Below are 288,358 nucleotides of genomic sequence, written 5' to 3'. Positions count from 1 at the left end.
AACATGGACTGTCCATACAATGGAATATCATTCAGCCATAAAAAGCAATGGAGTACTGATATATGCTACAATGTAGATGAACCTTGAAAACTTATGCTAGTGAAAGAACATAGAAACAAAAGGTCATATATTGTATGACTGCATTTCTGTGAAATGCCCAGAATAGGCAAATCCATAGAGACTGGAAGTAGATTAGCAGGTGCCAGGGACTAAGGGAGGAGAAGGATGGGGAGTGATCACTTAACGCGTACAGGTTTCTGGCGAGTAGGGGAGGTAGGTAGTTTTGTAAAATGTTCTAGAATTATAGTGGTGATGGTTGCACAATCTTATAAATATGCAAAAAACCACTGAACTGTACACTTCAAAAGCGTGACTTTATGATATGTGAATCTTAAAAAATATTTCAAAAGATATATCTCAAAAATATTTTTTTAAAAAAAGCAGTGTTGAATCTGAATTACCATAAATGTTTCAACGTCTGGTTGACTTTCAGCATCTCTGCCAAGCTCTCTGCCACTTCATCATCAAGTTCATTTTTGGTGAGCCTGGAAAAGAAAGGAAGTGTCGACTCAGGGCAGCCCTACCTGGCACCCACTCTCCACTGAGGTCACAGAAGCGGGATCCCAGCCCAGGCGTCTCCAGCTTATGCTGCTAATCACTTGCTGAGAACCCAGCAAACAGCCAGGCTCCAAGCCAGCCTCTGAGCCCCGCAGACAATAAACGGAGGTTCATTTCTAGTGCAAACCCTTCACCCAAGCTCCTACTTCTTAGCCCGGCTGCTGCGGGGGGAGCCCATACTCCCTCCCCATCCTTGCTGAGCCCTCAGATCTCTCAGAAGACGGGCCCACAGAAAGCGAGGGGCCAGTGCCTGCTTCTCGGGTCTCCTCCAGCCGATAAGATCCCTTGAACAACACGGACAGTGTGTTACTAAACTCAGTCAGATGAAGACCTAGAAAAGCCTGCCGACTGCGCATTGAAATGTGTTCATCACTTTGCTCCGAGGCCAGTTATGAAGGACCCGAGTTCTGTGACTGAAAGTTCAGGAAGTCTCTCAGTTGTTCGTAAAAGCAGGAAGTGGTCTGGATAAAGCACAGAGGGCTAGAAGCTCCTGGTTGTAAAGAGGATTAAACCCTGTTGTGCCAGTGGATGAAAGAATAAATAAGGAAGGAGAAAAGAATATAAAGAACATTAAAAAAATCATTCCTTGAAGGGCAATTTGGTAGTGTCTATCCACATTTTAAAAGTGTTTCACTTTGGGCCAACAATTCGACGTCTAGAAATCCACCTTATGGTGTGCAAAGACATTACACACAGGTTCTATACATGCAGTATTGGTTGCAGTCTTTTCGGTCATAATGTAAGATGTGAACAAATTTCAGTATCAGTAGAGGCAGCCAGCAAAATACATTGTGAGTGTACATTCAAGGGACACTGTGCAACCTTTAGAGAGAATGAGGTAGGATGAAGAAAGAGGCAGAAGAGCATGGGGCTCAAGATGCTTTGAGCCAGACATGCTGGCTGGGAATGGCTTACTAGCAGGGTGACCACAGCACGTGGTTGAACTTCTCTGGGCCTGAGTTTTCTCACCAGCAAATGTGAACAGTAATGGTACAGCCCTCATAACACAGTTGTGAGAATGAGTTAATACATGGAAAAGGCTGAGAACAATGTGTGATGTACGGTGAGTCCTCAAGAGATGTTGGGGACTGACATTATTATTATCCACCTAGACCTGTGGTTCTCAACTGGGGTGACTTCCCCTCCAGGGGACACTTGCCAATGTCTGGAGACAATTTCGATTGTCACAATTAGGGGTCACTACTGCTATCTAATGGGTAGAGGCCAGGGATTCTGCTAAACATCTTACAATGCACAGGACAGCCTCTCAACAAAAAAGAATTATTTGGACCAAAATGTCAACAGTGTTGAGATTGAGAAACCCTGACATAAAAGGACATGTCAAATATGTACAATATATGGTTGAGATATTTTTTAGTTTTTAGTCACTTGCTAAATGCTATTCAGTTTCATAAGAAGAGTGATATTTATTTGAATATACATTCAAATGCTAGAAATAAAAGATTATATTTAGAAAGCATGAGGGAGGAGGTTCTTTCACTTCCTACTTTCCCGACTTCAGTGTCTTATATTTTTTTCAAAAAAGCATGTATTACTTTTCAAAATCTTTTAAAAGATTTTTTTGAGGGGAAAAGGAAAATGCACTTACTGGCCAGCAGGTCTAGTATCCGAATTCTCATAATGATGACATTTTCATTAACTGATTTAGCCAGTATCTCATGAGGAGGATACAGAGACATGTAATATAACTTCCTTTCCCGGAAGCAATTTATGATACAGGCAAGTAAATAAATAAAAATATGGTAAATGACCAAAAAAAGGAACAACCAAAAGAAAGAAAAAATGCATCACTTTCAGAAGGTAACATACAGTTAACTAGTGGCCCTGGAGTGCAGAGAGCGAGCGAGGGCTGTGGGCTTCCCGTGACAGGTGAGCTGGAGCATGAAGGCCAAGTCCTGATGTGACTACCTGGGGACGGAGGAGGCTACACGGGGGTAGGCAGTTTAAGAGGAAGAAGGGAGAAAGTTTTGAGACAAGTGCATGAAAGTTGGACTCCTCAAGGCATATCTGAGGGTGTTCCGAGGATATCCTGACAGAATAGCTAGCCTTCTGGTTTTCCTGAGGCCTAGGGTGGGCAAAGAAGGCTAAGGTCTCAAACTCATGTTCCTGGGACCCATTCCACCCATTCTGTACTTGTTTGTGCTTCTGGGAATGGCTATTTTCTTCTCTAGGAGGAAATGAAATTATAAACCTTCCTTTGAGGAAAGGCCTAGAGCCTTTACAACGGAGAGGCAGCCTTTCAGTTAAGATTCCAGGCTGTGCACAGTCTGGAAAAATCCCTGAGACCCAACCGTTCAAAATGACTCTGGTTATTACCAGAATATTCTCAGAGACGCATTCTGCTGCAGGGCGCACGCGAGGCTCCTTCCTCCTTCTGTAGAAATGCCATTGAATGCGAGACTAGGAAGGAAAAACATTTGGGGTAGGTTATTAAAAGCACGTCTACATTTGGCTTTGGTTTCAGCAACTAAAACGGCTGGCAAGACTCCACCTGGAGGTGGTTCCTGCCTGAGCTGACTTGAAGCAGGAAGCGTAAGTGCCGGCCTCGCCAGCAGCCACTCAGGCTTTGCTACTCCAGAGCCCAGGACGAGGACAATCACGAGACTGCTCGAGGAGAGGCCAGACAGGAAACGGGACATGGCAAGACCTGGTCACACGGGCTGAGGAGGCCTGGCGAGCTCTGCTTCGGCGGCTGACACCTTACAGGCGCCTGTCAGTGAGGCCTGGAGAAGTTTCCTCTGTTCTTGTAAGGAAGGAACTCTGCTACTGCCCCCACCGTATTAAACCCTTTGTCAGTGACAGGAAGGACACGGGCAACCAGGAGACCCCCGAGTCTCAGAGATTTGGCCAGAGGCCTAAAGGAGGGCCAGGGAGGACCAAGTCTTGTTTACAGAGGTGAAGGGTCCCCTCTTGTCCCAGCACCATCCTGAGAAATGAGGAAGGGGCAGGAATCTGTGGCCCAGTGTCTCTTTCAGTTTTGTCTGGACTGAAGAATTCCTCCCCAACCCCCAAGGGGCACGGGAAGACTGCAGAGGGGCTGGCAATGTCTAGTCTTGATCTGACTGGTGTGTGCACATGTCACATCACGGAGCTGAAAACTTAAGCATAATATACTGAACTGCATGCCTCTTCTATGTCGATAAAAACGTTTTTAAAGAGAAAAAGAAAAACCACACACACAAATACCTTCCCTGTTAGGAATGCCAGCCACCCTCTTTCCCTTGGCTCCTCCTCTGGTAAAACAAGAGGAACACCAGGAATGACCAGGTTGGCCCTGAAGACAGCAGGTCTCAGAAGGCAGCAGTTACCTCAAGTTAGTCAAGCTGGGGTGGTTCCTCAGAGCCTCTGCGAAGGCCGTTGCTCCTTCATCACCGATTTGATTGCCCCACATCCTGAGGGCAGAGGCAAGACAGTGAAAGTTACCTCATGCTCATCCCTTATTTTCTGCTCATGGCCATGGCATGTATACTCCACAGGCAGATGTTTCTGCTCCATCCCTGGAGCTGTGGCCTGGAGATGAATCCCTCCACCAGCCCCTTAGTGAGCTGCTCGGGAGGAAAAAAAGCAGTAGAAGGCTTGTGAACAGAAGTCAAATCAGACAGCTGCACAATTAGAAACCAAGTCTCACCCCTGAGCTTTTGGAGAGCTGTCAGTCAGAGCCTGAGCTCACAACTATCCCTGAAATGTCACCTGAAAGATATACAGGTTGGCGGCAGCTTGAAAGGAAGGCCTGTAGCGGTGCCAGACTCCCAATACCCATTTGACCCTGTGCAGGGGTGCCGGACATTCTTGAAGACATAGTCGGTCTTGCATGAAGCAAAGATCAGAAAGCACACTGAGAAAACTTATCAGCAATTTCCCTGGTATGTAAAGAGGAGGTGACCAAACCACGCTGTTCAGATTGTTGCAGTTTTGGTGGGGAGGTGCAATGACAAGCCGTATTCTCTCCCCCACAGTAGAAAGCCTTAGAGCATCTGGCTAAATCGCGGGTCTGCATGGTAAGACGTTGGGCTCCCATCCTGGCCCTGCCCCCCACCACCTGTGCATGCTTGGGTAATGCATAGTCTCTGAGGTCTTAGTCTCCTCATCTGTAAAGCAGGAATAAGAAGAGCATTTCCTCATAGAGTTGTTGTGAGGATTAAGTGAGTTAATATATGCGAAGCACTCCAAACAGTGCTGAGCCTATAATAAGAGTCAGCTATTCCTAAAAGGCTGAGGGTCACTGTCTACAGAAAGCAAGTCTGCCAGGCCCACCACAGAACTGGGGCTGCCTCAGCTACACGCTCTCACCAGGCAAGCGGCCTGCTGACATCCCTGCCGGTATGGCTTCTAAAACCCCAGAATGAGAGTTTTCAGCATTTTGCATAAAAAGTGTGTGTACTAGATACAACTGCATGGTATCAAACTTTTAATAAAGTGGAAAACTACTCATGACATGAGATTAAGTGAAAAAAGGTAGAATAAAATTCTGTACAGATAGTTTGACGTCTACCATATTAAAAAAAATAGTATAGAGAGAACATACACTGCATGAGAGAGAGCAAGAAAGCTTAGCTGACCTCAGGTGTTGACAATAATTATTTCTGAGAAGATGATCTCCATTATACTGTTCATATTTTCCATAGTTTACAAATAAAATTATCTATGTTTCTTTTAGAATCAGAGAAAAAATTATAACTATATGAAAAGCTGTAGTCTCCTGAATCAAAACCATAATGAAATATCACCTCACACCCATATGGATGGTTACTATCAGAACACCAGAAAATAACAAGTTGTTGGTAAGGATGTGGAGAAATTGGAACCCCTGTGCACTGTTAGTAGGAATGTAAAATGGTATAGCTGCTGTAAAAAACAATATGGTGGTTCCTCAAAAAATTAAAAATAGAATTACCATGTGATCCAGCAATTCCACTTCTGGGTATATACCCAAAAGGATTTAAATCAGGGTCTCAAAGAGATATATGTACACCCATGTACACAGCAGCATTAGTCACAAGAGCTAAAAGGTGGAAACAATCCAAGTGTCCATTGACAGATGAATGGATAAACAACTGTGGTATATATTGAATGGTCTATTACACCGCCTTAAAAAGGAAGGAAAGTCTGACACATGCTACAACATGGATAAACCATGAGGACATCATGCTGAGTAAAAGAAGCCAGCCACAAAAGAAGACAAATACTGTATGACTCCACTTACATGACTCCCTACAGTAGTCAAATTCACAGGAACAGAGGGTACTATAGAAAGGTGGTTGCCAGGGCTGAGGGGAGGGGAGAATGAGTTTCTGTTTTGCAAGATAAAGAGTTCTGGAGATGGATAATGGTGATGGTTGCACAACTATATGAATGTGGTTGCACAACTATATGAATGTACTTAATGCCACTGAACTGTACACTTAAAAGGTTAAGATGGTAACTTTTATGTTATGTGTATTTTCAATAAAAAAATGAATTAAAAAAGCCTCCAGAGACAAGGTGGCAGAGTAGAAGGATGTGAGCTCACCTCTTTTTACGAAAACACCAAAATTACAACTAAATGATGAACAACCATTGACAAAAAAATGCTGGAACCTACCAAACAAGATGTCCTACATCCAAAGACAAAGAAGAACCCACAACAAGACAGTTTGAGGGGTGCAATCGTGATAAAATCAAATCCCATACCCGCCAAGTGGGAAACCCACAAACTGGAAAACTATCACAGAAGTTCTCCCACAGGACTGAAAGTTCTGAGCTTCACATCAGGCTCCCCAGCCTGTGGGTCTGGCAATGGGAGGAGGAAGAGGACCAGAGAATCTGCCTTTGAAGGCCAGCAGGATTTGATCACAGGAATTCCACAGGACTGGGGGAAAAAGAAACTCCACTCTTGGAGGGCGCACATAAGGTCTTGTGCACACCAGGACCCAGGGAAAAAAGCAGTGACCTCACCTAAGAGCCTAGGCCAGACCTATCTGCTGGTGTTGGAGGGTTTCCTGCGAAGGCAGGGGGCGGCTGTAGCTCACTGTGGGGACAAAGACACTGGTGGTGGTAGTTCTCGGGAGTACTCATTGGTGTGAGCCCTCCTGGAGGCTGCCATATTTTCACCAAGACCTGGCCCCACCCAATAGCTTGTAGGTTCCAGTGCTGGGTCACCTCAGGCCAACCAAGTGGGAACACAGCCCCACCCATCAGCAGACAGGCGGCTTAAAGTCTTCCTGACCACACAACTGCCCGCTAAACACACCCCCTGACACAGCCCTGCGCATCAGAGGGACAAGACTCAGCTCCACCCACCAGTGGGCAGGAACCAGTCCCTCCCACCAGGAAGCCTGCACAAGCCTCTTAGACCAGCCTCATCCACCAGGGGGCAGACAGCAGAAGCAACAAGAACTACAACCCTGCAGACTGTGGAACGGAAACCGTGATCACAGAAAGTTAGACAAAATGAGACAGCAGAGGAATATTTCGCAGATGAAGGAAAAAGATAAAACCTCAGAAGAACAACTAAGTGAAGTGGAGATAGGCAATCTACCCAGGAAAGAATTCAGAGTAATGATAAGAAAGATGATCCAAGATCTCGGAAAAAGAATGGAGGCACAGATTGAGAAGATACAAGAAATGTTTAACAAAGACCTAGAAGAACTAAATAACAAACAAACAGACAAACAATAAAATAAATGAAATAAAAAATACAGTAGGGGAGAGAGAGAAGATGGCGGAAGAGTAAGACGCGGAGATCACCTTCCTCCCCACAGATACATCAGAAATACATCTACACGTGGAACTGCTCCTATAGAACACCCACTGAACGGTGACAGAAGACCTCAGACCTCCCAAAAGGCAAGAAACTCCCCACATACCTGGGTAGGGCAAAAGAAAAAAGAAAAAACAGAGACAAAAGAATAGGGACAGGACCTGCACCAGTGGGAGGGAGCTGTGAAGGAGGAAAGGTTTCCACACACTAGGAAGCCCTTCGCGGGGGGGACACTGCGGGTGGTGGAGGGGGGAAACTTCGGAGCCATGGAGGAGAGCGCAGCAACGAGTGCGGAGGGCAAAGCGGAGAGATTCCCGCACAGAGGATCAGTGCCAATCAGCACTCACCAGCACGAGAGGCTTGTCTGCTCACCCGCCGGGGCGGGCGGGGGCTGGGAGCTGAGGCTCGGGCTTCAGTCAGATCCCAGGGAGAGGACTGGGGTTGGCGGCGTGAACATAGCCTGAAGGGGTTAGTGCACCACGGCTAGCCGGGAGGGACTCCGGGAAAAGGTCTGGAGCTGCCGAAGAGGCAAGAGACTTTTTCTTGCCTCTTTGTTTCCTGGTGCCCGAGGAGAGGAGGAGAGGGGATTAAGAATGCTGCTTAAGGGAGCTCCAGAGACGAGCCGCGGCTATCAGCGCGGACCCCAGAGACGGGCATGAGACACTAAGGCTGCTGCTGCCGCCACCAAGAAGCCTCTGTGCGAGCACAGATCACTATCCACACCTCCCCTCCCGGGAGCCTGTGCAGCCCGCCACTGCCAGGGGCCCACAATCCAGGGACAACGTCCCCGGGAGAACGCACGGAGCACCTCAGGCCGCTTCAACGTCACGGTGGCCTCTGCCGCCGCAGGCTCGCCCTGCATCCGTACCCCTCCCTCCCCCCGGCCTGAGTGAGCCAGAGCCCCCATATCAGCTGCTCCTTTAACCCCGTCCTGTCTGAGCGAAGAACAGACGCCCTCAGGCGACCTACACGCAGAGGCAGGGCCAAATCCAAAGCTGAACCCCGGGAGCTGTGCCAACAGAGAAGAGAAAGGGATTTCTCCCAGCAGCCTCAGAAGCAGCAGATTAAAGCTCCACAATCAACTTGATGTACCCTGCATCTGTGGAATACCTGAATAGACAACGAATCATCCCAAATTGAGGAGGTGGACTTTGGGAGCAGGATATATTTTTTCCCCTTTTCCTCTTTTTGTGAGTGTGTATGTGTATGCTTCTGTGTGAGATTTTGTCTGTATAGCTTTGCTTTCACCATTTGTCCTAGGGTTCTGTCCATCCGTTTTTTGTTTTGTTTTTACTTAAAAAATTTTTTTTTCTTCATAAGTATTTTTTATTCTTTACTTTAATAACTTTATATTATCTTACTTTATTTTATTTTATTTTATCCTCTTTCTATCTTCTTTCTATTTTTTCTCCCTTTTATTCTGAGCCGTGTGGATGAAAGGCTCTTGGGGCTCCAGCCAGGCATCAGGGCTGTGCCTCTGAGGTGGGAGAGCCAACTTCAGGACACTGGTCCACAAGAGACCTCCCAGCTCCACGTAATACCAAACGGCAAAAAACTCCCAGAGATCTCCATCTCAACACCAAGACCCAGCTTCATTCAACGACCAGCAAGCTACAGTGCTGGACACCCTACACCAAACAACTAGCAAGACAAGAACACAGCCCCATCCATTAGCAGAGAGGCTGCCTAAAATCATAAGGCCACAGACACCCCAGAACACACCACCAGATGTGGAACTGCCCACCAGAAAGACAAGATCCAGCCTCATCCACCAGAACACAGGCACTAGTCCCCTCCACCAGGAAGCCTACACAACCCACTGAACCAACCTTAGCCACTGGAGACAGACACCAAAAACAACGGGAACTACGAACATGCAGCCTGCAAAAAGGAGACCTCAAACACAGTAAGCTAAGCAAAATGAGAAGACAGAAAAACACACAGCAGATGAAGGAGCAAGGTAAAAACACACCAGACCTAACAAATGAAGAGGAAATAGGCAGTCTACCTGAAAAAGAATTCAGAATAATGATAGTAAAGATGATCTAAAATCTTGGAAATAGAACAGACAAAATGCAAGAAACATTTAACAAGGACCTAGAAGAACTAAAGAGGAACCAAGCAATGATGAAAAACACAATAAATGAAATTAAAAATACTCTAGAAGGGATCAATAGCAGAATAACTGAGGCAGAAGAATGGATAAGTGACCCGGAAGATAAAATAGTGGAAATAACTACTGCAGAGCAGAATAAAGAAAAAAGAATGAAAAGAACTGAGGACAGTCTCAGAGACCTCTGGGACAACATTAAACGCACCAACATTCGAATTATAAGGGTCCCAGAAGAAGAAGAAGAGAAAAAGAAAGGGACTGAGAAAATATTTGAAGAGATTATAGTTGAAAACTTCCCTAATATGGGAAAGGAAATAGTTAATCAAGTTCTGGAAGCACAGAAAGTCCCATACAGGATAAATCCAAGGAGAAACACGCCAAGACACATATTAATCAAACTATCAAAAATTAAATATAAAGAAAACATATTAAAAGCAGCAAGGGAAAAACAACAAATAACACACAAGGGAATCCCCGTAAGGTTAACAGCTGATCTTTCAGCAGAAACTCTGCAAGCCAGAAGGGAGTGGCAGGACATATTTAAAGTGATGAAGGAGAAAAATCTACAACCAAGATTACTCTACCCAGCAAGGATCTCATTCAGATTTGATGAAGAAATCAAAACCTTTACAGACAAGCAAAAGCTGAGAGAGTTCAGCACCACCAAACCAGCTTTACAACAAATGCTAAAGGAACTTCTCTAGGCAAGAAACACAAGAGAAGGAAAACACCTACAATAACAAACCCAAAACATTTAAAGAAAATGGGAATAGGAACATACATATCGATAATTACCTTAAATATAAATGGATTAAATGCTCCCACCAAAAGACACAGACTGGCTGAATGGATACAAAAACAAGACCCGTATATATGCTGTCTACAAGAGACCCACTTCAGACCTAGGGACACATACAGACTGAAAGTGAGGAGATGGAAAAAGATATTCCATGCAAATGGAAATCAAAAGAAAGCTGGAGTAGCAATTCTCATATCAGACAAAATAGACTTTAAAATAAAGACTATTACAAGAGACAAAGAAGGACACTACATAATGATCAAGGGATTGATCCAAGAAGAAGATAAAACAATTGTAAATACTTATGCACCCAACATAGGAGCACCTCAATACATAAGGCAAATACTAACAGCCATAAAAGGGGAAATCAACAGTAACACAATCATAGTAGGGGACTTTCACACCCCACTTTCACCAATGGACAGATCATCCAAAATGAAAATAAATAAGGAAACACAAGCTTTAAATGATACATTAAACAAGATGGACTTGATTGATATTTATAGGACATTCCACCCAAAAACAACAGAATACACATTTTTCTCAAGTGCTCATGGAACATTCTCCAGGATAGATCACATCTTGGGTCACAAACCAAGCCTTGGTAAATTTAAGAAAATTGAAATCGTATCAAGTATCTTTTCCGACCACAACGTTATGAGACTAGATATCAATTACAGGAAAAGATCTGTAAAAAATACAAGCATGTGGAGGCTAAACAGTACACTACTTAATAACAAAGTGATCACTGAAGAAATCAAAGGGGAAATCAAAAAATACCTAGAAACAAATGACAATGGAGACACGGCGACCCAAAACCTATGGGATGCAGCAAAAGCAGTTCTAAGAGGGAAGTTTATAGCAATACAATCCGACCTTAAGAAACAGGAAACATCTCAAATAAACAACCTAACCTTGCACCTAAAGCAATTAGAGAAAGAAGAACAAAAAAATCCCGAAGTTAGCAGAAGGAAAGAAATCATAAAGATCAGATCAGGAATAAATGAAAAAGAAATGAAGGAAACGACAGCAAAGATCAATAAAACTAAAAGCTGGTTCTTTGAGAAGATAAACAAAATTGATAAACCATTAGCCAGACTCATCAAGAAAAAAAGGGAGAAGACTCAATAGAATTAGAAATGAAAAAGAAGTAACAACTGACACTGCAGAAATACAAAGGATCATGAGAGATTACTACAAGCAACTCTATGCCAATAAAATGGACAACCTGGAAGAAATGGACAAATTCTTAGAAATGCACAACCTGCCGAGACTGAACCAGGAAGAAATAGAAAATATGAACAGACCAATCACAAGCACTGAAATTGAAACTGTGATTAAAAATCTTCCAACAAAAGCCCAGGACCAGATGGCTTCACAGGTGAATTCTATCCAACATTTAGAGACCAGCTAACACCTATCCTTCTCAAACTCTTCCAAAATATTGGAGAGGGAGGAACACTGCCCAACTCATTCTATGAGGCCACCATCACCCTGATACCAAAACCAGACAAAGATGTCACAAAGAAAGAAAACTACAGGCCAATATCACTGATGAACATAGATGCAAAAATCCTCAACAAAATACTAGCAAACAGAATCCAACAGCACATTAAAAGGATCATACACCATGATCAAGTGAGGTTTATTCCAGGAATGCAAGGATTCTTCAATATACATAAATCAATCAACGTGATACACCATATTAACAAATTGAAGGAGAAAAACCATATGATCATCTCAATAGAGGCAGAGAAAGCTTTCAACAAAATTCAACACCCATTTATGATAAAAGCCCTGCAGAAAGTAGGCATAGAGGGAACTTTCCTCAACATAATAAAGGCCATATATGACAAACCCACAGCCAACATCGTCCTCAATGGTGAAAAACTGAAACCATTTCCACTAAGATCAGGAACAAGACAACGTTGCCCACTCTCACCACTCTTATTCAACATAGTTTTGGAAGTTTTAGCCACAGCAATCAGAGAAGAAAAAGAAATAAAAGGAATCCAAATCGGAAAAGAAGAAGTAAAGCTGTCACTGTTTGCAGATGACATGGTACTATACATAGAGAATCCTGAAGATGTTACCAGAAAACTACTAGAGCTAATCACAATGAATTTGGTAAAGGTGCAGGATACAAAATTAATGCACAGAAATCTCTTGCATTCCTATACACTAATGATGAAAAATCTGAAAGTGAAATTAAGAAAACACTCCCATTTACCACTGCAACAAAAAGAATAAAATATCTAGGAATAAACCTACCTAAGAAGACAAAAGACCTGTATGCAGAAAATTATAAGACACTGATGAAAGAAATTAAAGATGATACAAATAGATGGAGAGATATACCATGTTCCTGGATTGGAAGAATCAACATTGTGAGAATGACTCTACTACCCAAAGCAATCTACAGATTCAATGCAATCCCTATCAAACTACCACTGGCATTTTTCACAGAACTAGAACAAAAAATTTCACCATTTGTATGGAAACACAGAAGACCCCGAATAGCCAAAGCAGTCTTGAGAACGAAAAATGGAGCTGGAGGAATCAGGCTCCCTGACTTCAGACTATACTACAAAGCTACAGTAATCAAGACAGTATGGTACTGGCACAAAAACAGAAATATAGATCAATGGAACAGGATAGAAAGCCCAGAGATAAACCCACGCACATATGGTCACCTTATCTTTGATAAAGGAGGCAAGCATATACAGTGGAGAAAAGACAGCCTCTTCAATAAGTGGTGCTGGGAAAATTGGACAGGTACATGTAAAAGTATGAAATTAGAACACTCCCCGACACCATACACAAAAATAAACTCAAAATGGATTAAAGACCTAAGTGTAAAGCCAGACACTATCAAACTCTTAGAGGAAAACATAGGCAGAACACTCTATGACATAAATCACAGCAAGATCCTTTTTGACCCAGCTCCTAGAGAAATGGAAATAAAAACACAACCAAATGGGACCTAATGAAACTTAAAAGCTTTTGCACAGCAAAGGAAACCATAAACAAGACCAAAAGACAACCCTCAGAATGGGAGAAAATATTTGCAAATGAAGCAACTGACAAAGGATTAATCTCCAAAATTTACAAGCAGCTCATGCAGCTCAATAACAAAAAAACGAACAACCCAATCCAAAAATGGGCAGAAGACCTAAATAGACATTTCTCCAAAGAAGATATACAGATTGCCAACAAACATATGAAAGAATGCTCAAACATCATTAATCATTAGAGAAATGCAAATCAAAACTACAATGAGATATCATCTCACACCGGTCAGAATGGCCATCATCAAAAAATCTAGAAACAATAAATGCTGGAGAGGGTGTGGAGAAAAGGGAACACTCTTGCACTGTTGGTGGGAATGTAAATTGATACAGCCACTATGGAGAACAGTATGGAGGTTCCTTAAAAAACTAAAAATAGAACTACCATATGACCCAGCAATCCCACTACTGGGCATATACCCTGAGAAAACCATAATTCAAAGAGAGTCATGTACCAAAATGTTCATTGCAGCTCTAGTTACAATAGGCAGGACATGGAAGCAACCTAAGTGTCCATCATTGGATGAATGGATAAAGAAGATGTGGCACATATATACAATGGAATATTACTCAGCCATAAAAAGAAATGAAATGGAGGTATTTGTAATGAGGCAGATGGAGTTAGAGTCTGTCATACAGAGTGAAGTAAGTCAGAGAAAAACAAATACAGTATGCTAACACATATATATGGAATCTAAGGGGAAAAAAAAAGGTCATGAAGAACCTAGTGGCAAGACAGGAAAAAAGACACAGACCTACTAGAGAATGGACTTGAGGATATGGGGAGGGGGAAGGGTAAGCTGTGACAAAGTGAGAGAGTGGCATGGACATATATACACTACCAAACGTAAAACAGATAGCTAGTGGGAAGCAACAGCATAGCACAGGGAGATCAGCTCGGTGCTTTGTGACCCCTAGGGGGTGGGATGGGGGGGTGGGAGGGAGGGAGACACAAGACGGAACAGATATGGGAACATATGTATATGTATAACTGATTCACTTTGTTATAAAGCAGAAACTAACACACCATTGTAAAGCAATTATACTCCAATAAAGATGTTAAAAAAATAAAATACAGTAGAAGGAATCAATAGCGGGAAAAGTGAGGCAGAAGAACAGATAAGTGAGCTGGAAGGCAGAATGATGGAAATCACTGCCACGGAACAGAATAAAGAAAAAAGAATGAAAAGAAATGAAGACAGTCTTAAAAGAGCTCTGGGACGACGTTAAATGCACCAACATTCGCATTATAGGGGTCCCAGAAGGAGGAGAGAGATAGAAAGGACCTGAGAAAATATGTGAAGAGATAATAGCTGAAAACTTCCCTAACGTGGGAAAGGAAACAGTCACCCAAGTCCAGGAGGCACAGAGAGTCCCAGACAGGATAAACCCAAGGAGGAACACACCAAGACACATAGTAATCAAATTGACAAAAATTAAAGAAAAAGAAAAAATATTAAAAGCAACAAGGGAAAAATGACAACATACAAGGGAACTCCCATAAGGGTATCAGCTGATTTCTCAGCAGAAACTCTGTAGGCCAGAAGGGAGTGGCATGATATATTTAAAGTGATGAAAGGGAAGAACCTACAACGAAGATTACTCTACCCAGCAAGGATCTCACTCAGATTAGACAGAGAAATCAAAAGCTTTACAGACAAGTAAAAGCTAAGAGAATTCAGCACCACCAGACCAGCTTTGCAACAAATGCGAAAGAAACTCCTCTAGGTGGGAAAGAAGCCAGCAACTTAAAACAACCTTGTACATATATAGACTGCCATATCAAAACCTCATAGGAGGTAGAAAGAGACACAGATGTAGAGAACAAACGTATGGACACCAAGGGGGAAAGCGGCGGGGGGGGGGGGGGTGGTGGTGGTGTGATGAATTGGGCAATTGGGACTGACATGTATACACTGATGTGTATAAAACTGATGACTAATAAGAACCTGCTGTATAAAAAAATAAATAAATAAATTTAAAAATTTAAAAAAATAAAAACAAAAACAAAAAAACCTCATGGGAACAGCAAACACAAAAACTACAATAGATACACACAAAAAAAAGAAAAAACAACCCAAACACAACTCTAAAGATGGTCATCAAACCACAAGAGAAGAGAACAAAAGAGGAAGGAAAGAAAAAAGACCTACAAAAACAAACCCAAAATGATTAAGAAAATGGCAATAGGAACATACATATTGATAATTACCTTGAATGTAAATGGATTAAATGCTCCAACCAAAAGACACAGACTGGCTGAATGGATACAAAAACAAGACCCATATATATGCTGTCTACAACAGGCCCACTTCAGACCTAGGAACACACACAGACTGAAACTGAGGGGGTGGAAGAAGGTATTCTATGCAATGCAAATCAAAAGAAAGCTGGAGCAGCAATACTCATATCAGACAAAATAGACTTTAAAATAAAGACTATTACAAGAGACAAAGAAGGACACTACATAATGATCACAGGATCGATCCAAGAAGATATAACAACTGTAAATATATATGCATCCAACATAGGAGCACCTCAATATATAAGGTAAATACTAACAGCCATAAAGGGAGAAATCAACAGTAACACAGTAATGGTGGAGGACTTTAACACCCCACCACTTTCATCAATGGACAGATCATCCAGACAGAAAATAGGTAAAGAGACACAGGCCTTAAATGACACATTAGACCAACTGGACTTAATTGATATTTATAGAGCATTCCATCCAAAAGCAGCAGAATACACATTCTTCAAGTGCAAATGGAACATTCTCTAGGAAAGACCACATGCTGGGCCACAAAGTGAGCCTTGGTAAATTTAAGAAAAGTGAAATCATATCAAGCATCTTTTCCGACCACAATGCTATGAGATTAGAAATCAACTACAAGAAAAAAACTGTAAAAAACACAAACACATGGAGGCTAAACAATATGCTACTAACCAACCAATGGATCACTGAAGAAATCAAAGAGGAAATCAAAAAATACCTAGAGACAAATGAAAATGAAAAGCACAACAATCCAAAACCTATGGAATGCAGCAAAAGCAGTTCTAAGAGGGAAGTTTATAGCTATACAATCTTACCTCAGGAAACAAGAAAAATCTCAAATAAACAACCTAACCTTACACCTAAAGCACTAGAGACAGAAGAACAAAGAAAACCTAAAGTTAGTAGCAGAAAAGAAATCATGAATATCGGCGCAGAAACAAATGAAATAGAAACAAAACAGTAGCAAAGATCAATGAAACTAAAAGCTGGTTCTTTGAAAGATAAACAAAATTGATAAACCTTTAAGCCAGACTCATCAAGAAAAAAGGGCGAGGACTCAATCAATGAAATTAGAAATGAAAAAGAAGAAGTTACAACAAACACCACAGAAATACAAAGGATCATAAGAGACTACTACAAGCAACTATATGCAAATAAAATGGACAACCTGGAAGAAATGGACAAATTCTTAGAAAAAGGTACAATCTCCCAAGACCGAACCAGGAAGAAATAGAAAATCTGAACAGACCAATCACAAGCACTGAAATTGAACTGTGATTTTTAAAACTCCCAACAAACAAAAGGCCAGGACCTGGTGGCTTCACAGGAGAATTCTACCAAACATTTAGAGAAGAGCTAACACCTATCCTTCTCAAACGCTTCCAAAAAATTGCAGAGGGAGGAAAACTCCCAAACTCATTCTATGAGACCACCATCACACTGATACCAAAACCAGACAAAATTACCACAAAAAAAAGAAAATTACAGTCCAATATCACTGATGAACATAGATGCAAAAATCCTCAACAAACTACTAGCAATACATTAAAAGGATCATACACCATGATCAAGTGGGATTTATCCCAGGGATGCAAGGCTTTTTCAATATCCGCAAATCAATCAGTGTGATACACCACATCAACAAACTGAAGGATAAAAACCATATGATCATCTCAATAGATGCAGGAACAGCTTTTGACAAAATTCAACACCAATTTATGATAAAAACTCTCCAGAAAGTGGGCATAGAGGGAACATACCTCAACATAATAAAGGCCATATATGACAAACCTACAGCTAACATCATGGTCAACAGTGAAAAGTTGAAAGCATTTCCTCTAAGATCAGGAACAAGACAAGGATGTCCACTCTCACCACTTTTATTCAACATAGTTTTGGAAGTCCTAGCTATGGCAATCAGAGAAGAAAAAAATAAATAAAAGGAATCCAAATTGGAAAAGAAGAAGTTAAACTGTCACTGTTTGCAAATGATATGATACTATACATAGAAAATCCTAAGGACACTACCAGAAAACTACTAGAGCTCATCAATGAATTTGGTAAAGTTGCAGGTTACAAAATTAATACACAGGAATCTGTTGCATTTCTGTACACTAACAATGAAAGAGCAGAAAGAGAAATTCAAGAAATAATCCCATTTGCTGTCACATCAAAAAGAATAAAATACCAAGGAATAAACCAACCTATGAAGACAAAAGACCTGTACTCTGAAAACTATAAGATGCTGATGAAAGAAATCGAAGATGACACAAACAGATGGAAAGATATACCATGTTCTTGGATTGGAAGTCTCAATAATGTCAAAACGACTTGGGTAGCCAAGGCAATCTAGAGATTCAGTGCAATCCTTATCAAATTACCAATGGCATTTTTCACAGAACTAGAACAAAAAAATCTTAAAATTTGTATGGAAACACAAAAGACCCTGAATAGCCAAAACAATCTTAAGAAAAACGGAGCTGGGGGAACTAGGCTCCCTGACTTCAGACTATACTACAAAGCTACAGCCATCAAAACAGTATGGTACTGGCACAAAAACAGAAATACAGATCAATGGAACAGGATAGAAAGCCCAGAGATAAACCCATGCACCTATGGTCAATTAATCTACGACAAAGGAGGCATGACTATACAATGGGGGAAAGACAGTCTCTTCAATAAATGGTGCTGGGAAAACTGGACAGCTACATGTAAAAGAATGAAATTAGAACATTCTTTAAACACCATACACAAAAATAAACTCAAAATGGATTAAAGACCTAAATGTAAGACCTGGTGCTATAAACCTCTTAGAGGAAAACATAGGAAGAACACTCTTTGACATAAATCACATTAATATTTTTTTTCTACCCATCTCCTAGAGTAATGGAAATAAAAACAAAAATAAACAAATGGAACCTAATTAAACTCAAAGGCTTTTGCACAGCAAAGGAAACTATAAACAAAAAGACAACCCAGAGAATGGGAGAAAATATTTACAAACGATGCAACCGACAAGAGATTAATCTCCAAAATCTACAAACGGCTCATGCAGCTCAATATCAAAAAAATAGACAACTCAATCAAAAAATGGGCAGAAGACCTAAACAGACATTTCTCCAAAGAAGACAGACACATGACCAAGAGGCACATGAAAAGATGCCCAACATCACTAATTATTAGAGAAATGCAAATCAAAACTGCAATGAGATATCACCTCACACCCGTCAGAATGGCCATCATCAAAATGTCTACAAACAATAAATGATGATGAAGGTGTGGAGAAAAGGGAACCCTCCTACACTGTTGGTGGGAATGTAAACTGGTACAGCCGCTATGGAGAACAGTATGGAGGTTCCTTAAAAAATTAAAAATAGAGCTACCATATGATCCAGCAACCCCACTCCTGGGCATATATCCAGAGAAAACCATAATTCGAAAGGATACATGCACCCCAATGTTCACTGCAGCACTATTTACAATAGCCAAGACATGGAAGCAACCTAAATGTCCAAAGACAGAAGAATGGATAAAGAAGATGTGGTACCTATATACAATGGAATATTACTCAGCCATTAAAAAGGATGAAATAATGCCATTTGCAGCAACATGGATGGACCTGGAGATTATCATACTAAGTGAAGTAAATCAGAGAAAGACAAATATCATATGATATCACATGCGGAATCTAAAAAAAACCGATACAAATGAACTTATTTACAAAATAGAAACAGACTCAGAGACTTAGAAAACAAACTTATGGTTACCAAAGGAGAAAGGTGGGGGGCAGGGGAGGGATAAATTGGGAGTGTGGGATTGACAAATACTACTATGTTTAAATAGATAACTAATAAGGACCTACTGTATAGCCCAAGGAAGTCTGCTAATAAGGACCTACTGTATAGCACAAGGAAGTCTGCTCAATATGCTGTAATAACCTAAATGGGAAAAGAATTTGAAAGAGAATAGATACATGTATAACTGAATCACTTTGCTCTACACCTGAAAGTAACATGTTATTAATCAACTATACTCCAATATAAAATAAAAAATTTTAAAAAGCCTCCAGAGACTATATAATATCCTTAAAATGAAGCACACCTGCCTGAGGAAATTTACCACATAGGGCTAAAATTCCATTTGCTAGCTCCCTCCATTTGCTGGCGGTGATAAATGCTGCCTTTTGCATGAATTAAATAAAGTCCATGCTATTGAAGTGGCAGTCCATCCTGGGACTTCCCACAACATTTCCCACGCAGGAGTCAGTGGGGCCCAGCCACCAGGGCATCTGTGATGGAGGCTCTCTGCAGCCTCTGCCCCACAGCTTGCACCAGCGGTCCTTTGGCTGGATGGATGTAAGAAAAGACCAGCAGGCGCTCCTGTACACAGAGCAGGCTGTGTACGCACACCCGTGTGCATCTGTCTCTACTCACCCAACTTCAAAGATGGATTTGCTGTTCTTCACAGCCAGGGCAAGACACTTTCCTCCTTCGCTTGTTATTTTGTTTTTTCCCAGTCTGCAGAGAGAGTCATGCACACGTCAGCTCCAGCTGTGAGGGGACTCCAGCATCAGCCACCCTCGTCCTTGGCACAGAGCCCCTCTGGCCCCTCCTAGGCGGGGTGGTCTTTCTCCTGGGACCCACAGCAGCCATCCCTGGGCGTCCTCTCAGGGAGGGGCCCGAAGCCCTGACGAAAGCCAGTCGGGATTCCTCTCCAGGAGGTGGTCACAGTCTCTGCAGAGACTCAGGGACCCAAGTTCCCCCAGAGATTCTTTAAATGACCTCCGAGCATCACTCATTTCCATCAGCAGACCAGAAGGTTCCCACTTCAACTGCAAATGGTCAAGGGGTAGGTTACCATCACCAGGGCAGCATCACCAGGCTCCTCCAAGGCTGGTGCTCTGACACCTTTGGCAGGACATTCCTGTGACACAGCCAGGGATCAGGCTCTCATCTGCAATGTTATGGCCTGAAGGTTTGTCTCCCCCCCAACCCCTACTGGAATCCATGTGTTGAAATCCTAACCCCTAAGTGATGGTGCTAGGAGGTGGAACCTTTGGGAAGTGATAAAGTCACTCATCACAGCCCTCGCAAATGGGATTAGTGACTTATGAGTGAGGTCCAAGAAAGCTCCCTTTCCCCTTTTTCCACCACCACATGAGGACACAGTGAGAAGGCACCATCTAAGAACAAGGAATTGGGCCCTCACCAGGCACCTAACCTGCTGGCGCCTTGATCCTAGATTCCCCAGCCTCCAGAACTGTCAGAAATAAATCTCTGGAGTTTACAAGCAACCTCGTTTATGGTATTTTGTTACAGAAGCCAGAATGGACTAAGACAATGAGGAGCTTCCTCAGGGGAAAACGATCTCCAGAAAGGGTGACAGTTGTGGCCTTTCTTCCTGTTAGGAGTTAATGAAATCAGAATGCCACACTCTCCCCCCACCCACGGTACGGGGCCCTTCCAAACACCGAGCCTCACCCACAGCTCACCTTGCACACACAGGTGTCCTGATTTGACCTGATTTGGCCCTGGGGCAGGCAGAAGGCAGCTCTAGGGTGGCATTTATTCTTTGCTTGAACAATGAAGGGTGACCAAGAGAAGCTACTGAAGAACCCGCTCGCTGTGCCCACCCCACTTACTTCAGGTGCGTGAGGCCTGTGCACTCATCCAGGATTCTGGCGACGTACCTGGCTCCGACATCGGTGATTTGGTTGTTGTATAAGCTTTGAGAGAAAGCATGGCCGTGAGAATTTAGGACCCCATTTTTTAAAGTGAGTGGGTGCTGTCTGCTGATTTACAGTCTAGGTCAAAAAGGAGAAAGGAAGGGCATGTGGAGGCCTGAGTTTGGGGCTGTGGGGTCTCAGGCTGGGTTCAAGGCCAATTCTGCTGCTTTCCCCAGCTTTATGACCTGGGGCAAGGTACTGAGCTTCTCTGTGCCTCAGTTTCTCCATGTGTAATACAGGGGTAAGAATTACGGCTCCCTCACAGGGTTGTTATGAGGATTGTATGAGATCATTCCAAGCCCCTGCATGTAAGTGCTCAATAAATGGCAGTTGAGGGGTATTTTCAGATTAAGATCACGATTGGCATCTTGAGGGGTAAAAGTTTCTAAGCATTAGAACCACCTCAGTGTCTACCTTTTCGTCATTTTACCACTTGACACCAATTCAACAATAAGGCAGAAAGGAGTTGAAAGTGGTAAGCAGACAGGTTTCCAGTGTTCCACAGTCATGCAGAACTCCAGAACCAAAAGGCTACCTGGGATTCAGGGCTTCAGTGTCCTCATGTGACAGCTGAGAAAACTGAGGCCCAAGGAAGCTGACGGGCTGGCTCCAGCTCAGGGAGTCAACAGTAGCCGTGGGGCTGGCTGGCCCGGCCCACAATCTCTCCTGTCAAACTCCAAAACCCCAAAGGCTCTGAAAACCCAAACTTCTTCGTAACTATTTTGGCAACCGATGTGGAGCTGTTCATGGTCTTTATCCCAACTGGTTTGAATGTTTATACCTTTTGCTGCATAAGTGTTCAAGTATCTGAAAATGGGGTATTGCCCTAGATCCCACTGGTCATGTCACTGCTAGGTAGTGCGTGCACTAATTTCTGATATGTGTCTTGCCCCAAGGGTTTTGGATGACAGATCATGGACCCGCCATAGTGAAATCTACCACATAAACGGTATTCTCACGTCAATAAAACATATCCCCAGGAATTCTGTCATTACATCTCTCAATCACCACCTGTAAAACTATTTGACTATATTAGGATCCCAATTATACAAGGGGGATGAGAAGGCTGAGGCTCAGTGAGATTTCCTGACTTGCTCAAAGAGTGGGCTGCTAGCCGAGCCAAAAGCAGGGCCCAGGACTCCTGGCTCCCAGTTCAGTGCTCTTCCTGGTACCCTGGGGCCATCAGTCTCAACCATCCAGTGATCCATAGGAATGGCAACTTCCTGCTGCTCTGTATTCTTACTATATAGCTGTCGCAGTGTTCTTGAGAAATACATACCCTAAAAATGTCAGAATTTTGTATTTGGGCAGCTCTTCACATAGCACCTTCACCCCACTGTCGGTGATCTGGTTCACACTGAGTCTGAAAAAAACAGCAAAGAAAGTTAAAAATCGGAGCGGCTGCTCACTGCGAAAGAGCATTAATTCCACAAGGATCCAGAAGTCTATAGGTCCTGGAGTCTTCCCAGCTATAGATGTCCCCCCGAGAGAACGGCCATGGCAGCCGGTCACACGGCCCCTACAGAGCCTGGTCTTCACGGGGCTGAGAGACCCATGAGAACCGCCCATTGGCAAGGCTACAGCACAGCCCTGATTCAACACAGGGGCAACGAGGGACACCTGAAGGACACGTGTGGACAGCCACCTCTGATATCCTGCATTTGCCGGTGGCCTATGTGTCAATGTGGCTCTCACTGCACAGCGGGTGGCCATGGGATTTGGAAATGTGTAGAGCTGCATTTAGTGGTCATAAGGCTGGGGGAGTGGACGCTCCACCATCTTGCAAGTGCGGCCAGAAATGTTAGGGGTCCTGCAAAAGGCAGGACAGTCCCCACAAGAACTGTCCCACCCAAAATGCCAAGAGCCTTTCCATCTGGAAATGCACGTGTGAAACCTGACTTGCCACCTGGAAAGGTCAATCGAGGGAGACAGCTCCTGAGGTGTGGTTCTGTGCAGGAAGTTCAATGGCAAGGGAGAAACAGCTGGATGAGGCAGGTCTTGGCAGCCACACTCTCCCACTCCCTCTTTAATGCACATGCTGCTTCAGCAGGCCAGGCTTCAAGAGGGAGCAGGAAAAGAGGGCCTGAGGATGATGGATATCTCCTGGACAAGGCCCAGCGTGTACTGGGATTGCTCTTCGAAAGTCCTATACTAGCAGGATATTTTGATTTGGCTAAAATGCAAAACAATTTTTTTTACTGCCAAGTACTCTCTATAAACAAACTACCCTGATCTTCTCAATTCTCCACCCCTTTATTTAGGTGAGTCTGAGGGACAGAGTAAGGCTCAGAGATGGAGGAGCGTGAGGGGTGAGGCAAGGGTCAGGGGTGGGTGAAGGAACAGACCAGAGCTCAGCAATTTTTTTCTGTAAAGGGTCAGATAACAAATTTTTAAGCTCTGCAGGCCATCTGGTCTCTGTTGCAACCACTCAGCTCTGCAGAGTGAAGCAGCCAATATATAAATAAATGAGTGTGACTGTATTCCAATAAAACTTTATCTATAAACACAAGCCATGGGCCAAACTGGGCCACTTATTACACACTGTCCTCTGTGATAAGTAAAAGGCTGAAGAGGTAAAAGCTTGATCTTTAGGCCAATCAAAATGATCACGTCAGACACTCTGAACCCCTCCACTCATGGTACCCACCTTGGTGCTGGGGCACAGTGTGTACATACACTGCATGACTATCCCAGGGTGGCAGAGCCAACTAGTCACTCCCAATATCTACGCTTACTTAGAAACAGAATCCCTCATTTTTAAGCTGGGCACATGTGCTTAGGTTCTGCCCAGTGAGATCTAAGCAGAAGTCTCATTAGCAATAGCTGAGAAGTCTTCTTAAAAGAATGGGGTGTGTCCTAAACTATAACTCAAAAAGATACATGTGCCCCTATGTTCACAGCAGCACTAGTCACCATAGTCAAGATATGGAAACAACATAAATGTCCATCAACAGATGAACAGATAAAGAAGATGTGGTACATATAAACAATGGAATACTACTCAGCCATAAAAAAATGAAATAATGCCATTTGCAGCAACATGGATGAAACTACAGATGATCGTACTAAGTGAAGTAAGTCAGAAAGAGAAAGACAAATATCCTATGATATCACTTCCATGCAGAATCTTAAAAAAACATACAAATGAACTTATTTACAAAAGAGAAACAGACTCACAGACTTCGAAAACGAACTTGCAGTTACCAAAGGGGAAAGGTGCGGGGGAGGGATGAATTGGGAGTTTGGGATTGACATATACACACTACCATATTTAAAACAGATAACCAACAAGGACCTACTGTATAGCACAAGGAACTCTGCTCAATATGCTGTAATAACCTAAATGGGAAAAGAATTTGAAAAAAATAGACACATGTATATGTATAACTGAATCACTTTGCTGTACACCTGAAACTAACAACATTGTTAACTATACTCCAATATTAAAAAAAAATGTGGTACATATATACAATGGAATACTACTCAGCCATAGGAAAGAATGAAATAATGCCATTTGCAGCAATGTGGATGGACCTAGAGATTATCATACTAAGTGAAGTAAGAAAGAGAAACTCAAATACCATGTAACATCACTTATACATGGAATCTAAAATATGACAGAAATGAACTAACCTACAGAACAGAAACAGACTCACAGACATAGAGAACAGACTTGTGGCTGCCAAGGGTGGGGAAGGTAGGGATGGACTGGGAGTTTGGGATTAGCAGATGCAAACTATTATATATAGAATGGATAAACAACAAGGTCCTACTGTATAGCACAGGGAACTAATATTCAATATCCTGTGATAAACCATAATGGAAAAGAATATGAAAAAGAATATATATGTATGTATAACTGAATCACTTTGCTGCATAGCAGAAATTAACACAACACTGTAAATCAACTGTACCGCAATAAAATTAATTTAAAAAAAAAGAATGGGGTGTGTCCTTTGCCCTTCCTTCTTCCTGGTGACTAGAATGTCAACTGAATGGCTGGACCATGAGCAGCCATTTTAGGCCAAGATATAGCAGTCAGGTACTGAGGACAGCAGAGCAGTAAGCAGAAGAGAGCCTGGGCTCTAGATGGTCACTGAGACCTCACAGCAGCCTGGAACTGCCCTCCTTTAGATTTTTGCATGAGAGACAAATAAGTCTGTAACTTATCTAAGCCACCAGTATTGTGAGTTTTCTCTAACAGCCAAAACTAATCCTCACTGATGCCCTCAGGGAGCTCAAAATGCTTCCTTAGGGTTGCCCATTTCTTCCTGCCTTCTCTTTTGCTAGTTTGGAGGCAAACCTGGGGACCACCATACTGGTGCAGAGCTTCCATCTTATGAAATGGTCACAGGGAGGCACTGAGTGTGAGGTTGCCTGAGGCTACAAACCGAGAATCGCTGGCTGAGAGCTCAGAGAATAGATTCCAGGCTTTCCAATGCCCAGGCCAGGGCAGGTTTGGGCTCCCTACCTCCCACCCATCCCCCCACAATGTATGCTCTGGCGCTTGTGTAACAGGTACCTGGAATCAGTTCCAAACCCCTTCTGCTCTTCAGAAATGCATGAGCCAAGTAGTGGAGAATTGAACCCCCACCCACCCACCCCCTAGAGATTTACAAGGTGTATTTAATACAGAAGATGCTAATAGAAGAAAGGAGACTGGCTTTTCTTTCCTCTAAACCATCAAACAGGAAACTAATCAAGAGTCAGCATTCTTTACTGAGATCCCCTGGCAGCTCAGGGCTGTCCACTTTTTTCGTGGACGTTAACTAACGCTAATAAGCACAAAGTCTGCTTTTTCTGCCATCATAAAGCTTTCACGTGCCAGAAACATTTCACGGGCTATCTCTGAGCCTCACATGAATCTCAAAAGGTTCTTTAGATTCTGGCTCCACCATGGCCCACCTGTGTGGCCTTGAGCCACTTAACTTCTCTGTGTCTCTGCTTCCTCGTTTGCCAAAATGGAGATGATAACAACAGCTACCAGGTAGGTACTGTTAAAACGATTAAACCAGGTAATAGTTTTAATGCACCTCACCCATTCTCAATAAATGCTGATTGTTATTAGTGTAATCGTTAGGATATGAGAATCTCCTTTTTCCAGATGAGGACGCTGAAGCTCAAAGAGGTCAAGCAACTTGCTCAAGGACACCCAGCTGGGGCCCATCCAGGTCCACCTGACTTCGAAGCTTTGCTCGTTACCCTCTGCCACCCTGAGACAGAGAAGCTCCGGATGTTCCCAGGCCCCCCGGTCATGAGTTCCAGGATAATCCAGGAGATCCCGCTCCACAGTGCTAGTCCTGGCGTCCCCTGAGCCCCGGCCCCGCCGGCTGCTCCCGGAACCTGGTGGTCTCACCTGATGACGGTGAGGCGGCTGAAGCAGGGCCGCAGTTCCCGCACACCATAGTCGTTGAGATTGTTGTTGTCCAGGTCGAGCGCAAGCCGCCTGGGGAAGTGGTGCAGGACGAAGGAGAGGGCGCTGCAGTCGGCCGAACAGGCGTTGCAAAAGGTCAGCTTGAGGTAGTTGGCGCAGATGCCCCTGGCCGCCAGCTGCCCCACCTTCTCGCTCTGCGTCTCGTAGATGCAGCGCAGCATCCAGAGGAAGGTGGGCATGGCCTGCACCTGGCTGAAGCTCCCAGACTGAACTCGGGGCAGGTTCTTCAGGTGGGAGCGCAGGCTGGCGAACAGGCAAGCCCACAGGGCCCTGCGCTTTCTCCGCAGGGCGGCGGCAGGCACCAGGTGCCGCAGGAGTTTCTGTTTGCCTTTGGACAACAGCCCGCACAGGAAGAGGTTGGTGAAATGAAAGTGATCCTTGTTCTTAAAGGGGTCTTCCCCGGCCAGGCCGCGGCCCCCCAGGCACTGGCTGGGTAGGAAGCGGGGATAGCAGGACGCAGCTGCTGCCTCCCCGTGAGGAGCCCACTCCTGGAAGAACCGGAGCAGCTCCCGAGTGCCCACCTTGTCATCCACCACCAGAAAAAAGGCAGCAAAGAAGGCCTGGAGGGTGAGGTGGAAAAACTCGTAGGACGGCTGGTCCCCTCCGAGGCCCAGCTCCGGCACGGCCCGCAAGAAACCCAGCTTTAGGTCCCCCTCCTGCACCTCGGACGCCTGCACCTCCTCCTGGCTGAAGACGAAGAAGCTCTTCTCCATGCCCCAGTGAGCCACCTGGCCCAGCGAGCGCAGGGTGCCCCGGCCGGCGCGGAAGGTCTCCGTCTGGCTCCGCGTGTTCCGCTGCACCAGGCTGGTGGGCTGCGTCCTGTTCAGGTGAACCTCGGTGACCAGCAGGAAGACGTCGGTCAGCGTCACCGTGCGGTCGGGCAGCTGCGGGGAGCCGTCGAAGGCGTCGTAGAAGTGCTGGAAGCACCGGAAGATGATCCAGCAGAAGAGGGGCACGGTGCACAGGCTGAAGAGGTTGGCGTTGGCTTCCAGCTGATCCAGCAGGCGCTGGCGCACGGCGCGCTCGGGGAACATCTTCCCAGCGTAGGCGCGCAGGTGGCTGGGGGAGAAGCCGCGCAGGAGCACCTTCTTCCAGAGGAGATGCCGCGGGATCTCGACGCCCGTGCGGGCCGTGAGCAGCTTGCGCGCCCCCTTGAGCAGCTTCCCGCTGAGCAGGTTGGCCAGCAGGACCAGGGGGTGGGCGGGCTCCCAGGGGGAGGAGGTGTCGGGCTCGCGGCTCAGGTCGAAGTCCGAGTGGAGCTCGTCCAGGCCGTCGAAGGTGAAGAGGGCCGTGTGCGGGAAGCGCAGCAAGAAGGCGAACACCTCCTCGGGGTCCTGCTCCGGGTAGCAGTAGTGCTTGAAGAGCAGGTCCCGCAGGCACAGCGAGGCGCTCTCCTTGAAGCAGCTGAAGGTGCGGCAGCGGAAGTGGAAGAAGAACCTGAGCTCAGCGTCCAGCTGGCCCGCGGCCCAGAGGCTCTGCAGCCGCTGCAGCAGCATGGACTTGCCCACGCCTGCGTCACCGAAGACGAAGATGGTCTCGCCGTGCTCGTTGAGGACGCCCGTGGAGGGGTCCAGGAGGCAGGCCAGGCTGCCCAGGCTGCCCAGGCTCTCGTTGCCGAAGTCGACCAGCTCCACGATGGTGTCCGTGTACATCTCCTCCAGCAGCAGCTCCTCCTTCTGGGCGTAGCACAGGATGAACTTGGAGTCACGGCCCAGTTGCTGTCGCAGCTTCTGGCTGTATCTGCTCACTGCAGGGAGAGTGGCGCCAGGGGAGAGGTGGAAGCAGATGGGGAGAGAGAGACACGGGTGGAAAGGGCACCAAACAGGGAGGTCTCGGGCGGAGGAGCAAGCACACAGGAAAACAAGCCCGCAGCCTGGACGCTCAGGCTAAGTGCGAGGACTCCTCAGATACAAAGAGCCAGCGCTCCAGAATCTGCGGGCCCTTGGGCCTCCACCCCTCTGTCTGACCTCAGATTTGGCCAGCCAGCGGGGACAGAATTCAACTGGGATCCGTGTCAGAGACAGGCTCCCTACTCCTCTGCGCAAGCTGTCACTGAACTCCAGCTAAAAACTGAAGCCCCCTCAAATCTAACGGCCAGGCCGCATGGCCCTGCTGCCCCAGCCCAACCCCAGGGTCCTGCTCAAACAGCGCAAGCCACTCTCCACTGACACTTGTATCGTTGAGGAAGAAATTGTCCTAACCTTTCTTGTGCTTATGACACTGCTCGTAAAACAACAAGTAGTCTCATAACACCTAATGCAGAAACTTCTTGCGATAAGATACAACAGTTGACGTTAATATGGACTACAAAGGGGCTGTGCCTCACCATAAATGAGTAAGTAAACTAAAGTGAAAACCAGCCTTCTTACACTACACAGGGCACAGCGGCCCTGGTTCCAAAGCTGAGGCCTGGGGATCACTGATGCTCAGCACGTGCCCCAGGGGGAGCACTGGGCTGGCCCACAGGGGAAGTACATGGGTTAATATGCTGACATGGGGTAACATGCTGACTGAAGTGCCATGCTCTCAGCAGAAACGAGCTACAAAATGAGCTCACTCCAGATAAAATAAAGGGTGTTCCAAAATTCCTTTAAATAGTTTTTGGGTCTTAATGATAATTCAATTAACAAAAATCGGACACACTTGCACATTTCCAGATTCATCTACAACCCTTTCCCATCAACTTAGTCCCACTTGGTTGTCTGCTTAAAATTTGTGAAGTGAGTTCTATTTTTTACCATTTTAGTAAGGCAAAATTTACAGACTATAAATTCACCTTTTTTACAGCAGGTATTGTTGTCAATGATTTTTAGTAAATTTACAGAGTTAACGCAAACATCACTAAAATCCAGGGGTACAATCTCCATCATAAGTGCATCATAAGTGCATTTGCAGACAATCTCTGCCCCACCCCTGGCCCTAGGAAACTGCAGATCTGCTTTCCGTTTCTATAAATTTGCCTTTTCTGGACATTCATATAAATGGATTCATACAATTAGTCTTTCACATCTGGCTTCTTGTAGAGTGAATTATACTTTCAAAGCCGTTACAGTAGCTGGGTAAAGGAGCCAATGGAGAAGTCTTCTGCAAGAACTCTTCATCACAGGAATATTTTCCTTTTTTCTTGGGGAAGGTAACAAAGTGAGGTGGGCAGGAGCAGTAACAGTAAGAAGCTAGCAGTGGCCGGCTGGTAACTGCAGAAGCAAGAGCTTGTCCGTGACACTCTGTCTCTTGGTCTGGTTTCCCCTAAATACACACCTGACACTCTGGGACATTGTCCTTTGTTTCTGTTTTCAAGGTCAAACTGGATTCTTTAAAACTCAGAGTTTGGAAGCTCAGTGCTGGTATGTCGCCAACAACTGTCTGGAAGTGGAGAGACCACAGGCACGGAAAGATGATTCCCTGGTCCCCAGACCAGACTGTGGTCCCAATTTTGTGCTCTCTCAGCACCTTGAACTGCTGTTGTCCTTATCACCATTTGCAATTACACATTTGTGTCATTATTTACTGCCAGTCTCCTGCATTAACCTCTGAGGGCCCTGAGGGCAGGAACCATAGCTGGGTCTGCTCCCTATTGCACCTCCGGCATCCAGCACACCCAGCCCTGGCACATGCTGAGTACATCATAAATACCTGTTGAACTAATCATTTAACTAAAGGGGGCCCATGGTGCTTTGGAAATGAGGACTGGCAGTCAGGGGTGATAGAAGAATTCTTTGCCTGGAATCAAATTTGGAAAGATCTTCAAGAAGGAAAAAAATGCAAACTTGAATTTGTACAACCACTAAAATGTCTAGATATGTCAGAAAAGGAAGTCAGAAAGAGGTCAGAACAGAGGTCACTCCTACACTTCCATGGCTCCCTACATAAATCAGACCAGCTATCTGTGGTCAGTTCAATCACAGTTCCCTGGGCTGCACCAGGGTGACAGGGACCAGCTCTCCTTTCTAAAAGGAACACAGCAGCCGAGCCTGCTGCCTGAGGTGGAAGGAAGGGCTGGTCGAGGCGGACCCCGCCTTTATCCCCAGCTGGACCCACACAGATAGCATTTCCAAGCCCTAGGGGCCTTGCTTGCTTGGTGGCTGCGGTCTCCCCGGGGGCTGACTCATACCTGGATCGGTGTTGACAACAGCTTTGCTCTGAATGAGCTGGGAGGGGGAGAAGCTGATCTCCGACAGCCAAGGCCTGAGGTCCACGTAAGCGTCTGCGAGTCGCTGTAGCACATAGAGGAAGAACTCGGACACCTCCTCGCCCTTGCTCTGCACCAGGTCCAGAATTTTGCGGACCTAGTGCGGCACAAGCAGTAAGGTGTGAGCCGGCACTAGGGGTGTCTGCCCCCTGGAGAGGCTCCCATGCAGGGCTCTGAGCTCTTACTACAGCCTCGAGCTTGACCGTCCACCCAGCTGGTATGAGATGCTACACGCCGATAGCCCAGGATCTGTAAAAAATGGACCGCCTGAGCAAGAAACAAACCGCACAGCTCTAGGAAACCAGAGGCTTCCAGGAGCCTAAAAATAAAAAGGTCAGACTCACAACTAGAGCCGAGCGCCCCCCCTGGAATTTCCCTTTCCCTCCTTTTCTCCTTTTCCCTCTTAAGCTAACACTATTGCTCTCTGGGAATGAGTGCTGAGGGGAAGAAAGTCACCCGTTAGGCATAATGAGATGGGCGCTGGGCCACACAGCGAAGGGACAGCAGACCCCCGTGTAAGATGTACCTTACAAAAGCTTTTTATTAAAAATTCAGGGAAAAAAACCACAACAGTGTTCTACTGTGCTTTTCCCAGAAACCCTTCTGGTCTTTTCTGAGCCCAACAGGATCATGTTACAAACGAGTTCTGTCACTCCTCTCCCCAAGGAGGAGGTTTTCGTCTCGCCATTCTATTTTTCAGAAGATGACACAAAGCTAAAGTGAAACTAAGGGCTGTGAAGACTTCCCACAGTGGAGTGTGGGAGATTCTCTACCGCGGACCCAGGCTGGGATGCAGCCATTCCTCAACCAGAGGAATTCTCAGAGCCGTCCCCAGCAGTGAGCAGCTCTCCAGAGTTTAAGGGCACGGAATGGGCAGCACTGCTAGTGTTTCATGCTCGTTTTCTTTTTAAAGAATTCACTCATTTAAAGTGAACTGGAAAACAAGTTGTTTGAGAACCAATACGCACAGCAAGGAGAATGGAGAGGTCAGAAGAGTTTGCTGTGTTTCAGGAACACAGAAGTGAAGTACGTAACTGTGGAATAAGCTAACTCAAGCATTTCTGTGTGGTAGATAACCCCGACAGGAAATTCCACCCAGTGTACTGAACTCCCAAAGCTCTTCACCCAGGTCAATGGGGAGAAGCCCCGTCCGGCCACCAAGGCTGGCATCCCTGTCACCGGCACCTTGTCGGGCTGTGTGGGGCAGGCACACACGATCTCCACGTCTTCGGCGGAGAAGTAGTCATTCTGCAACAAGTTGTCCAGCAGACACTGAGTGTTGCGGACGTGAGTGACCAGATGCTCCCGGTTGACTTTCAACAATTTGATGTAGGAGTGAGACTCTGACGGGATTATTTCCATCTCACTGCGGCCCTGCTTCTCCATGGTTAAAGGAGCAAGCGGCTGCTTTTCCCAAATTCATTTTTGGCTGCATGTGCCTTCCTGGCAGAAGGGCAATCAGGATCCAAGGCCAGCCTCTCAGTGCAAACCCTGAAGAGACAAAGGAAGTCACCAACAAAAACAAAGCCATGGGAAAGATCCCTCCCCCTTTCTTCGGTCCTGGAATTTCTCTATTTAGAACAGGAAGGAGTCATGCTTAAGATATTGATCTGAGATGTAATAAAGTAAAAATCATAATTTAATTGCTCCTGCGTGTGGGTTACACCACTAGGGTAGGTGACCAGAGGTAGACAACGCTATTGTTTAGCAAAACTTCTTAATTATTATTATTATTATTTTTTAGTGTGCCTCAGTCCTAGATTGGGATAGGGGTGCAAAGGTATGTTTTCCAAATTAGGTAACTGGAACTGGAAGTTTCCACGTGCCCTATGAGGGGACAGCACCCAGAACTGGGGGCAGAGGAACTATGAGGTTGGTGGGAGAGAGGGTCTGAGCACAAAACGGCCTGAGGAGAGAGCGAGCCGGCATGAAGTCTCCTGTGGTAGCCAGAGCCCAGGAACCCGGGAATAGTGATGTGTCAGTCATTACTGCCTGCGCTGGGTTGTGCTGTAGCCCTCCCCACACCCCCGCCCCAGCTCTCCTTGTATCTCCAGTCAAGTTGGCTACATACAAGCACCTTAGGGAAGGAAGGAGCAGCAATGGCCATTATGGAGTGAAGCAGGACAGAAGGAAGGTGAGAGGGAGAGGCGACAATTCCAAGGAATGGATGACCAGGAGACAACGTCTCCCTGGAAATCCTTGAAAACCTCATGCATGTGCTGAACTTCCTGTCTCGGTAGGGACAGGGGCCCAAGCTCATTTGGGTATTAAAAAAATATCTTGAAGGGGTGAGATGTGACAGGGTGAGAGAGTGGCATGGACATATATACACTACCAAACGTAAAACAGATAGCTAGTGGGAAGCAGCCGCATAGCACAGGGAGATCAGCTCAGTGCTTTGTGACCGCCTGGGGGGGGGGTGGGATGGGGAGGGTGGGAGGGAGGGAGATGCAGGAGGGAGGAGATATGGGAACGTGTGTATATGTGTAGCTGATTCACTTTGTTATAAAGCAGAAACTAACACACCATTGTGAAGCAATTATACTTCAATACAGATGTTTAAAAAAAAAAAAAATCTTGAATTTATCTGCACTACCCCAGAATTGCACTGATTTCTTTCTTTTAGAGTAAGATCTCTCAGCCACTTAATTCTCCAGTCATCCTGTGGATATAAATGGATCACATGCTTGGAAGTAGAAAGGCCTTGAACTGGCCACTTAGTCCTTTGTCTAAAATGCACACACTCTAGAGAGAGAGTTTTAAATGTTTTTTGTAGAACTCAAAAAAAAAAAAATCATAGACCTCTAAACATGTATGTTTCACGAGCCCACATTTAACATTCAGGTCTAGTGGTTCTCACATTTTTTCCACCAAGTCACATACTAGTCTCCTGCTCTTTGACACGCTTGCATTTTTTCTTCTTTTACCTATCAAGTTGCCAACTGCAAGCCTTATAGAGATTCTCAGTGGGACCCCACACAGTAACCTTTCTTTCATAACCTGACTGACTGAGCAAAAGACAGTACATTCTAACATTCTAAACAACAGAAAGGGACTTCCCTGGTGGCGCAGTGGTTAAGAATCCGCCTGCCAACGCAGGGGACATGGGTTCGAGCCCTGGTCCAGGAAGATCCCACATGCCGCGGAGCAACTAAGCCCGTACACCACAACTACTAAGCCTGCGCTCTAGAGCCCGCGAGCCACAACTACTGAGCCCATGCACCACAACTACTAAAGCCTGCGTGTTCCAGGGTCCGTGTGCTGCAACTACTGAGCCCGTGTGCCACAACTACTGAAGCCCGAACGCCTAGAACCCGTGCTCCACAAGAGAAACCACTGTAACGAGAAGCCTGCGCGCCACAACGAAGAGTAGCCCCCGCTCGCCACAACTAGAGAAAAGCCTGCGTGCAGCAACGAAGACCCAACGCAGCCAAAAATAAATAAATAAATAAAAATAAACAACAGAAAGGCAAGAGATTCTTACCAAATGGAATTTAAAGGGATGAAAATGAGTGATTAGCTACTATTGCACTAAAAGTATGCTGATCGATTTGACTCTAATTCAGCTTTTTCTATTGTCATCAATTCTATGACCCACTTAAGGATCCATAACTTTAGAAAATTAGTTCCCTTAAGGGATACCAGTTGATAATGTTAAATGTATATTTAAATTACTGGTTAATAATACCTTTTTAAGTTTCTGTCATGTGTTCTTTGAAGAAAGTGAGAATATTTTAAAACAACATTCTCTCCTTAAATCTTCAATTTCCAATTTCTTTCTGGAATCTGCAAAGTCAAAAAGAAAAAAAAAGAGAGAAAGGTTTCTTTGAAAACACTCTTGGGGCTTCCCTGGTGGCGCAGTGGTTAAGAATCCGCCTGCCAATGCAGGGGACACGGGTTCGAGCCCTGGTCCGGGAAGATCCCACATGCCACGGAGCAACTAAGCCTGTGCGCCACAACCACTGAGCCTGCGAGCCACAACTACTGAAGCCCGCGTGCCTAGAGCCCGTGCTCCGCAACAAGAGAAGCCAACGTGATGAGAAGTCCGCGCACCGCAACAAAGAGTAGCCCCCGCTTGCCGCAACTAGAGAAAGCCTGCACGCGGCAACGAAGACCCAACGCAGCCAAAAATAAATAAATAAATAAATACATTTATATTAAAAAAAAACCCACTTGTGCTGAACGGTGAACAAATAAATGAATGAATGAATGAATGAACTTGGAGAAAGAATAATTTTTAAATCCAGAACTGTAGGATCTCAGAGTACTCTCTTTACCTTCTTCCTTTGGGACAGTGTTTTCCAAATCTCAGTCATTCAGGCACCATAGTCACTTTTTTTTGGCCATAATTGAGTCCCATAAGCAAAGTTGTTTGCTTAACTTTTTGCTTTAAATTGACTTGACTTTACAACTCGGACTAATTTTAAAGGAAAATTTATATTACCATTGTAAACAAAAAAATCATTTGCAATAAATAGAAAGTAATACAAAAATAAATTCACTAGAAATAAAACCATGCTATTGTATTCCAGCTCAACAGTGTTGCCTAGAAAGGTTCTTGGTCTGAGGCCTGTTTTCTCTTAGAAGCATTTGAGAGGTATTAAAGACACAGTAGCACAAGACTGAGACTTTCTCTTTGAGATCATGGTAAATCTGAGAGAGCTGGAAAGGGAATTGCCTTCCCGCTTGGTGATTCAGGGTTTTTTCATCCTATGGCTCCGTTCTTACCAAGGCTTGGAATGGGTGTTACACAATGGCCTTCACTCCTCCGCACCCAATCCTCATCCATCCTCACTGTGGGTCCCATTTCACTCCTGGCTTCTGCCTCTTCCAAGCCTGTGATTCCCACAAAACCAGTGACGTGTCTTCCCAGCCCTTCCCCGTAGTATCACCCACGGACGTCACTACCTCTTACCATCAAAGGCAGAAACTTAAGGAAAATCCCCTGACTTATGGCCACCTAAGCAAAGCAATGAATTACATGTCAGCCAGCTGGCAAGGAGGCTGTTGTTTTGTAACGTCCAGAGCTCTGGTTTGAGATTTAATCAGATTTGCAGAATTTGCTCAATTCATCAGGAACTTAACAAGTCATGGATGATGGGAAAGGAAACAAAGAAAGCTGATCCTGCCCTGGTAAACAGAGTCCAAGGGTAGACCAAATCAACATCATGGAACACTGCAGAGAAATTCAGTTCATGGGCATCTGGTTACCAGAAATACTGATGCCAGAAACGACTCTGAATTGGCTTTTCAGATTAGTTTCTCAGAAAGTCAGCGAGATGGGGGTTAAAGAAGGTCACTGATAATTCTATAAACTCAGGGAGAAAATAAGTATAGGACCTAGTGGTTTAGAATGAAGGGAAATTCCTTTCAGTGACTAGATTCAATTTTGCATGCTTGAAAATATCAGAAAATAAGATACAAAAATGCTATTGATCGCATGGTGAGACAGGAACTTTCATACCAGGAATGTAAACTGATGGAAACCTTCCAGAAAGCCATTTGATGTATGAATCAAGAGCCTGTGAAAAGTTTCGATTTAGTAACTTCTCATTCTAGAACTCTGCCTTCTGAAAAGGTTCAGAGGTTTGGACAATTTTGTGGGTTTTTTTTTTAAACAAGGGGCTTCCACTGCCACCTCTGATAAGGTAGCTTGTTGTTCCCACAGAGGGCAACTACAGGTGGGTGGATCAGCAGATCGGGGTGCATTCATACAGTAGAGTGCTATTCAAAAGCAAATATGAGGGACTTCCTGGTGGCACAGTGGTTAACAATCCACCTGCCAATGCAGGGGACACAGGTTCGAGCCCTGATCCGGGAAGATCCCACATGCCGCAGAGCAACTAAGGCCATGCGCCACAACTACTGAGCCTGCGAGCCACAATTACTGAGCCCACGTGCCACAACTACTGAAGCCCGCGTGCCTAGAGCCCGTGCTCCGCAACAAGAGAAGCCACCACAATGAGAAGCCCGCTCACCGCAAGGAAGAGTAGCCCCCGCTTGCTGCAACTAGAGAAAGCCTGCACGCAGCAACGAAGACCCAACACAGCCAAAAATAATTTAAAATAAATTAAAAAATAAATATGAATGAAATACTAATATGACATGAATGAGTATCAAAGATGTTATGCTGAGAGAAACAAGACTCAAAAAAGCACGTAGTATATGATTTCATTCATATGATTCTAGAAATCTGATCTAGATCAGAGCAGTGGTTTCCTGGGTAGGGGGATAGGAGTAAAGGAGAAATTGACTGCATAGAGGAATAAGAGAAATTGCTGGGGTGATAGAAATGTTCTTTATCTTGCAGTGTCATATATATATATATATATATATATATATATATATATATATATATATATGTATATATATTATACATATATATGTATATATATTATACATACACATATATGTCACATGTGAATATATGTATCACTATGCATAAATGTGTATATATGCATATCACATGTGTATGTGTGGTGTATGCATATATAACATGTGTATGTATGTAATTATGCATACATACATACACACATATATACATATGATTTGTCAAAAGTCATCAACTCGTACACATAAAATCTCTGAATGTTACTGTATGGAAAAAAAAAACTTCACTGAAGTATTATGTAAAGGCAGAATACATTTCCAGGTAAACAAAAACTGAGAGACATTGTGGCCAGCATAGCTGCACTAAAATAAGTACTGAAGAGTTTTTTAGGTAGAAGAAAAATGATCCCAAACTAAAACAAAATGAGAGCAACAGAAAGTTTTAATATGTGGGTAAATATAAATGTATATTGACTGAACAAAACATTATTATCTTGTGGGGTCTAAAATATATGTAGAATTAACATTTAAACAAGGGAGACTGTGCAAGATGACAGACTAGAAAGACCCTGAGCTCACCTCCTCCTATGGTACACCAAAATCACAACTATTTGCAGAACAACCATTGATGAAAACGACTGGAACCTGCCAGAAAATTTCTTATACAACTAAAGATATAAAGAAGGAAGCACAGAGAGGCAGGTAGGAGGGGCAGAGCTGCCATATAGTCAAGTCCCATATCCCTGGCTGGGCAATCCACAAACAGGAGAATAATTATGATCGCACAGATTCTCCCAAAGGAGTGAGAGGTCCGAGCCACATGTCAGGCTCCCAGCCCAGGGGTCCTGCACCAGGAAGATGAGCCCCCAGAACATTTGGCTTTGAAGTTCAGTGGGGCTTACTTCTGAGAGTCCCAGAGGGCTGGGGGAAATAGAGACATCACTCTGAAAGGACAGATACAAAATCTCACATCCTCTGGAACCCAGGGCAGAAGCAGTCATTTGACCGGAGGCTGGGTCAAACCTACCTGCTACTCCTAGCGAGTCTGCTGGAGAGGCAGGAGGCAACTGCAGCTCACCCTGGGGACACAGACACTGGCAAAAGCCATTCTGGGGAGCTCTTTCTACCATGTGGACACTGGTGCTGGCAAAGCACCATTTTGGAATCCTCCCTCTAGCTTATTAGCCCCAGGCCCCAGTCCCACTTGGGGCACCAGTGCTGGGACACCTCAGGCCAAGCAACTAACAGGGCATGGACACATTCCCCACCCACCAACAGAGAGGCTGCTTTAAGACCCTTTGATCCACAGCTGCCTCTGGACACAGCCCTGCCCACCAGAGGACCCAGGACCTGGCTCCACGCACCAGTACACAGGCACTAGAACCAAGACCACCAGGACCCTCCAGCCAGAGACCCTGGGACCCAGCTCCACCCAGCAGTGGCCAGGAACCAGCACCAGAATCCCCAGGGCACCAGCCCCACCCACCAGTGAGCCTGCTCTAGCCTCCCGCCCAGCTCCACCCACCAGGGGGCAGACAGCAGTTGCAAGAAAACCACAGTCCTGCAGTCTGCAGACCTCCCCACTCACTAGCTGCCCAGACCCTGCCCTCGGACCAGTTGTGCCCAGGACCTGCCCACTAGCAGGCCAACACAAGCTTCCAGACACCCCAGGTCCTGCAGCCAATTGTGTCAGGAACTGGCCCCACCCACCAGTGGTCCGACACATGCTCTGGGACCCTTGGGCTCTGCAACCAGACTCCAGGACCCAGGTCTGCCTACCAGTAGGCCAGTACTAGCCCCAGGACCTGGCTTCACCCACCAGTGGGTGAGCAACAGCCCCCAGGGTCTCCTGGACCCTGACTCAGCCCACCAGTAACCAGCACTAGTATAGTCCCCTACAGTTCTGCAGTCAGCCACCTCATGACCCAGTCCCACGAACCAGCAGCCAACAGCCTCTGCACAAGGCAGGAACTGGCAACCAAACAGACCGAGGGCCAACCAAGCTTACCAGACTGTCCACATAGTCAGCCCACCACAACAGAAAAATCCACGCAGCCCTCATGGGGGAAGCCCTAGAGCATATAGCTCTGGTGATGAAAGGGAAGTGTCCTGAGACACATAGATTTTCTACAAAAGGCTTATTCTTCAAGGCTGGGAAATGTAACCAACCTACTAGACACATACAAAAGAAACCCCAGCAACTTAGGCAAAATGAGGCGGCAGAATAACATGTTCCAAATGAAGAATCAAGATAAAACCCCAGAAAAAGAACTAAATGAAGTAGACATAGGCAATCTACCTGAGAATGAGTTCAAGGTAGTGATCAGAAAGATGATCAAAGAACTCGGAAGAATGGATGAACAGAATGAGAAGTTAGAAGCTTTTAACAAAGAGTTAGAAAATCTAAAGAACAGCCAAACAGACATGAAGAATACAATAACAAATAAAAAATACACTAGAAGAACCAACAATAGACTAAATGATACAGAGGAATGGATCAGCAAGCTGGAAGACAGTAGAGGAAATCACTGATGCTGGACAGAAAAAAGAAAAAAGCATGAAAAAAAATGAGGACAGTTTAAGAGACCTCTGGGAAAATATCAAACACACCATATTTGCATTATAGGGGTCCCAGAAGGAGAAGGGAGAGAGAAAGGGGCTGAGAACATAATTGAAGGCATACTAATTGAAAACTTCCCTAACCTAGGAAAGGAAACAGACATCCATGTCCAGGAAGTACAGAGAGTCCCAAACAGGATCAACCCAAAGGGGAATACACCAACATGCACTGTAATTAAAATGGCAAAAGTTAAAGATAAGGAGAGAATATTAAAAGCAGCAATGGAAAAGCAACATGTTATGTACAAGGGAACTCCCATAAGGCTATCAGCTGACTTTTCAGCAGAAACTCTGCAGGGCAGAAGAGAGTTGCACAATATAAAGTGATGAAAGGGAAAAACCTACAACCAAGAATACTCTACCCAGAAAGACTCTCATTCAGATTTCATGGGGAGATGAAAAGCTTTACAGACAAGCAAAAGCTTTTAAAAGAGTTCAGCACCTCCAATCCAGCTTTACAAGAAATGTTAAAGGAACTGCCCTGAGCAAAAATGAAAAGGACACAATTAGCGACATGAAAATCATGAAAGGAAAAAAATCTCATCAGTAAAGACCAACATATACATGAAAAGATGCTCAACATCACTAATTATTAGAGAAATGCAAATCAAAACTACAATGCCATATCACCTCACACCGGTCAGAATGACCATTATTGAAAAATCTAGAAACAGTAAATGCTGGAAAGGGTGTGGTGAAAAGGGAACCCTCCTGCACTGTTGGTGGGAATGTAAATTGATACAGCCACTATGGAGAACAGTATGGAGGTTCCTTAAAAAACTAAAAATAGAACTACTGTATGAACTAGCAATCCCATTACTGGGCATATACCCTGAGAAAACCATAATTCAAAAAGAGACATGTACCACAATGTTCATTGCAGCACTATTTACAGGAGCCAGGACATGGAACCAACCTAAATGTCCATCGACAGATGAATGGATAAAGAAGATCTGGCACATGTATACAATGGAATATCACTCAGCCATAAAAAGAAATGAAATTGAGTTATTAGTAGTGAGGTGGATGGACCCAGAGTCTGTCATACAGAGTGAAGTAAGTCAGAAAGAGAGAAACAAATACCATATGCTAACGCATATATGTGGAATCTAAAAAAAATGGTACTGATGAACCTAGTTGCAGGGCAGGAATAAAGAGGTAGATATAGAGAATGGACTTGAGGATATGAGGTGGGAGGGCGAAGCTGGGGCGAAGTGAGAGTAGCATTGACAATATATACACTACTGAATGTAAAATAGTTGGCTGGTGGGAAGCAGCAGCATAGCAGAGGGAGATTGGCTCGGTGCTTTGCGATGACCTAGAGGGGTGGGATAGGGAAGATGGGAGGGAGGCTCAACAGGGAGGGGATATGGCTGATTCGCTTTGTTGTGCAACAGAAACTAACACAGTACTGTGAAGCAATTATACTCCAATAAAGATCTATTAAAGAAAAAAACAAGACAAACATATAGTAAAGGTAGGAAATCATCCACACACAAAACTAGTAGGAAGGTTAAAAGACAAAAGTAGTAAAATTACTTATATCAACCATAAGCAGTTAAGGGATACACAAAACAATTAAATGTAAAACATGATATCAAAAACAGTAATCATGAGGGGAGGAGAGTGCAAACACAGGGTTGTTAAAACACATTTGTTAAGAGATCAGCAACTTAAAACAATCACATATATATATAGATTGCTATATATAAACCCCACAGTAACCACAAAACAAAAATCTAAATTAGATACACACACAAAAAAGAAAAAGGAATCCAAACATAATACTAGTTTTCAAATCACAAGAGAACAAAAGAAGAAATGAACAAAATGACCTAAAATACAATCCCCAAACAATTAATAAAGTGGCAATAAGAACACAATATCAATAATTACTTTAAATGTAAATTGAACAAATGCTCCAATCAAGACATAGAGTGGCTGAATGGAAACAAAAAAAGACCCCTATATATGCTGCCTACAGGAGACTCACTTCAGATCTAGAGACACACACAGGATGAAAGTGAGGGGATGGAAAACGGTATTCCATGCAAATGGAAAGCAAAAGAAAGCCAAGGTAGCAATACTTATATCAGACAAAATAGACTTTAAAATAAAGACTGTTATAAGAGACAAAGAAGGACATTACCTAATGATCAAGGAATCAATCCAAGAAAATATAACAATTGTAAATATATATACACCCAACATAGGAGCACATAAACACATAAAGCAAATATTAAAAGACATAAAGGGAGAAATTGAGAGTAGCACAATAATAGTAGGGGACTTTTAACACCCCACTTACATCAATGGACAGGTCATCCAGACAGAAAACCAATAAAAAAACACTGGCATTAAATGGCATATTAAACCAGGTGGACTTAATAGATATATATAGGGCATTCCATCCAAAAGCAGGAGAATACATACTTTTCAAGTACACATGGAACATTCTCCAGGACAGATCACATGTGAGGCCACAAAACAAACTTCAGTAAATTTAAGAAGACTGAAATCATGTCAAGCATCTTTTCCCACCACAATGCTATGAGACTAGAAATCAACCACAAGAAAAAAACTGCAAAAAACACAAACACTTGGAGGCTAAACAATATGCTACTACACAACCAATGGATCACCAAAGAAATCAAAGAGGAAATCCAAAAACACCTGGAGACAAATGAAAATAAAAACACAATGATCCAAAATCTATGGGACACAGCAAAAACAGTACTAAGAGAGAAGTTTATAGTGATACAAGCTTACCTCAGGAAACAAGAAAAATCTCAAATAAACAACCTAACCTTATACGTCAGGGAGCTAAAAAAAAGAACAAACAAAATCTGAAGTTAGTAGAAGGAAAGAAATCATAAAGGTTAGTGCAGAAATAAATGAAATAGAGACTAAAAGAACAACAGAAAAGATCAATGAAACTTAGAGCTGGCTCTTTGAAAAGATAAACAAAACTAATAAACCTTTAGCCAGACTCATCAAAAAAGACAGAGAGAGAGAGGCCAAATCAATACAATCAGAAATGAAAAAGAAATTACAACCAACACAAGAGATACAAAAGATCATAAGGGAATACTGAGAACAACTATATGCCAATAAAATGGATAATCTAGAAAAAATGGACAAATTCCTAGAAATGTACCATCTCCCAAGACTGAACCAGGAATAGAAAATATGAACAGACCAATTGCCAATAATGAAATTGAATCAGTAATTAAAAAAAAAAAAAACTCCCAACAAACAGAAGTCCAGGACCAGATGGCTTCACAGGTGAATTGTACCAAGCATTTAAAGAAAAGTTAACACCTATACTCAAACTATTCCAAAATATTACAAAGGAAGGAATGCTTCTGAACTCATTCTACAAGGCCAGCATCACCCTGATAGCAAAACCAGACAAAGATATCACAGAAAAGAAAGTTACAGGCCAATATCACCGATTAACATAGACACAAAAATCCTCAACAAAATATTAACAAACCAAATTCAACAACTCTTAAAAAGAAAATCATACACCATGATCAAGTGGGATTTATCGCAGGGATGCAAGGATTTTTCAATAGCTGCAAATCAATCAATGTGCTATACCATATTAACAAACTGAAGAATAAAAACCATATGATCATCTCAGCAGATTCAGAAAAAGCTTTTGACAAAATTCAATATCATTTACAATAAAAACTCTCCAGAAAGAGGGCATAGAGGGAACATACTTCAACATAATAAAGGCCATATATGACAAGTCCACAGCTAACATCATACTCAATGGTGAAAATCTGAAAGCATTTACACTAAGATCAGGAAGAAGACAAGTATACCAACTCCTGCCACTTTTAACCAACATAGTTTTGAAGTCCTAGCCACAGCAATTAGACAAGAAAAAGAAATAAAAGGTATCCAAATTGGGAAAGAAGAAGTAAAACTGTCACTGCTTGCAGATGACACGACTATACATAGAACATCCTAAAGATGCCACCAAAAAACTACTAGAGCTCATCAATGAACTCAGTAAAGTTGCAGCATACAAAATTAAAATATAGAAATCTGTTGCATTTCTATACACTAACAACAAACTACCAGAAAGAGAAGTTAAGGAAACAATCCCATTTAGCACTGCATGAAAAAGAATAAAATACCTAGGAATAAACCTACCTAAGGAGGTAAAAGACCTGTACTCGGAAAACCATAGGACACTGATTTAAAAGACTGAAGAGTATACAAACACACAGATATACCATGGTTGGGGCTTCCCTGGTGGCGCAGTGGTTAAGAATCTGCCTGCCAATGCAGGGGACACGGGTTCGAGCCCTGGTCTGGGAAGATCCCACATGCCACAGAGCAACTAAGCCCATGTGCCACAACTACTGAGCCCATGTGCCATAATTACTAAAGCCCACGCGCCTAGAGCCTGTGCTCTGCAACAAGAGAAGCCATTGCAATGAGAAGCCCGTGCACTGAGACGAAGAGTAGCCCCCACTTACCACAACTAGAGAAAGCGCACACGCAGCAACAAAGACCCAACGCAGCCAAAAATAAATAAATAAAATAAATTTTTTAAAAAAGTGAATGTCTTTAAAAAAAAAAAAGGTATTCCATGGTCATGGATTGGAAGAATTATTATTGTTAAAAACGACCATACTACCCAAGGCAATCTACAGATTCAATGCAATCCCTATCAAAATACCAATGGCAGAGCATGGGATCAAGATGGCAGAGTAGTAGGATATGAAGCTCACCTTCTCCCACAAATACTTCAAAAATAAATCTACCTGTGGAACAATTCTCACAGAATGTCTACTGAAGGCTGGCAGACTGCTGAAAGGGCAAGAAAATCTCCATGTAACCAGGTAGGAAATAGAAAAAATAAAAAGTGAGAAAGGTCTCACGACAGCACCTGTGCTCCTGGGAGGGAGCTGTGAAAGAGGAAAGGTTCCTGCACCCTGGGAAGCCCCCTCACCAGTGGGGAGATCTGCTGGGACAGAAAGGGAGCTTCAGAGCCTCGTAGGAGAGTGCTGCTGGTTTGCAGCAGCCAGAGCAGAGGGAGAACTGCACAGATGGTCAGTGCTGCCGCCCTGCACTGCCCTGCACTCCCCAGCCTGAGACATGCATCTGCCAGTACAGGCGGGGGCTGGGTGCTGGAACTTGGGCTTCGGAGATCGGAACTGGGGAGAGGACTGGGGTTGGCGGTGTGGAGATGGCCTGGGGGCGCTGGAGTCCAGTGCAACCATGGCTGGGGGTGTACGCGGAGGAAGTTTGGGCCAACTTAGAGACCAGTCGCCACTGTTTGGGGAGTGCATGAGGGGAGGGGCGGGACCCAGATTGTAGCCTTTTACCCTGTGCATGCGCTCACAGAGGGCATGACACTGCCTGCCCAGGCTGCAGGAGCAGTCGTGAGCCACCACCACCACCCTTGCAGACTCCAGGAGTGGTTGGGAGCCACTGCCAGCCTCCCTCCTGGACCCCAGGAGTGGTCATGAGCCACCACCTCTGTCCCCATCATGTGCTCTGGGGGTGCACCTGAGCTGCCACCACTGCCAAGAACCCCAGGGCCAGGCACCAGCCACCACACCTGCACACCCCTTACCAAGGGGAGAACAACCAACACACACTGAGGAAAGAGGCGACAGGCATCCATACTAAAAACAGCACTGGCACCAAACATATTAAACCCACACAAGTTACACAGGGACACGCCCACATATAAATAGCCTTCCAAGACCACACCAGATAATTGTTTCTCCTAAACTCACAGAGTAAGAGAAATAGAAGTAAAATGAAGAAGCTGAGGAACCACTCCCAGGTAAAAGACTAACAGCATTCCCCTGAAAGAACAAGCAGTGAAGCAGACCTCTCCAGACTAATAGACACTGATTTCAAAAAGGAGATAATGAAAATACCGAAGGAATTAAGAAACACTAGCAACGGAAATGCAGAGTACTGTAAAAAGGAACTAGAAACTATAAAGAGGAACCAAAAAATATAAAACTCATTTGCAGGGAATTCCCTGGCAGTCCAGTGGTTAGGGCTTGGCGCTTTCACTGCTGAGGGCTGGTTCAATCCCTATGGGAACTGGGATCCCACAAGCCGCACAGCATGGCCAAAAAAGAGAAAAAAAAAAAAAAAAAAGAAAATTCATTTGCAGAGACAAAAGCTGAGCTAAAGGCATAGAATAGCAGAATAGCATAGAATAGCAGAATGAATAATGCAGAAAAACAAATAAGTGACCTGGAAGACAGGATAATGGAAATCACCCAATCAGGATATCAGACAGAAAGCCAAATTAAAAAAAAAAATGAAAGCAATATAAGAGACCTATGGGATAATATAAAACATACACATAAAAGGGATTCCAGAAGGAGAAGAAAGAGAAAAGGGGATCGAAAATGTATTTGAAGAATTATGGCTGAAAACTTCCCAAACATAAAGAAGGAAACATATCCAGGTACAGGAAGCACAGAGGGTCCCAAACAAGATAAACCCAAACAGACCTACACCAAGACATAATAAAAATGGCAAAAGTTAAAGAGGAGCTTCAAGATGGCGGAAGAGTAAGACACGGAGATCACCTTCCTCCTCACAGATACATCAGAAATACATCTACACGTGGAACTGCTCCTATAGAACACCCACTGAACGCTGGCAGAAGACGTCAGACCTCCCAAAAGGCAAGAAAATCCCCACGTACTTGGGTAGGGTAAAAGAAAAAAGAAATAACAGAGACAAAAGAATAGGGACGGGACCTGCGCCAGTGGGAGGGAGCCGTGAAGGAGGAAAGGTTTCCAGGCACTAGGAAGCCCCTTTGCGGGCAGAGACTGCAGGTGGCAGAGGGGGGAAGCTTCGGAGCCGCGGAGGAGAGCACAGCCACAGGGGTGCGGAGGGCAAAGCGGAGAGATTCCCGCACAGAGGCTCGGCGCCAACCAGCACTCACCAGCCCGAGAGGCTTGTCTGCTCACTCGCCGGGGCGGGCAGGGGCTGGGAGCTGAGGCTCGGGCTTTGGTGCTAACCGGGAGGGAGTCCGGGAAAAAGTCTGCAGCTGCCGAAGAGGCAAGAGACTTTTTCTTGCCTCTTTGTTTCGCGGCGCGCAAGGAGAGGGGATTCAGAGCGCTGCCTAAATGAAATCCAGAGACGGGTGCGAGCCGCGCAGCTATCAGCGCGGATCCCACAGCAACAGGGGCACAGAGGGAAAAACGGAGAGATTCCCGCACAGAGGCTCAGCGCCGAGCAGCGCTCACCAGCTCACTAGACGAACTCCAGAGGCAGACGCGAGCCACGGCTAACAGCGCGGACCCCAGAGACGGGCGCGAGCCGCGGCCATCAGCGCGGACCCCAGAGACTGGTAGGAAACGCTAAGGCTGCTGCTGCTGCCACCAAGAAGCCTGTGTGCGAGCCCAGGTCACTCTCCACACCACCCCTCCCGGGAGCCGGTGCAGCTCGCCACTGCCAGGCTCCCGTGATCCGGGGACAACTTCCCCGGGAGAACACACGGCGCGCCTCAGGCTGCTGCAACGTCATGACGCCTCTGACGCCGCAGGCTCGCCCCGCCTCCTCCGTACCGCTCCCTCCCCCAGCCTGAGTGAGCCAGAGCCCCCGAAGCAGCTGCTCCTTTAACCCCGTTCTGTCTGGGTGGGGAACGGACGCCCTCAGGCAACGTACATGCAGAGGCGGGTCCAAATCCAAAGGTGAACGCTGGGAGCTGTACGAACAAAGAAGAGAAAGGGAAATCTCCCCCAGCAGCCTCAGAAGCAGCGGATTAAAGCTCCACAAACAACTTGATGTGCCTGCATCTCTTGAATACCTGAATAGACAACGAATCATCCCAAATTCAAAAGGTGGACTTTAGGAGCAGGATATATTAATTTCCCCTTTTCCTTTTTTTGTGAGTGTATATGTGTATGCTTCTGGGTGAGATTTTGTCTGTATAGCTTTGCTTTCACCATCAGTCCTAGGGTTAGGTCCGTCCTTATTTTTTTTTTTTTTTACTTAAAAAAATTTTTTTTTCCTAATATATGCTTTCTTAATAATTTTTTCCGTATTTTCTATTTTTAGAAATTAAAAAAATTTTTAATAAGTTTTTTCATATTTTTTATTTTAAAAAATTAAAATTTTTTTTTCTTAATAAATTTTTTTCTTAAAAATATTTTTCTTATTTTTTACTATAAAAAATTAATAAATCTATTTTTAAAAATTAAAAAAAAATTTTTTTCTGAATACATTTACTCTTAATTTTTTTTTCTTATTTTTTATTATAATAGCTTTATTTTATTTTATTTTATCCTCTTTTTATCTTTCTATTTTTTTCTCCCTTATATTCTGAGCTGTGTGGATGAAAGGCTCTTGGTGCTCCAGCCAGGCATCAGGGCTGTGCCTCTGAGGTGGGAGAGCCAACTTCAGGACACTGGTTCACAAGAGACCTACGAGCTCCACGTAATACCAAATGGCAAAAATCTCTCAGAGATCTCCATCTCAACATCAAGACCCAGCTTCACTCAACGACCAGCAAGCTACAGGGCTGGACATCCTATGCCAAACAACTAGCAAGACAGGAACACAGCCCCATGCATTAGCAGGGAGGCTGCCTAAAATCATAAGGCCACAGACACCCCAAAACACACCACCAGACGTGGACGTGCCCACCAGAAAGACAAGATTCAACCTCATCCACCAGAACACAGGCAATAGTCCCCTCCACCAGGAAGCCTACACAACCCACTGAACCAACCTTACCCACTGGGGACAGATACCAAAAACAACGGGAACTACGAACCTGCAGCCTGTGAAAAGGAGACCTCAAACACAGTAACATAAGCAAAATGAGACGACAGAAAAACACACAGCAGATGAAGGAGCAGGGTCAAAACACACCAGACCTAACAAATGAAGAGGAAATAGGTAGTCTACCTGAAAAAGAATTCAGAATAATGATAGTAAGGATGATCCAAAATCTTGGAAATAGAATAGACAAAATGCAAGAAACATTTAACAAGGACGTAGAAGAACTAAAGAGGAACCAAGCAACGATGAAAAACACAATAAATGAAATTAAAAATACTCTAGATGGGATCAATAGCAGAATAACTGAGGCAGAAGAAAGGATAAGTGACCTGGAAGATAAAATGGTGGAAATAACTACTGCAGAGCAGGATAAAGAAAAAAAAATGAAAAGAACTGAGGACAGTCTCAGAGACCTCTGGAACAACATTAAACGCACCAACATTCGAATTATAGGGGTCCCAGAAGAAGAAGAGAAAAAGAAAGGGACTGAGAAAATATTTGAAGAGATTATAGTTGAAAACTTCCCTAATATGGGAAAGGAAATAGTTAATCAAGTCCAGGAAGCACAGAGAGTCCCATACAGGATAAACCCAAGGAGAAACACACCAAGACACATATTAATCAAACTATCAAAAATTAAATATAAAGAAAACATATTAAAAGCAGCAAGGGAAAAACAACAAATAACACACAAGGGAATCCCCATAAGGTTAACATCTGATCTTTCAGCAGAAACTCTGCAAGCCAGAAGGGAGTGGCAGGATAGACTTAAAGTGATGAAGGAGAAAAACCTACAACCAAGGTTACTCTACCCAGCAAGGATCTCATTCAGATGTGATGGAGAAATTAAAACCTTTACAGACAAGCAAAAGCTGAGAGAGTTCAGCACCACCAAACCAGCTTTACAACAAATGCTAAAGGAACTTCTCTAGGCAAGAAACACAAGAAAAGGAAAACACCTACAATAACAAACCCAAAACATTTAAGAAAATGGGAATGGGAACATACATATCGATAATTACCTTGAATGTAAATGGATTAAATGCTCCCACCAAAAGACACAGACTGGCTGAATGGATACAAAAACAAGACCCATATATATGCTGTCTACAAGAGACCCACTTCAGACCTAGAGACACATACAGACTGAAAGTGAGGGGATGGAAAAAGATATTCCATGCAAATGGAAATCAAAAGAAAGCTGGAGTAGCAATTCTCATATCAGACAAAATAGACTTTAAAATAAAGAATATTATAAGAGACAAAGAAGGACACTATATAATGATCAAGGGATCGATCCAAGAGGAAGGTATAACAATTGTAAATATTTATGCACCCAACATAGGAGCACCTCAATACATAAGGCAAATACTAACAGCCATAAAAGGGGAAATCAACAGTAACACAATCATAGTAGGGGACTTTCACACCCCACTTTCACCAATGGACAGATCATCCAAAATGAAAATAAATAAGGAAACACAAGCTTTAAATGATACATTAAACAAGATGGACTTAATTGATATTTATAGGACATTCCACCCAAAAACAACAGAATACACATTTTTCTCAAGTGCGCATGGAACATTCTCCAGGATAGATCATATCTTGGGTCACAAATCAAGCCTTGGTAAATTTAAGAAAATTGAAATCGTATCAAGTATCTTTCCCGACCACAACGCTATGAGACTAGATATAAATTACAGGAAAAGATCTGTAAAAAATACAAACACATGGAGGCTACACAATACACTACTTAATAACGAAGTGATCACTGAAGAAATCAAAGGGGAAATCAAAAAATACCTAGAAACAAATGACAATGGAGATACGACGACCCAAAACCTATGGGACGCAGCAAAAGCAGTGCTAAGAGGGAAGTTTATAGCAATACAAGCCTACCTCAAGAAACAGGAAACATCTCGAATAAACAACCTAACCTTGCACCTAAAGCAATTAGAGAAAGAAGAACAAAAAAACCCCAAAGCTAGCAGAAGGAAAGAAATCATAAAGATCAGGTCAGAAATAAATGAAAAAGAAATGAAGGAAACAATAACAAAAATCAATAAAACTAAAAGCTGGTTCTTTGAGAAGATAAACAAAATTGATAAACCATTAGCCAGACTCATCAAGAGAAAAAGGGAGAAGAGTCAAATCAATAGAATTAGAAATGAAAAAGGAGAAGTAACCACTGACACTGCAGAAATACAAAAGATCATGAGAGATTACTACAAGCAACTCTACGCCAATAAAATGGACAACCTGGAAGAAATGGACAGATTCTTAGAAATGCACAAACTGCCGAGACTGAACCAGGAAGAAATAGAAAATATGAACAAACCAATCACAAGCACTGAAATTGAAACTGTGATTAAAAACCTTCCAACAAACAAAAGCCCAGGACCAGATGGCTTCACAGGTGAATTCTATCAAACATTTAGAGAAGAGCTAACACCTATCCTTCTCAAACTCTTCCAAAATATTGCAGAGGGAGGAACACTCCCAAACTCATTCTACGAGGCCACCATCACCCTGATACCAAAACCAGACAAAGATGTCACAAAGAAAGAAAACTACAGGCCAATATCACTGATGAACATAGATGCAAAAATCCTCAACAAAATACTCGCAAACAGAATCCAACAGCACATTAAAAGGATCATACACCATGATCAAGTGGGGTTTATCCCAGGAATGCAAGGATTCTTCAATATACGTAAATCAATCAATGTGATACACCATATTCACAAATTGAAGGAGAAAAACCATATGATCATCTCAATAGATGCAGAGAAAGCTTTCGACAGAATTCAACACCCATTTATGATAAAAGCCCTGCAGAAAGTAGGCATAGAGGGAACTTTCCTCAACATAATAAAGGCCATATATGACAAACCCACAGCCAACATTGTCCTCAATGGTGAAAAACTGAAACCATTTCCACTAAGATCAGGAACAAGACAAGGTTGCCCACTCTCACCACTATTATTCAACATAGTTTTGGAAGTGTTAGCCACAGCAATCAGAGAAGGCAAAGAAATAAAAGGAATCCAAATCGGAAAAGAAGAAGTAAAGCTGTCACTGTTTGCAGATGACATGATACTATACATAGAGAATCCTAAAGATGCTACCAGAAAACTCCTAGAGCCAATCAATGAATTTGGTAAAGTAGCAGGATACAAAATTAATGTACAGAAATCTCTTGCATTTCTATACACTAATGACGAAAAATCTGAAAGTGAAATTAAGAAAACACTCCCGTTTACCATTGCAACAAAAAGAATAAAATATCTAGGAATAAACCTACCTAAGGAGACAAAAGACCTGTATGCAGAAAATTATAAGACACTGATGAAAGAAATTAAAGATGATACAAATAGATGGAGAGATATACCATGTTCCTGGATTGGAAGAATCAACATTGTGAAAATGACTCTACTACCCAAAGCAATCTACAGATTCAATGCAATCCCTATCAAACTACCACTGGCATTTTTCACAGAACTAGAACAAAAAATTTCACCATTTGTATGGAAACACAAAAGACCCCGAATAGCCAAAGCAATCTTGAGAACGAAAAATGGAGCTGGGGGAATCAGGCTCCCTGACTTCAGACTATATTACAAAGCTACAGTAATCAAGACAGTTTGGTACTGGCACAAAAACAGAAATATTGATCAATGGAACAGGATAGAAAGCCCAGAGATAAACCCACGCACATATGGTCACCTTATCTTTGATAAAGGGGGCAAGCATATACAGTGGAGAAAAGACAGCCTCTTCAATAAGTGGTGCTGGGAAAACTGGACAGGTACATGTAAAAGTATGAAATTAGAACACTCCCTGACACCATGCACAAAAATAAACTCAAAATGGATTAAAGACCTAAGTGTAAGACCAGACACTATCAAACTCTTAGAGGAAAACATAGGCAGAACACTCTATGACATACATCACAGCAAGATTCTTTTTGACCCAGCTCCCAGAGAAATGGAAATAAGAACACAAATAAACAAATGGGACCTAATGAAACTTAAAAGCTTTTGCACAGCAAAGGAAACCATAAACAAGACCAAAAGACAACCATCAGAATGGGAGAAAATATTGGCAAATGAAGCAACTGACAAAGGATTAATCTCCAAGATTTACAAGCAGCTCATGCAGCTCAATAACAAAAAAACGAACAACCCAATCCAAAAATGGGCAGAAGACCTAAATAGACATTTCTCCAAAGAAGATATACAGATGGCCTACAGACACATGAAAGAATGCTCAACATCATTAATCATTAGAGAAATGCAAATCAAAACTACAATGAGATATCATCTCACACCAGTCAGAATGGCCATCATCAAAAAATCTAGAAACAATAAATGCTGGAGAGGGTGTGGAGAAAAGGGAACTCTCTTGCACTGTTGGTGGGAATGTAAATTGATACAGCCACTATGGAGAACAGTATGGAGGTTCCTTAAAAAACTACAAATAGAACTACCATACGATCCAGCAATCCCACTACTGGGCATATACCCTGAGAAAACCATAGTTCAAAAAGAGTCATGTACCAAAATGTTCATTGCAGCTCTATTTACAATAGCCAGGACATGGAAGCAACCTAAATGTCCATCGACAGATGAATGGATAAAGAAGATGTGGCACATATATACAATGGAATATTACTCAGCCATAAAAAGAAACGAAACGGAGTTATTTGTAGTGAGGTGGATGGACCTAGAGTCTGTCATACAGAGTGAAGTAAGTCAGAAAGAGAAAAACAAATATAGTATGCTAACACATATATACGGAATCTAAGGGGAAAAAAAGCCATGAAGAACCTAGTGGCAAGACGGGAATAAAGACACAGACCTACTAGAGAATGGACTTGAGGATATGGGGAGGGGGTGGGGTGAGATGTGACAGGGTGAGAGAGTGTCATGGACATATATACACTACCAAATGTAAAATAGATAGCTAGTGGGAAGCAGCCGCATAGCACAGGGAGATCAGCTCGGTGCTTTGTGACCACCTAGAGGGGTGGGATGGGGAGGGTGGAAGGGAGGGAGATGCAAGAGGGAAGAGATATGGGAACATATTGTATATGTATAACTGATTAACTTTGTTATAAAGCAGAAGCTAACACACCATTGTAAGGCAATTATACTTCAATAAAGATGTTTAAAAAAAAAAGAAAAAGAAAAAGAAAAAAAAAAAAAGGGATTCCAGAAGGAGAAGAAAGAGAAAAGGGGATCGAAAATGTTTTTGAAGAATTATGGCTGAAAACTTCCCAAACATAAAGAAGGAAACATATCCAGGTACAGGAAGCACAGAGGGTCCCAAACAAGATAAACCCAAACAGACCTACACCAAGACATAATAAAAATGGCAAAAGTTAAAGAGGAGCTTCAAGATGGCAGAAGAGTAAGACACGGAGATCACCTTCCTCCTCACAGATACATCAGAAATACATCTACACGTGGAACTGCTCCTATAGAACACCCACTGAACGCTGGCAGAAGACCTCAGACCTCCCAAAAGAGGGGATTAAGAGCGCTGCTAAAAGGAGCTCCAGAGATGGGCACGAGCCGCTGCTATCAGCGTGGACCCCAGAGACGGGCAAGAGACGCTAAGGCTGCTGCTGCCGCCACCAAGAAGCCTGTGTGCAAGCACAGCTCACTCTCCACACCTTCCCTCCCAGGAGCCTGTGCAGCCCGCCACTGCCAGGGTCCCGTGATCCAGGGACAACTTCCCCGAGAGAACGCACGGCGCGCATCACGCTGGTGCAACGTCATGCTGGCCTCTGCCGCCGCAGGCTCGCCCCGCATCCGTACCCCTCCCTCCCTCCGGCCTGAGTGAGCCAGAGCCCCCGAAGCAGCTGCTCCTTTAACCCCGTCCTGTCTGAGCGAAGAACAGACGCCCTCAGGCAACCTACATGCAGAGGCGGGTCCAAATCCAAAGCTGAACCCCGGGAGCTCTGCGAACAAAGAAGAGAAAGGAAATTTCTCCCAGCAGCCTCAGAAGCAGCGGATTAAAGCTCCACAATCAACTTGATGTACCTGTATCTGTGGAATATCTGAATAGACAGTGAATCATCCCAAATTGAGGAGGTGGACTTTGGGAGCAAGATATATTATTTTTTTCCCCTTTTCCTCTTTTTGTGAGTGTGTATGTGTATGCTTCTGTGTGAGATTTTGTCTGTATAGCTTCCGTTTCACCATTTGTCCAAGGGTTCTGTCCATCTGTGTGTTTTTTGTTTTTGTTTTACTTTACAAAAATTTTTTTCTTAATAACTATTTTTTATTTTAATAACTTTATTTTATCTTACTTTATTTCATTTTATTTTATTCTATTTCTTTCTATTTTTTCTCATGGATGAAAGGCTCTTGGTGCTCCAGCCAGGCATCAGGGCTGTGTCTCTGAGGTGGGAGAGCCAACCTCAGGACACTGGTCCACAAGAGACCTCCCAGCTCCATGTAATACCAAACGGCAAAACTCTCCCAGATATCTCCATCTCAACACCAAAACCCAGCTTCACTCAATGACCAGCAAGCTACAGTGCTGGACACCCTATGTCAAACAACTAGCAAGACAGGAACACAAACCCACCCATTAGCAGAGAGCCTGCCTAAAATCATAATAAGCTCACAGACACCCCAAAACACACCACCAGACGTGGACCTGCCCACCAGAAAGACAAGATCCAGCCTCATCCACCAGAACACAGGCAATAGTCCCCTCCACCAGGAAGCCTACACAACCCACTGAACCAACCTTAGCCACTGGGGACAGACACCAAAAACAACGGGAACTACGAACCTGCAGCCTGCGAAAAGGAGACCCCAAACACAGTAAGATAAGCAAAATGAGAAGACAGAAAAACACACAGCAGACGAAGGAGCAAGGTAAAAACACACCAGACCTAACAAATGAAGAGGAAATAGGCAGACCACCTGAAAAAGAATTCAGAATAATGATAGTAAAGATGATCCAAAATCTTGGAAATAGAAGAGATAAAATGCAAGAAACAGTTAACAAGGACCTAGAAGAACTAAAGAGGAGCCAAGCAAAGATGAACAACACAATAAATGAAATTAAAAATACTCTAGAAGGGATCAATAGCAGAATAACTGAGGCAGAAGAATGGATAAGTGACCTGGAAGATAAAATAGTGGAAATAACTACTGCAGAGCAGAATAAAGAAAAAAGAATGAAAAGAACTGAGGACAGTCTCAGGGACCTCTGGGACAACATTAAACACACCAACATTCGAATTATAGGGGTCCCAGAAGAAGAAGAGAAAAAGAAAGGGACTGAGAAAATATTTGAAGAGATTATAGGTGAAAACTTCCCTAATATGGGAAAGCAAATAGTTAATCAAGTCCTGGAAGCACAGAGAGTCCCGTACAGGATAAATCCAAGGAGAAACATGCCAGGACACATATTAATCAAACTATCAAAAATTAAATATAAAGAAAACATGTTAAAAGCAGCAAGGGAAAAACAACAAATAACACACAAGAGAATCCCCATAAGGTTAACAGCTGATCTTTCAGCAGAAACTCTGCAAGCCAGAAGGGAGTGGCAGGACATATCTAAAGCGATGAAGGAGAAAAACCTACAACCAAGATTACTCTACCCAGCAAGGATCTCATTCAGATTTGATGAAGAAATCAAAATCTTTACAGACAAGCAAAAGCTGAGAGAGCTCAGCACCACCAAACCAGCTTTACAACAAATGCTAAAGGAACTTCTCTAGGCAAGAAACACAAGAGAAGGAAAACACCTACAATAACAAACCCAAAACACTTAAAGAAAATGGGAATAGGAACATACATATCGATAATTACTTTAATGTAAATGGATTAAATGCTCCCACCAAAAGACACAGACTGGCTGAATGGATACAAAAACAAGACCTGTACATATGCTGTTTACAAGAGACCCACTTCAGACCTAGGGACACATACAGAGTGAAAGTGAGGGGATGGAAAAAGATATTCCATGCAAATGGAAATCAAAAGAAAGCTGGAGGGCTTCCCTGGTGGCACAGTGGTTGAGAGTCTGCCTGCCAATGCAGGGGACACGGGTTCGAGCCCTGGTCTGGGAAGATCCCACATGCCGCGGAGCAACTGGGCCCGTGAGCCACAATTACTGAGCCTGCACGTCTGGAGCATGTGCTCCGCAACAAGAGAGGCCGTGACAGTGAGAGGCCCGCGCACCGTGATGAAGAGTGGCCCCTGCTTGCCACAACTGGAGAAAGCCCTCACGCAGAAACGAAGACCCAACACAGCCAAAAATAAATAAATTAATTAATTAATTAATTAAAAAAAAAAAAGAAGAAAGCTGGAGTAGCAATTCTCATATCAGACAAAATAGACTTTAAAATAAAGACTATTACAAGAGACAAAGAAGGACACTACATAATGATCAAGGGATTGATCCAAGAAGAAGATAAAACAATTGTAAATACTTATGCACCCAACATAGGAGCACGTCAATACGTAAGGCAAATACTAACAGCCATAAAAGGGGAAATTGACAGTAACACAATCACAGTAGGGGACTTTAACACCCCACTTTCACCAATGGACAGATCATCCAAAATGAAAATAAGGAAACAAGCTTTAAATGATACATTAAACAAGATGGACTTAATTGATATTTATAGGACATTCCATCCAAAAACAACAGAATACACATTCTTCTCAAGTGCTCATGGAACATTCTCCAGGATAGATCATATCTTGGGTCACAAATCAAGCCTTGATAAATTTAAGAAAATTGAAATTGTATCAATTATCTTTTCCGACCACAGTGATATGAGACTAGATATCAATTACAGGAAAAGATTTGTAAAAAATACAAACACATGGAGGCTACACAATACACTACTTAATAACGAAGTGATCACTGAAGAAATCAAAGGGGAAATCAAAAAATACCTAGAAACAAATGACAATGGAGACACGACGACCCAAAACCTATGGGATGCAGCAAAAGCAGTTCTAAGAGGGAAGTTTATAGCAATACAAGCCTACCTTAAGAAACAGGAAACATCTCAAATAAACAACCTAACCTTGCACCTAAAGCAATTAGAGAAAGAAGAACAAAAAAACCCCCAAAGTTAGCAGAAGGAAAGAAATCATAAAGATCAGATCAGGAATAAATGAAAAAGAAATGAAGGAAACGATAGCAAAGATCAATAAAACTAAAAGCTGGTTCTTTGAGAAGATAAACAAAATTGATAAACCATTAGCCAGACTCATCAAGTAAAAAAGGGAGAAGACTCAAATCAATAGAATTAGAAATGAAAAGGGAGAAGTAACAATTGACACTGCAGAAATACAAAGGATCATGAGATTGCTACAAGTAACTCTACGCCAATAAAATGGACAACCTGGAAGAAATGGACAAATTCTTAGAAATGCACAACCTGCCGAGAATGAACCAGGAAGAAATAGAAAATATGAACAGACCAATCACAAGCACTGAAATTGAAACTGTGATTAAAAGTCTTCCAACAAACAAAAGCCCAGGACCAGATGGCTTCACAGGCGAATACTATCAAACATTTAGAGAACAGCTAACACCTATCCTTCTCAAACTCTTCCAAAATATTGCAGAGGGAGGAACACTCCCCAACTCATTCTACGAGGCCACCATCACCCTGATACCAAAACCAGACAAAGATGTCACAAAGAAAGAAAACTACAGGCCAATATCACTGATGAACATAGATGCAAAAATCCTCAACAAAATACTAGCAAACAGAATCCAACAGCACATTAAAAGGATCATACACCATGATCAAGTGAGGTTTATTCCAGGAATGCAAGGATTCTTCAATATATGTAAATCAATCAACGTGATATACCATATTAACAAACTGAAGGAGAAAAACCATATGATCATCTCAATAGATGCAGAGAAAGCATTCGACAGAATTCAACACCCATTTATGATAAAAGCCCTGCAGAAAGTAGGCATAGAGGGAACTTTCCTCAACATAATAAAGGCCATATATGACAAACCCACAGCCAACATCGTCCTCAATGGTGAAAAACTGAAACCATTTCCACTAAGATCAGGAACAAGATAACGTTGCCCACTCTCACCACTCTTATTCAACATAGTTTTGGAAGTTTTAGCCACAGCAATCAGAGAAGAAAAAGAAATAAAAGGAATCCAAATCGGAAAAGAAGAAGTAAAGCTGTCACTGTTTGCAGATGACATGATACCATACATAGAGAATCCTAAAGATGCTACCAGAAAACTACTAGAGCTAATCAATGAATTTGGTAAAGGTGCAGGATACAAAATTAATGCACAGAAATCTCTTGCATTCCTATACACTAATGATGAAAAATCTGAAAGTGAAATTAAGAAAACACTCCCATTTACCACTGCAACAAAAAGAATAAAATACCTAGGAATAAACCTACCTAAGAAGACAAAAGACCTGTAGGCAGAAAATTATAAGACACTGATGAAAGAAATTAAAGATGATACAAATAGATGGAGAGATATACCATGTTCCTGGATTGGAAGAATCAACATTGTGAGAATGACTCTACTACCCAAAGCAATCTACAGATTCAATGCAATCCCTATCAAACTACCAATGGCATTTTTCACAGAACTAGAACAAAAAATTTCACCATTTGTATGGAAACACAAAAGACCCCGAAGAGCCAAAGCAGTCCTGAGAACGAAAAATGGAGCTGGGGGAATCAGGCTCCCTGACTTCAGATTATACTACAAAGCTACAGTAATCAAGACAGTATGGTACTGGCACAAAAACAGAAATATTGATCAATGGAACAGGATAGAAAGCCCAGAGATAAACCCATGCACATATGGTCACCTTATCTTTGATAAAAGAGGCAAGCATATACAGTGGAGAAAAGACAGCCTCTTCAATAAGTGGTGCTGGGAAAGCTGGACAGGTACATGTAAAAGTATGAAATTAGAACACTCCCTAACACCATACACAAAAATAAACTCAAAATGGATTAAAGACCTAAATTGTAAGGCCAGACACTATGAAACTCTTAGAGGAAAACATAGGCAGAACACTCTATGACATAAATCACAGCAAGATCCTTTTTGACCCAGCTCCTAGAGAAATAGAAATAAAACCAAAAATAAACAAATGGGACCTAATGAAACTTAAAAGTTTTTGCACAGCAAAGGAAACCATAAACAAGACGAAAAGACAACCCTCAGAATGGGAGAAAATATTTGCAAATGAAGCAACTGACAAAGGATTAATCTCCAAAATGTACAAGCAGCTCATGCAGTTCAATAACAAAAAAACAAACAACCCAATCCAAAAATGGGCAGAAGACCTAAATAGACATTTCTCCAAAGAAGATATAAAGATTGCCAACAGACACATGAAAGAATGGTCAACATCATTAATCATTAGAGAAATGCAAATCAAAACTACAATGAGGGCTTCCCTGGTGGCGCAGTGGTTGAGAATCTGCCTGCCAATGCAGGGGACACGGGTTCGAGCCCTGGTCTGGGAAGATCCCACATGCCGCGGAGCAACTAGGCCCGTGAGCCACAATTACTGAGCCTGTGCGTCCGGAACCTGTGCTCCGCAGCAAGAGAGGCCGCGATAGTGAGAGGCCCGCACACTGCGATGAAGAGTGGGCCCCGCTTGCCGTAACTAGAGAAAACCGTTGCACAGAAACAAAGACCCAACACAGCCATAAATTAAAAAAATAAAAAAAAAAAACTACAATGAGATATCATCTTACACTGGTCAGAATGGCCATCATCAAAAAATCTAGAAATAATAAATGCTGGAAAGGGTGTGGAGAAAAGGGAACCCTCCTGCACTGTTGGTGGGAATGTAAATTGATACAGCCACTATGGAGAACAGTATGGAGGTTCCTTAAAAAACTAAAAATAGAATTACCATATGACCCAGCAATCCCACTACTGGGCATATACCCTGAGAAAACCATAATTCAAAAAGAGTCATGTACCAAAATGTTCACTGCAGCTCTATTTACAATAGCCAGGACATGGAAGCAACCTAAGTGTCCATCATCGGATGAATGGATAAAGAAGATCTGGCACATATATACAATGAAATATTACTCAGCCATAAAAAGAAACGAAATGGAGTTATTTGTAGTGAGGTGGATGGACTTAAGAGTCTGTCATACAGAGTGAAGTAAGTCAGAAAGAGAAAAACAAATACAGTATGCTAACACATATATATGGAATCTAAGGGAAAAAAAAAAAAGGTCATGAAGAACCTAGTGGCAAGACGGGAATAAAGACACAGACCTACTAGAGAATGGACTTGAGGATATGGGGAGGGGGAAGGGTAAGCTGTGACAAAGTGAGAGAGTGGCATGGACATATATACACTACCAAACATAAAATAGATAGCTAGTGGGAAGCAGCCGCATAGCACAGGGAGATGAGCTTGGTGCTTTGTGACCACCTAGAGGGGTGGGATAGGGAGGGTGGGAGGGAGGGAGATGCAAGAGGGAAGAGATATGGGAACATATGTATACGTATAACTGATTCACTTTGTTATAAAGCAGAAACTAATACACCACTGTAAAGCAATTATACTCCAATAAAGATGTTTAAAAAAAAAAGTTAAAGATAAAGAGAGGATTCTAAAGGCAGCAAGAGAAAACAAAGAGTTAATTACAAGGTAATGCCCATAAGGCTATCAGCTGATTTCTCTACAGAAACACTGCAGGCCAGAAGGGAGTGGCAAGATATATTCAAAATACTAAAAGGGAAAAATCTGCCACCTAGGATACTCTACCCAGCAATATTATCATTTAGAATAGAAGGAGAGATAAAGAATTTCTCAGACAAGCAAAAACTGACAGAATACAGCAATACTAAACCTATTCTAAAGGATATATTGAAAGGTCTTCTCTAAATAGAAAAAAAGTAAGAACCTATAGGAAAGAAAAAAAATCACAATTGGAAAATAAATCACTTAAATAAGCCAGTACACAGATTTAAGAAGTTTCTGTGAAAGTGATGATAACAATAATGAACAGCAAAAGGATGAGAATGAAGATGTGAAAGAGGACATTGAAACCATAAAATGTGGGGGAGGGGAGTAAGAAAATGTAGATTTTTTTCCTAGAAGGTGTTTGAGCCTATATGACTACCAGTCTAAGGCAAGTAGATATAGGAATAGGTTAACATACTTGAAAAACAAGGTAACCATACATCAAAAACATACAATAGATTCACAAAAGCCAAAAAGAAGAGAACGTTAAGTATAATACAAAAAAAAAAGTCATCAAACCGCAAAAAGAAAAACAAAAAGAAAAAGAAAGGGACAAAGATAATATATATAATCAATGGGAAAACAAGGTTTAAAAATGGCAATAAATACATATCTATCAATAATTACCTGAAAAGTCAATGGACTAAATGCTCCAATCAAAAGACACAGAGTGGCAGATTGGATAAAAACATAAGAGCCTAAAATATGCTGCCTACAAGAGATGCACTTTAGGGCAAAGGACACACATAGATTGAAAGTGAGGGAGTGGAAAAAGATATATCATGAAAAGGTGGGGATCACAATACTCATATGAGACTAAATAGACTTTAAAACAAAGGCTATAAAGAAAGATAAAGAAGGACACTATATAATGATAAAAGGATCAATACAAGAAGAGGATTTTACACTTGTCAACATATATGCACCTAGTATAGGAGCACCCAAATGCATAAAACAAATACTAACAGACATAATGGGAGAAATTGACAGGAATACAATAATAGTAGGAGACTTTAACACCCCACTCACATCAATAGACAGGTCTTCCAGACAGAGAATCAATAAGGCAACAGAGATCCTAAATGATACAATAGAACAGTTAGACTTAATTGATATTTTCAGGACATTACCTCCAAAAAAACCAGAATACACATTCTTTTCAAGTGCACATGGAACATTCTCTAGGGCTGACCACATACTAGGGCTCGAAACAAGCCTCAACAAATTTAAGAGTATAGAAATTATCTCAAGCATCTTTTCTGACCACAATGGCATGAAACTAGAAATTAACCACAGAAAAAGAAATTAGAAAAAATAAATGATTACATGGAGACTAAACAACATGGCACTAAAAAACCAATGGGTCAACAATGAAATCAAAGAGGAAATTTTAAAATACCTTGAGACAAATGACAATGAAAATACATCCATACAAAATCTATGGAATGCAGCAAAAGCAGTTCTTAGAGGGAAGTTCATAGTGATACAGTTCTTTCTCAAAAAAACAAGAAAAATCTAAAATAAACAACCTAACCTACCACTTAAAAGAATTAAGAAAACAAGAGCAAACAAAACCTAAAGTCAGCAGAAGGAAGGAAATAATAAAGATCAGAGAGGAAATAAAAATAGAGATAAAAAAATAAAACCAAGAGCTGGTTCTTTGAAAGGATAAACAAGATTGACAAACGTCTGGCCAGGCTCACCAAGAAGAAAAGATAGAGAACCCAAATAAACAAAATAAGAAAAAGAGACATAACAACTGATACCAAAGAAATACAAAAAACCATAAGGGAATACTATGAACAGTTATATGCCAACAAATTCAACAACCCAGAAGAAATGAACAAGTTTCTAGAAACATACAGCCCACCAAAATTTAATCAAGAAGAAACAGATAATTTGAAGAGACCAATCATCAGAAGTAAACACAATCTGTAATTTTAAAACTCCCTACAAACAAAAGCCCAGGACCAGATGGCTTCACAGGTGAATTCTAGCAAACATACAAAGAAGAACTTATACCAATCCTTCTCAAACTCTTCCAAAAAACTGAAGAGGAGGGAACACTCCCAAGGATATTCTATGAAGTCCACCATCACCCTGGGATACCAAAACCAGACAAAGATACCAGCAAAACAGAAAATTACAGGTCAATATCTTTGAAGAATATAGATGCAAAACTTCTCAACAAAATATTAGCAAACCGAATCCAACCACACATAAAAAATATCAAATACCACGACCAAGTGGGATTCATCCTAAGTTCACAAGGATGGTTCAACATATGCAAATCAATCAATATGATACACCACATAAACAAAAGAAAAGGCAAAAACCACATGCTCATCTCAATAGATGCAGAAAAAGCATTTGACAAAATCCAACATCCACTCAGGATAAAAACTCTTACCAAAGTGGGTATAAAGGGAACATATCTCAAGATAGTAAAAGCTATTCATGACAAATCCACAGCCAGTATAAATGGTGAAAAGCTGAAAGCCTTCCCACCAAAATCTGGAAGAAGACAAGGATGCCCACTGTCACCTCTTCTATTCAACATAGTATTGGAAGTCCTAGCTACATCAATCATACAGGAAAAAGAAATAAAAGGTATCCAAATTGGAAGGGAAGAGGTAAAACTGTCATTATATGTAGATGATATGATACCATATATACAAAACCCTAAAGACTCCACACAAAAACTACTAGGATTGATAAACGAATTCAGCAAGGTAGCAGGATACAAGATTAACATATGGAAATTGGTTGCATTTCTTTACACCAATAATGAAATATCAGAAAGGGAATGTAAAAAAGCAGTATCTTTTAAAATTGCAACTCCAAAAATAAATTATTTAGGAATAAACCTCACCAAGAAGGAAGACATATGCTGAGAATTATAAAAGGAAAGGAATAAAAGGAATTTCCTATTAATAAAGGAAATTCAAGATGATTCAAAGAAATGAAAAAGATATTCCATGCTCTTGGATTGGAAGAATATTGTTAAAATGGCCATACTACCCAAAGCAATCTACAGCTTTAATGCAGTCCATATCAAATTACCCATGACATTTTTCACAGAACTAGAATAATCCTAAAATTCATATGGAACCATAGAAGACCCAGAATTCCCAAAGCAATCCTGAAGCAAAAGAACAAAGCAGAAGGCATAACCATCCCAGACTTCAGACAATACTACAAAGCTATAGTAACCAAAAAAAGCATGGTATTGGCACAAAAACAGATATATGGATCAATGGAACAGAACAGAGTCCAGAAATAAACCCAAACACCTATGGTCAATTAACCTTCAACATTAACCTTCAACAAAGGAGGCAAGAATATACAATGGGAAAAAGATGGTCTCTTCAGCAAGTGGTGTTGGGAAAGTTGGACAGCCGCACGTAAATCAAGGAATTTAGAACACAACCTCTCACCATACACAAAAATAAACTCAAAATGGCTTAAAGACTTAAACATAAGACATGACACCATAAAACTCCAAGCAGAAAACATAGGCAAAATATTCTCTGACATAGATCGTACCAATGTTTTCTTAGGTCAGTGTCCCAAGGCAATAGAAATAAAAATAAAAATAAACAAATGGGACCTAATCAAACTTGCAAGCTTTTGCACAGCAAAGGAAACCATAAACAAAATGAAAAGACAGGGCTTCCCTGGTGGCACAGTGGTTGAGAATCCGCCTGTCAATGCAGGGGACATGGGTTTTGAGCCCTGGTCCGGGAAGATCCCACATGCTGTGGAGCAACTATGCCCGTGCACCACAACTACTGAGCCTGCACTCTAGAGCCCGTGAGCCACAACTACTGAGCCCATGCGCCTAGAGCCCATGCTCCACAACAAGAGAAGCCACCTCAATGAGAAGCCCACGCACCGCAATGAAGAGTAGCCCCCGCTCGCCACAACTAGAGAAAAGCCCACGTGCAGCAACAAAGACCCAACGCAGCCAAAAATAAATAAATAAAATAAATTTAATAAAAAAAAAAAATGAAAAGACAACCTACAGAATGGGAGAAAATATTTGCAAACGATGCGAGAGACAAGAGCTTAGTTTCCAAAACATATAAAGAGCTCATACAACAACAAAAACAAACAACCCAATCGAAAAATGGGCAGAAGACATAAAGAGACATTTCTCCGAAGAAGAAATACAGATGACCAATAGGCACATGATAAGATGCTCAACATCGCTAATTATTAGAGAAATGCAAATCAAAACCACAATGAGCTACCACCCCACACTGGTCAGAGTGGCCATCATCAAAAGTCTACTGCTGAAGAAGTTGTGGAGAAAAGGGAACCCTCCTACACTGTTGGTGGGAATGTAAGTTGGTGCAGCCACTGTGGAAAACAGTATGGAGGTTCCTCAGAAAACTAAAAATAGAACTACCATATGATCCAGCAATCCCACTTCTGGATATATATCCAGGCAAAACTATAATTCAAAAAGATACATGCACCCCTATGTTCATAGCAACACTATTCACAATAGCCAAGACAGGGAAGCAACCTAAATGCCCATTGACAGATGAATGGATAAAGAAGATGTGGTACATATATGCAATGGAATACTACTCAGCCATAAAAAAGAATGAAATAATGCCATTTGCAGCAACATGCATGCAACTAGAGATTATCAAACTAAGTGAAGTAAATGAGAAAGAGAAAGGCAAATACCATATGAATTCACTTATATGTGGAATCTAAAATATGACACAAATGAACCTATCTATGACCCAGAAACAGAATCAATGACATAGAGAACAGACTGGTAGTTGCCAAGTGGGGGGATAGGGATGGATTGGGAATTTGGGATTAGCAGATGTAAGCTTTTATATATAGAATGGATAAACAACAAGGTCCTACTATATAGCACAGAGAACTATATTTGATATCCTATGATAAACCATAATGGAAAAGAATATTAAGAATGTATATATATGTATAACTGAATCACTTTGCTGTAAAGCAGTAATTAACACAACACTGTAAATCACCTATACTTCAATTAAAAAAAGAAAAAAATATCGATGCCATTTTTCATGGAACTAGAACACATAATTCTAAAATTTGTTTGGAAAAACAAAAGATCTTGAATAGCCAAAACAATCTTGAAAAAGAACAGAAGGAATCATGTTTCCTGACTTCAGATTATACAACAAAGTTACAGTGATCAAAAGAGTATGGTACTGGCACAAAAAGGCACATAGATCAATGGAACAGAATAGAGAGCCTAGAAATAAACCCACACACTTATGGTCAATTATTTTATGACACAGGAGGCAAGAATATACAATGGAGAAAAGACAGTCTCTCCAATAAGTAGTGCTGGGAAAACTGGACAGCTATACATAAAAGAATAAAATTAGAACATTCTCTAACACCATATACAAATATAAACTCAAAATGGATTAAAGACCTAAATAGAAGACCAGAAACCATAAAAACTCCTAGGAGAAAACATAGATGGAATACTCTTTGACATAAATCGTAGCAATATTTTTTTGGATCTGTCTCCTAAAGCAAAGGAAATAAAAGCATAAATAAACAAATGGGACATAATTAAACTTAAAAGCTTTTGCACAGCCAAAGAAACCATCAACAAAAAGACACCTTACTGAATTGGAGAAAACATTTACAAATGATATAACAGATGAGGTGTTAATATTCAAAATACATAAACAGCTTATACAACTCAACATCAAAAACCAAACAAACTAGACCTCCCTGGCGTCCCCTGGTTAAGACCCCACGCTTCCACTGTAGAAGGCACAGGTTTGATCCCTGGTCAGGGAACTAAGATCCCACAAGCCACACAGTGCAGCCAAAAAAAGAAAACAAAAACAAAACACTCCAAACAACCCAGTTAAAAAATGAGCAGACGACGTGAAAAGACATTTTTCCAATGAAGACATACAGATGGCCAACAGGCATGTGAAAAGATGCTCAACGTCATTAATCATCAGAAAAATGCAAATTAAAACCTCAAAGAGATATCACCTCACACGTGTGAGAATGGCTATCATCACAAAGAACACAAATAACAAATGTTGGCAAGGATGTGCTGAAACGGAACCCTTGTACACTGTTGGTGGGAGTGTAAACTGGTGCAGCCACTATGAAAATCAGTATGGAGGTTTCTCAGAAAACTAAAAATAGAACTACCATATGACCCAGCAATTCCACTCCTGGGTATTTATTTGGGAAAAAACCCATGAAAACAATAATTCAAAAAGATACATACACCCCAATGTGCACAGCAGCATTGTTTACAATTGGCAACATATGAAGCAACATAAGTATCCATCAACAGATGAATGGATAAAGAAGATGTGAGATACACACACACACACACACGTGCACACACACAATGGAATACTACTCAGCCATAAAAAAGAATGAAATTTTGCCATTTGCAGCAACACAGATGGACTTGCAGGGTACTGTGCCGAGTGAAATAAGTCAGACAGAGAAAGACAATGTATAATACAACTTATATGTGGAATCTAAAAATAGAACAAATTAGTAAATTTAACAAAAAAGAAACAGACTCACAGATATAGAGAACAAACTATTGGCTATCAGCAGGGAGAGGAAAAGGAGAGGGGCAAGATAGGGGTAGGGGATTAAAAGGTACAAACTATTATGTATAAAATAAATAAGCTACAAGTATATATAGTGTAACACAGGGAATATAGCCAATATTTTATAATAATATAAATGGAATATAACCTTTAAAAATCATGAATCACTATGTTGTACACATGAAACATAACGTTGTACATCAACTATACCTCAACTTAAAAAAAAAAAAATTTAAAAAGTAATAACACAAAAAGGTGGAAGGGAGTAAATGGAGTTAAAGTGTTCTAAGTTCAAAGCATTTTCTGGTAATAGGCAAAAGTATTACTTTATATTAGACAGTAATAATTCAAGGATCCAGGTCTTAATCTCTAAAATTGCTATTACTAAAACTATCAAGAGAATACAAGACAATAGAAGGAGGTAATGTAATAATAAATATGCTTAACTCTAAAAGAAGGCAGGGAGAGGGGAAAAAAGAATGCAAAAGTGGTGAGACTAATAAAAACTAAACAACATATATCAATCCAAATATATTAGTAATTCAATTAAATACAAATGGACTAAATATACCAGTTATACAACATAGGTTGGCAGACTTGAGAAAAAAACTATATGCTGCTTTAAAAGATACACTTTAAATAAAATGACAGGGTTTAATTAATTCATTCATTTACTCATTCCCCCAAGTGGGAAATGATATACTAGGTATAAACTAACCAAAAGAGAGCTGGTAGAGCTATATTAAAATTAAAGTAGAATTTAAGGAAAGAAATGTTATTAGAGGTAAAGGAACATTTCATAATGATAAAATAATTACTTTTTTTAAAAATTAATTAATTTATTTATTTAGTTTTGGCTGTGTTGGGTCTTCGTTTCTGTGTGAGGGCTTTCTCTAGTTGCGGCAAGCGGGGGCCACTCTTCATCACGGTGCGTGGGCCTTTCACCGTCACGGCCTCTCCTGTTGCCGGGCACAGCCTCCAGATGCGCAGGCTCAGTAGTTGTGGCTCACGGGCTCTATTAGATGCTCCACGGTATGCGGGATCTTCCCAGACCAGGGCTCGAACCCGTGTCCCCTGCATTGGCAGGCGGACCCTCAACCACCGCGCCACCAGGGAAGCCCCCAAAATAATTACTTTTAAAGGTTGTTATAGAAATGTTAGTTTGTATGCACGTAGTAACTTATTTTCAAAATACATAAAGCAAAAATTGACAAACATAATAAGGAGGAATATACAAACCCACAATCAGTGAGGATTTTCAAACAGTGAGCAACTTTAATACATTTCTCAGAATAACTGAAAGAATAGACCAAAAAAATCAAAGAATATGGAGAATATGAACAAAATGTCTAGACTGACATCTATAGAACACTGCAGCCAACAGCAACAGAATGCCCAGCATTTAGAGTGCATGTGGAGTGTTTGTAAACTTGACCAATATACTGGGCCACAAAGCAAGTTCTTAACAAATTTTAAAGAACTGAAATCACTCAGAAAATGTTCTCTGACCACAGTGGAATAAAGCTAGAAATAAAAAATAAAAAATACCTAGAAAAATCCCCAAACCATAGGTTAAAGAAGAAATAAAAGTGGAAATTAGAAAATATTTTGAATTGCAAAATAATGAAATTACAACGTATAAAATTTGTGGGATACAATTTAAAAAGTCACAGAAATATATAGCCTTACATGCATATATTAGAAAAGGAAAACAAAAACTTAAGTCATATTATTTATATTGTGCTTTTCCACCTGCTCACTGTGGAAAATTTGGAAATGCAAAAAAAAAGAAAGTTTAGAGAAACAAAACTCACCCATCACCCACTGTTAACATTTTGGAGTATTTTCCCTTTCTGCTTTTCTCTATGGGCAGTTATACCTATACTGATCTTTTTTGCATGTTTGGCATCACACTATATGTATCTGGTGTACCTCTACCATTATCTCATGTTTCTTTGTAACTGCCAAGGCCCTCTTTTGAGCTGCAGAAGCTGGCTTCTGACAGATGCTTTGCTTTCCCTGGTTTTTATTTTATAGTATAAGAACCACCTGCCACTCTTTGCTGCTTTAAAGCCTCGTACCTGAGAAATTCCAGGCGCCAGAGGATCAAAATTGAGGCCAAATGGTAGCCCCTTTCTTGGCTTGGCCCTGCCTGCCTGAACTGCCAGGGCAAATCTGGACACCAAGCTCTGCAGCCTCCACCAGCTGCCAGGCACACAACGGCATGCTATCCATCACGGACAGGCCTGAGGAAGGGCTTCAGTGGGTAGGCAGGGGTCAGGGTGCTGGGCAGACTCTGGGATGCCACAGCTTCAGGCATCCTTCCCTGGAAACCCAGTATCAAGCCTGTGCTGCTCGGGGCCCCAGCAGAGCCCTGACAGTCATTGCTAAAACGGAGTGAGCACTTCACTAGGGGCCCAGTGTTGACCTAACACTTTCCACTCACTGCAGGAGGCCAGATAACATAAGGATTCAAAGTGGTCTCGAGCCAATGGGCTGAGTTCAGACGTGACTCCACTGCTCATCAGCAAGTCAGCTATCCTCTCTGTGCCTCAGTTTCCTCCAAGTCTCTGACAGTCCCTACCTCCAAGTGTTGCTGTAGGGTTGAGTTCATGGTCACGAAGTGCCTAGACCAGGGCTGGCATACAGTGAATACTCAGTAATTATCACCTTGCTTAATCTTCTCTGTTCTCTGGCAGAGGTCATTGTTACCATCCATTTACAATGAGGAAACTGAGGCACACGGAGGGTAAGCAGCTCCCAACACCCACAGAGGTTACAACGCAGCCGGGCGGATGGACACAGAACAAGGGACCACAAGAGTGACTGAGAAATGACCACAGAGAGCCAAGGCTGTCTGTAGCTCTCCCAAAGGCTTCCTTGGCCCCGCTGGAGCCCTCTGTAGTGAAAGATGACAGAGAGAAGCGGCGAGAGCCTCTATCTCTTAAAGAGTTTGGATCCGAGACACCCAGAGAGATGCCGAGCCCTGATAACTCGCAGCACACAAGCTAGGGGCTAAAGACTGCCCACTGCTCAGGGTCATGGTCTCCACAGCCACCCAGGTATGCCATCCCATCCCATGCATCATTAGAATAAACCCCAAACAGAAATCACCTCAACGTTCCCTGAAGTTACTGGCAAACACGTCCATTCAGCAGCAGCTTTGTTCTGTGCAAAATCATCCAGCAGAGCCCAAGTGCAGAGGTTGCAGAGGTCACCCTGCCCACAGTGTGAATGTTGACTCCCAGGCTGAGCAGTCAACTTGGCCTCCATCCCAACTGAAGGGGGTGTGGAGGCTAGATGGAGAACAGAAACCTCAAGAAAATCATTTCCCAACATCCACACTGGCCTTGTGATTTCATTCTTTTCTTACACACCCAATTGTTGGGAGTCATCATTCACTCTTTTATATATATATACACACATATATACATATTTCAAAATAAACGACACAGCTTTCTGCAAATTGGTATTGCAATACCAGCAGATAAGATTCCTAAGAGATCTCAGCCTTAGTCCTTAAAACATTCTTTAACAGTGTGGAAGATGCTAACGTGGAGTGACAACCCAGAGTTCTTTAAACAATGAGCTCCATGCACTCAGGCCATTCTACAAGTATTTCTGCTGCCGACTTTTTCTTCGTACAGGCTGGAAACAAATACAAACATAAGCAAAATCAAGGCCGGCCTTGCTGGTGTCCAGGTGCTATGGAATCTGGCTCAGGGCCACCAGCCCCTGCTCCCTTCCTGACTGTTCCCTCCCCCAGCTCTGGTCATTTCTGAAAATGTGATCCCCATACAGGATGCTGTTCTCTGGAACGTTGGAGGCCACAGGAAAAGGTTGATGATCTTATATATACAGCAAGGATTAGCTTCTGGGATATGACTTTACTGACCACAGGACAGTTTTCACAGACTTTCCTAACCCTTTCTTGGCAAACAACACTGTGAGAAAAGCATGCTGCTCATCACATAGTTTGGATTCTCCTCCCAGGTACCAGGTAGGATTACGTGTTACTGAAGTTACCTGCTTTGACTCATGACATGTGAGCAGCAGTAGAACGAGTTACTCAGCATTGGTGCATCACTTGTCAGCGTGCGACTCTCCTTTTCCTCTGGCACTAGGACCAGCAACATTCTAGCTGGTAGCTGCTCCATCCACTTGGCCCACAGGTAACGACAGTAAGGAGAGCCCCTTGCTAACTTGTGATGGGCATAGAGTGTGAGCAAGAAACAAACCTTTGTTGTTTGAGCTGCTGAGATTTTGGAATGATCTGTTACTGCAGCACAACCTAGCCTAGCCTGACGGATACTATAACACTGGACAAGAAAAGCTTTTAGCACATTAAGAAACTGAGACCCAGAGGGGTGAAATGAGCTGCCAAAGGCCAGACAGCTGGTGGAAGGCAGAGCAGGAGGGCTGCAATGCTTGCCACAGCCCTCTCGCTGCCTTCACACGACAGCAGTTTCTACAGGACAGAGACCCACGACACGAAAGGACTACTCACTGTAAAGATAAAGCCACGACAATCTTTTTTTTTTTCAGATACTGTAAAACCGACTTTAGAATTAAGAGTTAAGTTAAAATGAAGCCTCATTTCCTCCCTACCTCAGACTTAGAAGTAATCTATACAAGAAAATGCTAATTGATTTCAAGGGGGAAAAAAAAAAGGCACAAGGGTAAGCCACACATTCTCATCATTGGTACTGAGGGGGCCGAGTCTGCTTGTCGTGGTCCCAGATCCCCGTCACCTCACTCCGCCCAGCTTCTTGTCCCACATCAGAACCTCAGCCACCTCAACCCAGTCCACCACCACCACTTCTGTCAGAATCATCCAGTAGGAACCACACAAGCTAAAGAGACATGATCAGCGATGAAAAAGAATGTGGTGGAGCTCCATGTACCGATAGAAAGATCTTCAAGACATATTGTCATTTGAAAAATGCAAGTTTTGGAAAGAGTATAACGACACATATAATTTGCCCATATTGTCTGCCCTACAGACACGCAAAACAGTGTACATTTTCTACAAGTATACGTCTATGAACATAGATGCAAAGAAAAATATCTGGAAGAAGACATACTTTATGAGAAGAGAGATTACTTCCAGACAGGGAAGGAAGGGCACCAGGATTGGTATAGTACTTTTATTCATAATGTTTTAATTTTTTGTAAGAAGAATATATACTCAAAGTTACTTAAACTTTAAATAAGCCTTTTTATTCATCAGGGCATCTGAGGAAACCTTGAGGCAGCTCAATGCAACATTCTCAGCAATCACCATCTGTTAGGGAACTTTGAGTTTCAGCTCACCCTCCTAGGAAAGAACACTCAGTCCCCATTAAACTAAACAACAATCCATTAAAATCAAACAAACTCTGATGGAATGGTATGACTCTTTCTGTGCGCCTGTCAATAAATGGAACACTCCTCCTGATTTGGTGAAATATCATAGTCAAGCTGATGGGTGTGTGGGTGGGAACAGTTTTATTTTGTCTTCAATTTAGTAGGAGTCTGTCAACTCATGGTATTGCCACTAAACCTGGTTTGAAATAAGGAATGTAAGGTGAAAAATCAAGCCCTACGAAAACAGAACGGAGCAAAAAGAGTCAACAGAACTGACCTTCAAGTAGACTTTTTTTAAACCTTAGGAGCTTAGGCAATACCACCTTGAAAAAATGCTCCATAATTACCAAAGGTCTCTTCATTTCCATTGTCTTTTATTTCCTTTCATGTAACGCAAGCCTCTGAACACTTTAAAATAATATGGGCTCAACTGCCTTCTGTGTAACATTCTGACCCCGAGTGATGTTTCCACTTTGATGGATGATGCCAAAGGTACCTCACACTTTCCACCCAATATCTCCTCCCCACCTAAGTGGCTACCATTACCAAGGAAACCATTTTAGATTCTTCCTTCCCTTCTGCTAAAACCACATCCTATGGCTAAAGTCCATCCAGCAAATACCATCTCTGGCAGAGCCACATCTGCCACGCACAATATGGACTTCTAAAACATTCTGTCTACCGCAGTCCTGGACGATAGGAATTGATCATTGCTATTTATTTACTGAATTCAGATTTAAGATAATGTAAAATAAAGCCATCCCTCCCTGCCTACCTCAAATAGGTACCTGCCTACCTCAGGGATGACATTCCTCAGATTGCAAAATGTCAACAAAAATAGGCTCTGCCAACCTGACCGTAAACCCCTGCGTAACCTCAACACGTACATCGTCGAACACATCTGGATGCTCCTCGAGGAAATGACTTCTCTCTGGAATAAGGTTCATTTTGGTGAAGAGGACTCACAGCCTCCTCAGCCCAGTCTTACAGTGAGGAAGACAATTATACCGTGTTTGCTGACATTGATCATGTGGTCAGGAAGGCTCCACCCTACTTCAAGCTGCCCAACAATGAGGTGGGTGGACCAACACCTCCCATCAGCAATTGAACAGGAAGCTAAGACCAAGCACGTTTTTATACAATATTGATAGAACTGCACAGAGATCACACACAGTGGGTCAACTCAAACAGGGTCCTACTTTCCCTGCTGCGTAAGCCACAAAACATCAGCTCTATTTTGCTTCCAGGCTTCAGAAACTAGACAAACTCAATTTGCCATTCTTTAATGGGTCTTCATGGAACCCTCTCTCTCTCAGGTTTTGGGGTTTGGGAGGGGGTGGTTATTCATTTTTCTTGTTTTGGTTTCAATTTCTTAACCTGGAAAACAAGCCCAGTCCTGTATGCCTCTGCCATACCAGAAAACTACTAACAGCCCCCTCTGGAAAAAATTTAGCAGACGGATGAGGCTACAGTCATTTGAAGCTTTTAAGTTCCATTAACATTCATTTACTTTAAGTATCTGAAAGCACATAATCCCTCAGAATTTCAAAGCAGATCGAAAAGGCAGTCTGTCCTCTCAATATCTCCTCTCTCTCCCTCTCTCCCTCCATCTCTCCATCTCCTTTTTTTCTCTTGCGAAAGTACCACATAGTTTGAACTCCAGATACAGACTCTGCCACCCTGCCTACTACAAGCACAGGAATGCAGACAGAGGATGTGAGCACTCGGGGGTGGAGGCTGATGGAACACAGATATCCTTTCAGGCCTTCTGGGAACTCAAATGTCTGACTCCACATTCTCTGAGCCAAGTATCTCCTCTGGTCAAGAAACCCCGTTCAGAGTGTGTGCAGAGCCAGCCCTTCCCTTCTCTGCTGGAACTGCGGACTTCTGGAGTGGAACAGAGTACGGTCCAACACCCCCATTTTAGAGATGAGGAAACTGAGGCCCTAGGCAAGGCCAAGACTTGTCTGGATCAACCAGAGCTAGGTCGCAGGTCTCTTGGCACTGAGGCAAATGCTCTTTTATTTACTTCTGGTTAGGGTAGCCCCCTCAGCAGCCGAGAGTCTCACCCCATCCCCCCAGCAGGGACTGGCACCTATCAGATGGGCAGGGGCCCCACCTCACCATGTTCCTCCCCTCAGTCCCTCTCTCCCCACTGGGAATCCCCATGGTACTTTATCCCCACCACTCTCACAGGATGTGGTAGTTCACTTTTTTCTTCTCCTGAACTCTTTCTCCACATCAATAGACAGTGGCAGGGAAGGGCCAAGACTCTAAAACCAGGCTACCTGGTTCCAATCACTAGCTGTGTGATTTGGAGAAATACACCACCCTTCTGTGCTTCAGTGTTCTTATCTATAACATGCAGATAACAACAGCACCTACCTCCTAGGATCAGTGTGAGGATTCAATGAGTTAATACTTAGATGACACTTAGCACAACACTGGTCACACTGCAAGCATTTACCATGACCAAGGAGAGGGTGGTGTAGGCTGGAGCTTCTGTCTGGTTCATCTTGGAGGCCCAGCATTTGCCTATGAGGGATGGTGTCCATCTGGTTAGTCCCTGTATCCCCAGCACAGAGAGGATGCTAGATTAAAAAATGTTGAATGAATGAATCTAGCACAGCACACTGCTTATAACGGGAGCTTCATTAATGCTCATTGAACGAATATGTGGATTTCCAGAATTCACGGGCTCACATAGGGAGTGTCACTGGCCAAGTTCACTAGTAGATAAATTCAGATTTGCAGGCACCGATATTTTCTATTGTTCTAAGACTTTTCTGTTAGCAGCTGCCTTGAAAAGTTTAACCAAAGCCCAGCTCTCAATTTCCAGAGCATAGTCTATACATTCTCTTGGTACATAATCACCTATTGCTTTGTGACAATGTCCTCCATTGTGCCTTATGGGGCTGATATACAATTGTTGTTTGACATTTTCCTGGTGTTACCCAGGCTTCGAAAAACAAAGTTCCAAAGACACCCTGCTCGGTATTCATCTCTGAGGGCCCAGTGAATAAAAATACCTTAATAAAAAAAGCCAACAGAAGACAACAGAGCCTTGAATCAGAAACCCTGATCTGGAACTCTATTTAAGAGTTTAAGTGCTTACTCAGAAAAAAGTTCTACAGAAGGGGCAGGTTCAGAAGCCAGAGGATGTCTGGAGATGGCATTGAGGACGGACACAGAAAGTATCTGGAGCTTCTCAAATGAAAGGCAATTTACAAGAACAAAATACTTTAGTCACCTCAGAGGCTTGAATTGAAACCTGGCCTTGAACAAATAAACACTTGGCTGATCGCTGGCCAAAATGCTTAGCAGGAGACTTTTATTGTCTGGGACACAAATCTACCTGGAGCTCAGCCAGATGGTACCTGGGATGTGTAGGAGGGGACTCCCGAGGGCCATCGAGAGATTGAGAAGATGCCAAGTTCTTCCCAGAGGCGGCACGCCCTGGGGCCCCACCCAGCGAGGGCCTATCTTAGGGAGCAGGCTCTCCCCACCAGCCAAGATACACCTGACCTGGCAGGCCTCTCATCCTGTGACCTCACGACAGCTTCACAGGAGTGAGGAGAAAGGGGGTAATGCAGACGTCCCACAGCAAGAGGCTTTTTCTGTGATCCAAAAGCTCCAAACAAAGAATTTTTTTTTCTAAACACCCTGGTTTTTTAAGTGTATGCAAATTCCCTGGTAGATGAACAAAGTGGGGAAAGCACCTCTTTCAGGGCTTTGGGGCTAAAGCCAGAGAAAAACAGACAAGCATGAAAAACTGTCCAAAGCCCCTTCCCTTGGCCAGGGAGTTCCCAGAATTTTTATCCGCAGACTCTGACACCCACGCTGCCAGCCTGCCTCTGCTCTTTGGGCCCTTTTGTTCCTGCTTCCAAGGAGCCAGGAAGGACTGGACTCCACCCATGTGCATCCACCGAGGCTCCTGCTGAAGGATGCTGGCGCCTCGCTGGCCCGCACGCACTTACACACATCCACTCCCAAAAACCCCGGAGTTGGTGTGGTGGGCAAGGCAGTCCAGGCTCTGCATCCTGGTTCTGCCATCTTTTCTCTGCTCTGAGCTTCAGTTCCTTCATTAGAAATTGAAAACCATAATTTCTGCCTCCATAATTGTCTCACATTAAGTCAAGGTTTATAAAGCTTAATAAGTAGGGGTTGTTAATTATCTTTTTCTTGTAGATTACTAACATTGAGAAAAGGCAGCAGTGAGAACTCCTCAAAGCCTCCCACTGTCCTTTACAATAAATTTCCAAATCCTTCCCAGCCCAGGAGGCTCTGCTTGGCCTTCCTCACTGTAACTTCCTCAATACACCCTGTTCTTTCCACCTCTGAGCCTTCAAACATGCTGTTCCCTGCATCTGGCATGCTCTAACCCCTCCTCATCCCCAAGAACTAGTTGAAAAGGCTCATTCTTGGAGGAGCAGATCCCAGACTCCCCTAATCCTAGTACAGCTCTGATAATCTGTCTCATGACGTACTGTTATTTTCACTCACAGCACTTAACCCATTTATAACTATGTATTTGTGTGTATCGCCCCTTCCTCTTCCAGTAGCCAGCAAATTCCATTTGGCCAGGCGCTGAGACCCTGGATTAATTCTTTGCTGTATCCCCAAAACTTGGGAGATTCCTGGCGCCAGCAAGGTCTTCTGATAATATCTGTTGAATGAGTGTGTTGAAGAATTGAAGCCCCAAAGAGCCAGGAGGAACCAGAAGCTACAAATAGCTCTCTAACAGCTTTCAACACCAGGCTGGGGAGCAAGCAAAGCACTTCATACCCATGGGAAAGCCAGAAAAACAACTGCCAGCTCATTATCAGAAATGCTAAAGCATCCACAATTCACTCAATGGAGAATTCCCTTTTCTGGGCTCTGAGTTCCACTGGTCCAGGCCTCTTGGAAGATTGCCAGAGCCCCAAAAGACATAAAACCTACTGGGGTGTAAAGAAGAAGGGATGAGTATGGATTTTCTTGAAAAGGTAGTGTACGTGGAACAGGCCACTGCATTTTCAATGGGGTGTATTTAAATACTATCATGTCTACCTGAGTCCCATCCTGGGAAACTCCAGGCCTGGTTTCTGTTTTCTCAAATACCCATCACACCTGTCTGGGTGAATGCTTTAGAATATGTTTAGAAACACAGAATGTCTGCCTGTGTTTTATTACACCCAAGCTAACAATCTCAGTGCACGGAGATGACATTTACCCAAAAATAAACATCATAATCCACTCTAATAATGTCGGTCAATACCAGTATCACCATCCCCCACCACGAGTGGATATTAGGTCATCCAGTGTAAGCAATGGTTGAGGTTTAAAGGTTATAAATCAGTGTGGTGCAGGTGTTCCCATGTTCATTCCATAAGGAGGCAGAGGCAGGCAGTTCTTTGGAAGGGCCTTGTACCCAGAAGGACAGCTCTACAAAGAGCACAAGCACATCTGTGGGTCAATTCCAGGAGGCAAGCATAGGGGTGGGGAGGTGGGCAGAGAGGGAGGGACACTCACTGAGTCCCGTTCAGTGGTTAGAACCTGGATTTCTGCTTCAAATCCTGGGTGCAGCACTAACAATCTGTTGACTTTGGGCTGGTTATTTAATCTCATTGAGCCTCAACTGTCTCATCTGTAAAATAGGAGAAACGATAACTACAGTATAGGGTTGTTGGGAAGATTAAGTGAGCTAAAAAGCCAAAACAAGACAAAAACCTAAAGCCCTTTGACCAGTGTTGTACATTGTAAATCTATGAAAGTGTTTGCTATCAGACGCATCTTTATTTCATTTCATCAAAGCCTCAAGCCAAACCTTCCACATTGACAGTTATCCCCTTTTTACAGACAGAAAAACTGAGGCTCATGAGGGTTAGCTTATTCAAAGCCACACAGCTAGTAGATGGCAAGACCAGCACTTGAACCCAATCATCATAATTACCATTTCCTGAAAGCCAGGTGGTATGCTGAGCACTTCACAGCAACAATTTCATCAAATACTCAAAACCACTCTGTAAGGAAAGAATTACTGTAACTATTTCATACAGAGGAGGACACAGGGTTGGAGAGGTTAACTATCTTGGCTGAGGTCACACAGTTAAGGAACAAAGCAGGGGCTTCATCCCAGTTCTGACACCAAAGCTCACGGTCTCTTCCATTTAAGTCCTGCCTAATATTTGTTATAGATCTAGTAACTCCACTTGAAATCATCAACATGCCTGAATTCATATTAAATGTAAAACACTGGCCTTGTTAAGTGGAGTCCAGGAATGGCCCTCTCCATGAAGGGGCCTGCTGTCCTGAATCACAAGGAGTTAGGATATCTCCAAAGAAAAGCCTAGCTTTCCACCCAGTTCTTTCTAGAAGGTTTGGTTTGGGGTCATAGATAGCAACTGGGGAATGTGTTAAAACGAAGCACGGGAAGTTTTTAGTCATTAGACTTTCATCTTTTGGGAATTAGAACAACACAAATATTTTCTCACATAAATCATCATCTGGTCCCAGCTCTGCTGCCATGGAGTGGTTTTCCTTAGCAATATGTGACTGCCCTACCCAGCTAAGTGTGACTCTGAAAATATCTACCAAGTCATTCCATCCTCCCAACTCTTTTCTGTCCTTAACCTGTATCATGGGGATGACACAGAGAACGGCCAATATCAACATCCGAATACAAAGATATAGTAGTGGTGACTTCTCATGGTTTTTGGCTTTTTTTTTTTTTTTGGCTGTGTTGGGTCTTCGTTGCTGCACATGGACTTTCTCTAGTTGCGAGGAGCAGGGGCTGCTCTTCGTTGCGGTGTGCGGGCTTCTCATTGTGCTGGCTTCTCTTGTTGTGGAGCATGGGCTCTAGGTGTGCAAGCTTCAGTAGTTGTGGCTCGCGGGCTCTAGAGCGCAGGCTCAGTAGTTGTGGCGCACGGGCTTAGTTGCTCCACGGCATGTGGGATCTTCCCGGGCCAGGGCTCGAACCTGTGTCCCCTGCATTGGCAGGCGGATTCTTAACCACTGCTCCACCAGGGAGGCCCAGGTTAATATTTTAGTAAAACATGAGGGGCTTCCCTGGTGGTGCAGTGGTTAAGAATCCGCCTGCCAATGCAGGGGACACAGGTTCGAGCCCTGGCCCGGGAAGATCCCACATGCCCAGTGAAGCAACTAAGCCCGTGCTCCACAACTACTGAGCCTGTGCTCTAGAGCCCGCGAGCCACAACTACTGAACCTGATGGCCACAACTACTGAAGCCCATGCACCTAAGCCCGTGCTCCACAACAGGAGAAGCCACCGCAATGAGAAGCCCACGCACCACAACGAAAAGTAGTCCCTGCTCCTTGCAGCTAGAGAAAGCCCGCGTGCAGCAACAAAGACCCAACACAGCCAAAAAGTAAAAATTAATTAATTAATTAAAATATTAACCTACCAAAAGCTGGTGCTGATCTGGTGCTTTGCAAATTACCTGGACCCTCATGTTGACCTATTCATTAGTTCCATAGAAAACTAGTTTTCTTTAAAGGAAAATGACTACTCAGCAAAAAAAATACCAAAGTGACACCTTACTACAGAGTACTCTAAATGATTTTAATGAAGTATAATATAACACAAAATTGCCTTACAAAATTGCCTTGCTGGTTCTGAAACGGAGCAGGACCCTATGGTACTTCCCTACCATGTCCTCCGCCTGTCTTTTGTCTGTGGAAAAACTTCAGCTAAAGAATTAGTTTAATCAGAGAAGTGAGAAAATGCAGAAACAAAGGAAAAGAGTCCAACAAGACTAAATAATAGTAGTTTAGTCATTAAGCATGGTTAAGGACCTTTAGTTCCTCCTCAAGGGCTGTAGATAATATTCTGAGCCATCTCCTGTGAGCTGTCTTGTAGATACTGAATCGCCCACCTAGTGAAAGAAGTTAACTACATGGTGACCTTACTGTAGCCATGACATAAGCTGCCACAAGTCTGTGAATTGGCCTCAAAGAAATGAAAACAAACCGACTCTGCAACTGAAGACTAACTGTACCTAAAACAACCAAGATGACACTGGTCAGACCACCACGTGACCAATTTCAAGATGCCTGTCAGAGCTGACTGCACAGTTTCTGCATGTAGCCCCCTACCTCCGTCTATAAAAGCTCTTGCCCACTGATTGTCAGTGGGGGGAGTCAGCCTTTGGACAGGCGTCCACCCTCTCCCCCGGTTGCCGGCATCCAAAATAAAGCAAACTTTCCTTTCCACCAACCTGGCCTCTTTAATGGCTTTTGAATGGCAAGCAGTCGGACCCCACTTTCCGTTACAGTTCTATAGAGGCAGATCCCTTGTTAGGGCACTGTGCCCCTTCTGAGGGTCAAGGTAAGATCCCCTCAGAGTAACAGCATCCCAGGCCGCACTGGCTCAGCTCCAGAGGGTGGGAGGATGGTGAAGGGGAGGAGGGATGGTAGTGAACTTGCCTTGGCCAACTCTGCACCAAAATCTCTGCCCACAGTTTGGTCTGTGGCAGTTTCTAGATAAAATACAAAAAGAAGAATTCAAGCCAGAATGTCTTGCTTTGACAAACTTTCTAGCACTGAGTAAAAACCATCAATTAATTGAAATGGGAATGATTAGTTGCCTCTTACTACAAGAGTCAAGTTTGGAAAAAACACTTGCTGTCACTGAGTGTTTGATGCACCGAAGAGTTTCCCTCAAAACAACTTTGGACCCTACAGATGGATGAAAGGAAGCCCTCTGTATGAAACTCAACTGACTTTGCCCAGAAGATAAAAGGAAACAGGACTTCCAGAAACCTGCAAGCTTCCTACAGCTTCTGCATGACAAAACTTCAGCACAAGTATAAACTTTACCTTTTTAAATTTCACCTTGCCTCAAACCCCCCAAAAAGAAGAATCGTAGAAGGAACTGGTAATATAAACCTCAAATCCTAGGTTTATGTCTTAAATATCGAGTAAACATTGAACTCTTTTCTTTGGATAAAAAGAGACAAGAATTTGATATTCTCATTAGGCAAGTTAGCGATAGCACTGTAAAAATACACTTGATCTTTATACCTACATTATATCACTGTTTACAATATTTCTAATGTCTAATCTAAAATAAACAGTGCTGCTGTTACTATCAAAGTGATCATCAATGACAAACAGAGCGGGACGAATGTGAAAGGTTCAGCTGGGATACCCCCTGACACTTGTAGGATGTGGGTCCTCCCTTCTCCAAATTCCTGACTTCTTGATCATCCAGGAAGGATTCACTTTCCCTAGGCCAAGAGTCAGTAGCAAAACAGGTACAACCGGGGCACGGCCTGAGGATGCTGCCAAAAGGGAGGTCATCTGTGTGTGCCCATGCCAATTCTGAGACCCTGTAAACAGCCCAGCTTTGGGGGAGCCCATTTTTTGATATATGGGCCAGTGGGGTGGAGGAAGTCTCAAGATTAAGGACCACTTTCTTTTGCCAAGAAATTCATTCCTATCGCAGGGCGTAAAACTGTATTCCAGAGCCATTAATAAGCCCTGTTGGGGGAGAGGGTGGTGGCCTGAAATTCCAGACTGCAAAGTACACAGTGCCTGAGGGGGAAGGAGCTACAGAGCCCTCCCCTGAGCAGGGCAGGAGAAGAACAGGAGAATGGAGCAACTACTGGCCACTCTCCCTCACCGTGGCTGTACTAAATAAACAATTGTTGAACACAAATCACCACTGCAGTGGCTAATAACTGCCACTGATGGAGCAGCTACCATGTGCACCCGCCGTGCCAGTCGCTTGATACACCCTATCTCATTTAACCTCAGGACAGAGCTACTATTTTTATCCCCATTTTATGAGAAAGAAAACAGGGGTTCAGAGAGATCACATATAACATGCCCATGGTCACGCATCACAGAAGTGACAGAATCTGAATCGGGGCCCAGGTTTGATGGGCTCCAAAGCTTGAACTTAAATTTCTTCATTACACAAAAACACAATCTACTCTTCTTAGACCCTTTGGAAGCCCTCTCTTCTCCTAGGCTGTCGTTTGTTTTAAATCTACCTTTCTTATCGGCAGTAAAAGTCTGTGTCTCGTCCAGTGGTCCCACTTGCTGAGGTTAGAGCTATCTGTCCCCAGGGTGAGAACAGGATAAATCCTGTGCACTCCCAATATCCAAGGTGGAGTTACTATTCCCTGGATGTGGGAAATCTCAGATAGGGGGCTTTTAGGAGGGACAAACCCGACCCTGTGGCAAGCACAGCTGGCTTCATCCTTAAAGCAGAAAACCCAGTAGTTGTCAAGGCCATGGGTTTACTGGCTTCCCGCAACTTAATTTTAAATGCCAACAATGGAGGCATTTCCCAGAAAGCAGAAATAAGGGGGCATCGTGATCTGGCAATCCTTCCGTTTTTCACAATATGCCAAAAGGCTCTCTGCATATCTGAGGCTGCATATCTGTTCTGAACACACTGTTCAGGCCACCCTGCCAAGCCTTGTCTCATTTCCCTTCTTTGCGTTTCAGGAAGCTGGAGGGAGGTCCACTGCCCCCTCCCCAGGGTCACGCAAGACACTGGGAGCAGCCGGATCCGTCTGCAGGCTGTACTCCATCAAGGCCCCCGCCGGCCTTTCCACCTTCTCTTGGCAGCCACACTTTGGTCATTGTTGCTCAACGCTGAACGCACAGTGGAATCAGCTGGGGATACAGAGGCCTGGGTCCCACCCCCAGGGATTCTGATAGATTCAGCCTGGGCATCTGAATTTTACAAACGCCCCAGGTGATTCTAAGGTACAGGCAGGATTGAGAAGCTCTGCCTGGACCACCGTGGGATAAACGATTCCCCCGACGCTGAAGTTCATCCCCCTGAACTTTCGTGGCATGCCACAAACTCCCGGGTTTCTCCGCCTTGCTTCACCCGGGGCTCTTCTAGAGCAGCTTTGAATCCCGTCCGCTCGCACGATGACGCCTCCCTGCTCCTCCTCCCTCGCAGCGCCCAGGACCCCAGAAAACTTGTGCCCCGCGCGACCCACCCCCGTCGCTAGGACTTACGTGGTCGCCAGGTATGCAGACCTCGCAGCAGCAGGGAGCGAGAGCCTGATGCGCCGGGAGGGCGCGGGCGGGAACACCGAGACTGGGGAGTGCCGGGCCGGGAGCGCGCGGCGCCCGCAGCTTCACCAGGGCCAGGGAGGGAGCAGCCGCGGCACCGGCCGGGAACGGGAACTGGCCCGACCGCAGCGAAGGCCGCGCCCCTGTGGCCGCGCCCCGAGCCTCCGCGGCCTGCGCGGAGAAGCCGAGGCCGGGCCCGGGCGAGCGAGTCGGGCTCGGCGGGGCGGCCGCTCGCCCGGACCGGGCGCGGGAAGCCGGGAGAGGCGGCGCGCAGAAAGTGGCCCGGGGCAGCCAGGAGGGGCGGTCCCTGCCCCAGCAGAGCGGCCAGGCCTGAGAGCTCGCCCAGGGGTGACACATTGCGAACCAGACGCCAACTCCGTCTCAGCCTCCGCGAGCCCAGGCCCGTCCCCCTAAATGAGCCAACCGGAGGCAGCAGCACCTGAGCAAGACGGTGAAACGCCTGTTAAAACGTGAAACGTGCTCCCGGGTGAAACTCGCGTTAAAACGTGACACGTGCTCCCCGGTGAAAAGTAGCTCAAAATCATCAAACCTTTTACGACAGATCATATACTTCGATTTATACTTTTTAAAATGTAAGCTTTTCTTCATGTCCTTAAATCTCTTCTTGGCAGTGTACATTTTATAGTCTATACATTATGCTGTGAAGGCATGTAAGGGAGTTTTTAACATGCTAATACCCTTCCCAATAAAATGTTTTTTAAACGTTTTAAATGGAGAATCTACATAAGGCATAACGATGCTATAAATAAGTTATCACATTCACACTAAAGTACAGTCATATGAACACATATGCTCATGAATATTTAGATTACCATCAAAGGCTGCCTTCTGAGAAAAGTTTGTTCCTAACTCAAAAGTGAAACTTTGCAAACGTAAAATTGATGGGCTACCTTGTGCAAACTTGTAAGCACCAATATAGAGATGCTAAAGATACCAATTCCTCCAGTTTATACCCTTACATGAACCTCTGGTAGAAAAATTACAAAATTTTTCTTTTCTCTAGGATTCTGGATTTTATCCTCCATATCTTTTAAACTCTCATATTTTCCATATCCTGTTTCTCTGGCTGCATTCTGAATAACTTCTTCAGTTGTCTTTCCATTAATCAATTATTTTGTGGCTATTCGAACCCCGCTATTACCCATCTGTGTTAGGCGGAATAGCCCCTACACCTGGAACCTGTGAATATGGCAAAGGAGAATTAAAGTAGCAGGTGGAATTAAGGGTGCAAATCAGCTGACCTTGAGATGGGAGGATAATCATGGACTATTGGTATGGGCCCGATGTAATCACAAGGGTCCTTATAAATGGAAGAGGGAGGCAGAAGAAGAACTAAAGAGATAGCAGCCTGAGAAGGATTTGGCCTGATGTTGCTGGTTTCGAAGATGGAGGAATGGGGCTATGAGCCAAGAAATGAGGGTGGCTTCTAGAAGCTGGAAAAGGCAAGGAAATGGGTTCTCCAGTAGAGCCTCCAGAAGTAATGCAGTCCTGCTAACACTTTGATTTTAGCCCAGTGAGACTCACTTTAGACTACTGACCTCCAGAACCGTAAGATAATAAATTTGTGTTGTTTTACGCCACTAAATTTGTGGTAACCTGTTACAGCAGCAATAGGAAACCAATACACCATCCATTTAAGTTCTTAATTTCAACAATAATATATTTTCTAAGAGTGTTTTGGTTCTATTTCTAATTTTCTTGGTCATTTTTTATAGTCTCCTGTCCACTGCTGATTCCATCACTTAAAAAATTCATACATAGTTATTTTTGTTTTTAATTAAACTTTTTATTTGGGATAATTGTAAATTTACATGCAGCTGTAAGAAATAATGCAGAGAGACCCTTATACCCTTAACCCAATTTCCCTTCATGGTAACATCTTGCAGAACCAGGCTGTAGGCATTGATACAGTCAAAATACAGAACATTTCCACCACTACAATGATCCCTCATGTTGCCCTGTTATACCACTCCCTCCTTAACCCCTGACAATCACTAATCTGTTCCCCATTTCTATAATATGTCATTTCGAGAACGTTATATAGGGGCTTCCCTGGTGGCGCAGTGGTTGAGAATCTGCCTGCTAATGCAGGGGACACGGGTTCGAGCCCTGGTCTGGGAAGATCCCACATGCCGCGGAGCAACTAGGCCCGTGAACCACAACTACTGAGCCTGCGCGTCTGGAGCCTGTGCTCCACAACAAGAGAGGCCGCGATAGTGAAGAGGCCCGCGCGCTGTGATGAAGAGTGGCCCCCGCTTGCCTCAACTAGAGAAAGCCCTCGCACAGAAATGAAGACCCAACGCAGCCAAAAAATAAAAAAAAATTTAAAAAAAAAGAACGTTATATAAATGGAAGTACACAGTATGTACTGGGATTTTGTGATCTTGTTTTGGGATTGGTTTTGTTCACTCGGCATAATTCTCTGGAGATTCGTCTAGGGCATTGCATGTATCAATAGTTCTTTCTTTTTTATTACTGAGTAGTATTTCATGGTATTACCACAGGGATACCACAGTTTAACCATTCACATGTTGAACAACATTTGGATTATTTCCCATTTTTGGCTATTATGACTAAAGCTGCTATAGACATTAAACTACAGGTTTATATGCGAACATAAGTTTTCATTTCCCTGGGATAAATGCCCAGGAGTGCAACTGATAGGTCATATGGTGGTTGCATGTTTAGTTTAAGAAACAGCCAAACTCTTTTCCACAGTGGCTGGACCATTTACATTCCCAACAGCAATGTCTAAGTGATCCAGTTTCGCAACACCTTCATCAGCATTTGGTGCTGTCACGATGTTTTATTTTAGCCATTCTGATAGGTGTGTAGTGTATCATTATAGTTTTAATTTGCTAATGATGTTGAACATCTTTTTATGTGCTTATTTGCCATCTGTGTCTCCTCTTGGGTGGAATGTCTCTTTGTCTCATTCATTTATTAATTGGATTGTTTGTTTTTTACTGTTGAGTTTTGAAAGTTCTTTATGTATTGTAGATAATAGCCCTTTGTTAGATATGTGATTTGCAAATATTTTGTCCCACTCCAAGCTTGTCTCTTCATTCTCTTAATAGGATCTTTCACAGAGCAAACATTTTCAATTTTGATGCTCCCTAGTTTATCAGTTTTTCCTTGTATGGATCATGCTTTTGGTATTCAGTCTAAGAACTCTTCAAAAAACCCTAGATGTCAAAGAATTTCTCCTTTTTTTCCCCAAAAGTTTAGTTTTATGTCAGACATTTGAGTTAATTTTGAGTTAATTTTGGAATGAGACTTGAGTTAAGGTTAATTTTATTATAATTGTTACTTTTGCCTGTGGATGTCCAATTGCTGCTACAGAATCACCATTGAAAAGCTATCTTTCCTCCATTAAATTACCTCTCCACCTTTGTGTGGGTCTATTTCTGGGTTATCCATTCTGTTCCATTGACCTGTGTGTTTATCCCTCTGCCAACACCATACAATCTTGAATTGGGTCAATGGATTCCTACCATTTTATTCTTTTTTTTCAAAGTTGCTTTACCTATTCTAATTCCTTTGCCTTTCCATATAAATTTTAGAAAAATAATCTTGCTGGGATTTTGACAGGAATTGTGTTAAACCTGTATTGGAGAGAATTGACATCTTTATTATATTGAGCCTTCCAAACCATGAACATGGTATGCCTCTCCATTTATTTAGATCTTTGATTTCTTTCATCAGTGTTTTGTAGTTTTCAGTATACAAGTCTTACACATGTTTGGTTAAGTTTGCACTTAAGTATTTCCTTTTAAAAAATTGTATATGTTGTTGGTAAGAATGTAAAATTGTTCAGCCAACATGGGAAACAGTTTGGCAGTTCCTCAAAAAGTTAAACATAGAATTACCATATGACCCAGCAATTCCACTCCTAGGTATAAACCCAAAATAAGTGACAAGAGGTACTGAAAAATATATATGTACACACATGTTCATAGTAGCATTATTCACAATAGTCAAAAGGTGAAAACAGTCCAAATGTCCATCAATGGATGGATAAACAAATCGTTGTACACATACGATAGAATATTATACAGCCACGAAAAAGAATGAAGTGTTGATACATGCTACAGTGTTGATAAGCCTCAAAGATATTATGCTAAGTGAAAGAAGTCAGACATAAAAGGTCACATATTTTATGAGTCCTTTAATATGAAATAACCAGAATAGGTAAATTCATAGGGACAGAAAGTAGATTGATGTTTGCCAGGGAATGGGGCAGGGGGAGGGAAGAATGGATATGTGGTTCCTTTTGGGGTGATGGAAATGCTTTGGAAGTAAATAGTGATGGTGGTTGGACAACATTGTGAGTGTATTAAATGCTACTGAATCGTTCACTTCCAAATGGTTAATTTTATGTTATGTGAATTTCATCACAATTAAAAAGTTACAGTTAAAAAAAGCAATTGTAAATGGTATTATATTTTTAATTTCAGTGTCCAAGTGTTCTAGTATATAGCAATACAATTGATTTTTGTATGTTTATCTTGTATCCTGTGACCTTGCTGAACTGACTTCTTGGTTCTAAGGGATACTTTTTTATAGATTCCTAGGGCTTTTCTACATAGATAATCATGTCATCTGTACATAGAGACTGTTTCATTTATTTCTTTCCCATCTGTATGCCTTTCATTTCCCTTTCTTGCCTCACTACACTGGTTAGAACTTCCAGTACTATGTTGAATAAGAATAGTGAGAGCAGACATCCTTGCCTTGTCCCCAGTTTTAAGGGGAAAGCATTCAATCTTTTACTGTTAAGTATAATGTTAGCTGTAGGTATTTTATAGATGCTCTTTATCAAGTTGTTGATGTTCCCTTCTGTTCCTATTTTTCTGAGGAATTTTTTTTATCATAAATGGGTATTGAATTGTGCCAAACACTTTTATGCATCTACTGATGTGATCACATGACTTGTAATAATAGTTAAAATACAGTGGATTACTTTGATTGATGTTCAAGTATTGAACCAGCCTTGCAGCTCTGGAATAACCCGCCTTGGTCATGGTATAGAATCCTTTTTATGTATTGCTAAATTCTATTTGCTAGTATTTTTTTAAGAATCTTTGAATCAATATTCATAAGGGATATTGGTCTGCAGGCTTATTTTTGTTTGGTTGGTTTTTTCTACTGTGCCTGGTTTTGGTATACTGACTTCACTAGCTTCACAAAATGAATTGGTAAGGGTTACCATAATGCCCCCTGTCTCTGGTAATTTTCTTTGCCCTGAAATCTACTTTATCTAATAAAGCCACTCATTCTTTTCTTTGATTAATGTTTGCATCATATATCTTTTTCTATCCTTTTATTTTCAAGCTGCTTATACTGTTATAGTTGAAGTGAGTTTCTTGTAGACAGCATAAATAAGGCTGGGCCATGTTTTTAATCCACTCCACCAGTTTCTGTGTTTTAATTGGTGTCCTGAGATCATTTACATTGAAGGTACTTATTGATATGTTAGGGCAGTGGTCCCCAACCTTTTTGGCACCAGGGACCGGTTTCGTGGAAGACAATTTTTCCATGAATGGGGGGGCGGATTGTTCAGGTGGTAATGCAAGCGATGGGGGGGGGGATGGTTCAGGCAGTAATGGGAGTGATGGGGAGCAGCAGATGAAGCTTCACTCGCTTGCCCACCGCTCACCACCTGCTGTGTGGCCCAGTTCCCCAGGGGTTGGGGATGCCTGTGTTAGGGTTTTTGGTTTTTGTGTTTTTTTTTTTACTTTTGGCTGCGTTGGGTCTTCATTGCTGCATGCAGGCTTTCTCTAGTTGCGGCAAGCGGGGGCTACTCTTCATTGCGGTGCACGGGCTTCTCATTGCAGTGGCTTCTCTTGCTGCAGAGCACGGGCTCTAGGCGCACTGGCTTCAGTAGTTGTGGCACGCAGGCTCAGTAATTGTGGCTCACAGGCTCTAGAGCGCAGGCTCAGTAGCTGCGGAGCGCGGGCTTAGTTGCTGCGCGGCATGTGGGATCTTCCAGTACCAGGGTTCAAACCCATGTCCCCTGCATTGGCAGGTGGATTCTTAACCGCTGCACCATCAGGGAAGCCCCTATAATTGTTTTAAATAGTACCTCTACACATATTCAGAGCCACAACTCACAATATTTTAATTTTTGCTTCAAGCATTATGTAGGAAACTCAAGAGAAGGAAACTCTATTGTATTTATCCATACTTTTGCTTACCATGTTATTTTTTTCCTTTCTGATGTTTCCAAGTTCCTTCTTTTATCATTTCCTTTCTGTTAAGAGAACTTCCTTCAGTCATTCTTTTAGGGTAGGTCAGTTGGCCACAAATTTTCCTAGTTTTCCTTCATCTGAGAATGTCTTGATTTTTCCCTTCATTCTCAAAGGCTATTTTCACTGGATTCTGGGTAGACAGTCCTTTTCTTTCAGCACTTGAAAAATGTGCCACTTCCTTCTGGTCTCCCTGGTTTCTGATGAGAAATCTGGTGTAATTGAAATTGTTTTTCTCCTGTAGGTAAGGTATCATCTCTTACTTGCTGCTCTCAAGAATTTTTGTCTTTAGTGTCCAGAAGTTTGACTACAGTGTGTCTGGTGTGGATTTCTTTGGGTTTATGTTTGGAGTTCACTCAGATTTTTCTTTTCTTTTTAAATGTTAATTACTATTTATTAGACAACAGCTGTATACCAGCCATTGTGCTGGGCATTTTATGTACACTATTGCTAATCCCACACACAAACTTGGGAGTTAGGTGTCTGTTAGGTTAAACCATGTGAGACTGTCATGGCTTCATTAAACTTCTTTAATCTGTGGGTTTATGGCTTTTGCCAAATTCAGAATGTTTAAACCATTATTTCTTTGGGCACTTTTTCAGCCTGTCCTCTTTCCTCTCCTTCTGAGACTCCCATGACACAAATGTTAGATCTTCTGTTTTATCCCCACAGGTCCCTAAGGCTCTGTTTTGTTTTTTGGTTTTTTTTTTCAGTCTGTTTTTTCTCTGCTTTTCAGACCAGGTTAATTTCTATTGTTCTGTCTCCCAGTTCACTGATTCTTTCCTCTGTTCCCTCCATTCTGCTGTTGGACCCATCCACTGAGTTTTTAATTTCACTTACTGTATTTTTCAGTCCTAAAATTTCCATCTAGTTCTTCTTTATACCTTCTGTTTCTTTACTGAGAATGTTTGTGTTTTCATTTGTTTCAAATACATTCCTCATTGCTCACTAAAGCATTTTTATGATGTCTGCTTTAAAATCTTTGTCAAATAATTTTAACATATCTGTCATTGTCTGTTTTGGCATCTACTGATTGTCTTTCTTCATTTAGTTTGAGATCTTCCTGGTTCTTGGAATGATGAGTGATTTTTTCAGTTGAAGCCTGGACATTTTGGAAATTATGGGACTCTGGATCTTATTGAAATCTCCTATTTTAGCCGGATTACTCTGAAACCATTCCAGCAGAGGAAGGTGAGGGCCACTGCCTCAATACTGCTAAATGGAGGTAGAAGTTCAGGTTCTCCCCCAGCTTCTGGTGTCACCCAAGGGAGGGTCCACCTTGTTACTGCTGAGGGGAGGTAGGAGTCTCAGCTTCCCACTAGGTCTCCACAGATGCCTCCTTGGCTGGGAGGAGTAGGAATGCCTCATTACTGCCCCCTACATGGCCTTCACTGACACCACAGGGAAGGGTGGCTTTGTTACCACTGGGTGATAAAGTCCTAATCTGCCACTTGGCCTCCTCTGACACCACCCAGCAGGGACAGGGAGGGGCACCTTGTTACTGCCAGATGGGGTTTTAAGTAGAGGCTCCTCACATGGTCTCCACCGACACTACTGGGGGGGAGGGGGAGTGATTGTTACTGCTGGGTGGCTCTCTACTCAGCCTTTTCTGACACTACCCTGGCAATGGTGGTGGGGGACAGGGTTAGGGTGCCTTGTTACAACCTGACAAGGGTGGAAGTCCAGGCTTCCCTCTTGACCTTTTGCTGGCTTGGGTGGAGGTGAGGGTTCCATAGTTTTTCTCCGTGGTGTTTGGCTGGAGTAAAGCACTTATTCTCTAAGTTTTATCTGGCTAGATTGTCCATTTCCAAGTCCTTTGGCTAGAGAGCAGCTTTTCTTGGTTTTTTTTGTTGTTGTTGTTTGTTTGTTTTTCATCTCTGCTGATGCTCATTGGTGCTTTCAGGTTGCTGGCTTCTTCAGGTAGAAGTCTGAGATGCATGAGGCAAAAGGAAATCCAGGGAATTCAGCACCATGTCATGCCTTGGGTCCTAAGGTCTCTAGCTGTTCTGCTTGTTTATGTTTATGTATTATGTTCAGGGATTTTAGTTGTACTTAACTAAAGGAATAGGGAAGAGTATGTCTATTCCATCTTCCCAGAAGTCAAAGTCTCCAAATATACTTATATTCTGTTTTTGATCATTTCAGTATCCTAAAACCTTAGGGATGTAAATTTGTTTTTTCTGTTCTCATTCATAGTGTATCATTTTCCTATTATCTTTTAAAATTTTAAGTGGAAAACCTGAGAACCTGAATTAGGATCACTTTCTTCAGAGAGGATTTGCATCTATCTCTGCTGGGAGCCACCTGGCTTACTAACTGGGGACTGTTTTATTTCTCTTCAAGGGTCCTAGTTTCATACAGAATTCTCAGGTTCAGTTTTCCTGTCCTGCAGCAGGAATGCTCAAGGCTTAGTCATCTAATTCTGGGGCTCTTATTGGCAAGGACATCTGGGCCATTTGTTTACCATTACTGTCTAGCCTTTCAGCTCACTTTATCTTCTTTCTTTTTGTGGGAGAGGGATTGGTGCAAGTTCAAGATTTTCCTTATTTTCTTTCAAGCCCAGAAATGCTTTTCAAAAACTATGTTTGCTATAGTATATCCAGGAGCTGGTTGTATTGTGGTTAGAGGGCCAAAATCACTGGTAGAAATGGAAATTCCTTACATATGACATTTGCTAGTACTACCTTGAAAACAACCAGAAAAAATAGTCATGATTAACAGATTTTTGTTAAAAGGCCAGACATGAAGATTTTATTGTTAATGTTTTAAATTCCTTAATGAAAGCTGTCATTTTAGGTGGGAGAGACAGATTTTAGAATAATATGCAATTTTTAGTACCTACAGCACAACTGAGCCTTGCTTACTATATTACCATAACTGGCTTCTGGGTCACAGACAAACTTGGTCTTTTTGGGAGGAGTTAATAACTAGAGAAAACTGGAATACTGGAGGGTATACTTGAAAACAGTGAGGTGTAACAGCTATGAAACATGGTCAAACCTGTAGTCTATGGCTCAGCCTCACTACAGAATTGCAGCTGTAGCTGAGAAGTCCTTTGGTCCTTCTTCCCAAGAGTAAAAACCAAATCTTTGTTTTATGCTCCTGTGGCTTGTTCTCTCTCATTCTAATAACCTGTTTTGAAGGTCCAGCTCACTGCATTCCACAGAGACATAAGAGATTTTTTGATAACCAGTGTTGTTTTATTCATGACTCTTCTTTCTTCCACTTATTCAGTAAATAAATTTAAGAAGGTGACCATTTCTTGGTAAGCCAAGAATCAAATTTCAGCTTCCGGGAAACACTTTTCCCTCATAATCTTGACCCTTCTACTTTAAAATCTTGTTCCAAGGATAGCTCTGTACAAACTTAATTCTTCAGTAAGAACAATAATGATTGCTAATACTTATTATATGCCAGGCTCTGTTCTAAGCTTTTATATATATATATATACTCCTCAAAACAATCCTAAGACATAGATATTTGGGCTGTCCTCAGTCTGCAGGCAAGGAAGCTGAGGCACAGTCATATAATCCAAAGTTTCCCAGCTAGAAAGTGCTGGAACTGACAGTCAATCCTCAGCTGTCTGGTTCCAGAGTCTGTGCAATTATCCTTTAGTATAGACTGGCTATAGACCAAGACCAGACCCAGTATGTGTGATGATATGAGTCTCTCTAACAAAATGAAATGTAGTATTTTAGTAGGGACTATAGGTTAAACTACAAATACATTTATTCCTCTAAGAACAGTATGCCATCTTTTAAATTTTGAAGTTGTTATAATCAATTGTCTCTGCAGTTTGCTTGCTCTTAGTAAGCTAAGAAAAAATCCCAGAGCAGAGTCATTTACCAGCACCATCCTTAAGTTGCAAATCTACCCTTTATCACAGAGCAAAAATACACTTCAGATCAACTCAATAAAATAACTTTAAGTGTTCACAGAAGGAATACTCACATCTACTTGTCATGCATTCCAATGCCGCAAGGCCCCCTTTTCAATTGTCTAACTCCTATCCTGGTCTTTTTATAGCCTGAAAACAAGGAATCACCCAAGTGAGATATCCCTTCAGAACACTGTTGAAAATATATTAAACAGAGAGATATCCCAGATCCCTGTTCTAAATGTTAAAAATGTATTAGCATATAGAGAAAATATCTGTAGATATATTCTATTAGGTTCTAATGAGTTTTTGCTTCCCCCTTTTTGATAATGTCTTCAATTTCTTCTGAGACCTTTCCTTTGTAGTCATTTGGTTCTATTGCCTTTAACTTCTTTTGATACTCCAGTGGCAAACCATTCTCTTTTGCACCCAGGCAAATCACCTAGAAATGGTTAAAATAAACAAAAAACCCTTTAGTTAGGAACATAATTTAATTTAGTATACCACACCTTTATTTGTAGTATCAAAGTATGAAATATTAGCTTTCAGATAACTCTAGAATAAACAATTCTAGAACAAAATGGAGGGATAGTCATTCCTCTCACAATGAGCATGAATGTGCAGGGAGTTTTCAAAGCCACAGGATACACTCTTATGGAAGAGCAATTGTACTCAGTAATATGATTTAAAATATTTTTATATTATGAGAAAAACTTATTGTACAGAATTTGCATGACTTTTTAAGAAACAAACACCATTCTCCAAAAAAATTTCCAGTTTACAGGTATCAGTTGTAGTTGAATCCTGGAGTCTACTCTACCTCTGAATTAGACGTGAGGGAATAAATAGCAAGTGTGTCCAGTGGTACTTCCCAGATCCATACCAGGCTTAACTCCTCTAGGTTCCTTTCTAGAAAATTCCAGATTAGGCCCAGGAACTGGGTCACCCTCTCCAGGTATCATGTCCTGATTGGGCCTGCCAACAAGTACCTAAGTTTGGGTTTCTGAAAAGGGATGTTGGACTCTCTATCCTGAATTCTTTTCTGGTGCTTGAGGGAGTGGTATCCCTGATTTTGAAAAGCAGTGTGACTTATTTTTCCCTCCATCTGGAAATGGAAAACATTTCAGCAATAGGAAATATAATTTTTACCTACAAAAATGAATCTTGGTGTTCATGAAATACTGTTTTATGGAGGAAGAAAAAAATGATTACAAAAGCATGGGTATAGAATAACTCTACAAAAAATACACTCATACATGCTATTTTAAAAAAGAAAAAAACATGTCTAGAATTATGACTCAAATACATTTCTACAAGCTTTTTTTTTTAATAAATGAGTTTTAGGGACATATTTCTATCATTATAAATAAATCTGAACATTTAGTTATTTGGTAAATAACTATCATTTTTTGTATTAAAGAAACATTTTGATTAAAATGAATTGTACATGTAGAATTTAAAACACACAAAGCCTTTTAAAAACAAGATATTCGGGCTTCCCTGGTGGCGCAGTGGTTAAGAATCCGCCTGCCAATGCAGGGGACACGGGTTCGAGCCCTGGTCTGGGAAGATCCCACATGCCGCGGAGCGACTAGGCCCGTGAGCCACAACTACTGAGCCTGTGCGTCTGGAGCCTGTGCTCCGCAACAAGAGAGGCCGCGATAGTGAGAGGCCCGCACACCGCGATGAAGAGTGGCCCCCACTTGCCGCAACTAGAGAAAGCCCTCGCACAGAAACAAAGACCCAACACAGCCATAAATAAATAAATAAATAAATATTTTAAAAAAACAAACAAGATATTCTTTAGTTTAGCTCAGTGAAAATTAACAAGGAATCACCAAAAGTCCTTGTAAGTAGTTAGTTAAAAGGATACCTTTTTATACTGGGGTGATGGGGGAGCACGCTCATAATTTGTCATCTGATAACTTCGACAGGTTATTTCTTTTCCTTCTTGAGTAGAAGCATTAACTTCTATTGGGACATACATTCCACTTTTAACCCCTTCTTGCCTGAAACCAGAACAGTCAAATTTTAATCATACTTGACTTAGCCAAGTTAGTTTACCGGATTAAAATTTTTAACTATTTATGGATGTACTTGCTCCCTGTATATTTTGGGATAGAGTAGAAGTACCACCACATCAAAAGGAAGTTTAGCATTTCAATTAGAAAGCTGGAGACTTACTATTACTGGGTATGCTTCTAATAGATCTCTATATTTAGCCTATCTAAAAACATGCTTCAGTGTAGTTATTTCAAGCTTTGTAACCCTGAAACATTGCTCTCTAGGCTACAAAAACGACTATGTGTTCTGACAGCAAGAGAATATACATCCAGAGAAAAGTAGAGAGAATGGCTCATTCCTGTTTGCAAGTGAAGTAAATTATTAAGCATGTCAGATGCTTGTCTGCTCTTCTCAAATCCTACTCTTTTCTGCCACTTTCTTTGCATTAAATGCTCTGCCACACAACTCTTGAGTTCTATTTATAAACAGCATCAAAGCATTTCTAATATGTTTTGAAGTTTTTACAAATGATTATTACTGTTTTTACTGATTCAACTGCCACCTTAAAGAATTATTTTTTAAAAACTGACTAATAAAAACTGGGCTGCTTTTGAAATCAATAAAAGTATGTAACAATTACAAAAATCTTCATGCCTTCTCACAATATGAAACTACAAAGATATTTTTATTAAAAAACAAATAGAATGAAAATAAGGACTTCCATCAATTATAGAAGAGATTACAAATGTCTCCCCAAATCTCAATCAGAGAGTGTGACCCTTCTAGGCTTTTCTTTTTAGGAATGAACATTATACCTTTTAGGTTAACTCTAAAGTATAAAGAATATGTCCATAGTATATGGTTTTGAAAAACCAACACATATATACACATCCTTGCATATGATCCACTTTCTAAATTAGTAATTATTTAACTTATAATTAGAAGTCACCTACTTATCTAGAGAACTTAAATTGCTTTTGTTCATTTTCCATACTACTCCCCATACTTCATCGCCAGGACTTTCAAAAATGGTGGCTATACCTCCATGCCAAGTTTCACTAGTTTTGCCTTGGGGATTGCCAAAGTCAAGCTTAAAATCCTACAAAGGAAACCAAAGTGATATGATCAGTATCCATGTGAACCAAAATTTCCTTCCTCAAAATAAAAAAAGATTTACCTTGAACTCCATGCAACTAAAACAAACTTTGAGTTCCTTCTGTAAAAAATACAAAGATAAATAACCAAGGACCCAGATCTCAAGGACTATAATTTTTCATATTTTTCTTTAAAAGTGAACTGTATACTGAATATGTACACGTATCTTACCATAAACAAGAGGCTTAAAGAGGAAAATAAATCCCATAATCCTGATGCCTTAACACAGCTATCTTTATTTTTGAAAACTACTTCCCAGCCCAGTTACATACACATAGATTTTAACTTAGAGACAATCATAGTGTACATAATTGTTGAAGCTGGGTGATGGCTACATAAGGGTTATAACATTCTTTCCACTTTTACGTATGTAAGTGTATCCTATTAGCATATTTTTTTTGTCCTAAGGGAGCTGGCATTAGAGGGTGATCTGTACACTTATAAATTTAATATTCCTGAATTGTATTAACATATCTATAATAATCATAAGAGCAGCTAACACTTACTGGAAAATTACTGGGTTCTATACACTGTGCTATGAGCTTTATATGGACTTCTTTTTAATCCTGTCAACAACTTTTTATACCCATTTAACAGAAAGAAAAACTGTGGCTTAAAAAGATTAAGCAACTTGCCTAAGGTGTCACAACTAATAAGTAATGGAGTCAAGGTTTCGAGCTTAGTTTCCTCCCTCACAGAGATGAGTAATCAAAGGACACAGCCAGGAAGATTAAAAATCCTTATTTGGCTGTTTGGTCTAAGAAGATTTCTTTCCATCTTTCCAGAGCTTAGCTTCCTTAATGATTAAAAAAAAAAAAAAGGTTAGACTAGATAATAAATCTAAGGTTTATATTTTATCTCTGTCACCTTAATTTTCTTAAAAACCTGTCAGAATTTCACAAAAAAGGTCGGTTTGAGTGACCAGTACCTTCAATTGGTATACTGGATGTTCTAGGACGAGGTATCCCTGACAGGACATCAGGAGATCTGATAAAAGTTACAACCACACTAGGAACTGGTTGTCTATTGTTAAATCCAACAGACAACTTTCATTCCTTGTCTTGCTCTACTTCTCAGCTGCTTCTGACATCATTAACCACCCGGTCTTGATCTGTCTCCTTTCTTTTAGACTGTTCCTTGATCTCCTCAATTCCCTTTGCCAACTCCTCCTCCACTACCTGGTCTTTAAATGTTGGAGTTTCTGAGGGCTCAGTTTAGGCCCTTTTCTCTGTTCAGCAATTTGCTCAAGACAATCTCATCCCCTCCAATGGCTTCAAATACCATCCAATATTCCAATCGTCTTCTAATCCAGCTCAGATCTCTCTTCTGAGCTTCAAAAGTGCTTAGAATATAGTGAGTATTTAATGAATGTTCACTAATATTTTTCTGCTCACTTGGATATACAACAAGCATCTCAAACTCAGTACAGCAGACCCTTGAATAACACGGGTTTGAACTACACAGGTCCACATATACGTGAATTTTTTTCAATAAATATAGCATCTATATTTTCCTTTTACATATCATCAAATTAACTAAGTATGGGGAAAAGTTCAAGTAGAGATTAAAATAGAGAATATGTGGCATCAAAAGAACTAGGGTCTGAGTCCTGATTCTATCCAAACTTTTTCAGCTTCCTGCCCTTGGGTGAGTCATGTATCAATTCCTTTGTTTTTGAGGTAGAGATGGCAGTTCTGATTTTCGGCTGGGTGAAGGGTGGGCACCACTAACCCCGGCATTGTTTAAGGGCCAAATACATGTCCAAACTGAGCTTGATTTTCCCTCCCAAACTAATTCTCCTCTTCTTTTCACAAACATCACCGTCATCTACTCTGTTGCGTCAAAAACCTTAGTCATCCCCATTATCTCCTCTTCCTTTCACAATCAATCACCAAGGCCTAACAGTACTCACTCCTAAGTATCTCCCAAACCCATCTACCCTCCACTGCTACCACTGCAGGGTACCATTATCTTTAGTATGGATTGCTGCAAAGGCTTCCTAACTGGGCTCCCTACATCCACTGCTGCCCCCACCCCTCCAATCCATTTTCCATAGCAACCAGAACCAGCTTTCAAAGATGTAAATCTGATGTTTCATTTGCTTAAATTTGGCAGAGGTCTTCTCATTGATCTCAAGATAAAGACCCAAGTCTTCTCTGGCCTCTGTGGTCCTGTAAAATGTGGCCCTTCCCGACCTCTCTAGTCTTCATGCTACACCCTCCTCACACACTAGATTCCAGCCACACTAGCTGGAAGGTCCAGCTTTTTTCTTTCCTGAGGTCTTTTGTCCCTGCTGTTCATTCTGTTTGCTTCCCCCATCTCCAGTCATTCAGGTCTCAGTTTAAAAGTCACATTTTCAGGAATGGCTTTACGGAGCATCCCGGTTAGGTCAGGTCCCCAAGTCACACACTTCCATAGCACCTTGAATGTCTCCTTTAAAAAAAAAAAAGATTTCACTTTTTTTTAGAGCAGTTTTAAGTTCAGAACAAAACTGAGAGTAAGGTATAACGTGTCTCCTTTTAAGACTGACCATACCTGTGACGGAATAATCATTTGCTTGATAGCTCTTTGCTGCATTCCAATTATAAACCATTTGAACTTCTTTCCCACGTTTGGGGAATTCCCTACCTTATGAGTTTGGGGGTAGACAGTGTTCAGAGCCCAACTCCCATTTTTGAAGTTTCAAATGCCAGAAGTTGATTCTCCCAGCTTTTCTTGAAGTCACGGCATGGGCACGTGGCCAAGACTTAGCCAATCAGGACACCCACCTAGGGCTTTGAATTAGAAACTAGTGACCCAGGGCAGCAAAAACTCCACCTTGGTGGTGGCAACCATATGTGGGTTTCAGGAACTTGGAGGTGTAGTGACAGTAGCAGGCAGGGTCCGGAGCAGGTGATGCACAATGCAACGTCCACGTTTACCAAGCTTAGCGGCGATGCAACAGTGGCCTCCTGGGCTGGTTCTGTTGGTGTGATACTGGCTGTTTTACAGCTTCCCTTTTATGCCTGCTTGTTTTGTCAGCTTTGTGGTCCTACCTTCCTGGTCATTCTGTGAGCTCTTCAAACGGCCTTTCAACACATTCTTTTTCTGCTTGAATCAGCCACTTCTGTTGCTTGCAACTAAGAACCCTGACAACAATAGCAGAGACCATGTTTGTTTGGTTCAACAATGTCAAAAGGCTTTGTACATAACTTGTTTGAGTGTCTCTCCTATAGACTGGGAGGTCCTGAAAGCAGCCAGCTTTACTCAATCATCTTTGTATCTCCAGGTAAGTGCTGGAAGACTACGCACTAAATGAATAAATGGACTGTACTAAGAGCAATGATTCTTACCAAGGCAAGCGAAGGTTTATCCAGCCACTTGACTTAACTGAGCACAGCCCTTACTGTGAATAAGACACGGCTCCAGCTTTCAGGACCTCTCGGATCGGGAGCAAAAGGCAGGTAAATGGATTTTTACAAAACCAGGTGACAAGTCCTGGAGCAAAGGGAGGTACAGAACAGAAAGCAACTGATTCCCTGACTTGGGTCAGAGAAGCCTTCTCAGAGGGACCAACCGAATGGATTCTGTAATGATGCCCCTAAGTCAGTGGCCAAGGGAGAGGCGCTGGGATCTGGGCAGAACGAGCAGCTGGTGAGAACGTCAGGAGGGAGACCTCAGCGCAGCCCGGGAGGCACAGGTGCCAGAGTAGCACAGCTCAGCAGGGGTCAAGCACAGGGCTGAGGGCGAGAGTGACCGGCCTGGGGTCGTGCAAGGAACCCTGATGTACTTTGAGCAGAAAGAGCTGCATTCCCGGCCCAGTGCTGCCAACGAGCGGCGCAGAGAAAGCGAGTTCTCGAAATCCTGGCTCCCTCGTCTGCAGAAGGGGCAGAGGCCATCGCAGGGGACGGGCGGAGAGCACTGACCTGCAGGCGGGCCACGCTGCAGAACACGGCCGAGGGGTTTCGGAGGTGGATCCGCTCCGTCAGCAGGTTGCTGCCATAGGCGAAGTAGAGAAAACTCTCCCCTTCCTGGCTCCGGAGGTCCTCGCCGCCTAAGTTCGCCATGTCCCACCGGACGCCTGCACGGACCTGGGATCTGTAGCAGGAGAGTGAGGAGAGGACGAGGAGCATAGCGCGGTGCCAGATGACCCCAATCCAGGAACCGCGGCACCGCGCAGCCTTAGAGGTTAGGGGAAAGGCTGGAAGCTGGGGCCGGGCGAGTCACCTGCGAGCACTCTTCTGACTGGCTGCCAGTATCCAACGCTGTGAGTTGCTCCCTCTGATTGGCCAGCCCACCGCCTCCTCTCCGCTCGCTGCTTGGACTTTGCAATACTCTGCCCTGAGGCGACCCGGGGCTGATTCCACATTGGACCCGCTCCTCTGTTGTCCCGCCCCCGCGTTCAAGGCTCCCTCTGATTGGCTCCCTCTACGCGGGGGCGGGTCAGGGCCCCCATTTGTCGGTAGTAACTCGCCGGTCCCGGCCAGATGTTTTTTACCTCTGGGTGGCTCCTGCGTGGTTCACTGGCTTTGTGTGCTCTTCAGGGAATTTTTGGTCCATTTAAGGTGAAACAGTAGCTCTGGCCATGCCCCCCACGGTCCATCAGCCGGCAGCTTGCCCCTGTCCCGCTCTCTGCGTTTGGAGTTGGGACGTCTGTTCACCCCCACAAGCTGGTACCCGCACCCCCAGTCCTGATCACCTCCCTGATACCTTTTCTAAGGACCCTTGGCTTCCTGGAAAAGCTCCTCTGAGTGTCAGGGGCTCCCTTCCCTGGTGGAAGTAGCGTGCAGCGTTCAAATCACGACGCTTGCTGTTTACTTGGAAGCCTAACCTCCTGCACTTCTCGTCTCTGGTTCCTCCTTTTTTTTTTTTTTCTTTTTAAACATCTTTTTTGGAGTATAATTGCTTTACAACGTTGTGTTAGTTGCTGCTGTATAACAAAGTGAATCAGCTATACGTGTACATATATCCCCATATCGCCTCCCTCTTGCATCTCCCTCCCTCCCACCCTCCCTATCCCACCCCTCTAGGTGGTCACAAAGCACCCAGCTGATCTCCCTGTGCCATGCGGCTGCTTCCCACTAGCTATCTATTTTACATTTGGTAGTGTATATATGTCCATGCCACTCACTCACTTCGTCCCAGCTTACCCTTCCCACTCCCCGTGTCCTCAAGTCCATTCTCTACTCTGTGTCTTTATTCCGGTCCTGCCCCTAGGTTCTTAAGACCTTTTTTTTTTTTTTTTTTGGATTCCATATATATGTGTTAGCATACGGTATTTGTTTTTCTCTTTCTGACTTACTTCACTCTGTATGACAGTCTCCAGGTCCATCCACCTCACTACAAATAACTCAATTTCGTTTCTTGTTATGGCTGAGTAATATTTCACTGTATGTATGTGCCACATCTTCTTTATCGATTCATCTGTCGATGGACACTTAGGTTGCTTCCATGTCCTGGCTATTGTGAATAGAGCTGCAATGATCTGGTTCCTCCTTTAAAATAGAGATTATAACATGTTATGATCACAATTACATAAGTTATGATCACCTATCTCCTAGGGTTGGTGTAAGTATTAAAAGTAACTTTGTTAATGTTATTAGGTGCAGAAGCTCCAGTGTAAAGATATAGAAGTATTGTATAATAAAAATGACATAAAAACTCTATATTGTTAACTTTGAAATGAAAATATTAATATGAACTCAGGGCCTAGAAGTAATGACTATCCTTGGCACCCAGATTTTGATCTCTATATACCACTTTTCCACTAAAAGGTACCAGGGCTCCTTGGAGAAATGGCTGATGTCAGTTGGGTCAAGAGCTGAGAAATAATAGGAGCACTTAGAACATCATATGACAGAAAATCAGGAGGTATTTAAAAACGAGGTCCTTTGAAAACACAGAAGCTAGCTTGAAGGAATGCCCACTGGCCAAAGTTAGAACAATTTGAGCATCAAATTAATAACCGCAATTTATTTAAAATGTCAAGCATAAAATTCATTTCCACTAAAGTGTAAAGCAAATCTAAAAAAACAACAGTTTTAAGAAACTTTCTTTCCCATACTACTGGCAGTGACTATTACACCAACTCTTTACTCTGAAAAGTGGTAATTTAAGAAAATTACCATTTATCCTGCTTTTCTAGTTGCAGCTGTATTTCAGGGTAACTAAATGGCCCCAGTTGATGAGGAAACAGTTCTCTTTACAAAAACATGCCAGCTAAATAATGTAAAATGAAGGATAGAATTAGAAATTCACCATTTTGCAGTCCCTAGTGGAATAATTGATTCATGCCAGGATCATCAATGAGACCAATTGGTGAAAGTGCGATAGGGAACAGGATATTCACATAGATATTCACACATGCCGGTAGTCAGGGAAATCCATAATGACAATGGAGAAATCTGGCCCCTTCCCACCTTAACCTAGATCGATCTTATCATCAGTAAAATGGACCAACCTGACATTATGTGTCTCCTGATGTGATACAATATGAAGCACCAGCATCATTTGAGAAGTATTGTTTCCAAAAATCTTTAACCTCAGTATAATCAAGCAGGAACTACAAGGGTAGAAGTAGACAATCAGAAAAATCCAGAACAAATGGTGAGACATCCTGCAGAACAAATGGCTCAATTTCTTAAATTAACTCAGTGCCATTAAAAAAAAAAAAAAAGAAAGAAAAGAAAAGAAAGAAAAAAGAAGAGAAATAAAGCAGTACCAAGGGAGGGCTGTTTTAGATTAAAAGAAAACTAAGAAACATCATAACCAAATACAATGGCTTGTCCTTGGATCTGATTTAATAAACCAGATATAAAAGATATTTTGTGAGCAATTGGAGAATCTGAATACAGACTAAAACATTAGATGATATTAGACAGTTGTTTTTTTATTAGGTATGATAATGGCATTGTGCTTATGTAGAAAAATATCTCCTTTGAGATACACATATTTGTGTATTTAGGGGTAAAATGTTTGCTATCTATATATTTTTTTAAATTAATTTTATTTTTATTTATTTTTGGCTGCGTTGGGTCTTCGTTGCAGTGTGCGGGCTTCTCATTGTGGTGGCCTCTCTTGTTGCAGAGCGCGGGCTCTAGGGCACAGGCTCAGTAGTTGTGGCGCACGGGGTCAGTTGCTCCATGGCACGTGGGATCTTCCCGGACCAGGGCTCGAACCCGTGTCCCCTGCACTAGCAGGCAGAGTCTTAACCACCGTGCCACAAGGGAAGTCCCTATATTTTTAAATAATTCAGAAAAATTAAAATGTGGAAAAGTGTTAAATGTTAAACTGAGTGCATATATGGATGCTTGTTTTATTATTCTTTTCTATATATTTGAATATTTTCATGTTAAAAATTCAAAAAAGAAAAATGGTGATATATGTAAAGCACTTGACATACTGAGCATTCAATAATAACTTTGTTGTTATATAATCTGCAAATAGGAAGGCTCATACCTTCTCCTGCCCCCTAAACATTAAGGCAGAACTTGACGTACTTATTTGGTCATTTCAGTAAGCAAGTTGCCTTCCTTGACAAGATAGGCCTCTATTACACCATGAATTCCCAAGGTCTCTGCTTCGGAGAACTACCATTTAAAACATCCTTCTGTGTTTTAAACTGCTTTCAACATTTAAAATGTATTTATTATTTAATTAATTATTTTTTAAGGTATTTTACTTCTTTTCTCTTCCTATACTTCTCACTAATTGCTTAATTTTATGGTGACTGATTTTTCTCAACACTGTTCTGTGAAAATTTTCTGAAGTTAGACATTTATGTTTCCTCAGACACAGAAAATCTTTTCTTACCCCAGTGAAGCATTTTATTTAGTTTCCCCATGTTGGTTGCCATGTACTGACCCCTGTTGGCCAACAAGAGGCAGTAGGTAACAAGGGGTTTTGTCTTTTCAAATTTAACCAAAATAGACAACCAACAAGGAGCCACTGTATAGCACAGAGAACTATACTTAATATTTTGTAATAACCTATAAGGGAAAAGAATCTGAAAAAGAATAGATATATATGTATGTATAACTGAATCACTTTGCTGAACACCTGAAACTAACACAACATTGTAAATCAACTATACTTCAATAAAAAAATTTTTTTAATTTTAAAATTAAGAAAAGTTTTAAAACTTTTTTAAGAAAGCAAAGCACACTTAGGAAAAAAAGAACAAATTTAACCAAAGCCTGGTTAATATTAGTTAACAATCACTGAGTGCTTATTAAATGCCAGTCTAAACTCTTACATATATTAGTTCATTCAATCCTGAAAGTGGCCCTATGCAGAAATTACTAATATATCCTCATTTTACAGTTGAGGAAACAGATGTGCAGTAGGTTAAATAACTTGCCCCAGGCTGTAGTTAGCGATGACTGAAGCAGAGATTAAGCAACCTGATTCTAGAGTCATCACTGGGTGTTGCTTCCCAAATTTCTCAAATTGTAAAGCCCTTGTGGTCTACATATAACTGGTTATTAATAGCTCGCTTTCAAGTACAATCTCTATCATATCTATAAGGACACTATGAAATAATAGTACTAGCATTCAATTACTTGATAACAAAGATAATGAGGTCAGATTTCTTCTAAATGCCATCTTTTAATCCAGTGGACTTAAAGTTTTTGGTTGTATCATTAAATTTTTTGAGCACATATTCTATATATATAACAATATATATAAAACTATATATATGATATAATATCCATAAAATAGAAATTTTAAAAATAACTATTTAACTGTCATATCAATGCAAAACATTCAAGTGGGGCAAAGTTAATTATAAATAATAGTGGATAAAAATCCATATTTCAAATAGTCCTCCTATAAATTTCCATTTTCTAGCTAACCTTGTCAAATCATATTAGATCATCATTATTTTTATATCATTAGGTAGGTGATGAAGAGTTTGTCCCAGAAGTCAGAAATGTCAGCTCTGTCCCTTTCTTTTTTCTTTTCTTGTGCTTGCAATTTTAGTAAGAGCTTCAGTCCAGTTCTTGGCAGAAATCTTCTTTGTGAGAATTAGTTAGTTCTCTGGAAATCCACTTAACCAAGCAAATTACAGTAAATCACGAGCACAGAAAGTGAATGAAGGAGGGCTAGTGTCACTGTCAACCACTTCTCAGGAAGGCACTCCCACCCCTCCCCCAGGGTACCTCATATCTCTTAAGAGACAGATGATGGCTATCTGACTGACTGTGTGTTCTAGTGTTAAAATAAAATTCTTATATTAGTATATATTTACTAAATATAGTAAAGGTAAAGCATAGTAAAAAATTCTAGGGAATTCCCTGGCAGCCCAATGGTTAGGACTCTGCGATTTCACTGCTGAGGGCCTGGGTTCAATCCCTGGTAGGGGAACGAAGATCCCGCAAGCTGCAAGGCATGGCCACAGAATAAATAAATAAATAAATGAATAAAAATTCTAACATTTCAGATTAAAAATAAAAATAGAATTTTAATTGTTTTCACACCTCAGTGGACCAACTCACTCATCCACTTTGAATACCATTGTTGCCATCAGTTTCAGCGCTATCATTTTTAAAAGAACACTTCAAGGCAAAACATTTGCACATCATGGCAAGTTTGAAGAGGTGTATGGTGAGAAAGCAGTGTGTCTGCTGAGGAAGGGCAGCTGGCTGCTTAGGCAAGGCCATTTGGGGCAGTAGAACTTCAGTGGGACAGAAAGGGACTGGGTGTCATGAATCTATCTCTTAGCTCCGTGGGCTGAGAAATTTAATCTTGGCTCTGGGAGAAGATTCGCACAACCAGACTCATGAGAGATGGATGTATACATCAGAAAGCCAATTTTTTGATATAAGATGAGAACTATAGCAGATAAACCAGATACCTGTGTTCATTGATCAATGCATTTTCTTCCACGAGGAAAATAAAAGCCAAATGAGAAGCCTTCGGGTGTGAGTTTAGCATGTCTGAGGAACATCAAGGTGGTCAGCTGGTTAGAGTGGAAGGAATAAGAGAAGGAGTGGTAGGAGATGAGGTGGAGAAGTAGGCAAGGGCCAGCTCGTGTAACACCTTGAAGACCATGATACGGAGTCTGGATTTTATTCTAAGAAATCAAACGCTATTGGGGTGTTTTAGGCAGGCATATGATGTGACTTACTTTTTAATAGGATAATTCTGGATGCTGAGTGGAGAATCAGTTCCAAAGGGATAAAAATGATAGTTAAGAGACAAGTAAAGAAGCTATTCCAGAAGTTTTGACAAGATGGTGGCTTTGGACTAGGGTGGTGGGAGTGAAGGTAGAAAGGACTGATACGTGTGCTTTTTTATGGCAGAGAAGACTGGACTGCTGAGGGATTGGAGGTGTGATTCCATGCCCACCAAACAACTTTCCAATGGTAATTTGTCTTTTGAGTAGATTTTCCCTCCAGAGAAGGAAGCACTGATCTGGGAACACAGGGATCTGGTTTTCCTGCTCATTATACTTTTCTTCCCTGAGAATTTGAACTCGAGTCTGAAAGGGTTAGGTTACTCTGTGGGTGCCAAGACTGTAGCTGTAACACTCTGAGCTGGTCTCAGCCACGTTTACAACAGAAGGAATGAGAAGAGGAGGAAGGTGATCTGAGAGACAGAGACGAGAGCAGACCACAGCCTAAGGGGAGGAGGGAGATAGAAAAACCTGAGTCCTGAGTTCTTTCCAGTGCCTGGCTCCAGCCTTACCAAGATCCAGTTGAGTTTCTCACTTCAGTTTTCACAAGGCAATCTCATCCACCTTGTACTCCAAACCACTCTGGTAATGAAATAAAAATTCTTATTAAATGCATATGGTTTATGGGGAAAGCAGCATATTTAATTCCACAACAATATTTTAGAGTGTATCTTGAAGACTTCTAGCTCCTTTGGGAGCTAAAGTATTTTGCTCTGCCTGTATTATTTTAAATAAATATATATTACTGACCTAAAGTATAGAGAAATCATTATTTTTTTTAAACAGGAGAAAATCAAACAAAAGTTTAATAACACGAATACATGGAAGAGACCCAGGAAAACTAAGAAACTTCAAGAAATTATTATTAATTATATGTGGTCCCAGGTTACACTGGCAGTATGAAATAAGTATGAACCTCCAACAACTATGAGGATGTGGAATAAGCAGTTACTGGGAAAGAATTCTATTCACTGCCTAAAACCTAAAATGAGTTACCTCTGACTGATCTCTGCTCTCCTTTGAAACCTATACCCAATCAGTCAGTAGATCTGTTACTACTCCCTTCGTTTCTGCCTTCCTCTGCATTCCCATGCTCCCCGTCCTCGCCCTGGTGTCATCGTCACACACCTGGATCCCTGCAACAGTTTCCTGGACTCTGCTTTTCTGTGGAGATGGGTTAAGGGTGCGAATCACATGAAGACAGCACAGACATGGGTTTGGGGAGTGGTGAGTAGTTCAATTTCAATAGAGCAATGGATTTATATCAGGAAATGGGAGACAAGTCTGGAAGGAGATTAGCATAGTTGATGGGAGGGCCTTGAATTTTCACTCAAAAGTTCATACTATTTGGTGGTCAAAGGGGAGACTTTTTTTTACTTTTGAGCCCTCTCCTGCACCTTTGGAAACTCATTCTTGTGGCTGTGTGTAGGATGGCCTGGGAGGGAGTAGGATGGGGAGATGGCTGAGTGCTGGATATAAGTTCACTGCAGTAGGCAAGGTCATGAAAGCCTGAACTGGGGCAGTAATTATGGAGGGGAAATGAAGGGATGCAAGGGGGTAAAGACATAGTCTTTTAATTTTTTTTTTTTGATTTTTTATTGTATCACTCCTTTGAGTAGAAACCTTCAGAGGCTGCCTGCTATTTATCACTTTATCAAGTTCAAGCCCTTGTGCAAGCCTTTATTATCTGATTCTATTCTGTCTGTCTGGTCTAATTTCTCAGGTGATAGTAAACCCACTGGAGGTGAGGACCACACTTTATATTTCTGTATACCTACAATGCTTACTACAGCGAGATGAATAGTAAATACTTGCTGATTAATTGAACCAGAGTCAAAATCTCCCCTACCCTTTACACAGGCCCCCAAATCTTTTTTTCTCTTTGATTTTTTCCAGCTTTCCTTGATTTACTGAGAGTCACTTCAGCTCTGAGTTATTTTAAAATTTATACTAATGCTCTAACATACAGGATCCTGTGTAAATTTTATTAACCATAGTAGTATTTATGTCTCCTCCCAGCTTATGGTCTGGCATATGACAGGGAAACATGTCAGAATACGTTAAACCCAAAATGTTTTTTTGGTTGTTTTTTCATTTTGTTTTTTGTTTTTTACTTTTTGGCTGCACCTCGCAGCATGTGGGATCTTAGTTCCCTGACCAGGGATCGACCTCTCACCCCCTGCAGTGGAAGCTCAGAGTCCTAACTGCTAGACCGCCAGGGAAGTCCCCAAAATGTTTTTTTTGGGAAAAACAGAATTGTAAAACTCCAGGAGGCAGTAATTTCTCAGTAATTTGATAGATTTGATTGATAGATTTGATAGTTAATCTGTATTCTTGTTTTGAGATTAACCCTGAAAAGTAGTTCCAATAAAGTTTATTATTTAGTGCTTGGGTAAATGGTCTCTTTTGATCTCTATCTCTATGTCTATTTATATCTATAACTATACACTTTGGAAAGGCATCCACCAAACTGTTAACGGTGCTTACCTGTGGGAAGGGAAATGGCATTGGGAGGGGAGTAAGTTGAACAAAAAGCTTTCATCTTTTCATTCTGTATTCTTTTTTTTTTTTTTTTGCATGTTTGAGCATGTATTCTTATATTTCTTTTATTATGTAAAAATACATATATTATTAATATTATTAAATTCACATCTTATGGAATTTTAGGTCAATATCTAGAGATCTCATGTCACACGGATAAAAAGAGGGTAATGACTAAATAAATTGCCTAAAGAGAAAATTGATGCAGCAAATACATTTCCAAGTTGGCCTACCTCTCAACACATCAATCAGATAATTAGGCCAGATCAACTCAACCTTGCTCTATGGAAGGATATGATCTCATTCTGAAGGCCCCAAAGCTGCAGAATCTTATGGTGCCTATCTGGATGTTCTCTCTTTGCTCTTTGAGATGTCAGTGGATACAAGAACAAGAATATTTCCCTAATCTGGCATTGAAGAAGGTCTCACGTATGTTCTAGGATAATGATCTGTTAGATCCTACTGCCAACCTTAAATCAGTTACAGAAGGTCCTGGAAATATACAGCGATTCAGCTATCTCCATGTTATTTACCACAGGTATATTAGATCCAGAGGAACCATTCTCAAGATTTACTACTGTTAATGTTAAAGTCTGACAAACTGCATCATAATATATTCATTTTCTCAGCATATATGTCCATGTTATTTCTAACACTTTAAATTCAGCTGAAATTAAAATGTAAAAAAAAATTTTGCTGCATGTTTTTACTGTTAATAATAGGAGTAATCTAAGTAATAACATTTTAGAATGTAGATTTACTTAAATGAAAATCCCAATGTTTCTCTTGGTGATAGACCTCATTCTTTTCTTCCTAGAAAGAAATTTAAACTCAGAAAACTCTTAATACCATGCACAGTAATTAGATGAGAGCCCAGCTTTTCTTAATGTCCCCATAAGAAGACTGACTCTGGAATGAGGCCTAGGTTAAGCATTTGGAAACATTTTTGGAAAGTGAGAACTATGCTTGGGTTCTCTGCTCCATTAATGTTCTTGGATTTCACGTTTTCAGTCTATTCAACAATATTTAATTGATAATTAACTCTTCTCAGAGACCTATATGCAAGTGAAGCTGGTTTACCTGACTATAATACAACTCTGGATATTTCAAAATCTTTCCAGAAGAGCTGATCTAGTGCTGGTGTCAACCTTTTTTCTTCTTTATTATTTCTGCTTTCACATGGGTACCACAAATCCCAATAATAGAGCTACCAAAAGGCATCTCTACTTATTGTCTTTGTTAAACGCTTATTGGCTGAGAAGACAACAGACACTCTATACAGCTGAGTAACAGAAACTCAAATGGCTCACTGGAAATGAACGGTATTCATGGGAGAAATAGGTATGTTTCGTGTATAGAGAAGAAACTTGCTTCAGTAAGTCATTCTCTAAGCTTCCTGTGGGTAGTGCATTTTATATGCATGTTTTCTCAATGCATTAAAAACTATGTCTCAAGCTAGCTAAATCATATGAACTGTTTGATTTGCCTTATGGTGCCACAAAATTGCAGTAGCAAAATTTTATTTCCATGACCCAACAATTCCACTCCAGGGTACATACCCAAATGAATTGAAAACAGGTATTCAAATACTTCTACATGAACGTTCATAGCAGTACTATTCACAATAGTCAAAAGGTGGAAACAACCCAAAGTCCATCAAGGGATAAATGGATAAACACATGGTGATATATCCATACAGTAGGAAATCATTCAGGCATTACCAAATGTAAAATAGATAGCTAGTGGGAAGCAGCAGCATAGCACAGGGAGATCATCTCGGTGATTTGCGATGACCTAGAGAGGTGGGGTAGGGAGGGTGGGAGGGAGGCTCAAGAGGGAAGGGATATGGGGATATATGTATGCATATGGCTGATTCGCTTTTTTGTGCAACAGGAACTAACAGTATTGTGAAGCAATTATACTCCATTAAAGATGTATTAAAAAAAAAAAGGAATGATGTAGATGCTACATCCACATGCAACAATGTGGGTAAATCTTAAAAAACATTATGGTAATTGAAAGAAGCCAGATATAAAAGGTCACATATTGTATGATTCCATTTATATGAAATAGCTAAGTCCATAGAAACAGAAAGGTGATTGGTGGTTACCAGGGCTGAGGGGAGAGGGGAATGGGGAGTAACTTAATGGGTATGAGGTTTTATTTTGGAACTGTCTTGTAACTAGAAAGAGCTGGTTGCACAACATTGTGAATGCACTGGATATTACACGCCACTGAAATGTTCATTTTGAATGGTTAATTTTATGTTATGTGAATTTCACCTCAATAGAAAATATAGAAAAATAAAAACTTTATTTTCAAGGGTTTCTAATTAGTGGTTGTGAGAGGTAACTGCAGAATATTGGTAGGTAATTTGGACATCAAATTCCTTTGATTTGAAGTGGGGGTGAAGAGGTTAAAGGATTTGACATGTCTCCCTAACAGGTCACTCCCATTCCCATGTGCACTGCACTCAAGGAATGCAAGGCCCTTACTATTTTGAAAGGGATGGTGCCAGAACCCTTGCCCCTAGTAGGTAGTCAGTGGATGCTGTGGGAAGGGAAAGTCAGTCATTACTAATATGCTGCCCCTTCACTGGAGTATCCTTCTTAGCGTGTCCAGTGCTCTATTAACAATGTGGAGTGTTCGAGAATAACAAGTAGACTTGAACAGCAATATTTCCCAAAGTGTGCTCTGTGGGACATCAACCCTATCAGATGGTCTTGCATTCAAAAACAGCTTCTGGTGAGAGTAGCATCGACATATATACACTACCGGATGTAAAATAGTTGGCTGGTGGGAAGCAGCAGCATAGCACAGGGAGATTGGCTCGGTGCTTTGCGATGACCTAGAGGGGTGGGATAGGGAGGATGGGAGGGAGGCTCAAGCGGGAGGGGATATGGGGACATGTGTATGCATATGGCTGATTCGCTTTGTTGTGCAACAGGAACTAACACAGTATTGTGAAGCAATTATACTCCAATACAGATTAAAAAAAAAAAAAAAACAGCTTCTGTGGTCAAATGACCTGGAAACCACTATATTCTATATTTCCTCCTGGAGATCCATGATGTCTGCTACCACACAAAGAAATCTGAGGGATGCCTGTAGTAAAGAAACCTTGTGAGCTCTGTTTACTCCTGACTTTCCCAAACCTTCTCTGTCACAGAACCCCTTTGAAGTGGAGAGCATAGTACTGGGAGTGTGGGAAATGCTGCTCTGTGTTAATAATAGTCTGGCCTTGATTTGTTTAGGATGATTGTTCAGTTCTTGAAAAATCATATTAAATAAAATCCTAAATTATCCAGAAAATTGAAGACAAGCAGTGGTATGTCAGCTAGAAAGGGAAGATTCTAAATTTTTGTACTGCTCTGGTTTACCACTGCCTGGCTCGTTAGGTGATAACCCTTTCTCATGGAACTGACTCAGCGAAGCGTTGCATGGCTTTGCTGGTTAAACACCTGAGAATCAGTCTGAAACTGCAGTTATGTATAAAAATACTCATCAACCATCAGCCTCTATTAAATGCAGTAACGGTTGCAAGCTGTTGAAAAATAAGAATTTGATGGCAAGGCTGAGTGCAAACGTGATAGAATCCAAAATTCTCAGTTAAACTGGAAAAAGATTTGACTCCTTGGCTCTTTCTATTTCCCATCCTTCTTACTTTGTTCCTTGTTCATTCCTTTAAGATTGTCAAAGCAGTTTACAGGCTTAATAGAACAGGTTAAACAACTTCATGGAAATTATCTAATTAGCATTGGTAACAGTGGCAGGTGTTGTTAGGCCAGTAGCTTCTTGAGACAAAATGCTTGAGCTTAGTCATTAACACATTTTACGAAGTGTCAGTATTGATTCATGTTTTCTGCTGCAAATAAGAGTTCTTTCTAAATTCCAATTTGGAGGAATCTGCGGGCTTAGCAAGTTCTACTCCCTGGTGTAATGTGATTTTCCATGCTGTCAAGTAATTAAAAATTTTCTCTCTATATAATCACTAGTGAACTGATGATGACCAATTTGGTTATTATACTTGGCAGTTCCAAGTCCTTCTGCCAGTCTGGTGTACAATATCTGATGGGCTCCTAAGCTACTCCAAAGTGAGCAAATAACAGTAAACACTGGTCTGGCAAAGAACAAGCCGTGTTTTCGGGGTTCTCAGCCAGGTGTCAGAGAGGAAGGTTTTAGCGGTAATAGGGAGACCATTTTTAGGAAGACTATCTTCCATCTGTCTTAGAAATTACAATAAATTAAAGTATTTCTGAGGAAGAAACTTAAAATACATCTTTTTTTCCTTGAATTCATTTCATCCACTCTGTCAAAAATAATCTCTTTTGTATAATCGTTTTGCCTCTAACTTTGCCAACCGATCACTACCTAGGGAACAAGAGCAAAAATAAACTCAAAAGATTGAAACCCAGCAAAACACTGATTAATATTTATATTAGCAAATTAGGATTAGATTGGAGTGAAAAGAATCCTGCTAAAAATAAGACCTGTGAATTTGGGGCTTCATGCAAAGACTTTTCCTACTTTCCTTTCCTGGAAAAACTCTTATTTGTTCTTCAAGATCAAACAAATGTTACTTCCTTTATCAAACCATCCCTAACTTCCAGGTAGATACAGTCCTCTATATTTATAATACCGGAATTATTCCTTTACTATTGCACTAAAACCATTGTAATTACTTGTTAACATGCTTCCCTCCCCCTACTAGACTAGGATGCCCATAGAGGGCAGGAATTATCATTCATTCAACACAAATTTATTGAGTGATACTATGTGCCAGCAGGCCATTTTGCTACTCCTCAAGAACGTAGTATTCATCTTTTTATTCCCAACACTTAGTACATGCCTGTCCCATTATTGAGTAGGCACTCAATAATGAGTTGCTAAATAATTGAATAACTGAGTGAAAGGATGAATGAATGAATTGAATCTATTGTGTAATGTAGAAAAGGTACCAGTTTTGCAGTACAGTTTAAGTTTCCCAATTTGCAAACAGAATCAGTACAAAACGAAGTTAAGCTCCCAAGGAGAGCAGGAACTGTCATTCTGTAAGGAGACACAGTGATTCAATTCCTGGTGGGCCTTTAGGGTTTAAAGAGACCAAGGCTATAAGGTGGTATAACTGGGAGAGGGCAGCCTTAACCTGGCCTCTTCTATGTGCTGGAGCTCCACCTTGTTCTGTGATCAAGATTGATAGCTGGCTAAATCAGGAGAATTCCCAGGGCTCCCTTGTTAATAACCAGAGAGGAAGGGTGGAGGGAAAACGGACCAAGGATGAAAGAATAATACAAATGAGGTATTTAAAAGACTGTAGGGCTTTCCCTTCACTGCAATATGCTTGTGGCAGAATCCATAAGGCCTGTCGATTTTTCTATTATAATATTTCCCTCTGATATTCTATCCCTCTTCATAAATAATATGCTAGGCTCTATATAGCTGTGGCTAATCATTCTTGACAGCAGGGAGTACTTTCCCAAGATGAGCCTGAGCCATCCTCAGCCCTGAACTCACTCATCAGCAGTTTGCCCACACAGGCAGTCTCTGGGGCTGGCTCAGACAGGCTGCGATGCCTCTGAATTTCACACTTGAGATGAAGGCTCAGTGCATGGAGGCTGATCTAGTTCCAATATCAAGTGTGATTTCTGTGGTTGCATCTGGCATAAAATGAGAGGCATGAAAGGGAATCATTAATCTTACTTGTGATCCTAGTAGATTCCCTTGCCTATTTTCTGCCTGTCTCTTCTGCCAGTCTCATCAAGCTACCTCATGGTCAGCAAATTACATGTCTTGTATTTTAATCTTAAGAGAAAATAGAGACCATCAGGCACCTACCTTTTCTCCTTTCCATATCATGCCTGTCCTCACCTATCATTCTCCACTTTCCTTCTGTCTCAGAGAAAGAGGGAGTGTTCATTTTCTATTGCTGTGTAACAAATCATCCTTAGATTTAGTAGCTTAAAAGTACGCTTATTATCTCAGAGGGCCCATGAGTCAGGAATTTTGAAGTAGCTTAATTGGAAGAGCCTGGCTCAGGGTCCTTCATGAGGTTGCAGTTAAGATGTTAGCTCGGGCTACACTCATGTGAAAGCTTAACTGGGGCTAGAAGACCAACTTCCAAGATGGATCACTCACCTGGCTGTTGGCAGAAGGCCTGAATCCCTTACCACATGGGTCTCTCCACTGAAATGCTTGCATGTTCTCATGAAATATCAGCTGGCTTCCCCCAGATTGAGTAATCCAAAGAACAAGTATGGAGGTCACAACGCCTTTTATAACTTACTCTCAAAGTTGCATACTGTCACTCCCACCACATTCTATTAGTTAGAGGTGATTCACCAAGTACTACCTACACTCAAGGGGAGGGTAATTAGGGTCCATTTTTTGAAGGAAAGAGGATCAAAGAATTTATGGACATCTTTTAGTACCACCACATAGGGATCCCTCCTCCTTTTCAGGGCTAATTCCTCCACCTATGAACTTGATTCCATCCTTTCCCACCTGCATTTGGCTAATCAATTATGTTCTTTCTTGTTTTTTTTTTTTTTAATTTATTTTTATTTATTTATGGCTGTGTTGGGTCTTTGTTTCTGTGCGAGGGCTTTCTCTAGTTGCGGCAAGTGGGGGCCACTCTTCATCGCAGTGTGCGGGCCTCTCACTATCGCGGCCTCTCTTGTTGCGGAGCACAGGCTCCAGACGCGCAGGCTCAGTAGTTGTGGCTCACGGGCCCAGTTGCTCCGCGGCATGTGGGATCTTCCCAGACCAGGGTTCGAACCCGTGTCCCTTGCATTGGCAGGCAGATTCTCAACCACTGCGCCACCAGGGAAGCCCAATTATGTTCTTTCTTAATCTCTTAATAGTAGATCTCATTTATTGAGCATTTAATACATCCTGGCCACTGTGCCAAACACTTCATTAAGTGGATAATCTCAGTTAAGACATACAACAACTCCATGAAGTAGGGGAATGATTATCCTGCTGTTACAAATGAGTAGACCAAGGCTCAGAAGGTCTAATTGAGATGTCCAGTGTCAGATAACTAGTAAGTAGAAAAGTGACTGCTTAAACCCAGCCCCGACTGACTCCATAGCTGTACCCCTCTCCACTAATCTACTTTAACCTGCCCCACATGGACCTTTGATCTCTACCTCTCCATCAGCTGCTTCTTAGCTGTCAAAGAGGCTCAGTTCTTCTTCACACAAAAATTACCTTCCTTTGTGTCCTGCCTCATTCAAGCTTCCTCACATCTTCCCATTTGTAAAGTAGTGGTCAGCAAATAGTTCCTACTTCCACACTCCCATTTGCTCCAACTCACAGCCATCCAGTTCTGCACTTACCAACTTAGTGAAATGGATTAACCAATGACTCCCTAACTTCCAAATCCAATGCCTCCTTTTCAGCCCACATTCTGCTGTATTTCATCAGTGCTAAGATGCTCAATTCTCAACATTTCTGAAATAGAGATGTCTTAAAAGCAATGGCACTTCGTATGTGATCGAATAAATTTCTTTGCTCCTCTTTAATTTCATTGCATGGCTCAGTCCATCTTCTTTGCCTGCTCCTCTTCTTCACACATCCCTCAGATGGTGGCGTAGTTAATTTGTTGGTGTAGGAGAGCAAAATTTGCCACCCCAAAGTATTTCTTTGGCATGTGGATTATTTCAAGATGAAAATAATCAAGGCCCAAAAGACTCATGAAGAACCTTTGGCCGGCCCCCTAACTGCCTAAAGAATGTAGACAGAGGACCTGTTCCAGGAAAGGAACTATCACCATAGATAACTATAGTGTGAACTAGGTGTATAGACAGGGAGGAAGCTAGCAAAGTCTGTTTGTTAGAATTTCTCTCTGTGTCCCGTTGTCTCTCTGTGGCCCAGCAAACATTTGTTTACCAAACACTTGCTTTTCCGTCTTCACGTAAATTGCCTTCTTCTCCTTTGAGGTCCGAAACAACAACCCCCAACATCTTCTTTTGTCTTTAGCTAAAAGTGGTATTTAAGGTGAGGGTTTCAGTCATTTACGAGAGTTATTCAGTTTTCCTGGGCTCTCCCATGTATACATGTTATTAAACTTTTGTTTGATTTTCTCCTGTTAATCTGTCTCATGTCAATTTAATTCTTAGACCAACCAGAAGAACCTAGAAGGATAGAAGAAAATTTCTTCCTCTCAGACAGTGGTGATTCACCATTTTAACATTATGCATTACTGGGTAATCTATTACAAAATCGTCCATACCACATCTGTGTTAATCACCTCTAATTTCTGCTTCAGCCTCCATCTTTCCTTTTAATTAATTGCTTATCACCTGTATGTCCTTTACAAGTACCACAAACTCGGCATGTTCCAAACATTAACTCCTTTCCAGACTAACTTCCCTGCTTTTATTCCCTATCTTGGATGTTGACATCACCCTTGTTAAAGAACATCTCAGAGACATTAATTTAAAGCACAGCTGACATTTACTCATCTATAAGGGAGATTAGTTGTATACAGATTGCCATCCAATAGGCAAAACAGGGTTTATGGAGGGAACACTCTCAGTCAGGGGAGCAATGACAAAACTTCTTGTTTTGTTTTGTCCTTGCGTGTGCTGATTGGCTAAAAGCTATCAAGAGGGCAATTTGCACCCAAGCAGACTGCATTATTATCAGGGAAGGTAATTTTAGTTATTCATCATTTTTCCAAGAAATCTTGTGACTCAGCTGTGGAGTAGGAAGGTGGTATGTTCACCTTTCATATTTCCTGCTGATGTCCTTCCTTTGGTATCTACACCATAGTTGAGCTAGGACTTATTATAAATACTTACTCCCTTTTTGTGGTCAAATTCAGATCCAAGACCATGGTTGACCACGAAGAATTTTGTGTCTTCTTGATGTGGTATCATTCACTAGATGTTGGTTTGAGATAACAGTTTATAGTAATATTTAAACACATATTGGAAGTGCTCAAGAAATTATATTTTATAATAAAATTAAATATAATTTAAATTAAATATAATTTAAATTAAATATAATTTAAAAATGTGGAACCATTTGTATCCAGTTTCCTAGTCGGCCTAAACCTAATCAGGAGAATTAGTCTCATGTCTCTTTATCCCTCATATTCCTTGGATTCCTTTGAAGCCTTTGTACATTTTAGGAACAGCAGCTAATGGTTGGGGGCCTAGGTTCAGTGAAGACATATAGATATATGTTAGCAGGTCTTATTAGAGGAGTCTAAAGACAGATGGTAAAACCACTTGTTGGAAAAATTGGCAGCCATTACAATTGTTTGAGAGAGGTAAACAAGGGAGTTCAAAGAGTTTATGGGAAAGAAGACAGCTGAGAGAAAAGCAAAAACAACTATGGCAGTTATTTTACAATCTAATACCTTGACCCATACAAAGGAAAGAAGTAATAAAAGGAGGCAAGTGTTAAACTGTTATATCCTAATCACAAATCTTAATCTAAAAGTCTTATATGGGAACTTGAGTAGCTACCCACTTTCAGAGCTCTGTGCTTCTAAAGCTTTTTACTGAGCCTTAGGTTTATACACCTCCAGTGGGACTGGATGTCCAGGTTGTAGAATCCTTAGTGACTTCACACTGGGAATCATAAACCCATGAGTATATACCCTAGAGTTTAAGAGTATTACTTGTGGTTAAATATACTTGATATGACCTTTCCAAGGCTGACGTCCTGGCATCCTCAGTACATTTCTTTTTCTGACTCATTTCACTTAGGATGATGATCTCTAGTTGCATCCATGTTGCTGCAAATGGCATTATCTTTTTTTAATGGCTGAGTAGTATTCCATTATATATATATATATATATATATATATATATATATATATATATATATCACATCTTCTTTATGCATTCATCTGACGATGGACATTTAGGTTGCTTCCATCTCTTGGCTATTGTAACTAGTACTGCTATGAACATTGGGGTTCGTTGATCTTTTCGAATTACAGTTTTGTCTGGATGTATGCCCAGGGGTGGGATTGCTGGATCATATGGTAGTTCTAGTTTTAATTTTTTGAGGAACCTCCATACTGTTTTCCATAGTGGCTGTACCAATTTACATTCCCACCGACAGTGTAGGAGGGTTCCCTTTTCTCCATACCCTCTCCAGCATTTATTGTTTGTGGACTCTTTGATGATCGCCATTCTGATATATACCGGTGTGAGGTGGTACGTTATAGTTTTGATTTGCATTTCTCTAATAATTAGCGATGTTGAGCATCTTCAGCAAGTGGTTTTGAATCCTTAAATCTTTAACAAGGTGGTGTGCTCTTGTTAAGAGGCAGAGAGTTCAGAAGTTACAGCTTATGCAGCACAGAATGTACTTTATTTTAAAGATAAGAACTATGAAAAAATAATGTATCAGCATTGGCCAGGGGACAGAGAATGCTGAGTTTGAAGAGCTGTTCAGCAGTCGTGGGGTTCATTTTTACTAGGAGGGGGAGCTAGACTGGTTTCCTTAGGTTGGAAACTAAGGAAATAAGATTACTATTTCCTAGGATTACTAGGAAAAAAAAAACCCCTAGGATTACTTAGGTTGGAGTGGTTCTTGACAATTATGTGGGAACTAGACAACAAAAAAATGCCATAGGTGAAATGTGACTATTGTGCATTGTTTTGAAGCAATTAGGTTTGAACAGCAAATCTTATGAGGGCAGTGAGTGAGAAGGGGAGCTAGAATAATTCCCGCTGAGGCACCAACTAGCTTAATTGTTTCTGCCACAGCACCATGGCAATAAACAAGGTAGCTAAACCTACCTAAGGTAGACCGTAGGCTTGCGATGAGATTTTAGCTTTTGTGTAAGCACTTTTAAAGCACAACTTACCTTTTCTGTACGAACAATTATGAAGGATTCAGTATAGTCAGGCTGCCCAAAGTCAGGTGTTGCTCTAATGTCTGAGTAGGAAAGAAAAAGGCCTAGTTAACATTTGGTTCCCAAGGGAACATCTGTTTTAGTTTGCTTTTGTAGGGACTGAGCTAAAAGCAATATGGAAAAACCCAACATGCTAATGATCTCTAGGAGACAAACAGTGCTACCCAGTGCCCTTCTGAGGAGGGTCAAGATTGCAAGAAGTATCTTAACAAATTTGCTATTTTGAATTTAGGGCTTGAATATGGGAAATGCAAAATAAAAGAGTTAACACAGGTGAGATATGAACATACGTAAAGATCAGAGCATAAGTAATGGGTGCCTAAAGATACGAAAATCGTTACAATCTTTGTAAGATGGACAATTTAAAATAAAATTAAAAGAGTAACAATAATTACTAGGAATCCTAACTTAGAAGTAAAGAATTTTTGTTTAAAAATGATTCAAAAGCATGACAAAAATGGAAAAAAAAAAGGATATCCAAAGATCATTCTTTTTCTGAACTGTCATTCACAAACTTTTACTAATTCACATGCCATATATATATATATATACACACACATACATACACACATGCACGTATAATTAAATAATAAATTTATAGCTTTATAAGATAAAACATATATATCACATTAAACTTACCATCTTAATAAAACTACAGCAATTTCCTTGAAAACCCAACAAAACATATCCATTACCTTACATATTTGTATGTCTTTGCAACTACTATTTGAGTACTCATTTAATTACAACTTTTAACCAAAGAAACTAACTTCTGTTCCCTCTCAGGCACAGAGAAAACTGGAGAGGAAGCAAAGGAGCACTGTCTGCCATACTCAGGTACCTAGCAGCAGACCACAGCTCTACAAGGATGCCTGCTTGTGTACCACCAGCTCACATGCCACATTCATTCATTCTGCATGTCTGTAACATAGCAAATAGTACCCTGTATGCTAACATGACCCAAAGGCATTGGTATGTCCTTATTAATTCACTAACTGATGGTCACTCTCTAAAGGATAAAAACAGGAGACAAGGGCAGATATGTTAAAATTATGCTTGCTTGTTTTATATTCTCCTACTTTTTAGTTTTGATCTGCCAAGAAATTGGGCATCCAAAGGTTATTTATTAACTCAATTAATCCAAGGTCTCTCTCAAAGCCAATTTAGGATCTTGGTATTATGATTTAAGTTGATGCTATAAAATAATACAGTCACTGCTGATATCAAAAAGATTGTCAGACAGATGATATTATGAAATTTATATGGACAGTGGAAATAGAGTAACTAGTTTTTAACATTTTCTGAAATTCTTAAGAGCAAATACTTTTAAAAGATATAATTATAACTCAGTGTAGTTGGACATACAAATTTCTTACGCTTTTATATTATTAAATAATTACTAATGTAAGCTTATCTGAAGAACAAGACTAGTAAAAGATTTAGGGAGTCCAGATTAATATGGATTTCTATGAATAAACAAATCCAGGTCTTGCAAAGTTAGAATATTAGCTAACATTATTTTTTACCCTGTTAAAAACAGAGAAAACTTATTATTCTTTTCAAATCAAAATTGTCAAACCGGTAGATTCAAAGTGTATGGAATTAAATCTTTCTTTTCTTGAATTCTCTTCTATTTATATGAAAGAAGATTAGCTTCCTAAGTCAATCAAAATAGAAACTCCTTTACCTTTAAAGGGCTTTATAATTTATAAATTCTCTCTGGAGGTAGGCAAAGATACACCAATCTATTTGTTTAGAAATTATTTATGCCCTAGATTTGTCAGAGTTCTCCAGAGAAACAGAGCCAATAGGATGTGGACCTTTACAGAGATTTATTATAAGGAATTGGCTCACACAATTATGGAAGCTGCAAGTACCAATCTGCAGTGTGGGGCAGCGGGCTGGAGACCCAGGAGAGCTGATGGTACAGACGAAGTCGGCAGACAGTCTGCTGGCAAACTCCCTCTTGCTCAGGGAGGCCAGTCTTTTGGTCTATTCAGGTCTTCAACTGATTGGATGAGGCCTACCCACATTATGATGGCCAATCCAGATTTAAATATTAATCTCATTCCAAAGCACCCTCCAAGACAACAGAAAATTAACCATTACATACCCATACAATGAGAAAGTCTTATCAAACTCTCAGGAAAGCTAGGTAATTATAGAGGGATATAGAGCTGAATTTCTACTTTATGATATGCTATTTTTCCACACTTGTTCAGTCCATCTGTAAGTTGAGCTAGGGGTTCAGCTTTCAGATTTATCGACACCTTGCTGTTGGGTCACAAAGCTTTCCCTCATATCTTGACGTTGCTCATTCGTATTTGTATGTTCTTCTATAGAGCTTCCTTATTTCTTTTACTAGAGAATGGAGGAAGAGTCTTGTACTTAGAGCCCTTTCAATTTCTTAGGATGTCATGAAGCTAAGGACAAGCCAGAAGCAATCACTCTTATTCCATCTGCATTCCCAAAACACATGTTCAGATACATTTCTACAATTGCTATACAATTAGAGTTCTTTATTTTTCAAGTCATAAAAAAAGTTTCAATTTTTTCTTTTTTCTTTGCCAGCGTTTCCCTCCCATTTGATAGCAGATGTGTCTGAGTTAGATATAACCTATGGTGTTCACAAATAACAAATTCCTGTGGCTAGCTAATCTCCAGTAATTAACAACAACCAAAAGAAGCTGTCTGATGGCACTTCTGAGATGCTGGTGTGAGTAGCCAAATAAATTTGAAAAGAAGAACACAATCGGGAGATTCACACTTTCTGATTTCAGAGCTTATTACAAAGCAGCAAGACAATGTGGTCCTGGCATACAGAAAAACATACAGATCAATGAATTGAGAGTCTAGAAGCAAACGCTTGTGTTTATAGTCAATTGATTTTCAACAAAGGTAATTCAGAGGGGGAAAGAACAGGCTTTTCAACAAATGGTGCTGGAACAACTACGTATCAACATGCAAAAGAGTGTAGTTGGACTCTTCTCATATCATATACAAAAATTACCTCAAAATGGTCATAGACCGAAACATAAGGGTTAACACTATAAAATTCTTAGAAACATAGGGGTGAGTCTTCATTACCCTGGGTTAGACAAAGCCTACTAAAATGTGACATTGAAAGCACAAGTGAAAAAGAAAAAAAGTAGATAAACTGAACTTTATCAAAATTAAGAACTTTGGTGCTTCAAAGGGCATCATCAAGAAAGTGAAAAGAAAACACACAGAGTGGGAGAAAGCAAAAATCACGCAGTAGGTGAAACACTGAGCCTTGGATTTTGCCTTTTGGGCAAGTTGATTGCTTGAAAACTACCAAGGAGAACAGTTTGCCCCAGAGGAGCAGAAGGGAATTTCAGTTATTTCTTGCTCTAGTTCAGGTCCCTATCATCGGCAGCCTCTTAACTGGGTGCCCCCATCCATCTGCCACATCGGTAACAAAATTATCATAACAAAACACAGATGTTTGCCATCCCTCTGTTTAGCAGCCTGGATGGACTCTATATTGCCAGTAGAATTAAATCCAAGTGACTTATAAAAATGGCATTCAAGGCTCTTCACAATCTAAGCCCTATGAACTCGGGCAGCTACATCTCCACCAGAACTCCAGCCCCACCTGCCCTTCCCTGGATGCCATCACCTGAGCTCCTCCTCTTTCTATCACAGTTCCCTCTACCTGGATGCTCTCTCCTTCTCTGCAAGGAGAACCTCCACTCAGTCTTCAAATGTTACCTCTTGCGTGAAGCCTCCCCTGATTTGCTCATCAAAGCAAGTCACTTCCTTATTTGTGTTCCCAAAGCACTTCATCGTATGGCAATTATGTGGCTGCTTTGCTCTCACCCTGAGGCCAGGGGCAGTGACTGTTTTGTCTTTGTACCCTCTAGTGCCTATCTTCTGATTTGGCTCCGAGAAGCTTCTCAATAAGTATTTGGTGAATGAATGTGTCATCCATCACAGGGACACTGATCGGTGAGTGTTTTTTCAGTGCCTATACTAACACTGCAGATGATAAAAAAAAAAAAAAAAAGTTTATAGTCTGGCGGAGGTTAAAAGAAGTAAATATGAATATCATAAACTATACAGCAAGCTAAAAGCCATAAGAGAATTATGAACCAAATATAACAGGGGTCAGGTAAGGGAGAATGAATCCTAGAGAAAATTCTCAAGATTTCTACAGTTAGCGATGGGGGCCAGGTGACGGTAGGGAAGGGGCAGCCAAGGAGCTGTTTACAAATTTGACGCAAGCCAATGTTGACAATTTCAATAACTTTCAGTGGCATGCTCTATTGCTGAAATTAAAAGTCGGGGGTATTAGGGATTTTATAAAAGGGTTTCCCTCTCTGGGAACTCCCTCCACTCAGACAGACAATATAACTGGAGTGCTTCCTTTGGCTGCCAAGGTGACCTTCCACTTGTTGGGGAAGGGTTGTTCTCACTGAGACTCCTGAGTCTGTCCACACTGCAGCAGAGGTTTCCTCATTGTCCCCAAAACGTTCAGCTTTGGTAGTGGCAAAGCCTGGAACTTCTGGACCACTGTCCCCACCTTGATCTGATATTTCTATGACTACACTGGCCTGAGTAGAGGAAGGGGCAAAGAAAGCTTCACTCCTACAGCTCCACCACCACTAGACTTTCAGGCTGATACACCTCAAGCTTTTATTGACTGAAATAAGGAAGCACAGCACAAAAGTTGTGAGTCAAGTTTTATTTGGGGACCTTACGGAGGACTATAGCCTCGGAGACGGCCTCTCAGGTAGCTCTGAGGAACTGCTCTGAAGAAGTAAGGGAGGAACCAGGATGTATATGAATTTTTTTGGCTGGAAAAAACATGTAGTTGAACATCAAAAGATGACTGCAAATCACAAAGAACAGACATCTCAAGTTAATGATTTTAGTGCTTTTCTATGTATGGGAAGATGCAAGAATCTAGGGTCATTTGAAATTCTTCCTTAGAGATGCATCTTAACTCTCTAGGGGCCAGCACAGAATGCAGAATGCTTCCTGTTTTTCTCCATCCTGAATTCCTCTCAGGAATACAATAATAGTAGGAGACTTTAACACCCCACTCACATCAATGGACAGATCCTCTATACAGAAAATCAACAAGGCAACAGAGATCCTAAATGATACAATAGAACAGTCAGACCTAATTGATATTTTCAGGACATTACATCCAAAAAAACCAGAATACACATTCTTTTCAAGTGCACATGAAACATTGTCTAGGATTGACCACAAAACAAACCTCAACAAATTTAAGAGTATGGAAATTATTTCAAGCATCTTCTCTGAGCACAACAACATGAGACGAGAAATCAACCACAGAAAAAGAAATGAGAAAAAAACGATTACATGGAGACTAAACAACATGCTACTAAAAAAAACAATGGGTCAATGAGGAAATCAAAAAGATAATTTAAAAATACCTTGAGACAAATGACAATGAAAACACAACCATACAAAATCTATGGGATGCAGCAAAAGCAGTTAGAGGGATGTTCACAGTGAATTCCCCTCAGGTGCACTGTCAGTGGGCAACTCCAGTGGCTAATGGCTTTATCCTTGTAGAACTGGAATAGCAGGCGAGATTTTTTCTTTACAGTCTGGTAGTGAGAGACTCAATATACAAATGGACAATGGCCAGACCATATATAAAACAGAACTCTGACCCACAATCTGCAGCAACCAGCCCAGGAAGCCAACCTACTATCTGCAAGTCAGACTTCTATGTCTAACAACTAGTCCAGGAAGTGAAACAATAACTCCTGTAACAATCGGTCCCAAATGGCCAGGACTTTTATTAATATCTGATAGCCTCCCTAATTTTTGTTGCAGCTTCCAACTGGGGATCAACTGGGGAAAGCAAATATGCTCCCCTGACCAATCACACAGGACGCCATGCTTCTGGTTAGCCTGCCTGCAGCTTTCCATGTCAACAGCCTCCAATCAGGGCACACCTGCAGCCTTCCTCTTGGTCCAGTACAAAGCTTTCCCACTCCTCTGCCTGCCTTTGGGTGTCTGCCAAAACCTAAGTGATGTTGGCTGACCCTTGCTATAGCGAGCCCTGAATAAACAGCTTTTGCTTGATCTCAATCGGTTGGTATTTCTTTCCACAGTAGAAAAGGGTTTTTAAAACCAGATGCTAAATACTATTCCCAGAATCAAAGTGGGGAAAATGGTAAATGGTTTATAAGAGTTCTCTAATGGGATAACCAGCTTTCGCCTCCCTCTTTCTCAAATTTAACCACCTCGTCAATTCCCTAGGCTGTGCAGGGAAGCATACACAGGCTGATCTTGCCCTGGTATCTGCTCCTCCACCCTGAACAGCACAGTGGAGCGTGCTAATCCACAGGAATCCCTTTCCCCAAGTAAGAGTCTAGTTTAGAATCATATCACCGAGGAGCTCCAACAGAGGAGCATGGGGTAGGCATTGGCCCCCCACCCAGGGCAAGGTGAGGTCACAGCTCCTCGTGTTCCCTATAATCTTCCCGCCCCTGAGGGTGACTCTTGGACGGAAGCCCACAGCTCGCATGATACACAATGCTCAGAGACAGTACACTGGGGAGCCACATCGAGGAAGAAGAATATTTTCCTACAGCAGCATAATTGGATAAGAATGTCCTCTTCCTTCTATATGACCTCGCAGGGAAGTTTTACTTGCACCGCCCCTCCTCCACTGCCCGGCCTGCCCTAGGTCCTCTTGCCCACAACGGTGTCCTGCTGTTTCCCCCTCCCAACAGCCGAGCCCCCTCACTCTGGGCGTCCTCACTGAAGACGCGGAGAATTAGAAGGAGATTTCTCAGTTGTTTTTCATTTCTAGTTTATATTCTTAGGCTCAGCTGTGTCTTCCTACCAGGCTGGATTAAGAAGAAAGGCAGTTGATAAGATTTGCTCTCCCTGTATCCAGAGCAAACCCCAGGGATCGGGGTGTGAGGAAGACGAAGGGGAGTTTTTCTTGTCAACCTTGTGTATGAACATACAATTTAAATGAATTAAATATTCTTGCTTTAAATTTTTTTTTTAAATGTGGTAAAATACACATAAAATTTCCATCTTAACCATTTTAAGCGTACAGTTCAGTGGTGTTAAATACATTCACATCGTTGTGCAATGTCTAGAACTCTTTTCATCTTTTTTTAGACATTCTTTTTTAATATTCTTTTCCATTATGGTTTATCACAGGATATTGAATATAGTTCCCTGTACTATTGTTGTTTATCCATCCTGTATATAATAGTTTATATCTGCTAATCCCAAATTCCCGGTCCTTCCCTCCCCCAAACTCCTCCCTCTTGACAACCATAAGTCTGTTCTCTATGTCTGTGAGTCTGTTTCTGTTTCATAGATAGGTTCATTTGTGCCAGATGTTTTTTTAATTTTAAAAAAATATTTATTTATTTATTTATTTATTTATTTATTTATTTATTTTTGGCTGCGTTGGGTCTTGTTGCTGCACATGGGCTTTCTCTCTAGTTGCGGCGAGCGGGGGTTACACTTCGTTGCGGTGCGCAGGCTTCTCATTGCAGTGGCTTCTCTTGTTGCAGAGCACGGGCTCTAGGCACGTGGGCTTCAATAGCTGTGGCTCGCAGACTCTAGAGCGCAGGCTCAGTAGTTGTGGCGCACTGGCTTGGTTGCTCCGCGGCATGTGGGATCCTCCCGGACCAGGGCTCGAACCCGTGTCCCCTGCATTGGCAGGAGGATTCTTAACCACTGTGCCACCAGGGAAGTCCCTGTGCCATATTTTAGATTCCACATATAAGTGATATCATATGGTATTTGTCTTTCTCTTTCTGACTTACTTCACTTAGTATGATAATCTCTAGTTGCATCCATGTTGCTGCAAATGGCATTATTTCATTCTTTTTTATGGCTGAGCAGTATTCCACTGTATATATGTACCACCTCTTTATCCACTCATCTGTCAATGGACTTTTAGGTTGTACCCATGTTTTGGCTATTGTGAATAGCACTGCTACGAACATGGGGGAACAATCCAGTGGGATTGCTGGATCATATGGTAACTCTATTTTTAGTTTTCTGAGGAACCTCCACACTGTTTTCCATAGTGACTGCACCAATTTACATTCTCACCAACAGTGTAGGAGGGTTCCCTTTTCTCCACACCCTCTCTAGTGTTTGTTATTTGTAGACTTTTTAATGATGGCCATTCTGACCGGTGTGAGGTGGTACCTCATTGTAGTTTTGATTTGCATTTCTCTAATAATTAGTGATGTTGAGCATCTTTTCATGTGCCTACTGGCCACCTGTATGTCTTCTTTGGAGAAATGTCTGTTTAGGTCTTCTGCCCATATTTTAATTTGGTTGTTTGTTTTTTTGTTGTTGAGTTGTATGAGCTGTTTGTATATTTTGGAGATGAAGCCCTCGTCTGTCACATCATTTGCAAATATTTTCTCCCATTCTGTAGGTTGATTTTTCATTTTTTTATGGTTTCCTTTGCTGTGCAAAAGGTTGTAAGTTTGATTAGGTCCCATTTATTTTTGTTTTTATTGCTATTGCCTTGGGAGACTGACCGAAGAAAACATTGGTATGATTTATGTCAGAGAATGTTTTGCCTATGTTCTCTTCTAGAAGTAGAACTCTTTTCATCCTGAAAAACTGAAACCCGGTACCCAGGGTTAAACAACTCCCCATTCCCCCCACCCCTGCCCCTGGCAACCACCCTTCTACTTTCTGTCCCTGTGATTTTGACTACTCTAAGTACCACATATAAGTGGAGTCATACAGTATTTGTCTTTTTGAGACTGGCTTATTTCACTCAGCATAATGTCCTAGAGGTTCATCCACGTTGTAGCATGTGTGAGAATTTCCTTCCTTTTTAAGGCTGAAAAATAGTCCATTGTATGTATTTACCACATTTGGTTTATCCATTCATCTGTCAATGGACACTAGGGTCGTTTCAGCCTTTTGGCTATTGTGAATAATGCTGTTATGAGTATGTATGTTATTTTCCTTATTCTTTTGTTCTTGACTCTGGCCAGAGATACTGATAGTACCTCAAGCAGTGTTATTAGGGTGAAAATAATCAATGTTCAGTTTTTAAACTTATTGTATTGTTTTATTTCTGAAATACACTTTAAAGGAAAGTCTGAGGAGAACAGATCCGCAAGTTTATGCCAAACGATAGATTTTGAAAGAAAACAGAACAGAGCTTCTCGGCTCTGGCTGTGCTGAGGAAAGTTGAAAAAGCACCTATGCCCAGATCCTAGGCCCCCGAGAGTCTGAAAGAATTGATCTGGGCTTGTTAGAGTCACCTGAGAGCTTTTAAATGGCACGATGCCCAGGATCTACCTGAGACCCATTAAATTAGAACTTCTGGGGGTGGGGCCCAGGCACTGATGTACTTTAAAGCTTCCCCAGGTGAGTTTATGGCTAGCTGGGACTAAGAACCACTGGCATAGCCCACACCTTCACCCCTAGAGGGACTAAAGATGGGCCACTTGGACTGGAACGGAGTAGGGAGAGGGCTGGGGCATGAGTTTATAGAAAAGGGGACACCTGGGTGGGATTCAGGTGGAGGGAGGCCATCCCCTGAACCTATTCACATCTGTATAAGTGTCCTTTCATTAAACTCTCCTCAATTACCTTGTTTGAGTGAGTCACCTTTTCCTGCTAGGTCCTGATTGATATAGTTGTCCTCACCTTGACAAGGTTGCAAAAATCACTGAAGGTCAGTTTGCCATGCGCAGATGCTCTAAGGCTACATCTGGAAGAGACCTGGATCAGGAAAGCTGTCAAGAGCCAAGCATGCTGAGAGACAGCTACTCCAGCCCACCCCCTCCCCTGAGCCTCTCTCACACTCTCATCTCTGCTGCTTCTGACTCTGCTCTCTCCTTGCTGCCTCCAAATCTGCAGCCCCAATGCCAGCAGGGGGCACCTGGTCAGCCTCCATCTCAGGTCCTGGCCGACCTGGTGCAGTGGCTGCCACCCCCAACCCCACCCAGAGCCTCGAGGTCCCCTGGGCAGAGGACTACAGGCAGGGCAATGCCATCTAGAAGGGAGCACAAGACCAAGCTGTGATTGACATTTCCGGGACACAGAGCCATCACTACCCATTAGCCTGATGGATTTCAGACATTATTTTCTTTTTACTTTTGTGCGGATTAATAAATTACACAAAGTGCATAAAACTGAATGCAGATGAATACATTTTTACATATGTGTAGACCTGTGTAACCACCACTCAGAAGATATCAAGATTTCCAGCGCCCCAGGAGTCTCTCTTATACCCCTCCCAGTCAACCTGCCCCCACAAGGGCAAACGTTATTTTGCCTTCTTTCACTAGAGATTAATTTTGCTTATTCTTGAACTCCACGTCAATGAAATCACACCCTATGTACTCTTTTGGGTCTGGCTTCTCTTGCTCAATATTACATCTGTGAGATTCAGCCATGTTAGTGCATGAAGCAGGAGTGTGTGTTTTTCACTCCTGTGTGGAATTTCATTTACAAATACATCACAATTTATTTATCCATCCTACTCTTAATAGACATTTGGGTTGTTAACAGATTGGGGGCAATTATGTATAAAGCTGCTACAAACATTTTCCAATGCATCGTTTGGTGAACATAAGCACTCATTTCTCTTGGGAATATACCCAGGAGTGGAACTACTGGGTCATAGGGTAGACATAGAAGATGCTGTCAATTTTCCAAAATGACTGTACCAACTTACACTCCCACGAGTAATATCTGAAAGTTCTAGTTGCGCCACACTCTCATTAATACTTGATATTATCAGCTCTCCTAATTTTAGCCATTCTGGGAAGGGTATGTTTATACATCATTGTGGTTTTAATTCGCATATTTAGTATATTATTAAAGAAACTAGTGAATTTATAAAACAGAGATATCAAGGAGTTTTTTATGTTGTTGTCACTGTCAGGGAGGAAGAAATTGTCCTCTATCCTTCTAGGTTCTTCTGGATGGTCTAAGAATTAAATTGACATGTGCCAGATTAACAGGAGAAAATCAAACAGAAGTTTAATAACATCTATATGTTGATGCCCAGGGAAGCTCACCCCAAAATATGCAGCAATGGCATACTGATTATTTTGAATTAAAGTTACTTAAGAAACAGCCATTAGAAGAGGGACACTCTGACCCTCCTTTCTGTCTCCCTGAAAGCAGGAAATAAATCTCCCATGTGAAAGGTGCACCCCTGCATCTGGAGGTAGAAGGACACCCTTATCCCCAGAGATGGGGGGAATTACAGGCCTAGAAGCCTCTGGAAACAAACCTTCTTACGTCTTTAATTTACTACCCCAAGCCCACATTCTGTTTCGATTCTTCACTAATTGGGCATCCAAAACCCAAGTTTCTTTGTCCTGTCAATTCCTCACAAATTTATTGTTTCTTTGTCTAAAAAGTATAAAAGCTGCCTGCTTTGGCCACTTCTTAGGTCCCATTTCCATGAGATCTCTGTGTGCACAAATTAAAATTTGCTGTTTTTTCTCCTGTTAATCTGTCTTGCATCAATTTTGTTATTAGTCCAGCCACAAGAACTCAAAGAGGGGTAGAGGGGGAAATTTCCCCCTCCCCAACATACACATGGGAGAGACTCAGGAAAACTAACTCTCCAAGATGGCCAAAACCCTCCCCTTAAATACCACCTTTGGTTAAAGCCAAAAGAAGATGTTGGCGGCGAGTGGTTTAGAACTTCAGAAAGGAGGAAGGCACTTCATATGAAGATGCAAAAGAAAATGTTTGGTAAATAAACGTGTGCTGGGCCACGCAGGGACAATGGGACACAGAGTGGACTCTGATCTTTATGCTTTTACAATTCAAGTAAAAAAAAATGAGGGAGGCAGAGTCAAGATGGCGGTGTGGGAAGACACTGAGTTAGCGTCTCCCCACAACTAGGGCTCCTGCCGGCCACTGGGCGGGGTCTCTGATGCCCAAGGAGACGGGAGGAACCTCAGAGTGAACTGGTAGGACGTAGCGGGACTGAGGTGGGGAGGAGAAGTGGAGGCCAGGCAGGATCATTGCCCCTGAGGCCGGGGAGATCAGGAGAGTCAGGCAGGAGGGACTCTCCGGGAAGAGCGGGAGAGAAGCGGAGGGCAATTGCTTGGCCCACTCAGGCCGGGGAGCCTGCTGAGTTCCCAAACCAGTACCCCACCCTCCAAAAGCCCCATCCAGGCCGCATGGGTCCTGGGGGCATAGGAGGGAGGCCAGGAAGATCAGGAGAGGCAGGAGAGAGGGGGCCCTCCCAGACTGGAGGAGCAGGAAAAGAGAGAAGGGCATTTGCCCCACCCACTCGAGACCAGGAAGCCTGCTGGGCTCCCAGGTGAGGTCCCCTGCCCTCTGAGACCAGGGGTGGGGGGCACGCTTGGGCCCCTTCTGTTCCTTGAGCCTAAGCTCCACCACCCACAGCCCCCAGGGCCTTTTCCAGCCCTGTGGGTCCTAAGCATTGGCCCTGCCCACCACCCAAACCTCACCCTTTCTTAGTTCCCGCCCTCCACAGCCAAGGTCTCCCCACCCCCTCCCCTTTTTTTATCCTTTTCCCTCCTCCTCTTTTTTACTATTGTGGTACTCATGTACCTTCTGGTTGTTGATTCATCTATATTTTTATTTTTATATTCTTCCTAACATATCTGCTGGTTTCCTAGTCTAATTTTATTTTTTACTTTGTTATTGTTTTTTGTTGTTTTTTTTGCCACCCCAGGCAGCTTGCAGGATCTTGGTTCATGAGCCCAGGGTTGGGCCGAAGCTCCTGCAGTGGGAGCTCCGAGTCCGAACCACTGGACTAACAGAGAATCTCAGACCCCAGGGAGTATTCATCGGAGTGAGGTCTCATGGAGTTCCTCCTCTCAGCTCCAAGACCAAGCTCTACCCAATAGCCTACAAACTCCAGTGTTGGAAGCCTCAGGCCAAACAACCAGTAAGCCAGGAACACAATCCCACTCATAAAAAAAAAAAAAAAGGGGAACAGCAAAAAAAAATGTCACAGATGAAGGAGCACGGTAAAAACCTACAAGACCAAATAAATGAAGAGGAAATAGGCAATCTACCTGAAAAAGAATTCAGAGTAATGATAGTAAAGATGATCCAGAATCTCGGAAATAGAATGGAGGCACGGATTGAGAAAATACAAGAAATGTTTAACAAAGATCTAGAAGAACTAAAGAATAAACAAACAGAGATGAACAACACAATAACTGAAATGAAAAATACACTAGAAGGAATCAATAACAGAATAACGGAGGCAGAAGAACAAATAAGTGAGCTGGAAGACAAAATGGTGGAAATAACTGCCAAGGAGCAGAATAAAGAGAAAAGAATGAAAAGAATTGAAGACAATCTCAGAGACCTCTGGGACAACACTAAATGCACCAACATTCAAACTATAGGGGTCCGAGAAAAAAAAAAAGGGTCTGAGAAAATATTTGAAGAGATTACAGTTGAAAACTTCCCTAATATGGGAAAGGAAATAGTCACCCAAGTCCAGGAAGCATAGAGAGTCCCATACAGGATAAACCCTAGGAAAAACACACCAAGACACATATTAATCAAACTAACAAAAATTAAATTCAAAGAAAAAATACTAAAAGCAGCAAGGGAAAAACAAAAATTAACATACAAAGGAATCCCCATAAGCTTATCAGCTTATTTTTCAGCAGAAACTCTGCAGGTCAGAAGGGAGTGGCAGGATATACTTAAAGTGATGAAAGAGAAAAACCTACAACCAAGATTACTCTACCCAGCAAGGATCTCATTCAGATTCAAGGGTGAAGTCAAAAGCTTTTCAGACGAGCAAAAGCTAAGAGAATTCAGCACCACCAAACCAGCTTTACAACAAATGCTAAAGGAACTTCTCTAAGCAGGAAACACAAGAGAAGAAAAACACCCACAAAAACAAACCCAAAACAATTAAGAAAATGGTAATAGGAAAATACATATCGATAATAACCTTGAATGTAAAAGGATTAACTGTCCCAACCAAAAGACACAGACTGGCTGAATGGATACAAAAACAAGACCCATATATATGCTGTCTACAAGAGACCCACTTCAGACCTAGGGACACATACAGACTGAAAGTGAGGGGATAGAAAAAATATTCCATGCAAATGGAAATCAAAAGAAAGCTGGAGTAGCAATACTCATGTCAGATAAAATAGACTTTAAAATAAAGAATGTTACAAGAGACAAGGAGGACACTACATAATGATCAAGGGATCAATCCAAGAAGAAGATATAACAATTATAATGTTTATGCACCCAATATAGGAGCACCTCAATACATAAGCAAATGCTAACAACCATGAAAGGAGAAACTGACAGTAACACAATAATAGTAGGGGACTTTAACACCCCACTTACACCAATGGACAGATCATCCAAAATGAAAATAAATAAGGAAACACAAGCTTTAAATGACACAATAGACCACATAGATCTAATTGATATTCAGAGAACATTCCACCCAAAAGTGGCAGAATACACTTTCTTCTCAAATGCACATGTAACATTCTCCAGGATAGATCACATCTTGGGTCACAAATCAAGCCTCAGAAAATTTAAGAAAATTGAAATCATATCAAGCGTCTTCTCTGACTACAACACTATGAGATTGGAAATCAATTACAGGAAGAAAACTATAAAAAACACAAATACATGGAGGCTAAACAGTGCTCTACTAAATAACCAAGAGATCACTGAAGAAATCAAAGAAGATATAAACAAAATACATAGAAACAAATGACAATAAAAACACGACAATCCAAAACCTATGGGACGCAGCAAAAGCAGTTCTAAGAGGGAAGTTTATAGCAGTACAATCCTACTTCAAGAAACAAGAAAAATCGCAAATAAACAATCTAACCCTACACTTAAAACAACTAGAGAAAGAAGAAAAAAGAAAACCCAAAGTCAGTAGAAGGAAAGAAATCATAAAGATCAGAGCAGAAATAAATGAAATAGAAACGAAGAAAACAATAGCAAAGATCAATAAAACTAAAAGCTGCTTCTTTGAGAAGGTAAACAAAATTGATAAACCCTTAGCCAGACTCATCAAGAAAAAAAGGGAGAGGATGCAAATCAACAAAATTAGAAATGAGAAAGGAGAAATCACAACTGACACCGCAGAAATAGAAAGGATTATAAGAGACTACTACAAACAACTATATGCCAATAAAATTAACAACCACGAGGAAATGGACAAATTCTTGGAAAGGTACAATTTTCCAAGACTGAACCAGGAAGAATTAGAAAATATAAACAGACCTATCACAAGTAATGAAATTGAAATTGTAATTACAAATCTTCCAACAAACAAAAGTCTAGGACCAGATGGCTTCACAGGCAAATTCTATCAAACATTTAGAGAAGAGCTAACACTGATCCTTCTTAAGCTCTTCCAAAAAATTGCCGAAGGAGAAACACTCCCAAATTCATTCTATGAAGCAACCATCACCCTGATACCAAAACCAGAAAAAGATGTCACAAAAAAAGGAAACTATAGACCAATATCACTGATGAACATAGATACAAAAATCCTGAACAAAATACTAGCAAACAGAATCCAAAAGCATATTAAAATAATCATACACCATGATCAAGTGGGATTTATCCCAGAGATGCAAAGATTCTTCAATATACACAAATCAATCAATGTGATACACCACATTAACAATTTAAGAAATAGAAACCAGATGATCATCTCAATAGATGCAGAAAAAACTTTTGACAAAATTCAACACCCATTTATGATAAAAACACTCCAGAAAATGGGCATACAGGGAACCTACCTCAACATAATAAAGGCCATATATGACAAACCCACAGTAAGCATCATACTCAATGGTGAAAAACTGAAAGCATTTCCACTAAGATCAGGAACAAGACAAGGATGTCCACTCTCGCCACTATTATTCAACATAGTTTTGGAAGTCCTAGCCACAGCAATCAGAGAAGAAAAAGAAATAAAAGGAATACAAATTGGAAAAGAAGAGGTAAAACTGTCACTGCTTGCCACTGACATGATACTATACATAGAAAATCCTAAAGATGCCACCAGAAAACTACTAGAACTAATCAATGAATTTGGTAAGGTTTCAGGATACAAAATTAATGCACAAAAATCTTTGGCTTTCCTATACACCAACAACGAAAATCAGAAAGAGAAATTAAGGAAACACTCCCATTTACCATTGCAACAAAAAGAATAAAATACCTAGGAATAAACCTGCCTAAGAAGGTGAAAGACTTGTACTCAGAAAACAATAAAACACTGATGAAAGAAGTCAGATGACATAAACAGATGGAGAAATATACCATGTTCTTGGATTGGAAGAATCAATATTGTGAAAATGACTATACTACCCAAAACAATCTACAGATTCAATGCAATCCCTATCAAACTACCAATGGCATTCTTCACAGAATTAGAACAAAAAATTTTACAATGCATATGGATACACAAAAGACCCCAAATAGCCAAAGCAATCTTGAGAAAGAAAAACGGAGTTGGAGGAATCAGGCTCCCCGACTTCAAACTATACCACAAAGCTATAGTAATCAAGACAGTATGATACTGGCACAAAAACAGAAACATAGATCAGTGGTACAGGATAGAATGAACAGAGATAAACCCCCACACATATGGGCACCTAATTTATGACAAAGGAGGCAAGAACATACAATGGAGAAAAGACAGTCTCTTCAATAAATGGTGCTGGGAAAACTAGACAGCTACATGTAAAAGAATGAAATTAGAACACTCTCTAACATCATGCACAAAAATAAACTTCAAATGGATTAAAGACTTAAATGTAATACCAGACACTATAAAACTCTTAGAGTAAAACATAAGAAAAACACACTTCGACATAAACAACAGCAAGATCTTTTTTGACCCACCTCCTAGAGTAATGGAAATAAAAACAAAAATAAACAAATGGGACTTAAAACTTTTGCACAGCAAAGGAAACAATAAACAAGGCAAAAAGACAACCTTCAGAATGGGACAAAATATTTGCAAATGAAACAACAGACAAAGGATTAGTCTCCAAAATATACAAACAGCTCATGGAGCTCAATATCAAAAAAACAATCCAGTTAAAAAATGGGTGGAACCCAAGTCCAGGAAGCGCAGAGAGTCCCATACAGGATAAACCCAAGAAGAAACATGCCGAGACACATAGTAATCAAACTGGCAAAATTAAAGACAAAGAAAAATTATTGAAAGCAGCAAGGGGAAAATGACAAATAACATACAAGGGAACTCTCATAAGGTTAACAGCTGATTTCTCAGCAGAAACTCTACAAGCCAGAAGGGAGTGGCATGATATACTTAAAGTGATGAAAGGGAAGAACCCACAACCAAGATTACTCTACCTGGCAAGGATCTCATTTAGATTTGATAGAGAAATCAAAAGCTTTACAGACAAGCAAAAACTAAGAGAATTCAGCACCACCAAACCAGCTCTACAACAAATGCTAAAGGAACTTCTCTAAGTGGGAAACACAAGAGAAGAAATGAACCTACAAAAACAAACCCAAAACAATTAAGAAAATGGTCATAGGAACATACATATTGATAATTACCTTAAACGTGAATGGATTAAATGCTCCAACCAAAAGACACAGGCTTGCTGAATGGATACGAAAACAAGACCCATATACGTGCTGTCTACAAGAGACCCATTTCAGACCTAGGGACACATACAGACTGAAAGTGAGGGGATGGAAAAAGATATTCCATGCAAATGGAAATCAAAAGAAAGCTGGAGTAGCAATACTCATGTCAGATAAAATAGACTTTAAAATAAAGAATGTTACAAGAGACAAGGAGGACACTACATAATGATCAAGGGATCAATCCAAGAAGAAGATATAACAATTATAAATATATATGCACCCAACATAGGAGCACCTCAATACATAAGGCAACTGCTAACAGCTATAAAAGAGGAAATCAACAGTAACACAATAATAGTGGGGGACTTTAACACCTCACTTACACCAATGGACAGATCATCCAAAATGAAAATAAATAAGGAAACAGAAGCTTTAAATGACACAATAGACCAGATAGATTTAATTGATATTTATAGGACATTCCATCCAAAAACAGCAGATTACACTTTCTTCTCAAGTGCGCATGGAACGTTCTCCAGGATAGATCACATCTTGGGTCACAAATCAAGCCTCAGTAAATTTAAGAAAATTGAAATCATATCAAGCTTATTTTCTGACCACAATACTATGAGATTAGAAATGAATTACAGGGAAAAAAACATAAAAAGCACAAACACATGGAGGCTAAACAATACGTTACTAAATAACCAAGAGATCACTGAAGAAATCAAAGAGGAAATCAAAAAATACCTAGAGACAAATGACAATGAAAACACGACGATCCAAAACCTATGGGATGCAGCAAAAGCAGTTCTAAGAGGGAAGTTTATAGCTATACAAGCCTACCTCAAGAAACAAGAAAAATCTCAAGTAAACAAACTAACCTTACACCTAAAGGAACTAGAGACAGAAGAAAAAACAAAACCCAAAGTTAGCAGAAGGAAAGAAATCATAAAGATCAGAGCAGAAATAAATGAAATAGAAACAAAGAAAACAATAGCAAAGATCAATAAAACTAAAAGCTGGTTCTTTGAGAAGATAAACAAAAATGATAAGCCATTAGCCAGACTCATCAAGAAAAAGAGGGAGAGGACTCAAATCAATAAAATTAGAAATGAAAAAGGAGACGTTACAACAGACACTGCAGAAATACAAAGCATCCTAAGAGACTACTACAAGCAACTCTATGCCAATAAAATGGACAACTTGGAAGAAATGGACAAATTCTTAGAAAGGTATAACCTTCCAAGAATGAACCAGGAAGAAATAGAAAATATGAACAGACCAATCACAAGTAATGAAATTGAAACTGTGATTAAAAATCTTCCAAGAAACAAAAGTCCAGGACCAGATGGTTTCACAGGTGAATTCTATCAAATATTTAGAGAAGAGTTAACACTCGTCCTTCTCAAACTCTTCCAAAAAATTGCAGAGGAAGAAACACTCCCAAACTCATTCTACAAGGCCACCATCACCCTGATACCAAAACCAGACAGAGATACTACAAAAAAAGAAAATTACAAACCAATATCACTGATGAATATAGATGCAAAAAATCCTCAACAAAATACTAGCAAACAGAATCCAACAACACGTTGAAAGGATCATACACCATGATCAAGTGGGATTTATCCCAGGGATGCAAGGATTCTTCAATATACGCAAATCAATCAATGTGATACACCATATTAACAAATTGAAGAATAAAAACCACATGATCATCTCAATAGATGCAGAAAAAGCTTTTGACAAAATTCAACACCCATTTATGATAAAAACCCTCCAGAAAGTGGGCATAGAGGGAACCTACCTCAACATAATGGAGGCCATATATGACAAACCCACAGCAAACATCATTCTCACTGGTGAAAAACTGAAAGCATTTCCTCTAAGATCAGGAACAAGACAAGGATGTCCACCCTCGCCACTCTTAGTCAACATAGTTTTGGAAGTCCTAGTCATGGCAATCAGAGAAGAAAAAGAAATAAAAGGAATACAAATTGGAAAAGAAAAAGTAAAACTGTCACTTTGCAGATGACATGATACTATACATAGAAAATCCTAAAGATGCCACCAGAAAACTCCTAGAACTAATCAATGAATTTGGTAAGGTTTCAGGATACAAAATTAATGCATGGAAATCTCTTGCATTCCTCTATACTAACAATGAAAGATCAGAAAGAGAAATTAAGGAAACAATCCCATTCACCATGGCAACAAAAATAATAAAATACCTAGGAATAAACCTACCTAAGGAGGTAAAAGACCTGTACTCAGAAAACTATAAGACACTGATGAAAGAAATCAAAGATGACACAAACAGATGGAGAGATATACCATGCTCTTGGATTGGAAGAATCAATATTGTGAGAATGACTATACTGCCCAGAGCAATCTACAGATTCAATGCAATCCCTATCAAATTACCAATGGCATTTTTTACAGAACTAGAATTAAAAATTTTTAAATTTGTATGGAGACACAAAAGACCCCAAATAGCCAAAGCAATCTTGAGGGGAAAAATACAGAGCTGGAGGAATCAGACTTCCTGACTTCGGACTATACTACAAAGCTACAGTAATCAGGACAATATGGTACCGGCACAAAAACAGAAATATAGATCAATGGAACAGGATAGAAAGCCCAGAGATAAACCCACGCACCTATGGTCAACTAATCTATGACAAAGGAGGCAAGGATATACAATGGAGAAAAGACAACCTCTTCAATAAGTGGTGCTGGGAAAACTGGACAGCTACTTGTAAAAGAATGAAATTAGAACACTCCCTAACCCCATACACAAAAATAAACTCAAAGTGGATTAGAGACCTAAATGTAAGACCGGACACTATAAAACTCTTAGAGGAAAACATAGGAAGAACACTCTTTGACATAAATCACAGCAAGATCTTTTTTGAGCCACCTCCTAGAGTAATGGAAATAAAAACAAAAATAAACAAATGGAACGTAATGAAACTTAAAAGCTTTTGCACAGCAAAGGAAACCATAAACAAGACGAAAAGACAACCCTCAGAATGGGAGAAAATATTTGCAAACGAATCAACGGATAAAGGATTAATCTCCAAAATATATAAACAGCTCATGCAGCTCAATATTAAAAAAAACAAACAATCCAATCAAAAAATGGGCAGAAGATCTAAATAGACATCTCTCCAAAGAAGACATACAGATGGCCAAGAAGCACATGAAAAGCTGCTCAACATCACTAATTATCAGAGAAATGCAAATCAAAACTACAGTGAGGTATCACCTCACACCAGTTAGAATGGACATCATCAGAAAATCTACAAACAACAAATGCTGGAGAGGGTGTGGAGAAAAGGGAACCCTCTTGCACTGTTGGTGGGAATGCAAATTGATACAGCCACAATGGAGAACAGTATGGAGGTTCCTTAAAAAACTAAAAATAGAATTACCATATGACCCAGCAATCCCACTACTGGGCATATACCCAGAGAAAACCATAATTCGAAAAGACACATGCACCCTAATGTTCATTGCAGCACTATTTACAATAGCCAGGTCATAGAAGCAACCTAAGTGTCCATTGACAGATGAATGGATAAAGCAGATGTGGTACAAATATACAATTGACTATTACTCAGCCATAGAAAGGAATGAAATTGGGTCATTTGTAGAGATGTGGATGGATCTAGAGACTGTCATACAGAGTGAAGTAAGTCCGAAAGAGAAAAACAAATATCGTATATTAATGCATAGATATGGAATCTAGAAAAATGGTACAGATGAACCAGTTTGCAAGGCAGAAATAGAGACACAGATGTAGAGAACAAACATATGGACACCAAGGGGGGAAAGTAGCGGGGTGGGTGGTGGTGGTGAGATGAACTGGGAGATTGGGATTGACATGTATACACTAATATGTATAAAACAGATAACTAATAAGAACCTGCTGTATTAAAAATAAATAAATAAAATGAAATTTTAAAAAAAGACATCAGGGCCAGGGTAACCTAGATTATGCAAAAAGATTTTAAAAGGAAATAGACTTTTCGAGAAACATATCATATTTTAACTTGAAATCCATGGTGAAGAGGGTGGTTGCCTTTTACCTAAGGTAAAGAGTGAAGGGTTATTGATGACAAAGCTTGGCTGTTGCTCTCCTTTGGTTCCTTTGATCTTCACTTTGCATGAGTGAGACTGTCAGGATCTCTCTAGAGAGGCCAGGTTCCGGCACAACACTGCACCAGCGTTTCTTCTAGTGAAGCAAAAGCAAAATAGATGACATCAGGCTTTGGCAGCTGATACATTTTAGGTCTTTCCTCACATGTTGATAAACCTTAGGTTCTCTCTTTCCAAGGAATTTGAACCTGATGGGGAGTCCAAAGATGATTATCACTGAGCCACCTGCAGCAGGGCCTCTGAGAGACATGGAAACTCTACAGCGGCCCCATCTCTTCAGAGTCTCGATATTCAATCCCTCTTTTGACCCCTCGATCTACACTAGATTCTTCTTCAATTAAGACGTCCAAACACTTAGACTCCTAACTGGGTCTTAAAGTGTTCTAAGCCAGGCTTGGGTCCAGGGCCCAGGTGGAGGTGGTGAGGGGTGTTGAGATGTGACAAGATGTGGCAATGGTGGCCCTGTCACTGACGGCTGCATCAGGACCATGTGGAAGGTGGAGGGAGAAAGAAAGTTGGGTGCTTGCACACATTGGTCAGGCTGGTTTCTGTCCCCAGTAACCTCAGATTTCAGTTGACATGACGCCAAAGCAGGGCTGTGTTCCCTTTGGCCCCTGCACCTGAGCCCCCGATCTTGGCAGGAGTTTGAAGAAGCTCTTGCCCCTCTGCCATGCTCTTGCATCTCACCTGGGCATGTGGCCCCCTGACAAAAGAGCTCTGTCTTCTGCTGCCTGGCGGCTCCTCTCTGCAGACAGCTCAAACCTCGTCCTTGTGAGGCTGAGGTGCAGACACTGTCTTTCCACCCTCCGTCTCTGCCCCCAGGCACTAGGACATAAACGGCCTCTCTCAGCATTTAGGAAACAAAGGAATAAATAAGTGAAAGTCAAATCATGCAAGTCTCCTTGACAGAGGCCAAGTATCCCTGGGTTGCCAAACTTGCCCTGACACGCCTGTGCTGAGAAGTAAAGGCCGATCAAACTCACATCTAAAACCCTGGATCATAAGGAAAATTCCAGCTAACAGGGAACGTTGCCCTGACCCCTCCCCTATGATGTTTCAGCAAAGAGCTGGTCTGGGAAAAACTCTACTCGTTCAAAGATGAGTCAGCAAAAAGGAAGCTGCAAAGGATCTCTCCAAGCAGAGGAAAGGGATAGGAAAAGCAAGTGGCAAATGCAGAATCCTCACCAGAAACACTGCCTTAGAGCAGACAAGAGCTGTAACCAAACAACTGCCAGGCATTTTAAAAAATTTAATGAAATGGTTGCCTCTAAGAAGACAGAGTACAGGGAAAAGATGGTGAGACATCTGGAGGAGAAACATGAGCTCAGGGAAAAAAAGTGGAAAAAGAAAAGAAAATAGAAATTAGCCCAAGGAAGGAAAAACACTGCGGAAAATGTTGTAAGGACATAGAGGGCAGGAATAACAAAAAGTCAGCAAAATGAAATGGAAATAAAAGAGTTTAAAAGAATTAGATAGGCAAAGACACCTGACGTTTATTAACTGATTAAGCACCTGTGATGTACCAGGCACTATTCTAGGCACTAGTGTAGCAGAGCAAAACTTGCCCCCCCCCAAAATATCTCTTTGCCATACGGATTATTTTGAGCTGAAAACAATCAAGGCCCAAAAGACTCAGGAAGAGACTTTGATCTTCTCCTTAACTGCCTGAAAGAATTTAGATAGAGGCCCTGTTCCTGGAATAGAGCGATCACTAGGGATATCTGCAAAGAATATGGGCCAGGTATGGTGGGGGGAACTCAGCAGGGCCTAGAGATCAGAGTCCACTCTGTGGCCCATGGTGTCTGTGGCCCAGCAAACATCTGGTTACCAAACAGTTGCTTTTCCATCTCCATACAAATTGCTTTCCTCCCCTCTGTAGTCCCACACCACTTCCCCCAACATCGTCTTTTGTCTTTAGCTGAAGATAGTACTTAAGGTGAGGGTTTCACTCATTTTGGAGAGTTACTCAGTTTTCCTGGGGCTCACCCATGTATACATGTTATTAAACTTTTGTTTGATTTTCTCCTGTTAATCAGTCTCATGTCAATTTAACTCCTACACCAGCCAGAAGAACCTAAAAGGGTAGAGGAACATTTCTCCCTCCCCGACTCTGGGAATACAGCAGCTCCATAACTGACACTGGCCAGGCCCTTACGGCCCTTGAAACAAAATTGGGTCTTGTTTTCAGCTTTCTACACCATCTACAGTCGAAAATGCAAAGATCACTGTCGAAGGATCAAGGGAATGGAAAGTGCCCACCGAACTGAGAAGGTATCTTGAGACAAAAAAATAAGGCAGGCAGCTCCATATCATCAACGGATCAGTTGATTATAGGGTAACTTACTCACAGGGTGGGATCTGGATCAGGCAGACAACAATCCAGAGCATTTGCAGCTGCACTCCACACCACCGAGGGGCCATGGGGACAATTTTGTAGTTAACCTAAGATATGGGGATAGGTGCTTGGAAACAGGACATGCATTCCTAAGGCAAGATTTATGAATGGGTAATTAGTCTCATGGGTGCTGGGAATAGGTCAGCAAAGGTTTTCATCATTGTTTGGGGACTAACTGAGCACAGGGGCCACCTGGTCTTAATGATTATTAAACAATATCTATTAACTACAAAGCCCTTGATGACACAGAAGTGATTTGCTGGACAGTACAGTCCTGGGTAGGGTCGGCAGAAGGAAAGGAAACTGTAAGGTCTCAAGATGGGGTCAGTTATGCTAACAGCCATACAAGCACCCAACAGAGGATCCATAGTCAAGGTATTCCATGGACCTCTCCTGCTCCCTCCCATTGACAGGCATCTGGTATGACCCAGCATTTGAATAGCCTCCTCAAAAATGAATTTTCCCAAGATTTCTAACTTTACCTTGTCATCTCCTCCATACCTCAGTCACTGTTATGGGCTGAATTGTGTCCCCTCTGCCGCAGTTTATAGGATGAAGTCCTAATCTCCCCAATGTGACTGTCTTTGGAGATATGGCCTTTAGGGAGCTAATTAAGGTTAAATGAGGTCATAAGAGTGGGGCCCTGATCCAATACGACTGGTGTCCTTATAAGAAGAGGAAGAGACACAGGAATGGGTGCACACACAGAGGAGGCCAGGTGAGGACACATTGAGAAGGAAGCCAGCTACAGGCTGGGAAGAGGCTCTTACCCGAAACCGAATTTGTGGCACCTTGATCATGGACCCCTAGCCTGCAGAACTGTGAGAAAGTAAATGTCTGTGGTTTAAGCCACCCAGCCTGTGGTATTTTATTACTACAGCTCAAGCAATCTACGTAATACAGTCACTGAATTAGATAGATTACAGTCTATCTAATACAGATGCCCAGAGAGGGACCATCTCCTCTTTTTGCTTCCTGGGTAATGATCAGAACAAAAGTGGTGGTGAGCCATATAAGTTTATTTTGAAATTTTGAGATTCTACCCTGACCATTCCTAGGCATGATGCTTCCTTTTTTTCCCTAGATGCAACACCAGCCCAGGCTGGTGTGTACCCTCCTGGTGGCAGATCAACCAAAAAGGGACTGAGGGGATCCAAACTGAATTCTGGTTCAGCCACGCAGATTTTCTTCCTGGCTTGAGATGGTCCTAGAGCATAAAGATAATAGCTACTTGGCTGAGAGCCCTGCTTGGGGCTCCTCCTGGAGCAGCCCATGTAGGCACTCTTGTGGGTCTCTGTGAATCTGGTAAAAATGCCCTTGTCCCTCTCGTATGTGACCCTTCTGGACGGAAGGTCTGGGCAGGTTGTGGGGATGATTGAAGGAAAGATGAAGGTATAGGCACTGGAACAGGGTGTGCCAATTTTGCAGTGGTAGAGGAAGAACAATAACCCTGGCATCCATGGAGGGCAAGCCTTGGACCCTGGAGCTGTTGAGTTGCAGGGTCAGGGGTGCAATTAATGGCTCCTTGTCCACAAGACCTGGCACAGTTACACTGTCTGCCTAGACCAGGCAGCAGCTATTACTACAACCTGCCCTTCTGTGGGGTTTGTCACCCCGGTCTGAATACAATGAAAATAGGAAAATTCATGTGGGCACGGCCGCTTCTGAAGTACCCTTCTGTGCCTGATGCTGCCAGGAGCAGCCCCAGTCACGCCTCCCAGAGCCCCCTCATACTGCTCAAACACCCGGACTGGTACAACCTCGTCTCTATCTGATGGACACAAAATTCGCATGCTTCTTCTGATGCCCAACTTGTTATGCCATATGTGGCAATCAAGGCTGCAACAACTTGGTGACCTGTTTTTGTTCCTATCCAAACCACCACAGTGGTGACCCAAATCAAACTGAACAACTAATCCCAAACTGGAGTGACCTATGCCCCCTTGGCTTGTTTCTTTGTATGTGAGGGAGAATGGGCCACAGAACGTCTCTCCAATGGGGTCTGAGTCTCAGCCCTGGAAAAGGCCTTCTCCAAGGTGATTTCTTCCTTGGGTACTCCTTCAGTCCTAGACCCACTCTTCCTGTACTTTTTTTTTTTTTTTTTTTTTCTGTTGTGGTAAAATGAACATAAATTGTACACTTAAAATGGTTAAAATGGTAAATTTTGTGTCATTACGATGACATTCACGACGTTGGATTAACCATCACCATTACCTATTTCCAGACTTTTCCATCACCCCAAACTGAAACTCTGTACCCATTAAGCGGTAACTCCCCATTCCCCCTCCATCAGCCCCTGGTAACCTCTACTCTACTTTCTGACTCCATGAATTCACCTCACAAAAGTGGAACCATATGATATTTGTCCTTTTGTGCCTGGCTTATTTCACTTAGCAAAACGTTTCCAGGGTTCATCCATGTTGGTGCACGTGTCGGAATTTCCTCCCTTTCTTTGGCAGAATAATATTGTTGTATGTATATACCGCATTTTGTTTATCCGTTTATCTCTTTCTGTGCTCTTCAGAGTTCTCTTTACCCCTTAGTGGTTAACCCTCTGTTATCAGTTAATAATTATTCATATTAAACTTCCCTCGTTCACATAGTGTAGTTCCTGTCTCCTGACTGGGACCCTGACCGACACACCTGCCTTTGGGAACTGCCTTTCTCTTCTCACTCAGTGTGACTTTGATGGGGCCAACCATGGAACCTTGTTTCCCTCATCGTGAATCATATTGCGCCATCAATCTAGTAATGGTGATGAGTTCCAGGGCAGGAACACGACCCAACGAATGCCAATCAGAATCCTTCCCCAGGATGGATGGGTGAATATGGGAATCCCCATAGGATTGCTTCTCTGGAGTTCTTGCAGCCACATTCCCAGACACGTACAGGAGGCTTATCTTGTGGTAGGATAAATTGAGATGAATATTCAAAGAGAACTAGAGAGGGAAATGACAAATGAAGAGGTTTCTGATATACCTAGAGGCAGTATAGCTGGAGAAGAAGGTCAGAATTTAAGGAAGTGGGGGAGTCAATAAGAACAGTGAGAAAGGGCAGCCAGACAGCAGAGGAAACATCAGGAGCTGGTGGTATCCTGCTATTGTGATCAAGACAGGATCTTTCCTTTTTCTTCTTTTTTTTTTTTAACATGTTTATTGGAGTATAATTGCTTTACAGTGTTGTGTTAGTTTCTGCTGTATAACAAAGTGAATCAGCTATATGTATACATATATCCCCATATCCCCTCCCTCTTGCATCTCCCTCCCACCCTCCTTATCCCACCCCTCTAGGTGGTCGCAAAGCACCCAGCTGATCTCCCTGTGCTATGCAGCTGCTTCCCACTAGCTATCTATTTTACATTTGGTAGTGTATATATGTCAATGCTACTCTCTTATTTTGTCCCAGCTTACCCTTCCCCCTCCCCATGTCCTCAAGTCCATTCTCTACGTCTGTGTCTTTATTCCAAGACAGGATCTTTTAAGAGAAAGGAGGGGGTGGGAGTTCCCTGGTGGTCCAGTGGCTAGGAGTTGTGCTTTCACTGCCATGGGCCTGGGGTTCAATCCCTGGCTGGGGAACTGAAATCCCACAAGCCATGCGGCACAGCCAAAAAAAAAAAAAAAAAAAAAAAGAGAGAAGGAAGGGGGTTAAAAAATGGGCTGGAGAATGGCCCCTGGACTGGGCGCTAGCTGATGGTGGACCCCAGTGAGAGCAGTGTGGACAGAGCACTCTAGTTTAGCACCGTGGGCCTCTCCCTGTCTGTGTCTGGGACCCTCGAGGGCCCTGGTCTCAGGCCATGCTTGCTGCTCCTTAAAGGTGCTCTCAAGCTTCCCCAGCTCATCCTTTTGACCACGTCTGACTGATTCTCCCAAATTCAACTCGAGCTCAGCTCTTCAGAGAGGCCCAGCAGTCCAGCTTCTTGATTCCAAAGAGGAGGAGCGATTCCCGTGGCACCCGGTGTGTTCTTTCCTCGGTCAACCACTTATCACGCTGTTGCCTTCGCAGGTTTGTCTCCTGCTCCAGCCTGTGGACTCCTTTAAATCAGGGACTTTAGTTTGTACATCTCTGTGTTCCAAGCACTCAGCACAGGGCCTGGCCTTGAAAGGAGCTCAGTGCACACAAATGGATCAATGTCTGCAGGGGCACACTTGTGATTCTTCTGTGAGAGGAGAATGCGATCTGGTTGCCATGGTGCTGAGAGAGAGATTTCTCCACCTGCTGTTTTCAAAAGGAACAAGTCACTGTGAGCTGACTGCATTTGGGCATCTGGCCAGCAGGATCTGCAGAATCCAGCAGGATGGATGCTGTGCTAACCCTGAGATGGCCGAGACACTTTTCCAGCTATGCAGACCTTTCTGCCCTTTTCTCCCTGGCAGGTAAACTGTCAAGTACCAACAAAGAATTGCCTTCTTTCTGTCCTTGGCAGATTTAAAGGGCTCCTCTTTTGCCAATATTCCCTTAGCTCTCATGGCAGTTTCTTCTCTCCCCTTGCACTGTTCTTTCTACCTTCTTGCCCACTGCTACCCTAAGACAGGGGCTTCCAAACTATAGCTTGTGGGCCAAATCCTCAGAGGACCTCACTCTTTTCCTAAAGGCTGTCTTCAACTGATTGGATGAGGCCCACCCACATGGTGATTTACTTTACTCAAAGTCGACTGATTTAAACGTTAATCTCATCTAAAAAATTCCTTCATAGCCACATCCAGATGTGTTTGATCAAATATCTGGACACTGTGGCCTAGCCAAGGTGACACGTAAAATTAAACATCACACTGTATGACCCAGTGCTGGTCAACGGGATGTCAGCAGAAGTTGTTGAGCGGGGAGGGCTCCTGAAGAGGGAGGCAGCTATGCTTGCCCACGTCCTGTTATCTCTTCTTCATCCTTCCTGCCCAAGCGGTGAGCCTGGTGATTGGCACTTCACTAGCCATCTTGAACTTGCCCTGGAAAAGTCAAGAGAAGCTCAAAGAACTCAGCCCCAATATCCTCAAGCCTCGCATCTGCCCTGGACTTGTCACCTTTGGGCTTCTTCTTAGATGAGAGGAAAATAGAGCACTGTGTTATTATGCCTGTTTTTCACGTCTCTGTTACTTGTGGCCAGAAGCAATTCCTGACTAATAACTCTCTGCTTCTTGGCCATTCAGACCTCTCTCAGGTCTGAGCATTCTTGAGCCTGGCCCCCAGGCTCCAACTGAGACTCCCGGATGTCCCTCCAGTAGGTGTCCTGTCATTTGGGCTAGCCTGAATGGGATCTTGTTTGTATCCAAGAACTCTCCCCGGTATGAAGCATAAGCCAGGTGGGAAGGACTAAGGGGATTAGGGACATGATGGGGGTGAGGGGGCAGTGAAGATGAAAGAAAATGTTCCAGGTAGAGATATGAGTATGTGCAGAGGCCAAAGGTGAAAGACCATGCCTCCTGCAGGATAGTAAGGCTGGATCATAGAGGGCAAGCGAGGACTGGCTAGAGTGAGGCTGAGAGGTAGGCTATGGTGAGAATGGATTTTAACCCCAAGGGTAAGGGGAGTCGTGGGTAGGTTTTATGTGTGTATGTATAGGTCACATGACCATATTTCCAAACTGGGAAGCTCACTGTAATTGTAGCAAGGAGAAAGGATTACAAGGGGCCAGTCTGAAGACAGCAACCTGTTGCAGGGATGCAGGTAAGGAATGATGGAGGCAGTGGGGAAAGAAGAAACAAATTTTAGAGAGGTTTGGAGATAAAAGAGTCAAGAACTATATTTGGAGGGTAAAGGAGAAAAAGATGTCAAGTTCAGAATCAAGAATTTTGTCTTGATGAATGGATAAAGAAGATGTGGTATATATACACAATGCAGTATTACTCAGCCATAAAAAAGAATGAAATATTGCCATTTGCAATAACATAACTGGACCTATACGATATCATACTAAGTTAAGTAAGACCGAGAAGGACAAGATTATATGATATCACTTTTACATGGAATCTAAAAAATAAAATGAAGGAATTTATTGACAAAACAGACACAGACTCACAGAAAACAAACTTATGGTTACCGAAGGGGAAAGGTGAGGGGAGGGATAAATTAGGAGTTTGGGATTAACAGATACATACTACTATATATAAAATAGATAAATAACAAGGATTTACTGTATAGCACAGGGAACTATACTCAGTATCTTATAAACTTATAACGGAAAAGAATCTGAAAATAATATATATATATACACACAATGGAATCACTTTGCGGTACACCTGAAACTAACATAATACTGTACATCAACTATACTCCAATAAAAAAAAGAATTCTGTCTGGAGCACCCAGATGGATACCACTTTTTCCCGCTGGCAGGCAGCTTACCATCCTCACACCACACCCCTGTGCCTGTGGAAGTGTTCTCGGACCAGAGAACAAACCATCCCTCACCTCTCCCCTGGAGTCACAATGGTCACAGCCTTTCAGATGGTCTCAGGTTGCATCATCAAAGGTACTGAGTTCAGAACAAGGCAGGTGAGGCTCCTGCCCTCTTGACTCTGGTTAGAACATGTACCAGGTGTATGGTGTCTAGTCTTGGTCCCTAACCACAAAGAGAAGTTTAACAGCTGGAGCTTGTCCAGGTGAGGCGACCGTCAGGAAACCACAGCAGTGAGGACCTTCTGAGGGACCGGGGACCAGACAGCTTTTAAGGGGATGAGCCTCCTGTGCGTAAATGTCTAAAGGCGGAGGCAGCAGAGGGTTCTGAGTGGCCCTAGGACAGAGCAAGGACTGCTGGGCCGAAGCTGTAGGGACGCAGATTTTTGCAACGTAAAAACCTTCTCTGGGTCAGAGTTGCCCCGTGTGGACAGGAAACAGGGACGGAATGAACAGCTCATGCTGAGGGGGATCTGGAGGGCAGCCGAGGGTTTCCCCCTCCCAGATGCCAGCGACATGTGGAACAGGGACCGCAGCTCAAATGCCCACAGGTGCCAGGTGAGGCACTCGGAGGAGCGGTCCAGCTAACGGTACAAAAATTCAGAATTAAAACCAATGGCAGCGACAGCAAGTGCTGTGCATATGGAACAAAGTCTGCTGCAGAGGTGGGACAGAGTGGATGCACAGCCTCTGCCCAGGAATGTGGGGCGGCGTGTATTATTTCCTGAGGCTGCCATAACCAAGTACCCCAAACTGGGTGGCTTCAGAGAAATTTATCATCTCTCAGTTCTGGAGGCTAGAAGTCCAAAATCAAAGTGATGGTGGGGTCGTGCTCCCTCTGAAGCTTCTGAGGAAGGATCCTTCCAGCTTCTAGCAGCCCCAGGTGTTTCTTGGCTTCTGGCAGCATGACTCCAATCTCTGCCTCCGTCTCCACGTGGCCATCTTCCCCCCGAGTTTCCCTCTTCTTACAGACACCAGTCACACTGGAGTAGAGGTCCACCCCACTCCGGTAGGAACTCATCTTAACTTAATTAGTTACATCTGCCCTGGCCCTATTTCCAAATGAGGTCATATTCTGAGGTGACCTTGTCTTTTTGAGGGACACAATTCAAACCATAACTGGGAGTCTGAGGTCCCGTCCAGCTGGAGACGTGTCAACCTAGAGGTAGCTTTGGTGAATTTGTCTGGTTTTGCTGTCTTGTCTTCCCAGCTTGCGTAAGCTTTCTCCTCCCCACCTAACTGGCAAAGCCAGAGCCCCACTGATATTTAGGGACTGACCCACCCTCTCTCTGCAGGACACGTATAGAGGGTCGGGATGCCTTAAGGAAGGGCTGAGAAGGGGCTCCAGGGCTTCCCTGTGGTCACTCTCTGGGGCCTGGGTCTCTGGTGCTCAGACCTCTGGCTCAGAGGCTACTTCCCGCACGGAGGCCCCAGAAGGCTGGGCCTGCATAAGCCTGTCACAGCGCTCACTCTGCTTAGCTGCTGGTTTGTGGGGAGATGCTCCCCTCTGCTGGGCAGACGGAAATCTGCTGTCCTTCCATTTCTTAGGGTTTTGTCTCCCTAAGTCACAAGTTCACAAACCCACAGTAAACACAGTCAGGGGCCAGAGGTCAGCAGGGCCAGTTCCCCCATTTTTCAGTGGGGGAGATTGAGGCCGGAGAGGGGAAAGGCCTTGTCTAAGGCCACACAGGGACCAGACATGTGTCGCCTCCCTCCTACACCAAGGTCTGGGAAGCATCTCTAAGGATCCTGGCGGCGCGGGCTGGAAGAAAGCCAGGGTGGGTGGGGCTCCTGGGAAGTCTGCATACAGCTGAGCTTGGAGGAAAAATGGCCAGAGAAGGAGAAGGCAAAGAAGGTGGGCACCTTACTTCAAGTACAGGCATCAGAAAGCTGGACAGATACTGACCCGGCGAAGAGAACCAGGACCGCCAGTCAGTCCACTCACTCTGGATAATTCCACATCAGCCTGTGTCAGTGATCCCAGCATAGCCTAACTCCATACTCCTAAGAAGTCATGTACATACAGAACTTCTGTAAATCAGATGCTCTTTTTACATTCTCCCTCCTTCTCCTGTGTCCCAGATACCCTGACCATCTTTCTCATACGTGGCCCAGCGGTAGCACAGTAGTTAGGGCAAGTTTACTGCTCTAACAAATAGGCCAGAAGGTATCATAGCTCAAACGCAATGGAAACTTACTTTTTGCTTGTGTCAACAGTTCACGGAGTTTATCAGAAAGGGTTGGGGCGAGGGGCTCTGTCCCACATAGTCACTCAGGGACCAGGCTCTGCCGTCTTTAACATATGGACATCGAGAGACAATCAGCAGAAAAGGGAAGAGCGTAGAGGATGGCACACAGGAGTTCTCCTAAGCCAGGCTGGGAAGTGGTGTACAGTAAATTTTAGTCACGTTCCATAAGCTAGAACGCAAAGGATCCAGAAAGGACAAGAAAAACCTGGGTTACACGGTGATCTGATGGGAGGTGTGGCAAGAATACACAAGAATACACCTCACAGACCTCCTACCACAGCTGCTGCTCTCTGGAATCCATGACAGAGCTTGCGCCAAAGCACGCCTCCTACAGGCTGCTCCCTGCCAGTGACTGAGTGCAGCTGATGCACTAAGGCAGCTGGTTCCTTGAAGTACAGCGGACTCCTGTATTGTCAACTTTTGTTCCAGAACTCCCAGTGGCTTTGCTGAACCTTCCTTAGACTATGTGGCAGGTTAGGATGCTTCACCCAACTGTCACTCCCTCTTTCCTTCCCTCAGGGTCAGACTTGCAACATGGTCTGGTGGTTCTCCCAGCCTCCCTGGCTTCCTCCTGCTTTCCTTTCACATAGGTGTTTCCCTTAATAAAATCCTTGCACACTCAATCCCATCTTGGTGTCTGCATCTTGGAGGACTCAGTCTAGCACAGGAGACTACTCCCTGGTATTGTGACTACCCCAACTCTCGTTGGGGTCATTTAACCCAGGTGGTGAAGATGGACCAGACTTGTTTGAACAAAAGATGCTCTGGGTAACCCCAGAACCTGCTAATTTCATATAGAGGTACCAGGGGTTAGGATTTCAACATACTTTTTTGGGGGGAGGTGCAATTCAACTCATAACAGTCTCCGCCTTTGGTTGGGCCTCCAGTACTGGCCTGACTCCTGTCCACATTTCCCCAACAGGGTTACTCTACTGTTCTTCACAAGGGCTTTTCCAAACCTTCTCCACCCTCTTCAACATTTCAGCCCTGCAACCTTCCCTTTCATATTCAACAAATGACTTTACCTCCCCCTTCACAGAATAATAGACACCGACAGAAGGGGGGGTTCCTTAACCTCACGCCGTGTCTGCCTCTCACTTTCTCCATCTGAAGGCTTCTTCTGTCCTCCTCACCATGTTCTTCCTCAAGTCTAATCTATGTTCTATTTTTTGGATCCCTTTCCTCTGATGCAGGAACCCTGCACGTCTCCCAATTTTCTCCACATCAGGAAATGACACCACAATCTACCCCACTGGCTCAGGCTAAAATATCTACAAGTCCATCTTTATTATTTGCTTTTCCTGACTGTCCTTCATCCTCCGACACAACTAATCTACAGCATGTCTGATTTGCTTTACCTTCAGAATATTTCCTAAATCCAACCCCTTTCAATATCACCACTATTACTATTCTGATCTAGGCAATCTAATGGGCAATTACGGGTAACTACCTCTTAACTGGTCTCACCACCTCCACTCTTGTCTTATTTCAGCCCAGTCTCCACACACAGCCAGAATGATCATCTTAAAAGACACATCAGACCATTCACTCCCCTGCTTCCAATGTTTCAGTGACTTCCCTTTGCACTGAAAATAAATAATTTTTTTTTTAACCATGGCCAACAAGGTCTATATGATCTGGTCTCTGTTTACTTCTCTGATATTATTTCATGCTTCTCTCCTCTTCACTCACAACATTCCAGGCACGTGGATTTTCTTACTGTTCTTTACACAGTCCAAGTAGGTAATGCTATTACCTCAGATCTTCTCATGGCTGATTCCTTGTCATCTTTATATTCTTCAAATGTCACCTCCTGAAAGAGGCCTGACCATCTATCTACAGACCACCTTTACCCCAGATCATGCTCTATACAATTTCTCCACTTTGTTATTTTTAGAGTCTTTATCACTGTCTGAAACTATTTACTAATCAGCTCATTTTTATCTTGCCAGTCTGGTCCCAAAGAACCTAAGCTCCTTGTGAACAGAGAGTCTGTCTGCCTTGTTCATTGCTGTCCCTCCAGTGTCTAGAACAATGTCTGGCACCTAGTAGGCACTCTGTAAATGTCACTGAATGACTATGTGACAGGTGCCAGGGTTTTTAAGCACCATGGAAGATTCAGGGAGGCCACTGTCTCACTGCTGGGACATTCACTGAACAAGTTCTAAGAAGTCCCTTGAAGGCCAATCGTTTGGTCACTTGCATGCCAAGCTGGAACACAGGAATCCTTTCAAAGGCTAGGAGTCCTGGCACTTAGATCCAGCCTCCCTAGGGGTGCTGCATAAGCGTTTCTCACCGAGACCCTGGCACTGTGGCCAGAATGGTGTTTCGGAACACTTGCTGGTCTCCGTTTCTTGAGATCCGCAGACCTTGGTTCCCTGTCTCACAGAAAATCCTGCCACTCTAGCCACTTCTGCTCCTCACTTTCTAAGCTCCTGGTTGGGCATCTTTCCCCATGACCCCTAATTTAACAGTGTTAGACGATAAAAGTCTTCCTTTAACTATGCCCTGGGAATCAAGGAGGGAAGGAAAGGGAAGCAGTTTTCTTTCCTCCTGATGCTTCTACACCAGTAAAATCAAAATAGAAATTAATCTGATGATAAACTACTCTGCCTCAGCCATAGACAATTTCACTCAGGTTTCAAGGGACCTTGCCTCCTTATTTTTAGAGGACAGAAGCTGAAATAAATCTTTGCTAAGGCAGGCTGGAGGTTGAGGCAAAACTTTGTTAATGACCCAGGAGCCAGAAAAGAAAGTCAGTGAGAGAGAATCAAGGAAGCTAGATCAGCTGGATCACAGGGTGTGTTCACTCACCCTTCATTTAAAATCTTTTTCAGGCCATCTCCCTGCTTTAGCCCCCATTAGAGCTGCCTGCACCTAAGGGAAGAAGACCCAGAAAATCAAGCCTTGGAGACCTCTGAGTCTCAAGTAAAAGGTAAATGTTTATCGAACGACTGTATGACAGGTTCCTGGCTCTTCTGTACATAGTAACGAGTCAAGATGTTGGCTGGTGCTGCAGTCATCTGAAGGCCAGATGGGGTCTAGGAACTTGTTTCCTAGGTGGCTCACTCACTTGGCTTATGGTAGGAGGATTCAGCTCTGCGCTGGTCATTAGCACTAATCATAAAAAAGCTGGAGTGCCTATACTCACGTGAGACTAAATAGGTTTAAAGATAAGAGGTATATTTAGAGATGAACATTTCTTAATAACAAAAATGTCATTTGGCAAGAAGATGTAACACTTACAAATGTGTATGTGCTGAATAAATTCAAAATATGTAAAGCAAACGTGACAGAACTAAAGGGAGAAATAGACAAATTCACAATCATAGTCAGAGATTTTAACATCCTCCAGTTATTGATAGAACCAGTAGACAAAAAAATTAATAATGAAGAAGATCTGAACAGCATCATGAACCACCTTGTCTAGCTGACATTTATAAAACACTACACATAACAACTGCATAATGCACATTCTTTTTAAGGCATGGAACGGTCACCAAGGTATGCCATATGCTGGGTCATAAAACTGATCGGAGTCAGCAAATTTCGAAAGTTTTTCCCAGACCACAGAGGAATTAAACTAGAAAGTAATTCTAAAAATAATAAGATATGTTTAAGAGCCCCAACTATTTGGAAGTTAAATAATGCTCCTCTCAAGAACTAATAGGTCAAAGAAGAAATCATAAGGAAAATTAAAATTTTGGACTAAATGGAAATAAAAACAACAATCAAATTTTGGGGATTCAATTAGAACAGTACTTAGAGGCAAATCTATAGTTTTAAATGTTTGATTTAGGAAAGAAGAAAGGCTTACAATAAATTATCTAGGTTTCTACCTTGAGAAGCCAGAAAAAGAAGGGCAATTTAAACCCAAATTAAGTAAAAGGAAAAATTATAAAGATAAAAGTAGAAATCAATGTAATAGAAAATGGACAAAACAATAGAGGATATTAACAAAGCCCAGGAGGGAACTTTGTGAGGTGAGGGAAATGCTCATTATCTTGTTTGGGATGTGGGTTATAAGTGGGAATTTCTTTGTTAAAATCCATTGAACTATGCTTAAGATTTGTGCATTACAATGTAAATTTCACTCCTTCAAATAAAGAACTTTAATAAAGAAAGAAAAAAATAAGACCATGTGTAGACAGTGCTAGGGCCTCTTCCAGAGCCTTGAGAGAGTGCATCCAAATGAGCAGGTTCCCATGCTCGTTGAAAGCTTCACCAGCTTCATGAGTTGCATGGCAAAACTGCCACTCCCCCCCACTCCCTGCCCCAGCCTCATATTCTGGTCTCCACTCTCAGTAGTTGTGTGACCATAGCTGTTTAATATCTTAGTGTCTTGAATCCTGAATTTGTAAAATGGGAATTATTATGTAGCCTGTCTCATTGGATTGGTGAGTAAATTACACGAGATAACTCAGAACACTAACTGGTACTTAGTAAGCGTTCAAAGAATATAAGCCATTATTACTGTCTTGCAGAAGTAGTTTCCTAAGGAAAACTATTTAGGAAATTCTACTAAGGGCCATGTGGACCTAATGGAGTGTCCTGAGCAGAGGTGCAACAAGCACAGCTTTGCCTTTTAGAAATAATCACTGAGGCAGCAGTGGGGAGGATGAACTGGAGTGGGGAAAGGATAGATTTGGAGACTAGGGATGAGACTATCCTCACACGAACATGGATGAGACATTACTGACCTAAAGAATTTTTTAAAATATGTAACTGTATTCAAAGTGTACAGAATTTGAATATACATAAAAATGTAACTAAGAGTATGTGTAAAAATTTTAATTGCTTTTCATATTGAAAACTATTAAGATAAATTCAAAATTACCTTTAAAATAAAGCCAAATAAAAATTACAGTTAATAAATATCAAATTTTGAAATAAATTTTTAAAAATGCAAATAATTGTAAAATTTGTATGGAAATACAAAAGACCCTGAAAAACCAAAACGATCTTGAGAAAGAAAAACAGAGCTGGAGGAATCATGCTCCCTGACTTCAGACTTTACTATAAAGCTACAGTAATCAAAACATCATAGTACTAGCACAAAAACAGACAGATCAATGGAACAGGATACAGAGCCCAGAAATAAACCCACACACTTACGGTCAATTAATCTATGACAAAGGAGGCAAGAATATACACTGGAGAAAAGATAGTCTCTTCAATACATGGTTCTGGGAAAATCAGACAGCTATATATAAAAGAATGAAATTAGAACATTCCCTCACACCATATACAAAAATAAAATCAAAATGTATTAAAGACCTAAATGTAAGACCAGAAACCACAAAACTCCTAGAGGAAAACAGAGGCAGAACACTCTTTGACATAAATTGTAGCAATATTTTTTTTGGATGTCTCCTAAAGCAAAGGAAATAAAAGCAAAAATAAACAAATGGACCTAATTAAACTTAAAAGCTTTTGCACAACAAAGGAAACCATCGACAAAACAAAAAGAAACCTACTGAATAGGAGAAATATTTGCAATGATATGACTGTTAAAGGGTTAATATACAACATATATAAACACCTCATACAACTCAAGATCAAAAAAAAAAAACAAAACCCCAAACAACCCTATTAAAAAAATGGGCGAAGAACTGAATAGACATTTCTCCAAAGAGGAAAAGCAGATGGCCAACAGGCACCTGAAAAGATGCTCAACATCGCTAATCATCAGGGAAATGCAAACCAAAACCACAATGAGGTATCACCTCTCACCTGCCAGCATGGTTATCATCAAAAAGAATACAAATAACAAATGTTGGCGTGGACGTGAAGAAAAGGGAACCCTCATATACTGTTGGTGAGAATGTAAATTGGTGCAGCCACTGTGGAAAATAGTATGGAGGTTTCTCAAAGAACTAAAAATAGAACTACCATATGACTCAGCAATTCCACTCCTGGGTATACATCCAAAAAAACCAAAAATACTAATTCGAAAAGATACCCACACCCCAACGTTCACAGTGGCATTATCTACAGTTGACAAAATATGGAAGCAACCTAAGTGTCCATCAACAGATGAATGGATAAAGATGTGGTACATATTTACATTGGAATACTACTCAGCCATAAAAAAGAATGAAAATTTTGCCATTTGCAGCAACATGGATGGACTTGGAGAGTATTATGCTAAGTGCAGTAAGTCAGACAAAGACAAATACTGTATGATATCACTTATATGTGGAATCTAAAAAATTACACAAACTAGTGACTATAACAGAAAAGAAATAGACACACAGATATAGAGAACAAACTATTGGTTACCAGTGGGGAGAGAGAAGGGGGAGGGGCAATATAGTGGCAAGGGATTAACAGGTACAAACTATTAGGTATAAAATAAGCTGCAAGGATATATTGTACAACACAGAGAATATAGCCAATATTTTATAATAACTAAATGGAGTATAACCTTTAAAAATTGTGAATCACTGTCTTATACACCTGTAACTTATATAATATTGTATATCAACTATACTTCAATTAAAAATTTTAAAATTACTTATTAAAATAAAGCCAAATAAAAATTCTGATTAGTAAGTATCAAATCTTGAAATAAAAGTTTTAAAAATACAAATTGTTTAATATTGCAGAAGGTCCTTCTGTACCTGCTCTGCTTATGGTAAATTGTGTGTACTTCTCCAGAACCACAAACCGGAACAGGAAGAGAAGTAATACGAAATTTCACAGGTCTGGAAAGGTGACTTCACTCTGTTGAGCTTGTCTACTCTTGTATACTCCTGGGGTGGAACTGCTGGTCACCCATTAGGTGTGTATGGTTGGCTACAGTAGCTACTGTCAAAGAGTTCTCCAAAGTGGCTGTACAAATCCACATTCCTCTCAGCTGTGTGGGAGAGTCCCAGAGCATCACTTTGCACTTTCCATCATTTCCATTTTAGGCATTCTGGTGGGTATGTGCAATGCTATTTCTATAACTAATACATTCTTTATTTTTCTATTCCCTCTGTAGAAAGGGAATCCAGTTTTTGCAGCCAACCCTCCCTTGGGGCAGGAGGGAGGGAAGAAGCCATTTCCAGAGGGTCCATCAGCGGGGGCCTAACTACAAGAGGGAGGTCAGCTGAAGCAAGGCCAGGCAGAGGGAATCCCAGGCACCTGGACGCTCATCTCCACTCTCCGGCACATTACCTTTTCCCAGCCTTTCCTCATCTCTGCTGATTCAAATCTTGTTCGCCCTTCAAAGGCTGGTCAGCACTGATCTTCTCCAAAAAGCCCGTCATTCTTCCCCTTCCTTTCCCCAACTTTTGTCTTTACATTGGAAGGCATGGATGGGTGAAGGTGGGCAAATCATTAACCTCTCTTGATCTGTTTCCTTATCGGAGGATCATCTGAGCTGAGCAATATTGAGTCTAAGTCCTTATCTGATGTGATGTCTAATGAGCCTTTAAGAACCAGGGGGCGAAAGAACACAAACAGAAGTGTGTACTCCGTCGGTGAGCCAGAGCGTCAGGGCCCCTGAACAAGCCTGTGCTCTGAAGGTTCTCATGAGTTTCGGTCAGCATGTGTCGGATGGAGCTGCGTCCTTGAAGCCCCACTGACGCATAATCGTGCAAACCTGTTCACTGGGGGGTCTACCCGGGACCTCGTAACCCTCCCGTGCGCCCACGGTGGGGCAAGCCCTCTAAGGGCTCTGAGGGATTCCGGGTCCTTCCGGGATTTTGTGTCGAATCGGCTGGTGGCGACCCGACGCCGCGTCGGGGGTGGGGAATGTGCGGCTGCGCGCGCACCGCGGCGTTTACGCGGCGATTTCATCATGCACCCGGCCTGGTCGCGCGCGCCGCTTCCGCCGCCGCCCCCTCCGGACCTCCCAGGGCAGCAGTCTCATGCCCTCTCTGCGCCCGGCGCTGCTTAGAGCCGCCCGCGCCGCTCTGCTGCTGTCGCCGCCGCCCCGGCTCCCGGCCCGGCCTCCTCTTCTGCCCTGCCGGCCCATCAGCAAGCCAGCCCGCGCCCCGACCTCGTTCCCCGCTGCCGCCTCCCGGAGCAGCATGGATGGCGCGGGGGCTGAGGAGGTGTTGGCACCTCTCAGGCTAGCGGTGCGCCAGCAGGTACCGGCATTCTTCGCTTTCCCCTCAGCCCCGGCTCTCCTCTCCCTGGTCCCCTCCTTCTCATCCTCTCTCTCTCTCTCTCTTCCCCGGGCACCGGTCCACCTCGCCGATTATCCCTCTCCTTCATTCTCTGGAAGCACTTGGTTTCTAGGCATCTTCCTCGCCCACCCCACGTTGGACCCAAGTCCCCGCGTGCGCCGGCCACCTTCCCTCCGGTGGACCCCTGTCCTCCCCTCTCCTGCGGTGACTTCCTCGGATCCCTCGACATTCTGCCTCCCTCCTCATGCGATCTGTTCTCCCTTCCCAATCCTTGTTACTGCCCGTACCACTTGCTTCTCCGATGGGGCTGGCATCTGTGACCCTTTGCTTCTCCTCCTGTCCTAGCTCAATAGACTCAACTAAAGATTTCCAGTCCCTGCTGTGTTCTTTGTGCTTCCTGGGTGGCGAGATGCCTAATTCTTCCCTGATCAATTACGAGCCGAAGCTGCGGGTTCTCTCTTCTTACTGCCTGACTCTTGTTTTTTAATCTTCAGGATGCTTTGAATAGTGTTTCCTCCTTGACATCTTCCTTCATTCGGTGCTTAGTTGGCCGAATGGTCCGTTGAGGAAATAAAAATAGTTGAAACGTGGATGTGGGGAGGTGCTGAACTTCTTTTTTTCTTTTCTAATAATGTGAGTTCATCGTCCTTCGCTTCTGTCACCTTTTCTGGGTTCCCCAGAATGAGTGAGCTTTCAGATCGTAAACGTGGGAAGCTGTAAATGTCCCTGAGTGACTCGGTGAAGTCAGCCATCCTTCGTATGGAACATTTTGAAATTTGATTTTGCGGAAGGGAGGGAGGTTTCATGGGCTGGAGAGCTTGGTGATTTAATACAGGCCTCCTTTTCCTAGGGCACTGCATGAATATCAGGGTTTAGAGAGGACAAGGAGAAGGTTATTTCAAAGGGATTCTCACATCCAGTCAGGTAGAGCCAAAAGCTCGGAATAGGACCCCGAGGATTGATGACCTAGTAGTGAGCACCGAATGGGTTTCTCCTGCACGGGCGCCTGATGCAATAACTTGCCTTAGCTATGGAGGGTGGATCCCTCCCTCGGAAATAATTCATTGGGGCAGAGCTGCCGAAAATTCGGCAAATTCTGCCACTTTATCTACTTCTTTCTAGTTTGAGCCTGACTGATTCAGTAGTGTTTTATTTTGAAATTTCACTATGGGCTTAATTTTTTCTTTATTCTTGATACCAAAGCGCTGTGAATGCTTATTCTCCATCTCCCTCCACCCTCCCTCCCCAAATGAAATTAGGTGTGGTTCTTTTGTCTTTTCTCTAACTCTCAACTTTTTTTTTTTTTCCACTTCACTTTAGAAGGGAGAATACATCTAATTTGGAAAAACATACACCCAAACCCCTCCCTCTGCCACGTTAGCCTGGAACTGCAGTGCAAATTATCCATCTGTAGAAAGACTGTGGAACTAGTTAACTGAAGTAAACTTTGATGATGGAATAGCCTTCCGATGTTATTACTATCTTGTGTATTGTTTATGTTGGCTTGATTGTTAGTTTTTTGGTACTTCAAGGTATTTTTTGAATATGTAAGTTAGTTTATGTAAGTTAGTTTTTGTTTTTTTCCATAATTTTCCAGGACCACACATATATTAGTTAACTACCTGGAACTTTGAATCTCACTGATTCCAGGATCAATTGGAAGGGAATTTAAAGATCATCTAGTTAAACCGTTTTTTTTTCTTGGTTTTTTTTTTTTGGTTTGTTTTTTTGCTTATATGAGGAAATGAGACACATGGTCACTTCTACTCATTCTACATATTTCCACTGTGAAGTTTGTGCAGTTGAAGACATCCTTGGAGTGGGATTTTTTAAGGTGCTTAATAACTGGTCTTGTTAGTGGCATGTGTTTCAGATAAATATGTATTTCATATAAATTTCCCAATCTGCTATGCTACGTGGATGCTGTTTTTTAATGATTTGGTTTGTTGATTGACTGAAATGTATCAACAAACTACCATCTTATTTCCCCTTTCATTTCATAAAAGAAAGTGTATTTTAATACCAAAGAAAGGACAGACCATAACTCAGAATAAAGAACAGTCTTTTATATTTAACAGGTTTAGCTTTGAAAAAAGGTCTAATACGTTGTCTTTTTTTTTTTCTTTTTTTCCCCCTTTTACTGCATATTGGTGAAAACTTTGTCCTGGAGTATCTTGTTTGGGAACTATTGATCTAGGGCAGTGGTTCTTAAAGAGTGGTCTGCAAATTCTTGGAGGTCTCCAAGGTCAAAACCATTTTTATAATAAAACTAAGAATGTTATTTGCATTTTTCATTGTGTTGACATTTGCACCGATGGTGCAAAGCATGGTGAGTAGAACTGCTGGCCCTGAGCACTAATCAAGTCAGGGATACTAAGCCAAGCCATTATATTCTCTGCCACACTCTCACACATTTTTTAAAAAAACGAAAAACAAAACAAAACCTCAGTTTTGCTTTAGAGTATCCTTGAAAAAGCAGTAAGAATTATTATTATTTTAAATATTTATTTATTTATTTATGGCTGTGTTGGGTCTTCGTTGCTGTGCGCGGGCTTTCTCTAGTTGCGGTGAGCTAGGGCTACTCTTCGTTGCGGTGCGCAGGCTTCTCATTGTGGTGGCTTCTCTTGTTGCGGAGCACAGGCTCTAGGTGAGTGGGCTTCAGTAGTTGTGGCATACGGGCTTAGTTGCTCCGCGGCATGTGGGATCTTCCCGGACCAGGGATCGAACCCGTGTCCCCTGCATTGGCAGGCGGATTCTTAACCACTGCACCACCAGGGAAGTCCCAATAAGAATTATTAATTTTATTAAATTCGGACCTTTGTGCACACATCTTTTTAATATTCTGTGTGACTAAATGGGAAGTATGCATAAAGCATACCCACACATGATGATTGTCTGAGGAAGAGCACTTATGATTGTTCGAGTTGCAAGAATGAAACACTCTAAAATGTCTGACAAAAAATTGTTATTCAGTCTTGGGTATTGGGCATTCATTCATTTTCCGGAAAATGAGTGAAGTGAGACTGTCACTTCAAAAAGCAACTGATAGTATTTGTGGCCAATAATAAAATTCAATTTTGGGAAATTTTAGAGCCCTTGATTTTTCTCTGCTTTGATTTTCTGAACTGAGAGTGCCCATTAAAACTGTTGCTTAATGCACAAAGGACAAATGATAAGTTTATGAAGTTTTTGTCAATGGTTATAAAACTTGGAAATCTGAAATTAATTTTTTAATCTTAACAAGAACCCTCTAGGCCCATATGTGTAAAGCCAAACATCTTAAAAAGGTGAGGAAATGTTTTCTTGTTTTTCCTTGGCCAACTGAATATGCATCATGATATATATGAAGGATGCATGAAAAAGATCCCTTGAAATGATTTCTCACCTAATAACTATTCTGCTTTATATTCACAGACTCTTAGTTCTAATATATGTCTTTATGGTAAGAATTTATGCAGGAATTAAGCTTCTAGTTGATGTTTCTCAAAGGTAATTTAGAAATATTGATGATGTTTCACATCGGTTTCATTCAACACACACACACACTATAGTTGGTGGTGAAGAAAGAGGGAAGAAAATAATTAGAAATTAGGAATCCTTAAGTACTTACTTTCCATGTTTCGATCACCTCCAATTCTTTTGTTTACACAGTTAAATCATTATAAATCATGGTTTTAATGATTCCATTATTCAGAATAAACACGATTATTTCCTTGATTCACTGAGAGTTTTAGAGATGATGAACTCAGTGTAGGAATCCTCACTCTCCCACTGCTTCTGTTGATAGCTAGCCTATCCTTGAATGTATGTGTGCCTGATTCTGTGCCTGAACTTTAAGAGACAGAAAAATGATTCAGGAAAACTTAATTTTAATTTTAAAAATTTTAAATTCTTTCTACCTTTACCTTTACCTACTTGTGGCCTTGCTTGCCCAGTGTCCTTTGAAAAGCTCCCAAAGAAAATATGGGAGTGCCAATACTTGACACATAAGGGTAGGTACTCAAAAGAACTGCTTGCTTACTTCTTTAAGCCATTCAAAAAGAACTGCTTGCCACTCTCTTTTCAGAACACAGACCCTCACAAGGTTCTTATCCCCATCAAAAAGCACTATTAATGAACATTTATGAGATAAGTGTTCTGACGGGTAGAGGAAGGGAAAAGAACCACTGAATGAGTAAAGAATAAGCCAGTAGATATTTACCAAGTACTAAGTGCTTAGCGTTGTGCTAGGTTTAGGTTGTGATAGCAGGCAACAAATATTTGAGTGCCAGAATTGACATGCCGGAGTTCCTGTCTTAAAAGAGCCTGCTTTATAATGACAGGGACAGATAAAATGCATGTAAATAAATAAGCCAATCCATTGATAGGGTGATTTCAGGTATTATACATGTAATAAAGAAGTTAAAATAAAGTTAGAAGGTGACTGAGGATGTTGCTTTAGCTAGAGAGGTCAAGATAATAGAATAAAAACTGCTAGTATAATAACAGACCAGATTTATTTGTATGCAGTAAGAGATTGAGAGGAAGAACCAATTCAATGGTTCTCAACTATATCAGACCCAGTGTACCCTTTTACACCAGATATTTTGAAATTCTCCATTACTACCCTGTAATGAAATTCATATGAAATATCTACATAAATTAAAGAAAGATATGTGTACACATAATGCTCTAAATGTAATACAAATAAATAAAAAGTAATTTATAATAAAATAATATTATTTTAATATGTAGATTTGGGGGTATGACTCCACTGGAAGTTATATTGAATTAAGCAGACGCTTATACCTCTACGTAGATTTACTGTGAATGCAGTTGCTGTAAGTGCACATTGATAGAGGTATTCTGTATTGTTTACTCAGGACAGCAGCATAGCCTGTGGTCACATGGTTGGTTTGTTTTTTATTTCAAATAATAACAACTTTGTAAAATTCTGAACAAAACAAGGTACAATTTTCCTTTTTTGTTTTTAAACTGTAGTTGATTTTAGTCTTCCTTTAAATTACATTTTCCTGGGTGCATTCCTGGAGAATTCAGTGTATGTTAAAACTGGGAAAATTCTTCTCATTGTATATAAGCAGAGTTAGGCTCTAGGTTGAGATCATTTTAAACAGCTTTTTCACCTCCTAACTGGGACATTCTAAAGTAGAATGAATTGCAGGAGAGGGAGACTGTCATTGAATGAGGGAAAATAGGCAGGAGCTTGGAAAATATCAACAACAGGGGGAAAGGGTGATGACAGGCTCCTCAAAGGAGCTAGAGTTTTAGAAGGAGAAAAGGGGAATTAGTTTGAAAGTACAGAGGGGAATAAGGAGGACATCTATCCCATTTCCATTCTCTTCTCTGTGTCTCATTACCTCATTTGTATTTTCAACTTTGTCTCTCTGCTGCATTCCATGGGATGGAAATTATCCACGGATAATTTCTTTAGGTCGTTCTTCTAGGTCACTAATTCTCTCTTCAGCTGTGTCTGATCTGCTATTTAAACTGTCCAGTGAGTTTTGAATTTCAGTGATTTATTTCCAGATGATCTGTGTGGCTCTTTTTCAAGTCTCCTGATTGTTTCTGATAGTCTCTTGTTCTTTGCTCATGTTGTTGATTCCTCCTTTTATTTTAGTTTAAACATCTTGAGCATTTAAAAAGTATATTTGGTCATTCTAATACTTTTAAAGGATGTAATTTTGTTATTTGTCATTTCTGCTGAGTCTCACTCATGGTGGCTTCTTTCCTCATGGATTTTTAAATTTTGAGTTTAGTGCTTATTATTTTGGTAACCCTAATCTGGGAAAATCCTGAAAGGCCTATGGAAGGTCTACTCCTTTAGAGAGCAGTTGCTTCTGTTGGGCACCCAAGGGCTCTATTAATTTGATAACTTTAATTTCTCATCTTGAAGTTTCCCAGACCATGTGGTAGTGTTTTGTTTGTTTTCTCAGATTGCCTATTCCACCACATTACTGTAATAAAATCAGTGTACAGGGTTGTTGGAAGTGAATAAAGTAGTCTAAAGAAAGTAGCAAGGAAAAAATTCCAACAATAAAGGGCAGAGGAAGATTAGCCAGTAGTGACTGAGAAGAAATGTTCAGAGAAGTAAGTGGAAAACTAAGATAGTCATTTTTTTGTATGCAAGAAAGGAGAGGGATTCAAGGAGAAGGTAGTCTATTTGTTGGTTCTTCTGTGTTCTCAGTAGTTATATTGCTCTTTACTTTTTTTTTCAATGATTTTTAAAAATTATTTATTTATTTATTTATTTATGGCTGTGTTGGGTCTTCGTTTCTGTGCGAGGGCTTTCTCTAGTTGCGGCGAGCGGGGGCCACTCTTCATCGTGGTGCACGGGCCTCTCACTGTCGTGGCCTCTCTTGTTGCAGAGCACAAGCTCCAGATGCGCAGGGTCAGTAGTTGTGGCTCATGCGCCTAGTTGCCCCACGGCATGTGGGATCTTCCCAGACCAGGGCTCGAACCCATGTCCCCTGCATTGGCAGGCAGATTCTCAACCACTGCACCACCAGGGAAGCCCTTGCTCTTTACTTTTTATCAATGCTTTTCTCTCCACCATCTGTCTCCTCCCCACAAAGAAAACAAACAAACAAACCAGTAATAATCACCCTGCAAGCATAGTTATTTATGTACTTGTATTTGGATATTCTGCTAGATTATAAATGCTGAGGGCAATGACCTACAGTTATTCATAATGACCTTTCACATAATAAACATTTGAATTTCCTCATTCTTACATGGATACTTTTTAAAAGGCATGCTTAAAAACCCATTCCTAACTTTTCTTGACTTCTGAAACCAGTTGTGAATACAGATTCTCTTTGTTGGCTAGGGAGATCTTGTGCGAAAACTGAAAGAAGATAAAGCACCCCAGGTCGATGTAGACAAAGCAGTAGCTGAGCTCAAAGCCCGGAAGAGGGTTCTGGAAGCAAAGGTGAGTCTCAGGATCCTCAAAAAGGAATGTAAGTAGGTATAGGATTGTTTATCTGTATTTAGTCTCTAGGAGAGACCTAGAAAAGTTTCTGAACAAGTAACATTTGCTTTATCTCTATTTATCCAGTATGCCTTCTCCTCCTCCTCCTCTACTCGGCAGACTCCTCAGCCTTTCAACGTGTAATTCAGAATTTCTCTACAAAGCCTTCCTCAACCCTGACCTACCCCTTCTCCCCCCAGACTCAAATCCTAGACTGGTTAACGTGTAATTCAGAATTTCTCTACAAAGCCTTCCTCAACCCTGACCTACCCCTTCTCCCCCCAGACTCAAATCCTAGACTGGTTATGTTCCATGAATTTCCCTGGAAGGCATTGTGTTCTTTATGAATTCTCCTATACCTGCAAATAATGGTTATGCTGTTTTAAATTATTTTCTTTTAAGGAGAAGTTCTAGTCACCTGATACCTGCTCCCAGACTTTTCAAATTATAAACGTCCCATCAACAAACTGAAATCATTTGGAGTTTTTTCTTTTTTTGGCTGCACTGCATGGCTTGTGGGATCTTAGTTCCCCAACCAGGGATTGAACCCAGCCCCGGCAGTGAAAGCACCGAGTCCTAACCACTGGACCATCAGGGAATTTCCTGTTTGGAGTTTTAAGTCGCTATTTTGCTACAGTGATCCACTAAAAATTCAGATATTCCTTATCAGTATCTGCATCTAAGTAAGCTTAGTCTTGTAATCTTGGAAATGATCGTATACTTTCCTAAATAATTAAGTAAAAGTATCTTTTCTGTAACTCAAAGGGGAAAAAACCTTAAGGTTTCTATTGTTTTAAGGGTATCAAAATCTTGTCTGATAAATTTTATACTGAATTCTGCTGAGGAATAAAATAAATTCACATGTATAAATTGAAATTCCCACTCACTCGTTCAATCACATATTTTCTCTTTAAAAATCCCTTACAGGAGCTAGCGTTACAGCCCAAAGATGATGTTGTGGACAGAGCAAAAATGGAAGATACCCTGAAGAGGAGGTTTTTCTATGATCAAGCTTTTGCTATTTATGGAGGTAGGGGATTAATGAGAGAAAGAAAAATTGTATTGTTAGTGGCTTTAATATTGTTCTTAAATCAAAACCACAGCTTGCTTGATATCTAATAGTTTCAGGTCACACAAAGCAGAGGATAGATATCTTGCTTTCATTTGTTTAGGGTCATTCATTTGGCATGATATCAGTTCTTATTTCCCTCAACCCTATTTATTTTTGGAGATAGCATTTTTCCATTAAGACTTAGGGAATTTGGAGAGGCCCAGATATTAAGTGTTTGATGTGTCCATGTACATATCAGACCCTTCTTAAAATGCCAGTGAAGACCTGAGAGCAGTAGAGGGCCATTCTAGCACTGGCTGACTGTACTGTGCCGCTCCCCACAAGGGCAGTGGTAAACCATAGTTTCTAGATTATTCATTATGGTGACTGCCAGGAGAAAACGTTCTTCATGGCTATGCAGATAAATCTCTACATCTTTCTGAACACTGTATGAATTTATGTAGACCAGTATAATTCACTGATATTTTTCATAGTTAACAGAGGTTACTGCAACAATATTAGACTTTCAGTACTTTGCCACTGAAGCTTGATTTGAGTTTTAGTCTGAGCAGATCTCTAAATGTTTAACTTCTTGAGGTTTAAATAGTGGCTCAAATACCCAAGAATAAATTAGAGAATTGGGTGCTAAAATTTGAGATCATTGTTATTCAGCTGATGCAGCAAATTATTTTCTAATTTCTATGGCAGAAAACTATAATTTGCTTTTTCATTTTGTTTCTTACATATGGAGGAACTTTTGTTTTTAGTTTTTTGCTAATCCTACTTGAAATTTCAAATATGGAAATACCGCAGTTAATGGAGTAAGACCATTTTAGTTTTACTTCTGTCAGCTAGCTGGAAATAATGCTCTTCAGTATTAAGGGATTTGAAGTGTTGTCTTGAATACGTTTTTAGGGAGTATGTGAAGTCTTACAAGTATCAGTTTCTCACGTCTGCTTGCTTTGATTCATTCAGAGTGACAAAGTAGAGTACCCGTTTTCCTCTCATATTTTGCAGGTGTTAGTGGTCTCTATGATTTTGGGCCAGTTGGATGTGCTTTGAAAAACAATATTATTCAGACCTGGAGGCAGCACTTTATCCAAGAGGAACAGATTCTGGAGATTGATTGCACCATGCTCACCCCTGAGCCAGTTTTAAAGTAAGGTCTCTACTTTGAGGGTTGACATTCTTTAATATGCATACTTAAGTAACTTTTTGATTCAAAAAACTACCCATGTTCATCGTGAAAATCTGGAAAATAAAGAAAAACAAAGAAAATATATACTCATTGCCCACAGGTAACCATGTTAAAAATGTTGTATTTATCCTTTCTGTCTTTTTAAGTTCATATGCATTTAGTAGCACAGTGCTTTTTTTCACATAATATAGGTGAACATTATGTCATTAAGTATTCTTCTAAAGTATTTTTAATGACAGAATAGTATTCTCTTTTATGGATGTGCCATAATTTACCTAACTAGTGCATGAGTGTAGGCATTTAAGTTGTTTCTGATGTTTGATTGCATTGAACATCCCAATAGATGAATTTTAATGTATATCCTGATTATTTCCTTAGTATAAATTCATAGAAGCTCTGGGCAAAGGTGTGTATGTATTTTAAATCAAATGCTACTATTTGTATTGATGCTTCAATGCAGAAATTTAGATTATTCCTACCAACATTGTTGAAAGCAGGTCAGGATTTCTCAAATATGAAACTGAAAGAGGAATTCTTACATTTTGTATCTCATCACTTCATTCATTTAATGTTGCCTGTTAAAGAGCTAATTTTCGCTATTTGTATAGTTTAGGCTCTCTCTTAATAATTTCAGCCAATTAAAACAAGTTGAATTCTTGACGATGGATCAGGACAGCCTATTCTTTAGCTACTTGCCCCACTAATAGCTGTCCAGAGAGAATGCCAGTGTCCAACCAGGTTTCAGTGGCAGAAAACTCTTTCCTTAAGGTTCAGTGTCTATACTGAGTTATCACAAAGTCTTGGCTAGTCAAATTCCCCATGGTTTTGGCCTTTGCTTAGATCAGTAATAATAATGGGATAGGCATGGATTTATTGATTCTGCAAAGTAGCACAGACTTTATGACAATTTGTGGAAAAGTGTAATCTAGTTAGTATTTTTATTCCTAAGGGGAGGAAGAAGTTGGGGAGAGGGTGGGAATAGATTTGAGGAAGAATTTTCTTTGGTGTACATTTTTATCTACCATGGGATATATCATAATAGATATGGGAGCTTCCATCTTTCAGATATACAGATGTAAACTTTGGATAAATATATAGAAGGGAGATTGTCTTATAAGGTAAAGTTTATGTGTTAATTTGTATGAAAATGACTAATTGACTTGGCATTTATTAACTTAGGACTTCTGGCCATGTAGACAAATTTGCTGACTTCATGGTGAAAGATGTAAAAAATGGAGAGTGTTTTCGTGCTGACCATCTATTGAAAGGTATGGTTCTTCATCTCAGATAAATAACCTTTCAAGTAGGATTGATCAAAACAAAGGGTTTGGATTAAACTTTTCTCTCAAGTTTTAAAACTTTTTCTTGGGACATAACATATAAAGAGTAAAGTGCACAGATCTTAAGTATACAGAACAAGACCCTTATTGAAAAAAAAAAGTTATATACAGATAATTAGAAGTTCTAAGTCATGGAAAGAATCAAGACAATATCATGACTGTCCCTGTAAAATCAACCATGGGATTCATATAAATTAAGAACATTATCCTTGGGTTCGTTTTTTTACCTGACCAACACTGAAACTCAAAAGTATGTTGTCCTTTTTCCCATTGATTGAAATTGACATGTACTAACACTGTTGTTCTTATAGCTCATTTACAGAAATTGATGTCTGATAAGAAGTGTTCTGCTGAGAAGAAATCAGAGATGGAAAGTGTCTTGGCCCAGGTGAGTACTTGAGAGATCGCAATAACCCAGGTAGGTGCTGTGTGTCTTTCAGCATTTGATAACTGTTGAATTCCATATTGTGCTGACCTGGTCACAATAGTAAAAAAGGAGAGTTTACCTTCTGTCCCTCATATCATCTCTTTTTGCATTTTTATTTTCTTCTCTGTCAACCTTTTGTGACTAACCTTTATTTCTGTCAAACTAGCAAGTCAATGTAAATAGGCATGAAATAAGTTCTCTCTCTTCGGAAACCAGTTTTCTGGATTTAACAGCAAAAACCAGGACAGTGTCTAATGATGGATAGCATTCAGTGTGGAGATTTAGGGCAGATGTCTATATGAGCACTGTCTCATCAGCCACTTGATCTGCTTCTGGTTGCACTGTCCCTGACTACATGCTATTCTTTTTAGAACCTGATGGAGCAGGCCCCTGCTTTTCCTGTAGACCTTTAGTTTTATAATTTGTATTGAAGTTGACAAGTTTTAGGAAAGGCATTGAGATCATCTATTCTGACTTTTACCAAGTGCAGAAGTACCTTCTATATCAGAAGTAGTTCTTATCCTTTTTTTAGGTCACATACTACGTTAAAAATATGATGAAAACTGCACACCTTTGCCCCAGGAAGTTGAACATGCCTGTGTGTGAATGTTGCTGATTTCTCACCTCATCCATCCTTTTAAGCAAAGTACATTTCTCCAGCACCATGTTTGATCATGAGGTCTACCAGGGCTCACCTCTTAAATTTTTTTTACTTCCTTGGATAAAAGAAAACAACAACCAGTGCCGTGTTTATATATTTTTTCTTTACATTGGTATATAAATGAGGCTGAATGTAGGACTCTAACTCTGCTTTTCTCTCATGAAAATTACTGGATACTTCTCCACTGTTGCCCTAATTTTTTTAAACATGCTGATTTTCCTCTGTGGTATCTAGCTTTCCAACATTAGCTGAGAAATTTTCTCCTTCCTCATTTAAATTGAAAAACCTCTTAATCTGGCTATTGACTCATCTGCCAATTTATTTTGAACCTTGTGAAGTATGTTTTATCCCTTGCTTGAAGCTCATTGCTTTAGTGTTGTTACTCATGGTTTAGAAAATCAGTTCTTGTTCTTTGATACTGTTATGGCCACACCCTCATTTCTCATTTTCTTCTTTTTCCAAAGGCATGACCTGTATAAGAAAGAAGAAATGAAAAGCACCTCAAATTACCCTTAAATTATTCTGTTTCCCATTCAGAATTTTAGACTTATTAAGGTTTTGTGTGCACATGTCTTTGATCTTAACAGTTTCGTTTATTTCCAAATAAATTGTCAGAAACAGGAAGTAATTAGTTGTTTTGTTAAGTCATAATTTATGGTTTGAGCACTTTCTGTTTCATCTCAGATATGTGTTCCAGGAGAACAGTTTGGGTTTTGATTTGCCATATTGTATCATTTGTTGACCCTTGAACAACGTGGGTTTGAACTGTGCAGGCCCACTTACACTCTGCTATTTTTCAGTAGCAAATACTACAGTACTACACGGTTTGTGGTTGGTTGAATCTGCAGATGCAAGGGAACTGCGGTTACAGAGGGCCAGCTATAAGTTTTATGTGTTGTTCAAGGGTCAGTTGTATATAGCTGTCAGTTTAATCTTTAGTGAAAAGTTAGGAACCCACGGAAACGGCCTGATACTCAGAAATGGCCCCAGTGGATTCCCTGGCCAGAGGCGCATCTGTTGCTTCAACACATAATGGCATTTTCTGGACCTGTTAGTGCCTGTGACTCCTTGTTAGCTTTATGAAGCGTGATAGTTTATCTAAAAGGCATTGAGGGGGCTTCCCTGGTGGCGCAGTGGTTAAGAATCCGCCTGCCAATGCAGGGGACACGGGTTCGAGCCCTGTTCTGGGAGCATATGCCGCAGAGCAACTACTGAGCCTGTGCTCTAGAGCTCGCGAACCACAACTACTGAAGCTCACGCGCCTAGAGACCATGCTCCGCAACCACACAAGCCATCGCAATGAGAAGCCCGCCCATTGCAATGAAGAGTAGTCCCCGCTTGCCGCAACTAGAGAAAGCTGCGCGCAGCAACAAAGACCCAATGCAGTCAAAAATAAATAATAAACTTTAAAAAAAAATTAAAAATAAAAAAGGCATTGACGGACTTCCCTGGTGGCGCAGTGGTTAAGAATCCACCTGCCAATGCAGGGGACATGGGTTCGAGCCCTGGTCCGGTAAGGTCCCACATGCTGCGGAGCAACTAAGCCCCGTGTGCCACAACTGCTGAGCCTGCACTCTGGAGCCCGCAAGCCACAACTGCTGAAGCCCATGCGCCACAGCTACTGAAGCCCGCGCGCCTAGAGCCTATGCTCTGCAACAAGAGAAGCCACGGCAATGAGAAGCCTGCGCACCGCAACGAAGAGTAGCTCCCCGCTCGCCGCAACTAGAGAAAGCCTGTGCACAGCAATGAAGGCCCAACACAACCAAAAATAAATAGATAAATAAAAATTAAAAAAAAAAAATAAAAGGCATTGATTCACCCTCTGTGGTTAAGAAGTGAGGTAGAATCTGTTCTTCCTATTTTACAGATAAGCAAACTGAGGCTCAGAGAGATTAGGTTGGAACTTGATCCTGAATCATACAACCCATAAGTGGTGGAGTTGGGTGATTTACCCTGGTTTTTCTGACCCCACATGCCATCACTCATTAGTTGATTTATCTAATTATTTTATTTCTATCAGAAGTTTTTTTTTTTAAGTTTTAAATATTCTTTACTATTAGATGGTTTGTCATAGTCATTTGAAGTTTTTGAATTGGAGCTCATATATCATTTTAGAGGGTTTGGCATTGATCATCAATGTATAGGATGTGCAGTGCCCTGGAAAATGCAGAAGTGAATACGACACAGCTTCTACCTTCAAGGAACTTAATATCTGGTGGGAAAGGAAAGTTACATGCACATTTAATTAATAGACAGGGAAGTGCACCTGGCTCTTAAGTATACAGAGTAGTAAAATTCAACTGTGAAAACTTATTTATGTGATTCAGATTCTTGCCAACCAGTAACTATTATAATTCAACAAGAGGTATTTTACCTTATCTTTCATTGTACCTTTGTATCTTTCAGTGGTACGTGTGTGAATTTTAGGTCGGTCCCAGAAAGATACTCCATTTCTCTGTTGGTAAATGGAAAGAGTATAAACTGTTTATGGGTTTAATGTAAATATCTTGAAGGTTAGGTTAATTCTGATGTTTTTATTTTGGGTGAATTTTAATGATGGATGGGGTTTTATATATAATACTTTATTGTATGCCTTGTTTTTTCTGTCTTTTACACTAATCATTTTCTTGATGTATTCTTCAGCTCGATAACTATGGACAGCAAGAACTGGGGGATCTTTTCGTGAACTATAATGTAAAATCCCCCACTACTGGAAATGATCTTTCCCCTCCAGTGCCTTTTAACTTAATGTTCAAGACCTTCATTGGGCCTGGAGGAAACATGCCTGGGTATGTATCACTTATTGTTTATGTAATGAAGTTATTAAAATTACTTGTAATAAAAGGTAAATATCAATATCAGCCATGAAGGAAAATGTTTGAAAAGTGATTTGTAGAAAGTGTAGACAAATATATTAAGGAGAAATAATGACAGACGTATTCTTAAATTTTATTTCTTCTAATTCTTTCTGAATATAGTTTTTTTTTTTTAGCATATATGATGATTTTTTTTTTGGTCATAAAATAAACACAGAAGTCTGTGATCATCACATCTTGTAGTTATAGCTGCATAGGGCAGGAGAGAGGGTTGGAGAATGATTTTGAAAGACGTTGAACTTACTGTCGAAGGAGACTTTAGAAACCATTTGTTGTAGATCAGCACTGCCCAATGGAGCTTTCTGCAGTGGTGGAAATATTCTATAATCTGTGCTGTCCAATATGGTAGCCACTAGCCATATGGGGCTGTTGTGCACTTGAAATGGGGCTAGTGCTTCTGAGGAACTGAATTTCTAAATTTATTTAATTTTAAGAATTTAAATTTAAATAGACATGTGACTAGTGACCTACCATGTTGGACAGGATACGTTTAGCTTGTTGATTCAAGCTAAAGTGTGGTTTTCACAGATAGAGTAAAGAAAACCTGAACAGTTTACAATATGATTCAGAAGAAGAATCTGTATGTCCAGATTCCTTGTCCATTGTTAACAAACTTAGTCAAAGTATTCCATTTCATAGCTTCAGATGTTTTTCTCATGGTCTCATTTTAGGGTAAGAGGACGGGTTTTGCTAGATGAGGCTAGATAGATCATATTTCCTGAAATAGAAACTAAAGAATAATAAAAATTAATTGTGACAGGATGTATTATTGGAATTATTTTAATAAGACAGTGGGTTGATTTAGGATATTTTGTGGAAAGAGGCCAAGGGTGAACCTTTCATTTCGGCAATACATACAGAGAGTCATAAAATGGGCCATGCCCTCTGACCTGCCTCCCCACTCCTGTGAATTTATCTAAGGAAATAACTCAAAAGGAAAGGAAGCTATACTTATCAAGAGTGTATAAATGAAAAGTAGAAATAACCTATTTATCCCATAATTTCAGGATGGTTAAATAAATTATAGTAAAGTAGGTTATTTTAGTAGAATACTCTGTAACTGTTAAATATGAGAAAATTTTACGATATTTTTAGAAAATAGAAAAGTATAAAGTATAATTTAGTACATTCTACTTAATAAATATACATATTAACTGTAACTATACTTATATTTGGATAAAAACCACAAAATGAAAAGAGTTGTTGAAGAGAAGAGTGAGACGAGAGTAAAATTTTAATTTTTCTTTACTTTAAAGTTGTTTTCATAAAACGTTTCTTTTGAAGTAGGCTGTTGGGAGCGCTTTCTTATGTGATGTTTTGCCCAGAATATTGTCTGTGAAATTGAGAAGAAAACAATGGCTATCAGGGTGTATTTGAGTGACGGTAACTTTTTAAAATGTGGAGAAATACAGAAGAGGCCTCTGGCTGAAGATATAAAGTACCACAAAGTGTCGATCATTCTGGACTTCTCTATTTCTTTGTGTCTCTGGGTACAAAGAAGAAAATGATATGAAAAACCCTGAAAATTGCCTGCCATGGTGTGATGATTGTGATGAGTGAGCTCTAATGTTAAATGTCAGCCCATACCAGCTTCTTTTTAGCTCCACAGTTATGCTTTAATATGTGGGTTAACAGCAGAGGTATACTTACTTTATTTTCAAAAGGATCTAAAATTGTCATCTGCCTCCAAAGTAAATGATTAGTCAGGAGAATATCAGAGGTTTTAGAGATATTGTAAGAGAGGTCATGTGTGATTCACTGGAGTGATGAAATTAAATGACATGTCTAACAGTGGTATTGCCATGCCAATCACCTGATACCTTCTCTATTACCTGTTTGAGAATGTTTGCTACTGAGGAAAATTTCTATTTCTAAAACTTTTTTTTTTTTTTTTTTTTTAGGGCCCATACAGCTTTGTGTGAAGATAGTATATTTAGGACTTTTAGGATTTGTATCTAGAATTTCAGATTTATTGGAAAACATAATTTCCTCCTTTATAACAGACTGATTTGTTTATATTTCCAGATACTTGAGACCAGAAACTGCACAGGGGATTTTCCTGAATTTCAAACGACTTTTGGAATTCAACCAAGGAAGGTTGCCTTTTGCTGCTGCCCAGATTGGAAATTCTTTCAGAAATGAGATCTCCCCTCGATCTGGACTGATCCGAGTCAGGTACTGCCCATGTTATTCTTCTGGTGAAGTTAGTAAATGATTTTGGCATTGAAGTGGAAACAAAAGCTTGCTGTTTTAACATGATTATATACTTGCTGTTTTAACATGATTATATACTTGCTGTTTGTTTGTTACCTCCAAATGTAATCTCTGGGATGATGGACAGTTTTGAGTGACTGAAGTGGACTTGAAGGGAAAGGAAGGAGGGTGAAGAATAGCTGAAGTTTCACATCTGATCCAAAATGATCTTTTCTCCTTGTTCATCTTATGTTTTGAGGATGGCAAGATCTTGATTGTCTACACCGAGGCATTCTCTGGCAGTGGTGGTATAGATGAGTGTAGGGTGAGGTGGGGAGGAAGGAGGTGATGGTTAGGGCAGGAGGACCATTCTAGGTGTCCAGGGCAGATGGCATTGCTGGTATTGGGGTGAGGGTGTTTCAGCAGCCAGATGGTATTCCTCCAGATATTTGGGGCACCTTTATGACAGCGTCCAGCTAGCAAGCTTACCGCTATCTATGCTAGTTCAGATGCTCTCTTGTCTCTATTCTAATAACCTCCCTTTGTCAGGTGTATCCAGAATGTGCGGGAAGGCATCCTGGCGCTTCTGAGTTACGTTTTTCTTTAGAAACTTATTATGACTTAGCTATTTATGACTTAAGTTTTTTGAGATTTCTATACATTTTCTTACTGATATCATCTCTTAAGGTAATAAATTCGATATAAAAATGGGATATGTAGGTAAACTTAACTTTCTTAGACTCCAGAACTATTTTCCACAGCCCCAGTGGCCCACGCATTTCCTCTCTTCTTTTCTTACTTGCTGTAATTACAGGCGTCAGTCATAGCATATCCCAGCCTGTGACTCTACATCAAAGCACCTGCCTAATCTTGTTAGTCCCCATGACACCCTCTGAGGAAATGCTCCTATGTTCTCACCAGACTGTATCTTTAGGCCTATAGTCCCTTCAGCTGAATGGTCTAGAAAAGGGAGACTTCATGAGGAAGGAGCTTGCACAACCTAGAGAAATGGAGTGGGGAGGACCCTCCTGGACCTTGCTGCAGAGAGAAGAGGTAGTCCTAAACTTTAACTAGGTGTTGTAACAATGAAAAACTTGTCAGACTTAAATCTGTTTTATTTCTCAATGTCTGGGTTTCTTCGTATCTTTTCTCGTTTTGCTTCTGGGCTTCCCCTCTGTCCCACTAGTGTCTGCACGCATGCTTTCAGAATACTGAGGAAGCTGTGTGAGACTGAGCTTGTCTAAAGCCACTGTTTTGGAGAGGATTCACATCAAGTAGTGTAGCTGTTGGATGAGTATAAAGGACCGTGAAGTAAGACAAAACCTGGGGCCTGTGGAATAAGAAATGGTAAATAGGAAAACCAGCTCAGAACAGAGGAGCAACCCCAGGAGTTAACTGGGGAAAGTCCCTTGGGGCTTCCTGACATTTTATTCCTTGGTCACTTTCAGTTCAAAGTGTTCCATCTGGATTTTGGTTGGTTTTGTCATGTGCCTCTGCAAGATCCTGGCTAGAAATCCACTCATTCTTCCACGAGTCTGTATCCCCATGGCTTTTGTTTCATGGTAGGGCTAGGACTTGTTTGTTTAGTGTTTCTTCTTGACATAGAGTTATCAGGTGATAAGTCTTTGTATAGCTATGCTTCCTTTGGTTTAGGTTGGGAGCATTGGATTGTTCATATGAAATTTTTTTAAATTAAATTTTATTTTGATTGGCTGGCTCTGTCTTCTAGTCCTATGTCTATTTTATGTCTCCAGAGTTCCAGGTAGAGTCTCTGAACTCAAAGACAACAGACAGCTGATACAATCAGTATTAGTGTTGATTTCTATCTCCTGTCTTTGAGCTGGGATTATTTGACAGAACAGATGGAAAGATTTGGCAGCAGATTATTTGGGGATTCTGGACAAGGTCCTTATTTTGATCTGCCCTTCATTTTAGATGTTGTGTTGCTGTCATCCCAGTTGGAAGCTGTGTGAGGACAGACATCATACTTCTCTCTCTCATATTTCTATGCGCACAGAAGATGTTTGATAGCTGTTGAAAGACAAGACATAGGTGCTGCTGGACCAAATAAGGGATACCATTAAAAAATAAAATTGAAAAAAATATCAAAGCTCTTTCGCAATGCATTTCATGTATTTTTAGGAACCATTTAAGCAATTTTTCATTACTTCTAAAACATCTGAGATAATCATGAAAGTGCACTAGTAAATTGTGTGTGTGTTTTAAAGAAGAGAGATTTGATTTTGACTCCTAAAATTAACTTAAAACTCTTTTCCACCCAATAGCTACTAAATTGCCATTCAGGGAAATCTCTTTGGGAAACCATTACTATGTGCCTACTTATTTCATCATTATGCAGTTAGCTTGATGTTAGCTTTTTCGATTCATGCCTATGTCCTCTGCCTTGAATAACACTTTATTTGAGAAGCTGCTACTCTAAAGACACCAGCTGTATGGTGCCATTATCAGTCATTTACTTGTTCAGAGCAAGAAAAAGGAAGAAATCACACTGCTATAAAAGCTAAAGAATAATTTCAATGCACTTTTAATTTCCCATTCTATGAAAAGTAAATATTAGGAGCTTCATTTAGTGTACATCTATAAAGACTTGCTAATGCTTTAAGGAAAAATCATTTTATTCGGAAGCCATTATTCAGTATCTCATTTTTTGTGTGTGTCTGATGTTTACTCAGGTTCTCCTAACTTTAAAAAAACTGTATCAATCTGTTCTCTAAAAACTATTTTCCATATCATTCTGTATCATTGTAGAATGAAGTTGAAAATAATGGCTTTTGTTTATTGTTTTTTATAGTGAAGTGTGCATCTTTTATCCCTTATATTTTGGCTTTCAGAGAATTCACAATGGCAGAAATTGAGCACTTTGTAGATCCCAGTGAGAAAGACCATCCCAAGTTCCAGAATGTGGCCGACCTCCACCTGTATTTGTATTCAGCGAAAGCCCAGGTCAGCGGACAGTCTGCTCGGAAAATGCGCCTTGGAGATGCTGTTGAACAGGTAAGATTCCACAGGTAACTTAATTTAGATTATACCTATTCCAGGTTTTCGGCACTTAGCAAATTCTGTGTACTGGATGACAAAATATCTTATTTTGGCAGTCATTTTATTTTGATACAGTATGTGTTTTTATACAGTATTTATTACACACTATTATTATAGTGGGAGGAAATTACCTGAACATGCCACTCTGTGGACCATTGGGGCTAACATGAAAAATATGTTTAGCAGAGCACTTGGAAAAAAGTTCTTGGTTTGAACTGTGCCCCATCAATCTGACTTTTAACAGTGTATACTACTTTTGGGGGGACATTTTGACTCACAGAAAGCAAGCCCTCTGGATTTTAAACTCTTCTGCATTACCCATAGCAGTTGGGGTAAGGCCTTGCATGTAATAGAATTTCTCTAATTATTTGCTTGGAGAAATAAGTGAGTGAAAACATTCCAACAGTAGCTGCTGCCTAATAGTGGAATGAATTGCCCTGGGAACAATGAGCTTCCTGTCTGAAAATATTCAAGTAGAGGCTAAGGGGTAACTTGTCAGTTGTTTTGCAGAAAAGAGCCCTGCAGGGGCTAGGAGATGGGGCTAGATGATTTCTAAGATCCTTCTGTACTAAAAATATAAGATTACATATACTATATGGGATTCACAAATTTCATTGGATAAGAGTACATTAAAATCCCCTCAGCATGTCTTATGACTTCTGCTAATTCAGAAGAAGTATATTTATAATTCCTTAGGGTCATTATTATGAATGTCATTTTTAGCACTGTAGATTTAGAAGGTATGAGGTATTAGGCTGAATTTTTGCTGACCCAGTGAGTATGGTAGAAAGATTTTGAATGACGCCATTATTATCTGCTTGTTATCTTGACAGTTAAACCTTTTGAAAATAGCCAAGATCACATTTTGGGTATCTAAGATTGTTCTGAAAGCTGGATAAATTAGCTTACCTTGTGTTTCAAAAATTTTTCAGTAGATGATGAATAACTCAATGGAAAATGGTACCTTGGCCTTCAAAAGCATTAATGTTTGTGTTTTTGTTCGTTCCTCTATGCTTGCTTGCATGCTGCTTGCCTATTTATCTACTTATTTGTTTATTCATTTATTTTTAGGGCGTGATTAACAACTCAGTATTAGGCTATTTCATTGGCCGCATCTACCTCTACCTCGTGAAGGTTGGTGTATCTCCAGATAAGCTCCGCTTCCGACAGCACATGGAGAATGAGATGGCCCATTATGCCTGTGACTGTTGGGATGCCGAATCCAAAACATCCTATGTAAGTAGAATGCAGTGGTTTTTACCATGTGATTTTCACATTGTTAACCTAGAAGCGTGGATATCAAAGTTGCCCTTTGTGTGCTTCATGTCAGAGTGGAACAAAAAGAAAAAAAAAGATCTCTTCCTGAGCTAAATGGAAAAAGTAGTTGCCCCCCTGCGCTCTCATAAGTGGGGGGCTACTCCTGTGCCCCAGAAGCCCTTTGTTGACTTGGATGGCTTTTACAGAGAGAGTAAGAGTGAGAGAGAGCGAGAGAAGGCCACTGATGGGGCAGTGCTGGTGTGTCCTTTCCTGGTGAGGGCAGTGTGATTGGTAATATCCCTGAGTGCAGCTAAGATGGGGTGGCCTTCTTCCTGACAAGGACCCCAGCAAACGTTGGAAGTGGTGGAGAGGCTGAGTAAAGAAGGTCATAGTGCTCTTAGTTTCGAGAGTTACTTGGTAGATTTGGGGGATAGACTAGTAGATTCTGATCTCTTGTTTAGGAACTACCTTTTCTCAAATTCTGTATATTTAATAATAATTCAGAGAAGACCTCCAGGTTACCTCTTCACTGTTCCTTCCCACCCCCAACCCTCAAACATGAACATTAGTGCTGAAGCTTCGGATTGAAAGGCATTTGGATATAGGAGATGCTTCCTGCATTGGTGGCAGTGGGAACGGGGTGGCATCCAAAACAAGGGGGCCAAGAGCCTTCTGGCGTCTCCCTCATTTGGTGGTAGGGAGGCTTCTCACCCATATGGAGACTTTAGCCCAGGAGTCCGTGGTTCCCACATGTCCTTGGTTTCACTTTTTACTTTTTAAAGTGACTTTCTTTTAATGGATACATTTTTTTTTAATTAAAAATAAAAGTCGTTAAAAAAATGATGACCCTTTTTTGTAAAACAGAAAGCAAAAAATAACTCTTAATTAAGTGTGTTATGGAGAAAGTGAAACTTCCTATTGTATGCTCCCCAGAAGTGTTTCATGTCTCTTTTCTAAATCAGGCATGAACAAATGTTTTCTTCAGTAAATATAGTAAATATTTTAGGCTTTGTGGGTCTCTGTTGCCTCTCTTCTTGGTTGGGGGTTTTTGTTTTTGTTTAACAACCCTTTAAAAATCTAAAAACGATTCTTAGCCTATGAGTCTTGGTTTGTCAACCCCTATTCAAGATAATTTTATATGCTTTACAAACATATACACATGTGTACATGCATAATGGTATGCATATACCTGTAGTGGCTGTTACTGATATTGTTTTTAATATATTCTTTTTCCTTTGTGGAATTAGGAAAGAATCTGTTAGGTTTTTCTTGTTACTTTACTTTCTTCACAAGCTTACTTGACATACGCTAAAATGATAGTGGTAACTATTTTTGGATTGTAGGGGATCATTAACTTCAAAATGTATTACATTTTCTGGAATTTCTTTTCATTTTCAAATTAAGCCAATAAACTATTTTCTGTTTTGTATGAGAAGATTTCAAGTTAAACTGGACACAAATTCTTTTTTTTTTTATAGATTTATTTTTTATTTTATTTATTTATTTGTTTGTTTATTTATTTATTGGCTGCATTGGGTCTTCGTTGCTGTGCGCGGGCTTTTCTCTAGTTGCGGTGAGCAGGGGCTACTCTTCATTGCAGTGCGCAGGCTTCTCATTGAGGTGGCTTCTTTTGTTGCGGAGCACAGGCTCTGCGTGCGCAGGCTTCAGTAGTTGTGGCACGTGGGCTCAGTAGTTGTGGCTTACGGGCTCTAGAGTGCAGGCTCAGTAGTTGTGGCACACGGGCTTAGTTGCTCCGCGGCATGTGGGATCTTCCTGGACCAGGGCTCAAACCCGTGTCCCCTGCGTTGGCAGGCGGATTCTTAGCCACTGTGCCACCAGGGAAGTCCTGGACACAAATTCTTGCTATCTCAATTTAGATTCTGAATCTGGCCTGGATTACATTTCATTTGTTTGTTCATTTAATATTTGGAACTGTTAAGGGCTGTATACTGTTCTAAGTGTATTATTATCTTATGTAATCCTCACAGTAATTCTGTGCATTGGTCCTATTTCTGAGGAAACTGAAGTGCTGAGAGGTTAGGTAATTTGCCCGAGTCTCACAGCTAGTGAGTGGTGGCGCTGGGATGTGAACCAGGGCTATCTGACTCCAGGCCCCTGCTCTTAACCATTGTGCTACACTGCTTTCATAAACCCTACTGCACTCCTGCTCATCCTTTCCTGAGTGTCACTGTGAGCTGTGGCCAAACCCTCAAGGATGAGAGATCAGAAAATGTGAGCCTAATAAGTCCTGAGGATGTAAGGTACAGCATGGTAACTGTAGTTAATAGTACTGTATTATGTATTTGAAATTTGCTTAGAGAGTAGGTCTTAAATGTTCTCATCACAAGAAAAAAAATTGTAACTGTGTATGGTGACGGATGTTACCTAGACTTATTGTGGTGATCATTTTGCAGTATATACAAATATCGAATCATTATGTTGTACACCTGAAACTAATATAATCTTATATGTTAATTATACCTAAATTTAAAAGAATTAAGAAAAAAATTTAAAAACAGAAATGTGGGCCTAGCTTTGAGATTAGGCTACAGTGTTTTGTGTAAGGTCATTGGAAGACTGGACTAAACAAGACCAGAAGCTCCGAAGTAACAAACTTTTAAGGAGAGGGGAGAACTCCTTTAAAGCCTTTAATATTTTCTTTTTGTGTGCTTCATATTTTATTTTTTTTAATAAAAAAGTTACTGATACAGCTAATGTTCCACCCTTTTCCTCTCTCTGCTCAGAGGTAAGCATGATCCCAAAGTTGTTGTCTACCATTCTTAGGCGTGTTTTTGTAGTGTCACCTTTCAGTACATAAATATGTTCATTGACATCTTTAGTAAATGATAATGAGCAAGTTTATATGTTTTTTTTTTAATTTTTATTTATTTATTTACTTATTTTTGGCTGTGTTGGGTCTTCGTTTCTGTGCGAGGGCTTTCTCTAGTTGTGGCAAGTGGGGGCCACTCTTCATCGCGGTGCGCGGGCCTCTCACTGTTGTGGTCTCTCCCCTTGCGGAGCACAGGCTCCAGACGCGCAGGCTCAGTAGTTGTGGCTCACGGGCCTAGTTGCTCCGCGGCATGTGGGATCTTCCCAGACCAGGGCTCGAACCCGTGTCCCCTGCATTGGCAGGCAGATTCTCAACCACTGCGCCACCAGGGAAGCCCCAAGTTTATATGTTTAAGAGCATAGATATACTAGTTGACATCTTTAGTGACTGTCAGATGCTCAAGTTACATGTTTTTAAGCTTTTTTCTTTAATTCCTATTTTTTTGTTGTTGTTAAGTGTTGGGGTTTCTGAGCTTATATGAGTTTTATATTTGCCTCTTTATTTGAAGTACCCCATGTGGTAGCATGTGCTTGGAAAGCTTAGTAGTTGTGATGGTTGAATTTTCCCAAACTCTTTTGATTAAAGGCAAAAGTAAGTATTCATGAGAAGGACTAACTAGATACCTACTTAACTAAGCTTTTTACCTCTTTTGTTCTTATTCAAATAACAGGTTCTTAAGAATTTTTGAAAACACTTTGCTTTTGAAAAGTAACTTAGGCGTTAACAAGAAATGGAACCTGCCACCCCTGTCGTAGTATTGCTGTTATTAAGTTTTATTCTGTGACCGAAACAGTACCTGTTCTTTACTGAGTTTTCTTTTGTTGGGTAGGAAACTGAATTGAGCACAAATGCCCACATTTGTGGCCGGCTGATCTGTGTGTTTAGTACAGCTATCTGATGGCAAGTTTTGAGAGCAGTAGACACTTCATACAGAGGGAATACCATCATCCCTTGCTGTCTGCTGAGGCTTGGTTCCACAATCCCCATGGACACCGAAATCCTGGATGCTCAAGTCTCTTATATAAAATGGTTTAGTATCTGCACAGACCCTAGGCACATGTGCACATATATGCACATGCGTATACTTTAAATCATCTTTAGGTTACTTAGAATACCGAACACAGTGTAAATGCTACACCAATAGTTGCCAGATTTGCAGCAAATTTAAGTTGTGCTTTTTGGAACTTTCCGGAATTTTTTTTTCTGAGTATTTTTCATTCACAGTTGGTTGAATTCGCAGATGCGGAAGGAACCCACAGATACAGAGGGCTGGCTGTATTATTGGGTGTTAACACTTAAATACACCCTTCAGAATCTGCTTAACAGTTTTTTCAAAACTTTTTAGAGGGAGAAAGTCACTAAAACAATGAAATAGCAACATAGAAAAAGTTCCTTTTTCCTCTTTGAGCATCTGTCCTCTGTCCATTCTGTTTACCCTTCAAGGCTGATGGGATGCGTTAGCACTTTATTCATTTCCTCCTTCTTGTGATGCATCGTAATCTATTATTTTTCTTTTTCTTTCCTTTTTTTTTTTTTTAATTAAAAATTTTTTTTTTTTTGCCACTCAGCGCGGCTTGAGGGATCTCAGTTCCCCAACCAGGGATTGAACCCGGGCCCCAGCAGTGAAAGCCCAGAATCCTAACCACTAGGCCACCAGAGAACCGCCTTTCTTTCCTTTTTAATGGTTCAGAAAAATGCATACACACTGTATTATTTTCTTTGTAATTTCTCATAAGAGCCTTCCGGCGAAGAGTTATGAACCTGACTGACGTAGGTGCGGGGCGTGCTGTGATATCCCCCCACACATGTTATCCTTCATAACTTTGTCACCTATGTTCAGACTTACCATCACCACAGCATCATAATAGCATGTTCTTATTTCTGCTGCTCTTTTATTGTAATGTCATGATTTCTGTTGTAATATCTCCTCTTCTCATGTTGCTGATCCCTTTGGTGAATCCTTGCCTTCCCACCTGCTGCTGCTACTACCAGATGTATAAAACTACTCCCATTTCAAACATTTATAAAAGTTGAGTGGAGATTCTATAATTGAATTATTCTTGAGTATGTGAAAGAGTTAACCTATAATCCGCATGCATTTGTGAATGAACCTTGTGTGACTTACAAATGTTTCTCTCTATTATGTCTTCTTAGGGCTGGATTGAGATTGTCGGATGTGCTGACCGTTCCTGTTATGACCTTTCTTGTCATGCGAGAGCCACCAAAGTCCCACTCGTAGCTGAGAAGCCTCTGAAAGAGCCCATATCCTTTCTGGTCACTTTAACAGCTCAGGACTACAGTGTAAACATCTTGGAAATGGATAAGTCCAAGTCTATACCTTGTTCTATGGATAAACTGCGATGTTTTGGCACTTTATTTAAACCTATTATCTTACCTATCTCATTGCTCCTTTGCTATTCTCTTTACTCGTAATCTGACATGTGCCCACTCAGTGTTTGGTCCTTGAAAGAAAAATGCCCTGTATATCTTTCAGGATGTTGACCAGTTTTTCTCAGCCATTTCCCACACCTTCATCTACATACATGCTCTTTGATTAAAGGGTGCCTGGTGAATACTTTCTCTATTAAAAGATGAGTGCCTTTTATGGTAGATGAAATAATTTAGTTCACTTGATCTGTAGATCATCAGAGGAGAAGTTTTCTTCTTTTACCAGCCAGTGAGATTGTGAGCTGATCTAAGGGCTAGGCCAGTGACAGGAAATAGATCCTGTCGTGTTGAGACATTTGAGAAATGAATGAATTGTTTTCAGAGGTTATTATGCTATGTATTGGGTTATACTGCTGATTAGATAATATCCCTTTATCTCACTGTAACTTTGAAAAAGTCTTTCTTGATGATGTTTACTTATTTTGACTGAGGTTTATCTGAATGATTTTGTGGGTAGTTGTTTCATCTTGCACTGGAAATCAGCATGTAGAGGATCTCGGACACCAATAGGGAACTGATAGTTGTTTTAAGTCATTGATGGCTTGTCCTCAAGGTCATTTCCCGAAATACTAAGGCAGTTCTGTAGTTTTGTATTCCTTGACTACTTCATACAAAACAGTCAACGTTGTTCAGTTTGAGCCTAATAAGGGAGCAATTGGCAAGGCGTATAAGAAGGATGCAAAGCTGGTGATGGAGTACCTTGCCATTTGTGATGAGTGTTACATTACAGAAGTGGAGGAACTACTGAATGAAAAAGGGTACGATTTAAGATGTGTACTTTTACATGGGCTCCAGTCAGCTATGTCTTCTCTGCCAGGTTTTGAAAGTTAGGGTGAGATGAGTTTCTTTAGAAATGTTTTGCAGGTAAGTACTATCTCTTGGCTACATTTAAAGGACTGTGTTTGTCAAGATTTTGGCATTATGGCCTGGAAATAGACTTGATATGGACTATAAAGATTTTTTTTTTCCCCCAATAACTTTCTTAGAGGAGGAGACTTATCCAAGGTAATTAGAAACTACGTCTATCTCTTAAGTCAGTGCTCTTTTTTTGAACTTTGGAGTCGTCTGTGTAAGTGTTGTAAGTATAAATGTAAAAATGATAGAGAAGAATCTTTAAAGGAATTCAACAAAATCCAGCACTAAACAATATAAAATTTACTGTGTCTGGCAAACAATAAAAAATTTCTAGACATATGAGAAAGCATGAAAATATGACTCATAAAGAGGAGAAAAATCAGTCAAAAGAAACACCCAGAAATGACAAACGTGATGAAAGTAATACAGAAGGATGTTAAAACAGTTATTATAGGGGCTTCCCTGGTGGCACAGTGGTTGAGAATCCGCCTGCCAATGCAGGGGAAATTGGTTTGAGCCCTGGTCCGGGAAGATCCCACATGCCGCGGAGCAAGTAAGCCTGTGAGCCACAACTGTTGAGCCCTCGTGCCACAACTACTAAAGCCTGTGCGCCTAGAACCCGTGCTCCGCAACAGAAGAAACCACTACAATGAGAAGAATGCACACCGCAGCGAAGAGTAGCCCCCGCTCACCGCAACTAGAGAAAAGCCCACCCATAGCAACGAAGGCCCAACACAGCCAAAAATAAATAAATTAAAAACAAACAACAACAGTTACTATAAATATGCTTCCTGTGCTCAAGGATGTTAAGAGAAAACATGAACATATGAGGAGAGAAATGGGAATGTATATGTAAAAAAAAACCAAATAGAATATCTAGAGGCAGTATCTCAAATGAAATTCTGTGTACCTACCCACAATACAATAGAATGAAATCTTTTTAAGTGCTTACAGACAAAAGTCATATACCCAGCAAAAATATCTTTCAAAAATGAAGAGAAAATATTTTCAGACAAAAAAACTCAAGAGGATACATTGCCAGCCAGACCTACACTGCAAGAAATGTAAAAGGAAATTCTTCAGGCAGAAGTGTGGAAATTTAGATCTACCCAAAGAAATTAAGAGCTCTAGAAATGATAAATATTTGGGTGAATGAGTAATATTTTCTTTCATTTCTTTAAAATGACATCTCTTAATTTCTTTAAAAGATAATGGGTTGTTTAAAGCAAAAACAATAACAATGTACTGTGAAATTTATAATATGTAGAAGTAAAATGTATGACATCAGTAGCCCAAAGGATGGGAGCGAAGACTTAGGAATACGTAAGAATATGTATACTGTTGTAAGGTGTGTACATTACGTGTGGAGGGAGACCATGGTAAGTTTAGAAAAGGAAATACCGTAAACTCCAGAGCAATTGCCTGGATAAAAACACACAGAAAAAAAAAACAAAACAAAACACAGAAACCAAAGGGATATAACTAATAACCCAATGAGAGGGCTAAAATAGAATAATAAAAAATACTCCAGAAAAAGACAGGAGAAGACGAAAAATGAACCATGAACAGATGAGACCAATAGAAAATAACTCAGGAAATGGTAGATTTCAACTCAACAATATTGATAGTTATGTTAAATATAATGATGTAAACACTCAAATTAATAGCTTTTAACTGTCAAACTGGTTAAAAAATTCGAGACCCAGTTAAATGCTATTTCCAGGAAACTGTAACTGTAATACACGGGCATACCTTGGACATATTGTGGGTTCAGTTCGAGACCACTGCAATAAAGTGAATGTTGCAATAAAGTGAGTCACACAAATTTTTTTTTGGTTTCCCAGTGCATGTAAAATTTATGTTTACTCTATCAAGTGTGCAATAGCCATTACACTACTCTATCAAGTGTGCAATAGCCATTATATTTTAAAAAACAGAGAATTCCATGGTGGTCCAGTGGTTAGGGCTTCATGCTTCCGCTGCAGGGAGCATGGGCTTGATCCCTAGTCAGGGAACTAAGATCCCACATGCCGTGCGGCATGGCCAAAAAAATAAAAAATAAAAACCAATGTACATACCTTAATTAAGATATACTTCATTGCTGAAAAATGCTAACGACCATCTGAGCGTCCAGCAAGTTGAACCCTGTAGTGACATCAAAGACCACTGATCATAGATCACCATAACAAATGTAATAACGATGAAAAAGTTTGAAATTTTGTGAGAATTACCAAAGTATGACTCAGAGACATGAAGTGAGCAAATGCTGTTGGAGAAATAGCACTGAGAGATTTATCGATGCTGGGTGGCCATAAACCTTCAATTTGCAAAAAATGCGGTATCTGTGAAGCACAATACAACAAGATATGCCTGTACACAAATAGGCTTAAAAGGAAAAGAATTTTAAAATATTTCCCATACAAACATTAATCAAGAAGGTGGAGTGGCTTATTAACATCAACATCAGGCAAAGTTAACTTCAGAACAAGGAAAATTACCAGGTTGCATTTCATAATGATAAAGGGATCAATTCATCAAGAAGGCACATCACCTCTAACCTTGTATGCCACTAAAAACAACTTCAAAATATATAAAGCAGACTTAACAGAACTGAAAGGAAAGTTAGACAAATCTACCATCACAGTTGGCGATTTCTACACCCCTGTCAGTAGAGCAAGTAGACAAAAAAGAATCAATAGGAATTTGAAGATATAAACACTGTTAATCAACTTACTCGCCATTTATAGAATACCTGATAACCAAAGAGTATACATTTTAAGTGCACTTGAAACATCTTTCATATTGTTTTTTTGTACCACTATCTAGCTAAGAATGACTTGCATTTTCAAAGCGTTGTTTAAAAAAACAGAGTATGAGAGTCTGCATATGGCCTGCAAACCCTGAATATTTCATACACAGAAATTTTGCCAAACCCCTTTTACACAAAGGATTATACGCCAAATTCTAGGAAAGACAAATGTAGTTTATAGCGATAGAAACAGTGGAGGGGATTGAAGGAGAAGGGACTTAGGGGAACCTTTGGGGTGATGGTGGTTGCATATGTATGTGTATTTGTCAAAAGAACTATCATAAGATGAACTCTTGTAAGTTGAAGATAAAATTTACAAGAAATTTTAAAACATTTCTGGTCTCCCAGAATTAATGTCTGTTTATGCTAAAATAACATCAAATGCCAATAAAATAAACATAGGTTACTAGCAGATATCATTATCTACAAACAAGACAGGTTTTAAAAAATTATTCTCAAATAATGGCTATCTCCTTGCTAATTTCAGCTTTTTTATAATTATTACCTACTCTACACTTAGATTGTGCTCATAGAGACAATATATATGATACTGTTTATATGGAGTCTTTAATGCATGCGTGCACAGACTTCAGACAGAATAGTAAAAATGGAGGCAATCAATGAAAACCATTCCTATGATGCATGAGATTATCACTGCTAGAAACTAGCAAAATGCAGTGAACCGTGTATCAGCCATACAGCTTCAAGGACAACCACGTGAGGGCACTCTTTTCGCTGCCCTGAGCTGCGTGTGAGCTAAGACACATCCAAATTGATCTTCATAGTGCAAGGAAATACCTCATAAGCTGAAATACAGGTATTACACGAAGTGCTTTATAAAGGTGAATTCTTACAACCTGAAATGGAATGGGCGTATCTCAGGATGTGAACATATGGCACGCAGGCAGTGATTTTTGTGGGGATAGTATTTTATATTGACAGGTCAAGCAGAATCATTAAACTTCTTTTAAGCTGATCTTCATCAACGTAAGTGTCGAAGTTTATTTTGGAAATAGTATGGGAGTTTTAAAATTTCTTTCTGTAAGATGACAAGTTGGTCATTTTTACATTTGTTGTGACAGTAATGAGAACAGTGGTCTTTTTGCCAGCAGGACTGTTTTTGACAAATTTATTGTAATTATTCTAAAACTGAATTTTAAAAAATTTTTCTTTGGTTTTACCTTGATCTCAAAACCAAAGGAACTGGTCATAAGTCACTTGTGGAATTTTATAAGACTAACCACATTTTTGGGTGCCTCCCAAAATACTGTTTGGTGCCGTTGTTAGAATAATTAATTTGGTATTCCTTATGAAATAATTTAAATTTGACTTCAGCTGTTATATCTGGGTTGTTGACCAAGTTGTATTACACTTAAAATGAAAAACAGTTTAGCAATCTGTAAAACTTCTTTAAATTAAGGCATGGGATATGTGTTTTCACCGATATGTAATGTGCCTTGTTTCTTTGTAGGGAATTTACTATTGAAACTGAAGGGAAAACATTTCAGTTGACAAAAGACATGGTCAATGTGAAGAGGTTCCAGAAAACACTACATGGTAAATTTGTAAAAATAATTAAGGAACAAACAAACAAAAATCATTACTCCTTAAAGGCATTTTGTTTTTTTTGTTTTTTTAAGTTTCATAGCATAACCATTTTATGGAAAATTTGAAGAAGAAAAATAAATCCTTAATGCTATAACCCTAAATTTGATGAATATGTTCAAGGTATTATCTCGGGTTTTTTTTTTTTTTTAAACATAATTGTACTCATTACTGAAGAATAATTTATAATGCCACCTTTATGTTTCCTGTGACCTGAGGTACATATGAAGAATATTTCTTTGGTTATAAACATCTTTTTTTTTTTTTTTTTTCCTCACTTTAAGGAAAAGTCCTTTTGTTTCTTAAGCAAAAGAGAGAACTCATCCCTTCTGTCTATTTTGGCAAATTGTTAAAAGGCGTTTGGATTAGTGATCTTTCCTGCTTTTTTAAAAGCCAAGGAGATGATTATTTTTGGTAGAACAAATTCCATGAATTGGGAAATGACTATTTTGGAGAATATACGAAGGATGCTTGTGGTTAACTGGCTGAATTGAAGCTTCTGGAAACTAAGAGTAGTGGGTATTTGAGATGTTACTGCCCATGGAGCAAGCAGGCCTCCTTTTCCATTTGTGTTTGGCCTGCATCATTGTCACCAGGCTGCAATGAGCTGTAAAAGGAGTCTGAAAAGTGATAGGAGGACGCAGGGGATCCTTCTTCATGCTCTGGGGCTTTTTAGGCACGATCCTGGCAGCTGGCTCAGAGCTGTACTTCACCATTGCTTGGATGCCAGGAAGGGATGGGCAGGAAATGCCTTGATCATATTTCTGAAATGTTATTCTCACGTGTAAGTTTTTGGTTCCAGTTATCTCATTTCTCTTGAAACATAAATTCTCCAAGGTTAGGGTCAGTTACCTTAGACCTGGATAGTGCTTAGCCATGCTTCCTTTCTGAATAATAAGTAATAATGAAGACAGTTCCTGTGTATACCACAGGCATAGCCTCACCCATGGGAAGAGCTGTGGCGCCCCTGGTAAATGTATTGGATTGAGTGCTGGTCCCTGAGCCAACTCTTCTCTGAGGGGCTCCTGACCCCAGAACCTTGGAAATAACGATGGCAGTAACTTGGCTCTCTTAAGGAGTTCTCATCCAGATAGCAAGATAAAGAGGAAAACACAAATCACATGATACTTGTTGTACGGAGGAGTTGTTTTTGTTAATTTTGCCAGCTGTGGTGGTAGATTTTTTTAATTCTAGCAAAGTCTTACAGATGCTCTAGAGTTTTAATGCTTTCTGCATAGCCGAGGCAGATGATAGAGTGTGGCTGCTATTGTTCATAGCTTACCAACTGGGGAAGGAATACCCTGGTATCTTGTTTCATTTTTATGCTGTATAAACAAAATTAAATTTGGTAAAAAATCTTTTCACTCCAGTTTTCTCTTTAAAGGCATTGTGTTTTCTACCAGGAAATAGTTTTTAGGATTGTTCTGATTTCTTTGTCCTGATGTACAAGATCAATCACAATCTATCTAGAATAGAGATATTTTTAGGGCCAGTAAAAATTGTTTAGAGAGGACCTGAAATGCATTATGTGAGGTTTGAGAGAGTGTTACTGAATTTCTCTCTCTCTTGCAGTGGAAGAAGTTGTTCCGAGTGTAATTGAACCCTCATTTGGCCTGGGTAGGATCATGTATACAGTATTTGAACATACATTTCAAATACGCGAGGGAGATGAACAGAGAACGGTGAGTTGTCATGTACAGTGTACTGTTTGTTCTCTTACAGTGTCAGAGAACAACATTTACTGAGTGATGTTAAGACAACTCTGAAACAATCAGTTGTTATTTACTGTAATGTTAACACCTTTGCTTAACTGTTTACAAAGCAAAGCACTTTTTTATCTCATTTGAGCTTGGATGTTTAGGTTATTCTGGATGCCATTGTTTTAGTTGCATTTGAGTTCTGAGACAGAACATATTACTTTGGGAGAACTGTCTGTATTGCATCAATGGAAGGAATGGTACTTTCTGGATATACTCGTGTTTTCAGAAAATTGGGAAGGAGAAGATAATTCATAGAATTTGGCCAAACCAAAAAACTGTATTTATACATTGGTAAAGCATTGAAAGGAACCTTCTCAAACTGCATAAAATAGTCTGGGGTATGTTGGGGGTAAAGATGTAAATTCCTAGGTTCTATTCCAGAGATACTGATTCTCACTAGGTCTGAGACTCAGGGATCTGGTTTTTTGGTTTTTTTTTAAATAAGAACCCCAGGTGATTCCAGTGTGGGAGATTGACAGATAATAAATTGGGCAGTAGTATGTGAGGTGTAACCTTTCCTAACATTCAAGCCTAGCTAAAGATAAATGTTTTTAAGAAGTTTTCATCCACTCCCTCAAGTTTTCTTTTGACTCGGATGCTTTTGAATCACTGCTGCATGCCTTCCACGTATCTCTTCATTCTGGCTAATTTCACCTTTCTCACCTCGCCTCTGCCTGTGGAAATTATACTCCTTTAATTTATAGCTTCAGGTTTCCCGGAAAGGCACTCAGAAGAAGAATGCTAGGGAGGAGAGGTTGTATAGGTCAAATTAACTGAAAGAAGCATTCTTGCCTGCATGACCAGCTAAAGCTGAGTGTGTACCCAATGTTGGACATGAGCTCTGTAGTTCTTTCTAGGGTGTTTCATCTTGAAAACGGACTGATGAGTTCTTGGCACCAGTATTTTTAAAAGTCTGACATACCATGGGTAATGTGTAGCTCATAAAGGTACTCTTTTATTCTCTGCCATAAAGTTATATCTTCATTTCCTGACATTAAAGGAGCAGCTTTCCATTCATTAACAGATAGTAAGCACCTGAGCTGGACACCAGACATGCAAACATAAGGCATGGTTCTTCCTGAGGAATGATGTCATACTTAACTGAATGTGCTCTTTTTAGAGGTCAAGTTTGCTTCAAGCTTTTCCTGCTATTTTTGTAATGAAAAGTTTTTTAAAAAAATCTTTTAGCTATTCCTTTGAATCTAATGATATTGATATAACTAGAGTTTTAATTAAAATTTCATAAAGGCTAGGCAAGAATAAATTAGTTACAGTGTTTTATGAATTACATAGAGATTCTCATCATGGAGAGAAATTTGATTAGGCTGTGAGAAGCCAAAAATGTTTCTAAATTGTTAGCCCATAGTCCCTCGATCCATCTTCCTGTAAATTTGGTATAAAAGCATTGCTGGTGAGATTAAAAAATTAATTTTCTATAAAGGCAGGTCCCCACTTCTCTCTCACATTAAATGAAATTATCACAAGATGGAGGAGAGGAGTGGAATTCTGAGTGTTCCATGATTCAGGTGCCATATTGGTAGAGTCTAGGGTTTACTTACAGTGGAATATTCACCATTGCTTGGCATTTAAGATTAATTAGGCTTTTGGGAGGATAAACTGGACCCTGTGTCATTCATTATTTTAATGGGACCTATTCATTCTGAGTCTCATATTCTTGCCTTCAAGTGAACCTTTTTTACAGTTATTATTTAAGAACTATCTTCAGCTCTCATTTCCAACCCCAAATGGTAGACTAGTTTGCCTTCAACAGAATATCTTTGTTTTATTTCTGAATAACTCTGAAACCTGTTTCAGGAGCAGTTTAGGAGGGCTGTACTTTTCTATGGGTATACAGAGCATCTTTCTTGTTTGTTTTCTACTATTTCTTTGGGACACACATTTGTGAGCTAATTAAGCTTTTCTGTTTTACTTAGTCACTAAGGCTCAGAGAGCCTTCAGCTATGCTGAATCTCTTAAAGGACAGAATGGAATTTTGTCTTTTGACACTACTTCTCTGATGATTTGGGGGGAGGTTCTTTAGGGATCTCCACAGAAAGAAGTAAGGCTTTTAAGTGGTACCAAATAATTACCATCTTAGATGGTAGCTTTCAGAATGCCTTTACATCATTTAACTTTCTGACAATAGACCTGCCAAGTAAGCAGAGCAGATGGTAGAGACCTCCTTTTAAATGGAGAAACTAAGGTCCAGAGAGGGAGAGTTCACTGAGTTGGTCCAAATTCAGAACTGAGAACGAGATCTCTCTGATTCTAGTTCTGGTTATCCTGCTTTCTCTGTTTTGTCACACTGCTTTTTCATATCATGTTTTCTAGTATTTTGATAGTGAAGATTGGACATTAATGTTTAGATCTTTATACACTAACATATTTGGATTTCTTTCTTTTCAAACCATCTAGTTCTTCAGTTTCCCTGCCGTAGTAGCTCCATTCAAATGTTCCGTCCTTCCACTGAGCCAAAACCAGGACTTCATGCCGTTTGTCAAGGAATTATGTAAGCAAATCCATTTGGGTAATCTCCATGGGAATACTGTCAAGTAGACTGAATTTTAGGAAATGTCTCTCTTTTTTTTTAATATATAAATTTATTTATTTATTTTTTTACTTACTTATTTATTTATTTATTTATGGCTGTGTTGGGTCTTCACTGCTGCGCACGGGCTTTCTCTAGTTGTGGCGAGCGGGGGCTACTCTTCATTGTGGTGCGCAGGCTTCTCACTGCGGTGGCTTCTCTTGTTGTGGAGCACAGGCTCTAGGCACGCGGGCTCAGTAGTTGTGGCTCGCAGGCTCTAGAGCGTAGGCTAAGTAGTTGTGGCACACGGGCTTAGTTGCTCCGCGGCATGTGGGATCTTCCTGGACTGGGGCTCGAACCCGTGTCCCCGGCATTGGCAGGCGGATTCTTAACCACTGTGCCACCAGGGAAGCCCCGGAAATGTCTCTTTTCTTCAATAAAAATACATATTGAATAAAGAATAAATCTAAGGGATTTTACCATCTGCTCTTATTTCTAAGAGAGAGAGTATGCTTGCTCGGGATGTTTTCTCTTGCATTTGAATGAGTCAGCGTAGGACCCAAGAGTCAGATTTCAAACATCCTTGCTTCTCCTATTGACCCTGCTGCTTGCTTCATCAGGGGAACCCTAGTGGAGGGTAACATCCCCAGTGGATCTACAGCCACTGGACCCACAGCACTGAAAGGGATCCTAGTGGCCGCCTGGTGTGGCCCACATATTTCAGAGTTGGGAAACAGGAAGCGTTCACTGAGCTGCTCAGGGTCATGCAAGCCTTCTGGCCTTGGCTCTTAGTCTGATGCTCGTCCCCCTGCAGCTGAATGAGATGTAGGTATGAGTGAGGGGTTGGGCGCCAGCAAAGGATTATACTTTTGGAATTTTTCATTCTATTGCAACTGCAACTTATTGCTCTTTTGTGTTAGTCCCTTTTATAAGCGTCCTGAGCTTGTACGACATTTAGATGACATTGGGACTTTCTCATTTTTAAATTTTTAATTTACTTAATTTATTTTGGATAGCGGAAGCCTTGACCAGGCACGGCATCTCTCACAAAGTAGACGATTCCTCGGGGTCCATCGGAAGACGCTACGCCAGGACTGATGAGATCGGCGTGGCTTTCGGCATCACCATTGACTTTGATACAGTGAACAAGGCCCCTCACACGGCAACCCTGCGGGACCGAGACTCCATGCGGCAGATAAGAGCAGAGGTGGCTGCCTTCTCTTTGGCATTTTTAATCTTAGAAATGTGTACTGGTTCCTTCTGATTTGAGATGGATTTTGTTGTGTTTATGCTCCCCTTTTTCTTTTTAATTTTAATTATAGGTTACTATCAGAGCACAGATTCCGAATCTCCTCGGCTTAGTTATGAAAATATTCATTAACACTTCTCTAATATTTTATAGCCATTTAGATCACTCTGGGCTCATTCTCTGACAGTTCCCTTTTATAGTTCTTTATTTGGACAAGGGAAATATGATCCCCGGTGGTTGTTGCCATAGTTTTATTGGTAGGCTTTGGGGGGCTTAGACAGTTTTATCTTTATATTTCTATATAAATGTACACATGAGTATGTATAAACTTTTTCATGTTAATCAATTCAAAACAGTGAATAACGTTTCAGTAATTTTACTTGATGGGAAGGGAACAGTGGAGATGGGAAAGGTACAGGAGGGAAAGGAAAGAGTGGCCACTTTAATTGACAGCCGCCTGACTATTTTGAGCAGGTTTTTATTTAGAGTGCCTATCATGTGCTCTGCTTGTTACAGAGAGTTAGTAATAGGGAAAACAGAAGTGAAAGACTGCTTTTTTCCAAGGGAATTTTTAGTCTACTACAGAGGTCACGGATTTCTGGCTCATCTTTTTACAGAACCAGATCTGGCTACTCCGAACCGATGTTCCCATCGGGCAGGGGTTCTCAAAGTGTGGTCCCTGGACCAGCAGCATCTGCATCACCTGGGAACTTGTTAGGAAAGAGAAATCTCCACCCCAGACCTACTAAATCAGAAACTGGGATGGGGTTTCAGCTTGGAGAGAGAGAGAGGTCGGGCAGAACTGGTTTAACAAGCCCTCCAGCTGATTCTGATGGTTACTCAAGTTTGAGAACCCCTGCTGTGTGGCAGCCAGTGTTTGGTTCTAGCTGAGGAAGAGCTGGCCCCCTTAATGGGGGCTCTCCAGTTTCCCAGCTCCCTTCACTCATGTTACTTGATTGACCCCAGTTCTAAGAGTTAAATTTTACACACGTGAAGTAACTTCAAGTGGCACAGAGATTTGGAATAATTAGGAAAGGCTCTGCGGGAAAATTGAGTTATCCAGGGAGCAGGCAGGCATTCTGGGCGGGAAGAAGAGCATGAACCCAGGCCTGGGAAGGAGGTGGGTGTAACTAGGTAAAGAGGATTCAGTGGGAGTCACAAGAAACATGCTGCCGGGACCAGTTTGTAGAGGGATCCTGTCATTGTGTAGACACTGACTTGGCTCTCTATATAGTTTCCTGAGTTCAGGGTAAATCCTCTTTTTGACAGTCTAATCGAGTTGGTTGATTCTGGGACTTCTCTTTCCTTTTACCCCAGGTCTCTGAACTGCCCAGTGTAGTTCGCGATCTGGCCAATGGCAGCATCACGTGGGCTGATGTGGAGGCCAGATATCCTCTCTTTGAAGGTCAAGAAACTGGGAAAAAAGAGACAATCGAAGAATGAGGACAGTTTTGGCAACTTTTGACCATTTGCGCTAATAAAAGAATAACTCTCATCATGTCCACTTAACAAAAAAAAACAGCATTGCATCTCCTCCCGGGGACTGCATTTTATCCTCGGTGGCTGCCTGATCTTACTCTCACAATTAAAGTGAAGGAATTCTGAACAAACCTGTAATCCACTTGCTCATCTTTCCGCGTTTTCAGCAAAGCTATTTCTCCTACCTTTGGGTAGACACTCATGGCTTAATGTTAAACACAGTTAATACATTTTAAAATTAACTTTATTCATAGAGCCGTAAAATTCGCCTGTTTGAAGTGTACAATTTGATGGCGTTTAGTATATTTACAGAGCTGTGCAACTGCCTTCCAATTTTAGAACATCTCCGTTGCTCCAAAAAGAGCGCTCATGCGCATCCCAGCCCCAGCTGCAAGCAACCACTCATCTGTCTTCTGTCTGTGGATTTGCCTTTTCTATCCTTTCTCCTTCTCCGAGAAGGTGGTGATGCGCTGTGCCAAAGAGGCAGCAGTCTCTGAGTAGGTGGGCGGCTACTGGGAGGGGCTGAGGTGCGGAGGAGGCTTGCTGGGGTGGGGTCAGGGCTGCTGACCCCCGTGTCCTGCTGACAGAGCCTCCGGGAGGGGGTGCCTTGACAGAAACCCTCTATGTGAATTTTAAGACGTGCTTGTACTTGGCTTCCCAGGTAGCCCTGGAAATCACTGAACTCCTGATGCTAGAGGAACCCCATCTGCCTTGTCTGACTTGGCACTTCTCAGCCATCACAGCGTCTTGATTCCAGCCTAGTAGTTTTTGGCTCAGCTTCTGAGGGACTTTACTTCTATGATGTTTTTGTACAGGACACTCAGAACACAGATGTTTATTTGTTAGGAAAAAATTCAAGGATGTGCCAATTTGAGCAGCTCTTTATTTACAGACCTAAGACTGTCTGCCTTCCCATCTTCCTCTCAGACAGTAGAGGGGAAGGGAGGGGCCCTTTCCAGAATGTTGTCCTTTGTCTTGGGTGTGAAGAGCAGTTGAAGAATCCCCCGGGGATTCTCTCGTCTTTATCTCATCTCTGATGACGCCTACCACAGTATTACACATAGTAGGTAGTCAATAAATAGACTTTGGATGAGCCTTGAAGTTTTGAACAAATCTCTGGGGAAGAAAGCCTTTCACTGAAACTTATTTCTCTTCTACCCAATGCTTTTCAAAGTATTCATTATTAAATTAGAAGGAACTAGCTTTTAAATAAACTTGAGTTTTTATTTTCTAGAGATTCTTTGCACCTCAGATTCCTAATAATATAGCTCTTCACTTGGGGTATATTCCAGCATCGTCACATTGGGGCTGGAGTAGGGGTGGGGGGCAGTTGTCTTTACTTCTTACCACTTATTTAACTTCCTTTTACAGTGGGCACCTCCATAGTCAGACAGTCACCACCGCCTCAGACACTGTTATGAGCTCCTTAATGGGAAAAGATATATTAAACACATAGTGGGATTTACCTACTTTGGATCATAAAGGGATTGGAACCCAAGTGCTCTTCGCTTTTCATTGGAAAATACATTTGCCATGAGTTAGATGCTGGATATTAATTCTCCCAGCCCTGCTTTCTCTGTTCTTTCCTCTGTGTGCAATGCATGATTTCTCCTGAGAGCACCCAGTGTCTCTGAAGCGACTGATTACCTGAGTGGGGAAGATGGGCCAGTGGCAGAGCCCGCTGGTTCTGTGTCACGTGTGCTTGATTCTGAGCACAAGCAGTGAAAGAGTTGTTTTCTAAACAAAGAGGCTCTTTACACACAAGAGTTGTGTGCACACACACCTCTCCTCTGTTCAAGCCCAGTGTGTATTTAAAGCCAGGGTCTTTCTGGCTTGATATACTGTAAGGCCCTTATTATTTATGTATTTGTATGTATCAAACTGGGCTATAGCTCAAGAGCTGGGTAAGTAGCACTGCCTCTCAGGGAAGCCACGCCTGTTCTTCACTCTCCCGAAAAACAGGGACGGGGAAGGGTCAGATTCTAACTGGTTTCCATGGAATGTACATAGGAACACAGGAGTTTCTTTAAAACTTCGGTTGGAATTCATGAGTTGAGTCTAGAGAGGTGGTCTGTGCCTGAGTTCTGCAGGAGTCCAGAACCTTAATACTGCTTAATAGCTCATAGTAGTAAAATACTGAATATAGATGAGTGTTCCAGGAAAGGAAATCATTGCCAAGTCGTGCAAATATAGAAATGATCTTACTAATTGGGCGAGATGGTACTAGAGATGTCTGATGTCCAAAGGTCTTTGTGACAACAATTTGCAAAATTATTTTGTTCAATTAATCACTTGAAATACATTCATTCTAGACCTTTATTTATTATTGGTCCCTTAACCAGTATAAACTTAGGGTGATGGTAGTGACTGTCTTAGCCAGTGGAGTCTATTCACAAGAGAACCAGATCACCTGGAAATAAATCCAAATTATCTCTGGATACAGCTGCACCTAAGTTAACCTCCTGTCACCAGGGAAAACTATTAATCTGTATCTCTTGTGGGGGCGGGGGCGGGGGGCAGCTAGGATGGAGAGATTTTGATAGCATCACTCATGTGAAAGAGCCTTGCACCAGCATCTTTGCTGATAGTCTGACTATGTGTAAGGAAGGTTTTGTTTGTTTGGCATTTAGCCTACAGCACAAAGAAATTTAGCTGAAGATTCGGCAAATGAATGGATGAATAATTTTGCTGTGCCTCAAAATTCGCCTCTTGTTGTCTCTTCAATAATTCTTGGTTATTGGGCTGCGTCTAACCAATAATTGTGTTAAGACCATGTGGAAGGGATTAATATCTCTTCCGGAAATTGGGATATAATTTGGGAGCTTCACCAGGAAATGCCTGAGAGCAGTAGCCTGTGGCCCTGCCCTCCTGCCAGGAGCTCCTCTGGTGCTGGTGACTTCTGTTCTCCCAGCTGGGATGGTCTGCCTTCTTGCATGTTTCAGGACACATCTTTTTAAACCTGTTGGCAGCGGTGAAAGAGTTAGTTCTCAACCCTGGCTGCACACTGGAATCACTGGAGCTTTAAAAAATGCTCACATCTGTGCTTCCCTCAAACCAATTTATTGAGCTCTGATGCCCGGGCATCAGTATTTTGAAAGCACCTTAGGAAAACCTCTGCTATAACGGAGGCTTCAGCTCAAGCCATAAAGAGCCTGAACCGCCCCCCACCCCCGCCCGCCACTCACTCCGGGGTGGGGAAGGGTCTTCTGAACAAAGTTTCTAATGACAACAGGGGTCAAAAGTTGTCAACACCAAAATTCCCAGAGAAGATGGATTTAGCGGGCATTGTTTTCATGTTGCTCCGCTGAGGTGACTGTGAATGTGCGCTCACGAACCCTCTACAGCTCCCATCCTGCTTCCCTTGCCCAGTGTCGGGGGTGAATTCCCCGCCTCGGCCCCATAGGCTGGCCTGCCCCATTCCCCAGGGCTTCAGTGGTTGGAGCACAGTGTTTCCAGGGAGAAGGGCACGTTTGCTGGGTGCCTACCACGTGCCAGGCTGTGTTCTAAGAGAGGTCCCTTGTGCTCTCTCTTTCTACCCTTACAATAATTTAAGTATCATTATCGTCCTTGTACATAAAAGAAAAAGGAAGCAGAAGCTTTACAGGTTCACTCAGCTAGTAGGGGGCAGAACCAGTTTTGAACCAAGTGCAGAGTACATGATCATATCACACTATGCTGCCATCTCTGCTCTGCTAGTTTCTACCTTTTGTGGCTGGGGATGAAGATGACTAGAGGAAGGGTGCCTTGAAGTGTCCAAAGAAATCTTTCCTTTGAGAAGAGAAGTGCTCCAGCGTATTCAGCCTCAGAGAATGAGGAAATCCGTGTGTTCTCTGACGGCCGTGGAAACTTACCTTCTCAAATGTTGAGAAAGCTTGAGCTTTTGCAATCCAAATGGCTGACCTTGAGCTTAATCACTCGGTACCGTAGAGTCGTGGAGTTGGCTTTGTGGCTAACTGGACAGGTTCGTAGGTCTGTAAGGGATGGGGCTCCTGGAGGAACCTACAGCTTACTTCCCGTCCTTGTCACTATCCTAACTGCACCTAAGCCTTACTCAGTCACTTTTTACAAAGCTTAGACAGTTTGTTGCCATCGGGAAATTCTTACTTGTATACAACCTCGCCCTGCCACTCAAGACCTTTCCTTCTTGTCCCACACTTTGGAGTTCATAGAAGGAGATTCTCAGCCACGTTAGGAAGTCTAGTTTTCTCAGCCATGACTCATTTCACGAGAAGCTGTGCCTTCCCTCATCGTCCTCTCTTTGTTGCCCGCACTAGAGAGGAAGATGAGGGAAGCGGCAAGAAGACTGTCCACAGGCTCACTGGTAGACTATAGCACTGATATTCTCTGTCTCCACGAACCCATTTCTGTCCTCAACCACCAATTTTGCTTAATGCCCTATCAAGCTAAAATTTCCCTCTTCTCATCTCTATCTCGCCCTTGCTCATCTTCCTACTTTTATCTCTTGTCCACTGTTCAGCATTTGCCCATTTGGGGTATTTGCCATAAAATGCATACAATTTTTACTTGGCATCAGGATGTTCACAGCATTCCTGTTCGCCTCGATATATAGATTTACCAAAACCATTTAGGCATCATTTGTGAAGCCATTTAAGATTCTTTTGCCCAGGTTAGGGCATGTGTCAGAACTGAGTCATCAGGGACTTCCCTGGTGGCACAGTGGTTAAGAATCCGCCTGCCAATGCAGGGGACACAGGTTCGAGCCCTGGTCCAGGAAGATCCCACATGCGGAGCAGCTAAGCCCGTGCGCCACAACTACTGAGCCTGCGCTCTAGAGCCTGCAAGCCACAACTACTGAGCCCGCGAGCCACAACTACTGAAGCCCACGTGCCTACAGCCCATGCGCCTACAGCCCATGCTCCACAATAAAAGACACCGCAATGAGAAGCCCATGCACCGCAACGAGGAGTGGCCCCCGCTCCCCGCAACTAGAGAAAGCCTGCGTGCAGCAACGAAGACCCGGCACAGCCAAAAATAAATAAATAAATAAATAAATAAATAAATAAATAAATAAATAAATAAATTTATTTTAAAAAAAAGAACTGAGTCATCAGTGCAAGCAGCTAGGGTATAAACGTATGCACAGCTGTCTGCTGTCTGGGTCTGTGAGGAGTGCTAAGAGTTATTACACGGGAACCATAAGAGGCTCTCACCTGGAGAGGGGAGAGCTGTCACCTGAGTCACTTGTTCCTTTTTCTCCTCTCCTTGAGGGTTCGTTTCCTTTTCTGAAAGCTGGTTGAATAGAATGATTTAAGTTTTTAGTAGGTCTGTCCATAAACAGCTGAGTAATACCTTTCCCCCTCACTCCTGCGAGTTACCACCAGAGCCAGCTGAGTGGGAGGTGCCTGTCTTTGGCCTGACTGCTCTGCGCTTGTTGATACTTGGGTCCGGAATCTATGACCATTCTCGTTGTCCTGCCCGATGTCATTTCCTGCTGGTGAGGTATTATTATAGTAAAGGGTAGACTCTGGAGGCAGACACGTCCACAAGTGAATCAACTCAGACACACAGGCAGTGTTAACCGTGGGCAATGTGTATAACCTAAAGCTGACAATTCTTTACTATTAAAGAAACCGTGTCCTCATTTAGAAAGAAAGAAGAAAGCCCTCCATCAGCACAACTTTAGGCAGGTGAACCTGTGTTGGGCCCAGTGGGGTGGGGTTGGGGGGTGGCCCTTGAGTTAAATGAGAAAGGCTTGATTTTTCATTTTTTAATTCTAAGCCCACTCCAAGTTGGCCAGAGAGGAGACTGCAGAACTGCAGCTGTGGACACTGGATGGAGAGACCCAGTCCTGGGTCATGGGCAGTTGGATTAGTTGGATTTCAAAGAGAAAGGGTCTGTTTGAATGAGCAAAGGTGCACTGTCTGTCTCCTCTGTGGGAGCCCAGATGCTGTGGACTGTACGTGTTGGGGACAGGGACAATGTAGTCAAGATGAGCCTTAAGGGCTCCCTCAGAGGGGGCGTCGTTCCTCTTGTTCCTTTCAGTGTTTTCCCTACTCTTGCACCGTTGTGCACTTTCTTGCCATGTGAAGTGCTGGACCCATTACTCTCCCGAAAGGAGCTTCTCTTTGACAATGTGAATTTAAAAGAACCTTGTATCCAGTGACACAATTAGACAAGCAGGTGTGGGGATGGGGAAGTGGGAGTTTGGTTTCCCAGGTGATTTTACTTAAGGAGCTGTGATCTTGCTGGATGGGGGTGGGTGCAGCTGTGAGCTCTGTGTTGGAAACCCTGCAAAGTGGATTCCAGTCCTGACTCTTCGAGAATCTAGCTGTGATAGCCCTGCTCTAACCCTCCACACCTCTGTCCCAGGCCACAGCCTGAGCCTGAACCTAATGGAAGTTTCTTGAGCTTGGGACTGGGAAGAGAGGGCCCTTCTCTCTTTGGGAACCAAAGCTCTCTGCCCTCCTCTTTTACCATTCAGGACTTGGTGCAGAAGTGAGCCGAAGTAGAATTTTTCCAGCCAATGTCTGCCTTTGTTGGGTCTTAAAACTCAATCACCAGCAATTAGCACAGAAGCAGTTATGCTAACTAAAACAATTCAGGCTAATTAAAACCTTCTTTGGCTCATCAAAACCCACTGTTCTGCATCTGAGGATGAGTTAATTGACAGTGAGATTAAGCAGGATGAGATTATGGGAAAGAAAAAAAGCACTGACAAGCTTTAAAAAATATGAACATTCTTTTTTAAATTGAGGCCAGAGCTCCCATCTTTCTAAGAAGAATTCTGAAGCAAGCTTGCAAACTGGTCCACTCCATTAACCTGTCCTCTGGGTTAGTGACAACAGATGCCAGTCTTGATTTTTCTTTCTCTTACGTGCCACATCCAGGCCATCAGATCCATCTTCACTAGCTATTCAGAATTGGGCCACCACCCTGGTCCAAGGCACTGCCGTCTCCCACCTGATCTATTGCCAAAGACTCTTACCTGAACTGTTTGCTGTACCTTCACCCCTTCGCAATCTATGTCACACCCAGCAGCCAAAGTGATCCCATTCAACCTAAAAACTCAGTGGCTTTTCTTGTCACCCAAGAATAACACCTGCGTGGCCCCCTCCCCCGCCCCACCAAACACACACACACACACACACACACACGCTGATTTCTGTCCTGTTTGCCCAGCACACACGGAAGCAGGCCCTTGGCCCTCTCTGTTCATCTGCCTGCAGTGCTTTCCATCCCAATCCTTACCCATTCTCCCTCACTTCCTCCAGGACTTCGTTCAGCCATCACCCCAGTGAACACTCCCGCAGCCATTCCATCTACAGTTTCAACACTGAGCCACACCCTCTCCCCATCAGGCACGTTAAGATCCATACACCCTTCGTACCCCCATTCCTGGTCCTCTTTTCCTCTTTAGAGCTTAACACTTCATAACATATTTTGCTTGTTTGCCTTGTTTAATTTTCAGTCTCCCCATCAGAATGTAAGTTCCATGAGGACAAGGATTTGGGTCACTTCATTCAAGGCTATATCCTCTGTTATGCCCAGAGGAGTAACTGGCACTCAGTAGGTGCTCAAGAAATATCAATACTTGAATGACTTCTGAAAGCATCTTCTCCAGGGCAGCTGCCACGTTCAGTGTTTTGGTGTAAAAACTGGCTTACTTCAAGATGACTTCCCTGGACATGCATACATAGATCAACATTTGGCTCAAAACACCTGCCCCACTTGGCAAAATCCCCACAGCCTCTGAGTCATTCTGACCAAGGCAGGTTCTCAAAATTGGTATTGTAGTGGACTTTGTAGAAGAAACAGATCTCTAAACCCCCTGGAATACATCAGGGAATCCTCAGTTTGAGAAACTTGAGCTAAAGTTTTGTACTGTTAAACTGTCTTTCAATTGATCCTGTGAAAAAGGTGTTTTAAGATAAAATATGTTTTACTAAATTTTTTAGATTATAACCAAAATGAAAGTAGTAAATTTAAAATTTTTTATAAAACCTGTAGACCTAAGAAGAGATTCTAGACAGAGAAACTCTTAAGATTCCAAGGCCTTTTAGAGACAAGAGTTCCTGGATCTGGGTGAGGCCCCCTAAAAGGAACTGGTAACTCATGGTAGCTACCTTTTTTTCTTTTCTTTTTAAACTGAGTTTTCTATATTGCAGGATTTAAAAAAAAATTTTTTTTTATTTTTTGGCCACACTGTGTGGCATATGGGATCTTAGTTCCCCGACCAGGGATTGAACCTGCGCCCGCTGCATTGGAAGTGTGGAGTCCTAACCACTGGACTGCCAGGGAAGTTCCTGTATTGCAGGATTTTTAAGAGGATTAAATGAGAAAGTACATGGAAAAACTTTTAGTCCAATCTGCCACGCAGAGCCATGCAATGTTCACGTCTTCCTTCCTTTCTCCACATTCAATGCACTGATCAATCCATCTGGACCTACAGTTTCTACAAATCTGTGTACTGTCTTTTCTCATTCCATTGTGCCTCAGTAGAAGGTCCCTCCAGCAATCTCACTTAGAAAACTACTTCCTACACCCAAGGCACCAAAAGGAAAGAGGGCAAGGTGAGAAAGGCTGGGACTTGGGGCAATTATGAACAATAAGATACAAAAACGCCACAAACCAACTGTCATTTCTGAGGTGCTGGGAGCAAAAGCAGGGTACTGTGCGTGACCCCTGCACACAGCACCACCAAGCAGGGGGGCAGAGCACCTAAGCCACGCCTCCTGCCCAGCCCACCAATCCACCCCTACACTCACCCCATTTAAGGAGCTGGCTTGTCACCCTCCGCCGCTTGGGGAGCGATCGAGGGCAACTGTTACTTGGTTTCGCTCCCTCGTGCTGCAGCAAGAATCCCAATAAAGCCTTGCCTGAATTTCTGGTCTGAGCTCCTATCAATTTCTACTGATTAAAGAATCCAAGGACCCAGGTTGGTAACAAAGGCACTAAAATTGTGCAAATTCAGTGGCTTTCAGATTCATGCTTTTGGGACCCTTAGTTCAAGTGAAATCTCTCTTGAAACCCTGACATTTCCTGGGTACTGGCAATTCAGGGCTGGGGCAGACAAGCCCCTGCCCTCATGCCCTTCATGACCTGCTGGAGGAGATCCAACCTTACGTACGTACTGTAGGTGAGTGTGGCCACTGAGGAGGATCCGGGAAGGAGTTGCCCACTGCCAGGGCAGGTGGGCACAGTGGGAGACACAGCACGGGAAGGGCCTTGTGTGCTGGTGGCTCCCAGGGCCCTCCTGTGTGAGGATGCTTGTTAAAAGTGCAAGTTTCCACCTCCGGGATCGTGTTTCGGGAGGTCTGGAGTGGGCTCAGAAACTTGTGCGGCTTTAAATGCCCTGGTGCTTCTAACACACACCACCAACACAGGGAATTCTTATTAGCTAAATCAGAGCGTTTAAATTTTATCCGGAGGTCAGGGGCTTTTAAACTTGGATCCGTGGTTCCTTTGAAGGTTTCTGTAGACATTCCGTGTGCTATTGAATACACTATATTTTTGCACATTATACATTTATACTTTTCTAGGGAAGAGAATCCATCACATTTCCAAGGAAGGACTTCTTTCTCCTCATTCCTTCAGATGAAGACTTTACCATTCAAGTGTGCCTGTTGATGGTGTTGGGGAGAGCCCAGAATCTGTGTCAGGCAGAGGAATGAGATGGATTTAGAGACACAGGGCAGGGGGAGTTCATTTGCTTAGGAACTAGCGGCACAGACCCCATAGTGCACCGTTTGGAAAGCCCTGAAAGGACGATGTATTTGGGGCTGAGCTGGAAGAATAAGAAGGAAAGGAGGCAGCTGCAGGGCCGCTCGCGGGTCTACCACCAGCCTTCCACAGAGAACTGGAGGCCGGAACTGGAGGAGGCAGGAAGAAATGACAGGTCTTTGAATTTCTACACCTTCTTGGGCAGAGGGGCCTTCATGGGGATCCATGTTGCCGGACTGTTTATCGCCATTTGGGGCTCAGGGAACCAGAGGGAGCCTTAGTGCCCTGAAGAGCTAATTAAGAATCACAATTAATTACTTTGTTGTATTCACAACAGAGACTGAGGGATGAATTTCGTTCTTCCAGATCTAGATTCAGCTCCCCTCTGCCCCTCCGTGCTCACGCATTTGTCCAACAAGCAGATATCCAGACTGGACATGGGACTCTACCTCAGAGGGTCCCTTCTACACTGGCTCTCCTTCCAAAGTGTAGTAGCTAACATTTGGAAGTTTCTGGGGATCTGGCTCTCATTCATTTATTCAAGCAGGATTTGTGGCCCCTCCTATGAACTCAGACAAATGTGGGGTTTAAGTAGGGTGATCATACAGAGTTGACCATTGAACAAAACAGGTTTGAACTGCATGGGTCCACATGGGCAGATTTTTTCCCACTAAATGTGAGCTCCAGAACTACACAGTCCGAGGTTAGCTGAATCCCTGGATGTGAAACAGCAACTATGGAGAGCCAACTATAAGTTCTAAGTGGATTTTTTTTTTTTTTTGATGTGGACCATTTTTAAAGTCTTTATTGAATTTGTTACAATATTGCTTCTGTTTTACGTTTTGCTTTTTTGGCCACGAGGCATGTGGGAACTTAGCTCCCCGACCAGGGATTGAACCCGCACCTCCTTCATTGGAAGGCGAGGTCTTAACCACTGGACCACCAGGGAAGTCCCTATAAGTGGATTTTTTACTGCCCGGGGTTGGCACCCCACTCCCCAGCATTGTTCAAGGGTCAACTGTAGTTTATTGTCCAAATCAGGACACTTGTGAGAGTAAGAGAGAGGCCTTTAATGACACCAGGACAATAGACGTAAACCTAGATGAGCTGGGGCAGACCAGGTCTGGTCACCCTACCTGGTGAAGGCCAGGCTCACCGTCCACCCAGCAGGACGTCAGGACCCACCAGGCGTGGGGCCCCTCGGGTGGGATGAATCTGTGGACACCTGCAGGAGAGTCTTGGAAGGATGTGGAGGCTTAGCTCCTCCAGTTTTCTGTCTACATGTGAAGTGGAGAAGAGGGGATGCCCTCAGTCTGGGCCTAGCCTCTGGGGTCTGTTGGTGGTGAGGTATGGAGCCAGAGAATGGATTTTTTCCTCGTGCAAAGCCAATAGATCTCTGAGAATCTTTGTGCCTATGGTCTGTCTTGCTAGCACTGAACTCTAGCCTGTGAGTTAACCAGCTCTGGGTGGAACAAATAGAAAAGGCCAGTTTATTGATTGCATGTTTCTAGAGTGCCTACCGGGCGCAGAGTTCTAGCTATGGGCATAAGTAACAGCACATGCCTCCAGCAATTCCAGCCCAGTGGTGGAGCCTGGCGGGGATTTTGTTAGCTCCCAGTGGGGACATGTCCTACTGATGCTATCAGGAAGGCTTCCTGGAAGAGAGGCTCTTTGAGTCAGGTCCTGTAGGACAGGATTTGCCGGATGCAAGCCACTGTGATAGTTCTGGGGTGGGGAAGGCATGTTATAGCTCTGTGGGATGGCCGTAAGCTCTGGGAAGAACCCCCTAACAAGAAAATCTGGAGGAAACTCAATCCCCACAGGGCAGTGATCTCAGCCCACGCTCCTCCCATTCCTCCTGCTAATTACCATCTCTAAGGGGGCGCCCCCTCCGGAGAATTAGTGGCACCTTAGCGGCAGAGCCTGGAAACCATACTGAGCATTCTGATGAACAAATCTACATGTTTTAAACCTGCCTCTCTCCCTCCTGCTGCAGCTGCCCCTCCTTCAAGGTTTCCAGAAAAGCAGGTCACTCACTTTCCCTTTCTATAGTACACAAACGTGTGTGCGTGTGTGTGTGTGTGTGTGTGGGTGTGTGTGTGTGTGTGTGTGTTGTAAAGAAGAGACAAGAGATATTCCCTTGTTCAGTGGCTCCCACACCAGACAGCAACCGAAACACTGTTGAAAGCGCTGATTCCTAGATCCCACCCAGTCTGGAAATAAAGTTTCCCCAAGTCTGCTCTCCGTTGGTTCTGGGTGTCCTCGGAGCAGTGGGTCCCTAACCAGGCCCCCCGGGCTGGAGGGACAGCTCTTGTCCACCAAACTCTCCCTGACCCTGGATGAAAATGTCACTCTAGGAAATGACTCCCCCGGGGCCTCGCAGGCCCCAGAACTGCTTCACGATGGCGCCAGGCATGTAAAGGGGACGACTTGTTCTGAGGGTGCCCTTCACCTGTCTCTCCTGTAACAGCTCCCTTCTCATCCAGCTGCCTCACTGCCCCTGTGCCCCATCTGCCCATGGGGCTCTGGAGACACTCAGGAAGGAAGAGCAGCGAACTGGGTCTGTGTCTGTCGGTCCAGGGAGCTCCCGGGCTTGGATGAAGGGAAGTGGGAAAGAAACAGGGGAGGGTGGCTGAGGCTTTGTGTCCCATGAACCTTGTCTGGCTGGAGGGCACGGGCTCAGAGATGTGGAAAAAGCAGGGGGTTGAGGAAGGTGGCGACTGCAGAGGCTGATTGACCCCTTTTCCCCACGAGGACAGACAGAAACGGACACTGAGAAATCCACCCGGGGAGAGATGCAGAGCACCGATCCTTTTTCCTGTTTTTACCTTGTACTGTTTGGGAGCTGTTTCTTCTCAACTAGATTTTGAGTTTCTTGAAACGGGAACCTTGTCTTATTTAGAGTGTTATTTCCATACTGGGCACACAGTGGTGCCCCGTAAATGGGGAATGACTGACTGATGGACATGTGTGTGTCTCGTGTCTGGGTCTACCTCTGTGCGTCCCTAGGGGTCTCTCTGTGTCCACCTGGGCCCCCCTCTGTGGCCCCAGGGGTGTCTGCCGCCATGCCTGTGAGCCTCTGTGTGTGTCTCCTTCTCTATGTAAGTCCATGTGCTGGCGGTCAGTTTCTGCATCTTAACTCCACCTTAAGTCCCTTTTCTGTTCTCCTGCTAGTTACATCTCCTCCACAGGAAACCAGGTCTAGAGGCTTCAGCCTCGCTGCGTAGCACCTTACACGGACCCTCCCAGCGGGGAAATGTCAGACTTGTGTTTCACTTCCCACCATCACCTGCCATGCTTGCTGACATATGTGTCGTTTATGGGCTCATACCCCAGCAGGCACTCTGTGGCCCGACTCTGATGATGAGCTGGGGGTGGGAGCCGTGCTGGGGACAGGGCTCTTTCCATGGTCTCTCTCTGGCAGTGGAGCCGGAAGGCTTGTGTGAGGACTACCCTTGTGGTCTCAAGTCTCCCCCAGCTTTATAAATCAGGGGGCTGAAAGGGTTAAACAGGAGAGCCTAAGGGCACAGGGGTCTGGGAACTTGCCTGCTAAAGAGGAGAGTCTGTTAATGAGGCCACTTTCCAGGAAGGCCAGCAGGCCAGGGGCTGTCTACACTGAAGCAGACGCTAATGAGCGGGCTTGGCTGCGAGGAACAGGGGCCGAACGAGGTTAATGAGTGTAGGACTCTAATGGCTCTGAGGGCCTAATGGCTCTGGTGGCATTTCAAAGCCAGAGCTCAGCGGGGCCGTGACCAGGGGCCCCAGTGATGAGGGGATGCATGGTCAGCACAGGGCCGAGGAGGGGCCTCTCCCAACTGCAGAGGGAGCAGGTCAAACTGCTCCCTTTTGCTAGCCCTGCTGCACGAGGGTTAGCGACTTTGGGGCGCTCCAGGGAGCAGGCCCGTGGGGTAATGAGTGGCCAGGACTTGGCGCTGAGGCTGTGCGGAGGCCTGAGTTCTCTGCGCTGCTCCAGTTAGCACTCAGCTCCTCCGGCTGCAGGGCTCTCCAAGTGGCCTATTGGGGCCGAGCCATTTGCAAGAGCCCCCGATGATGCTAATGGAAGCAGCCATCGTGTTGCCTCTGAGGGTGAAGGAAGACTTTCCAAGACCCGCAAGGGTTCTGTATCCAGGGGATGCACTAAGTCAGGGCGCCCCACCCCTCTCAGACGCACAGGGGTGAAACGGCGCCGCGTATCTCACACGTGCACCGCCCGGCCCAAGCGCCAGAGGGCACCCAGGTGCCCCGGGTGAACCACCAAAGGAGCTAGTTCTCCAGACAACAAAGCCCTTGGCAAGTCTGAGTTTTTCATTTCATTTTTCCCAGCCAAATTTGAAGAGGACTTCATCAAGTGGCCAGTTGACAGATCATTTGTGATGATAAATCACTATGCAATTTTGGGCACGCATCTCAGAAGGAGTTCAGAGAATTGGGTGACATCTCCTTATTTGTGTGAAAGGCTTCTCAGCATGTAGAGCTATAAAAATGGAAAAAGAAAATGATGCTGAATCCTGATTCATCCATAGATTCACAAATAATTAATTTATCTGTTTCACTAAGATGTGTTTTCAGTATTTTCCTTTTTAGGTTTAACAATTTTCCTTTCAGTATTTTCCTTTTTAGGTTTAACAATTACTTATAAAAATTTTTAGTATCTATGTTGTTTTAATCAACTGTACATTATATTTTATATCAAAAATTAGTTGTAGGGCTTCCCTGGTGGCGCAGTGGTTGAGAATCTGCCTGCCAATGCAGGGGACACGGGTTCGAGCCCTGGTCTGGGAGGATCCCACATGCCGCGGAGCGGCTGGGCTCGTGAGCCACAACTGCTGAGCCTGCGCGTCTGGAGCCTGTGTTCCGCAACAGGAGAGGCCGCGATGGTGAGAGGCCCGCGCACCGCGATGAAGAGTGGCCCCCGCTTGCCACAACTAGAGAAAGCCCTCGCACAGAAACGAAGACCCAACACAGCCATAAATAATAAAATAAATAAACCCAAAAGTTAAAAAAAAAAAAAAAATTAGTTGTAATAACTCAATCCAGATGACTTTCTAAAAAACTCTTAGAATCTTTGGTCACAGGAAATTATTTCAATTCCGATTTCTAAATATATATTTGTGGCAGAGAAGTATGATAAGGTGAGCGATAAAAAACTTGCAACCGTAAAAAATGCTGCAGTAGCAAAAACAATTCTGTACGGGGAATGGAATGAAAATATAGGTTCAAAGAGAAAAGGAACAACCTAAAATTTCCAACTGTTAAAGAAGAGCAGGTTGTGGGTTTTGTTTTTTTGTTCTTAAATAGATGAGAGTATTAAATCACTGCTGTGTCTGGATTTCATAAGATGTACTTTAAAGGGTCATGGCAGTTTTATTTTAAAATGTAAATATTTACCAAATGCCAGAAATCACATCCCTCACAAGTTTTAAAACTTATGTGAAAAATATTAGACGTCAACTTAAAAATGTGCAAGATGGGATACATAATTTTTAAAAAATGGAGGAGGCGGCATACCTAGAGCAAAAGCCCTTTTGAACCCCAGTCTGACAGCTCCTCCGGCCCCCTGCCTCCCACCTTCTCCTGGAGGGAAGGGCGGATAGAGGCCAAGATGGAGATGGCCCTGGTTGTGGCTCCCAGAGACTGCAGTGGGGGGGGCGGGGAGCTGCTCTACATTTCCCTCCAGATTCCAGAACAGGAACGGGCCATGGCCTGCTGGGGGAGCTGGACCTCTCTTTCACGCTGAATTAAACTGCCTTCAGCTGGGGAGGAGGGGCAGCTATTGGCCTGGGCAAACGATAAGGGACAGACCTGCAGGCACTGGTGGAGAGGGAGAACCGGCCGCAGGCCAGGGCGAGAGTCTTTGCAAATGATGATGGGCCCAGCCCAGCATCCTTGGCCCACAGCACGCCTTCAAACCTGAGGGGAGGCCGCATTTCCACAGAGGCACAGTTTATTTCACAGACAGTGGAGATGTTGTTTCTGAAGGGGAGGCTGAAGCCCAGGCTCAGGTGTGGGCTGAGGGATTAGTTCCAGTTACCTAAGACGTACTTTGGTTTCTGCTATTTCTACCCTACTCCTTCTCCCAGCCTGTCGTCCCCCGGGCGTCTCCTCCCCGTTTCGTCCTACACCACGTATCTGGTTGGTCTAAGCGTGTACGGCTGCCCTGGCAACGTCTTCCTCCCCACCTGCCCCTCCCCAAGGCCCTGAATCGGTGGACTAGGTTGAGAAGAGGGCTCTCAGCAAAGGAGGCAGCATCCTTCCAAGGGTCCGAGGGGCAGGAGGATGGGGTGTAGGTGAGGCTTCTCTAAGTGAGAGTCCCTGGGACGAAGCCAGTGGAATGAATCTCTTACTCCAGCTGCTGTGCCTCCCTCCAACTGCAGAGGGCGCCACAGAACTTAGAGGCAGAAGGCAGGGGGTGGGACCAACCATCACCCGCCGCTGGTGGGAAGACCCTTGCCGTGAGTGGGGCAAAGGAGCCCCAGGTCTCTCATGAACTAGCTGTGTGACTTGGGGAGCCCCTCCCTGGCTCTGGGCCTCAGTTTCCTCATCTGTGAACAGGGCGACAGTGAGGATCCAGCCAGAGAGGCTGGTGTGGGCAATGCCTGAAGACCTGTGACCCGCTCTCCTCTGGGGGTTCCCGTGACTTCTCGGCTCAGCTCCCTCTCGCACTGAGACTTGGGGTCCAGCCGGCCCTGGTTCCCGGGAGCCCCTCGTGCTGCTGCATAGCCTCCCTCCTGCCAGCCTGGAGAGCTGGTCTCCCCCCTCCCTCTGCCCCCGTCAGAGCCTGCGCAGCCAGGAGAACCCAGAGAAAGGTGCTGGAGGAGGATGGGGAGGCCGCCCCGATGGTGGAGTGATGGGCGAGGTGAGGGTACGGAGGGCTCATACAGCGGCCGTCTGCTTGATGCTGTGGAAGCTGATCCGCGTGGGGGACGTGGGGATGGACACGGCCCGGGCCACGGGGACTCGGAGGGAGTGATGGTCCTGCCAGCGGTGCCACTTCTTCCTCACAGCCGAGCGCACCTGCGGGGGAGGAGGAGCTCAGCTGGGCCTGTGGAGGCCAATCCTGGGTCCCGGCCAGTCCCCTCCCCTGCTCCCTGCCCCTTGCAGGGCCATCAAGGGAGGCTGGGATGGCCCCCCTGACTGCCACCCTCACATCCAGGGACCGGCTGTTTCCAAAAGCACGGTCCTTCTCACCTCCTCTGCAGCCCTGACCTCCTCTACCTCCTGAAAGACCTGCATTGCTTACCACAGCACGCAGCTGAGATGGAGAGCTAGTCATTTCAAGACCTGACCGTCACTGGTGCTGTTCTAGTCTCATTTGCATTGCAGTGGAAGAATTTCTTCTGCAAACTGGATCATGTCCCCCACATGCTAGCCTGGCACACGGTTGAACAGAATAACTGTTCCATAAGCATTCATTGTTTGCTTGCTTTAGTGGTTCCTTCTCTCCCTGCCCTCCAGCACATGCCGGTCTCCACTGTTGGACTTTCCTATCTGGGGTCTGCTTTAATTGACAGAGACCCAGGCATGCAGACCCCACCATTGTCCTGTGCACGGGCAGGTGAAGAGGCCTCAGGATGGCACTGGCATTCCTCTGGGGTGTTTGGAAGCTCTCGGGCCCTGGGAGGGTGTCTGCTCTTTGCCCCAGCACCCACTGTGTGTCCTCACCCGCCACAAGCCTGAGTGAACATCTCCCCCAAGTCCGCCGCGCTGGGATTCTGGGCCTCGTAAGCTAACCAAGCTTCACCAGAGCCTTGCTCCCTGGAGCCCACCCAAAGGCGTGTGGACTTCTCTGCGGCGGTAGGGGACAGGAAGGGATGCGCTGGTGCCTTTCTGCTCCCTGGGTCCATAAAGGCCTGGAGGCAGGGCTCACACCTGACTTGCTCCTGGAAAGCGCTCTCCTGTCATCACCTGTGTCCTGGCTTCCTTCTTCTGTGAGCCCCTGTGGCCTGGGCTCCTGCCCACCCAGCTCTCCGAGTGCAACGGGGAGAGTCGGTATATCGTTTCTGACCTGCAGAGTCAACCTTCTAAACTGGCTGGAGTCCCTCAGGCAGGATTCCTGGCTCCCCAAAGCTGGGTGGTTTCTCCAGACTTCCCCTCCCTTCTCCAGAGCAGAGTTGAGCAGAGCCAGGGACGCCCAAAAGGCTGGGGGACTCCCCCCGAACTTCCCTGGAGTGGGGTCTGAGGACAGGCCTCCCGGGCCTGGTGTCATACCTCTCCATTGAAGAAGCAGTAGAAGACAGACACAAAGAAACCCTGGGAAGGAAGAGGGAGAGGTCAGTGACCTGCTCAGGGAGCCACTCTGCCTGGGGGGTCGGCGGGTGGAGCGGGGACAGGATGACTGGGGGAACACTCTGACTCAGGACCCTGGAGGCTCAGAGCTGGGTAGGCGCCCCCATCGTGGAGCAGGTGTACCGGGGTCCTCCACGAGTGACAGGCTGCCATGAGTCCTCAGAGCAGGGGCTGGGCCTGCAGGAGGTGCAGGCTAGGGTGACCCTGACCCAGTCGGGGGTGGGCCCACCTGGGCCCTGGCGTGGGAGTGACGGGGCCAGGGCCTGGGTTCAGGGTGTGCACGTGCTTGTATTTCAGTGCATACGAACTGAACCATGCCAGCGAGGGCACGGGTGCCTGAGCACGCCAGGTCAGGGGCGCTCACTGTGGCCGCATCCCACTACGTGCCCCACCTGGAACGACTGCAGGAAGGAGTTGAAATAGATGAACACGATCTGTGACAGCTCGTCCTCCCCAGGGTTGACGAAGAAGAGCATGTAGGTGATGCCCAGAAGGGGCAAGAGAACCAGGGTGGCCTTCACCGCCTTCCTGGGGAGGGGGGGAAGGGTGACAAGACCCATCTGAGCCCCGGAGGCAGGTGGGGCCTCACTCGCTGGCATTTCTTCTGGGAGCCTGAGCGAGGGCCCTGGGTGAGGACTCAGAGGGCCCTGCCCAGAGGCAGGGGAATGGCCCAGATGGCCTCCTCATTCCTCCCCTGCTGAGGGTCAAGGCACCCATCACTCACCTGTACTGGATCGTCTCCGATGTGGTGGATGCTCGTAACTTTGTCATTAGGATCCTGACGATGTTGAACAGAAATACAAAATTGATCTGGAGGGACGAGGGGCAGAGAGGGAAAAAGGAAGGACCACGAGGTGGGGATGAGCGGAGAGACAGCCGCCTCCCCTGTAACCCACTGAGAATCCACGTCCCACCCCACTCACCCCAGCACCTGCCTGGGGTCCCAAGGCCTCTGCTCCTCCCTCACCGGGGCAGGCAGCTACCCCACTTGCCGGGTCCCCTGTCACCTGAGGGCTCCAGAGCCTGCTTCTCCACACCCTGACCTGAGGGAGGAAAAGCAGCCTTGGAGGGCACAAAGGTCAAGGGCACAAAGGTCACTCCTTCCTGAGGCGCCCAGAGCTCTGCCCCGCCCGCCCCCCGCTGCTGCAGGGACCCCACTTGTCAACTGAGGGTCTCCCTGAGGCCCTTTGGACAGAGGACAGCCCTGCCCTGGTGGAGCAGACCCGGCCAGATGGGAGTGATTAATAACTCGGTTGCTGGGAGGAGTGATTAATCTCTCACCATTCATCCCCTGCACCCAGGAAATCTCTAGATTCTTCGCAGACACGCCTGAGGCAATGGAGATGAACAGGCTGCTGGGCTGACTCCAGCAGCTGGCTCCTGGAAGGGCCTCATTTATCTTCATTCTGGGCCTTCTCTCAGCATCGGAGCCTGCCGCTCCCAGCCTCTCCCCGGGACCTGCCCGTGTGGCCTCCCGGGGCAGCCCTGTGCTGCATGGGGTCTCTGTGGGTGTGCAAGTGTCCTGTTAACCCGTGTCGGCTTGTCTGTGTGCCCGTGTGCTGCCCTCTCAATGCTCCCCGTGGGTCTGTGCTCTGTGCTTGTGTGTTTGCCTTGGTGCGTTCCTGTGTGAGTGTGGACCTGGGGACACGGACACACCTGTGTCTCTCTTCATCCATCTCCAAGTGCGAGTAGACAGGAAAGTGAGTGTTGTATGCCTAACACCCTGGGGATCTCTCACAGGAGAGTACCCATGGGTCAGAAGGAGATACATATTAGCCCAGGGGTGTCTGCTGGCTCACGTGTGTGCACATGTCTGAGTATGTGCGTGTGTTTATGCACACACACACACACCCCTCCCAAGTACTGGTCCTGAGACTCCGTCATTTCTGGAGCCTCCTAAGTTCTGAGGGTTGGGGACACAGGCAGACATCATGGGACACACATCCCTGTGGCCTCTGGATCGCCCCTAAGCTTGAGGATGCTCTGGGGCCCTGGGGGGACTCCCTCCTCAGCCACAGCCTGCTGCTCCAGTGACCACAGTGGCACAGCCTGGTGAACCCAGGGTGAGGGGTGGTGGAAGCGTTCAGCCAGGGCTGCCCACGGCCTGCTGCGCCTTGCTTCCTCTTAAGGCCTATCTAATTTCCAGCTCCTGGGTTTCTGGTCTATTCCCTTGGATCATGAGGTCACTTTAACACATAGGCCGATCCTAATTTTCTCATACAAGTGATACAAAATACTTGACCTTTTCCGATTCTTCATGACTTCTGTGAGAACAGAGGTTGTTGGAGTCAAAATATATTCTCATTTCTTCCACATTTCCCTGCATTAAATCTTACTCACTAATCGTCCATAAACCCACTAACCAATTCACTCAGTTATCCACCCACTCTTATCCATCTATCCATCCACCCATTAATCCATCCATCCATCCAAATATTACTCAACCATCCATTCATTATTTTATCTACCCACCCACCCACTTATTTAACGTGTAACATCCATCCATCCATCCATCCACCTAAATATCTACTCAACATTCCATTCATCAGTTTATCTACCCACCCACCCACTCACCCACTTACTCAACAGGTAACGTACATACATCCACTAACCATCCAACCACCCATCCATCTAGTCAACAAGCAATTGCTGAGCACCTCTGGGCTAGAGGGCGCTGTTCCATGTGCTGAGGCAAGAGCAGGGACAGGGGCTGGTGTGGAGGGTCTGGGAGACAAGGCCTTGTCCCCTCTGCTCACCCTAGGCAGGAGTTGGTCATGCTGCTCTCACCCCACCTCAGGCTGGTCTGTGCAGCCCCAAAGTCACTCTTTCCTTATGAGCTTGGTTCCCAGCCTCCCCCTTTACAACATCTTCTCCACCTCACTTCACTGCAGGCACCTTCCTCCCTTCCCCAGGGAGCCGCTGACACCGCCCTCCCACCTGGTTTCCAAACCCTCCCTGTCTGCTCATGTGCAGAGGCGGGCAGGGAGGGAGGAAGGAGGACTGACATCTCTTCCTCCTTGGCTTCAGACACGGTTCCTCCTGTCCTTTAAACCCAGGCTGGGAGAGGTAGACCCAGCCCTTGGGGGTGTCCTCCGCTCCCCTCCAGCTCTGGGTATTGGGGTGCTGCCATCACATCTCAGCTCCCTCTCCCCACCTCTCCCAGCCTCAGCTTCCTGTAGCGCACATTCACTAAGTCCAGCGACATAGCTAGCCTGCTTGCCCACCTGGATCTGTGGAGCCTGGTGAGTCTCAAAGGCCCAAGTCCTGAGTGCTACTGCGTTCAGGGCCCTGGCTGGGCCGCAGAGAAAGCCCAGACAACTCACATCCCTGCTCACAAGGCCCCTGGACACCAGGGTTCTCCCACTAGAGTATGCACATCAAAGGCACTTGTTCCAAATGCAGCTCTTGGACACACCCCAGAGATTCCCAGTGGCAGGTGGAGGCCCTGGGAGCTGCATTTGGAACAGGGGCAGCCGGGATATTGCTGGGGAAGACGCCACCCGTGGAACAAAGAGCCAAGGCTTTCACCGGACAGACCTCATGTGCCACACATCATTCACCTGTAGCTGCAGGGGACAGTTCTCAGCTTGGGGCTTTCTCTGGTGCCAGGGGAGCTAGCTCAGCCTGAAAACGGGGAGAGGGGAGCTGGAAATGTGGGGATTCAAGGTCCCCAGGACAACCTCCACTGATGGGGCATGAAGCGTATGGGTAAGTAACCCAGCTTCCTGACCAGGGGTCAGTTCTGAGACTCTTCTACGTATTGCCCCAGAGAAGCCTGCTCATCGCTTAACCTTTATTGGTTTCCTCCCTTCCTTGTCTTCTACTCCCACCCCTCGTTGTGTTTCCGGGGACCACATCCCACATGAACATCTGGCGCCAAGTCCTTGTCGCATGGCTCTAATTCCAGCTATTCCAATTGGCATCTGCGTGGCCTTGGGCAAATTACTTAATTAACCTTTCTGAGCTCTGCTTCCTTGTCCGTCCAGTGGGGATAGCCACGGAGCCTGTCTGGGAAGGTTGACACAGGTTCAAATACTCATGCAAAGCACTGAGCTCATGCCTTTCCCATGCCAACAACAGTGACAACAGCCTCCTGCAAACCCAGCCAGCCAACTCACTTCCCAGAACCCAGAAATGAGCACGGGTCTCTCAGACAGCTGTGGACCGCTGGGGGAGGCCAGGGGTGGCAGGGTATCCAAAGGAAAGGATGGGGCTTCCCTGGTGGCGCAGTGGTTGAGAGTCTGCCTGCCAATGCAGGGGACACGGGTTCAAGCCCTGGTCTGGGAAGATCCCACATGCCGCAGAGCAACTAGGCCCGTGAGCCACAATTACTGAGCCTGCGCGTCTGGAGCCTGTGCTCCGCCACAAGAGAGGCCGTGATAGTGAGAGGCCCGCGCACCGCGATGAAGAGTGGTCCCCACTTGCCGCAACTAGAGAAAGCCCTCGCACAGAAACGAAGACCCAGCACAGCCATAAATAAATAAATAAAAACAAACAATTAAAAAAAAAAAAAAAAAGAAACAAAGGAAAGGATGGCGGGATCCAGTCTCAGCTCAGCTAGCTATTAGTGATGACCTTGGGCAGCTGTTTCATCTCCCAGGTTCTTAATCTGTGAAACGGGGAGCACCATCCCTACTTCCAGGCATCGAGGATGTGAGGACTGGAAGTAATAAAGACAGAGCTTCTGGAAGGGCTGAGCTTGGAACCTGGAAGCCCTGTCCATGCATATAGCTGGGTGTGGGCCGGGTCCAAAGGGAAAGACAAGCATGGGGCTCTTGGTGAGGGTGGAACCGGAGAAGGGGGCATGAAGATGAGGCGGGAGTTGGGTATTGTCACTGGGCCTTCCAAGCCTGTCCCCCTTCTCTGTTCATTTCCTCACTGCTGTCCAACATCTTTGCAGAGGGGGCTCGCTTCCCACCCAAGCCAGCCTTCCTTGGCTGAGTCCCAGGCTCATCAGAAGCCCTCTCCCTCCAGGATGGGCTCTCAGCAGCTGGCAGGGAGGGGATGGGTCTCATGGGGTTTCCGTTCACACTGGTGGAGGGGAGAATCAGTGACTCATTGCATCTAGGACTCCAAGGACAATGATTCCCCCCTCTGACTGCTGACAAGGACTGGCTTCTATCTCTGAAATGAATGGAGCCCTGATGGTGGAATTTCAGGCAGTGGGTAAAAAAACCTTCCTAGTCATCTCCGGTTCGTATACATCAAGGACACTCCAAAGATGGGGGGTCAAATGAATCCCTGAGGAAGTTACAAAAGGGAGGAGAGTAAGGAAATAAAAAGAGATAAAGAGTCATTGTCTCCATGGTAGACCAAAGAAACCCCCATTAGGCACCTGCTGTGTGCAAGAGCGGGGTCGTGCTCCCTCTCAAGCTTCCCACAGGGAGCAGGTGGCCCTTTAAGGAAGGTGGTACATACAGGAGCCTGAAATTAACAAGCCTGAAATAAGTCTTACGTAAGTGCCAATTTCTTATGGTGCTTTTTTGTATGTCTTTTTTTTTTTTTATATATGATATATAATGGGTTCGTTTTTCTTGCAGAATGCAGCCTCTACTTAAACTCTACCTTAATTAAAGCTCGTTGTGGTTTAGAGACAGGGCGGCAATTATACCTTAGATGTTAATACATTTGGCAAAGGGCGGGGAGCTGGATTAAGGAATAATTGCTCATTACACTTCATTCGTCCCACTGCTCCAGGCTGGGGGCGGTGGGCTGGGCCCTGGAGGGGGTCGCTGCAGGTAGAAGGAGATGTAGGTCTGGGCTGAACAGAATCCCGCGGACCCTTCTCTTGCCACCAGCTGCCCCCTTGCCTGGCTTGTACCTGGCAAGGGGATGTCAGATGTCGGAGGCACTAGAAATCTGCCAGTCAGATTTTCTCCGCCCAGAGAAAGAACCTGAGGGCCAGAGAGGGGAGGGGGCCACATCAGGGCATGGAGCGTGAGGAAGGGAGAGCCGGGAGCGGGATTCCAGGCAGCGGGGTAGTGCATACAGACTGCGTGCGGGGGGCCGATCCAGACCCTGTCCCTCCCCAGCATCTCTGCTGGGTGGGTCCTCTGCTGTCCTCCTGGTGCCCAGCCCTGTCCCACTTCCCACTGAGGACCTACCAAGAGCACGAGGATGATGGGGCCCTGGTAGATGTAGTCCACCAGGTCGCCGGGCTCCTTGCCAAACCAGCACCTGCAAAGATGGAGTGGCTGTAAGTGGCCTGCTGAACCACAGCCCGGGGACCACCGCAGCCTCGGGGCCAAGGTCCTCTGGCTCGACTCTTTCTGAGATCCAATCTCCATGGCTGCTCCTTCCCCCGAAGCCTGGGTGGTGGGTGGACAGCTGACCACCCTGGCTCATACCTGGGCTGCCTTTTGCCCTACATGGAGGGTCTGGTCTCCCCAGGCAGACTGAGGCAGGCCCTGGGTCTCCTCCTCCTCCTCCTTGCTCACTCACCCCATCCCAGGATGCTGGGCCCAGGGCTGGACATGCAGGAGGCTCATGAATGGAGAGCTGGGCTCCCCCTCGCTGGCCAGGGCCCAACCGCCTGTACCACCTGTTCCCGCATTGCTTGGAACCCGCCTCTCCTTGTGCCAGGCACTCAGACGCACAAAGAGCGTTCTCCTAGCCCGATCCCTGGCCTCATTCAGCCAGGGAAGGAAGCTTGCTGTTATTAGAGGCTTGGTTATTCTTTGGGGATGCTGGGGGTGAAGAAGCTTCAGGGTCTGGGGGAAGGGCTGGCCCAGGACCCAGTCTGGCTCTGCCAGCAACTCCTACTGGACCTCAGAAAGGGCCCCAGAGACTTTAGGAAATTCTGTGTCTTCTGCAACTTCAGAGGTCAGCCAGTACACATTGCCTCAGGTAGGATTCTCCCCTGCAGCCTCCCAGCACTGTTTTTTTTTTCTTTGCTTGAACACCCCCTTTGATGGAAAGCTCACTACCTCTCAAAGCAGCCCTCTCACTCCTGGGCAGCTTTTATCGTTAGGAGCTCTTCCTAATGTTGAGCTCTTAGAACCCACGCCATTCCTGCCCCCTGCTCCCAAATCCCATCTGCTCTCTCCATCCTCAGAGACCCCTTGAATATTTGTATACAGAGACTGACGTTCCTGTCCCCCCTTTTCTCAGCTGGTGGCACCCAACTTCCCCGCCGTTCCCTGGCTGACCTGCAGGCAGAATTGCCATCATCTGGGCTGAGGCTGAGTATTTCAAAGTCTCTGGTGCAGAGAGGGTCCCAGCGTGGAACACTGCACCCCAGGAAGAGACTGGGATGCCAGAATAAAACAAGCTTCCACTGGCCTGGCCCGGGCATCTGTGAGAGGCTCAATGCCACAGTTGGAGGTGCTCTGAGCTGAAAGCCTGGAGCCAGACTTGCCGCATCCAACTCCAGGAGGAGGCCTTACCAAAGGCTAAGGGGGTCGTGCATTGGGTGCTTAAAGGAACCACAATTCCTAACTCAATTCAACAAAGGTGACTTGACACCTATCGCATGAGTACCTCTGGATGCCAAGGAAATTTTCTCAATTTAAGGACAATGGAAAAGTGAACTGTCCTGGCGTGGCTGCAATTCTTGCCCCGTGGCTGACCTGTCCTAACATCCCTCTGAGCTCCATGGCTGGCCTGTCCTTACTTACTGTTCATTCTCATAGTAGAGTTTGCCAATGGCCCAGGCAATGATGATGGGGCAGGGGACGCCTGAAAGAAGGACAGACACAGCTGCAGTGGACAGACAGATGGTCAGGAGCCCCTCTTGTAGAACACAGTGTGGGGGGGACCACAAAGGGCTAGGATCTTGTTTCCAATCATCTAATGGCAGGCCATCCATGACCTTGAGGGGCCCTGTCCCTAGACCCCTGCCCCCATCCCTCCCTCTCAGCCATCCCCTCCAAGCAGGTCAGAGAGATGAGGGGACAGCATGATTTTCTGAGATTTTTTTGATAGAGAAGTGGAACTGGCCAGCTTTTCTTTTGAAACCAGAGACAAAGGTCTTTGGATTGGCCATTCCAGGCAAGAAGAGGAAGGCTATTTGTGGACTGTCCTTTCAGAGGGACTATTTGCTTCTTCCTCTCCAGCATGGAGGGGAGTGGCTGCATCCTCGGACTGTCCTGGGGATGGTAGACAGGAATGTGGTCCCATCCTTGGACCCAAGATGAAGGGAGGTGACCCTGTCAGCAGTACCCTCTCCCCACTAGACCCTGCAGGTCCCCCCAGGACCCTCACACCATCCAATGAAGAGGAAGAGCCGCTTGCGCAGGCGATCGGTGGAGTAGGTCATGACGATGGCCGTGTGCAGGTAGCAGCCCTCCACGAACATCCAGAAGAAGTTAGTCACCACGAAGTAGTTGAAGCTGGTGGTGATGCAGCGGCACCAGACCTGCACGGGGCAGGCAGCAGTCAGTGGCTGCCTGGGGCCAAGGCCCAAGTGCACAGCTTGGGCGCTGAGGGGAGGTCGTTTGAGCTGGGTCATGGACATGGCATTAAACGCCCTCGAATCTCATTCTGGGACGCTTCATCCTTTCTCTTTCACTTTTTCAAAAAGTGCCAGGCTCCCCTGGTCCCAGGGGGTCTGACTTCTCCCCAGTGTTTTCTAATCTCCTTTTTCATAAAAGAAAGAGGGAGTCTGGCTCTGAGTTTTCTGCAGGGAGAGGCTAAAATCGAACAGCACTGTCGTGTTTCACCGTCACTTTTTTTTGAGGGTCACCTTCAATTCACAGCGAGTCAGACTGGCTTCCATTTCGGGATGGACTATGAAATTTCATGTAGAAAAAATTTAGTGAGTCAATTAAAAGACAATTGTTACTGAACTAGTACAGGGTCTGTGAAGGTGAGCTGCAGCGGTGGAGGTGATCCTCCCAAATCTCTGGGTTTAGGAGATTCTGGGCTTAGTGTGATCACTGCCGTCTCTGGAGGGAGACTTCCTTACACCGGGACCTCTGGCAACTGGCCATACCTCTCTGAACCTCACTGTGCTGCAGAGAAAAGAATAATCCCACCTTGCAGGTTGGTTCAAGAAGATGGAGGTGGCAAAGGCAGGCGCCAAGAAATCAATGTTGGTGCCATTTGCCTTCTCAGCTGAGGGGAATTTGTCCCTGTCCCTCTGAGCAGAGCTACTACCCCTCCCTCAGGGGACAAGCCTGTCCAGAGCCACCGTGGGTCACGGCCAGGTCTGGCCTCAGGCCAGAGCTCTTCTCAGCTGACCCTACCTGGCCATCTTTCCCAGGGCACCCTCAGAGCTGAGGATGTGGGGATTGGTGGTTAGAGGAGCCCTGTGATGGGGAGTTGACTGTCCCCTTGGACAGCTCAGCGCCTCTCTGTCCGGTTCTAACAGCTGGGCTGTCAGATAATCAATCAGCTGAGCTGATCACAGCCTCTGTGACTTTCCTCCATGGTCCCAGCCCTGATCTTGGGCGCCATGCGGCCATCTGTCTCCTCTGTTCTGAGAAAGTCCTGCTGAGGTGGAATACGAAAGATCCCCTCCTCCCAATCTTGTTTTTTCTCCAAGTTAACGATGCCTTGTCAGTACAAGCCAACAATGGGCTGCAGGGCACCCCAAACTGACTGAATTCCGTTGGTGCTGAGGCAGGGCTCAACATGGGGCCAAGTGAAGCGTCAAACCAGGCTGGGTGTGTGCTCAGGTCTAGCCATCCAAAGACCATGTATTGAGCAGTCTCTAATGGTGGGCCAAAGAGCTCTGTGCACGGCTCCACTCTGGGCTCTGGTTTTATGACTTGGACACAGTACAACAGTGGTTGACACAAATCCACCGTGGGCAGCTAACGGGCTGGCCTGCTCAAGATCCTGGTGGCCCAGATGTAGAGGCATCATTACAGTGTCATCTAACCTCCCTGAGCCTCAGTTTCCATGTCTGTATAATGGGGGTGAAATCCCTACAGGTCTCTCATTGGAATGAATTGATCTAAAGCTCCATAGAGGTTAATTTCAGCCTCCTTTTCTCTAAGGAATCTTTGGGAGGTGCTGAAGTCACAAGATGGGGAGTGGAACAGGATAAACCAAAGTCTGGTGTCAGGTTTGTGCCGCTCCCCAGACCCTGGCCTGGAGCCCCATTTCCCCACCCCTGGCTCTGGAAGGACAATGATTGGGTGCAGGTGAGCTCAGGTTCGGGTCTGCACGTGAGGACTGGGCAAGAGAGATGGGGGCCCCCAGAGCCCAGAGCCCCCCAGGTCCGGCCCCAAACCTCTCCCCAGAGACCTCATTGCTCTCATGCACTTCATGGTCGATGAGCTGCAGCAGGAACCACATGACATTTCGCAGGATAAATGTGGTGATGAGGTTCCAGTGAATCACGTTCCGCAGACAGCGGATGCTCCTGTGGGAGGACCAGGTCAGGGGTCAGCCAGGACAGGCTGCACCTGGGCTCAGAGCTCAGATGGGGCAGGGGTCAGGGGTCAGCTGGGGTCATGGGTCAGCTGGGCCTGCGCCCCCTGCCACCCCCTCCTCAGGCGAGGGAGAGACTCAGCCTGGGGTGAAGGCAGGGCTGCACCAGGAGCCAAATTCCCATTCGTGGTGACCACGGTTGGGTCTCCCAGAGCTGGCTCCCTTTCTGCCTCCTGCATGCCTGCCAGCGGTCAGTGCCCAGGCACCTCCCCAAGCCCCCTTTGTCCGTTGGCTCCAGGGACCCCGGAGAGGAGCTGAGAATGGGAGAGGTGAAGGGGGGTGCCGTGGGAGGGCAGAGAAAAAGCAGGGGCAGGGTGGACTCACCGCAGGGCCAGGAAAAGCAGGAAGGCAGCCACGAGGGCTGCCACAGACACGCAGTGGCCCAGGTAGTTGACAATGAGCGCGACGCGGTAGTGCAGGTCATACTTCCTCTGCTGGACAGACAGACAGACACACGGGCAGACAGAGGCCTGGGGCATGTGGAGGGTGGCCCAGGCACTCTAGCAATGGTCACCCTGTGCGTCCTGACCCTGGGGGCAGAAGAGGCTCCAAGTGTCACCACCACACCTGGCACCCAGAGCTCTCTCCTGTCGGCCCTGCGTGGCTCTTGGTATAAATGGCTGTGGTCAGATGTCCCCTGTGCAACTGGAGGGCAGATTTGAGCACAATGTATTCTGAGTTATGCCAGAGATGTGGGTATGTAGATTCTATTTTCTTTTTAATTCTGGAATGGGAGTTGCTACACCTGTGTTTCATCTCAGCTCATACCCTAATGGGCTGAGCAACTGAGGGTGCATTGATTTATATCTCTGGGACTCAGTTTTGATATCTGTACAATGGAGCCAACCCGTCCTCCTGTCTCAGAAGCAGCGACCTATGGCAGGTCTGGGGGTGCCTTGGGATCAGTCAGCCCCGGGTGCAGCAGTGAGGGGGTACCTTATCTGTAGACATTTTAAGAGCAATATTAAGACCAAATAAAATCAGTCCGCTTTTTACTATCACCACATGCTGGCAATTCTTAACAGAGGCAATGATAAAATACTCCTTCCTGCCAGGGCAGACTATCCCGCCACCCTATACCCACTTTGGTTTGCCACTGCTCAGAGGGGTTGTGAGATGAAGAGGTGAGGGCAGAGGGCAGGAGGGGACCTCTTTCTCTCCTTTATGACCCGTCCCACTTGTCATTCTTGTGGCCCTCACTGCAGACCCCCTTTGGCTCACATTTTGTAGAATCACTTTCTCAGGGCAGACAAGTGTTTTTCCTCTGAACTTGGACTTCTTTTGGGGAAAAGTTTCAGCCCCACTGGGGGCTGTAATGGGCAAAAGAGGAGAGGGATGGGGGTGGGATGTATCATTTGGGGTCAGGAATGAGGCGAAGCTTCAAGAGGAAGGAGGTTGGCACTGCAGATAACACGGAATCCAGCACCAGAGCAAGGGGGGCTGGTGAGGTCTGAGTGGGACCCAGCTTCCCGTGGGGACTGCCCTTCTGGAGGCTGCACTTGTTTCCATGTGGAGTCATAGAATCAGAATGCCAGATGGGGAAACTGAGGCCCAGAGGAGGAAGGAAGTCACACTGCCTGTTAGATGTTGGGGCAGTGGTTACAGGGTCATCCCCTTCTTGTATCATGTGCCACCTTGCTGGTGTCCTCTGCCAGCTGAGCTCTCCTGAAGGTGGGCCTCCACGCCCCTTCTCTACCCCACCACAATGTCACTGAGCACAGGGCAGGACATAGGGTGAGGGCAAGAGGTGCAAGAAAGGGGTGGGTGGGTGACACAGGACTGGCTCTGCCACCCTTGGCATCCTCTGTGCTCAATCTGAGTCCTACTACCTGTACAGGGCCAGGGGTGAGGCAGGTGGGAGCCACTCACCTTATCATCCAAAATGGGCTCACACTGTGAGTAGTTGATCCGTGAGGCCCAGGTCCCATTCTCCAAGCACTCTCGGTAGGCATTCCCTACAAAAGATGCACCAAGAGGCGGGTCACTCCCCTCCTCAAGAACATTCCCTGGCTCCCTGGTGCCCACAGGATAAGGTCCCTATGTCTCAGCCTCTCTAGGCCGGGATACACGTCTGAACGTTCACGTGAAAGTCATTCATGTGAAAAGTGCACAAAAGCCTTACCACTCATGGTAGCTAAAAGGCATGATAAAACCCATTTTTGATACAATTTTTGACTAGCATTTTGTACACTTCCTTTAATTTTGTTTGAAACTGAACCCCACGGTGAGCCCTGGGATGTGGCTGAAGATTCACTGCTTTCAGCATGCCGAAGAGTTTCCATCCTAATCGCAATCATTTTATGCTCATGAGATCCATACTTTTCCCACCAGTATTGGCACTTCCACTTTCACCATAGTCACTATTTATACAGCAGGTGTTTGCCTTGTACCAGGTCCTCTTCTAACTGCTTTGTTTACACTCGTCCATTCAACCCTCAGGCAACCCCATGGAGTAGGTACTGAGATTAACCCATTTTACAGATGAGAAAACTGAGGCACAGGGAGATCAAGCAGCTCGCCAAGGATACAAAGATGAGAAGATTCAAACCCAGAAGGTCTGGCTTCAAGATTTATGTTCCTAACCCCTAGGCTACTGAGTAGCGGTACAGGAATGACAGCAATATGGGGAAACAGGACTGTGCTGCTGACCTTGAGCTGCGGCTGCCTCGGAGACCACCATGTGATCTCTAAATGTTTGAGAACCTGGCTCTGTGTTAAAGTTGGAATGTGATGTGGGAAAAGACATTTCAGAGCATCAGTGTCTGAGGTACTGAAGTGAGGGTTTTATTGATGGGGGACTTACGAAGTTCAAGGAAGGCGCATATTTTCTTTAAATCCTAGCTTGACTGTCAAGATCTAGCTCCTAAGCCACGCTCCCCAGGTAGCCCACCATCACTTCCAGCCAGAGGAATGCCTAACACCTGATAACTCCAAAGCCCTCTGCCAGCCTCTGCTCTGCATTTCACTGTCTTATGTACCCTACCTCCCCCGCTTACTTAAAAATTCTAAACGATCTATTGTTTGGGGATAATTTGTACCAGCGTTCTGCTCTCTGGCTAATGGGCAGTTGTTTGTGGATTTTTCTTTTGGGCTTACATTAGAATCACAATATAAAGCTAATTTTAAAAAAATAGCTCACAGAGCACAGAGTCACAGAGCCGAAGGGGGAACTTTAGATTGTTTTTGGAAGCAATGAGTTCTGAAATAATTAAGTTACTTTAAAAATCCACTTCCGCTGAGGTAACAGTGAGTTAAAAGCAATGGAGTTATGAAGGAGCACTTGCAGAAGAGCAGAAACAATGGGGGAGATTCTATTAGCCTAATTGTTTTTTAATTTGGTGCTCTGAGCTTATAGATTTTTCAAATTTGGGATTTTTACTGGCCTATTCATGCCTCCTGGGCCTGTCACCTATCAGCGAGGCCTGCCTCTGGCAGGTCCCTGGCCCAAGTGTGAGTCAGTCAGGCCAATGCTGGTCTGACACCGACTCTGACCCCAATGTGAGGACACTAGCTCCTAGCCCCTGACCATGGCACCCAATTCCCCACTTGGGTTTTCTCCCTCTACAGGATTGTTTTACTACAGGTTGTATGTTAAGAGAAAGAAAGAAACGTTGTGTGTTAAGACAATTTGATGCATAGGGTCAGTGATGTTACTGAACTTAAGGACAGAGTATGGGGTGAAGCCAACGGGACCAATGTAAAGGCATTTTGGGAGGGTGGGTGATTTTGTAAAATGAACAGTCCCTCCCTGATGGGGATTTAGAGTCCTTCTCAACAGGCCTGTGTGAGGTGAGACAGATCCTGATCCTGCCTATGGTTCAAAGAGCAGAAAAATTTATCTTCTGTGAATGTGTTCCTAGATGTTATCTAGCTTTTCTGAAGTCAATGCTAAGTTCCTTCCTCCAGGAAGGCCTCTTTGATTGCTTGCATCTCACGAGTCTCTTTCTCCTGAGCCTCCCAATGCCCCCAACCCTCTCAGTCCTGACAGCCTGAGCCCCACATTCCAGCCCTTGCTCATGACCTGGCCTCAGTTGTACAGGTGGGTGAGTCCGGTGTCTCAGATCAGTGTGGGGCTCCCTGAGGACAAGACCTCAGAATAATCGTCTCCCAAGTATGATATCTTGTGGTGGTACTGACCATGGGGCGGGCTTGCGGAAAGGAGGGGGTCAGGATAGAGATGCTGCAAATCTGAGACCTTTCTGGTCCCTCACATCAATGCCCCTGGGGTACCAAGCTCTGTGGATTCTGTCTCCTCTTTCTTTTTCCGGAGTCCATTCCTCTCCTGCCCACCCTTCCACCCACTCTCTAGTCACCTTGCACTGGCACAACACCCTCCTATCTTGCCTCCTGGCTTCATCTCTTACCCCCCTCGACTCTCTATCCTTTACCCCCACTGCCAGAGTGATCATGCTGATTTCTGAATAAAAGCCATCAGCAGCTTTTTATTGCTCTTGGGAATAAAGTCCAACTTTCTTGGTGTGCTATTCAAGGCCCTTGGCACCCGGGCCCCAGCCGAACTTTCCTGACCCATCTCTACCACTCCACATGGCAGTTGACATTTACACCAGCAGGCCTGGCACACACCGAGCTCCGTACTGAGCCACCCCTTGAGACACCCTCTACTCATGGACACAGTCCTACAAACTCCTACTTATCTTTTAACCCCAGGCTCTAATGCCACCTCCTCCTGGAGGCTTCCCCAACACCCAAGGTATTAAGTAATCTCTTCTTTTTCCCTCTAAGCACCTCCTCTATGTCTTCCCATCTCTTGAAACATAGGTCTTCACACTCTATTGCCCTTGAACTACAGCCACATATCCATTTCATCTCACAGTCCAGTACACACACACACACCGCTCACATGACTGAATCCAGTTTCACAAAGTGAAATTTATCTTGACCACAGCTATAATATTTTTCTATTACTTTCTAATGAATTATATTTATTCTATATACAAATACTAGTCACAACCCACTAAATTTACTTCACAACCCACTATCGTACAACATAGTTTGAAAAAGAAAAATCTCTTTTAGAGCATTTGCTGTAACTCACTATGAGTCTCATCTCTTTAGAATTGATCCTTCTTTTCTCTGTTACTGAACTTGAGCTCCCTGGGGACAGACAAGTAGGAAGAAACCATATTGGAGTCAACAGATCCCTCCTCAGGAGTGAGCCACTGAGTATACGTGGGCTGAATCAAATTGACTCAGGTCTGTTGAAGCCTTGGAAAGCAGGGTCTGAGATGTGGGATGTAGTGGTGGGAGGGGGCTTCCCTCTGGGGGCCCAGCCATGCCTGGGAATGAGGCTCTGGCTATAGACACTGCGTACCAGGGGACTGGAAGAGAGATGTTCCCAGCACTTCGGGGGAGCTAGCTAATGAGGACACTGAGCCCTCAGGCACAGTCTTGGACAGGAGAAAGTAAGACAGGAAGAGTCCCCCCTGGGAACCACAGGAAGATGGGCACGGAGAGTCTGAGGGCAGACGGTCAGGCCAGACTTGTGGGGATGGATGTAGTGAGGTGGGTGCCTGTTACCACAGCAACACAGGTGCCTCCGCCAAAGATCGATGTCAATGGTGTGCAGTGTAGTCTGCCAGGGTCATTAGGGTCTGGATGATGCAGGCAAGGTCTTCTCTTCCAGAGCTCTGTGGTCTGGGAAGCCTGGACTCTATCCCCTGCAGCGTGCCAGGACTCTGTCCCCAGAGTGGCCCTGGCCTGTTGAAAGCCCTCATTACAATCTGCTCTGTCCCTTTCAGATGCTGACACTTTGACAAGAGCTTCTGATTTGGGCAGTCACCTGAGAGGTCCAGGAGCCTGGCTGGGAGAAGATGGAAGCCTAAATTCTAGCTGTAGTTTTGTCTCTGGCTGATTAAGTGACCTTGGCTAAGTCCCGTCCCTCTCGGCCTCATTTTCCCCACTCAGAAAAAGTAATGTAAACTGCTTCTCAGTGATGCTATTGGCATCTCAGGTGGGTCAAGTATTTGTTGTGTGGGCCTTTTCAATCTGCTAACTGCCAGTAGTACCCTCAAGCCATTGTGACAACCCCAGACATCCATACGTCACTTTTAAGCACTCCCGAGGTTGGCACTTCTATCTCTGATAGTCGAACTGGCAATATATGGGAGATGGGGACCATGAGGGACCATTTTTTGGTGGTGGTTATGAGGGAGAGAGTGCCAGAGACAGGTTGGGCATGGGGATGAGTGGGAATGTGGGGGATGATTGGGAATGTGGTCACTGGCTGTCGGGAAAGAAGATTACAAGAAGTGAGGGTGGGAGGGTGCTGACATGGTGATGGGAAGGGCCAGAAGCAATATTTACTGAAGGGATGAGGTCATGTGCAGGAATGAAACTTTCAGCACCACGGACAGCAAAATGCTACCGCTGCCCACTTCCCACCATGAACGCAGGTGGGGGGGACCTTGGAGAGCGCCTAAGACTTGGCCCTCCCCGCTCTGCCCATTCAGCCCATAGCCCTGGATCCAGGCCAAGAAGGTCAAGATAATCCATGACCCTCTTCAATGCCCGGCTTCATTCCTAGTACCTCCAGGTGCTTCCATGATTGCTCCAGCCCCTGGAGGGTCAGCTGCTCACTTCTCTCAGCTCAGGCTGGGTCGGTATTGTTCTCTCATTGATTTCTGTAAAGGGGTCACGCCTTCCCAGCTAGCTGAGGAGTAGGGGTGGCAAGGCCTAGGTCACCTCTGGCCCTTTCTCAAGGGCTACACAGAGCTGCGCACACAGGGGCTCAGGATGGACCGAGGTGGTGCTGTTGTCTAGGTTACCGGGGAACTCCAAATGAGAATGAGAGGCTCAGGGTGGGCCAAGAGGAGAGTTTGTCACCTTGGATGCCCAGGCTCTGCCAAGCTGCGTGGCAAATGCAAAACTGTCCCACGTGCAGGAGCATCTTGAGTCTCACACTCATGCCACGGGCAGGCTGAGCCCCGCTGCCACAACTGCTGACACTGTAAGTCCAACCCTTGTTGGGTAGGGGTGTCCATCTGAAACAGCAAACCTGTGGTCAGCACCCTCCAGATTCCAGGCAAGAAAGTAAACTGGGAACTGAGTCAGCAGGCATCTCCTTGGGAATTTAAGAGGGCGAGGCAACTTCTCCTTCATTTGGTCTAAAGAGGCCCAAAGAGGGAGACATGTCCAGGGTCACCAGCAATGAAGAGGCAGAAATAGATCTCTCTCCCCCAGGACACACTTTCTCATGGGAGATCCTGGAGTCAGTGTTTCTGGAAGGGAGAGGCTCTCCCTGCTACCCTGTGTTCCAGAAGATGTAGTCAGTTGTGCCACCTCTGCAGTGTCCTAGCCACTTAGTGCCTGGACCCCCAGAGCAGAAAATGCCTAAAGGGCCAGATATGCCACCCTCAGTCCCCTTACTGCTTTTCCCTGCAGTTGGACTACTGCAGACCTAGCTATCTCCTTCCTGTCTGGCTTGGGACCTACACCTTAGGTCACTTTTCTTTTGTGGGAAAAATCTCTACTGCCTGGACTAGGCAGTGATACTGTGGGCATGACTAATTGCTTTTCACCTCCAGTTAAGAGACCATTTGGGGAAACACGGCACAGTCATGGTGCCAACAGCACAGTCTCCCTGAGCTTCCCAAACAGCGTGCGTCTCCCTGAGTTAAGCTTGAACGTTTCCCGTCTTGATCTAATCACCGCACATTGGTGGGGGCAGCTGGAGATGCTCAGCCAAGCTCAGGACCAACCTGCCGGGTTGAGAGATCGGGAATCTGCTATCACCAACCCAGTCATCAGGTTGGGAAGGGCCTCCTCGGGGCCATCTGCTAGTGACATCTGGGATGAGAGAAGGGAACTTCTTTCCCATGTCTTCAGTATCGTGTGGACACTGCTCTCCAGACCCCCTTGTCCATTCTGCACCTCCCCAAACCCTCAGCTCTCTATTTCTGAAGGGCTTTTCACCCATGATGCCCCTCCGCCCTTGAGTAGGTGTGGCAGGGGTAAATGTCCACACTTACAGCAGACGGTGGGGAAACTGAGTCAGGGAGGCACAAAGCAGATTCATGGAGACCACAGCGGGCCCACGAAAAAGGGAAGAGGTGTGAGTGGAATGCAGCTCACTGTGTGAGATCCCTGGCCTCCCCAGGGAAGGGGCAAGTGGGAGGAGGTGCCTACCCCTGCTCCAGCCCCCACTGCGCACGGCTCCCTCCTTCCAGCCATGCCTAGCAACGCTCAACCAGCTCGTCGCCATGACGCCAGCCAGCGGAGGGAGGCGGAGGGAAGGAACCCGGCGGCAGAGGCTGCCGTGGGGTGCAGGATGCCAGGGGAAGGGGCCACGACAACCCACCCAGCTCACCGCCCACCCTGTACAGAGAAACGGGGGCCCAAAGAGGAGAAAACCCTGCCCAAAGGTGAGACAAGCAGGGTTAGAACTGGCTCCCAACCATCGTTTCTGGGAAGTGACGGGGGTGGGCGAGTGGGGCGGGCGGTGAAGACATCTCTGGCTGGCAGAGTCCTGAGTCCTCCTGTTAACACAGGGGTCTCTGGGGGCCAAGGGGCTGCTTCTCTCCAGAGGCCTTTGGGGATCAGACCCTCTTCGTGTAGACAGACCGCCCCCTCCCAAGACACCACCCAGAGACCACACAGTTTGGTGTCTCTCGGGGACAACAGAAGGCCACACGACCTCAGAAGGACAACCATCCTCGGTGGGAGTGGGACCCTCAAGGACCTGATCCCAGAGACGCGACTGCTCCTCCTTCCAGACCCTAGGCCTCACTGTCCTCCCCTTGCTGACCAATAGCCTAGCTGGGCACGGGGAGCCCTAGGCAGCGCCGTCCCCTAGTCGTGACGGGGCCCCATGAGGTTAGGATGTTTTCTGTGTCCCTCACACAGATAAGGAAATTGAGACTTAGATGGGGTGGAGCTGCTCGGCACTCAGTGAGTCAATCGCGGCACAGCCCGGACTTAGGTGAGCTCTCCTGAAGCCGGCTCTGGGCTCTTCCTGCCATCCCTCGCCTCCAGCCCCACCCCTGCAGGAGCTGTGAAAGGAAATTCCGGCCAGACTCTGGGGCACCTGGTTAGAGGTGGGTGAACTGCATTTGCGGTCCTTTGGGGTGGTTCCTGAGAGTCACTGGGGGTGGCGATTTGCCCTGGGGGTTCCAGACCCTTCTGGGGTTGCCAGGGTGTGGGGGGAGTGGGCAGGGAAGGATGCTGCAGCCTCTGACTCAATAGCAGGAGGGAGGGGAGGGGAAGGACAAAGTCAAAGTTTCCAGCCAATCCGGATTCAGATTTAGATGGTACATCCTGAACACCAAGCGGCATCCTTCCAGAGTACTCCAGTCCTACGTCATGACGCTACGGACAAGCAGCTGGGGCTCTAATGCTAGCAGAACCGAGGCCCACGCCCTGGCATTCAAGGCCTCCATGATCCGGCCCTATTCCCTCTCCACCTCTGTTCCCACCCTCCCTTCCACCTGACACATCACTCGCCCAATTTTTCAAGGCCCTGCTCCACAGCACTTCCTCCATGAAGTCTTCCCAACTTGCTTCTCCCTCTTTTTTGGAATCAACCTCCTCCCATGTACTCCTACAGCCTTGGCTGTGCTGTTTCACTTAAGAGCAAATAGCAAAAAGTTCTCTTTAAGAATCTCTCTCTAACACAGGAGCCCCTGGAAGGCTGGGTCAGGTCTTATGCCTCTTTGAAGAGCTTGTTGCTAGTGGAGAAAAGGCAACATACCCACAAACCCAATAAAAGGTGAACCTGGACAGGGAATGGGACATTACGTGGAGGATTCCTGGGGAAGGGGCGAGGGAAAGCAGCGGGTGGCTGCATCTTAGGTCTTCCCTGAGATGAAGGGTCCTTAAGCAGAGGGACAGCTGAGACCCCACTGTTACACTTCTCAGCTGTCTGCGCCCCATGCACGCAGAGGTGGAAAAATGCTAGAGCGTGGGCTGAGAGCTCCCAGAGCCTGCTGAGGCCTCCCAGAGCCTGCTGAGGCTATTCAGGGCCCTGGCTTTCTGTGGGACCCTGGGAAAGTGTCTTTTCCTCTCTGGTCCAGTCATTTCCCAGTCTTAAGCAGCAGGTGCGGGGAGGGCTGAACTCAGCACAGAAGGCCTCACAGCTGGGAAGTTCTCAGGTGTCTGGATGGCCAGAGGGGCGTCCTTTCTGCTCTGTCTCTCTTTCCTCCTCCTTCCCTCAGCCAGACCCTCAGTGATGGGCATGCCTGTCCCACTTTCCCTCTCTCCCAGCAGGGGACAGTTCTTACACACAGGGTAACTGCTGACCCTTGGGCTTCAGGGGTCAGGGTGTGGTTGGGTCTCACTGGGGACTGGGAATGCAGACCTGAGTTCCTGGAGTCACAGTTTCTATTCCTCAACCCAGGGGGCCATCTACCTGGGACCCTCCCTGAGGCTACACCCCAGCACCAGGCCTGTCCTCAACACATGTAATGTCCCCACTGCTTCAAGACCTTCAAGAACCACTCCCACCCCCTCCAGGAAGCCTTCCAGGAATGCTCCAGTGCCCACCAAACCCATCTTTCCAATCCCTGATGGCTGATTTGTGTGAGCTTGGTCTTTAAGCAGCCTGGGGCTCTCTGAGGACAGGGCTCAGCCTTTCTCATCACCCTTGGCTCCTGAGCACAAGCAGGCAGACCCAGTGGGAAGACCCCTGTGGCTGGAGACCACCTAGTTTATGTGTTTCCATTTTAACACAACTAGGGCTTCAGAATGTCTCTAGACTGGGGTTGTGGGAAGTGGAGACCCCCAAGTCCTCCCCAAAGGGTTGGGTTAGGTGAGGCATCTCTTCCCCTGTCCTGGCAGATGCCTCAGTATTGATGGGCCTGCCATTCTCAGCAGGACATGGTCCTGTGAGCCTGAGGTCAAGGAGCCGAGGCTGAGCCGGGCTGGGCTTGGTGATTACGCAGGAGGAAAATGACCCTGTCCACGAGGCTGCGGGACCCTCTTTGCAGCCACGAGGACCACAGGGACAGGCAAGAGGAGGTGCCTGAGTAGGGCAGATAGAATGAGGGATGGGAGGAGGGAGAGATAGAGGATTTGGGGAGAAGGGAGGGAGGGAGGGAGGGGGATGGAGAGAGGGGTAGGGGGAGGGAGAGAGAGAGAGGAAGGAAGGGAGCTGGAGAGGGAAGATGGAGGGAGGGAGGGAGGGAAAGAGAATCACATATATAGAAAACAAGATAGAGACTGAGAAATACACAGAGACATACACACAGAAAGAGACAGAGAGAAAATGCACCCAGAGACAGAGATAGAACCACACCTAGAAATAGAAACAGAGATAGAGCCATGGAGACAAAGAGAGCAACACAGAGAGAGACACGCACATAGAGATGGGCACAGGAGTGGAATACAGGTGAGAGGTGGGAGGAAAATGGAATACAGTGCCCACCTCCGGCCAGACCACTGCTGGGCTAATCCACTTCCCTTCTCCCTACAGACAGGGAGACTGAGGCCCAGGAAGGGGGTGGGACTTGCCCCAGGTTCTACTGTGTATGGATATTATGATAGTTTTGGGTGGCCCAGAATTTGAACCTGATTCCCATATGGGCTCAGGGAAACCTGGGAGAGGCAGAGAACACCTTCTGCCATAGGGCTGAAATGCCAGGCCCTCACCTTCTAGGCTCCCTTGTTGCCAGAGCTGGAGTGTGGGACCCAAAGCTCCACACTCCCCCCACCTCAACAGATGCACTGGCCCCGAGGAAATCAGTGAGCTGGGGGCCCACAAAATGGAGATGGGCAGCAGGTTTCCTGGGGACCACTGCAGGAAGCTTAAGAACCCAAGGCAGTGATGACAGGAGGGCCATGGCCCATCTGGTGGCCAGGGCTCGTGGCGTTGTCAGGGCCCACTCAGGGAGAGTAGGAGTTCCCTCACTGGGCCAGCTCTGCCCTGAGTTCTTGGCTGGGGACCCCATTTCTGGTTCTGGTTCTCCGTTCCATCCAGTAATTCTGTAAGCTCCCCAATAGCCTTTCAACAAATTCCTTCTCTGTTTAACCCATCGGATTTGCTTTCTCAGAGGCAGCAGAGCCTTAGTTAGAATCCTTGTTGTTATAAGCTGTGTGACTTTGGGAAAGTCACTTAACTTCTCTGTGCCTCAGTTTCCCCATGTGTAATATGAGGATAATACTATGTCTCTGTCATTGGGTGTGTGTAAAGATTAATGAGTTAAGACAGGTCAAATGACAGTACAGACACACAGAACCTGCGCCAGGTGGGGGAAAACACTGGAGGGGACTCGGACACGTGGACACTTAACTGGGTTCTGCCATGGACGAGCATGTGTGGCCTTGAACAAGTCTCTTCCCTTCCCTTGCCCATTGCTGCATCTGGAAACAGTCTCTGGGTAAGAATAACAAGGCTCTGACCAAGTCTCCCACACTTGCTACCTGTAGCTGTTAGCTAACCACACAAGAACTCCTGAATACCTTGTCTGCAGACCAAGGCACTAGCCTGGGCTTCCTCATCCAGCCAATTGCGTTCTCCACGTCTTCACTCAGATGTCCCTCCAGCTCCTCAGAGTCCACATATCCTTTACTGTGCTCAGCATTTTCCTAGTGTGGTCCCTGAATCCTCCCTCTTCCCTGTCTCATCCCAGTCTTGTCAGTTACAAATGCATCCATGCCCTCTTCTGCTCTCGCAGCCTCCACTTGACCTGGGTCAGTCACAGTAGCCTCCTAACCCCTCCTTTTGCCACCAGAGACTCTGTGCCCCAAAGCTGAGCTCCTCTGCTCACAAGCTCCCCTAGGCTCCCTCCTGCACCAAAGGTGAAGTCCTCTGCAATACCGTGCGTCATCTGACCAGCATCCATCCATCTGGTCTCATCTGCTTCTTTCTCCTACTACCTGTGCTCCATATGACACTGGCCAGTCCCGAGGCACAAAGCACGGTCCTCATCTCTTCCCCTAGACTTACTATACTTTCACCTACTAAAATCCCACCTGTCCCTAGAAGTCCAGCTCAGAGGCTAAACCCTCCCTGATCCTCCAGGGTAAAGGCATGAGTCTTTTCCTGTCCCTCTAAGCTCTTCTCGCAAACTGTCTCTCATGGATGTGGTGCTGCCCGGTGGTTAAGAGTGATGGCTGAAGGAGCTGATTATAACCTTGAAAAAAGTGACTTCATGTCTCTGAGCCTCAGTTTTCTCATCTGCAATATGGGCATAAGAGCAGTACATATCTCAGGGGGCCTTAGGGAGGTGGGGATGATGGGATTATGTATGCAAAGCTCTCAGCGGTAGCTGGCACCTGGACCATGATCCACACTTGGTAGCTTTGTGGCCGATTCTCTGTGCTCAGCTGAGTGGACGAAAGTACACGAGGACTGTTGCCTAGGCTTCTGTCCCATGCGGGCAATGCCCGCCCTCTAAAACATGAGGCTTCAGCGGGGGTCTGGCTGTAGCATAACAAAATTAGGCAGGAAGAGGAGCCGGGACCCTTCCTCCTCTTCCCCCAGGCTTCTCATAGGAGCTTTTTCCCTCCCCGTGTCCTTCTTTCTCCAGGAAAGATCCCACTGAAAAGGCAAACAGAGCAGGAGGAAGCGGTGGCTAGGAGGCAGGGGAGGAGAGAAATCAATCACCCCATTGCCATTGCCATTAGCTACCTCGGCTCTTCCCACCTCAGCCGCCACACTGGTTAATGGCAATGCTGCTTCTGTCCCACATGCTTCTCCCATTCGCCAGCAGTCAGAGTGCGGGCAGCACTTTGGTCCAAATGAAGAAAACTGTTCATTAGTACCACGGGCTAATTGGCACTACGTTTGCCAACCTCCGTGGCACCCTGACCTTTTTTCAGCTTCTCATTTGACGTGATGTGAGTGGTCTGGTACGTGCTGCGGCACCTCCTTTGGGAAGTCTTCTCGCCTCCCCTCCCCTCTTCCTCCTCATCCCATAGCCCCCTTGCACTCCCCAGTCAGGGCATTTATCACTCTGCATCCCTTTTGTCTGTTGCAATTGTGAGTGGGGGCCTCAATGCCAGTCAGTGGCTAGCACATAGTAGCTGTTTAATAAACTGTTTGAATACTGTGCTCAGCTTGGCCATGGAGAAGAGATCCAGGCCCTGTCCTTGGGGGCTCCAGGCTGGTTGGGGAGAGAGGGGACAGCTCAGGCTGTAGGAACCAGAGCCGAGCTGCCTCAGGTCCACAGGCCGTGGGGTGGAGGGGCCGTATCACCTCACTTAGCGCTTGGTCTCCGGGCTCAGACTGAGTCAGGGTCCCTGATCTCCACTGCCCCACCCCACACGGCTCACAAGATCCTAAAAATACAGTTTTACAATCTCAGGACTGGGAAGGAGCGTGGAAGCCATTCCTTCTGCTTGCACATCTCCTGGGTCAGGGACCTCACCTCCTCCCAGGGAGGTGTGTTTTAATCATGGATAGGAAGTGTGGTCAGATGACGCAGAAATCTTCCTCAGCAGCCCCACTACCTCTCTCACTCCCTTCCATTAGGAGCACCACTGCCATTGGACTCCAAGCACAGCTGTTCTCTGGGACACGAGAGCCCTCCGCTGGTGCAGACAGGGGAATGCCGCTCAGCCTCAGATGCAGATGCTACCGTCTAGCCCTCTAACCATCTCTCGGGGTGAAGGCCTGAGTTTGGACAGGCATGTGTGTGTGTGTGTGCGCACGAGTGAGGTGACAGGTGAGCTGTGCCACTATTCAGACACACATTCAGAGACAGGTTGCTATGATGTTTCCAGGATGAGGGGCTTCAGACAAACAGATGCCCTCCACTCTTGCCCAGCGTCTCAGAAGGCTCTTTGCTGGTGGGGCGGGGCTGGAGATGCGAGTGGCTGTTCAGGGTGGGTTAGTGATGCTGCATTCCACAGTCTCACAAGACGCTCCCACTTGGCTCCCATCAGACCCTCCACAGGGCATAGACTCAGGCACCCCGCCCCCCCACTCCCAGAGCCCATCCGGAACAACCCCACCTGGATGCTGTGTGACTCCTGTAGCCTCTGCTGCCGTCCTCCCCAGAGTGTCAAGCCAGCCGGTGATTGGCCAGGAGGAAGGAGAGCACAGGCTGTTCTCCCAGGGAGTGGGGGTGGGCGGTCCTGATTCAGACACCATGCGTTACCTGGGTAGCAGCAGTAGTGCTGACCACCGCCCCGGACTCACAGCCCAGAGGGCCGGTCCGGGGACATTTGGGTAGGGAAGAGGCTACACCCCACACTCCCGCCCAGAAACGGCTACGCTTTGCATGTCCCCCAACACAAGCCTCACCCCATTTTTCCTGCCTCCTGCTCTCCTCCTCTCCCACAGTAGAGTCTGATCGTGGCACTCACCCTGGAGGTTGGGAACTTAGCCTATGCGCCCCACCCCTTCCCACCTCCCCGGGGAGATGGGGGGCGGAAATTGGCTAAACAAAGAGACGCCCTAATGGAGAAACTTCAGGCACCAAGAGTATATAATGTGGGAGAGAGGTTTGTCCTCAAAAGGAAGGAAGTACTTCCTTCTCTCCTTTCTGGGCTCTCAGCGCATTGGAGCACGGGAATCGTGGGCAAATCACCGCCTTACTGAGGTCTGAAGCTAACAGTGAGGTAGGGGCAGAGGGAGCGCCCACAGTATTATGTCTTTAACGCCGGCCGTAGGACGGTGCCACCGCCCTTAGGTCTTCGACGCTGGGTCCGGAGCCCTCGCTACCCCCTAAACCGCCCTCCTGGGAGGCGGGTGCTGAACCCGCGGCGGAGGGTCCGGGGGACACTCACGGGTCGTGTTGTACTTGACGCCGTTGAAGTACTCGGGGCACTGCCTCTCCACCAGAGCTCCGGCCGCGCTCCGGGGCCAGCACGTCCCGATCTGGTCCAAGGTCGTGTTGCAGTAGGAGTAGGGACCTGGCAACGGGAGAGAGCAGAGCGGGGCTCAGAGGGGTTGCTGGGGGCGCGGAGCACCGCAGGACGTAGGGCGCGAGGCGCTCGGAGCGCGGGGCCCTGGGGGCACCCAGCGCGCCAGGGAAGGAGCTCGCGCCGACCCGGTCCGCTCGCCTCCCGCCTACCCTCGGGGTCCAGGGGCAGCCCCCAGCCGTCCAAGAGCAGCTCTTCTGCCAGCTCCAGGCTGCAGTTGGCCTCCAGCAGGCTGCGGAGCAGTGCCGCGTCCATCGCGCCCCGGAGCCGCGCGCCGAGAGGGAGTGTGAGTGCGCGTCCGGCGTGGCTGCCAGGGGCTGGGTTCGAGAGTGAGCGGCCGAGAGAGCGCAGGGTCCTGGCCCTGCTCGCCCAGCCCGACCTTTCGGACAGCCTCCGGACGCTGCGCCGGATCGCCCGGAGCTGCCAAGTCGGGACCTTGGCGGAGAGGATCTGCAGAGCGCACGGAGCTGCCGGTCCACCCGCTAGGTCGCGGCCAATGGCGGCACCAGGGGGCGGGGCCAGGCGGCTCCTCTCGCCCTGGCCCAGGCTCCCGCCCCCGGCCCACCAGCCCTGCCCTGGGTCCGCCTTCTCAGGCCCGGGCAAGGTCCGGGGGAGGGTGGCGGGAATGGAGAGTGTGGGCCTGGTGGGCGGAATGACCCGTCCGAGGATCGAGGCCCAGGGGTTGCATGGCGCAGCAAAGCGTGCCCGCCCGCCCGAGGAGCCAGAATTGGGTGGCTCGCCGCCTGACTTTCTCCTCCTTGAGGGAGGACACTGGAGGGGGCGACAGAGGGAGTGGCGAGTCCACGTGCAGATGTGCGCTCTAGAAAAGTCCCATTGGCCTCTGGGAAGGAAGTGGATTGGAGGGGCTTCGAGGGAAGCAAGGGAGCCACTGAAGAGTCTAGTGAGATCAAATGGCCTGAATGGGTGCAGACCCGGACCAAGCCGTGGGGGCCGGGATGGAGAGGGACTTCGGGGAGTGCCAGCCCTGGTGAGGAGGAACTGGAGAGAGGAGTGGGTGGGTGGCTTCCAACACGAGCCAGGAGGCAGGGGTAATGCTAGGTCTGCCGCTTGGGTGACTGGGGGCGGGGGTGGTGTTGCCATTTAATGACATGGAGAAGTCCAGGGGAGAATCTGGCTGAAATTATCTGGAGGATTTCAAACACCCGGGTCATACTGCCCTGGGTTTCAGAGGGAATAAAGTGAGAAGTGAGACCCTCTTTTCCTCTTGGCTTGGGCAGGGCTGCCTGAAACTGGTTCCACACCTGTGTGTGTGTGTGTGTGTGTGTGTGTGTGTGTGTGTAGGAGAGATCAGACCCCATAGCAAGTGTGGAGGAGCTAAAAACCTTTATTTGGAATTTGCCTGGGCCCCTCAGGACTGCCTGCTCCATAATTCCCTGTGGTTCCACTCCGAGTGCCTAGGGCAGGCCCACTGCTCATGCCTGCTGAGTGGGGGGATCTGGGCTCAAGAGACAGGGCCTGGGGTGTTGTTCACCCCAACTCAATCTCTACTCCCCCTGTCTCCGTCTCTACTCTCTATGCATTTTACCCCAATTCTCACCCTCTCTTCTGGGGCAGTTTCTCCATCAATGACATGTTCTTAGAGGCCCCTCCCAGCCCTGACAATCTCTGGTTCTGAGTTAGGAGATGCAAATGCAGACGTACAAAGGAAGATGTACATGTGTGTGAACGTGTGTGTGAGTGTATGTGTTTCTGTCTTCAGAGGGCAGGGAGAGCTGGGACCCAGTCCCAGCTGGGCTGGAAGCCCCAGGGGAGCTAGACCTATCCCTTCTTGCCATCCTCCACTGGGAACAAAGCTGCCAGAGAAGGCTGAGACCACCCTGAGCCAGCATTATACCCTGAGCAGGGAGAGGAGAAGAGGCAGGCTGGGCTGCCTTTGTGTGCTCCAATCTCACCAGCCTCCATATTAATGCTGCTGTCACTGCCCAGGCAGAGTCAGAGAGCACTGAGACCAGGGCTGAGCACAGGAATCTCTCCAGGGCCAGCTGATTGGCAGGTACAAGGTGCAGACCAGCCAGCCAGGTCTGTCTTCTGCCTTTTGAATGGACAGAGCCCTTGGCTCAGCTCGGGCAGCTGCAGAGGCAGAGGTCCCTTAGTGTCCCTAATAACCAGTGCCAGGAGCAGGTGAGGATCAGTTGAGTCCCAACTCCAACCCTAGGCAGAGTCCTGTTGCCAGTCCCAGGCTGAGGTTCGGCCCTGGTCCCAGACTGAGCCCTGCCCCACAGGGTCCCACATAGGCTAGAGTGTGGCCGGCAGGATCAGCCCATTTCTTCATTGGGAATTAGTCTCATTCATGCACAAAGGAGGGCTCTCCACACACTGATCCCAGCACAGGGGGAAAAGGAGAGATCAAGCTAAGTTGTTAACCTGTTCATCACCAGAGCCACAGCACAGGAAAAGCAGCTATCTCATGGGGTGGTGAGTACCCCGTGGCCATAGGCCAAGGACTTATCATCTCACATGAAGAATGGAAGGTTGGCCTGGGTGACCTGGACTGCTCTTAACTGGGACAGCACATGGGATATAGGTTCCTCTGGGAAGTGACCATTTCAGGGGCAGAGGCAAAGTTCATTCTGCGTCTTGACGGGACAGTCAGGGCCTGAGCACAGGCCCACAGACCTGGGGTTCCCTGGTTTCCAGGATGCAGGGCCATTTCGTCATGGAGTTTATTATCATAGGTATGACTGTCTGTTATTCTAGATGTGACAGAGAGGAAAATGAAAAAAGGAGCGGCTTTGGAACAAATTGATTTTACAGCTCAGTTTAGTGTCCACAAATAGGTAAACGAGGAAGATATTGTAAAGAGCGAAAACTTTCCTCACTTAGATTAAATTCAACTACAATTAATAAAGTCTGGGACTTTTTGCTAGCTAAGGAAGCAGAGGTGGGTGGGAGGTCCCTGGGATGGAGGTGAGCTCCCAGGCCAGGCATTGGGGCAGCGGTATTTGGGACAGTCTGTGTGCCCCCAGGCTGGTGGGACAGGTTGCAAATAAGTTCAGGGAAGTGTGACAGGTGCTGGGGAAGATACCTGGGTGTCATGAGCAGAGCGGGGGTGGGTCAGGTGCCTCTGGCCCACCTCTGATGTCAGCTGCAGTGGCAGTGGATGGTCCTCCAGTGCACAGCTAGCACCGGATAGGCGTGCACAGCACAATGGAAAGACACACGGTGTCTCGCACGGTCGTGTGTCTGCACAGCACACACACGTTCTCTCACTCATCCCACCACCCATCAAACGTCAGCTAGAAAACAGGATTTGAGGGGACAGAGTCTGCCTTTGCATGTCTGATGGGGCTGTGCTCTGTCAGGCTGAAGAGACAGGGAGTATGCAGGGCTGGGACAGGTTGTGGGGTTCACTGCAGTTACAGTGGGACTGCTGAGGACATCGAGGCCTGGGAGAGGCTAGAAGGTGCCCCTCTCTTGCCCTGCAGCACTGGGGACAGTGCCCCCGGCCAGGCCAGATACTCCTTCCCCATCCTACCCCACTCCACGTTGGCACAGGGGAGATGGCCTGGTGTCTTCAGGTTGAGCCTTGGGATCAGGCTTCAGGCCCCTGGCAACCGTCCAACCCCACACTGTCATTTACAGATGGCCAAAGGGAGGCCCAGAGGAGGAAAAGGAACTTCCTCTCCAACAGCTCCCAGGCCTTCCTCATCTCCACAGCAGACTGGGCTCCTTGTCTCCTTCACTGGGGGAGGAAGTGATTTCTCTAAGACCGTGTGACTTCTCCTCACAAGAGCGGCTCCCCATTGCCCTCGGGACAGAGCCCAGCTCTTTAGCACTGCAAACAACATTCTTCATGATTGTCTATTCCCCATCCTCTCGCTCCTGCTCAACTTGAGATGCACTTTGGAACAACTCGCCATTCCCTGGGAACATTCTCTACCTCTGTACCTTCGCATGTGCCGTTCCCTCTGCCGGGAATGCCCTTACCGCTGTGCTCCAGTTAGCCTAGCCGACTCCCATTCACCCTTCTAATGTTCAGCTTAGCTCTCACCTCCTTTGTCTTGTCTGGGGTGGGTGGCCCTTCTCCGTGCCTCCGTCTGCTGGGTGCTGGTCGACGTCACATCAAGGTTGATGGTTTTTCTACTGTGACTCCCAGAGGGCAGGGCTGGTCATGTTCACTAAGCAGTCCCCAGCACCCATCAGAATGCTCCAGGCCTGTGCTCAGTGAGTCACCACTGAAAGAACAAATGCCCTGGCCCTGGCAGCAGCCTTGTCTCCCAGACCAAGGTTCTCTTCCCATTTGACCAGCCCTGGGGTGTGTGTGTGTGTGTGTGTGTATGTGTGTATTGGATTAGGGAGTCATTTCAAGGAATCCTTGATTCCATCTGGATCCTTATATTGCCTATGGACTGAAAAAATAATATGCCTTACAACTTACAGTATATGCTCTATTAGATTCCTCTGTGATGAATAAAACAGAAATAATCCACATAAAGCCTGCCTTAAGTCTCTTGTGATTATGTGTGTTTTTCCTTTATTTGGACCTCAAGGGAATGCATTTTAATTGATCAGAGTCTTTGATTCATGACCTCTTGTCATCATTAGCCCATATATGGCCCAACTTTATTTTATTTTAGTCTTTTCTTTTATGGAAGTTTGTATGTAGTAGCACATATAAGGAATCTATTGCCCAATCCAAAACTAGATCATTACCAATCACTTACGAATTTATCTATATACTCCTCCCTCAGAGGGAACATTCTTTTGAATGTTGTGTTTATCATTCCTTTGCTCTTAGTTTTTTCAGTTTTATCGCATGAATGTACGTCTAAACAATAGGTTGTTTGTTTCTACTTGTTTCTGAACGTTGTTAGTCAATGTGCATTATCTCGATCAGTGGACACCTAAAAGGAGATCCCTACCATGTGGGGACCTGAGAAACTATCCCTGAAGTCCAAGGGCATCCTAACAGCCTGCACGTCCCACCGCAGGGCACGGTTAATGAAGGATGATGCGTCCCCACCGTGGGCACTAGGCAGCACCACAGCAACGTGGTGGATGAATAATTAATGACACAGGGAAATGTTCACTCCGAATTACAAGAGGAAAAAGCAGGTTACAAAACTGTGGACACAGGATCATTCCAGTTTTGTGGAGGAAAGAAAAAAAGAAAACACATGAGGCTCTATGGTTTGATAAACCTCTGGCGGATGTAAAGATTATAAAAAACTCCTGCGTTGTGGGATAATGAGTACTTATCGTCTTCTTCGGTTTTTAAAAATATTTTTTTCCAAATTAAATATATGTAATATGTATTCCATTTATAAACAGATGGATGATATTACAAGTCAAGCAGGGCAGAGCTCGTGTTTGGAGAGGCTGGGACTCTCTCCACTAGGCTCAGTGGTGGGGAGGATGCGTATCACCCGCCAGGGGTCACGGGGAAGGCGAGGGTCCATGCCACGCACTGGGCAAAGAGGGAGGGCAGGGAGAAGGTGGTGGATTTGCTGATGAACAAGTGTTGCCTCTGAGAGCAAAGAGTTCTGGCGAGGGGAGGGTGGGAGCTCTCCTGAAATGGGGGGCCTCCATTTTTTGCCCGATGGCTGCTTGACACGCTGGTGTAGCCATGGTCTCTCTTTCAACCTTCACAGTAAGCCTCTGAGGTCGACTTTGACCAATTGTTAACAGATGAGGAAACTGAGGCTCAGATGTTATAGGCTGAATAGTGTCCCCCAAATCCATATGTTGAAGCCCCAATCCTTAATACATCAGAATTTGACTGTATTTGGAGATAGGTTCTTTAAAGAGGTCATTGCTTTAAAATGAGGTCATTAGGGTGGGCCCTAATCCAATGCGACGAGGGTCCTTGTAAAAAAAGGAGATTAGGACACAGACGCACGCAGGGGGAAGACCATGTGAAGACACAGGGAGAAGACGGCCATCTACCAGCCAAGGAGAGAAGCCTCAGAAGGAACCAACTCTGTTGACACCTTGGTCTTGGACTTTTAAGGTCCAGAGTCATGAGAAAATAAATTTCTGTTGTTTAAGCTACCCAGTCTGTGGTATTTTACAGCAGCCCAAGCAAATTAATACAGATGGGTTGGCTGACTCGTCCAGGGTCACAAAGTTGTTAGGTGGAAGAGCTAGGATCCAGACTTGGGTCTGTCTAACCCTAACACCTGAACTCTCGACCACTCCACTGTTAAGGAGGGCAGAAAACAAGGTTTTCCTCTTTATGCATGACTTGGGCTGCGTTTGGTGCTGGGTCCCAGTTCTGGCCAGCACCCTAGTCTCCTTGTGTTCCGGCAGTAGCTCCAGATCCCAAGGGCACCCACAGCCCTCCTCCTTCCTTGCTGCTTCTGTGGATGCAGCCCTGAGAAGGCCAGGACACTGGGCGGGGCCTTGGGGACATCTTTCCAGAGCCCGTTAAGGCCCGGGGCTCTTCTGAGTTAGCTCTGCAGTGGCTAACCCTGACTCTGAATCAGCCGCCAGGAAACTCTAAGGGGTCAGAACTCAGGGTCCCAGCTGCTACTTCACAGGTTCTTACCAGGAGGTAACATCTGTAGCCACGGCAAAGGGAGAATGTGTTTTACACCTTCTTGCTGGAGTTTGAGAGCAGCAAGGTGCCCCCTCCTCGGGCACCTGAATGCCAGGCCAGCCAGCTTCCTTGGGTGTAGACGCAGGGAGCCGGGAGCTGGAGAAGGACTCCCGGCCAAGTTCTTCATCATCGGTGAAGGACCTGAGCCCCAGTGGGGAAGGGGCTGCCCAAGGACAGACACAAGGCCCGGGCCTGGAAGCCAGTCACCCATCACCACCTGCTGAGCTGGGGCTGGCCTGGGAGAGCCCGCTTCTCCTCCAGGCCCTGGGCCCGCCCTCAGCTTCCGGGCTCTACCGCCGGTGGTGGCAGGGGGCTGGCATACCTGAGAGGTTGGTGAGGGTCGTGATTGCGTGGCAGTACTGTTCCAGTAGCATCCACACGGGCTGGTCTCTGGGTGCCTGGCTGGGCCCGGCCGCCTAGAGGACAGGAGAAATGAGGGTCAGGCCCTGGCCATACAGTGACAGCACATGTCTGCCTGTCCCCCACCCCACCCCGCCTCGTCCTGTCACTCATCCCATACCCTCTATTGTACAGAGGAGAAAACAGAGGAGGGAGATGCCCAAGGCCACACAGCAGAACAGCAGCCTGGCCAGACCTGGAACCCTGAAAAGGCCTTAGAAGTGGTCTAGTGCATCTTGGCTCCCAAGGGAAGACTAATGCTCTGTCCATCCCTTGGCCCCCAAAGGTGTCTTCTTCCGGATGGGATGTGCCCTGTGTCCTTCTGTCACCAAAGCTGGGGTGGGGGTGTCCGCCAGCCCTTCGTTTCCCCAGCAAACATTTGTACTGTGCCTACTGTGTGTCAGGCTCTGGCTGGGGGACACGGTGTCCTCAGGGTAGTCCCAGGCCAGGTAGGGATCCCCTAGACTTGGAAGGTGCAGAAAAGAGGGGAGAAGAGTGGATGATTTGACTTTGTTTCTCTGTCACACAGGTAAACAGGCAGTTACAAATGTTAACCCATGGGACTCCTAACTTGGACTTGGGAAGACAGGGGAGGCTTCCTGGAGGAGGTGGCACTTTGGGGGCAACCAGACAGATGAGTAGGGGAAAAGGAAGGAAACACTGTGCCAATGTGAGCCCTTGCCAGGGAACAAACGTGATTGTTGCAACAACGGCAATTCCATCCAAAAGACAGAAACCATCTAGGATCCCATCTCCTGAAAAAATCATGAGGGAGTGCTGGATGTAGAGGGACAAAGTAGATGTGGTTATCTCTGCCCTTCAGGGGACCATCTTCTGGAGGGAAAGATGGATGGGTAATCAACTTGTTAAAAGATGGATGGGTAATCAACTTGTTACAGTGTCTACAATTTGCTGAGAAGGAATAAGGTAGCATCACAGAGGAGGTCATGCTGATGTGGGCTTTGAAGGTTGAATAGGAGTTTGCCCAGCTGATAAGGGTGGGGCCAGGAAAGGCATCCTAGATAGAGAGCAAAACAAGTGCAAAGGCAGAGAGGCTGGAAAGTGCATGGTGTGAAACTGAACAAATGCAATGCCGTCTAAAATTCTAACCCTTGTCTCCCATTCTTTCCAAGACCACCACTTCTCTTACCTTGTGGCCAGTGCGTGCGCGCACTTGTGCATGTGTATGCAAGGTGATTTTTGCACGTCCCCCCAACACTGATATTCCTGATCCTGGGATTCTGGAAGGCACTGCCCCACTAGTGGGCAGCCCCTCCCCTTTCTCCTGCCTGTCAGATATTTCCATCCTGGCAGCTGGGTCAATGTTTGCCCCAGGATGTCCCCAGGACCAGAGCCCAACAGCCCTCAAACATCACGTTCCCCACGTCGGGCTCAGTCCATTTCCTGTGCTGGGGCTGGAGGCTGCATGCTCTGCCTCACCACGCCGGCCTGGAGCTCCTAATTAATGACCCCGCTCGGTCAGGTGGGAGAGCCGAGCACGGCACAGCCACCACTTACAGGCACTCACTGCACCTGGGTTCTGCCAACTGTCTCCACAGGGCTGGAGGCAGGAGGAAGCGCTGGGAAGCAGAGGTGCTGTGTGTGAGATTAGTGTGTGTGCAAGGGGTATGTGTGCGGGGTGTGTATATGTCTGTGTGGGGTGTGTGGTTGTGTGTGTGAGTAGTATGTGTATAGTGCGTGTAGTGTGTGTGCGTCTGGCTGCTGTGAGGGGCTTCCTGAGCCCTCAGCCGGGAGCTCTGGCCGCTCGGCCTGCAGGACAGACACTGGGGGCCATGGTCTTGCTGTTCACATACCCCAGGGCTGCCAGGAGCTCCCCAGCATCAGCTTCTCGGGCATCATGAAGGCCTGGCTGTCCAGGGAGCCACCTGCCAGGGGTGAGGTGGGCTGGTGAGGGGACACTCTGGGTCCTGGGAGTGTTCTGATGCCCCACTCTCAGCTGGGTCAGGGGAGAGTATGGGCCCTAAGCCTAAGCCATCCCCCGTTCCCATCCCCCTTCTCTTTGCTTGAGAAGCAGCTAGTACGCTCTCTCTGGGGGCAGGGGGGAGGGCTGAGTTCCCAGAGAGCCACCAGCCTCTGGAAGTCACGGGAGAGGCAATGCTCAGTGCAGAGGCATGTGGTGTTGATGGTGGGCTCTGACCAACCAGATTCTGCATCTTAGATGCAAGCTCCTCTTCTCAAAGCCCCCAGTGGCCACACTGTGGCCCCATCACTCAGGCATCTCATGTTCAACTTTGGGAGGGTCTGAACACCTGGCTCTGAGCTCATGGACAGGGGCGGGTGGGCATCCTCTGCCAGGACTCAGGCACTGTGGGGCTGTCCTTGTATCAGTCGCTGCCATCTGAGGCCGTGGCTGAGTCTCCTTGCTGAGCAAAGCAGGGGGCACTGGCTGCCGTGCTCAGTATTGATGTGTGCTGTTCAAGCCTGGGCAAAATGGGCGAGGAGATCAGAAGTGGTTTTGGAATAATTCCCAAGTCTGGGCTCCGTCTCCAACTCCTTCTCCACTGGTCGAATAAGCTGGCAAAGCCAAAGATGTTCATTCTCTTCAAGGGGGTTGGTTGGGTGGATCTGACTCAGTTCAAACCTGCAACATACCCTGGAGGTGCCCATTTTGGACAGAGCCGCTGCTGCTAATGGTGGTGGGTGGGTGGGGGAGGGGCGGGCAGGGAGGAGGAAGGAGAGGCCGGTGCCCCCAGCGAGCCCACGGCGGGCCAGGGAAAGCAGAGACACAGCCATGAATAATTATCCCCAAGGCCTGGGTGATGAGCTCTCAGAGGCAGCAGACTGCAGACATGCCCATCCACGTTCAGAGCTCTAGGGATGTTGCTTCTCAGCTCTGTGGCCTTGGCCAAGTTACTTCACTTTTTTGAGCCTTGGCCTCCGCCTTTACAATGCGGATAATACAAACCCCATGGGGCTTTGGTGTGCGTTAAACAAATTACTGACTGTCAAGAGCTGGTACATAGAAGACACGTGTTACCTGGTGGCTCTTGTCAAGGACTTTAGGAGGGGTACAGTTAGGGAGCTCAGCAATGGGGGCTTCAAACCGCATCTGGGGGAGTCCCGCAGCCCAGTTCAAGCCCTTCTCCTCTAGAAAAGTCTCTTAGAAACCCCATGTTCTGCCTTCCAAGCTCTGCAGCCAGCGTGGCTCCCCCTCTCAGCCCTCAGCACCCCTCCCGTGTACAGTGGCCCCTGAAGACGCACCTGCACCTCCCGCACCGGGCTCACTGCTCAGCAGTGCTCAGTGGATGCTGGGTGAGAAAACTGCACATGGAAGCTGAGTCCAAGAGGACGGAAGGACTTGGTCCAAGGTAGGATGAAGGGTAATAAGAGCAGAAAGAAATTCCAGGGGCAGGAGCTGAGCGAGCAAAGGCTCGGAGGCAGGGAAGCACAGGGCCTGCTCAGGAAGCAGCAAGCCTCTGGTTTGGGGATGCTATTAAGAGGACAGAGGGTGGGAAAGAGGCTTCTTGGATGTGAAGTCAGCATTTACTGTGTGCTAGACACAGCTCTAAATGCTTCAGGGCAGCCCATTTAATCCTCACAACAGCCTCTGAGGTGGCTGTGAATGACCCCAGTTTACAGGTCAGGAAACTGAGGCCCAGAGAAGCGAAGTCACCTCCCAAGGCCACACAGCGGGTAAGGGGCTAAGGCAGAACCGTTCAGACAGTCTGGTAGGTCACAAGTTGGTCAGATACACACTGAAGAGCTGGTCCCGTGTGAGGGGGTGAAAGCCTGTGGTCCGCAAATGCTGGGAGGACCCCAGCTCCAAAAAAGGGTGAGTCAGAAGCAGCTCTCACCAGTGGAGTGGGGGCCTGTGGGCAGAGAGCTAGGTCATGGGAGGAGGGGAGGGAGACCCAGCCAGCCCGGCAGGGCCTTGCTCAAGGGAGACAAGAAGTCTGGCTTCTAGAACTGACTCTGAGCCACCTGAAGACCCCATTATCTCTCTTTTGTGGGGGACACCTTGGACTTCTGTACTGATCAGCTCTTGGCTGTCATAGGGGCAGAGAGCTGCCCCCCCCCACTCAGCCCCGCCCCATGAGGCTACAGGCTGCTGGAGCTCAGGGCCCACATCTGTCTGCTTCACATCTGGGTCCCCGGTTCCCAGTCCAGAGCCTGGCATGTAGCAGGTGCTCAATAAATGTTTGTTTGGATGAGACCATGGCCCCCTCAGCCAGGGAGAGCTGCACCCCTACCCCCAATTCTGGGAACTCAGTTCTGGGCTCTTCCTGCTTGTCAGGTAGCCTTCTTTCTGAATTTTCCCTTTGAGGACGGCCCGGGTCCAGCCGCTGTGTGCCTGGAGTTGGAAGCCCTCCCTTATACAGGGCAAGGGAGAGGCCCTGGCAGGGGAGCCAAGAGAAGAGAGCCAGCTGCTCTTCCTCCACCTCGGGCCCGGTCCAGGCAGAACCTGGGGCCCAGGCGCCAGGCGGGCCCCAAAGGTGCCACCTCCCTGGAGCCGGGGGTCTGGCCCAGCCTCGTGCTCCCTCCTGGCTTGGCGACAAAGCTTCCTCTAAATTTAGCTGCTGGTCTAAGCCTGGGAGAGTTGGGACCACAGGTCCTGCGGCCAGGCTGCCAGTAACTGGACAGGAACGGGGTGAGCTCCCTCCCTGCCTTCTCCCTCTCCGCCCAAGGTCAGAGAGGACTCCTCTGGAGGGGGAGGGTTCCTCCCCAGTGTTTTCTTTCATTCACTGGTCTCACTGAGCCTGAGCCAGGAACAGAGGAAAGAGAAACTCATGCCCTACCCCGGGGAAGGAGGAAGAGATGGGGACACTGAAGACAGGGTATGGGGAGGAGGGAAGGAGGGGGAGGAGAAAGGGGAGAGACGGCAGGATGGAGAAAGGAGAGGAGGAGGAGGAGTAGAGGGGGGAGGAGGGGCAGAAGAGAGGGAGGAAAGGTGGGGGGACGGGGCATGAGGAGGCAGAGTCTGGGCCCTGAGCAGACACAGGGGAGACAGTACTGGAGCTGCGGCTGGCTGAGGCAGAGGGTGAGGGACTGGCAGTCAGACGAAGGAAGTAGGTAATTGTTTTCTGGAGTATCCGAGCAGGCTTCCTGGAAGGGGAGACTTTTTAGATGCTCAGTTCTAACTTATTAGCTGCCGGGACCTTGACTGAGGGCCCCAAGAGCCCCCAGCAGCTTTCCATAGGGCTCTCCGTACCCTGAGTGTTCCAGCAGGTCCCTCTCTCTAAGATGTCCCACTCTCCCATCTAGTCTGAATCCAGCCACCAACTTGCCTGGAGAAACTTCCAGGTCTTTCCTCGGCATGTGTTCTCTCTCATCTCTGAAAGCCTGTGGCTCCCTCTAGCCTCTGTCCCTCTTCTCTGACCTGTGCCGAGCCCTGGGTCCTGCATACAGATGTCTGAGGGAGCAAGGGGGGGAGGGAAGGCAGGAGCTGGCCTGCAAGAAGTCCTGTAACAGGTCACTAGGCCTAAAATTATCTCCTTAATGATCAACTCATCTAATATCCAGTTTGCCTAAAAGTCACCTCTTTCTGATTTGTTTTGGCATCTGAGTGTCTTACACCTTCGTGAAGGGGTCAGGCTGCCTGGTTTGAATCCTGGCCCTGCTACTACCAGATGAGTGACCTTGGGCACATGACCTTGCCTTAGCTTCTTCATCTGTCAAATGGGGATATTGATGGTCTTATGCCCTAGGGTGGTTGTGAAGCTTAAAACAGGTAATGTGTGTCAGAGCTTAGAACAGTACCAAGCATGTGGTAAGTCCTGTGTAGATACTAAACAGAATAAACAAAATAAGCTTATTGGATAATATATCCCTCCCTTGGCAGATTTGAAATGATATCTTAAAAACTTAGAATTTTGAGTAAAGTGACTTACGACTGACTGAGGAGGCCTAAAAATGCTTAAAATTAAATAAAGTAGAAAATGACAGCTAAGAGAATACAGAATAGTCCCGTAATTCATAAAGTGCTGCAAATCTGAGACTTACTAGGAATACGAAATTAAATAGGCAGACAAACCGGTTTTTTAAAAAAATACTAAAACATCAACAAAATGGCAAAAACAGAGAGACTAAATTAGCTGATTAGGTTAGAAAACACTCAGAGAGTAGTTGAACTTGGGGGAAGGGTTATTAGATGAATTAGCTTCTGGTAAATGGCCCTTGAGTCCCCTGCCCCCAACCCTCCACAGACCCCGGGTGTGTGTGCAGGGCCCTGGCCTTGGTCTTGGGGAGAGCTGTGCAGGTTAGGGAGGGTCCAGGCTTCTGGAATTTGGGCCTTCCCTCTTTGTTGAGCCTTCTCAGGACAGACAGCCCCACCAGAAGCAAGAACCTGGGGCAAGAGACCACAGAAGTGCTGTCCTAAGGCCCTGGCGGGAAGCACCTTGTTGCTCAAAGGTCCGACAGGTTGGACCCAGACAAGACTTCTTGGGGTCTTCACAGAGGGGGAGGCGAGGTTAGAATCAAGGAGTTTGGAATCCAGCAGCCATATTTCTTAGCCTTACTCAACCTGCATTTCCGTCTGTAAATAACTGTCCCAACCTTCCCAGTGTTTTAGTAAAGGGCTTAGCATGGCACCCGGTGCCCAAGAAGCCTGCATGATTTCCGCACTGCTTCCCAAAGTAGCTTCTCAAAGGCCTCGGGGGGCAACTGGTAGCAGCAGGGTCAAGGCTTGGCTCCTCCAGGCTCTTGCAGTGTGGGCTGACCCAGGCTGTCCTCCCCACTCAACCACCAGCTGGAATTTTCACAATTGCACTTTAGATCAGGCCCCTCCCCAGCTTAGCGAGCCCTGAGCTCCCTGTGCCCTTGGGATAGAAATCAGATCCCACCAGGACCCACCATGCCCCCTGGAGCCTCACACCATCTCTTCTCAGGGTTGGGACTCTGGAGCCTTCCTCCCAGCTTGCTCTTCCCTCAGCCCCCCTCTAGGACCACCCCATCTCCATCCCTGCCATCCTGCCCACCTCCCGCCAGACTTCCTCCCAATCCTGGCAGAGGCTCTTATACCTGCACACACCTGTTCTCAGTTCCCATGACCAGAGTTTGTACATACACACTTAATTCTTAGCCGTTGTTTTCTTCGGCCAGCGGCTTCTTTAGGCTATCAACTTCATAGGGCAGGGGCCATGGGCTGGTGTTTTCACCCTTATGTCTTTACCATGCCTGATCCTCCTTAAATACTGGTTGAATCAAGTATTATTGAATAAATGAGAGGGCTGGAGGCCAGACCCTCCTGGATCGCCTTCCTTCCCCACCACCCGCTCCAGGTCACTTACTCTCTTTTCATAGAGAGCAGAAATCTCAGAATAGTTGGACGAGGACCCAGAAATAAATCCCATTACCACGAAGACCCAAAGCAAGGAAGCCTGTGCTTTGGGGCTAGAGAGACCACGGTCCTCTCTAGCTGGTTACGTGCTGAGTAACTTTGGGTGAGTAACTAGTCTAGTCTTGGGCCATCCGGGGAGCTAGGGGCAGGGCCTGGGCTGACTCTAAGGGGAGAGCAGACTGTTGCCTCGGAGGTTGCCAGTTCTGACGTCCCCGGGACCCAGGGTACCCTCCCACAGACCCCTCAACCTGGCCGGGCTCTTCGGCAGCAACCAGAAACCCTCTCCGTCTAACCAGCTTGGGCGGCTGGCATCATGGCCCCCAGAGGGGGACGGCTGAGGGGCCACCCTGGCCCTAACACCAACTGTCTTGAAGGCACCTAACCCCGGAACAAGTGCCAGGGGGCAAAAAGAGCTCAGAGCCCAAGACCTTGGGAGTGGGAGGTGGGGAGGGGGGGTGGTAGTGAACCCACTCCACAGCCTCCACCCATCCCTGCAATGTCGTTAAAAGGACCTGGCAGGTCTAGGGGCCATCTGCCCATCGGGGCACTGACCACACCTCAGCATGGTGCCCACTCCTCTCCTCCACCTGACCAGACCCCCTGGGAGGGCAGGGCCCCTAGTGCCTTCATCTCTGCTTACTCTGTGCCAGGCACGGTGCTCAGAGCTTTACCTGTACTATCTCAACTATTCCTCATGACAACCTTATTCAGTAAGCACCAAAATCATCCTCATTTTACCCAGGAGGAAACTGAGGCTGAGGAAATTTGAAGAGCCTGTCCAAGGTCACACACTAAGCAGCAAAGCAGGGATTTGATCAGGTCTGTCTGCAAAGCCACTTTGCCACAGATAGTGGACGCTCACTACCTATCTGTTGAATGAGCGTTGAACGAAGGAGTCCTCTGTGTACATATGGGGATGGGGCCAGGCCTCCTGACCTCCAGCCTGGCTCTGTCCCTTGCACTGCATGGCCTCTGAAGCCTTTCAGTGTCATGGTTCTTCATGAAAAGTGTGGCCTAGGACAGGTCACCCTCCCTCCCCGAGCCTCAGTTTCCCCATCTGTAAAATGGGGAGAGGGTAAGAGGTAGATTCCTCCCACATCTGTTTCTGGAAATCACCCCCTCTTAGCCTCACCCCCACTTCTTCAGCTCTTTCTGTACAGCTCCTCTCCATCCTGTCACCCTTGGCTCCTACCTGCAGACCCTGACTCTGGCCAGTGGGCACACCCACAGCTTTGAGAAACCCCTGGCAAGGTTGGTTCCCCCAAGTGCCCCCTCTGCCCCATTGCTCATTTGATACTGAGGGCTGCCTGGTTTCAGTCACTGAGACAAGTGTGAGGACCGGGCTGCAGGAGATGGGGGACAGCTTTCTGGGGGTCCCTTGTGGGGAAGGGCCAGAACTGGCATGGGGTGAGGAAGGGACTTGAGGCTCCTGCAGGGGAGACGGAGCAGGATCTATGGGGGAGGTGACAGAGTGGACAGGGGTCAGGAAATTTCTGGACCCGAGGAAGGGCATGTCCTAGACACTAGGGCGTCCCCCAGAATGCTCTGCTCATCCACAAGGGCTTCCAGGTCCCATCCTAGCTGGTGTGAAGAGTTTCATCTTCCCTCCACTTGCCCCCTCATCCAGGCAGGACATCTCCATCCCATCACCGGACACAGGGATCCCCAACCCCAACCCAGCCACCAAGCCCTAAGACCTCCTCCATCCAACTCCTAACAGGGCTAAGTGAAACCGAGCCCAGTAACTGAGCAGTGAGACCCCCTACCGCCTCGCAGTCAGGAGAGCTCGGCGCTCCAGCTCCCGGCGCCTCGACCCTGCGAACAGATCCCCCCTACCCCGCGCCTCCCCGCCCGCCACCACTCCCCGCACTTACTCTGAGCAGCGGCGGCAGGAGGCAGAGCAGGCAGAGGAGCGGGTGCGGGGCGTGGAGAAGGCGCCGGGGCCCCGCGGGACCCCCCATGCCCTCAGCGGCTGCGGACCCGAGCGCACCTCAGAGCACAGCGGTCCCGCCCTCCCCCGCTGTCCCCCGCCCCAGGCTACTGCTGTGTGGGCCCCTCCCTCCCCAACGCACCAGGCGGCCAAGGTATGGCCCCGGGCACGGGAAGAGGGGGTATTCTCCCCCCTCCACGCTCCGCAGTGACACCGCCCCACGGCCCGCCCCCTCCAGGTTATTTATAGCGGTGCTGGGCAGCAACTTCTGCCCAGGCAGCCGGAGAGACCAGACTCTGCTTCCAGTCTGCAGAGAAGGGGTTAATGCCTTTCACCAGCCTGCCACCTTTGCCAGGGCTGTAGCTGCCCACGCTGGGGAGAGAGGAATTGAGAAAGGGAGGCGGGGGTCTTTGTGGTTTTGGCAGAGCACAGAGTGGGCTGGGCGGATCTCATCCCCACCAGGCTTCCCAGCCCTGCTGGCATCTTCTGATTGTCTGGGGAGCTTTTACCACACACCACTGCCCACTGGGACAATCGAAATTTGAACGTGGAGGCCAGATTAAATAATAGTTCTGTGTCAGTGTTCAACTTCTCGATTTTGATAAGTGCCCTATCCACAGGTAAGAGAAAATTCTTGTTCTTAGGGAGTAATATTTAGGGCTAAAGGGATACCATATCTCTAACTTATTTTCAAAGGGTTCAGAAATACACACACACATACACAAATACACATATAGAGAGAAAGAGAACAATAAAACAAATGAGGTAAAATGTAAATAATTGGTAAATGTGGGCAAAGGGTATGTGGGTATACTTTGGATCATTCTTCCAACTTTTCTATAAATTTGAAATAAAATGCTAAAAAAATATATTCAACAACAACAACAACAAAGGAACAACGACAACAAATGCAGCAATGCCAGACCCCACCCAGAGCGTCTGATGATACAGGCTGGGGCAGGGCCCAGGCATTGATATGTTTTAGTAAATTTCACAGGGATCCTGATATCAGGCAGGGCTGAGCAGTGCTGGTCTCAGATGGGGACAGGTCCAGCCTAGGGCTGGGTCAGGGCTCAGGAGGTGAGGATTCTGGGAACCACTGAAGAAGGCTGTGGAACTGTTCTAACAGGTGGGCCTGGTGCACAGCGTTTAAAAGCTTAAGCAGCAATTCCAATGTTATTAAGATCTGAGGGGAAAGCATTTGAGGAATGTGATTAGTGAGGCACTGAGCTTTCCCTGGAGGGTGCAGACGAGGTGGGTACAGCCCAAGTTCAAGAAACTTAGACACTCTGTTTACTCTGGTCTCTGCCTGGGATACTTTTCTGTCCCTCAGTTCTTCTCCTCCACCTGCTTCCTCCAGGCAGCCTTCCTGACTGTACCAGCTCCCACATTGGCCTGCCCTGAAATCTCAGGGCCTAAATCTGAGCCCCTGATTCTCCTCGATGTGGACTGTTCTCTTATGGCCCCTTGGATGAGGCTGGCCTCCACGCAGCTTGGTTGGGAGGCAGGGGAGGCACTTCTTTTTATTTGTTCCTCCCTTTCTCCTCTGTTGCACAGAGCCTAGCTCCAATGGTGCAGGGGTATTTTTATAGGGAGATCAAAGGAAGAGTTGACCAGATCTCCCCATTCATCTGAAGGTGACAGGGTAGAAACCCCTGAGACAAGATATGGCTTTACTGGACCCAGTCAGATGGGCTTGATCAGAGAGGGCTCCTGGTAGGAGATAACCACTCAGTCAGATTTTGATTGAAGGGTGGGTAGCCTCAGAGCTGATGGGTCATCATGAGGTTCAACAGTTCTTTTCAGCACGTGTTACTGGAGCATCTCCATCACAATGGGTGCTGTTAAGCAGAGAGCAGAGGCTCCTGACCTTGAGGCCAGCCTCATTGCCTGTGAAGAGAGTGCCAGCAGAGAGAAGGTGTGTGGACCCTGTGAGATCTGGGCCTGAATAACTGTGATGGGAGCTGTCCGATAGTACAAGGTGCGGGACAGCTCAGGGAGTTGGCGGGGGGGGGGTTCTCTGGGGGAAAGGCACTACAGGAGCTCCTTGAATGATTTAAACAGATGGAGAAGGGAGACATCTTTCCTCCAGATGGAGGAGTTGGGGAGAACAGGAGCAAGGAGCTGGGCAAGCACAGCTGGCTGGGCTGGGTGTCTAGCTGGGGTGGGGACAGTGTAGGGTCAGGCAGTGAAGGACAGGCTGTAAGGAAGCTAGATCTGCTCTAGTTCTAGGAGGGTCTACAGAGCAGGCACATGGGCGCTCGGTCCTGATTCCTCCCTGGTAGGACATTCTGTGTGCGCTTCCCTGGCTTTCCTTGTGTTTCCAAACAGTGCCCTCCTCCAACCTGGAAAGTTCATAGGAGGGCATCTCTTGGACAACTAGAGATGCATTTTGCACCAAGGTAGGGATTGATCCCCAGGAACCCAGGGGTTTACATCTTCCAACCCCCCCAAGGGTATGCTTTGCCATTGACTGGCTAGTGCTCCTTTTCCTGGAGGTGAACCAACTCCAGATGTAATTAACTTGGGGCTCCCAGGCATCTCACTGCTGCGGGTTTTCTTTCCCTTTTCTGTCCTGCTTTGCCCCCTCTCTTACCAGTGCCTCCTGGGAGCACCTCCCTTATGAGTGCTGTGTGGGAATTCTCATCTCACCTCTGGGAGTCTAAGGGAGCCTAGAAGGTTAGGAGAGTCTGGACTTGGCCCTCCTAAATGTAATGGGTTAAAAACAAACAGCAACAACAATAAGAAACATACAAAAACTTTTGAGCCCCTAAACTGTCCTCTGGACAGCTTTTCTCTGCTTTCAGAGACTGCTGGTGGCAGAAGAAACCCTGCCAGCAGCTATGATCTGGACAAGGCTAATACAAATTGTCATTTATAAGCTTTCTCTTCCTAAGGGCAGACTGGAGCAGAGGAGCCTTTTTATTTATGAAAATGCCTTTATGGCCCTTTTTGGTTATGAAAGGCAAACTGAGGATGGTCTAGAAAGGGAGATGGGTGGTTTGCTTTGTAAAATAAAGCAGTGGAAATTCTGAATTTAGCCTAGTTTGGCATCTAAGTCAGTGAAGGGGTAGAAGGGCTGGGATCTGGGCTGAGGGTTGTCCCAGGGACTTGGAGAGAAAGGGGGGACAAAGACTGCTGGGTCTGAGGAGGGATAGGCTGGAGGGGCTTCCCAGAGGTGTTAATAGTCAGTGAACATTAGTGATGGGGCTGTAATTATTCTCTGCTAACCCCCATCTTCAGAAATAGGCCATCCTACATGACAGCCTGTGCCAGTGGCGCTTGGGGAATGAGGACGGGTGCCTGTGCGTGGATAGAGCTGGAGAGGGGTCAGCAGCTGCAGGAGGGAAGGGTGCTGGACATTGTTTTGTCCAGAATGGCCCTGTCCTTCTGAGCAATGCTCCATCCTCTGCTCCAGTGTTTCTCAACATTTTTTCTTTATAATCATCCCTCCACCCAAAAGGAGCCCTTTTTATATTATTTTCCTAATTGCCCTCCCCCCTATGAAATTTTAATACCACAGACGTAATGTATATCTATTTATGTACTGTGGTTCTTTGGAGGGCCATAAACCCTTATAATATCTAAGATTGTTTTGCCTTCCAAGTACCACTTTTTGCCTCCTTGGGGGCAAGATTCTCCTCCCTCCCTGCCCCCACCTTCCCCAGTGCACGTTCTAATTCAGCCACGTGATTGGATTGGCGTATGCAATCAACCAGGCTGGACAAAGGAGAGGGCCTCACCCTACTGAGCACAGTTGGTTGGTACAGGAGTGGATGGCTGATCTGAACTGACTCAATCAGAGCCCTTCCCTGGGATTGTTAAACTTTGCATCAAAGAGAAAGACTATTCCTCTTTTGGAGAAACTGACAGGTGCAAAGCACAGCCGTTGACTTGGCTGTTGACTGTTGTCTGGGGAAAGCCAAGCTGAAGGAAAGGGGAGCAGAGAAAAGAGGAGGGGAGAGGGTCCATGCCTGAGCTAGTTTGAAGTATATTTCTGTTGCTTACCACCCAAGGAATTCTGATCAACACAGAAGGATCAAGAATTGAACAGGAGTAGAATTTAGAGTAAAAGGTGACCAGGAAAGTGGAAGACACCCCATGTCTGGGAACCAGAACTGTTGGGGAGAGCCCGACTTTCTGTAAGTCTAATGGGCTGGAACAGTCAGGTCATTGTGTGTGGTTATGAAAGGAAAGGGTGACTTTGGAGGACTGGGGTTCTTAGGGACACAGGTTGCATGTGTCTCTGAGTAGAAGAGGGACAGGGTTGGATCTGCAATCTAGAATGCTTGCTTGGACGGCAGGGTGTTCTTGCGTTAGAGCCACAAGTCTGAAGTTAAGGAGAAAGCAAAGTGGCTGGTGCAGCAGCCCGGGCAAGAGATAAGATGGCATCTCAGTCCAGAGTCTGAAGGAAAGGCAGGGGCTGCACCACGCAGGGGGCATTGGCCAGACTCCCTGTCCCGCCTGGCAGGGCCATCACATGGACCCCATCTCTCATTTGGGACTGAGACTGCTCAGACCCATTGCCACAGCAGATGAGGGGGAATGCCCCCTTTACGGCCAGATGACATCTTGTCCCCCAGGTTTATGATGCTATCTCCTTATTTTAGCTGTGGTCACACCCATTTAGCCCCAGACTGCAAAGTATGTTTTTGCGATGCAATTTCAGAACACAATTTTATAGCATTGCTGAAAGAATAGGCATTGATTTTGCTCATTTTTAATTTTTATTTTTTCTGTTGGTTCTGTGGGATATTACTCTGATCTCTCTCTCTCTCTCTTTTTTTTTTTTTTCCTCCCAAATTCTAGTTCAGGGTGGTCAGATCCAAGTATGAGTTATGATCAGCTCTGTTGTCACTTGGCTCCAAAGAAAAACAAGTCATCATGTTTGATTAATAGGGATTAAGTCAGCTCTGGCAGTTTTTACCTGCTCATCAAGGAGCCTTGAACTTTGTGCCTGGAGAACAGCTGTGGGGCTTGTATTTTCCGGAACCGCTCGGGCTCCGGGGCTGAGTGGCACTTGGGGCCTGGCTCCTGGTTGTTGTATCTGTGGTTTCACAGCTGCCCCCTGTCTCCTGTGTAGGCTCCTCCCGGGGGCAGATGCCACGGGCTGAGCTGGGCAGAAACCCACGGAGGGGATCCCGAGAGTGGTGCCGGCTGGGCCGCCGCTGTCCCCTGGGAAGGGGTCTGGTCTATGGTGTCCGTCCTGCTCCAGTGCCTCCTGGATGACACATCTCTCTCTACCTTTTCTCCTCAGTTGCTGTACCTGTCAAGTGAAATAATAACACCTACCATGGAGGGTCATTGTGAGGACTGGAGGAGAACACCACTTCCTGGAAATGTGAGGGAATATTAATCATTGTCACTCTGTTTCTTCCCATTCAAAGTCAACAAACATTGAGGACTCATTATGTGCAAGATCCTGTGCAAGGCGTGACTGTGGGTGCCTAGCACGGAGTAGGTTCCTAACAAATGTTTGTCTAATGGACAAAGGAATGGGGATGACCACGGGAGGCTTGGAGTAAGAGGCTTGGACAGAGGGATTTGAGAACGCCCTGACACAACGGGCAGACTCTGAATGTTTCCACCCAAGTCTGCCTTTCCTGGACTCCTGTAAGAGCACTAGGCAGGAAGGCAGAGGACAGTCGGTACAAATTCAATCGTTATTGAGCACCTATCAAGTGCAGGGTGCAGGGAGAGAAGACACAGCGGCTGTCCCAGCATGGTGGCAGGGACAGACCAGTAATCAGACAAGGGCTGTGAGGGCCAGTGAGTGTGGACTCACCAATACCACCCAGCCCCCGGGGTGGCAGAGGATGAGCAGAGCTCACCTGTGTGATGGTGGAGGTGTGGAGGCCAGTGGAGGGGCGGTCAAGGTGCAGGGAGGGTCTCCCAGAGTGAGTGAGAAAGAGACAGGTTCGGGGACCGCCGGGAGGCTGTCGGCGTGGAGTCAGTCATGGATGGGCAGTGGGGCCACTGAGGTGAGGCTGAGCAGTGGCCAGAGCCCCGGCCAGGGGGCATGTGGCCTGGGTAAGGCAGGCACTGGCGGAACTGCTGACATTGTCACATCGGCACTGTAGAAAGAACAGAGTGGATGGTGGCTTGGCTGGGACATGCCCCAAAGGCAGGAGACAAGTTGGGTGGCTCTAAGGATAGGAAGGGGTGGTGGCCTGAGTTCTGGTCCTGATGCTGCTCCGCAGAGAACATCGGAGCTGGAAGGAACCTTAACAGTCACTCCGTTCCCATCCCCACTTTACAGGTGACAGCAGGCCCAGTGAGGGCCCTGCAGGAAGGCTGCCCCTTGACTGTCCCACTGGCCCGTCCCCTCCCCACCTCTGCCTGCAGAGTGAGATGAGCCCACATCACAAGTCCCTTCCTCTTCTCCTGGGCCAGGCTGCTTCTGCTGTGGGGTAACTTGTGGGTCGGTCCCCCAGAGGGCAGGAGCCCGAGACATAGCTTAATAAAAGGTGGGTGGTCTGTGAGGTTGATGGGGTCTGGATTCAGCCCTTTGCTGCCAAAAGTCAGGCCCAGTGGCTAGGCAGCTTGGGAGTATCTGACTGAACTTGCCCCAAGCCTGCATTGGGAGGAAGGGTCCAGTCCTTCTGCGGGACTTACTGGCTGTCTGCCCTTGGCCAAAAGCTTCACCCTCTGAGCCTCAGGCTTCTCATCTGCCAAGTGAGGATAAGGCTGTCTCTGTGGTTGGGGTGCCTTACATGACCCCCAGGTCATGGAAGAGTCTGGAGAAGTTCAGATTCCCAGGGGGCTGGTCTCCCTGTCGGGGTCCCTGGTCTCTGTTTGGCCACTCTCCACACTGGGGGTTGATGGCCGTCCGGGCAGACACTCTGATAACTTCCTGGCCCAGTGGGGGGTGGCAGTTCTGCTTTGCTCCCTCGGCCAGAGCCAGCCGATCAGTGATGTGGGCTAAAATCCACTTCCTTCCACCCTGATCTCCTTTTCGCCACCGTCCTCAGCTGTGCCTGGAACAAGACAAGGCCCTGAAAACAACAAATTAGGGGACTTGGAGGTTATGACCGCTAAAGACTTGCACCTGCTAATTCACCCCCTTTCACCTTCCCAAGATACACAGAAAATCATCAGCAGTGCCAAAGGCTAGACATAAGCCAGAAACAAGGAGACATTTAATCCAAGCTCTAAGAAAGTCCTGAAACAGGACGCCGGCCACTCTGGGCCCTGCTTTCCTGCCAATATGCCTGTGTCCCAACTGTGGGAGGGCTGCTCTCCCCTAGGCCTCTCCCACCCATAGCGTTTTCCATGTGACAACAGCTGTCCTTTGAGATTTAGCTCAAGTTGCTGTAAGCACATTATCCTGCATCCCGGGGGAGCTTCAGTGACCTCTCCGGGCGGTCATGTATTCCAGGGAGCTCATGTTCTCATGGTCATCTCTGGTCAGAGTCCCAACTTTTGCTGGCCTCTTGTCCTGCCCTTGTCTCTTCTGTCTGGCTTGCACAGACCCACACATGCAATTCCCCTGAGCCCCTGACCACAGAGCAGGGTGCGGCTACCCCGGCTACGTGGAGGCTCGGCAGTGAGACCCTTCTTCCTCCTGCTGCGCCAAGACCCTTCTGCTCCTGCTGGCTGCGCGTGGATCTGCCGCCTTGAACCTCACGCCTGCCAGGCGCCAGCCCCACTAGCCCCTGCCTGGGGACAGAGGCTATGCAGGGCCCAGCGAATTGCCTGCTGGGTAGTCGGGAGGGAGAACCGTCCTCGTTAGAGGCCCCACAGCAGGGTGCTTCTGGGTGTGTGTAGTGGGACAGCGTCTGTTGTGGATGAGTGTGCCCTCTGGCCACCAGAGAGGCGGGTTCGAGACCGTTCAAATGATCGCCAGCGTGGCGCATTCAGACCACTCTTTCCCTCCAGCCTCTGGCCTGCTGTGACCTGCCCTCACGGGTCTCAGAGCTGCTCTGCCATTTGGCTTTGCCTGTGTTCGTCACGGTTTTCGAGACAAACGGAACCAGTAGGATATGTATACATAAAAAGAGATTCATTTTAAGGAATTGGCTTGCGCAGCTGTGGGAGGGCGGCAAGGCTGAAGTCCATAGGTGAGTTGGCAGGTTGGAAATTCAGGTGAGAGTTTGTATTGCAGTCTTGAGTCTGAAATCTGCAGGGCAGGGCAGGCAGGCTGGAAATTCAGGCAGGGTCTCCACGTGGGAGTCTTGAGGCCGAATTCCTTCATCTTTGGGGAAACGTCAACTTCCCCTGATTGGACGAGGACCACGCATACTAGGAAGGTAATCTGTTTTACTCAAAGCCTACTGGTTTAAATGATTTAAAATCTAAAAAACACCTTCATAGCAACATCTCAATGGGTATCTGAGCAAGCAACCGGGCACCATAGCTTAGCCAAGTTGACACATAACATTAACCGTGGCACAGCCCTACACCTGTCTATTTTGTGGGCCTGGATGTCTGAACCCCAAGTGTGGGCTTGATTTTGAGATTTTCTGGGAGTCTCCTGGTTCACACGTAAACACCCAATGCTACTAGTTGGGCTAAAAGGAGGGGTGCCCAACTCCCTCTAGTGGGTATCACAGAAGCTTGGGCATCTAATATGTCTGTATGAGAGGACAGAACCATTTGTTAGACACGGATAACTCTGGGTCACAGATAACTCACAGCTAATCATGGGTCAATGATTTCTTACTTTTTCCTTTGTGCTTTTCGGTATTTTCCAAAATTTTACAAGGGTATATATTCCTTTTTAATATTAAGAAAAAAATGCATTTTAAAATGTAGGAATTACTTATGGCTTGTTCTGGGGGTTGAGAAGGGGTTTCCCTCAGCCCCGCAGGTTGGGTGGGTGAGTCTGGGCATTTAAGGAAGGCTGCTGTGGAGGAGACCACAGGGATCCTGACCCCTAGGCCTGAGTCTCCCTCCATTGCACTGAACAGGCTCATGGTTTGCAGGTCTAGTTGAAGACTTGGGGGCCAAAGGCTGCAGGGGGAGTGAGGGCCCTGGGTTAATTCAGGGCCTGGAGTCTGGGGTACCTGCTTGCCCCCCACATAGAAGCTCCTAGGGAGTGGTGAGTGAGGGGATACTGAGAGAGCTGATTTTGGGTCAGATGGGGACAAAATGCAGAAATCAAACCCCAGCCAGGATTTGTAGTCTTGGCAGGAGTCAGAGAAGAGGTCAGCCCCTCTAGGACTGCTGGAGGCCATGCTCTATAGACAGCTTGCAGGTGAGCTGTGACCAGTGTTTCACCCCAGATTGTCTTCTCAGCAACCTTGACCCCTGTGGTCACTTGGTACGACTTAGTCCTTCCCCGATCCCTTCTGTGGGCCCAGCCCTGTGTCAGCCTTCCCCAGGGAGGATGGGAAGAGGTGACCCAGGCTGATCCAGGGGGATGAGTCGCTGGTGGGAGGAGAAGCAGAGGAAAAATCCAGCCACCCTTCTCAGTAGGCTGACTCCTCCACATTCAAGGAACAGCCCAGGCTGGGGTAGAGGAGGCTGCGAGCATGTTGAGGAGGGGTGGAGGCCATGGGTGCTGGAACAGTCTGGGAAGGAGAGGAGATGGGAACCCGAGGATGGATACACTTAGACGGTGGAGGGAAGAAGGAAAAGAAAGTCATTCCTGTTGCTTTGTGTTCAGGGAAGCTCATCACACTGTTCTTATAAGGAAGCATATTTCATGAGGAAGTGAAATCCCACACTTGAACCCTTGACTTCTGCATTTCCAAATAGTGGGCTTTGTGACTTACCAAGAATTATAATAATAACAGCTGATACATACGTATTTTGAACATAACGTAAATACTGTCACAGGTGGTCCCAAATATTGATTCTAATCCGTTTGCATATACAGTATGGACTTATAGAATCCTCACAGAACCTTACTGTTGTCTGTGTTTTAGGGATGAAGAAACTGAAGCACAGAGAGATTAATTAACGGGCCCGTGGTCACAGAGCCAATAAGTGGTGGCCCCGGGAGTCGAACCCAAGCAATGTGGGTCAGGAGGCCATGCTCTTCGCCACCATGCTAAGGTGTCTTTCTTCAGGAAGGGCCACCTAAGGTCTACAGGTTTTTAGAAATACCTCTCCTGTTTTCCTGGGGTTTCCTGTGAAGTGAGAACCTCAGCTCTCCCTGTACACAGCCCTCCCACTGCATTTCAGAGCCCACCTGGGCATCAACCATCTGGCCCCCTGGCTGGTCTTACCAGGAGGCTGTTTGTAAAGGGAAATTGGAATTTCACTCGAAAGCTTTTTCCTTCCTTAGGGATAGTACTCTCAAACTGAGCACTGGAGCCATTGATTCGGTGATAATAGGAGGTATTTGTGCTGAGAGCTGCATCTCCTGGCACGACCTGCTAATGTTCTCTTTGGCATATAGAATATTGACAAAGGAAATTCCACTTGTCCTGCATTTCCCTTGGCTGCTTGGGAAGAAGGAGAAATTGGTTTTTGAATGTAACGTAAATACCATCACAGGTGGCCCCAAATATTGATTCTGTGCAGGGTCTTATATGTGCATAGTAGGGGCTCAATGGACATTGATTAAAGCCAGATTGCCTACTGCATTCCAGTGTGACCGTGGGTGAGTTCCTTCAATTCTCTGCGTCACAATTCCCTTTGTAAAGTGGAGCTCAGAACAGTACCTGTTATAGTTCCTACCTCCTCCGGTGGCTTTGAAGACGAATTTGGTTAATCAAGGTAGAGAGGGGACTTCAGTGCCTGGACTGTGGTACACTCTCAGTGGGTCTAGCTGCTGCGACAGGCTTTACACGGGACAGTGAGTGGAAAATGTGGTCAGGATGGAGGATGTCACCCTGGTGATCCAGACCAGAAGTGACATTGATCTTTTACAAAGGTTTGCGTTATGATGAAAGTCTAGTGATAATTGGCAAATTAATATACAAAATAGAGAGCTTTGCAGGGGACTTTAGAGAACATCTAGTTGAACATGTAGTTTGATTTCCCTCCTTGTAGATGTGGAAACTGAGACCCAGTGAGGGGAGGGGTGTGCTCGGGCACTCGCAGAGATGGGACTCACGTCCCTCTGGATGGGAGGCTCTACTGCTTCTCCAGATTCACTTGTCTGTCCATGACTGTGAACTGATCAGAGGTTTGAATGTCAAAGAATCAACAGATTGCCTTTGGGAAAAGGCAAACGCAAGTTAGCAAGTTCGGCACTGTGGTAGTGCCAGGATTCACCTAGGGAGGGACAGCAGCCATCGGTTTAATAAGACCTATTAACTCATGTGACTAGTTAACCAGGGAATTCTTTCCCAGAGGATCTCACCATGATTTCTGTCCTGGCCATTGACGTCTGAACCTATGGGGCAATATGCATTTTCTAGATCATTGGAAACACAGTGATGACATTGCAGGGTCCAGAGATGCCTTTCTGTCCAGTTCATAGGGAGGGAAAATGACACCCAGAGAAATCTTATTTGTCTCTTAGCTAGTTGGTGATAGATTGAAAAGCAGAACCCAGAATCGCTGACCTCCCAACCAGGAATCCGACTGCAAGAAAACAGTGCTTCTCAGCAAGCCTCCTCTTACTCGTTTTCCCAGTAGCAATGCTTTAAAAAGTATTTCAGAAAATCCCCCAACTCTGGCACTTATTAAGGATGGAGTCTGTAGACATAGGAAAGAGGATTTAATGCTCATCCAGATTTGAGAATTGTAGACGCACAGTGAGGGAGGGAGATGATTCTCCAGAGGAAGGTAGAGTTAGGCTCTTGGTCATCTTTGGCTGTGACTGGCCGTGAGAGTTAGTTAGAGGGTCCATCCTAGGGCTGCTCAAAGTGGTGAGGGGTATCTGTGGATGCTGTCAGTTTGTAAACTTTTGGCTATTGGCCTGCAGTGAATATAGAAATTGAGAGTAAGCGTGTGGAAACTTTTATGGCAATTAGCAGAGTAGTTTTATGCTTGTTGAATCTAATAATAAAACATGTATTTTGTGTATCTTTATGGTTTATTTCATTTTTTTCTAGAAGTCTATTTTTATTGTACAGCCTTTGGGGGCACCCTCCTCCAGGCTGCTTTCCTTGACCATCCTGGGCCCAGTGATCTCCCCACTCCTGTGCTCCCCCTGAGTCTGAGCCTCAAACTCCTGCCCTGGCTCTCTCCTCAGCTTGGTTTCTTCTCACTTGCACACATGGGTATTCATAAACACTAATTTTAAAAATTATGTTTCATAACATAAGAAACACCCAAATATATTATCATTATTAAAAATAAAAATACGAGAGATAGACAGCCCCCTTGGCCCTCTCAGTTCCATCAGCCTCCCCAGAGAACACGTTTTATCAGTTTCCTGAGTTCCTTTTCACACCTTAAATTTTTCATTTATGCTTGAAATTTTGTACTTCTATTTCTTCTGTGGGTGTTTACACAAATGTCATACTGTGCAGATGCACTTTCACTGAACAATATGTCTTAGAGATCTTTCAGTATCAGCACTTATGTGCTATGTGTCATTTATGTATGTCGTCTATGTATATCATCTATGCTACGGCATGAATATGGCATAAAATACCATCCATGGTAATGGTGGCCTTGTGTACCAGAGGTGGGTACAGTGCCCTTGTTAACGGAAGTGTGCTACGTTTCCAGAGTTTCACTGTTATTGACTACACTGCGGAGAACCCTTTTGCACGTGCCTCTTTGTGTAACATGTGCGAGTATTTCCCTGGGATACAAACTCCGACGTGGGATTGCTGAATTGGAAGATACAGACATTTTGTACTTTAATAGATGCTGTTAAATTGTCCTCCATATTGCTGGCTTCCCAGCACCTGAGACCCCCAGTATGTCCTATTCGTGTCTAGAGCAGTTATTATCAATCTTCATTTTGCCAGTCTGATAAACAGGAAGGTGAATCTCATTCTTGCTTTAATTTGCATTTCCCTGATTACTCACAAGGCTAAGCATATTTTCTTATGGTTATTAGCCATTTGTAGAGGAAACACTCACTGAATGAATTAGGTGCTGACTAAAGATACCGTGAAAGGAGGAGAAGAGTAACGCAGCTTGGGGCAGATTGCTCCGTGAAGTCCAGGTCACCAGGCTGGTCCAGGAGGGATGCTCACAGGACCTGGCTGGGGTGCAGGGTGAGGATGGCATTTCTGACACTTAGAACAATAGAGTCACACAGTCAAAGACCAGACTGGGACCTGAACCCGAGGCCTCCTCAGCTCATGGGATCTCACCCTAATTGGTGTCCCTCATTATAGGATCTGCCACTGTCTGTACTCAGGAACCTAACAGATGTGGGTAGGGAGGATTGTAGTCTTTTGGCTACAATTCGTTTGTTATCCATTGTTGCAAACTACCCCAAACGTAATGGTTAAGACAACAGCAATCTTGGTTTGCTCATGCTTCTGCAATTCGGGGAGGGCTCAATGGGGACAGCTCAGTTGTCAATGGCCAGCTCCATGAGTTGTCTGCTGGGTCTAGATCATTCAAGAAGGCTTCTTCATTCACATAGCTGGAGCCTGGGCCAAGATGGCTGGACCAGTTGGGGCCTGGGTGGGCATCGTGCTGCATGGCCTTTCCAAGTGGCCTTGCTGAGCCTTCCTGACAGCATGGTGATTTCAGGGAAGTGACATTTTTACCTGGTCATTGGCTCCCCTCAGGATGCACGAGTGAAAGCTGCCGGGTCTTCTTAATGCTCGGATCTGGAAGCCCCGGAATGTCAATGATGCCTCATCCACTGGCTAAATCACAGTCTCAGGGCCAGGGGAGGGGAAATAGATTTCACTAATGTGGAAGAGTGGCACGGGCCTATTGCAAACGAGCATGTGGGTTGAGAGAGATTGTTGTAGCTTTTGGAAACACCATCTACTATACAATTAAAATCCTCTCAAACAGATTGAGAAAAAAGAGGAGAATTTATAAGGATATGGAGTGTCTCAATGAAGCCCAGGCCAGGAAATGCAGCGGAGGGAAGGTTTGGCTTGGGAAAACCCATCAATAACTCAGACTGCATCCCCCTCACCTCCCTGGGGGCACCAAGGCCTCCTGTGCACACCAGTTTTCTCTGCTTTCTGTGTTCATGGGCTCTCTGACGCTGCCTCAGGATAGTGCCCTCAGCCCCCAAGTCCTCAACTTCCCTAGGTTTTTGTGAATCCCAGTTCCAAACCCAAGAGAGTCCGACTGGTCCAGCTCAGGGCAGCTTTTCTCCCAAATGTGGAAAATGAGGCTCAGAGACGCCAAAGGTGTTGCCTGACGCCGGAGAGCGGCGGGGTCGGGTTCCTAGCCCTGGAGCCTCCATCTGATCCAGAGCCAAGGCTCACTCCAGGCTGTCCCTGAGCACGGCCCCCCTCCCCGCCTCCCCCCAAGCCCCTGTCAAGCTCAGACCTCGGGACCTGACAGCCTCCTCTGGTCCCCGCTCTGAAGGGGCGACATCCTGCCATGCAGGGTGGGTAGGGGGCCACTTAGAGGTGTGATTCGTCTAGAGTGAAGGGCTTCAGTCACCCCAGCGGGCTTTGTGCCTTCTCACTCTAGCCGCAGCGTGGGCTGGGAGTGCAGTTTCTGAGGCGAGGTGCAGAAGGGGGCAGGCAGTAACGCTCATTTCGGAGGCCCCTCAGTGAAGGCAATCCATCTTTCTGGCAGCTCTGATGAGAAGGCTTGTTATATCTCCCTGGGGTGCAGCTGCCTGGCTGGGATGAGACTCCCCAGGGCTGCTTCTGACCTCACACCTTCCCCTACAGTCTATCAAAAACCTGGTCTGTGGTCCCACGTCACCTGTACCACTTTCTCGGCCCTACCCAGGGGCTGGTCGGCTCTAGGTTTCCAGACCCTTCTTCTTCTGTGCAGGTCCTTAGCTGATGTCAACCCACAGCCTGGAATATCCCCTTCCCCCGTTTCTACCTAAGTGTATCCTCTCCACCCTCCACGGCTTGCAGCAAAGGTCACCTCCTCCACAATGCCTTAGTCAGGTTCTCATAGGAACTGTTTCTACCTCCCTTTGGCATCTCTCTCCTTTCAGCTTGGATCACTGGGATTCTGGACACAGGCAGCAAGGCCTGGCACATCCTCATAACATATCATTTATTCATTCAACTATTTATTGAGTGCCCATTCTGTGCCGGGCACAGTTGTAGCACTGGGGAACAGACGAGATGAAAGTCACTGCCTCTGCGGACCTGAGATTCTTTTGAGGGAGGCCGGCAATAAACAAGATGACTGAGTCACATGCGCGGTGAGTCACGTGGAGCAGGTGCTATGGAGTGAGATGAAGCAGGGGAGGGAGCATAGAGTGCCAGGGATGGGACAGGATGGGGTGGGGGTCGCCTTCTAAGGTGGGCACGTCACTCACCAGCTGTGTGCGTTTCCACCAATTTCTTGATTTCAATCCACCAACTTTTAGTTGCCTTGACTGTAAAACCAGAACAACGGCACCTAGCTCAAGTAGAAAGTCACAGATAATGGAAAGTCAGTGCCTGGCGCATAGTAGGTGCTTCCTAACTGAGCTGTTACTACTACCACCATCATCGCCTGGAAACAACAAGGACTTGAAAGCGAAGTTTGCCCGAATAATCCTCCCTGGGCGGGTAGTGGGGAACAACTCCATCTGATCAGATTCCAGCTCCCCCAAAGGGGCACAGAGTTCTAGAGGGTTCTGTCGCTTTAAGAGGATGAAAAGGGGGATAAATCTGCCTCTGCAGCTCCCCAGCTCAGAACACTTTAACTGACTCCCTTTCATGATTTCAGGCAGTCCTCAGCGTGCCCCTGCCTCTCTGCCTGGGAGTTCAGTTTCTAGGAAGAGTTGATTAATTGGGTGTCAGTAATTGGTTTTGGCTGCTGGATGGGGGAGGTCACAGATTCTGGAGGGTGGAGTGCTCTGCGAGTGGGATGCACGTAGCAAGGTGGCTGGAGCCCTCAGCTGGGAGGGAGGCGTGGGTCCTCTTTCCTGTGTGTGTGTGTGTGTGTGTGTGTGTGTGTGTGTGTGTGAGAGAGAGAGAGAGAGAGAGAGTGAGAGAGAGAGAGAGAGTTCCCACTTCTCCTCCCTGGGCCTCTGCCAGGACAACATGGGGTGTTTCAGCAAGGTGGGCCATCACGTGGAGAGCCTGCAGGTGAGGTGGGACACATCTTCCTGGTAGGCAGAACTTGGCCTTCTAGGCTCCAAGAGTTCCCCTGGCTTCTTCCACCTACAAGGTCTCTTGACCATGGGGTAGCCAGCAACTGGGCCAGAGCCACTGCCATTGGCAGGCCTGGGGCACAGACCATTGGGTCCTGCTCTGAGGTGGGGACCCGGACCCCATGGTCTCTCTCAGGCCCACCTGGTGCCAGGACTCGAGTTAATGCTCACCGAAAGAGCCCCTTCTCCCTGAGGAAAATTGTTGCCGGGGGGGGGGGGCGATAAATTTAGGACTCCAGATGGTTTCTCAACCACACAGAAGCAGGGCTCAGCCCGGCGTCTGTTGATATTTTTCGGTTACATAATGTAATTCTACCTTGAATTTGCATAGCCCTTTTTCTCTTCTTTTTGAAGCTCTGTCCCATCAACCCATTCAACGCCGGCACCTCTTCGCGCAGTGTATCAGCCAAAGCCTTCTTCCCGCTCTCCAGATGGTCAGCGGAGGCCCCTCAGCAGGTCAGAGGAGACTGGGCCGCACTGAGCCGTCCGTACAGACAGCCCCACCCCGATAGAAAAACAACTCAGTGTGGGCGAGGCCTACCTATCCCCATACCGCCCTCACCCCATGGTGTGGGCAGTTCTCTGGGCCCAGAGAGCATGAGCGCAGGGCAGAGGGGTAACGGCAGCTCGCCGCTCAAAAGCCAATAAAGTGGCCACGTTGGTGGAAAGGAAAATTTGCTTTATTTTGGATGCAGGCAACCGGGGTCGGGGGGGTGGGTGGAGGGCGGACGCCTGTCCAAAGGCCGACTCCCCCCGTGACAATCAGGGGGCAAGAGCTTTTATAGACGGAGGGAGGGGGCTACACGCAGAAACTGCACAGTCAGCTCTGACAGGCATCTTGAAATTGGCCATCGGTGGTCTGACCGGCGTCATCTTGACTGTTTTAGGTACAGTTATTCTTCGGTTCCAGGGTCGATTTGTTCCTGTTTCCCTGAGGCCAATTCTTGGAATTGTGGCAGCTTGTGTCGTGGCTACAGCCTGGTCATCATGTAGTTAACTTCTTCCACCCGGTGGAGGTTTCAGTATCTATAAGACAGCTCACAGGAGATGGCTCAGAATATTATCTACAGCCCTCGAGAAGGAACTAAAGGTCCTTGACTATGCTTAATGACTGAACTATTATTATTTAGTCTTGTTGGACGGCTTTCCTTTGTTTTTGCATTTTCTCACTTCTCTGATTAAACTTATTCTTTGGCTAAATTTTTTCCACAGGCAAAAGGCAGGCGGAGGACATGGGGCGGGGGCGAGGGCCATAGGGCCCTGCTGCGCTTCAGAGGGATTCTGCAGCCGGAAGCCAGGACGCCCACCAGGGCTGCAGCCGGAGCAGCACAAGCAGAACGGCTCTTGGTGCTCAGGCGTCTTCAGGGGACTCGCCGGTTCACAGACAGCCTGAGCGCCGGAGTCATGCACATGCTGGATTCGGTTTTAATTTATTTGCAGGTGAATCTCTCTCCCAAGGCAGGAGGAGGGGAGCACAGTCTCTTTTTAATTATTCGGGGCATTATTTACAAAGCCCTCTGAGCAGAGACCCTGGCAGAGGGTGATTCTGATCTCCCTTCTGGACTTTTCTTCCACAATTACTCGCCCAGGCTGAGCCCAGTCGCCTCCCCACTTCTGCTGCTCCCCTCTCCCCTCTCCTTGCACCCCGCTGCTTCCTGCCTTGATGAACAGAGCTTTGGTGGCACCACCGAGCCCAGTCTTAGGCCCGGGGAAGGAGTGGCCCCAGGGCGACAGCCAGTCGCCCAGGCAGAGACGCGGCCCCCTCAGCAGGCCTTGAAGCCTAAGTCTGATCATGTCACTTCTCTGCTCAAGGGTCTGGAATGGCTCTCAACTCACTCAGAGGAAGGGCCTGGGCTTTTCAGTGGCCCTCAAGGCTCTCCACACACACAGGTACGTGAACACACACACGCACAGAGGCCTGCATGAACAGCACACCATTCACGCACAGATCTGCAGGCACATGTCCCTGGTGTGCACAAACACAGACCCTTGCACGAACAACACGCACACAGAGGCCTGCATACACACACACACACACACACACACAAACACACAGGCCTGCATACACACACACATACACACGCACACGCATGCACACACACACAGAGAGGCCTGCATACACACACATGCACGCACACATGCACACAGAGGCCTGCCTACACACACGCACGCACACATGCGCACACACACACACACACAGGCCTGCATACACACATGCACGCACACATGCACACACAGAGGCCTGCATACACACACACATACACACGCACACACCTGCATAGCCTGCACCTGGAACTTGCCAGCCGCTCTCCCTTCTCAGGGTCCTTACACCTGCTGTTCCCTCTGCCTGGGAGGCACCTGCCCTGATACCTGCGTGGCTCCCTCCCTCACCTCCTGCTGCAAATGTCACTGAGGCCCTCCCTGGCTGCCCTTCAGTGGACACCGCTGTGCCCCACCAGGTCACCTGCCTTTAGGCTGGTGCACCGTGGACGTGAGTTGGAGAGGAGAGGCCTCGGATCCCTGGAGGAGACCCGGGGCAACACCTTCCTTCCACTACCTCATGTCACGGAGGGGTGACACATGACACTCAAGGCCACACAGCTGATGAGAGAGGTTCAGCTGCACCTGGAATCCAGGCTTTCCAACTCCTGGCTAAAACTCCGGGGCACAGGGTTACCACCCAGCTTCGTACCCTCAGGCTGCTCCCCTCTCCTGGAGTCTCAGTTTGGCCATCCGTGAATTGGGTGGTTGTCTCCATGGCCTTTGAGGGGCCTGCCTTCACTGGGACTCCCCTCTCCTGCCAGCTCTTGGGAAGGATAGACTCTGGGCGGGTTCCATCCACGGTGTCCTTCTCCCAACCACTTTGGGATTCCGTCCCACCTTTCTACTCCCCAGCCCACCGGCCCCCAGCACCGCAATGCAGGAGCGAGGGGGTCGTTTGACTGTCTGAAAGCCAAATGCTGGGCTCTCTTAATGGATTTCAGAAGCTTTCTGCCTTTGCTGCCATAGTAGAAAAGATTTTCTTCTTTGTGGAATTGAAGGAAATACAAGCAGTTATGCCTTTTGAGGTCTAAAACGAGCACTATAACCCCGGGTGAGAGGCGGGGCGGGTAAATTACTGGCCGGCAGAATAGACAGTGGCCGTCTTTCTCAGATCCAGAAGTTATCATTATAAAGAGAAGTTCATTGTTTTCTTTTCAGCCTAGTGGGTAGGCTACCAACAACATCACGAAGTGGATCTCTCCCTGAATCACAGATGTGCGCTCCCACTGTCTGTAGCCATTCGGCCCCCGTCGGGTCTCAGCTGGGCCAGCCTCTCCAGCAGAAGCGGCTGCATCTGCAAAGTAAGGATTTCCCGGCCATGTTCCCTCTGGGAAAGCCTCTGACCCTCCCTCCACCATGGCCACAGAGAAGCACGTCACCCTCCTTCGCGCCTGGCCCTCCCCTTCCCAGGGAAGAGGCGTCAGGAGTCCTGACATGCCAGACCCTATTTATTCAGACCCTTCAGCCTCTTACCCGCTGGTCCGGCACCCACCAGCCACCCAGCCTTCCTGATCTGGGTGCCCCACCCCTGCCCACCTTCCCACTGCCTTTGATCACACCAGTCTCTTTGCCAGGATGATCAGCCCTGGACCGGCCCCTCTGCCTGTGGAAACCCCTCCAAGCCCACGCCAGCCCCTGCAGGAGCCCTTGATGACTCTCCCATGCTCCTTTCCCTCCTCCTGGTGCTCACCCTGGCTGTGCCCCCTCTCAGGGGCAGCCAGCCACGCCCATGTCACACACCCGCCCTCAGCCTGAGGACTAAAGGGAAGGCCACAAGGTACCTCCTCTAGACCAACTTCCCACTGGGCGCTGGGCTGCAGGAGCCCCTCTTCTCCATGCTGCAGGAGCTCTCAGCCTCTGCTTGCATAGCCCACAGTGACGGGGAGCTCACTCCCTTCCTCCTACACCCATACACACTCGCCCACCAGCCCCCTCAGTGGATGAATGTGTGTCCTTCCTTGTGTGAAGGCCCCATCACTCTCCCCCCAGGGATGACTCCTGCCCCCTGAGCCCCTCCTGCTTCCCCAGACATCCCAACACCCATGGGGAGCAAGATGGGCAAGACATTGTTGCCTTCACGGCCATGCCAGGGGCAGGGATCGGGGGGGGGTCTGAACAAACCTTCACCCCCCTGTCCTTTGCTCGGACCTCCGATAGTGCACTATGATCTGGGCTGTCCTGAAGTGCCCCTGTGCTGTGCCCCCGACATGGAGCTCAGGACCCACCAGCAGATGAAGATTCACTCAGCATGTCAGGAGGAACCCACCCACTGTCATCCAGATGTGTGGGGAGGGCAGGGCCTCAGAGCCCAGCCTCACCCAGGTTCCCACTTTCCTCAGAAGAATCTGAAAACCAGACCAGGGTCCTACCACACAGGCCAAATCTGGGAGAGAATTGGGCCAGCCTTGAACATGCCTGTCTTCTAGAGGCTTCCAGAATGCTCAGCTTCTGTGTACCTGTAAGTTGGATTCTAAGACTCAAGTATTCCATGAATATTTGCCACTCCCAGTCTGGATTCCAAGTTCAAGAATTCCCAAGGTATGCACGCTTGTTCTTTGGTGTTTGTCAGGGTGCTGGGCTCCACTTCCTGTTCCGGTCCTCAGAGAGCTCGATGGCCTTTGCAAGGCTGTCTGTGACCAGGGCAGGCGCTGAAGCAGGAGCCCAGGGCTGCCTGCACGGTGCCGACCACCACAGCGACATCCCAATCCAGCCAGTCGCCCATCCCATCCATCCAACCCAGCTGGGCTCTGTCCCCACTCACGCCTCGGCTTCGTCTCCTATCATAGTCTCCTCATGACGCTACCTCACTTGCACACGCCAGGTATCTCCCCCTCCTTCCTGTGATTGTGTCATCCTGGAAAGGTGATGTCCTCCTCATCTTCCTTCTTCAGGGTCAAGCTCTGTGCCCTCCCCTTGCCTTCAGGGGAGCTCCCTCAGGGCCCACTGACTTCCTTGGGGTTCCCTAAATCCCTACGGACCTCCTTGGGAGCCCCCCGGCTTTGAGTGCTGGAGCCCACCCTCCAACCACCTCTGACTGAGCCACTGATTGACCCCTGGATGCCCAGTAGGGTGGGAGGTTCCTCCTCTGTGCTCACTGGACACGAGTGGAATTAAAAGGGAAGGAGTCCGGACAACAGCCAACACTTCATAGCGTTTACCTTGCACCAGACGAGATGCTGAGCGCTTACTATTATATATGAACTCATTTCATCTCCACTGTCACCGCATTTTGTATATGATGAAACAGCGTGGGAGGGAGCTTAACTAACTTGCCCAGGTTCATATATCTGAGTGTCGGGATCAGGATTGAAACCCACGTAGTGATGCCTTTGACCTCCACTCTCGATGGGGAGGACAACTGAGGGCTGTGTCCAGTGATGATTAGCTCAGCGGACAAAGGCTAACTGAGAAATGTGCTCATTTGTGATGATTCCCATGTTAACATGCCATGTTCCAGCCCTGGGTGTACAGAAGTAGTTGAGACCTGTCCCCAACCTGATGGAGCTCACAGACTTGTGGCAAACAAGATGACGGGTCCACAGAGCCTTGCAAAACCATGTGGCACCGTGCTGGTGGTGGAGGGGGAAGGAAAGATGCTCTAGGTGGAGCAGATAAACTACCTGGGTTTAGAGCTAAGGGGAGGATCTACCAAATATGGCCACAGCCAAGGCCAAAGGCATGCAAAGCAGAGTAAACAGCACATGCAAAGATCCTGAGGCAGGGAGGGCCGAGGTTTGGGAACAGTAAGGTCAATGTGGCTGGAGTGTTAGGTCACGTCAGGTGACCCCTAAGGAAGTTTGGAGGAATTTTTGTTATCTTCCCATGTGGGGTGTGAGGGGCTGGGGTGGAGGACCCTTCCCTTCCAAAATTCTAGCCTCCTCTGCTGAAGCTTACATTTGCTTTTCCTGGATTTCTGGATTTCCTGCTATTTTAAGCCCTGATTTGGCCCCAGCAGGACAGAACCTGTTCCTTGTAGATGCCAGTAATTATGATGTAAATTTCTTCTTCCTACACAATCTGTTTCTTCCATGTTGCTTTTTTTCCTGTTGTTTTGTTCTCTAGTGATTAGGTTCTCCTCACATGTGTGGCAATCCTCAGCTGTCTGCTCATACTTGGAGAGGGGCACTGCAGAGGTTAGAAGCTCTGTACTCATAGCAGGGGGGATCTGGCTGAGCTATTTGTTGGGGGACAACCCAGTCGATTTCTTAGGTCAATAGGACACCTTAAGTCAATTTCTCTTGCCTTGGTCAGATTCTCCAGAGAACACCCCCTCCACCCGGCCTCCTGCTAGAGGAAAAATCACTTAGCAGCAGGCATTCTGGAAGCTGAGTAAGAGGGAAGAAGCCCCGGGGCAGGGGATGGCCTTGATATTCAGCCTGTAAGTCTTCATAATCCTTTTATTTTCAGGATGGTGCTTCTCCCATCCACTCGTAGTTCATGGTCCAGCCGCCCTCTCTGAGAACCCACCTTGGTCCTGTGTGTGTGGGCGAGGAGTGCCAGCTGCACTGGGTTGATGAGCAGGGTGTGAGCACCTGGCCTTGTCCCACACAGTGTTCAGTAGTCCTCCTGTTGTGCGCCCACAGTCAGCCCACTTGATCTGCCTTCTCCAGAAGCAGCCAGCCCAGTCTCCTAAAGCAAATCGTGTTGCTTATCCACATCCACCACTGCGGGCTTCTGATGCAGCTAAGTTAGGGACCACTAATCAGGCTGACCCCCAGCTTTCAATATCGTGGTGCTGTCATCTCCTTTCCAGTTTGTCCTTGTGGGTTTATGGTGTTAAATAATGTTTACTGTCATTTTAGTGGGGTTTCGGAACAGATAGAGCTCAAATGTGTGTTTGCTCTGCCACTTTAATTGAAAAATCTGTTTCAGTTATTTTTTTGTGTGGTAGCCACTTACCCCCAACATTAGAGACTGAAAACGAGAAGCATTTATTTTTATTTCATGATCCTGTGAGTTGGCTGGGCAGGGCTGCTGGGCAGGGCTGGTTTGGCTACTCTCTGCACTCAGTTGGCACCTTGGCTGGGCTGACGGTCTGTCTGGGAGGCCCTCACTCGTTTATCTGGCAGTTGGCTCAATATCAGCTGGGGCAGCAGGCATGGCCACCAGGATCCAGAGGCCACCTGAGCTTTTCGACATGCTCCAGGTCACAGGGTTCCCCAGAGCAGCAAGAGAGGAAACAAGCTCCAGTGTATGAGCACTTTTTAAAAAAAGAGACTTTGTTAGAGCAGTCTCAGGTTCACAGCGAAATTGAACAGAAAGTACAGAGGGTTCCCACTTTCCCCCTGTCCCTCAACTTCCCCCACTATCAACATCCACCCCTAGATGGGTACGTTTGTTGCAATCAGTGAATCTATACTGATACATGATTATCACTCAAAAAGTCCACAGTTTTCATTTGGTTCACTCTTGGGGTACATTCTATGGGTTTTGACAACTGTATGTAAAGACACGTATCCACCATTACAGTACCATACAGAGTAGTTTCACTGCCTTAAAAATCCTCTGTGCTCAGCCTATTAATCCTTCCTTTCCCCCATCCCTGCAAAAGTTGATCCTTTTACTGTTTCCATAGTTTTGCCCCTTCCAGGATGTCATCATAGAATTGAAATCATGGACTATGTAGCCTTTTTCGATGGGCTTCTTTCACTTATATGATTTAAGGTTCCTGCATGACTTTCAGGGCTTGAGAGATCATTATTTTTTAGCACCAAATAGTATTCCATTATCTGGATGGACCACAGTATATTCATCCATTCACCTACTGAATGACATCTCGGTTGCTTCCAAGTTTGGGCAATTATGAACAAAGCTGGTATCGGCATCTGTGTACAGGTGTCTGTGTGGACATACACTTTCAACTCTCTTGGGTAAATACCAAGGAGCGAGAGATGGAACAAGCCCCATGTGCAAGTGCTTTTCAAGCCCCTGCCAGCATCGCTTTTGCTGATGCTGTATTGACCAAAGCAAGACACATGGCCAAGCCCAGACTGGGAGTGGGGAAGTGAGGAGGAGGAATAGATGTGACCTCCCTGTGGGAGGAGGAGCCAAGTCATTGGCAAAGACAAGTTGCCTGCTGGAAAGGGAAGAATTTTGGTCCGTTTTGCAATCTACCCCACCCTGGTACATGCTTTTTGAAATCTCGATGTTCTGCCTGAAGTACAAAGTTGTTGGATTCTGGCCCATTTGAAATGTAAAGAATGGGACAAAGCTGCTGGATTAGATGGTTTTGGCTGCTTTGAAGTTCAGAGGGTGAAGTCCATAATCGTAAGTTTCACACAGTCAACTTCTTTAGTCAGCAATACTTGTGCAGCTGGTACCACGTGATGGGCACGGGAGGGTACATCAGGGAAGGAGAGAACGTCCTTTCCAGGGAGGGAAGGGGATGGAGACAGGAAAGAGAAAAACATGTGCCGTGAAGGAAGAAATGGGTGATGTGGTGGGAATGGAGGGGGTGAGGAGGGAGAATGTGCTCTGTGTGGGGAGGCGGGGACCCCCAACCACTGAGCTGAGACAGGAGGGTGAGGAAGGCCGGAGAGGAGGCTGCTGGGAAGGAGGCCTGCTCCCCCCCCCCCCTCTGCCCTTCCTCCCCCCCAGCACCCTGTCTTCATCTCTGCATTTCTAAATCAGGGCTTTTCAGGTTGTAATGCATGAGAAGCCCCTGGGGATCTTGTTAAAGTGCAGGTCTGCTTCAGAAGGTCGGGGCTGGGATCGGAGAGTCTGCATTTCTAGCAAGCTCCCTCCGATGCCCATCCTGCTGCCCAGAGTCTGCGGGTGGGGGAGCCCTGACCCTTCTCGGGCTGGGACGTCCAGGTTCAGGGAAGGGCTTGGCTGGTGGTGAGGAGAGAGGGAGAGAAAAAAGGGTCACTCCTGGGCTCAGGGGGCCCCATGGCTGTTCTCTCCTGGGACACTCAGCTGACCCTCCTGGCTTCTGGGGAGGAGTAAGCTACAGAGTATCACATCCCCTCACAGGGATCTCAGAACTGATGTTTAAGCATCTTTGGGTACCATTTCAGATGAGGAGCGTGATGCCAGGGGAAAGAAAGTTCTTGCCAAAGGTCAGCAAGTGAGTGAACAGAGCCAGGACTGGACACCAGGGCCCCTGACTCTTGCCTTCATGCAGGCAGCATTTATCAAACCCCTCCTGTGTGGCAGGCCTTGTGAACTCCAAGGAGTTCATTGGCTGGTGGAGAAGATAAAAAACAGGCACAAAACGGCAGATATGGAGGCTGGGACCGGTCAGGAATGCATGGCAGAATTGAAGTGAGGATAATATAGCTGGGTTCAGGCAGCGATGGGGTTGAGAGCAGTTGGGTGGATTTGAAGAGTTGTTTAGGAGGTAACATGAAGAGGCCTGGGTGAGCCAGGGTGACAACCGATGGTGAGAGAGGAAGGAGGTTGGGATGGGTGAGGGCATGGGCGGAAGTGTCCTCACTGGGGTGGGGACGGGGGAGGAGGAGCAGGGATGGGGGATGGGGACTTTGCCTTTGCACCTGCTGAGTTAGAGGGGCTGAGGTCTGGCAAGTGGAGGTGGCTGGACACTGTAGTCGGGAGGGCAGGAGAGCAAGTGGGGCTAAAATACAGAGAGTTGCTCTGTGGATGAACTTCTAGAAGGAATGAGTGACTCTTGGATGCTCCCAGTGACATATTAGTAGAGGCAGCACAGAGCGATCTGGCTTTGCTGATTCAGAAGGCTTTTGTGAATCATTCAGTACCCCAGGTCTGAAGGATGTGGTCCATCGGGGGTCATTGCTTTGCTTTGCACTTGGACCACTTTATTGTGTTCCTCAGTCCCCCTCCCCCAGCTAGCACGGGCCCAGGCTGGGGGGACGAGAGGAGGTCCCCCTGTCTGTAGTCTTGTTTCCCAGACTGCTTCTGGGATTAGCAGCAGAGGCATCACCTGGGGACACGTTAGAAATGCAAATTCTCAGCCCATCTCAGACCTATCAACTCAGAATATGCATTTTATTAGAGCCCCAGGTGGTTCATGAGCAGCGGCCCAGGTGAGTAGTTCTCCATCTGGGTTTTACACTCGAATCCCCGGGAGAGTGTTATGAAATACCACGGCCTGGGTCCCTCAACCCAGAGCTTCTGATGTAGTTGGTCTGGGGGGAGTTCCCAGGCTGCAGGAAGGTTCCAGCTCCCTGGGTGGCTCCATGCGTATCCAGGGTGAGAACCCCAGCCCAAGCCCCCAGCCTTCTTTGAGGGACTCGTGCTGGGAACGTTGAAGGCCAGCGCCTTTGTGGAAGCCACTTTGCATCTTTGGTCCTCATGTTAATCCACCCCGTCCCCTCTGCCTCTTAGGAGCTCAGAGGAGGGCAGGTCATGTGGAGGGTTGAGGGGTGTCTTAGCCATGAAGGGCTGGCTGGCAGGCATCTAGTTGTTTGAAACACATGCCGACCTCAGCAGCAGCAAATCCTGCTGAGTGAGGAGTCTGGGGGCTCCCTCAGACCATTCCCTGAGGACTTCCGTCTGGAGGAGAAGGCTGTCAAAGAGGACAGGGAGGAGAGCCCACCAGGCCTGGGTTAGGAGAAGGGGAACCGGGGATGTTTTCTGGGTGCAGTGCTGGGCCTCCTCCCTCTCTCGCCTGGAGCTAGGGGCCAGAAAGTTAGGTGTGCCAACTACAAGGTGTGCCCAGGAACCCTGTTACTCAGGGGGAAAGCAGAAATCAAGATGCATTCCTGAATGCCTTGATCTTCAAAGTATGGCCTTTGGACCAGAAGCATCAGGATAGTTTGAGGCTTGTTGAGAATGCAGAATCTCATGCCCTACTGCACTGGACCTATTGGATCAGAATCCATAGTTTAACAAGCTCCCCAGGTGACTCACATGCACATTAGTTTGCCAAGCCCTAGTCTCCTGGGCCCCAGCTGACATGCAGTGTCCAGGACCCACAGAGACAGCAAGTCCTGGTATCATGGAGGCTCTTTCTGTCCAATGGTTTCCAGGCTCCTCTGAGGGGTCTGGTTATGGCTCTGGGCTCGGTGAGGCCTGGCAGGACCCAAC

General features: G+C 44.9%; 4 protein-coding genes across 23 annotated transcripts in view; 1 reads left to right on the top strand and 3 right to left on the bottom strand.

The window, feature by feature from the left end:
• Nucleotides 1-84,670, bottom strand: part of NOD1 (nucleotide binding oligomerization domain containing 1) — a 100,694-nt gene extending 16,024 nt beyond the window's left edge. The window contains exons 1-11 of one of the 5 annotated variants that reach the window (XM_059933664.1): nt 84,420-84,670; nt 34,670-34,767; nt 32,167-32,472; nt 30,904-31,078; nt 26,715-28,539; nt 22,638-22,721; nt 21,275-21,358; nt 20,067-20,150; nt 3,948-4,031; nt 2,956-3,039; nt 462-545 (exon numbers count right to left, since the gene is read on the bottom strand). In XM_059933664.1, the coding sequence (XP_059789647.1) occupies nt 462-545; nt 2,956-3,039; nt 3,948-4,031; nt 20,067-20,150; nt 21,275-21,358; nt 22,638-22,721; nt 26,715-28,539; nt 30,904-31,078; nt 32,167-32,367 (2,705 nt within the window). In that variant the 5' untranslated portion in view covers nt 32,368-32,472; nt 34,670-34,767; nt 84,420-84,670. Of the gene's footprint in view, nt 1-461; nt 546-2,955; nt 3,040-3,947; nt 4,032-20,066; nt 20,184-20,339; nt 20,557-21,274; nt 21,359-22,637; nt 22,722-26,714; nt 28,540-30,903; nt 31,079-32,166; nt 32,473-34,669; nt 34,768-84,419 lie in introns of those variants that run through there. The other 4 variants (XM_059933663.1, XM_059933665.1, XM_059933668.1 and 1 more) reach the window with 4 other exon arrangements.
• A 9,253-nt stretch (nt 84,671-93,923) lies between these two features.
• GGCT (gamma-glutamylcyclotransferase) lies at nt 93,924-161,798 on the bottom strand. Of its 4 annotated transcripts, XM_059933662.1 has the most exons (10): nt 160,774-161,798; nt 121,310-121,380; nt 108,450-108,519; nt 104,221-104,322; nt 103,063-103,255; nt 101,687-101,858; nt 97,804-97,842; nt 97,580-97,725; nt 96,496-96,631; nt 93,924-95,064 (listed from the first exon to the last, which is right to left on the bottom strand). In XM_059933662.1, exons 6-10 carry the CDS (start codon nt 101,825-101,827, stop codon nt 94,921-94,923), a joined length of 606 nt encoding a protein of 201 aa, XP_059789645.1. In that variant the 5' UTR covers nt 101,828-101,858; nt 103,063-103,255; nt 104,221-104,322; nt 108,450-108,519; nt 121,310-121,380; nt 160,774-161,798; the 3' UTR covers nt 93,924-94,920. The 4 variants fall into 4 exon arrangements, with proteins under 4 accessions (XP_059789645.1, XP_059789644.1, XP_059789642.1 ...); XM_059933661.1 differs by lacking the exons at nt 103,063-103,255; nt 104,221-104,322; nt 108,450-108,519; nt 121,310-121,380; nt 160,774-161,798 and adding an exon at nt 101,988-102,089; XM_059933659.1 differs by lacking the exons at nt 103,063-103,255; nt 104,221-104,322; nt 108,450-108,519; nt 121,310-121,380; nt 160,774-161,798 and having other exon boundaries at nt 101,687-101,977.
• A 125-nt stretch (nt 161,799-161,923) lies between these two features.
• Nucleotides 161,924-200,990, top strand: GARS1 (glycyl-tRNA synthetase 1). The gene is made up of 17 exons (XM_059933658.1): nt 161,924-162,228; nt 169,094-169,195; nt 170,162-170,264; nt 171,303-171,444; nt 172,663-172,751; nt 173,135-173,211; nt 176,555-176,700; nt 178,813-178,962; nt 181,833-181,995; nt 183,112-183,276; nt 188,282-188,390; nt 189,189-189,333; nt 193,711-193,796; nt 195,417-195,526; nt 198,020-198,113; nt 199,148-199,338; nt 200,698-200,990. Exons 1-17 carry the CDS (start codon nt 162,007-162,009, stop codon nt 200,821-200,823), a joined length of 2,220 nt encoding a protein of 739 aa, XP_059789641.1. The 5' UTR covers nt 161,924-162,006; the 3' UTR covers nt 200,824-200,990.
• Nucleotides 200,991-215,939: 14,949 nt separating this feature from the next.
• Nucleotides 215,940-261,299, bottom strand: CRHR2 (corticotropin releasing hormone receptor 2). 13 transcript variants are annotated; one of them, XM_059933643.1, is made up of 15 exons: nt 261,152-261,299; nt 251,904-251,997; nt 251,531-251,773; nt 244,888-245,013; nt 231,073-231,158; nt 229,528-229,637; nt 229,018-229,135; nt 227,029-227,182; nt 226,443-226,503; nt 224,931-225,003; nt 219,750-219,869; nt 219,551-219,636; nt 219,219-219,354; nt 218,749-218,790; nt 215,940-217,554 (listed from the first exon to the last, which is right to left on the bottom strand). In XM_059933643.1, exons 1-15 carry the CDS (start codon nt 261,236-261,238, stop codon nt 217,414-217,416), a joined length of 1,677 nt encoding a protein of 558 aa, XP_059789626.1. In that variant the 5' UTR covers nt 261,239-261,299; the 3' UTR covers nt 215,940-217,413. The 13 variants fall into 13 exon arrangements, with proteins under 13 accessions (XP_059789626.1, XP_059789628.1, XP_059789627.1 ...); XM_059933645.1 differs by having other exon boundaries at nt 219,762-219,869; XM_059933644.1 differs by having other exon boundaries at nt 229,528-229,634.
• Nucleotides 261,300-288,358: the final 27,059 nt, after the last annotated feature.

Source organism: Balaenoptera ricei, chromosome 9, assembly GCF_028023285.1.
Source record: "Balaenoptera ricei isolate mBalRic1 chromosome 9, mBalRic1.hap2, whole genome shotgun sequence".
Lineage (NCBI taxonomy): Eukaryota > Metazoa > Chordata > Mammalia > Artiodactyla > Balaenopteridae > Balaenoptera > Balaenoptera ricei.
This window is presented reverse-complemented; position numbering and strand designations above follow the sequence as displayed.

Coding starts and splice junctions, on each gene's coding strand:
- CRHR2 (XM_059933643.1), bottom strand. CDS start 261,238: ATGGGGGGTCCCGCGGGGCCCCGGCGCCTTCTCCACGCCCCGCACCCG. Junction 251,998..261,151: donor TCCTGCCGCCGCTGCTCAGA/GTAAGTGCGGGG, acceptor CCTGTCCTCTAG/GCGGCCGGGCCCAGCCAGGC. Junction 225,004..226,442: donor CTCTACTATGAGAATGAACA/GTAAGTAAGGAC, acceptor CCATCTTTGCAG/GTGCTGGTTTGGCAAGGAGC.
- GARS1 (XM_059933658.1), top strand. CDS start 162,007: ATGCCCTCTCTGCGCCCGGCGCTGCTTAGAGCCGCCCGCGCCGCTCTG. Junction 170,265..171,302: donor AGCTTTTGCTATTTATGGAG/GTAGGGGATTAA, acceptor CATATTTTGCAG/GTGTTAGTGGTCTCTATGAT. Junction 173,212..176,554: donor TGGAAAGTGTCTTGGCCCAG/GTGAGTACTTGA, acceptor TGTATTCTTCAG/CTCGATAACTATGGACAGCA.
- GGCT (XM_059933659.1), bottom strand. CDS start 101,893: ATGCTCCTCGTCCTCTCCTCACTCTCCTGCTACAGATCCCAGGTCCGT. Junction 97,843..101,686: donor GCAGCGTGGCCCGCCTGCAG/GTCAGTGCTCTC, acceptor TATTTTTTACAG/AAGGAACTCAAAGTTTGTTT. Junction 96,632..97,579: donor AATTTAAGTTCTCTAGATAA/GTAGGTGACTTC, acceptor TTCTGGTTTCAG/GCAAGAAGGGGTTAAAAGTG.